The sequence below is a fragment of the Molothrus aeneus genome, chromosome 6 (genome assembly GCF_037042795.1).
Source record: "Molothrus aeneus isolate 106 chromosome 6, BPBGC_Maene_1.0, whole genome shotgun sequence".
Classification (NCBI taxonomy): domain Eukaryota; kingdom Metazoa; phylum Chordata; class Aves; order Passeriformes; family Icteridae; genus Molothrus; species Molothrus aeneus.
The window spans coordinates 19145427-19433784 of NC_089651.1; the positions used below are offsets into that span (position 1 = coordinate 19145427).

Below are 288358 nucleotides of genomic sequence, written 5' to 3' on the forward strand. Positions count from 1 at the left end.
AGTACTGACCACCACTTTTAAAGTAAGAGGTCATTTTAGTAAGAGCTCATTTATGTGTCAGCTGTTTAAATAATTTGAGGAATTTCTTATCTGGCAATGTGTAATCAGTTTTTACGACAATCCCAGAAAACCTTGACTCACCTCACCATGAAGTCCTAAGAATTTGTGTTATCTCTGAAATCCTTATACAAACAGATGTTTTTACAATAGAAGCATATTTGGACTTGAAAGAAATCTTCAACTTTTTTTGAATGCTGTGAGGAGTCAACTTTCTCAGAAAGAGTTAAATTTTTGTGAGTTTCTGTCTATCCTTCTTTTAGCGACTGTTTTCTTGCTAGTATGCAGAGAATGTAGATTTCTGAAATAAAAATAGTGCTGGGACTGCCCACAGAGGTGCCAAGAGACTAAAAAGATTAGAATAGCAGCTCCAACTAAATCTTAAAAAGCTGCCTTTGGCTTCCAGTGATAATGTGAAATATCAGTGAGGAAGCCCTTTGTTGTTCATGTGTCTCAGGTCTCTTGGGGCTGCCCCACATCTTTCAAGTAATCAAACTGTGAGAAGGCACAGAAAACAACTGACCACACAGCAGAAAGCTGAAGCATCTCTCAAATGTTTACTAGCAGTCCTGGCTAAACAGGGAGGTCTCTGCTGGCTGGAATTCTGCAAACGTGTCACCCATCTACAGAATGAGTTGGAAGGAGGATTTGGGGAACCACAGGTCTGTCAGCCTGACCTCAGTGCCAGGGAAGGTCATGGAGCAGATTGTCCTAAGTGGGATCCCACAGCAGGAACAGGGCAGCCAGCGGATCAGCCCAGCCAGCATGGATTGGGAAAGGGAGGTGCTGCTTCACCAACCTGATCTCCTATGACAAAATGAACTGTTCAGTGGATGAGGGAAAGGTTGTGGATGTTGTCTACCTTGACTTTGGTAAAGCTTTTAACAGCATTTCTCATTTTCAGCATTTTCTCCAGCATCCTCCTGGAGAAGCAGGCTGCTCATGGCTTGGAGAGGTGTTTACTGGGTAAACACTGACTGGATGGCTGAGCCTGGGGATGCTGTGACTGGAGTTACATCTGTGCTGTCAGCCATTGGAACAGGCTGCCCAGGGAAATTATTGAGTTGTCATCCCTGGAGGTATTAACAGACATGTAGATGTGGCACTTAGGGACATGGTTTAGTGTTGGACTTGGCAGTGGTAGGTTTACATTTGGACTTGATCTTGAGGATCTTTTCCAACTAAATGATTCTATGATCTGCTTCAGCTACTTGGGGACATTTTAAAGATTCCAGAAATTAGCATGAGAGATATTTTATCAGAGAGCTAGGTTTCTGTTTTCCTTGTGCTGATTTCAACAGTGCCCCACACTATATCTTAAATAATAACAATTTCTCCATCAGCAGAAGTGCGAAGTCTTGATGTTCCTGGGGCTGAGCTCATTCTGTTTGTGATTGAGATGATCTAGAGGCACTTGGTTTGTGTTTGTTAGATGTAGTTCTTGAAATTTCAGGCAGTTTGTGAATCTTATGGCAAAAACCCCACAGCCTTGCTGCCTCCTTCTCTGGAAGCCCAGGCTGCTATCCCTTCTCAATCATTAGGTCCACTTCCCACGGCTCTGGATAATCCTTGCTCGTGCTGTTTCTCCCTGAAGCTATCTCCTGTGCTTAGCAGCACTGTGGCACAAACTGGTTGATATTTATCTTCACAGTTCTGCAAAAGGAGTAAAGCAGTTGCTTTAAGTAAGAATTGGTGATTATTTTATATATATATATGTGTGTGTGTGTGTGCATGCTGTTGTATTCATTTGCCTAGCCAGAAAACTCTTTGAATGGTTTGTTTTGAGCTAAGTACTAAAAGTCTGTGAAGCAGGGAGAAATATTAAGATTACTTTATTTCCTCCTTTGTAAACTGTTCATGTAGTCCAGCAGAATTTGCCACTCCTTCTAAATAATTCCATTGTCTATCCATAAACTGGTTTAATTCTTTTAGATTCACTAAAGCAGGACTCCTTAATGACATAAAGTATTTTACATTTTAGAGCAGGGTACCTCTGACTGTTACCAAATCACTTTACTAGAGACTGTTCACTGACCGATATATAAAATACATTGTTGAAGCTAGCATGGTTTATAATTTTATTTTACTGGGTTTTTTTTTCTTTACCTCTCAAGCCATGTTGTGATTGTAGTGGCCCTTTACATCTGATTAAAACAAAAACAACAACAAAAAAAAAGCTACAGGAATAGCTTTTTGCAGTGGCGGCTGGAGACCAGATGGGATATCCAAAGGTGTGTAAAATAACACAGAGGCTTGCATGTAAACAACAAACTCGTCTCTAAGTTACATCACTAAGCACAGAGAGAAACCACTGCTAGGTTTGGACTTGCCATTCCTTGTTTCCCTAGAGAATAAGCTTGAATGATTTTTTTTAATTGAATGTTGGTTTTTCTTTTGATAGGACCTTTGTACTTTCACTGTAAAAGGTAAGAAGTCATTTTGAGTGCTATTCTCAACTAGATAACAAAGGATTTGCTGGGAAACAGCTTGATTTTATTATTGTTCTGGTAGGTTTCGGATTTTCATAGCAGTGAACTGAATTTCAATGAAATAGAAACAGGAGACACTTTCGTCTTCACTTTTGATTAAATCATCCAATCTTCAGCATCAGCTGCTGTTATCTTTAACTTGGAGATTTGGATCATGACCTGAAGGGGAGGAAAGCTCTGTCTAGTGAGTCCTGGCGCAAAATTAACTGTGTATGAATGACTGTTGAGTTTTAATTTTAGGTGCCCAGGAAACTCCAAACTTCAAATGTAGTATCACCCCAGATTTCCAAGGACTGCCTGCTCACCAGGTGCTTACCAGACTATTTGCATATGAAAGAAAACACAGAAATTTTTGAAAATCAGGAACTGAAAAACATGTAACTGCTACTAAAACTGTATAACGTATGTGCAAAAATGAATTAGAAGCATGCTCTGATTTCATATTAAACACATCCAGCCAAGAAGACAATCATCTTCTTTTTTGAGTATTTAGAGTAGTAATAGCAGTTAAAATTTAATAGTTCTCCTCAGCATACATAGGAAATTAATGTGAAACATAGTTACTACTTCTGTACAAATTTTTTGATTTTCTTAAATGAAAAAGCCCTCAATGTAGACATAAAAAAGACAAAAATCTCACTAAAAGTATACAGACATTTTGCGGCATACATTCCTTTCCAAAACCGAAGGATGATTAGCTAGGCATCTCTTAAATACTTGGCATGTACAATAAAACATTTCTTTAGTGAATAGTAGGCTGACACTGGGGCAGGAGAACAGCAGGGGAAGAAAGCAAGAGATGCATGTACATGTTGGTGCTGATTACAATACACCAGCTTTGTTGTCTTAAACTAAGAACATCATCAAACCAGTGCCTTTGTTCTTAAACACCAAAGCAAATTAATTGCTATAAAATGCCACACAAAGGATTTTTTTCCACTACTGTTCCAGCTGATTATATGGAATAAGAATTAACAATTAATTAACATTATTGTAATTCAAAGTTAGGTAATTAAGTCTATAATTAGGTCTGATTTTTAGAACAGATGAGAATGCAATTCCAACTGTATTCCAAGGAAGATAAATTGTCTGGAGGGGGACTACATGCTGGGAGTTGAGATAAAAGGTTCCAGAAAGAGACTTGCTAAGAGAGTTATGGATTTCCAAGAAAAAAACAGACTAGAGATGAATATCAAAAATGGAGGTGCAGGTGACCTGGCTGGCACTGTAGGAAGCAGAGCAGGTCTGGGGAACCAAAGAAGGAGTTTGCCTTAGAGCTGTTCACTGTCCCCTTGTGTATTCCCCATGAGAACACCATGCTTCAAAGATTTTCTGCCTTTACCTTCTCCAGCCGTGTTATTAAATTCTGACATGTCAGAGAGTCAAATCTTTTATCTACATATCAACACCTTGTATGGCAGATTCTTTTATAAAATTGTACTTGCTCTTTAGCTGGAAAAAAAATCTGGACTTTACACAGAAGAAAATCTTTCCAGAATAATTAACAGTAGTGTGGATACTTGTGAAAGAAGGAGTTTCTCTATAATAACTAAATACGTGATATGGTATGTCATCCCTAAGGTAGAGTGATTAACCTCCAGTGGGGGTATCATTCATTCTTTCTGGAACTTTGGAAATGGTTGTAACTTTCCAGGCTTCATTTCACCAGTGTACTGTTTATCATTAATCTGCTGGAATTTGAAGCAGGGATACCCTTGTGTTCTGATTCTGCACCTACTTCACCAAGCAAGTTCAGTTTAATCTATTATAAAGTAAGCTCTTTTTTCTGGAATGCACCAAAGGGTGTGGAAAACTCTCTAAATATGCCTGCACTAGGGACAGAAAACAGAATTACATAGGAGGAAGAGAATTGCTGATACCTAAGACAAGTTAAAAAATCCACCTACTAACTTACTGCATTACCTTATAACAGCTGGAGTGATACAGAGAAGGATGTCTGGAAAATAAGTCATTTGCAATTAAGTATGGACATAGATACATCACTCATAAGTTTTCAATTTCTAGTATGGAGAGAAAGAAGCAGGAATTAAAGCCTGTAATGCAGCTGTCCCCTAGATTTGGAAGAAACTTGCTGCTTCTTGTGACCTGAATTTTCCACAGTTTTTTTTAATCTTCAGCCTATAATAGAATAAAACGTTTACTATCTTAAACTTTAAGAATGTCACGATTTCCATCCCTGACATTTAGATCCACTGCCAAACCACCAAAGTAACTGCTGTTATCCTTAAAACAGCAGATTAATTTCTATGGCAGTAAATAAGCTAAGGAAATGACAGCAGTGTGTTAGAGAGAGTCAGCACTGCTGTGTCTTCTTGAGAAAAGTTCCATTGTGCTTCATAAATAATAAGCTTCATCTCTAATGTTTACTACGGTGTTACTGCATCTTACTGATTCATTATTTGCAGTCTGTCTCTGAGAAAGAAAAGTGCTGCCATTGCTCTTCTGTCTGAGCTGCAGAATTGTTATAATATGCCAATGTGTTTCTAACAGCACAAATGCACTACGCCCTGTGAACACCAGCTCCTCTCTGCAGTTTTCACAGACTCCAGAAAAAGCAGAATCTTTGCAGTGCTGATAAACTTCTGGTGATCAACCATGGCATTGTGACTGATGGCTGCAACTGAAACAAGGCAGGAGCTATCAACTCAGTCTTCCACTCAGGGGTCATTGAAGTCAGGGGTGGATAGCCAGAACAAGGGGCACATTTCTGCTCGATGCAACCAGAAAATGGTTCTTTGGTAGCTAATGTTTTATTTGTATGGAAGTAGCCATAAGGGCTCTGTTTGCAGATTGCTTTGCACAGTCGACCTGTCCTACCTGTTGCCACCCTTTCCAGTTCCAGCAAGCTGTGTGCACCCACTGTTCTATTTTCCAGACTGCCTCATCTTCTTTTCTCATATCTCTTTCCTTTCCTTCTTCCCTTGAGGCAGTTTTCTTCCTTTGCTCTGTTTTGGCATCTGTAACTATTTTGCTGGATGGGTCTTATGCTTATGTGATGACACAGTACCACCAAAGGAACCATGGTGAATGATAAATGCAATATTGCTGAAACCCTCAGAGGGCTTCAACAAAAGACATCACCTTTATAAATTTGTGTAGAAGAAAACTCTTAAGGAAAACCACCCTTTTCAGAGTGCATAAATGAATTTCTGAGGGTGTATACTGCCTTGTAACAGCCTCAGGCTGACCCAGAAGTCAGTACAGAGAAAAGAAGAAGAAAATAATCTTGAGCATGTTACTGGCAGCAAAGTCCATTCTGGAGAAATAGCTCCAGAAGGATTTAAATTCCTCATGAAGCTTCTCAGACTGCAGAAAGTAATTTGTTAAGAAAAGCGAATTACAGACATTGGACCCTGGCTGTCGGTAGCTTATCTCCTGGAACTGACCCTTTGTACATAGATGTACATACTTTTAATTATGGATTTTCAAATAAAAATGTGAAAATGGCAGTCCCAAAGTTCAGGCCTACATTCTCCTCTTGAGGCCATTAGCAGATGCAAGACAAACAAGTTTTTTCAGCTTGCTGTGGATGCAGCTGCCTTGATGATGGCCAGAGGAACCCTAGGACATCTCCAGGTGTTCTCCTGCCTAGCTGACCATGCAAGTCTGTGGCTGTTGTTTTATGCTCTCTCCACTACCTTCTTTTCTGACAACTGAGCCTATTTTCAGTGACTGCAAAGCTCTTTTCACTCAAAGCTCTTTTTTCCCAGTGCTGATCCAGGGAATGCTTGGCAGCCTTGCACTGTGCACAGCTCACCCGTGGGGCAGGCAAAAGCCTGATGCAGTGATCTGCCTGCTGGCAGTTCTGTGGATTCATCCAAACCTGTGGGTGACCTTCACCTACAGGAATCCAGACCACTCTTCTGTCTACTTTCTTCTGTGGCTCCCAGTCTCTGTGTATAGAGGTAAGTTATCTCTGAGAAGTCTCTCTGAGTACAGAAATAGTCAGGTGCAGAGAGCTTAGGTTCACTAGAGCAGGAGTTCCAGTCACTTGTTTTGGTCTAGCAATTCAGTCTGGGAGATAACAGCTCACTTCTGCATGCTGTTCTCTGTAGTGTGGTATGACAGATGAGCTAAAGTAAAACAGGAACAAGACACATGAGGAATCTATTCAAAGTTACACATAGAGGTGGGGAGAGGGAGGGAGTTTTGCAGTGATTACACCCTGGCTCATGAGACTTAATTATCCAGAACAGTCTGATAACTAATGAAATTTGTTTGCATAGCTAACCCCCTGATTAGTTCTGAGGAGGTGTGTGTCTATCTTTCCACTTCAGGGAATTTCTTGTGTAAGTTTCTTCTGAAGGTGACAAATATCTTATTTCCCTAAATGCAGCAGACTCTGAGAACCAAACTCTGAGAATCAAGCTCTGCATTCAGCAACTGAATTTTCAATTTCTTATTGTTTGATAGTTTCATCTGCTCAGAAGTTTCTTTCTCCTTTTCAGTACATACCCTGTACACATTATTAGCTCACACTTCAGCCCATGTTATAATATCTTTAAATATTTTTCAGAGTAAACCTTTTTCAAAGTAAACCTGTTCAGCTGTGACGCCTCTTTCCATAATTTATCTAATCAAATCTCTGGTGTTGTATAAGAAAAGACAGAATTATCACAACCACTCATTTAAATGGCAAAACATCTTGGGAACACCAACCTTTTTGTCCAAAACTTAATTGTATTGTCATCTAGATTTGGGGTTGTTTTTTAACAAATGAGCAAATTGTAGTGCTCATGCATGGTGATCTGTAAATTGTTCAGTACACAGAGCAGGTAATCTCTTGACAACACCAAACTTTGCAGGTCAATTAGTGGGACATCTCTTTGAGAAAGTCATTTTTAAGACCTTCTATTTTGGTGTTTGTTTTGCCCATCTAAGCACATTTCTGGACACTTAATGGAAGAATTTTTTTTCCTTCTGAAAGTCAAGGCCTCAGCCTGGCATAGCAAACTGAGTGAAATCAATAAGAAAAAAATTAGTACATTAGTAGTTCCTCTTTATGCTTGTCACGTCTCCTTTGAAAGTAACATTTGAAATGTTGACTGCAGCTCTGTATTAACATGGGGACAGAAATAGAGATGAGTTAATCCTCCCACTGACTTCATGTCATGCTGAACTAACTGCATTTTAACAAACAGAAGTCATGTTTTCAGGATGAAGTGTGCTGCCTCAGTTCACCTACTTTCCAGACATGGCTGTTTGCTAGTTCAGACAATGCAACACTTGCTGCTGTCTGTGTGCTCAGATGTTGTGTTTTCTGCTGCCTTAACTGAGCTATGGGATCATAATCAGGAGAGCACACTCTAGTGATGTTGTTTGCCTTCTCACCTGAAATTGCCACTAATTGTGGATATAGAAGAAGGAAAGAGAATATTGCATGAAAGCTGACAGAGGCTTTTTTTTCCCTCTCAAAGGCATAAAGAGGAAAAATCCACTCATCATGAGAACAGGATGTAACACTCCTCAGACTGTGATCAGAGGTGCATGCAAGGAGGCTTCTCATTCCAATGAAATCTTGTGGAGTAAATGTTAGCTACACATGAAGGAAGAATACAGGTTTTTGTCATGCTTTTGTTATGATTGTAATGGTCTTGCCTGGTGAACTTTGCATGCAGAAGTTGATTTTTTTCTTGTCGTCCAGCATCTGAACATTATGAAGGGGCAAATAACACACTCCTGACTTTCAACACTCTGCTTTACAGATTTTGAGAGAATATGTGCTTCCAAACAAGGCAATCAATTCATTGCTTCTTCCAGAAGGAAGAGACTTTGGTACATGCTTTTATAAGAGATTTTCCCACATATTTGGCACACAGCTGTCCCAGTACTAACAATTATATTCCTAATTCATGCCCTAGATTTCTTAGTCTCTTGGGCTGTCAAAATTACTGAAAATCTTGGAAGCTAATGAGAGAAGTCTAAGTCTCAGATAAAAAAGGAACATCTGGACATTAAGCATCATGCAATACATGGACAATTGGGCTAGAAGTCAGTCTGGTTGTTTAAGGCAGAATTAAAGAGGACAAGAGAAGTAATTCTTAAATCTGGCCTTTTTTTCTGTGCTTGGAATTCTACCCTAGTCATTCCTGGAAATTCCTGGTTAGAAACCCCATTCAGGAGCTCAGAGGCCCATTTGCCCTTTCAGTTGGGATTCTGGCTCAGTGGTGTGGAGTTTTTAGCATGCATTCCTTTGAAAGGAAATCTGACATAGACTTGCTCAGGAGTAAGCCTATGCCTTATTAATTATTACTTCCTCTAAAGAAAAATTATCTTACTGTTCAGTTTTGGTTGAAAAGTAGAAGTGGTATTTCCCATCAATGGTAAGAAATCTGATCACACTTTTAGCTCTCGTGATCTTGGTGAATTTTGTAATTGGACTTCCTGAGCATATTCAGTAACAGGAACCAAAATTATTTAAAGGACACAAGCCATAGATCTAATCTCTCTCAAAGCTGAAGTTAGATTGTTGGCAGTCACAGCCTTCAGCTGAGATCTCCCTGAATCCTTTCTGGTTTTTAAGAGTCTGTTTTGATCTGTTTCTTTTTAGGCACATATTTCTTGGGTTTGCTGTCTAATTGTGAATCAGTGCTCTGTCATTTCAGGTCTTAGAGAAAAGAAGAGCCAAACATTTATCAGAGAAAATAGACATAACCCTCCTGCCTGCAGCCTAGTTTTCAGTGAGAAGTGATGTCTCCTGCAAAAGAAAGGTGTAAATATCTTATATTCTTCCTTTCAGCCATAACACTTGATGGGAGAAGGTGGAAGTGTTGTCTTCTAAATGATTGACACCAGTCTCTACAGGTGTTTCTTTATTAAGTGCAGCATCAGAGAAGTAAACATTTGAAAGTGCCAAGGGAATTGCAGCACACTGTAGCTTCACTGTCAGTCTTTCTGGGTGGAATAATCCTGGCCAAAGATGACGTGTGTGTCAGCAAAGGAATTTGTCAAATTCTGAGTGTGGTAGCTCACAGCAAATGAAGCCAAGGGAAGCCTTGGATTGTGAGCAGCTAGACTGAGCTGACAGCAAAGCCTGCGTGCATGGGTTACATGAGGATGATTATCCCCCTGCCACAAAGTTTTCCATGATTGTACTACAGAGCTGCAATCCACACAAACCTTGCCCTGCTATAGCAACATGACTCATTTGTTCTTTTAAAGATATTTTTATTACATCAGGGAGACAATTTTTGGAAATCTGATAATTTTCACTGAGTCATTTAACTGTCTTGTCTTCTTGTCTTTTCCAGATGTTTCTGGTTATCTTCTGAGTAAGCTTGGAGAATGTGAGGATGAAGGGCAGTTGTTGGGGTCTGTCTGTCTGTCTACTGGCAGAAAATACCCTGAGTAAATACCTGGTTTGTATGACGTGCTGGTATTATTCATGCACATACTAACTACGAAAGAGAACAATTTAGCAAACCAGTAAATTTTTTTTTTTTTTTTAGTAAATTGAAGAATGCCCTTTAGGGAAGAGAGAACTCCTCTTTCTCAAAGGACTTTTCCAGGTTGTTTGTGCTTGGAAAAATAATTTTTAAATTGGTACAGAATAACTCTGTGACAAAACTCCAAGTATTTCTTTGTGGTTTACAAACTGCACTTTATGAAAAAGCAACTTTGTATCACAACAGATAAATCATAGGTAGTAAGATTTAAGGAATTTAAATGTTGATATGATAAAAAGATGAGGTTATTTATTATCATGTTGTCTATTTCAAATTTATTTTTATTAAGGATACAGTCCAGGGTATTTTCTCTGAATTTTTGGAAATTTTTTAACTAAATTTTTTTACCCGAAGTCATCAAAAGAATTTGGTTTTATATCAATTTCTATGCATGGAGAAGTTTATAATAGAAAGCTATCTGTATGAGAGTACACTGATGTGTGTGCTATTTAACAGAAAAGACAGATTTTCTTGTTTATGAAACATTAAGCCTGCAGTAAGCATTTTATATAAATCAGAGTAAGCAAACAGATAAACAAATCCCACTGAGTAAATTGGAAACAGTTCTGCCTGCATGCTGCCCATAAGACTTGTCTATAAATGGACAATGATATACCCTTGTAACTGGAAAATATAAAAATTAGAGTGAGGCAAGGCTTTTATTTTTTAAAAGAATTGCTTTTTTAAAATGGCTGTAAGGAGAATACAGGCACTGATTTTTAAATACTACTGTTGTTGTGTTGCTTTACTGACATAACTATTCTGCAACAAAAAAATAATTGTGTGCCCAAGAGGAATTCAGGGGAGTGCTGGTTGTAATTCTCAGTCTCAGGTAAATCTCAGCCTAAGTACGTGTGGAATGGCTTGTGACTGTCTCAGAGCTGGTAAGAGTTACAGTATGGAAAGGGAACAGCAGGGGAGTCCCCAGGCTTGGTGCCTGGTAACTTAGAAACGCTGATTCCCTTAATTTAAATTGCTTAAAAAGTGTCTCTTCTGGAAAGCTGGGTTTTGCAGGCTTGGAGCCAGCAGACCACTGCTGTCTCGGGGTGCTCTGATGTGCTGCTGGCACTGCAAACATTCCTGTGACTGAGTCTGGAGCTACAAGCAGGAGCTTTGCTCAGCATCACAGCAGGCAGGAGCAGCTGAATTAATAACTGCTCAGCTATTAATGCTGCTCTCACAGCATCACCATAACCAGCTCCTAAGAAATAACATGTCTCAGCTTGTTGGGTTGCCTTTAGTTTTACTTTTCTGCATGCAAAGGCAGCTCTTGCTGCAGCAAACAGCAGCGTTTGGGGCTTTAGTTTAATCTCAAAATACACATAAACTTTTTAATGAAATGATTCTTTCAAACTCTTACTTTATTCTAGGACCCTCTTTTAAAATTTTTTTCACATCCTTTTCTGTTTGCTTTTATACAAAATGAGATGAACCAAACACCTGTGAAACCTGGAACAGAACTTGCAACTGCTCGCAGTTATATGGTGTCTGCTTGGCATTTAACTGCAGGTAGGTCAAGATCAAAAATAACAACAGAGAGCTCCTAATTAACACATAGGTCCTGTTTTGGCATCCAGGAGCTCTTAAAATATGAATTCACTGGATAAAGCTCTCTCAAATCTTGTCTCCCCTGTACTCCAACTTTATATGAAAGACACAGCTGCAATTTATTTTCTGCATTTATTCATATTTGCTTTAAAATGTAATATGTTTAGTACCTCCACAAAATTTTGCATGCAAATCACTTAAGATTTGATTTTTATAGGCGTTGATTGGTCATATTTATCTGGTTATGGGGAGACTACCACAAGCTTTAATCTTGCTGATGCAAGCCAAAAACCAAGCAAGCCTACAAGAGGACACAGGAAGCACCTGGAAAAAAATAGCATAGAGAGTGCAGGTACTAAAATGTCTATGCATATGTCTGGGGGCTGGTTTTGTATTTCTTCAAAGCAAACTTTGTTTTAAAATATTTTGCTGTGGAAAAAGACCAGTTAGGATCTTTAACACTTGAGAAAACAAGTGATTGTTTTCTACATATTTTCTTTTTTTTTCCCACGCAATGAATCATAAACTTGTTTTGGAAATTTTTTATTTTTTTAATCATTACGGGAATGGGCCAGAAAGAAGCAATAATTATATGATGCATTACAAAATAAGGTACTGTTGAAACCAGGAAAGCAGCAAAGCAACCTGCTTGTGGTTTATTTCCTGGGTGAGAAAAACAGCTTAGGGTGTGACTGGGAAGAGGAGGTTTTTGCCATGGAAGTGTAGCAATCACCGCCCATGAATAAGGAGCTGTTGAATAATGGACAGTGAAATTTTGGGGTGCAGATGACTAACATCTTATTTCATTATTGGACCTTATTTCATTCTCTGCATCCCGCCCATGGCTCTGAGAAGGGTTCTCCATATATTCTGCCCATCTGGCTGTGCATTTTGTTTCAGCCAGGATGAAATCAGCTGCACACAAAATGCTGATGATTAACTTGCTGTGGCTATACAATGAACATTTCTTTGCATTTAAGAGCAGGACCCAGAATTCTGATCAGATTCAAGTCACCATGTTCTTCCTCCTTAAATTTTAACACATATTCATCTGAAGTAAACAATTGTCAAAACAATGTGCTTTCAATCAGCTGTTGTATTGCAGTGACAAATTTATCCTCAAATGTAGCCTGCAGTTAGAGTAAATTGATTGTGATGGACTGCCAAATAAATAGCAATTGTTGTCCATTATAAGTACCCATAAAATAAATGTTGACTAGATATTGCTGTGTGAAACTGATGGATGGAGAAAATGAAATTGATATGGTTTGTATTTTACTTGGTAGTTTTAATGTTGAGATGTGAATTACCTGTTATGAATGCCAAACAGCATCCTAAGTTAGTTTACTTCATGCCAGTCAAAAGGTAACAAAAAAATCCCGTGATCCATTAGTATAAAATATGAAGGACACTAAAATAAAGTTGAGGTCTCCTAAAGAGATAAACCTGGTGGTGCTTGGAACATAGTGATCAGGAAATTAAAAAAAAAAGAAAAAATAAATATTACTAGAATGGAAAGTAAACCTAATAGCAAAATGAACTTCAATATTAGAGGCTACTACGTTAATTACATTTCTGATGAATAATGCTGGATTGGCAGCTTGGAATGCAAAGGGATTTTTAATTAAGAAAAAAAATCCTGCTCACTTAACAGTACTTGAGAAATGGCATTAGATCAGTAGGGTTGAGCCCTATAAGTAGAATATAAAGATACCTATCCAGATAAATAGCTGGATTGCTTGATTCTTGGTACTTGAAAGAATGCATGTTGCCAGGTCTTCTTCTCTTCCCTATTAGACTGCCACATTTTGCTCACTTAAGGTATTATTTTTGATGGTCCTTTAACTTAATTCCTTCATTCCTTTAAAACTTTAGCCCTGCAGGATGTTTTTTTAAAGTCCATGTGTATGTGAATCATAGGGGTCATTTACTAGTTCATGTTTTGGGCAGTTGTCACCCATATGTAACTCGAATTATCTGCCTTTAGTGGATGCTAATTAAGGGGAAAACCATTTAAAACACCTTCAGAACCCAGGATTTTCCCAGTTTGCTGTAATTTCCCATTGTCAACTTAAGATAATTCTGTTACAATCTGCTGTAGTAACAAGCAGCTGGTGTGCAACCAGATAAAATTTTTATTAATAGTCCACAGAGCCTCCCTCAGTTTCTCTATCTGTTTCTCTCTTGGCACATGTGATCTGCTTTCTCTGTCTCCTTGTGACTCCCTAAGATTAAACTTTCTGCCAATTGTATCAGGACATTCCCCAGTTGATACGGGATCTTGGAACTGGAAAATGCCCACTGTGGAGCAGGAGAAGAAAGTCTTCCACAGTGAGGCATGGGTTTATTTTTTGTTAAAGATTTCCTCCCTCTGAGAGGTACAGGAGGAATATGTTTACTGGATTTATATTTTGAAGAGCCCAGATACTGTCTAAAAATACTGTAGCTGAGGTATTAAGGTGGCATTTTCATTTGAATGGGCCTCTGCTGCTCTGCCCTGCAGTGGTGCCTCACTGTGAAATTGGTGTTTGGAGGAATAAATGGAGAAGAATTTTCTAGGCTTGCTTGGAGATGGGTGTGTGCAGGCAGAGCAGTTTTAGTCCCTTAGCAAGAGGCTATACTTTATTCTAGATGAAGGAAATAAGGATTTTCTTGGGAGAGATGCTCCAATGTGTGAAAGTTGTGTCCATTCAATTCTATCTTGTCAGTAGAGGCTCTTAGAGGACACAGCCAGTTTGACTGGAATAGGTCCTTTTGCTTAAATGTCAGCTTGGTAAATAATTCAGAAACTCCAGGGAAAATGGGGGATTTGGGAGGTGTTCTTTATTAATCTCTCTCCTTACTAATCATGTGTGAATATTCACATGTCAATAGCTTAAAACTCATAGCTCTATTAGCTGTTGCTTATTTCTGGTTTCCCCACTCTCACTGTCTTCAGGCTGGCAATAGATGGCCCAAGGTGCCCCACTAAGTATCCCAAGAAACCATTTGAAATTAACTAGAAAAGAAATAAACTGATAATTATAGACATGAAGTGTGAAGAGAACATTAAGTCAGTCCCAATGGCAAACATTGGGAAGCAGCAGGAAATAGGAGAAACAGGTTTATCTGTGCTTCCATTTTTGTAGCTTCTTTCTACATCTGATTGCAATTCTCTTTTTCAATGCATATCACATGCTTCCTTCTCTGCTAACCCTCCCAGGACCTCAGGGATGCTTGCTGCATGACATACACAGTGCTGCTCACTTAACAAGCATCTTTTCAGTGTTTTGCTTATGCCTCATTTTTCTATGATTGGTGTTTAGGGCTGTGTCTGATGACCAAGATGTGCTTTGAGATGACTTGTGCTTTTCTATAGTGCCTGAATGCTTTAAAAGCAGTTTTTCTTCACAAAGGCCCCTGAGACAAGCAAATCTTATCACCTCCAGGAGTTTTTATGATTAAAAGAAACAATTACCTTGATTTGAGACAGTGTAGTTCTGACAAATCTGAAACATGCAGGAAATCTTGTTTAAGGATGTATAGGAGTAAACTGAATTGCATACTTTCAAAGTATAGCTCTCTCAAACTTCACTTGCAGCTGTGAGCCAATGAGATTATTTCTTTACTGGAGCTGCAGCTGCAGTTCAGATACCCAGAAATTAACATGCAGACTTCACTTGTTTTAAAAAATAAAATATTAGGTCAAGCCACTTCTCCAGTTTCAGGCAGAAAATATGAGGCAGAGAGAGGAATTCAGTTTAACCTTTAATTCTCAATGCTGAGCACACCTTTTTCTCCTGCAGGCCCTTAGTCTAACTGCTGCATACCTCCCAGTCTCTGTGAGGATTATGGTGCTACCAACAGAGTAATCACTTTTACTTCAGAGCTTTCCTGCCTTCCCAGACTGTTTTGTAGCATGCATGCTGAATGAAGTATTAATTGTGAAATTGTGAAGGTGGTTTTTATGCATATAAGGAACAGATGCATCAAGAGTGATTCATGAATATACACCAATGAATGCTGGTATTTCCTCATTTTCATAGAATCATAGAAAGGCTTGAGTTGGAGGGGAACTTAAAGATCATCAAATTCTGACACCCAGCCATGTGCAGGGACCCCTTTCCCTAGACCAGGTTGCTCAGACCCCATCCAACTTTGCCCTGAACACTTCCAGGGATGGGGCATCCAAAACTTTTCTGGACAACCTATTCCAATGCATCAACACTTTCTGAGTTAAAAATTTGTTCCTAATAACTAATCAAAATCTCTCCTCTTTTAGTTTCAAACCATTTTCCTAACTATCTGCCTGTGTAAAGTGTTGCTCCCTATTTTTATAAACCCCCTTTAAGTACTGGAATTCATCTAAGGGGTCCCCCAGGAACCTTTCCTTCTCCAGCTGAGTTGTTATCACAGTCCTTGCATTAACAGGACTGTTTATCTGTGGTAATGCTTGTAACCAGACCATCACTAGAGGGAAAGTGAGGGAGTGGTACCTGACAGTGAGGCTGTACTGTAGAGGAACCATATTTCTGGAAGGCATTTACTCTGCATCCAGTGGGACGCCACTTCTGGCAGGAGAGGAAGGGCATGACTGTGGACTCAGCTGCAATACTTATTTATTTCAACACAGAGATGAGCTTTTCTACTCCTTCTGCTCTACACTGTGATTTCCCTCTTGTTTTCTACCCTTCCCCCTCACTGAGTCAGCCCAGGTTTTCTCTCCCTGCCAGGTCTTTCCACATGCTTCCTTTTGCAGTCCCCTTGCATGTAGGTCAACTCTTGTCCTCTCCTTAACTCTGGCAGCCTCTTTATTTCCCTGGAGTTTGTGTGGCTGTGTGGATTTCAGCAGTTTCAGGGATAGCTGTGCTTAGCCCTGTGCTTGGGCATGCCCTGTGGAGGTGGAGTATTTGGTAATCATGGCTGCAAAGAGCCATGGGGTGTATAAGGGAGTCAGCTACAATTAGAACTTGAGCAGCACTCAGAGGATTGGAATAAGGCATACTCCTGATGCAACAACCACTGTATAAAACTATGTTAGAAGAATTGGGGAAAAAACCAGACATGTCAGAAGTATAGATATTTGAATAAAACACTAGTTTTTCTAATGTTATGCTCTGAAAAAAACAGCTATTTTGGCTGAAATTTTCCAAAACCTATAGTTACTTTACACTGCAAACACACAGAAAAAAAAAATTCATTTCAAAACTTAGCAGACCTAAAAATATGATTTTTAAAATACATATAGTTACATACCTTCAATAGGTAGAGCTATACATATGGTAGCTACTAAGCCACCAAAACATGGAACTATGTCTCTATCTACATGAGATTGACCAGGAACCCAAGCAATAATCTAAAATTACAGGATTACGTGTTTTGTTTCCAGTCTCTGAGCCTTAAAATGTATTTATTTCAGGATTTTCTTTCCTCACTAGAAGGCAGTTCCCACATAGTCAGTCTTGTCTCTCCCTCTTTCCTTCCCCTTTCCTTACTGTAATAAACTGTTTTTCTTGATCTACAGTACTGAAATGAGATTGAATCCTGCCAGGCATCCTTCAAAAAGAGAGATATAGGAGGATACTGGAGCTATTAGTTAAATCTCGTATATAGAATTTTTCATTCTCTTTTAGCTGTGCTTTGTCACTTTCTTAGTGCTTTTATTCTTTGTAATAACATGACCTAAAAGTACTTCACAAAAGAAAAAAAAACCCCAACAACTAGACGCTTCATTCTTAAATGGAGGAAGAAAAAGGAAATATTCTTGCATAGTTCTGAAATATACAGGCAGAGGCAATGAACCAGATTTCATTCTCCTTTGGTAGATTTTGTTTGAAAGTGGTGAGCAAAGATAAAAAAAGTCTTGCAACATCTCCAAGTTTTTTAGGATTTCTGTGAGCAGCTATTGTTTCCTTTGGATTGCCTGAAGTATTTTTAATACCAAATAAGTCAAATACCAATTTAATACCAAAATAAGTCAAATATACAATATACAACAGTGCTCATAATGCATAGCTCTGGTATCTGTTGCGCAGTTATTTGTACCTAAATGTACTCCAGTGTTAAAAGTTGCTGGAAAGATTTTATTCCTTCTCCCCTTGATTCCTTTTCCCCCCTTCTCTTAATTCTTCTACATTTCTTCTTTTTTATTTTTTTGTCTTTCTCTTTTCCACAATTCTCTACCTCCTTTCTACCACTCATTTTATTGCTCACATCAAGCCATAGTTAAGATTAGATTATTGAACTTCTATGTCATTACCTGTAAGTCAGAAGAGTACCTCTTTGTTAAAAAGAAAAAAAAAAAAAAAGGGAAAAACCCCAACTCTCCACCATGTAGAAATTCCCTGTAGAGCTTTTGAAGAATTTCTAATCCCTTCTATCCCATTCACAGAGAGGCTCATGTGACATCTGTTTTCATGTCCATGAGGGAAAAGATGGACTGAGGAAAATGAATTCTTCTGTTTGGAAGAAAATAAATTCAAAATGCTATATTTGTATTTTCACAGCTGGTGACCATACACTTAATGGTGGGTATATTAGAATGCGACTTCCAGGTCCTGAGTGCACAGTAATAGAACTGCAAGGAAATTCATAACAAAAAATGCTGTGTGAGAAAAGGACAATGACTGCCTTTCTAATATTCTCTCTTCCAATGCCTCTGAAAAGGAAAATTAATTGCTATTTTTAGTCTTTTTTTTCTGTGATTAGGAAACTTGGAAAATTTCATCTGCAAATCAGCACTGCAGTTGGAGGTTAGTGCAAGTCCATAGGCTCCCTTTTTCTGAGCCAAATGATCTTTGTCAGAAGCTGCTAAAGCCAATTTTTCTCTCACCAGTGTTGACTTTTCATTAAGATAGCTAATATTTGTTTGAGCCGTCATTATTATAATTATTTAGAACTTTATGATAAGAACAACCTTTGAGATTTGAAGTGCAGATTTAGAAACCTTGGATAATGGCACAGTAACAATCTGTTCAAGATTCTTTGTACTATGTAAGTACCAAACCACCTTTTTTACCTTTTTCCATGTCAAGGAGTTGAAAAGAAATGAACTAAAACAAAAGAAAAATCGGTATTTTGTTTTCTAGATTCATACAAGATATTGTGCTGTGGCCACTGTTACGTTCTTTTCTGATTAATGTTTGTGGTCCCCCTAATGTATCAAGGAGTCATTTTGTCATGTATGACACAGAGACAATCATAGAAAAAGATCTTTCCTCATCCCCAAAAAGTCCACTGCACTGTAAGAAAAAAAGCATGACTAAAGCTGGGAGAAAAAAATCAAGCAGTGCTTTAGTCAGTTGTTGGCATGAAGAGTATTACAATTCTATGGCCTCGTTCAGTAATGAGGCTGTAAATCATAAATATGACAGAGGAAAAAAATCAGCATTACTTTTAAATAATGCATGTTTGCATAATGCTTTATAATTATCATGCATTTTTGCATAATAAACTGCAAAAATCCTAGAGTAAGGCATGGCAGCAAAATTATTATTGTCTGGACTTGGAAGAAAAAAGTGAAAGGACAGCTCAGGGGGAATAGTGACAAGAGTCTGCAAAAAGCTGAAGGATATTAATGTCAAAGAAGGAGAAGAATTTACTATGATGTAGAGGAAGTACTGTAAGAATTAATAACCTGAAAATTTTGGAGGAAGTATAACTATGAGACTGCAAAATGCTCTAAAATAGACTTAAAAAATAAGACTGGGCACATGTCTAAAAATTATAGTTCAGGAACCAGCCTGAACATCAGAACTGAATATTTTACAGTCATATCTGAGCCTTGTAGACTTCCTGCCACCACAGCATTTTTCTGCCAGTAACCTCAACACTCATAGAGAACTGATATGTTGCCCTTCTGCCTGTTATATTAATAATCATGAACTGCTCTGTGATAGGCCATGTAAAAAGAGATAAAAACCTAAAGACTGACCTACTAAAAATAATCTTTAATCCAATACTAGGAGAAATCTTTGCAATGATAATGAGAAAGATGAACTTTAAACTGAGGGAGAAATAAAGACTTGTGTGATCTCAAGGCTCAGTATTTACTCACCAAGAGCCTAAATCAAGTGAATATCTATACAACAAAATGCAAAGGAATATGACCAGTGGACAGAAAGTCAGCAAAGGGAATATGCAGATAAAAACAGGGAACAGTATAGGTACTGAAGAAACTACATGTCATCTCAGAGACTGGGTGTAGTCAGTGAGAAACCAAATATTTATACACCAACACCACAGCATAGTAACACAAGGGAGGAAGCTGAGCTGGAGGGGGAAATGAAAGTAGACGAGTGGAGGACAAGAGGAACGTGGTGGAATAAGAATCATGTTGGTACCAGTTGTTGGCACTGAGATGTGTGCCATATGCAAACTCCATTCTTTATACATTGTTAAGGCAGATGGAGAGTGCAGCACACTCACAATATGATCAGAAATAAACAAATAAAAAAGAAGTAGCGTGGCTTTGGTGGAATAGGTTTGAGTCAAAAGTAAGTCCATTTTAAAACAGTAAATAAGTTATTGTGTGCCAATACTATAATTTGTATAGATTTTTTTATGATTTTTAATGGTGTTAGGAAATACATTTGGATATTGCTTTATTGATATTTTTGCTTTTGCTGATAAAGTTGAAAAATAGGTCACACAACCATAAGCTTTAGAAATTCTGAGATTTGGTAGTTAACACATCTTGTCACATACCTGAATTAGAAAGGGATGATGTTATTTAGCTTGTTTTGGGTGCATACTAAAACATGCTTCAAATATACTATTATAGAGGAGTCGGTCACAGAATTTACTTGTGACTTGAATTATGTCAGCTTGATCTGCTGTAAATCAAAGGAAAGATAAAAGATCTTTGAATAAGGCCTTCAGTTTTAAGAGAGAGAAAATGGAATCATTTTCTTGTATGAATGAATGGGGATGAATTAGTCAAGTTACTTGAGCAGGAAAGCTGAGAATCTTGCACGAAGACAGTACTGACACTTGCTTAATTAGAATATTGTGGAACCATCAGGAATCCCACGTTGTGCAAGGAAAAACTTGAGGCTCTCTGTACCTAACTAGATTATAGGTACCTCCAGAGAGATATTACCATAAGTAGAGCTGGGAAATTATGGAAAATGGCCTGCTTGCCAAAAATACCCCATATCTTAGACAGGAAATATACAGCTACAGTAAGAATCAACAGAAAGCCGGTTGAGACAGACCTTGTGAAGGCCAGGGCAGATTTCAGAAGATCTTTCAGCCATGTGAACTGAGAAGTTTATAGTGAAAAATGTTCAATGCAGTCAAGATGTGGTCAGGAGTACAACTATTTCTCTATTATGATTCAAAACCTAAATCAGTGCCCAAACTTTCACAGATTTCCAAGTTGGCCAGCATGCAAAAAATTGTGAGGCTGAGTTGCTTTGTTTCATTATACAAGAGTCAGGTTAACATTAAAGACAAACATATGTTTTTATCAGCACTTACAGAGGAAGGGGTATTATCTGCGTATCTGTAGGTGCATTAGTTTAACTTGGAATAGAAAAAAACTTTTGAGAGCAAATTTCAAGGACAAGATTACTCAAAGATTGAAAAGAAGGAAGCATCCAAACAGTGATTTTGCAAACAGACAGGTGAACCACATAAATCTTTTATCTCTCCCTAGGAGATTAGGGAACTATTTGGCAGTGGGGACAACCTGATTTATTTGAATTAAATGCAACATATATAGAACCACATTAGAGGCTATCCATGAAGAAAAGAATGTGTGCAAGATTTCAATTGGAGAAGAAGCTGGTAAAGGAAAAGAGAGATAAAGGAGCACCTTGGGAGTTAAGAGTTGGACAGATAATGACAAAGGTCTTAATCTGTTGTCATCACAATTACACAGGTAGGCTTGATTGCATTGGGTACTGGAGCAATAGAAATGAGATCAAATTCAACAGTACAGTAGAGAGAAGCACTTGATGGAGAGACTAAGCACAAAACAACTCTGGTAGTGGGCAATTAGGGCAGCTTAGAAAGAAGATGAATTTAGGTGAGAGAATGGACCGCTATTAGTTGCTGACAAGATACACAGCCCTGGGAAAAGGCAAAAGTCTTGGGAGATATCATTCAGAGCATTGCTAGTAATGATGGAGGGTATTTGAACAACTGATGGAAGCTGGGCAAACAGATGCTTAAGGGAATGGAGACAATCAGGAGAAATTTGCATTCTTTGGCTTAGAAAGACAAAGCGGAAAAGGGGATATTGCTCTCTGCACATGAATGATGAGGATAACCAGTACCAAGAGATGACATCTTACCCCAAGGAACACATGATCAAACAGATAGAGGTGCTTTGTCTATATGGAATCTGAAAATGAGAACAAGAAGGCTCTGGAGGAGCCCTTCATTAGAAATAGTCTAGATACTCATGGGATTTCTAAGACAAAGATCAGAATAATATGAAAAATCACTTTTGTGCCTAGGTGACTGTTTGAACAGGAAATTGATCTGAGTAAGCTTGGAAAATCTTTCTAAACTTGCAGTCTAAATGTGTATTCAATCATTTGTGAATAGTTAGTCTCTGATTTCCCTCTCCAGTTCCCTTAGTCGACAATGCAGGAACTGTTTAGTTCTTCCATGTAAACACACTTCGCAGTAAACATTTCCCAAGGTTCATCCTTGTTAACACAACAATGAATTTATTCATAAATGTAGTGGGTTAAGTAGCATTTCTTCTAGTAGACAAGGAGAAAAAAACTACTGTTTTTTCACCTCTGTCAATGCTATGGAAAATCCTGCAGGTAAAAAACCCAAACCCTTTCATTTTACTTTATTTGAATGGCCTGTCATCATTTTAATGACACCAAATACTGTCTCCTCAGAGAACTGCTGGCCTGTTGTGTCTGACGAATTGCACTGGTCAAAGTCTGAGAAAGGGAGCAACATGCAAATTTCATCCTGCTGAGATTATTTAAATTACAACCAAAAAATGCCCCTCTTAAATATTAACTGGGTGTTTATTTTATACTACTCTTTAGTTAATCACCTCTTTCTCCCCTTCTCCCCCCCATTTAGTAATTGAAAACATTGTTTTACTCCTGCAAGAAGTCCGTATGTGGCACAGGACATCACCATTTGTAATTGCACAGGTGAGAAATTATTGGCTTTGCTACATCAGCAGAGCTATTCTGAGTGGCTGAAGTAAATAGAAATTATGTACTAAACTCTTGCCTTCAACAGGCAAGAGTTTAGTACATAATGCTCTCTCTCACCTTGTTCATGTATTTTTCTTGCTAGTGTAGGTACGTACAAGATCACTTGGAGATGTGGTGTTTGGGGTTCCAAGGGCAGCCAGAGTCCTTCTTGCTGGCAGCTTTGGTATGGGAGGAATCCAGCAAGTTTGTGATTCTAGGAGGTGGCACCCCACTGTTGGCCACGAGCAACTGGATGCGAACGGTGGCCATTTTCCATGGGGAAAAACCTCACACCCCCATTATCTTGGGCTCAGCTCAGAGCTGGTGCCTGGGGCTCCAAGGGCAGTTTGCCACTCTTAGTGTCTGAGTTAATGGCATACCCAGAGTGGCTACGTCAGCCAGGAATTTTTATGTGTAAATAGTGCATAAAATCATGTAACATATAGGAAACAATAAAATACAAGCACTGTTGATCTGGTAAAGTAAATATTACATTATTGTTCATTATTGTTCATCAGTTCACTTTAGAAAAGTCTTGCAGAAGATTTCAGTTGGTCAATGCATTACATTGTCAGGAAGTGGACATGCATTTATAGCCACAATTTAGTTTTGCTGTGCTGGATGCTGAATAGGGGAGACAATTGTGCCTGACAGAAAACGAGACAGTGGTGGAATTGCACAGAACTATCTAATCCCTTCAATGCAGCAAAGTCATAATCAAAGGGAAACACTCTAGGATGGTTGTGGAGAGGCTTGAAAAATGCAGGATAGATAAAGGGAAGGGAGTACAGAACAATGTACTTGGTCTCAACTGCTTTGAAATTTCTCTTCTTGTAGCCTAGCCTAGCAAGAGCTTGAATAATTTCACTGGCAATGTCTTCATCTAAATGTTCAAACCCTAAGTTAGAAAAAAATCTTCATTTCTACAAGGCATTTGATTTCTGCAAAAGCAACACTTAATGCTTATTTCATAAAGAGTATGTATTGCCATAAAACTTGCGAGTTTTTTTTCTGAAATTGAAAACCCTGAGATTCCTCAGGTTCAGTGTAATAAATTCTATTCAGAAGAAGTAACTAAATTTGTATGTTTCAGAAGAGAAAAGCTGTGTCAGAAATTCAATAATTTTTCATCTATCTGGTGAAAAAATTCTGGAAACCATTTTAGAGGTTTTGAATGATAAAACTAAGCCATCAACATTCTGCCCAGGGGAAAATTTCCCATAGGCATCATGCATAGTATCAACTAAAATGATGTAATTCTTTTCTGGAAGGAACACATCAAGGTCAACATATAAAGCCCACAAAGTAATTTTTTACATGGTAATTTGCTTTTGTAGATACAAGTCCTGATGTGATGGTATTCCTAAGTGACAGGTGATGATTAAACTAGAGTGGATGAACTAAAAGGCAACAACAAAAAAGTGTTTCCATTTCTTTGTCTCTGATTGCCATTCTAGTAAGTGATCTAGGGGTAAAACCATATGATGATTCCATAGAGGTGTGGCAAAAACTGAGGAATGAAAAACTGAAGTTCTTGTAGATGATGTATCTGATTCTCTCAGATTTTTGTAAGCAGAGGAGGTTTAATGCAGTAAGAATGATTTCTAGCCTGATTACTCTATATTTCTGTTCGTGAAAATTTTTTTTGTTTTCTGGGAAACCTCCTCAACTCAGTTGCTTTTAGTACTTAGGCAGGTTGATTTCATCAAGAGCAAGCAGTGAGAGAGACGCAAAAATAAATTAAATGTTCTTGTGAACATACAAGTTATAATTTCAGTGAGTTTATGTTTATAAATAGTGCCTAAATTCTTTGCATGAATCTGCATAGCAGTAGGATTTGATCATACTTTCAGCTGCTGCATTCAGACATGATTATTGGTTTTGTTTCCAAGTGGTTGCTTTACTATTCTGTATTCCAAGTAAAATCTGTGGTTTAAAACTGACATTCAGTCACTCTCTCAGGTCCAGAAGAAGAGTTGATAGAACTGTTTATTATACATTTTTGATAGAATTTCCCCATATCCCTTCTGGCCCATTTATATCATATGAACCAGTTTCTAAACATGGTTTTAAATGTACCTTGGTTAAGTGCCATCTGATCACAGATTATATTTGTGTAAATTTGGACTTCTGCATGGACAGTGAGTGTTCTCTAGGTTATTTGACATAGGACAACCAAGCATAATCCACACTGAGGCTCATGTCTGAGTTGGTATCCTAAAAGACTTTGCACTTCTGGTGTTTTTTAGAAACCTGGTTGAGGCTGGAATAGATCTCTTGAGATTATTTAGTCCACCTGCCTTGCTCTCCTAAAATATCAGTGATGGTGTGTATTTGCATATAAAGAGATGGCATGAAGGGCCAGGCATGAGGTTTAACATATCAAGGAGTGCCAGCTGGGTGCAGAGCAGTGAGGGTGAGCCAGGCATGCCTCACTCCTCAATCCCACTGCCTGCTGGAGCATTGCCTACACGCGGAATGCCTGTACTATTGCCTGCAGCTTCCTACTGGGGACAAGCCTGATTGTTCTACTTTGAAAGTCCTACTTCCCAGAAGTGATGGAGTGCAAGCACAGGGTGGAATACACAGGCAACAGAATCCTTGAAGGAAGCTGGCAGTGGAGGTATCACCAAAACACAGTAGAAGAGACTGAGTAAAACACAATGCTAGTTCTACTTCCTGCTGCTTACCAGTCTGAAATCAGACTGGAATAACTCAAAAGATGTAGCAGTGGACATGAGCCAGAAGTGATAGTGGTTTCTGGTTTCCTGTGCTCCTGTATAGTTGTTAAGGGAGAACTTTCTAGTCTTGACCTGTACTCATTTTTAATATAATTTATTTGAAGGAGTTTTGCATGCAAACCTTGCTGCTTCGTTGTTGTTTTGGGCTTTTTTTTTCCCTAGTTGCAGTAATTTTTGAAAGAACTTTTTGGCATACTATTGAATACTATTTGGAATACTATTCATTGGAATTCAAAGCATATCTGAATTTTGGAAGTTTCCCCACTAGTCCAATTGATGTGGTAAGCAATTATTAGATGCTAAAAATTCTACCCTTAACCTTAACCCTCTGTTGTTTCTGGGTGGGTTTTTGGACAGAGGACAACATTTTTTTATTTTAATGCAACCATGGTAAAAAACTTCTGATCTGTTGCCAGAACATTATAGTGTGTTCCTCCTCGGGATAGTAATCCTTTAGGTTTTATAGCTTTTATTTTTGCATAAACAATTTGTAGTTGCAGAAGTGCACAAGCATAGTCATTAAAATCTGGTTAATATGGGCCAATAGAAATGTGAGGCTCTGACAGCTTGTGGTTACAGAAGAGATAATATAAATTGTTCATATAGATTGTACAATTGGAAATGTGGCATAAAGCTTTATTTTTTCCTTTGTCAGCTTCTTAGTAACCTAATCCCATTTAATCAGACCTGGTAGAGACAGCAACAGTTTTCACCAATAATTTTCAACTAGGAACAAACTTTGCAGTATTTTTTCTATGCCTGAACTAAATAGAAAAATACAATGTGAAAATTCAGGGTTTCCTGGGTAGCACGTGGGAGGTCAGTCATGTGGTGAAGGAGAGATTTAGCATCAGTATTTTGGTCCAATCCACTGAAGGTCAAACCCATGAATTACTTTCTTCCTTGGCACAGCACCAGTTCAATGAACAGCTCTTTCATGCGTTTGTGGAGTGAAAACAAAAAGACTACTGAGAGGATGCAGGAGCATTCTTTGTCTTCATTTGGAACATTGTCTGCCATTAGTTAAATCTCAGCTGCATCTCTGTGCTCCTGTTAGTGCTCCATGGCAAAGGTACTTGGTAATTCCCAGGGTAGGAAGGACTGCAATGGCATAGTTCTGATGATTACACATCTACTGCATTTCTTCCTGGAAATCTGGGAGAAAGCCATTGCTGTTCAGGTGTGTCACTATTGTTTTGCCTGCTGTAGGCAATTTTAAGTTTCCTCTAAGATTTTAAATCAAATAGAAACATGAATTCTAGAGCTGAATGATCTAGAGCTTTGGTGTAGAAGCATGAGAAGGGTGATTGGAGCTGTACCCCAGATGTCAAGAATCAACCTTTTCCTCTGTTAGCTCTAAAAAGCCTTTGGTTGCTATGGCAAGGTAGTTTCCTCAGGAAACCTCACAAGTTCATTGCCTCCCTAGCTTGGTGTTCTTTATAGTGGGAGCAAATAGTCTTTTACGTCATCCAGCTTCTTTTTGCTCAGTTCTTTCTGTTCAGCCTTACAAACCGCGGAAATGGGAAGTCCAAAATCTGAGAGCAATTTGTTGAAGATAAGAGTTTTCTGTAAGATCATGTTAAACATAAATACACAGAGTAAAGCAAACCATCTGAATTATATCCCCAAATGTGTAATGTATTAAGTTTGACGTTTCTTGCAATAAATTTTTGGTGAATTCAAAAACTGAAGAGAATAAATAAGAAAAGGAGAAGGAAAGGAAGGGGAACTGAAACACAGAAATCAGCCAAAGAGAAAAGTTTTAGTTAAATAATCCCTGTTGCAGTTGAATAGATGAATTGTATGAATGAAGTAGCTTGCTTTAATAGCTGGCAGGAAAAAAGCTGATCTACATTACTTTCTCATAAAGAGTATTTAAGGACAATTTAATTGAGAACTTGCTGAAGGCCTAGCAGATAAAAACAGTCAAAATTAGTTTGAAAATGTTTTTAATCTAGATTATCACAATGTTTTAATAAAGTGGCAGTGTTGATTTTCAAACTGAATTCTCAATCCTTTTGATAAAATTTTAATACAACCTTTACTAACATTTTTTCAGTGACTTTTAGAGTGAAAGAATCTGCTACATCTTCCCCAGATTCCTACTAAACATGGGAGCGAGCTGATACCATCCAGCTCTTATATTAGCACATGGTAAATAGTTTTGGCAATAGCAAGAACAGCATAAAAGCACACAGAATTGAGATCTGTTATTTTCTCCCAAGTTTCACTTCAGTGAAACTTGGGAGAAAATAAATGGAAGAGATCTCACAGTAGCAGCACATGTGTGAAACAAAGTCTGACTAATTGAGGTATCAGAAAGAAGTAACTGTAAAAAGAGAATCATTAGAACATGGAAGAGTTTCTAGAGAACTCTTTCCTTTCTTGGCTCAGTTGTTAGTTAATATTTTCCTTTTTAATGACTATTAGAATATAAAGCCATTTCCAATCTAGCTTATGGAAAAGAGGGTGCACTAAAAAAATGGTCAGGTCCATTATACAGAGTCCATTGTATTTCACATGGCTGGCCTGTACCTTATATTTTAGTACAGCTTCATGTGATATTTTAGAACTGTGAGCAAAGAACAGTTTACTACACAGGAAACCAAATCCCGCAAACAGCAATGTGCATTTCTCTTTTTTTATGATTGATAGCTAACTGCAAATGAGATTGTGGTATAATTTTTGCCTTAGACCATACCTACATCCAAACTATTATTCTCTTTTCCATTTTTTCCCCTCCTATTGATTTGATACTAGGATCTTCTAAACAAAAAATTCACACAGTGACATTTGAATTGTTTCCTCTTTCCAAATGTAAATAATTTTTTCCCTTCCTGTTTCAACACTACATTGTTCCAGACTGATTCAGCTATTTCATTTTGCTCAAAATCTTGCTCAATTAAGTATTAGCTTTACTTCTAATGCAAAATCATCACTTTTTTAGAAGTGAGTCTGTAACTTTCCATAATAAGGGCTGAAAGATTAAAATGTTTTTCCCTAATTGCTTGCAAAAGCAAGACCAAAAACTTAGTAGCTTTTAAAGACAGTCTCCTATTAATTGTGGGAGGTGCTTGGTGCCCTGTTTGGCAGTCCAGGTAGCAATTAAGCTGACCTTTAGACCACATAACGTTTTCTCCAGGAATTGCAACAGAAACAAAACACTGAAAATGATGAGCAGACTGGGTAAACGAGAGAGTAATGTGCCCTTGTGTCGTGGTTTAAAGCCCAGTGGGCAATTAAATCCATCCACCCAGCTGTTTGCTCAGTCAGCCTGCCCCTCACCCCCTGGTGGAAGGGAGAGGAGAATCAAAAGGCTTGCAGGTTGAGATAGGAAGAGTTTGATAACTGAAACAAAAATAATAATTTAAAAAAAAACAAAACAAAAAAACCCTACCCTGATGCACAATACAATTGCTCATCACCCACTGACTGGTGCCAGACCCTGCTCCTGAACCCAAATTGCTCTTCCTCCCAGCACTTCATTCCAGGTCACTCCCCCAGTTTATGTACTGGACAAGACATCCTATGGTGTGGAACATCCCCTTGCCCAGTTCAAGTCACCGTTCCTGCCTATGCTCCCTCCCAGTTTCCTTCCTTGGTGTACCTTTCTTTCCTTAGCGTACCTCCTCACTGGCAGAGCATGAGACACATACAAACAAAAAAAATCCTTGACTTCAGATAAACACAACTTAGCAAAGTCCAAACCTTCAGTTTATTATCAACATTATCATCATTTTGAACCCAAAATACAGTGCTGTACCAGCTACTGAGAAGGAATTAACTCCATCCCAGCTGAAACCAGGACACCTTCCTGCAAAGAAGGTAATGATGTTGTGGGCTGCATCAGGCAAAGAACTGCCAGCAGATCAAGTGAGGCAATCCTCCCCTCTGCTCAGCACTGGTGAGGCCACAACTGCTGTGCTGTGCCCTTTAACAGGTCTTGGCGTCATGGAAAATTACTCCTTTGTCCCAGTATTTAATTCAGTGACAATTAAAGCTGAACAAATTTTTATCTAATATATGTTCTCCCAGACCAACAGATATAATTAATGATGGACAGAAAATCAGCACTGATACATCAGGACCAAGGAGCAATACATCATTTTCAATTCACTTGAAATGGAGTGATGTGAAAATAAATAAGGTAACATAAACTAATCTGAAGAAGAAATATAGAAATCCTGGAATCAAGCATGTAAGTAGATTATTTTCATTTGTGCTGTTTTAAATTTCAAATAGAAAGATCCTAATACTCCCCTGAGATCTGCTGTTAGAGTGGCTAAAGAAAGCCTTACACATAATCTGTTTAACAGGTAATATGGGCTTTCAAATTACTTCAGTTCACCATACTGAAAGCAAATATGATGTAATTGCTACAACCAGTTAAACTCATAACTTTAATAATGTTCTGGGAAAAGGAACATATCAGTATCACGCACAAGCATTATTTATATTGAACAAGAATGCCAAACAAACATCATAGGAAAGCAAAACCATGGCCATATAGACTGTGAGAGCTGCTTTGAAGCAGTGGTTCTGCTGCTCCTGCCCTTTTGGGTAACTGCAGAATCTTTTGACTAAAACCTTACGAAGCGTTGATTCTTCAATTTAGGAGCCCAAATGGGTGTATATATTAAAAGGGAGTTTTTCTGTGTGGCAGCCAATTTATTTGTGAGAGCAAAACATGTGTGATGGGATTGGTGCAAACATTGGATTTCCCTATAAAACCTATTATTTTTGGCTTAAGCAAATTTTTGTGGGCTTGTTTGTTGTTTTTTCCTGAAATGAATATAAGAAAGGCTATCAGTGGCTTCAGTGGATTACACACTAGATTTTTAAATCATTACTGACTCTTGTTATTTAGAAAAATACCAAGGACATCTCACTGTGGAAAAATCAGGTTTGTTTCTGAGACTTTTCAAAACAATGGTTGAATTCTCGGTCACTGAAATAATTTAGTTTTGCTTAATGCAAGCTGGTAGAAAAAACGTATGATGATTGTCAAATTATCATTTGCATTAGTATTTATGTAGATAATATCATCTGTTTATAAACCCCTGATCTCCTCTGACCCTGGAGAAATAATTTTCTTCATTGCCATAGACGTAAATATGCACAAACTGGCAAAATTCCTGCAAGCACTGCAGTGCATCTTCAGATTTTCTCAGCAAAGTAGTTTATCTATTTTAGCTCATTTTTAAATTGGACATCTCTGTATGTCACCTTAATGTGGCTTAAACATGCAAATTATTCTGTTGATCCTGGCAAAGAAGAATATATTTTCAATATTTTGTGTTACCCACTTTGCTGGGCTCTATTACTATTGTCATTCCCTTTGCTGCTGGTTGTGTAAAATTTTTTTTTCTCAAATGCTGTGAAATTATTGTCACTATGTACACTCCTCCTCAAGCCAATGGGGCCACATACATCAGCATAGAGCACAAAATCATTTATTTACTCCTCTTTAAAAGTGCTGTGAAGGATTTTTGCAACAGTGACCCATCCAGTTATTTCTAGTTGCAGTAGAATATAATTTCCTTTCTCTGGCCAACATAGTAAGAGAGAGCTGATGAATTAAATTATTTAACTACATCTCTTCAAATCAGAAAATCTATTTTGGAGGAATGGTTTTGTTTGTATTGCACAGATGAATATGTAGGCCTACCCTTTGAAGGAGAAACTATTAAGCTCAACAATAACATTTCTGCACTGATTATCACTGCTTTGCTTTCCCGTTTAATAATTTCTTCCATTAAGATCTGAATATTCATAAAGGGGAACATAAATGTAAATGCATACTCTTATAAAATCAATTCAGTTTCTAGGTCAGAATTGCAAAATTTCTTAAAATACAGAGTTCTAAGTTGAGAGATCCCTGGGAGGGATTTATATCCACTTTGCTTAGAGTGCTCAGGGAAATAGATATTCTTTGCTCAGGTTTTGTGTTTTAAGCCAGAGGAATTGGGGAAATAATAAAATAAAAAGAAAGAATGTTGTAAGTAATGGAAAAGGAAATTCTTTCATTATGGTTGTGATCTCATGGGTGGTGGAAAAGCTTCAGTCATTGCTGCTTTGGGAGTACATGTCTTACAGTCTGCTAAATGAGGGGAGAAATAATCCCATCACCATCAGTAACTCCCTCTCTGACCATGCATTCTGTGCAAACACAGTAAATGGGTATGCCCTGAAGTGCTGTGAGAAAATAAAGTGGGGAAAAAATTGTCTTTCTAAAAAATTATTTTGACCACGGTGATAAAGGAGGGATCCTGTTTTATACTATTCAATATTTACAAGTGTCCCAAATAATGAAGACACATTCTCGTGTATATATCTAAAGAAAAGTGAGGGCATGCAAGAAAATTCTTTGTTTTAATTTTTAATTTTTACTTAATCAGGAAGATAAAAGGGCAACAGACTGGGAAGAATGTTTCTCTGAACTAACATGTTAATGCAGCTTCTCTTTTTTCTCTTTTGACATAATTCTCCTTAATCCAGTGAGTAAATCAGAATAGTAAAGAATTGTTCCATTGTTGAATGACTGGAAGCACAGGCAGGAATCACAGTACCGTCTTGCAAAAGGTGATCTTATGAAAGGTAGCAAAGAATAATGTTTCAGAGGTTTTTTAGGAGGTAAACAATTGTCTTTCTCTTGGAGAATTTCTTTTTGTCTTGAGCACTTTTATTTGAATAGTATGTGTAGTCATCCAGGGTTTTTCAGCAGCTGTTACAAATAAATGGAGCTGCCTGGAGTATGAAATAGGCACTTGATGAGCCAGGATCATGAGCCATTGATGACTGTACAGGAATAAAGGAAGCTGCGCTCCATGGGGAATGTGACAGAACATGTCTCTGTATTCAGTACCTGTAATGTGCTATCAGTCATTGCAGATAGCTTGAGGATTACCACATGCTGAAGTGAGGTTGCTCACTGTGTGGAAACAGCAGAGAATATGGATAGCTCACTGTTGAACACATCTTCTCTTAAAAATTTTAAAGAATTTTTCAAAGAGAAGTTATATATATATTCTTAACCTAACTTCCTGCCAGGAAAAAAAAAAGTTTAACACAAGTTTGGTAAAACCTAAATAAAGACCAAAAAATTATGACCCACTGACTTCTTAAATCTAGGTAAGAATTTTGGGTACTTTTTGTGATGGAAGTGATGAGATTACTCTTACTTGTCTAGGGAGTAGAAAGGGGAAATTCAAAAATTAAAATAATGAGATGTCAGAAGTTCCTTCAGTGAGTTGTTAAGAGGAGTCGCTAGACAAGAATGCAGATTTTAGACCTTTTAGACAAAAGGAAAGATAAGGTCCAAACATGTGCTTCTGTGTAGTTTGTATGGCTACTGTGGCATTAAAGATTCTAGTGAGACACATGACGTAGGGACATTCCCTGTGCTTCCCACTGCACTAAACACTCAGTTTCTGACAGCAGAAAAATGCAGTAATGTGGTGTTGTAAAAGGAAAACTTACTTTACTGTATTTTGAGTCAGTCGCCGAAATAAAGGCTTAATCATTATAATTCCTTGAGCTATACAGGTTGGACCAAGCCACACCTAAGTCCCATCAGGAGTTTAGAAAGCAAGGGGGTTCTACTCTGAACCTTGTGACTCAACGACGGGGTATCCCTTATCCTTTTGCATCTTTTGTCTTTGTGTAAATCATTTTAATCAATGCTAAATCAATTTTCTTTTTTATGATTCATCCATGTAAGCAATAGCTGGAACCTTGCCATCAAGCATTGTTCAGCTGCATTTTTATAAATTTCTGTTAAAATCTCTTTTGCTAATACCTTTGATAGTGTTTCTTTGAGCAACCCTAAACATTCTTACATGACAAATTGGCATAGTTGGCAGGATCCTAAATGGGGATTCACAACTGATGCAGAGGAGTGTTTCCTTGATTTGGGTTAATGCTAGATTCTAATAAAGTCCTTCAGGATTTTCATGCATTTTGCTCTTTCTGCTTTTCTTGTAGTTTTGCTCTTTAAATATGTGATGGGGGGTTCACAAAGTTTCTTGTTTTACACACACACACAAACATACATAGTGCATAGAAATATGTACACATATATATACACATATTATACATATACACGTATACTTGGATGACTGCATGCTACTGTGGAGGTTTCAGCCTTTATTTGCATCTTAAAATGAAAATAGATATGAAGAAACCTGCTATCACAACTGTATTTTTTCCTTTTTCTTTTTAAGGGTCATTAATATGATGGACATTTACAACCAAATCTATTTCTGTTATAGTTTCTCTCCTTTTAAAAGAAATGTCTCCACAAAAGTGAAACAACATTAATACTTGCACAGGAATTAGCACAGCAACTGTGCTATGAGCACAGAGAAATACAGAGCAATGTTTAAATCAACCAATCCTTGAATGCCAGTCTGGCCCTCTCTGTAATCTACTTGCATAGCTGATACTCTTGTCTCCCTTAAGAGGATGCTGAGAATTTCTTGAAGTTTAAAGTAAATTGTAACTAAAAACCACCCAAATAAGCAAACAAACAGAAACCTAACTAAAAAAAAAAAAAAAAAAGAAAGAAAAAAACAAAAAAGAAACAAAAATCCCCAAACCTGGTGTAACACACTGTTCTGCAGCTTCTCATCTGATGTGCAATTTGTTGACTGTAATTGAGAGAGCTCATTGCAAAATACCTGGCATGTTATTTATGACTTTCCTTTACTCTTCATGTAGCCACATGCTGAAGAAAGAAATTATTGGACTAAGGTGGAAGTTGAGAAATAGGTATTTGTTCCTTTGGAAACTGGAGTTTATTTATAAACCCCACACATGGCTTCTGATTCCAATTCAAAAACTTTTAAAAATAATTAAGCAAATGTGCTTGATGCTGAATTAAAAAATAAAATTAATCATTGAAGTTTTGTTTATCCAGAATTAGGGTAGGTAGGAGGTGGTTACATGCAAATGACTACTGATTGAGACAACACTGGCTTAATTGCTGGGTGGAAATGAGTTCCCTGTCCATATCGTGGTTTTTGTCTCTTTTCTGGAGCTTGAGGTGTTGTGACTTGTAGCAGGTTTCTGAATTCTCTCCAGGCTCCCCTTTTCACTGCTCTGCACATCTCCTTCAATTTGCACCTCTTTCCACCCCATAGCCATCACCTGAGATGCAAAATCACTCGTGTCTTTGATTTAACAGAGAAGGCAAGCTGAGATTTATAGTAACTCTTTAGACTTTGGAATTTATTTTCCCCTCTAAAATCTGCCAGATTTTAGGGCATACACAGGGAGAAAAGTCAACATAGCATCTGGCCTAGTGAAGCAGATTGGTTTACTGAGCATAATTCTACATTTGTAAGTGTTCAGCCTTAGGCATAGGTTTCAAGTCCTAAACAAAGCTGAACTTTACAACTGAAAACAGTTGTAAATGGGGAAAACAACCTCCTTGATTTTAATACTTCCAGCATGGAACCAAACTTCTAAGACTTGAATTGGTATCTTATTCTCCTTTTATTGTTATCTTTGAGGTCATTGACAGATACAACTGGTTGCCTTTTGGGTTGGTCATAATTTTTTTGAAGACGGGCTGAACATCTGAATTCAGACTGCTTTCCATGCTTGAAGACTGGCTGATAGTACCCAGATCTCAAAATGCTAAAAGGGTTCAAAGTGCCAAAAATGGTGGTGTTTCTCCTGGAAAAAAAAGGTATTTTACACTGGTATGGAAAAGGAATCTTTACTCAAACCAAAAATTACTTTTCTAGCTCTAAGAAGACAAATCTGTCTTGAAGTTTTTACATTCAGGAGCAAAAGCCTAATCATAGATAGGATCAAATTCTGGTTCATTTTGGGACTATGTAGAAATAGGGAGGGCACAGGCTGAAACAAAAAATCTGGTGAATTTGAGTCTCTGTCTGCAGGAAAGAAGGGCTGAGGACAGTATTTCTGTGTAAGCCTGCAGTCTACCTCAAGAAAAAGGAGCAACTATCATGTGAACTTCTGTAATTCCCCCTTTTTTCCCCCCTGTTTTCTGTAACTTCTCTTGTGACTCCCAGATGCTTCAGCGTTGCTTGTATGACTAGTGTTGCCTGGCTGAAACTGTTCATGAATGACCCTTGTCAAGAGTCATCTGAAGAACATTATATAAGTACATTTTGTTTCAGATCTCTGTCTCTCTAGACTTGATATTTTCAATGACAGCATTTCTCCTGACAGATCTTTTACTTTTTCCTTACTCTAATACCATACTTATAGCAAGAGATCATTATATATTTCATGTTTCTGAGCTGCAGCTCAGAAGGGATTCACTGACCTCAGCAGAATAATGCTAATAAGAAAAGAATGTGTTCAGCCCAGTCCTCATTCCCTTGTTTCAAATCCTGTGTGCCTCTCATTTATAATTTCTTTCCCTCTCTACCTCTCCACTCACAGGTATTTCTGAAACGAGTCAGAGCTGCACAGTTATTAATTCCAATATTCCTTTAGCACTGCCTGCATTCTAAAAAGCAAATATTATTTGCAAAGTAATAGCTCAGCATGTAAAGCACTGACAAATGTGTAATAATAGCACAGCAATGAGAGTGTACTTGACTTAGGAGATCACTATATGTGTCTATGAGAACTCTTTTGTACAAATGTTTTTCTTTAAAATGCCTGTGTCTTGAACTCTCCATTCAGCCATGCATCAACCCACATGTTTTCTCTGTGGTAGAAGCAATTACTGAATCTGTGAGGGAGTAGAAATTATTCTAAGATCTTGATCCTGTGAGATTCTAATGGCATTGCAGAGCCCAGAGCATAATGCCCTCTTTCCATAACAATGGCACTGAGTGGAGTAAAGTGAAAATAAGTTGGTGTTTCTGTTGGAGTAAAAAGAAAAGTAAGAGATGATTAAAAATGAATCTTATAAATTCATACACAGACTATTCCTAATTTTTCAGTCAGTAATTTGCTACATACTGACAATATCTAATCAGGGATGTTAAATGGATAACTGAGAAATGTAAAAGTAGGGTGCCTGTGAGATGGTTAATAACACAAAGAGAGAAGAGATGGGTTAAAATACAAATGTCCCTTCCCATAAAATAATTAACCTGTGTTTCAAGAAACAGAAAAAGCTACTAGCTGAGTTTTAGTCTGAAAGCTGTATGACTGAAAGCACCCCTTGTCTGCAGCAAAGTCTCTGAGGAGTGGCAAATGCTACCATGGTGTGACTAATTCCTAGTACTGGTTTCAGTGACTGCTCAGATGTTCCAAGTACAGCACTTGGGATGTGGGATCCTCTTAAGTGAATCAGAGTCATAGTTAAAAAGGTCTAGTCATTTCATCTATTTCTCTGCAGGGGTGAGCATATTCTCAAAAGCTATTCCACCATGGAGCTGGTCTCAGAACAGGACCTTTCTAATGTTCAGATTTATTTCTTTCCTGTCTGAATTTTACCGCTTACTCCCGTTAAGCCTCAGGAGAAATTTTTCCTAGTCTTGCTTGGCTTCCTAGACTTGCTTCCTGCTTGGCAAAGAATTTATTTGGCAAGACCAAAATCTGTTACTGAATAGGCTTTACAATCTGTTGGCTTTAGGGTTTAAATCTGTTACTGATTTTGGCTTCAGTTGAAATCCATACCTCTGAAATCCTGCAGATCCTTTCCAAAGAAAAAGAGTAGGGAGGTGGGGAAAGCACAGACAGCTCCTTTCATACAGTCTTTCTTATCTGACAGGTCACAAGCTATCTTACAAGTGACTTGGGACTAAATCCTGCAATGAGATGTTCTTTAGGTAAGCTCACCTCAAGGGATGAGGGCCATGACTTCAGTTTGCAGTAGAAGAGGGCGAAGAGCTGTACCCAGCTGGTACTTCCACAGCTGTAATTACCAGGTATGTAAAGACAGGAGTTCCTGAAAGCCATAGATCACTAGCAGAGTGTAGCTGGTCCTAGCTAGTTAGGCTTATCTGCAAGGCTAATTAGCTCATAAGCAATGCCAAACAAGTGAGGCTACAACGTTTTCAGCTCTGAGGCTGGCTTGGCTGACAGCAGGCTAGAGCTGCCTTTGCTATGCAGATGTGCAAATTCATGCTAAGCTGCCTACTCCCTGAAGGAAGGAGGATCTGGATTCTCACACAAGTGTGTCAAACAAAGCCATCAGCCACAGGTTCAGCTTCTCTCTCTGGCCTAACATTTCTCTGTTTAAGCAAAATGGAGCAACTTCAACGTGACTGCTCAGGAGACACCCAGGGGACCAAATGTCCCGTGGCAGCTGTGCCTGGAATGTTTATAGCAGGGAAAGGCAGCCTCAGCCCCCTTGGGCATCCAGTAAGGGCTTCTGGCTGCTTGTGACTAGCACTGTGTGCTGTATTTTTACACTCTTATTTCTCAGGTTTCTATGAGTGCTTCAGTTAGTTCTCTAAAGCTAGAAAAAAGTGTAAAGTATTTTGGAACTGCAAAGTTCAGGAAGGACTGGGCCATGTGAACTGTATTTCAGATATATCTGTCTGTACAGAACTGTGTGATTAAGAAGAGAGGAAAAACTAGCTAGACTGGGATTGAAGAACCAAATTTGAATAGGGAGTTAAAAAGGAATCCTTAAATAGTTGAGATAAGCTTCAGTATCCTTATATCTGTATTTGAACTAGACTCTTGAACATTCATAGCCTATCTCACATCTGTGCCCCTTGAGACATGCCTTGTATAATTCATCACTTAGGGAGTAATATATTTGTTAGAGATCATGTTGATGCAGATCTGTGCTTCCAGGGCCAACTAATACCAAGCAGTGACTCTCCTCCTGCATATGGGAAAGAATCTTTGCAGAAGTGCATCAACACATTCCATTTTGTCTCAAGACTCTCAAAAAACTGTGTAGTATCATTCACTTTCTGTGGTCTTGTCTAGCAGTTCCTGCTTGCTAGATTAGGGGTGTGTGGAGTTTATTATAGTACCAGATCTATCAGACTAGCAGAACAGTTTTTTATTCCTTCTATTATCTCTGCCTCTCTACCCATTCCCCTAGGGAAAAATTTCATTAAATTATTGCAACAATTATGGAAGGGTTGCTTATAGAAAACAAAGTGAGGGGGCTATGAACCTCAGATAAATCTTCATGTGTACAAACTTCTTTATCTTAATGTGTCTTGCAAAGGGCAGGAAGAGGGACTTTGTACTGCTGAGACTTTGGGTACAATGGACAGCAGATTAACTACAGATTCTCTTGCTAGTTTTCATATCCATTTGTCTATCACTGAATTTGGTCTCATGTATCTTTGAAATATCTGGTGACTCAGACGGAGATAATTTCTTGTAAATTCAGTGCAAGTTGGCTGAAGCTTTAACATCTGAAAGAGTCTTAATAGCTTTCCAGATCTGACTTGTTCAAAAAGCTGTTCAGACATGACCTGCTTAATTCTTCCAACTCTTCAGTAAAATATTTAGACAATATAAGTGATGTTTTAGAGGTGAACTAATAGCTTATAATGTATTTATTGCCAGTTGTATTTCTGCAAATGAAGTGGTTGTGAACATATCGCAAATATTTTAGACAAGCACTATTCTGAAGAATTGATAAATTAATGAACAAACAAATATTTTCTTTATCAGTGAAATTATTGGAAAAGGAGTTTCAAAAGGAGTTTTCAGGAACCAAAAGATGATATGGAGTTGTTTAGCTATGATGATCATGTCATACTATGTAATTTGATGATTACTGTATTTTGCTAAATCACCAGCATAATGCGAATTTTGTAATGTACAATTGTATAAAACACTGAATTTCTTTTTCTCTTTTTTTATATAGAATTTCTGTCTGGCTAATATCTGTTGCTGATAGATCCTGTCAAACATCCCTCAAAAGGTAACCCAAAAGGACTGCAAGTGAATGCAAGCACATTTTCAAAATCATATTAAAAATAATATTTTTTCTTAAATTTAGTTAGTTATTGTCACTCAATATTTCTAAAGAAAAGAAAAAAAATAAACCAAATTTTGGTCTGTAAGAAATGTACATTTTCAAACACAGCTGTGTTGTTCTAGGTATGGATTTCTTGCTAATGAGAGAAATTTAATCCATAAATGAACTTTTACCAACTATGTAATAGTATCCCAAATGAGTGTTTATTTTTAGTTTCTAAAATGTTGGCTTTCATTGTTACTTAAGCCAAGTTGTTGAGTAGGCAATGAACGTGCAGTCTAGTGTGACAATTACCAGTTCCAAGAAAAACCTCATTGTCTGGTAATAGCACTCAGCTCCTCCCTTACCTATTTCTATAGCAGAAATTCAGGCACATGAAAATGTGCAAAACCAGAGTTTCTGCCTCACTAATTTGATGAATTCTATTTTCTGTGCCTCTGTCCCAGCCTCACACAAATCTCCTGCCTTCAGTCACCCAAAATCACCTTCCTTTTCTTGTTTACACTACAGAGAAGGGAACTTCCCTCAGAAGTCCTAGGATTTTCTACTTGACAATTCCAACACACCTTATGTAGAGGTCAGAAATAAGGCTCCAAGGGGAAAAACTGGGAAGAGTTTCCTGCCTTGTGCATTCTCCATCCATGGAGGGGCACTTAGTGCCACCTGGACATGAAACAGCTCCTTAGGCTCCCTGTCTTCCAGCTGAGCACAGGGAGACAGCGCTCCTGGCTTTGTCTGGGGATATCCAGGTGGAAAGGATCAAACCTTAGGACACAGGCTGCTGCTGTTTCACCAATTCATTGACTCCTGGCGATGTTCAACCTGCACAGCTTACAGGGTTTAGGGGGAATGCTGCTGATGTCTGCACATCCAACAAGGCAAAAGGACTGCCCATTTGAGGAAGAAGGTGCCACTGGTGGAGGAATACATTCCCTAAAAGTATATCAGGGCCAGACTGCTTTGTGTGTATTTTAGCTAGTGAGTTCAGCATTTCCAAACCTAGCACTGCTGTGCCTGTCAGCCTCCTCACCCTCTTCCTGCTATGACGTTTGCAGACCTGCACCTTCCCTCCTAGAGCCACGCTGGAAACAGCTGGAACCCTTGCCTCTGAAAACAAACATGCTTATTATGGTCTAAAATTAAGATGCTTTTCCTTCCCTTCCACCTTTCAAAGGAATCATAAAACTGACTAACAGGGAGACTACTGAAATTTAGTAAGTTTCTGTTTATATACACACAGGGTCTGGTTTTAGCACTCTTTGTAAATGAAAAAGATAGGCTTAGCTGCTCATTCCCACACTGCTATGTTTAAGACACAGTCTAAATGTGGATATGTTGTGTGTGGCTATGGCAAGAGTGGCACAAACAAATCTGGTGTGAACAGAAATTGTTCCAGCTAAAATTCATGGTTTACTTTCATTAGATAGGAAAATATTTTATCTGTGGATATAAATCTGATATAACCCCTCTATCCTAATATATATGTGTATATATATATATATATATATACAGGGGAAACACATAATGCAGTAGGCAGAGTTATCATAATACAGATACTGGGACTGAACTAAACACTGTTTGCAGCAAAATAAATGAAAAACCTCCCATAACTTTGAATGGCTTTGGTCAGGTTTGTATTAGTCACAAGGGCCCCTGAGCATTTATCTATATATAACAGTTAACAGTTTGGTTATGCAAATATGAAGTGTTTCCTGAGTTTCCTGAATGTTTGCCTTTTGTAAAGCTCACCTGCTCTTCTGGGGTTTTAAATGTTTGATTTAATAATTCCAATATGCTGTATGAAACAGAGAATGGATGAGAAAGAATGGGGGCTAAGAAAAAGGAGAAGTTAGTGGAGATGACAGAGAGAAGTCAAGGTAGAAGTCATGAAGCAAAATCAAGTAGAAGAAAATGGAAAGACAGCAGGGACGAAAAAGTACATCCGGGAAGTGGCTTAGTACAAGCTTGATTCACCTCTTGTATAACTGCAAACAAAAGAAATGAAAGTGGGAATGCAGAATGCTGAGCACAAAGAGGGCAGCTCATGCTCAGTGTTCTGCATTCCCACTTTCATTTCTTTTGCTTGGATGCATCAGTTCCAGGCACTTCTTGCTCAGTGTGTGCTGGGAAGGCCAGCCAGGGGAAGGAGGGGCAGAGACAGACAGAAATCACCTACAGGGAACAAGAGTGTGCCCTTCTCCCCTCGGTTTCCCCTGTGTTCCCCCATGCCCAGCTCCGCAGCTGCTGCTGACTCAGTGGGTCACCGATGTGCTCTGTATCTCTGGGACAGCTGGTGGCCCTGCTGGGGGCACTTGCCAGCTCCATCCCCACCAACAGCCGAGGGGGAACAGTGGTGCTGCAGCTGTCTTGTGGGGTCTGGGATGGGATTTGCTGCCTGTGCAGGGCTGGCACACGAGGGCCAGCCAGGGACTACGTGCGCTGCTGCGGTGGAGCTGGGAACAGGAACGATGGTGGGGCTGCACGGTCTGACAGAATTCCTTCCAGGCAGCTTGGGCCATGCCGGCTCTGGAGGCTTCTGCCTGCCTTGGATTAGTGAGTTGTTTAGGGATCTGGGGCAAACCAGTAAAACAGGCTGATGAATCCACACCGTAGGTGCCAATCTGGGTTGCTGCTTTTTTCAGGAGTAAACAACTAGGAGCCATTGTTCATCTTCCTAACTCTCTGCAGGACACAGGCTGTAAATTACATCCAGGAACAAAAGCTCCATGGGAGTAGAACCGGGCGCTCAACTTCCCAAGGGAGTGCTTTGCCCTCCAGCCAGAAGAGCAGCTTTTCTTGCTTCAACCAGCACAGGCTCTTCTTCTGCCTTCCCATCAGCACTCAGAGCCCAGGAAAAGTGTGCAGTTCAAGATTTGCCACACTGGAGCATTTACAACCGTTGCCATTATAAAACCTGTTTTCAGGATTGACAATGAAAATTAAATCTACTCTGAGATTGAACCCAGTCTGAAATGCAGGAAACTAGATTGCAGTCTAGGGACATGGAGGAAATCTTATTAAAAATAGCATATTTTATTGATATTACAGATAAGTGGGTATGAAATCCTCCCTCCTCCCCCAAATCTGATTTTCAGCCAGTCTCACAGATCACTCTGTAGTCTACACAAAAGATACAGAGCCATGACCAGAACTACCTAATGACATTTGTGCTTTCTATATTCACTAAGACCAGTTGCTGTTTAACTCCCCATAGCAAGCTGTAAATATTCACAAAGTTATGCTCAGAAAATTATTTTTTAATTAAAAATTAGTATTTCTGCTGATAATAGAAAAAAATTAAAATTAGGAGCTGTGTTTTTTTAGAAATTTTGGAAATTTGTCTTTCAGAAGACAAATGCCAGCTATTTTCACAGAAACAGAATTCCATTCTACCCTTCTTTCAATTTCTCCCATTGATACCTTTTTTTTTTTTTCCATCAGAAGTACAGGTTCATTCAGGTACATCCATTTTCTTGTCTGTCCACAAAATAAAATCTAAATATTCATTCTAGGGAGAGGCTGTGCCACTGAGTTCAGTGGAATTTTGGTCTTTCAATTAAGCTAGGCCAGAATTTCATCCTGTATGTGAATTCCTTCAAAAAACCCAACATTTATATCATTGTAAGCCATGCATATGTTTCTAGGACTCCAACATATGTATTCCCTATTAGGATTTTTATCAAAATTAATTAGTGCTGCCTACAGTTCACATATGTGATACAATCACAAATTAGTTACTTTGGTGCTCCTGTGCTATATTTTACCATCACAGATTCAGTATTCACTGTTTCAAAGGCATCATAGAAAAATACTCTTTTAAGTGCTGGCTGGGGTTTTATCCTTTTTCAGTCTTATTGTTTCATTCTCTTTTGAAAACTTAATTCATGAATAATTTTACAAATTTTTGGTGCCAGTAGCTTCTTGTTGCCCAGGAAGTAAGCAAATTCCAGATCTCAGATATTTAACTGGACTGACAGGCTCAAAAGGGATGCTCTGCTGCATTTCTTCAGCTGAAGATTTGCTTCAGGATTTTTCTGTTCCTATGTAATAAGATTTTCCCAAACAAAAGGAGAAGTTACATATTTCTTACAAAGAAATCCCCCAAACAAAACCAAAACAAACCCAAAAAACAAACCCCCAAACCCAACAGTTTTTCCAGAGTCATACATCTGCTTGGACTAAATTTTCTGAGCAGCATGATGCCCTGCAGCCAGGCTAAATTTGGACTGCTGGCTACCTGAGACTGACACAAGCTGACCACGTTTGTTTGGGAAAGCAGGAAATTTTTTTGTGTCTTTTTTTTTGTTGGAATGCACATGTGTGTTCTAGGCTGCCATGCAGGCAGGCTGATGGCACAAGGAATGGCCAAACTCACACGTCACATACAAACAGCTCATGAACTGGTTTTGTGATTTATCACATGAAATGATGTGATGTTATCAATTATTTTTCTTGTGTAGATCTGTCTTTTCCTTTTGCATTAGTTACTAGCACCTCCATGCACGTGGTCTAAATGAGTCTAATCTTAGCCCAATTTTTCAGGGCAGCAACCAAGAGAGTCTTTCCAAAGCAGAATACCACCCACCCTTGCTGAACACATGCAGAAGTATTGAAAAGACTGAGATGAATAACAAGTAATATTTTAGTATCTAGAAAACAACCTTTTCATATTCAGGTGTCAGAAGGGCTAGAATTAGAAACTTCAGACCATGAAGAGACTAGGAATTTCCACTCCTAGTTACCTAAGACTCTGCCTCTATCCCTAAAATGGATGTTATTCTCCCTTTACCTGTGCCAAAGAAAACTTTTTATTTTTTAAAATTCTGTATCATTATGAATATAGGGTAATAATGAAGAGGCAATTTATGTTAATCAAAAATAGGACTCAAAATTTCCTGAATTTTAATTAAATGTTTAATTATTCTGTGTAATCCATAGGATGTGAGTTTTAAAAGTAACTTAGCAACTGGAGAACAAGATATACTTAGTAAGTTTAAAACATTCATTAACTGTGCGCCAGCATTTTGAAATCCCACTAAACTTTATTCATGAATTTTGATGCCAAAACATTTATAAATGTACAGGATTTCACAGAACTATTTCAACTTCCGCTTTAGACAATAAAGTATATAGGAGATTGTTTTTTAACTGCCTTTAAAGTAATTTCTTTAAAAAAAGGTAGCATATTTACTAAAGAAAATGTGTTTTATCCATAATTTCAAAGTTGCTAGCTTCATAATAAAAAAGATTCCCTATATTTAAAGGAAAGATTTTTACTTTAACTTTGTCCCATCAGATAGTCTAGACCTGTAGGAAAAGCCTGTTGGAACCTGTTGCTAAAAATTTGGCTGGTTGAGGAAAGGATAGCCAGCCATCTCTAAGTCAAAAGGCAAAAAAAGGGCAAAGTCCTGAAAACCTCTTTGTGTGACCTTCTTGTGCCTGTGGCTGGAGAGACTTGTCTGTACTTTTCCATTGTTTGTGCTAACGGAGATTAAATTAATGAGAAACTTCTTTCAAGTGGGAAGATTGACAAAATGGTAATCTGATATAGGACTATTCATTCCAGATTTGGCAAGGGAAACTGAAATCAGGGCATTTCTGGCTGTTGTAAAAGGTGAGAAGTGCTGGCTTCCGTGATCCCTGACCAACCCCTCATCCTATGGCACAGGAACCACTGTTCCAATTCTCCAGCTCTAAAGAGAAGCCAGTGTGTGGAGACACCACGGGAAATCTCCAAGGCACACAAGACGCAAGCCTTTTGCTTATCTACAGAGGCCTTGGGGTTTTCACCAGGGGTTTCATGAAGAGCCAAACAAAACCACACACTGCAATGAACATCTGTCCCTGGAACTGAGACCTTGTCTGAGCCTCAAAGATCTCGTACCTTTTCATCCTGTTTCTCTGCTTTCTGAATTGGGAATAGGAGGAAAAATTCCTTCTGTACCTTATGCCATCAACAGAATAAAGTATCAGCCTTAGTCCTCAGTATCACTCCCTTCTGGCACTGGAATTATTCACTACTTTTGCTCATTTATTATTCTTCTTGGAGCAGCCTGTGCAGGGGCATCAAGGTAGAAGGAGCTGTGGGAAACTGAACAGCCTCGACTTACCTTCTGCATGATGTTATCCTCCAGCAGTGAGCAAAAACATCGCAGAAAGCTTCACTGCAGAGCAGGCATTTTACTTGCTCTTAACTGAACCGCACAAAGAGAAAATGGTGAGATAGGAATAAATAAGCAAAATATTTTTGGGAAATATCTAGGCTGTTATAGATGCTTTACCAGGGTTTAGAAACTAGTGCTTTTATGTTCACTTGGTTTGCAATAATGAAGAGATTTTAAAATGCAGGATGAAAAGCTTATAACAAACAGTGCATTTCTGAGAGAACTCAGGAGAGATTACACAATTTTTCCTACAAGAACACTAAGTATAACTTTTGACTAGACTAGTGTAAGAAGAGAAGGTTTAGTGGCTCTTTAAAACTCAAGTGTGCCTGCTTAGTCAGTCCTAGCTCTCCTTCCACTCCCCCTTCTTCTGCTGCTGGGTAACTTTTGTTGCAATATGGGTGTGACTTTTGATGGAGCTTCCCCCTCCCAGTTATGTCATTACTTCAGTTCCTTTGAATCAGAATAAAAAGTGCAGCAAACTTCAGACTCATTGACTGCAGGCTTAACAAGCGTCGGGGCTTTTCTTCTTTCTGCAGCTTGCAAGGATCTTTGGATTTTGCAAAACAGTTCCAAGAAAACAATGGCCAACTTCTCCTTATGGACAGTTTTTGGATTATGTTTGCTGAAGCTCTGTCTAGCAGAAACAGGTAAGATTTTTTATGAATGAAAATGCTTAGGATTGTTAAGTTAATGCTTCAGACAGCAAGTGTGCTTCTGCTAGACAGCGAACAGCTTTCTTGCAACTTTTATTTTTCAAGTGTTATCAGAGATGTTTCAGAAGTGTAATCTCATTTGTGCTGGTCTGTACAATCATGGAAAGCTCTGTATTGCTTGTAAAGGGCAATTCCAAATCTGTAAAAAGTGAATTGCAGAACGTTAAAGAATGAAGTTTAAACAGGAACAGAACTACATTAGGGAATTCAGAATGGCTCTGGTGAAGCTCAGTTCGACAATGTGACTGCTGTTCCAAACGCAGTTTGCTCTCCCTGCTCCCCTCCGGACTGCAGCGAAAAGGGGGGTGGAAGGAAGGGGGTGAGCCCCCCAGCTTACAGCTGCACTCTGGAGTTTACATCAGCTGAACCAACAGCTGAAACAAACTGCATTTGGGCACAGCCTTGCTGAACAGGAGAAAAACTGCAGGGATCTCTGCTGAAATTTGGAGAGCTTTTATGCCCAGCATGCTTCCTTCTGACTTTCTAAGGTCTCTCTGGGGCTGACTGATGAGCTTTTGGAACAAAGGGGGTTAGAAGTGACAAAGTTCAGTTGTGTATCACTTACCTTCCTGCAGCTTGGTTATCTGCTTCAAATATTTGTATTTAAAAATCTAAGGTTAATACAGAGAAAAAAAATAAAAATTGTATGTCTGAAGTGAATAAAAAAAGCTTTCGAAACTTTACATGGTGCAGGCTCAACCATGTTTTAGGGGAATGATCATACTTTTAGCAGACTCTCACTGGGACTGCAACTGCCTCGAGGCATTTTGTGGTTAGGGATAACAGTTGTGCTTCTATATTGTTTTTGTACTCATCAGTTCCAGAGTCTAACAAAATGCATTTTTCATGGCCATTGTCACCCAAGGGCTGCGTGTGTGTCTGTGTGTGTATAGTAAATATGTGTCTCATTTGCTTGAGCAGCAGGGGATACTTCTTTTCATGGCTGCAGCTCTGCCAGGCTAGGAATGGGTGTGTCAGGGGGAACAAGTTCCCAGTGCTTCTGTGATAGCTGAAGCAGTGTTGTAGCTTTTCTGTCTAAAATCATGTCCCCATTGTACCAAAATGCTCTTGCTAAGATCAGGTATATAGACAAAGCCTTAAGAGAAAGGACAGGGCTACTGTAGGCAAGTAAGGTATGTCTAAGATGTGTTTAAGTCCTTGGCTTGGTCCACGTCTGTGCACTGTATAAATATTATAACTGCTTGACTGATTTTGACTCCTCTGAGCTGCCTGGAGTGTCCTAGAAAGCAGGGTCTGCCCTGACTCTGGGGGTGATGTGTTTTTACAGTGAGACAGAAAGCCCCATTATTGAGCCCTCGGCAGAGTTACAAAATGTGTGTCAAACTTCACATATGGCATCCAGGGAAGTTTCTTTACTGGCTTAGTAAGGTATTAGAATATAGCTACAGTATATTTGAGTTGAGCATGACTTTGTAGTCAGTAATGATTTCAAAACAGCAGTTGATGGTGTTGTTTTCTATTTTTAACCAGTGATTTTGCTGTGTATCATAGACTGATGGCTATTGCTGTTGGGAAACTCCTGAACTGGAATTTTAATTCTTTTAGTACAGAATTTTATGGAATTAAAGAGGACCTGGAATTACTCTTAATGTGATTTCAGAAGGAAAAATGAGATACAGAGAAAGCTGAAAAACTTACTCATCCTGATTTCTGTGGTGTTGTGTCTATACTGTCACTGATATGTTTCTCACTCTTGGTGTTGACATCAGTTGTCTAAGGAGTCTGGATCTTGGAGGATATAGATGGTGACAGCTTGGTTAATGATGTTTTCAGAGGAGATTTTCTCCTGCAAGCATCATGTATTTGTAGAAATATTTTTCTCAAAGTTTTCCTTGATTAACACAAAGCAAGTCCTAGAATTTTGACCCCCAAACTTGGAAGAAACTGGAAGAGAAGTAGTAGTGGTAAGGATGAAATGGAAAGAGGCAGAATGAGTCTGCCTGTGGGAGGAAGGAGCTTGCCTGTTAGCACTGGAGAGGTTGCCAGAGCCCATTCCAAGGTAAGGCTCTGAGACAGGGCTCCTGCAGCTCCTGGTCAGTCACAAAGGAAGAGACCTGCCTGGCCCTTGGTTTGCATATCTATCCTGTAAATTTGTAAATAAAGCAGTTTGAAGAAGCTCTTTGTGCTAGATTATTTTCACTCAGTCCTTACAGTGTGTATCTTGGCAGTTTCCCAAAGTTGCAAAGTAACTAGACTTTATTAAGAGTTCACTTGAACTTTCCATCCTTGTTTAGTGGAAGGGTTCTGGAGCTGTCCTGGAAACACCGGCACACACAGAGCCAACAAAGCATGGCAGGGGATTGTTTTGCAGTCTTTGGAGAAATGCTAGAAGATTCTTTAGGTACTGGTGTTCACCACAAAGAAGAGCCATTACCTTGAAAATAGGAAGTCAGAGAAAGGCTTAATGAGGACAGATAGCATTGTATAATTGAGGAAGAACTCTTCAAAGTAAATGCTTTTAAAACCACTGGTAGCCCTAGCCAAGGTTAAACAAAATGTTCATCCATATGTGGTGCATCTTTCTTTCCAGAAGAGTTCCCATGACTTTTATAGGCCTGAATTGAAGATAGTGTGAATATTGCAGTTTTTCATCTATCACCTAAACCTGCATGAGGTTTGACTGTATCAAGAATGTGCCAGAAGTCAGAGACATCATGACATGCTGATAAGACAGATAAGCACCAGAGAGAATCATAAGCTCATTACTCCTAAAATACTTGTTGAAAAGATGTGATAATATTTGATAATACTAGTTCTGAATGTAGTTGACTAGTAGTAAAACACGTTGTAGAGAAGCAGAGATAAAGCATTGTAGAGTTCCTTTATAAGGAGAGGGTAAATCAGTCAAGGAATTTAAAAGTTTTTTGGTGTTCCAAATACTGTAAAAAGGCTTCTCCATCTGCTTTCTGGTCTTTTTGCATCACATTTTTGTTCCAGAACTAAGGGGTGAGTGTTTGAAAAGACAGTCAATATGGAAGATGGTAATTCTCCCCGTCTTATATCACTGTTTGGTCTTTTATTTTAAAGAGAATACTATGTGAGAGAGCAAGGGAAAGAGTTCTGTAAAACTTGCCTATAAAATAGGGTTTTCCAGGACCAAGGCTAAATGTACATAGTTATTTGTGGAATATAACTTCATAGAGAGGATAATTGTGAAACAAACATGACCCATCACAGTAATCTTGCCTGCTTTGAAAACAATGCAGCATTGCACTGGAACAATTAATGATGTCCAAAACACACCATATTTTAGAATCAGCTGGCATCTGGGAGCACGCTGATTCAATTTGTCATCATTAAACTGAATTCTTAAAATAGAGAAATGGAAACTTCCAACTTGCTAGAAAGCAGAACACATCCACAGTCTAGTTTGTCCTTTGCCTTTACCAGTCAGGGTTTCTGTGTGATAAACCTGGTGGTTTGGACCATTCTCTGTGTGTTATCCATGACTGTGGGCAGGAAGCCAGTTTGGTGTAGCTGCTGGTCATTTTCCAGGAGTCCATCATCTCTTAACAGCCAGCCATCTCTCCCTCCCAGAGAGGCAATAATAATTTCAAAGCTATCAGACACTGTAATTATCAGTGGCCATGATGGGTGCTGCTAATAGCAGTGGCAGAGAGGGTTGTGTCAGTGCTGTGTGTTTATCATTTCCTCCCCCAGTGCCTCGGCAGTAATATCAGTAGCAGCTGGCTGTGATTTCCCTCCCTTGCCGCGGCTGCCCCCGCCCAAGGACGGCAGAGCAGCTCATGCTATGAATGAGTCTGCAGGCAGAAATGTGAAGTGGCAGCTGAGGAAAAGAGGGGTTTTCCTTGGAGAATCTTTCCAGTCAGACAGAAAGTTCAGCTAATTGCAATTTAAAGTTCAAACCTCCGTGACTGTTTCCTGCCTAATGAAACCTGCAGTCATTTTTTGAGTCTGTGCTTTCAATTAGGAACATAATTGAACTTTCTTTTGTAAGCAATGGCTTTGGGACTTTCCAGTTCCTCTACATGACAACACTGGCAACTTTATATAATGCAGCTGTCTTATTTTGGTACAATAACCTTCAATTCTCATATTGTGAAACCCCAAACAAGAAAAAAAAACCAAAAAAACCCTAAAAGGAGTTGGAGAATAATCTACAGTTTTAGCCATTAAATCATGAAAGCATAAGCAGGGCATGCTAATTCAAAGTAAAAATCGCAGAGAAGACCTGAATTCTATTTACATTTGGAGTTTGAAAAATGCTTTGCTTCACTTTTTTTTTTTTTTTCTCTTTTCTGTTGACGATTGGTGTAGTTTAGTAGCTGGAAACTCTAAGAGACTGTGTTGTATCTTAAAAAAAAAAAAAAAGAAAAAATGCCAGACATGCAGCAGCTGTGTTAAAACTTCATCTCTCTGCTAATGGTGCTGTTCCAAAAGCAGTGTGAGAGGGTTGTAAAAGAGATTGCCAGGGTACATACTGTCAGCTGCCTAGGAAAAGGGCATTAGGCTGCAATCCTCAACTTCACAATTAATGTTTTACCAAATACCTGCTTTCATAAATGAGATGCTGCCTCTGACAGAACGTGTAATAGTAAAAAAAAAAAAACCCGCCATGGCATAGCTTTTGTTAATTATGTATGTCTCACAGTGACAGCATGTTAGCAAAACAGGTTCTCAGAAGTACATTTCCCTAGGGGGCTTTTTTATTGTTATTTTTGTTAATGGATAGGTGTCTGTAAAGAAGCAGGGTGTGGCATGTGTGGGTAGCTGTAATGAATAGTTTCTTGCAGATTTCCCATACAGCAGTGAGAGGTTAACTGGAGCTCAGTGGATGTTCTGTGGGCACGCAGACCCCCGTGAGCAGACGTGAGCCGGTCCCCAGGCAGCAAGCAGGCTGCTGGCCAAGCCGGGGTGTAAAAGCTGAGCAGCAGCCCTGAGCTGGCAGGCTCTCCTTGGGAGCACAGCTTCCAGCAGGGAGGTGTATCAGCGAGGGATGGATGGTGCGTGCCAGGGCAGCGAGGCTGCGGCTGCGTGCCGGGCGAGCTCTGGGCCCACATGCCCACGCACACCAGGCTGAGCCGGCTGCCTGTGCTCCTCCTGCAGCGTGCAAATGCAGCAGCTCAGCCGAGCAGCAGGGCTGCCTCTCATGGGGGTGCTTTAGCTGCTCTTTGCCATCGGCCCGCTCGCATCTCTGAGACAAAGTGCCCTTACACGAAATGAGGAGGTGAGGGAGTGACACAATGTGTCACTGCTAAGGACATATTAGGAAGCCAGGTCTTCCCAGCTCCGTCCTGGTGCTCTGGATACAGCTTCTGCACAAGGAAGGTGGAGTAGTTAAGCAGGCAGGTTCAAGGGAAAGTAGTGTTTGCCAATTATAAGGAAACGTGATCCATTCATAATGGAGCCACTGAGGGTGCGGCCTGAATGCATCTTTCACTCACTTCCTTATTTTTCCTCCTCCTGCTTGATTAGGTGTCCTTCATTATTTACACATCCTTTCCCTTTTCCCTCATTTACACAGGTGTGTAAATGTAGAAAAAAAGCTTCTTTTGCTAATGAGTCTTCATATTTATAAATGTAGGGTTTTTTTCTCTGTTCCTCTATGTTGTTTATACATAAATTTGACATATAGGAACCCTTAGAACATGGAAGTGAAATAATACATATTTTGTTTTAATCAATTTCACCAGTAGCAGTGCTGTAAAAATCAGATAAAACTTTATTGCTCTGACAGTTTTATCCTGTTTACTTGTGTGTTTGCTATCTATATATGCACTGAGGACTGGCAGCTTTTTAGAGTTCAATAGCAATGGTTTCCTATTAGACAACAGCAAATGCAAAGTAGAGTTTCCTTAAAGAGTTCTTATTCCATGCTTATCTTCCTATGATTAGTGATGTTTGAAGCTGTTTGCCAAGTGAGAACTGACTTACATCTTTTGCCCTGCTGTCAGAATGAACACTTTAGGTTCAAGAACTTGAAAATTTATTTAATACTTAGCTGAAGAATAGTGTCTTAAATTTAGTCAAGTTTTGCTCCTGTTTGAAGCAATACTTCCTAGTGATAAATATCAACTGTCCTATTGAGATTTTGGAGGTATTCCTACTTAAACTTGATGCTCTGGGAAAGGCTGTAGGGCTGGAGTGTGCAGTGGTATTAAAATGCCACTCTTCCATTGCACTAGTCGGAGTAACTTTGTCTTGTGAGGAGCACAGTCTCTCCTAGCACAGAAAATAAAAATGTCCTCCTTGAGACTGGGTATTGAGCTCTAAACTTTTAAACTCCTCTTTTCCACAGTGTAACCAAATCATTTTATAGCCTACTGAGAAGAGATACTTGGTGGTTCCAGTTCACCACTGAGTGGGCACAGCTAAGGTTTTAGAGAAGCATTTATCCCCTTGACAGTTCTTGTATTAAAAGCAGTACTGCCAGTCATGTTGAGCATGTGAGACACATTCCCATAGTGACTGCCTAGAGAAAAGTTTCTTTCCTGCATTTGTGGCTTGCCTCAGAAAAACCCTGGATCCATTTGCTCCCTGTTGTGGTATAAAATACTACAGAGCGCTTCTAAGAGTGTCTATGATGAGTTTTGTGTCTCGTGATATTTCTACAAGATCAGTTCTATTCACTATTTTTTTTTCTTTTTTTTCTCCTTTTATTCTTATGGCCTAATTTCCTGGATGCTTTTTAGGTAGGAAGAGATTACAGTACATGCTCTTGACCTGTCTAGTCTCACACATAATCCAGTAGTGATATTGTTTGTGCTCACACTGGACAGAGCACAGCATTATCTGTTTTTTTTAAACAGTGAAGCTGGGGCAATCTTGGAGCATCACGGAAGAGTAAGATCAGCACAGTTTTTCAGGTGATTTTCAAGGGCATCTCTAGGCATATACACTAGACAGTGTTATTTGTCTCTGTGGATTTATGTGGATTAGAAAAAGCCCAGTTTTCCAGTTTTCCAGGAGGAGACATATTCTGTGAGTCGGAGATTGTTAAGACCAATGACTAAATCTGAATTTGCTTTCTGATAATGCTTTGATGGGAGCTTATTTTAATTTAGGTAGTACATATAACAAGTATTTTGTGTTTCTTTCTGGAGCTGGAGATAATTTTTCTTGTTCTTTTAGATTTCGTAACAACTCCCATTACTTATATATATGCCAGTGGGGACCAGACCTATTGTACATTGGTGAAGCATAAATAATATATTGCATAAAAATAGTGCAAGACTGGTAAGATCTTTCTACAGTGCCCTTAAAGAACAGTAGAATTTCTATCCAAAATTTTTGCAAATGAATAAACTCTTTAATTAACTTCTTTTGCTGAGAAAAGGAGGAAAAACTAAAAAAAGCTCTCTATGCCTGACTAGGCAACCCTTCAAAATAAAATATAAACAATGTTATTTGCTTCAATTGCTTCTGTGTTATCACAAGCCCCTTAAAAACATAGCCACAGCACTGAAAGTCTTGGGCCCAGCAAGGTTTATATTCGTTAATAACCTACAAAAGTATTTATTGATAATGTTTACTTGATACCCATCCGCGTCTTCAAAGCTCAAGGTAGACATTAGTAACAAAAACAAGTGGTCTCTCCTCAGTATGTCCTACAGTACCTGAAACATTCAAACATTTCAACACCAGCACATGTCTGAGATGTATTCCGTATCACTTTGGAAATAGATGGTGTCTCTGTTGAAATTTTGTTCTTTTTTTTTTTCCTTCCATTGCACGGAGTTTACATAAATATTACAACATTTGGTCAAGAGGGAGTTACCTTATCTGGTGGATTTCATCAACACCTTCAGCAGAGCTGGAGTCAGGCTGAATGTATTTAAATTACCCTAGAACTTCAAATTTGAAATCTAGGTATAGTAGTATTTAACAGAGAAATAATATTCCCAACTAATGAGGAAGAAGTGAACTGACAAACATGCTGCCAGCAGAAAATACTGATTTGTGATTTTTGTAGCCCATGGGAAGTCAGTGTTTTTATCCCTACCTCACAGGCAGGCCAACAGAGAGACAGAAATGTAGCTGTAAATAGAACATCTTCTCCAAAGCCCCAGACCCTTCTCCCATCAATGAGATCAGTGCCTCTCTTGCCTCAGTTTCAGAAAGCAGGTATCATTTCACATACAGGGCTATTTCAGATGAAAGAAGCATTATGATTAATTGTAAGAAAAGCATTCTTGTGCAAATATTATTCTACTGGATAGGAAGTGAACAAGAGCATTCTCTGAAAACTGTTACCATAAAAATAGGAAACTCTCTTCAGTTACTGTTTGGCAATCCATCACTGAGTCTGGTTGTGCAATCCTTCCTTCAGCCAAACAGTATGTGTGAGAAAATACCCCTTATGAGTAAGAGTAAGTGTTTTCCTAATTTTTGAAACACCCATACTGATGCTTTAAGTTTTAGTTTTCATGTTTTGCAGATTCTGTACTGCATTACTGTATAACTCTGAACTTCATATGAAGTGTTAGCAAGTTCTCCTGACAGTTTTGTCAGACAAAATAATCCTTTTCCAAGGAGAGCCAAGGACACCATTATAGCTTCAGGCCCCAAAAGCATAAACAGCAGCAAACTGAGGAGAGCATCTGGGAGGATGGAACTTCATGACCTGAAGCAGTAATTGGAAAATTAACTCCAACATGTAAATGGACTGAAACCTATAAAAGTGCAAAAACTCGTGATCCATTGTCTATCTTGGGTGTAGCCATGGATGGGCTCTTGTAGTGCCCAAGGTGTATCCTTTGAAGGCCTTTTAATAAATACCTACTTTATTCCTTTAACACTGTCTAGCCTCTGCTCTAGGTAGCCTCTCAAAGCATCAATACAACCCCTTTTTTGTAGACCTACACTGAATTTCTTAAAAGTATTAGTCTTCTGTCTGACTTTATTACTCATAGTGGTCAGGTCATGCCATTTTATCAACACAGTCACAATCACATCACTGTTGACTCACAGCAATTGCAAGGCAATGTATTGACACCTTTTTTCCACCCCTGATGTGATACAAATATATCCACAGTGATAGTCATGGCAACATGACTAATTGAAATATATCTTTTACTTTTTAACTTACTGGTTTTGGTATCTTGAATTGATTTCTATATTGGGAAATAGCCCGATGTCTCCCACCCTTCCAGAGAAAGTGGTTTTATGAGTCAGGTCATTCAGCAGTTTGTTATAGCAAGGTGTGTCTAAGACATGTTTTTGGGCTGTTCAAGGAAGACAAGAGGATCTATGTACGGTGATTGCTAGCAAATCACCTGGAAAAGTGGTTTCTCACTGCATCAGCTACTTCTGCTGTTCCTAAGACATCACAGAATCACAGTATGGCTTGGGTTGGAAGGGACTTCAAAGATTACCTCGTTCCAACCCCTGCCATGGGCAGAGATGCCACCCTCTAAATGAGGTTGCTCAGGGCTCCATCTAACCTGGTCTTGAATGCTCCCAGAGGTGGAGCTTCTCTGGGCAACCTGTTCCAGTGCCTCCCATCCTCACAGTAAGGAACTTGTTCCTAACATCAAATCTGAATCTTTTCTCTTTTAGTTTAAAACTGTTCCGCCTTGTTGTATCACCATCTGCCTATGCAAAAACTCTCCCTCTTTTAAAAAAACCCTTTAAGTACTGCAAGGCTGTAAAGCCTCCTCAGTGCCTTCTCTTCTCTAGGTTGAAGAATCCCAGCTCTCTCAGCCTCTCTTTGAAGGAGATGTGCTCCAGCCTTCCAGTCATTTTCGTGACCCTCATCAGGACTTGCTCTGAAAGGTCCATGTCCTTATGTTGGGGACTCCAGAGCTGGATGCAGCACTCCAGGTGGGGTCTGACGAGGGCAGAGTAGAGGGAAAGAATCACTTCTTTGCCCTGCTGGCCACGTTCCCTTGGATGCAGCTCAGGATGCTGTTGGCTTTTTGGGCTGGGAGCACACACAGGTGGCTCATGTCCAGCTTTTCATCCATGACAAATCCCAAGTTCTTCTCATCAGGACTGCTCTCAATGAGTTTTTCTCCCAGCCTGTACTCTTATGTCCTGGATGGATGCTTTGTCTAGTGCTCTTGATAAACTACTTGATGAGTTTTGCTTCAAGTAATGTCCTTGGTGGGAGGAAAAATATTGTGGTGCTTTATTAATTAGTAACTGTCTTTTGGGAAACAATGATGCTTCACTGTTTGAGGATGATTCCATGCATACAATAGTGTATTGCCTTTACCTATCTCCACTGCCTAAATATATGTAGGATTTAATGTAGTACTTGAAATCACAGAATATCAAGGCCACACAGCCAGTGCTTCTTTCCCAGTCTTCCCTCAAGCAAGAGAATGTTCACTGCCTGTCATGAATTGTTAAATTTAAATAAACTTTTTTTTTAAATAGGAAAAATATCACTATTCCCACCATATTTGTGATAGCAACAGCATTGTGTACATCTTAACGCTTATTGCAAACTCTAGTTACTAAATGTGCCTTTTTATGAAACCAGTTAAAAAAGATTCATAACTAAGATGATAAGAATAATTAAAGAAATTCAACTGCTCATGTAGCTTAGTGTATGAATAACCTGCATACTTCTTAGGAAAGTTACTTGCTAGTCAGCATTTTCAGTATAATTCTCAAGATTCTTGAAACCCTAGTAAATGTGTGGGTAGACCCACAAAGAATCCAGAAAATGGAAATATTTTGCCACCAAAAATTCCAGGAGAAGTTGCCTGCTGGCCTAGGCAATCTGGTTACAGACTATGGGATCCCTGTCATTCTTGTATTAGGGGAAAAACAAGGAGGGTAGTGGATGTGAAAATATTCTGTTCCATCATCAGAAGCTTGCATAAGAACTTTCCTTTTGACTTCTACAGATCATGTCCTATACTGTGAGGCATATTCTGAGCAGCCTTCCTTTCTTTGGTATGTCTATCAGAGTAATGTTATCTTTGTTTTAACTGGCTGACTTTCAGAGGTTTTGAAAAGATTCCTGAGGTTCCTTTCTTTGATTGGACAAGTGACACAGCAGTGAATAGGAGTAAGGTCCTTTGGGCTCCAGGCTGGGGATCTGTCTGCTGAGTCTGTGTGTGTGTGTCAACTGCTTTTATCCCAAATAACTAAATCAGTCTAACAGTGAAAATCAGACTCCAGCTATTATTCTCCAGCTTTGTTTCGTGTGTTTCTTCGCCTGGGTTGCATGGAACTGATCCCAACTGATTCTCCTCACAGCCCTTGTTACTCATCCTTTGGGGTTAGAGAACTCACTGTACAGCCTGGAGCTCTCCTGGTATCGGCAATGTTGATTATGTTTTCATCATTTCGAGGGGGGCATATCAGATAACTAATTGCAGACTATGATATCACTGCCTGCAATTTTTCCCCCGAGGTGCTGTGCAGCTGTACCATGTCCTGCTGGAGTCTGAAAACTTTCAGCTCCCTATTGGGTGAGACTATTACAAAAAGACTAATATTAATGTCAGCAGCAAGGAGGTTTATCATAAGTGATGACACAGTATCGGCTCACTCAGGATGTTTACCAGAGCAACAGTTGCCACGCAGATAAAGCATGATTGGAAGATGCATTAGCAGATTCTTTTCTTCCTACAGCAACTGCTGAGGACTGAAGCATATTTCAAGTACTTACTTGCATTTTGAGTGACTCTGTGAAGGCTTGATTTATTAAGAGCACTACCCCCACGCCCATTGTTTTAAAGCAGTAGCCACGAGAGCTGTCAGTCAAGAGACTGGAGATTTTTGTCCATCAGCAGACAGATACAGAGACAGTGACTGCAATGATCCGTAGGCAGATTCATTAGGAGCAACAATTTAGAAGAAAACCAGCAGCTTGAGCTTTGTCTCGCATCCCATTTCTGGTGTGCACTTCCAGAAATGCAAGGAATACTTGCTAATTTTTGTTGGAGAAAGGAGAACCTCCCACAGCACTGTATCCCACTCTGGCCCCTGTGCATACGTCCAGCCACATTTCTTTTTCACTGCAGAGTTCCACGTCAGCCCACTTGGACCTCAAGGTTAGCATGGCTGTCTCATGACTTTTCATGCAGTTAGCAGCACACAGGAAAGTGAGAAAGCTACACTCTTATTTGCTTTTTTAGACTGAATTACTAGGTACCCAAATATAACTGGGTAGTAGGAACAGCTTAGGCACAACTTCAAAGAAAGTTCTGACTTTACACCTTTGGATCTATGGAGAGTCATCTTCACTTTCTTGTCACCACACCCAGCTACTGAGAATACGTTGTCTCTATTTATAGCAGGAACACCTTGCAAACATGCAGGTAAATCCCTTTTAAACTGTTTTCCTGGACATTGCTGTCTTTAAAAAGCCAGGTGTGCAGAGAATTTTTCCCTCCCTGAATATCACATATCTATTATGGATATAATTATGTGGCATTTTTCTCTCCCATTGCAATTTTCAAGGCTTAGAACATTTTTCTGTGCCAAACTGAAATTAAAATATGACATTTTAAAAGATCCCTGAGGAAAACTTTTGTCTGGGTTCCTTAAACCATCTACATGTATTGTAGCTATGTAAACATTTAAATCTAACTTTCTTAAGTGATTTTATTTTATTTTGTGCAAATGAATTATTTTAATTTCAGAATTAAGGGTAATTTCATACTGGAAAACAAATTCCTTATTTTACTTTATTTAAGTATCCACAAGGGATAATTTGAAAACTAAAAATAAGGTTTATTGCCACTAAATCTAGAAATGTATTTCCTATAAATCATTGTGGGTTTCACAGCTTGGCAATACTCCAAGGAAAGTATTTCATCGAATAACTCCCAAGAATCTGTAAAGACTTTCGCTGTCACTATTTGGAGAAGCCTGGCTTATGGTGCAGGTGGTCTATTTCTAGATTTGTTTCTCTGCTTTCTTTGGAGAATATTGGTTGGCAGAACCAGAATATCATAACTGGAGGAACACAAAACCAGCCACACTTAATGATGATGTGTGTGGCTTGATCCTTGACGCTTTTGCGTTGGGATGGTAAAGGACTACTGGCTTCATTCACATGGATCTTGCAAATTTGACTTCTGAATTTTGATCAGTGTGTAGTCATCCCAGTTTTGAGTCCTATTTTCCCAGCACAGTTTTCCTTTCCTCATCAAGCCCCGAGGGATTCAAGTATAGGTGTGTTTTAATGATGTTGACACGTGTCTATTAGTGACTGTGGCTGGGATTAATGAATCATTTTACATAACCTAGCAAACAGCTATCCAGTGGTTTTCATCACTGCCTTGGGCTTCAGTCCAACTTCTGACATAAAGGTAAAAGCTTCTGTATCCTGTTACAGTTGCCTGGACTGCAAGTTGCTTGAGTGAACTTTTTTACTAATAGACTGAAGAAAAGGTAGAATACTCAGCAAATAATGCTTTCCAGGAAAGCATTGTGTGTCTTGTAGGACCATGTGTGTTGTAGTATATTAAGGAATCACTGAATAATATTTTTTGTACATTTTAAGTTCTCACAGATGTCAAAATGGCAGTAATCAGACTTACGTAATATATACATTGACAAAATGTTTTGGATCCTGAAATGCTTTATGAATTCATCCCATATGAAATTTTGTATTCAGAGGCCATTTCCTCAAGTCAGAAATAAAATATGCATTCTTATTTAGCCATGAAGTAGTTTTCTTGAGAAACAATTGGAAAATCAAGCATAACTAGAGAGAGGTCTGAACTGAGAGACAAGATCTGAGTTGTCCAGATTTTAGGACTCCTGTGGCCCAATTCATAGATTTGCCTGAAGAGGAATAGTAATGACTAGGGTTTTCTTTTAAATATATTTTAATCTGTTTCCAGTACATTACTTTTTGCTGCTTCATTGCTAGCATGCATTTAAAGCAGGTGATAATATTCATAATGCAGGTATCAGTGCTAAGCTGGTGGTGGTTCCTGTTCAGAAGTGTCAGTACAAAATTCAATAATCTGTGATTATAAGGAAACAATTACACATGTACATCTGCCTAGAGCTAGAAATCAGTTTAATAAATATAGAACATAGTTCTTACAGTAAATGTAAATCCTCTATCTATTAAAACAAAGAGAATGAAAACTATATGCACTGTCAAACCTCTAGTTCTGTCCCTGTTGTCAGCCCCATTTTAGCACATCCTGGTGAGCTATCAGTCATCTTGAACCACAAACTGAAAAGGAAAATCCCCACCAAAACATCCCCCTAACATTTCCTGGTTGCCATGCAGTTCAGCGTGCGGTTTTACCAAGAAGTCTGTTAGCACGTACAAGTCTTACACTGCTTTCGCTCCAGCGGGGCAGGGTGTTTGCACATCTTCCACTTGCCTTGCTTTGATGTATCTCTGCAGCTGCTAAAAGATCTGCTGCTTTTTTTTTTCTTTCCCTCCAATAAAAGACAGTTTGAGAATGAAACCCCCAGGTGGTGTCTTGAAAACAATGAAAACTGGGGAGTAGTGCATAAGGCATCCATACAATATACCAAAAATCTTCATGGAAAATTAATTCCAGTGGGAAGAGTTAGCGTGAGTCAGTGTTACTCATTATACATAAACGTTGCAGAATCAGGGTGGAAGTGGAAATTGCCCCTGGTTTCTTACAGTGACAGTTTCTAACAAGCCTCTCCTATTAATTATCAGGGTGTAACTCACACTTCTCTGACGGGACAATGCTCTTTAGTCTGTGTGAGGCGATTCCACTCCACCAGTGGGCTCTAGCTAGCAAATTGTCTGGGGAACCAAAGTTAGTGATTTTGGCTGACAAGTATTGATTGAACCTGGTTTAGGTGTGTGAATGAGGATAGCAGAGAAAGGTTTGCATGCAGCTGCTTGAGAGAGGGCACCAGAAATCGCAGCAAGGATGGGGAGAAATGTGGAAGTTTATGCTTTCCATGCTCATAAAGCTCAGCACAGACAGAAGCACTTCATGGCTTTGGGTTGTGTCACCCAATCTTATGGTCTGGGCAAGATTGATGATTATGACAATTCAAATGTTTTTCATACTGTTTGTCTTCTTCAAGGGCTATTATTAAACAGCTGTAGCAAATCATGTGAATGAAGGAAAAAAGGAAGGATTGTGTCCTGTCAGTCCCCAAAGCCAGACAGCTCTAGGAGGAGGAAGGAGGGAAAGTTAGCGTGCTGTTGGTGATTTCACTGTGAGTCCACTCTGAGTCAGCCCCTTTGAAGATTCAAAAATGTTAAAAGGATCAGCAATAGTTGGTCACGCAGAATGAGTTTTACATTGCCTTGGCACTTGGAACACAATAAAAATCCATCTTTTGCATAAGTGTGTTACAGCCAGCTAAGTAACATCAATATAAAATTAATGGATTTGGCCTTCTTGCCCTATGGGTAAAGGTGAAATAAGTGTTTTGATTTAAATTTACAGTCATGTTTCTTCCTTAATTTGAAATTACTCTGTAAGCCTCAGCGTGGGAAAAAAAATTAAGGTTTCAATTTAGTTTAGATCCCATCATTTGTTTTTGATATGGTATTTATTGGTGTGATTAGAATTTTTTTTGTTAATTCAGTTAAGGGTCCCTCCCCATTGTGTGAACATTAAAATCTGAGACTATGCAGTAAAAATGCTGTGTTCCCAGATAGCTCATTTTTAAAATGTGGTAATTACTGCCTTCAAAGAGTAGATGCTGAATTTACACAATTTGCTTAGACTGTGAAATTCTGTGTGAGTTTTGGGTACCAAAGCAAGTTTTGCTTTGGTCCTTTTTCCATACTCAGCTCTTCATGAACAGAGTGTCTCTGCTACAGCAGTGGTACTTTTGGAATAGTAGGCGTAGAAGATATCATCAAAGTGAAGACAAAGATGCTGTCTCAGCATTACTTTAGGACACAGTGCCAATGAATTGGATGGCCTCAAACCCAGTTTTGAGAACTGGATTGCCACATTTTTGCCTGGGGTTTCCTGGACACCCACATGATCTCTCACGCTGCACAGGCAAGGCTTCCTGGGAGCTTGGCTGGGCTTTTTCCTGCAGCTGGGCAGCACACGTGCAGTCAGCCTGGTACCTCCCAGCAGCCCAGTCCTGGGGTGCAGGGTCGACTCAGGCTGAGCATTTCCATGGAAAATAAACACATGTGTAGGCATGCAGCCCACACGTAGTTCCATTAAGCCTATCTGTGTGAGTAAGCCTACTTTTTTGAGCAGCAGAACTCTTAAGTAATTGACTCTCTAAGTGGAATTCTCACTATGAGTGAATCTCAGAGTAGTAATAGGGCATAAATTGTTGTGTTTAAAACCAGGAATGGGCTGACGTTTGATGGTAGCTAAATCAACTCTCTCTAAACAAAAGCAAACTTCACTTTATTATTCAGTGAATCTAGGATTAACTGCAATCAAATGGAACCCAAAGCAAGTGTATGTGGTATCTGCTTTCACAGTGAAAGCTTTTTAGAAATTAGCCTAAAATTATCAGAAAAGATGTTGATGCTCCAAGAAAATTTATCTCCAGAATCACGGAGCTTGTTACGTTAAAGTAATCAAGTACAACTTTGTGATCTTATGCTCATATTTAACATTAAGTCTTGGGCCTCACAGAGTGTGTTTTAGGAAGAGAGAATCAAGAAGGGAAAACTAAAGAGAAACCTTTTTTTTTTGTCTAGGTAATTTAATAGCTGCTTAATACAGCTACTGCCTGGACAACTTCCAAGACACTATCAGGCTTTGAATATGAAATATTTGGAGCCAAAGTAGAAGTCACTGGCATGGCAGATGTGAGAGCAGCTCCATCCTAGCAGTAGTCAAGGACTGGCAGAAGGGCCATATGTTTTTTAATGACATGTGACAACAAAATATTAAAAATACAAAGAATTGTAATTAGCAAGACTGTTAAATAGCTCTGAAATACTAATTGATTTTGTCTAAATTAATTTTTTTTTGTCAGCCAATATACTGGGGAAGGTGGAATTGTTGGAAAAGAGGGGTTTTTTTTGTTCATTTTGTGGGAAGGCTATCCAAGTAACAATAATGATTAATTCTGTTGCTTATGGTGCAAGCATTCAAGATTGGATGCACAGCTTTTGAGCTTCTTTGGACAAGCAAGCATCAATACTATTGGACTCCTACCTATGCTGTGAATAGTGGTTGTCCTCTCATGCATCACCCAGCCTGCATCTTATCTCCTGCATTTTATCTCCTTGAGTGTTTCCTCTGAGCTATGGAAAGTTCCTTGAGGTTTACACTGAGTAGATACCCTGTACACAGATTAACATCAATTTATGAATGGACAAAAGTAATTAAAGAAAGAGTGCATGCCTTGAATATTGTAATTTGCTTTCACATTCATGCTGTAGAACAAAATAAACTGTCAAGCAAAAATCACATTAGGAAAGTTGCTCATTATTTATAATGTGTCAATGCAAATGTGCATGAATTACATCTCGTGTCTTTTAGAAAAACAGTTTTTATATATCATCTTTTTTTTTTCAAATAGAGAGTAAGGATACACCCTTTTAATATTGGAGAAGACTGGTCTATTTTTCCCTTTCTTGCACATGGAACTTCCATTAAAATTAAGATAAAAATGAGTCATGCTCCTCTTTGCACTGGAAATAATAGCTACTCCTATGAAGTGTGCTTTGCAGTTGTCATTCTAGTCTGGAGTTGCCACTGCTTTTTTTCTCTTGAGGGAAAGGTGGGGCAGAAGCAAAATTAATTCACATTGCTTTGAAGTGTCCTGTTGTTTCCCCATTTCTCTCTACGCACATGATTGTTCTTATTTGTATTGATACTATTATTAACCCTTTCTTCTGTGCATTAGTGTCAATGGCACGTTAATTGTCCTAGATACCCTACAAAAACACGTTGTATTGCTGTTTTTGGGAAGGCTGAAGATTTGGCTCATGCCTCAGCCCAAAGAGGGAAAGTATGAAAAAGGTGATTGAAAGTGGCAGTGCTTTTTTGAATGAATTGGTAGCTGTTACTTGTTGTGGGTTTGCTTTGAAAGCATTATACTTGAAAAAACTATTTTCCAGGTTTCAGTGAAGCATTAGGTATACATTTTTAACATCTTTTTTCTTTTCTTTTGATAACAGAATTCAATGTAAGTTGCAGATATGGAGGAGTTTTTCATGTTGAAAAAAATGGTCGCTACAGTCTCACACGATCTGAAGCAGTTGAACTCTGCAGAGCTCTCAACAGTACCTTGGCAACACTAGAGCAGCTGAAGAAAGCTCATGAGCTTGGATTTGAAACTTGCAGGTAAAGAAACTTGAAAACATAGTATATCATGACACCACTAGTGTAGTAATTACATTTGACTTACTGTAGATGCTATGATTAGCTAAATAAGTTATATTCTATAATGAAAAAACTTCTTTGTGCATGTGTATGTTTGCTCTGAGTCCAGTAATTAGTAAGTCCTTGATGCATATATGTTCTTGCCATTTATTTTTTTAAATCACAACCTCACACAGATAAAATATAAAGGTAACAAAAGACTGACAGTATAATCAGCTAATTAGGAAGATGTTCATATCCTAGTGTGTCACTGAACAATTGGTAAGATAAGTATGTGGAAAGTAAGGACCTAATTTGAGGTCAAAGGCTGAGGATGGTGAATGCAGTGAATGGAACTCAGTCTTGTCAAGGAACAGTAAAAAGCAGCAGGTGGTACTGTGAGGGGTCAACTCTTGACATCCCAGTGAAAAAATGGCCACAGTACTAGTGCATTTCTGTAATCTGTGAATGGAGATGTTTCACATGACAGCTACAGGAATTATTAAAAATCTCGAAACCACATTGTCAAGTAACCTAATTACCTGCTGTAATTAATGATGTATAGGGCAACAAATGTGGATGATACAGACTCCCCAGTTTCTCAAAAAATAACTAGACCAAGAGACTAGAAATTACAGAAAACTTTTAATTCAAGAAAATTAGGTGAATAAAAATATGTGAGGCTGAACAATCGCAATCTTCTCAGTGTTTCCTCATAGCAGAGGTTCTTTATCAACTTCATGAGCCTCCCCTGAACTCCAAAAGGTCCATGTCCTTCTTGTGATAGGGACCCCAGAGCTGGACACAGCACTTCAGGTGGGGTCTCAGAGCAGAGAGGGGGAATCTCCCCCCTTGACCTGCTGCCCAGGCTGCTTGGGACACAGCCCAGGATGAGTTTGGCTCTCTGGGCTGCAAGCAGGCACTGCTGCCTCGTGTCCAGCCTCTCATCCAGCAGTACCCCCAGGTTTTTCTGGGCAGGATACTCCCAGTGTGTTTATACCCCAGCTGGTATTGGTGCACTGCTTCCACTGCCTGTGCATTTCCTTCCTGTGCCTTAGTCCCCAAACAGCTGTGCTGGTCTCTTGGCTTGGTTTCCTGATTTCTTACACTGGTATCAAGAGCTCTTGCACTCTGTGGAAGGAATCCTTGAAGACCATCTCTGTTCTTGTCCCTGAGGGCAGTTTCCCAGGATGGCCTATTGACTACCTCCTTGAAGTGCTGGAAGTTTACTTCCCTAAAATTCAGGGCTTTGACTTCACTCCTCTCCTTGCCCATTTCTCTCAGGACTTCAAACTTCACCACTGCATGATCACTGCAGCCCAGGAGATTCATGGTGGCGCACCATTATGGAGTTTAAATAAATGTCAGCAAATTTTCATCTTTATTGCAGTCTAACTTAAACAGCAAACATGTAGAAATGGAATTTATCTTCTAACTGGCACAGAAAAATTCAGGGGACATGTCTCCAAAATTTTAAGACTTTCACTCTGGTACCATGAGAAATAGTCCTGACATCAATGCTGCTTGCAACTATTTCCTGTTCTGGCATGTTCATTTCACAAGTATTGTGGTGGTGGAATATGTGAACAGAAAATTCTTAGAGGATTCTTCCATTAGAAGTGGAAATGTAATTTAAAATTGTACCATGTAAAGACTAGAAAGAGTTCTTTACTCTGAGGGGAAGTCCCTCATAATGCAGTAGGCATGATCTTTTCAGACATTAGCACATGAATATACACAGCATTCTGAATTGCCCAGCACTACACCATATTTAGAGATCAAATCCTAAATAATGCGTAGGGGTAGAGATTTCTATGCAAGCCATTAAGAGTATTCTAAACTATGACAAGTATTTTATAAAGCTAAAATATGAAGGCAATTGAAAGAAGAAGAAGGATTTTTTTTTTCCCGGGGGAAGCTGTAATTTTTAATTAATGTTACAATTCCCTAATTCACAATTTACCAGAGGACAGATTTGGACATGCAAGCCATGTAGATAGGATTTCTTCCTCCCTTCCTTCTGGCCAACCCTCCCACCCTATTACTTTCATTTGTTGATCCTGTGCTAGAAATAATACTTGTCAGTAAGCTTTAGCTCTGATTAAATGTGAGTAGGAGAGGGAAAATATGCTGTATATAACCATCCAAATGTGCGTGAATGAGATGAATCAACAGAGCATAACACAAGTAGGTCAGTATTGGTTTGTAAAGTGTCAGCACTGTAAGCTTAGTTGGGAGTGTGAGTAAAGCAATTTATAATTCCACCTACAAGAGTTTCAGAATTGCAGGTATCTGCACATTAGACATGAAACTCAAATGATGTTCCTAGATAAAAAATTGCAAAGCTGTGACATTTGCTCCTCCCTGATAAATCATTCCTCTCAAGAAGTAAAGCAAAACCCAAACCAAACTCCAGTTCTTGTTACCATTCTATCACATCTCCAGTTAAATACACTGGAATCAATCAGGTGTTACAGGATTGCAAAAGAGTAACACTGTATTGTACCTTATGTAATCACAGTCTTCACTGAATTATGTGAGCTCTGTGCATAATAATCACACTGTTCAACTGAAAGATACAGTAAGAATTTGTGGATGAATGATTCTTGTATTTGAATATTTTACTAGGCCATCAGTTTTTGCAGATAATGATGTATATTGCAATCATTCTTTAAACTTGCTCAAGTACCATAAATTGAGCCCTCAGCATTTCTATGTGAAATGTTTTGGTGTGTTATGTCAAAGCAATGAAAATGTGAATCCCTAAAGAATGGGAATTTAGTGTCAGGTAATACAAACTCACACTGAACAAAAAGTGCACTCCCTCACTTTCACTCCCTTGCTCTGGAACTGATCACCCTAGCTAGCCAAAAAGATGCATATTTAATTTAAATGTGTTTAGGTCTAGAAATTAAACACAAAATGATGTTGAGTGATGGGAGACTGATGTAGCTGCATGTGAGAAAGGAGCACTCAAATGAAAAAGGAACAAAAAAGCAGCAAAACAGTATGAATAAATGCATGAACCTTTAAAAAATAATGGCTTCTTTGTAGCTTCTTAATGTTTGAGGTGTGGTTTATTTACCTCTGTTGTTCACAGGTATGGTTTCGTGGTGGGATATATTGTTATCCCACGGATCAATCCCTATCATCTTTGTGCAGCAAATAACACTGGCATTTACAAACTTTCAGCAAATACAACTGCTCGGTATGATGCATACTGTTACAATGCAACAGGTAAGGAGATGATTTTATGATGCATTTTAGAAACAGATTAACTAAAAATAACATACGTAATCTCCTATTTAAGGTACTGAGATGAGGATTTATATAATAAACATAGCCTGGTTTTCAGCTGAGAAGAAATACATTTTGTCAACCTCTAGAAGTGAATCTATCATGTGAATCATCATAGCAATGACCATTTTGTTATCAGGGTGTTTGGAACCAAATCACTTTTCTGGCCTTGGGACAAAGTTTGCAGCTTCAGAACAGTTCATTATAATGGCTTAGTGAAGTGAACCAGTGCAGCAGTGAATCTGAAAGACACAACTGCTGTTAGCCCTGGCACTCAGCTCTTCTCTTCATGCAGATATGAGCTTTACAGCCAGGAGCAGTTTTTTGTGTTTTGGGAGTGGCTGCCACCTGCAGCAGCTCCAAGGCCTGCGATGGCCATCCCAGGCACATGGACACGGCTGCTGCTCTCCTGTTTGCAGATTCATTCAGTATTTGCTCAGGCAAATCTCCGTTTAGACATGAGGCAGCTGGACAGCAACATGTGTCAGCAGCAGACCGCTTTCATCTAAGGTTTTGGACTTTTTAATAGTTGGAGATATTATAGCAAATTATTAGGAAAGTGTATATAGTCTGTGACAGATGCTGAAAACACTGTTTGAAAATAAAATCTAAAATAACTTCAAGGATCTTGAATTTCAGTAGATTGTGACATTTGTAGTGGAAGCAGAGAGTTTTTACAGAAAGTTGTAGGAAAAGTTCATCGATGATTTGAATGCAGTGATATTTTTTTATTTTGTTCTTGGTAGTGATATAATTAAAGATCTCTGCATTGGTGTAGTATCATGTGAATTGCTATTGTCTGTCACTCACAGATGACTACAATGGTGATGTCCATCCCCTCCAGATCTTTATAACTCCTCCCAAGTATTATTCCCTACCAACAGTATGAGCAGATAGCTCATACACTAGCCCCAAGTGGGGCACTTCAGCCCACAGGAGCCAGCAGTGCTCACCAGAGCAGGGCACACGCTGCTGCTTCTGCTGAGCCCTCCCGAGAGGGACGGAGTCTTGCCAACTAAAAAAGATTAGAGTTGCCACTGCCACAATGACAGTGGGTCTGACTGCATTGAAACTGTGTCATAAGGCTGTTTTAACTGTCATTGATTGCAGACATTTTCTGGAATGGTTATGGAAATGGAGAATCTCATTGTTAGCTGATGGAACAATCTTGAAGTGCCCCACCTGGGAAGGTGGTACATCAGTGAATAACATTTGTTTGGAAATTTGCTTCCAGTCCTCCTCATCTGAAGCTGATGTTTTGTCATTATGTACAATTGATTTAGGCATACATGTGATTTTTTAATCCATTTTTTTCAAATTAATACTTTCTATTTTCCTTCTTTCACAGAAACAGAGGAAAAAACATGTGAGCCAGTTGTAAAAATAGATACTTCCTTACTCAGTAACCAGGATGAAACAGGTACTGTAGTGATTAGAAAGACATGCACTTGCTCAGTTTTTAGTAGCTGGTTATCTTATTTTTACATAAACAATCAGTAATATTAAAAAAGCCAAGCCAAACATAAGAAAAAGAAGTTAAGAGATGTTCAGTAGAAGTTAAAGCAACTAGTCACTTGTCTTCCCCTAAAGCCTATGGAGTTTGGTTTATTTCAGGATACCAAACATTTTTTGTATAGGTATTTGACATTTTTGGGACCTCAGAGCTGCTAACATCCCTTTGAGATAAAGGAATTTGGTTAAGACTGCAACCTTCATACATCTGATTTGAGCTGTTTGTTAGAAAAGCTGCTGGAAGCTGAAAGAAGGCTCATAATAAATTATTTCTTCCAACTCTAAATTCTGATTGACTTTATAAATGCCAATTTATAATTTTAACATAATGTTAAAATCAAGCCGTTTGATAAAAATAAGTGATGCAATTCAGGCCCTACAAATGCAAAAACCATATAAATTAGCATAAATGCATTAGACATATTTTAGTGATATATTATCTAGGTTAGCTAGGAGGGCAAAAATGGGCAAACCGTTATTAATCCATAGGCACTATTCTTTATTATGCCTGTATATCTCCTTGACATGAATTCTGTTTAATTCCGTTTCCGCAGTTATTAACAACGCGGACGGCTCCCACTTCAACCCGGACGGCACACGTCACACCGGTGGAGAGTCCTCCACCTCAGGGGTGGATGATGAAAATGCAGGTAGTGGATCAACTCATGAGACGACTGCCATGGATGCCTCCATCAGCAGGTCCAGCCCCTCGTATTATGGAAGTCCTACTCCAGTCTCACAGCTCCCAGGTCATTCTTCTGGAGGAAGTGAAAAAGGATTTCCTGGAAGAGACGATGGTAAGGACAGTAGGCTGACACTAATTTTGTAGGGCCCCGCCAAATACAAATGCCATGTTCTTTTCTACTTATTTTATTTAATCTTTTATGTTGCTTGTGTGACTTAAATTATCAGAGGTTTGAAAGACTCGCTCCCATTGAACGTTAGGGGTACAGATACAAGTCATCCTCTAAGAACAGTAAAACTTACTGTGTGACTACAGGCTTTTTATCAAATCACCAATAAATTACCAGTGAAGGATGCCAGTATTTTGCATTACTATCCTCAATACATACTGAAATTAATAAAAAAAAAAGCAAGAGCATTAGGATTATAAAATTACTTTTCACTGGTGGTGCACTCACGGCATGTTATGCTTGTTTTGACATGTAGCTAGCACCATTAAAGGTAAATCCTAAGACTGTCTTGCTAAGGAACTAGGATCAGAAACATTCCCCACATGCCCCAAGGTGTGTGCAATGTATTTCTGTTGTTTGCTGTTACAACTGTTACCATCTCTGCTTGCATGCATAGTCTAGATTTTTGGACTAAACCTCAGAATATATCTCAGCAGAGGGGAATATGAATAACTTCACTCACTGCTCTAGATTCCCTGTGCTCACGTCATACAGCTACAACGAGATCTTGTAGCACATAAACAGATCAATGCCAGAATGTTCATTGTCACTGTAATGCATTCTCCTCTTCAAACGATCTGTTTGGGTGATATCCTTACTGTGTCAGTGAGATAAGTTTGTGTGGGATCTGCATCTTTCTTCTCTCTTGGACCAGTACATGAAGGAATGGAGCTTGCAGGGTGGAATAGTTGAAGTACTTGTGAGTACTGTATTGCAACTGAGCTTATGAAATAGTAATGATTTATCCATCACCATACAGATGATGAATTTCCATCTGTATCACCTGACGCCTCTTTTGGGACGACAGCTGGTGATTTCCATGACGAAGATGATGGGCAGTACCCTGCAAGTACCAGTAAGATTTATGTTTCATAATAACAACATTACACATAGATCACATTAAAATTGCTTTCTTCTTCCAGAAGGGCGTTCTGGTAAGTGATGAAGTATACAACACCTCAGAAATTGGAAAGACATTGAAATAGACTACTTTCTAGACTGGTTAAGTGGGAAATGAGCTTCACTCTCTGAGACAAGGGGAGCAAAATCATTTACAGTATGTTTGCTGCAATGCTTGTACCTGAGCTCGGAAAGACTGCTGTTTTGGGTTTCCCACAGCTGGTTTGTCACTTTATGAGGAATCACAAATTAGTACAACCTATTATTGCTTGAAGTCAATTTATTTCTGAGGTAGAAAAGGATTTTTTTGTAGATTCGTGATGTTATTCTATTATATTTGTAGTTGTGAATGTATGTACGTTCCATGTCAAAAACCATGGCCTTGCTGACCAAGGCAGTGCTTTATATGGTAGTTGCAACTACCAAGCCATTTGTGCACTGCAAAAACTAATTTCACCCTTGCTGTTGGCAATATTCATAAGAATTGGGGTCTCTGGTTACTCCACAGTCTTTGAGGACCCAAAAGAACAATAGCCATCTTCTCTTCTTTGTCCTTAAATAGCTTTACTGAGTTGGAAAAACTGCTTATGATGTTTTTATCAAATATGTAGTGCACAGCATCTACAATAAATAAAAAGCTTTTGAAGTCCTCTTCCACATTTTAAAGTGGAAATAACGTACATATGTTCACACTAGTTCTTATGGTTAGAGTGATAAAGATCTTTGTCTCAGAAAATATAGTGAACCTAAAGGGAGAACATTTTAATTATACAGAGGAAATCTACAGAGGCTTGTTGTAGTAAAGATCCAACTGATAGAAGGGAAAGTTCCTTCCCACTGGCTCTTTTTTTTCTCCATCGGGGGAATCCATGTTGCTTGATTGTCTGTTGGTTGCTGATAGTTGGTCAAATGGTCTAAGTGACTTGGAGAAACGGTGCCCTCATCACTGTATTTAGGGGAAGAATGATTGTATGCATTACAGTTAGCAAAAGCTTTGCTAAAAGACATAAATTATTAAACCCAAACATCTTTTCTCAGAAGATGTGAAGATTAGTAACGCCTAAGAAGTATGTAGATAGAAAAAGAAATATTAGGTTGATTTTACCCCGAACCTTGAAAAAAAGTAGAGAATTTTTGTTGCTTGTTTCCAGTGAAAGCTTTTGTTACAAAATGTTGCCTGTAAGGGGTGGAGATTTCAGAAAATCCCACCTGTAATAGTGGGGAGGTTGGTTGGCTCTTGTGGTGATTTTTCCTTCCTGTATGTTTGCTTTTGTGTGCACTTGTGACTTAATCTTTTCTTGTGCTGGTGTTTCTGTACCCACTGACAAAACCTGTGCATTGTTTCTGTACAGGAAAGCTTTCTGTTTTCATTTTAATACTTGATTATCAAATGTATTGGTCCTAAATATGTATGTCCCTTCCTCTTGCTAGCAGCTCTCTCTCATGGGCAAGATTGTTTTACAGAGGGAAAACTGGAGATATTTAACATCTGAAAAGATCAAAGAAGCTATACAGCAATGTGATAAAATGCATCAATAATGATAAATGTGTATCACAGAAGTGATAGCATTGGCATGTTTGTTTACAGGGGTAGGAATGATAAACTGGTTCTCTAGAGGAAAAAAAAAAATCTTATGAAAGTAATGCTCCTGGGCTTTTCTGAAGCTTTGGCTGTTACCCAGCAACATCACTTTAACACAGAAGTGTTTTAACTCATTTAGTTTAATTTTACTGCATTATAAATGAATCAGTAACCTAGCAGTCCTTTTAGAAAGACATAAAGTATAAGCTGTGCATCTCTCTGAGAAGTCATCAAATATTCAGTAGCACAGGAAAAAATGACATGGAGAGCAGTCCTAAAAAGAAGGAATAAAGCCATGTCCCAATATCTGTTACTTAGTTTGTATAGCAGTGCAGGCTCAGTGGAATATCCTGGTCACAATTTAATTCCCAGAGAAAAATCCCACAGACAGGGAAGTAGAAAATTAAGAAATAAGTAAAGTATTTGTTGTGTATCTTCAGATAGATGGCTGAAAATCTATCTATGTATCTAATTCTGTAGTATGCTAAAGTGAGAAACAAAATTGGTGGCTCTCCACTGTACTACAATTCGTTTGTAAATGTAAAGTTTTTTAAAAAGATATATAGCTTAATTTAAAGAATTCTGTGCTATGGTTTGAAATGAGCAATTTGCAAAGCTTCTTGTTCTTCAGATGATACACATTCATTCTTTCTTGGGATTTGGACATCACAGGTGGTGTGCTCCATCAAGTTAATGGGCCAGATTAATACAACATCAGCACTTTACCATTGACTTTCTCTCCTTGCCCAGACACGTTTTACTCTTTGTTATTAACAAATTATGATTCACCTCTAGGTGTGCCGTGAATCAGATGTAGAACTCTTACTGATTAATGAGCTACCTACAGGAACAGTAACTCTGACAGATTTTTTTTCATCCATATATGATAGACACATTTATATCTATTTGCATACAAATACCCTTATGGATGCAGGGTGGAAGAAAAGGGTGTAGATTCCTGTAATTATTCAAAGTAGAAACATTTTTTCATTCAGAAATATCCATCACAAACCTGTAGAACTTAATATTTGATATGCTGTGTTCTGAGGAAATGTTGTGGATTGCTAATTTGATAGGAGTAAAGCTGCGCCTCTCTCCCTGTGATATACTAATGCCTGCCTGGAAAGTGGTTCTGGTGTAAAATTAGCTGCCAGCATCAGGACAAGGGGAATGCATGAGCCTTTTGAATATCCTCAGCTCAGGTTCTTGGCAGCATTGGCTTTGTAGATACTTACATCTTTTGATTTTTTTGTCATCTTGGTGGATGTTCCTCATTCTGGGCTCTATTTCAAGGACTATTTGCTCTCTCCTGCTGTCAGAGCCTGTGAAGAACTCCTTAACCTTATGGAACGTGGAGTGGTGAAAAGCCCCACAGGGCTTTTTGGTGGCTGCTCTCAAGGGAGCATGTTCTTTCCTGGGACTGCCCAAAGTGCTTGCATCTGGCTAGGCATTGGAGGAATGTAATGACACCGTGGGTTCATACATTCTCCCTGCTCTCACATGCGTCTGTGGGCATGAGCGTGCTCACGGTGCTGCTGCTGGTGGACTGGACTTTGCTGGAGGAAAAGTTGCTTCTCAAGAAATAACCACAAGATCGTGGTAAATTGAGCCATGTCCTAACAGCTCCAGGGCCTCATCATGACAGCCTGGAGAAAACTACCACCCAAGCTTGGTGGAATCCGTTCCCAGACAACTGGTGGTGGTCGAATCCTGGAGAGAAGACGCAAGAGCCCACGCCAGCAACCAGGGGTAAAGAATGCCATGCTCAGAGGCTGCTTGGAGTAGGGGGTGAATTACCAGAGAGCAGAGCAGCAAGGTGCACAAACTCTAAGTGGAAGGAGGGATGAATGGGTGACATTTCTCACTGCTGTTCATTGCACTGTGCTTGAAGTAGGAAAAGCAAAGTCCCGGGCTCCCTGTGACAGACTGTAGAGTTGGTAGCAATAGAGCAGTTGTGCACACTGTCCCTGTGCCATGGAGGCATTCTGCCTGTCTGAAAGGGATGAGTACGGGAGCATGCCATTATGTAAAGCATGTACCCGGGTCTGTCTTTCTTCCCGTTTGGAAGCAGTTCAGGAGCAGAGTGTTCCAATGAGAAGGACTTGTGGGGGAGAGGAAGGAAAGGTTTTCAAGCCAGTATTCTGCTCTACCTGCTCTGTGCTGTGAACATGGAAAGGTTCCCAAAATGTATGTGAGAGCTCGAGAGGAGCAGCTTCAGCTGGGCCATGGCAGAGAGGAGAACCCCTTGTGAGTGAAAAGGCCAGGAGCAGCTATGGCCCCTGGGAAGCACGGGGCTGTAAATTCTCCTCTGTGATTGTAAGGCTGCGAGTAGGGGAGGCAGGAAAGCTGAAGTGCCACCAGCAGAAGGCCTTGTGGGTTAGGGCTTCATGGCAGATTTAACATCATCACAGCAGGTGTGACCTCCAGTGGCAGTGATTCAGATGATGAAGACTCTTCTGAGGAGATTGTGTATCCCACCATGTTTCCAGGCTGGGGCAGGAGTGTGGCCAAGGACGAGACTTCTCCAAGTACGAGTAAGGAACTTCTGTTGGCTTTGGTTGGTTTGTTCTTTGTCCTGTTCTACCTGATGCTCTCCCTTCTTAGCTGCACATACATTGTTTGAAAATTGGATGATCTCATCAGCTCTTTTTCAAATCCATCAGCCATGTCACAAAAAAGCCAAATTTAGAATGTTTGGGCTCCATATAGCTAAAAGCACTTTCTTCTATTGATTCTTGAACTGTTATCTTCCTTCTCATTTGACTTGTGGATTTTCCTTGTGACTTCTTGGGCGTCAAGGACTGATTTCATTTGGAGGGAATTTCCAGCCTCCTAGAAGTGGCACAATTATTTCTCTTAGTCTGCCAACAATTAGTTGGCTTGCGTAGCATGGTGGATGTAAAAACCTGTAGATTCCTGTAGTTTTTCTAAGCAGAAATCTCTTTCCATCCATTAATGCCAGGCATAAATCTAGGTATCCTGCTATTTGATATACTATGTTGTGAGAATAGGCTGTGCATTGGTAACAGGATACAAGTAAAGCTGCTCCTATCTCTCCATGCTGTACTGGCGCCTACTCTGAAAGGTGTTTCTGGTGTGCATTTAGCTGCCAGCATCAGGTCAAGGGTAGTGCATGTGTCTTTTGAGAGGAATGGCCTCAGTTCTGAGCTCGGGTCCTTGGCAGGATTGGCTTCATTGGCTTGTCAGTAGAAGACCAGTTTGCTTCTCTGGGTGTGCTTATCTCTGGGTATCCCTTTTGCCTATCATGGATACTTCCTTCATCTTTTGTATGTGACTTTTGTCATCTTGGTGGATGTTCCTCATTCTGGGCTCAATTTCAAGGACTATCTGCTCTCTCCTGCTGTCAGAGCCTGTGAAGAACTCCTTAACCTTATGGAACGTGGAGTGGTGAAAAGCCCCACAGGGCTTTTTGGTGGCTGCTCTCAAGGGAGCATGTTCTTTCCTGGGACTGCCCAAAGTGCTTGCATCTGGCTAGGCATTGGAGGAATGTAATGACACCGTGGGTTCATACATTCTCCCTGCTCTCACATGCGTCTGTGGGCATGAGCGTGCTCACGGTGCTGCTGCTGGTGGACTGGACTTTGCTGGAGGAAAAGTTGCTTCTCAAGAAATAACCACAAGATCGTGGTAAATTGAGCCATGTCCTAACAGCTCCAGGGCCTCATCATGACAGCTTGGCGAAAACTACCACCCAAGCTTGGTGGAATCCGTTCTCGAACAACTGGTGGTGGTCGAATCCTGGAGAGAAGACGCAAGAGCCCACGCCAGCAACCAGGGGTAAAGAATGCCATGCTCAGAGGCTGCTTGGAGTAGGGGGTGAATTACCAGAGAGCAGAGCAGCAAGGTGCACAAACTCTAAGTGGAAGGAGGGATGAATGGGTGACATTTCTCACTGCTGTTCATTGCACTGTGCTTGAAGTAGGAAAAGCAAAGTCCCGGGCTCCCTGTGACAGACTGTAGAGTTGGTAGCAATAGAGCAGTTGTGCACACTGTCCCTGTGCCATGGAGGCATTCTGCCTGTCTGAAAGGGATGAGTACGGGAGCATGCCATTATGTAAAGCATGTACCCGGGTCTGTCTTTCTTCCCGTTTGGAAGCAGTTCAGGAGCAGAGTGTTCCAATGAGAAGGACTTGTGGGGGAGAGGAAGGAAAGGTTTTCAAGCCAGTATTCTGCTCTACCTGCTCTGTGCTGTGAACATGGAAAGGTTCCCAAAATGTATGTGAGAGCTCGAGAGGAGCAGCTTCAGCTGGGCCATGGCAGAGAGGAGAACCCCTTGTGAGTGAAAAGGCCAGGAGCAGCTATGGCCCCTGGGAAGCACGGGGCTGTAAATTCTCCTCTGTGATTGTAAGGCTGCGAGTAGGGGAGGCAGGAAAGCTGAAGTGCCACCAGCAGAAGGCCTTGTGGGTTAGGGCTTCATGGCAGATTTAACATCATCACAGCAGGTGTGACCTCCAGTGGCAGTGATTCAGATGATGAAGACTCTTCTGAGGAGATTGTGTATCCCACCATGTTTCCAGGCTGGGGCAGGAGTGTGGCCAAGGACGAGACTTCTCCAAGTACGAGTAAGGAACTTCTGTTGGCTTTGGTTGGTTTGTTCTTTGTCCTGTTCTACCTGATGCTCTCCCTTCTTAGCTGCACATACATTGTTTGAAAATTGGATGATCTCATCAGCTCTTTTTCAAATCCATCAGCCATGTCACAAAAAAGCCAAATTTAGAATGTTTGGGCTCCATATAGCTAAAAGCACTTTCTTCTATTGATTCTTGAACTGTTATCTTCCTTCTCATTTGACTTGTGGATTTTCCTTGTGACTTCTTGGGCGTCAAGGACTGATTTCATTTGGAGGGAATTTCCAGCCTCCTAGAAGTGGCACAATTATTTCTCTTAGTCTGCCAACAATTAGTTGGCTTGCGTAGCATGGTGGATGTAAAAACCTGTAGATTCCTGTAGTTTTTCTAAGCAGAAATCTCTTTCCATCCATTAATGCCAGGCATAAATCTAGGTATCCTGCTATTTGATATACTATGTTGTGAGAATAGGCTGTGCATTGGTAACAGGATACAAGTAAAGCTGCTCCTATCTCTCCATGCTGTACTGGCGCCTACTCTGAAAGGTGTTTCTGGTGTGCATTTAGCTGCCAGCATCAGGTCAAGGGTAGTGCATGTGTCTTTTGAGAGGAATGGCCTCAGTTCTGAGCTCGGGTCCTTGGCAGGATTGGCTTCATTGGCTTGTCAGTAGAAGACCAGTTTGCTTCTCTGGGTGTGCTTATCTCTGGGTATCCCTTTTGCCTATCATGGATACTTCCTTCATCTTTTGTATGTGACTTTTGTCATCTTGGTGGATGTTCCTCATTCTGGGCTCAATTTCAAGGACTATCTGCTCTCTCCTGCTGTCAGAGCCTGTGAAGAACTCCTTAACCTTATGGAACGTGGAGTGGTGAAAAGCCCCACAGGGCTTTTTGGTGGCTGCTCTCAAGGGAGCATGTTCTTTCCTGGGACTGCCCAAAGTGCTTGCATCTGGCTAGGCATTGGAGGAATGTAATGACACCGTGGGTTCATACATTCTCCCTGCTCTCACATGCGTCTGTGGGCATGAGCGTGCTCATGGTGCTGCTCTGGTGGACTGGACTTTGCTGGAGGAAAAGTTGCTTCTCAAGAAATAACCACAAGATCGTGGTAAATTGAGCCATGTCCTAACAGCTCCAGGGCCTCATCATGACAGCCTGGAGAAAACTACCACCCAAGCTTGGTGGAATCCGTTCCCAGACAACTGGTGGTGGTCGAATCCTGGAGAGAAGACGCAAGAGCCCACGCCAGCAACCAGGGGTAAAGAATGCCATGCTCAGAGGCTGCTTGGAGTAGGGGGTGAATTACCAGAGAGCAGAGCAGCAAGGTGCACAAACTCTAAGTGGAAGGAGGGATGAATGGGTGACATTTCTCACTGCTGTTCATTGCACTGTGCTTGAAGTAGGAAAAGCAAAGTCCCGGGCTCCCTGTGACAGACTGTAGAGTTGGTAGCAATAGAGCAGTTGTGCACACTGTCCCTGTGCCATGGAGGCATTCTGCCTGTCTGAAAGGGATGAGTACGGGAGCATGCCATTATGTAAAGCATGTACCCGGGTCTGTCTTTCTTCCCGTTTGGAAGCAGTTCAGGAGCAGAGTGTTCCAATGAGAAGGACTTGTGGGGGAGAGGAAGGAAAGGTTTTCAAGCCAGTATTCTGCTCTACCTGCTCTGTGCTGTGAACATGGAAAGGTTCCCAAAATGTATGTGAGAGCTCGAGAGGAGCAGCTTCAGCTGGGCCATGGCAGAGAGGAGAACCCCTTGTGAGTGAAAAGGCCAGGAGCAGCTATGGCCCCTGGGAAGCACGGGGCTGTAAATTCTCCTCTGTGATTGTAAGGCTGCGAGTAGGGGAGGCAGGAAAGCTGAAGTGCCACCAGCAGAAGGCCTTGTGGGTTAGGGCTTCATGGCAGATTTAACATCATCACAGCAGGTGTGACCTCCAGTGGCAGTGATTCAGATGATGAAGACTCTTCTGAGGAGATTGTGTATCCCACCATGTTTCCAGGCTGGGGCAGGAGTGTGGCCAAGGACGAGACTTCTCCAAGTACGAGTAAGGAACTTCCGTTGCCTTTGGATTGTTTCTGTCTTGATTTTCCTGTCCTAGCTGATTTTCCTCTTTCTTTGTCATGCATATATTTTGTGAAAATTGGATAATCTTCTTATCAACTGTTCCCTTCAGAAATATCTTGTATGTGACTTGAATATAATCTCCCATCCCTAGGATAAAATAATATTTCTTCTTTCACTACTTGAAATTAGTATCTCAGTTTCGTGTTTATTCAAATTTTGTTTTTACTCATGATTATTCATGACAAAAAATTTTATGTTTCATTCTATTAGTTTATTTAAATGTTAAAATAATTACATCTCTTGGTATATATAACCTACATCTATTCAATAGCAGACTTCCTCTCTATTGAGGATGATCTGGCACAATTTGGAAAGGCCAAACCCCAAGTCCCTTTTTCATTGAGAACTGTCAACAATACAGTCTTGTGTTTGCTACCTTTTACACACATTTAGTCTTCTAACATCATCTCATTTGTTTTGTGACCTCAGATGTCTACGCATTATCCAGTGTTACAACTGAGATATTTTAATACATAGCTTTTTTTTCCTCGTATGAATAGTCCCACAGTTACCATCTGAGAACTCTTCTTTTATTCAAAAGCCATCCATAGGTGAAATAGTTTTTGTCTGAAAACCATAAAAACACCATATATGAAGGTGAAAGCTAAATGCTATGTGTCACTGATGTGCACAAACTGCTACTTGGCTTTTTGACGAGGGAATGGCCCCATCCCTGAGGGCTTTTAGCATAGATGTTGCTGTTAAATACTATACTCTAATGCTCATACTTGTACAAAGATATTAATCTGTTCTATTTCTGTAGTTTTATTTAATTTGAGTGCATCTTTGTGTGTCTGTTGTCTGTGCTCTTATTTAATCAGCAGTCACTGTTCATAAGCCTTTTATTTTTTTGAAGATAGTGCAGTATTTGCGTTTTTTCAGCAGTGGTTTCCATTTTTAGTAAAAAATGCAAAATCAGGAATTCATCTTGCTTTGGGACTTCTTATGTTTCTTCCTATGCTTTGGATAGTTTTGGTGTTTATTTATCTTTTAGACTCTGCATTGGCAACTTGTCCCACAGGTGTACTGCATTCCATACCTTTGACAGCTTAGTGGTGTCTGCATGATCCATGGGTGAAAGTCTATTCAGTCTCTGGTCACAGACTCTTGTAGAAGTTCTGGTTTATATATTTTAATTGTATTATAACTTTCTTGACTAATATTGGCTTCCTGGTGCTTGTCAAGGTGCTCTCATTTTTTTGCTGACCTTCAAATTTTTGCTCAGTCGTGGGTATTCTAACATGGTACTTCTTGAGTACTTAGCAAGCATGTTTTATGTGTATTGAGATACCTGCCATAATCCTTACATCCAGCATTATTCTTAAAACATGAGTTTAAATTTCTACAACTGCTCTAATGGTTTTGCAGTGCTTCTACTGTACATTTTTCTTCTGCTGCCTGTTTTTCCCATTTTTCTTGGGAAGCTTTGCATCTCTCAAATGCAAAGAAAAGAGCAACTGGTTTGTTGTGAAGGGATTTGATAAGAAGAGTAAAGAGACTACAGCTAGGCTATGCAAGAAGTTCCATTTTCCATCACCTTTATGGCACACACAGACAGCAGATTTAGAGCACAGTCAGTATTGAATCCTCCATTCTCCCAACAGCTGTGGACTCACAACACGAAACATTTCTGGAAATCACCACACAAGGCCATTGGAACCCCACCTTTACAGATGAAGAGGAGCAGGATTCTAGCTCTGCTAGCAGGGGTAAAGCAATCAAGCATTTCAGATAATACTCAGATTTCTGATATAATTCAGGGAAGTATGACACTCGGGGTGCAGCTGTTTGTAATTCCCACACCATTAGCCTCAGTTCATCAGTTCAGAGTAATACCTTTACATTATTTGTACTAGAGACCTCTAAGGTGGCATCTGGCATTCATCTGTCAATTCAAGTCTATCTTATGTATACAAAGTTCATTTCTTGCCACTTCTCCTCACATCTCTGGTATTTTAAAATTTGCACTGCCAGCAGTGTGCAATAAAACGGAGAAGTCTGTAACTTTTGGTGAGAAAAAAATTCCTTTTTCTACTTCAAAATTTCTATTGTGAAATCTGTAGACAAAAGACAAAAAAGGGAGCTAGTGTTTCCAATACATAAATTGTCCTACAAAGGATAATACACTACCTCCAGATGAACTGGTGGTAAAAATTTTGCTACCAGTGTAAGTGCCAGTAGCCAACCAAGATACCAAAATGTTCTGGTCAGTAGGCAAGAGCTACAGAGTGCATCCTCAAGCTATTTTTCTATGTCCATCTGGTTCTGAGATTGTTTTGAACAGCAGAAGTTTATGCAATTGGCATTAGAACAGATTCTGTAATCACACAGAAATGCTTTTTGTCTTTTAGTGGTGAAGTATTGTTAGATCACTTGTATTCATACATTGATTAATATTACCTCTTTTTTGTAAGATAATGTATATGTGTTCAGTTTAATTTAAAAATTATGAACTACATTTGCATGAGCGCTGTCTTTACAAATATTTCATTGCCTGAATGTGAAGATAAATATTCCTTCAGTTTTTCTCTTCTTGGGAAATAGCACAGTTTCTCTCTCTGATAATTTATGACATATATGACACATCCAGCTCATTCTTTGCATGCTGTGATTAAGGACCTTAGCTTTACTTTTATATACCATTCATGGAAATGTTTGATACTTAAGGCAAACATATTCCAGCTGAGTTCTTATGCTTATGTTAGGTTTATTGATGTATCTTTTCCAAATCTTTGTTAGAACATCTCTTATGGTGGTGGTACTTCAGCTGACTGCATCTTCTGCTGTGTAAACAACAGCAAGTTAAAGAGTAAGAAATGAATTAATTTTATTGGTGAGAGCTTTAATTATTATTGAGTTCAAAATAAGTATGCTTATCTACTTAAATAAACCTACTTATTTAATTCATCCAATCTCAGAAGAAATTACAATTTCCTTAGGGCCAGCTTTGTAATTATGCAATTGAGATAACTCAAAAGAAAAAGTTCATCAGTGTTTTACTTTAAAAACACAGAATACAAACAAACTCAACAGTTAAGTTTGTAATGATAAATATGAAATATTTAAGCTGTTCTTTCTATGAACTCTTCTGGTTCTCGCATATCTCTTATCTTCCACTGGTCATTGGGATCTTTTCCAGTGTATTTAAATCTTCTGGTGCTCCTGGTGATGCTTTTGTGTGATCAGGTTTCCAAAGGACTTCTGTTTTCTTTCATCTTTCATTTCACATGAAATGCAACAACAAGAAAAAGCCAAAATGCAAAAGCCAAACACCCTTGTTATGTAGACTATGATGATAAGGATAATATGATGATGTTGAGTATTTTGATCATTATTGATTCAATCACAATCTTACCAGCACTAGTTACAAGTGAAAATGAAAAACATCAAGGACCAACCCAACATCCGCTATTACACAGCCTTCATTCTGGAGGAATCAGTCAAAAACAAAATCCTGCAAATACCACTGGCAGTATTGAACAACGTGAATTTACTACTGCAGGTGAAAATTATTTTGGAAAGGAAACTTCTACAGGTAATATTGCAGGTCACATTTTAGTAAATTTTCAGGATTTTATAAAGATTTAGTTTTAGGATGTTTTACTCACATTTTTGCATTCTGAGGCCATAACACGGGTTCTGTGAATAAACATCAGCAATTTTGATGTTAAATTATTAATTTTTTAATTAGTATGTTTTTCAGATTTTTCCTGGATGTTCCTCTTCTATTTGTCTTGTATGTCAAGACCTCTAGTAGGTTAATTCTGTAACTGTCTCCTACGTTTTGTGTTGTGTGTCATGCAGTCACAAGCTTTCAACAAGCTGTCTGCCAGGGTTTTGTCTGCAGGAAACAGAGAAGGCTTAAGTGGAAAAATAATAATGTGTGATGCATTTTTCATTCCTTTGGCAACTGTGTTCACTCTCCTGTTGCAAGTCATTCTTGGCCCTGGGATTTTTTTCCCAGTTTTTGTTAATGACAGTTATATCTAAAAAAAATTATCTAAAATGTTTACTCATCCCACTTTTGAGCTATAGCAATATGAAGGGAAGAAAACAAAACAATGTAGTAAGAGAGAGGCTTCTCTCTTTCATTGGTTGAATCAATTGAAACATAAAAGATAAAATCACGCTGTAAAGGTGGTAACTGAAAATTGATATATTTTAATTTCTGTTCCTGTGAGTGTACCAAACTTACAAGTTAATGACAGATGTGCTATACTAAGCACTCTCAACAGTGAATGCACCACAGTCATCATCTGCCCTTGTGGATTTTCAAATGCAGGTCTCTGATAATCTAAACTACTACACCAATACATAATGGCCTAATTGCAATTAAAATTGTAACACACTGTGGCAAATTTCCTGCTTTTTTGCCCCCCTTATTGGGTTGAAGGGGTTAAGAAGGTTTATGCTTTTTTACACAATTTGGGTACTCTTTTGCTTTGATTGTGTAATAAAATCTACAGGTTGGTTGACATGGATTATGTTTTTCTAAATAACTACAAGATCAGATATTCTCCAGCTGTATGCTGTCTTATTCATTGTGTGCACCATTCACAAATCTGAACCATGACCTAGCACTACCCTTTGTCACACCTCTTTGTGTGTTTTCCTGGAGATGCTGCAACTAATGAAACAGTGAAACTTTGAGGAGAAGAAATTGGATATAGTCCACACACTCAAATTATGTGATTAAAATCTTACTGATGGGTCATATCCTTGCATATTTATGTCTGAGGTTTTAAATTCTGCATCAGTGAATTTTGTTTTAATATTCAACAATACAAACTTGACAGCAAGATTCAGATAAACACAACTTGATTCTGAAAAGCATGTGCTCATTTTGAGGAAGGATTTGGTCCTACTGATGACAGTTGGCAGCTTTTCTAAATATAAACCAGGATGAGAAGCAAATCTACTTTACTTCTCTTTGCCATTAAATGTAGTAGACATGTGAGCAAGACTTGTCATAGAGACAAGAACTGAAGAGGAGAATAATGGAGAAATGGATCTTTATATACTGAGTTCATAATTGCTTCACCGTCATCATGACAGCTATGGTTCCGAGCCATGGGGCCAAACAGAACAACTCAGCGCGAGAGCCACTGGTGTATCCAGGCTGGGATGAGGGAGAGGATTATGCCACAGAGCCTGCTGGAACGGATAGAGTTACTCCTTCCAGAGAGAGCAATCATGAAAGAGACTCTTCCACTACAGGTACTAGTAATAATGTCTGTTATGTATGTTGCGTCACTTCTGTCTCTCAGATGGCCGCTCCTGGGAAGATATTGCATGAACTTATAGACAGGAGTAATTACTGATCTCTTAAAATAATCTCATAAGCTGTAGAGTGATTAATTTTCTCTGTGCCCTCTCTGGATATTGGTGAAACAGAAGATTTCAATTTTAGCTTCAATTTTAGTTTTATAAAACATTTGTTCTTTACTTGCCACCACCACTTAGAGGGCTTTTCATTCCTTGCTGGAGCATGGCTGTGCAATTGCATCCAGCTCATTACATAAGTTACATTATTTGGTGCTGCCAGACTGTCTTGATCATAAAGTCGAACCCATACTTATGCATATTTGTACCTCAAGAAGTTAATCCATTCCATTTGTGAATATTCACCTGGTGAAAGAGTGTTCTTTTCATAGACTTTACTGAAATCTTTATTCCTCTGGTTCATTCACACAATGATGAGAAGCTGAAATCTATAAAATTGTCAAGACACAGCAATCCATTCTCATATAACACAGTATTTATAACATCAAAATAGTGTTCTAAAAACATGGTGTGATCTCTTCTTCTGGAGGTCTCTCCTCTCCATCTGCCACTGGAATCTGTATATTTTGCCAACATCTCTCTCCAACATGCAGAGCTTAAATGTGGAGCTTAAGGGTGTCTCAGAAGCCAGTGACAGTGTGGAGGAAGAAGCAGAGGCCTTCATGTCTTCTTGACTGTCAGTATTTCAGTACTGACAGTCAAGAAGACAGGTGAAACACACTGTGAGAGCAGGTGACAATGCCAAGGAAGCTGAGACTCTGTAGGTAGCCTGGGATACAGGTCAGGGAATCCTTCTGACTTCTGCCTCTGTGTCTTTCCCTGGGTCCACTGCCCTCAGGATTCTTTTTAATTAAGTAAAAAAGCAGGCAAGAACAGCAAATGGATATGTCTCACCAAAACTGTGAGAGAGCAGTGATGATGTACACAAGGTCTCCCTTCTCTGCCCTTTTTGTGGAGAGAAAAAGGTAACAGTGCTTTGAGGGGAACAGGAGGCTTGGATGGGATGGTAATGGGAAGGCCACAGCAGCACACACGTGGAATTCACAGCTATTAAATAATCTGTGCTTAAATCATCTGTTATTAAACCATCATAGCAACTGTTGCCTCTCCTGATGGTGCCCACCACAAAGAGCCAACTCAATCTCTTCAGCCTGGGGATTATGAATCAGACAGGAGCATTGAAGGCACCACGGATCCCATGGATGCCTCTGGGCATGAAGTTCTCCACAGGACCACAGCCACTATGGACAAAGCTGGTAATGACTCTCCTCCAGGGGGTTCCAGTAAAAATAATGGATTGTACTCATTTCTCATGTCTGGTGTGAAATGAGACATTATTTCTTCTGAAACTGACTTCTTTCCTTGTCTTTATCTTCGAAGTGTGCATTCTTGTTGTGAATTTACAGTGCAAATGTTTTTCTTATTTTGTTGCATGTGAATATCCCAACAAGAATTCCTGTCTGCTTAAGGATATTTTTTTTCCTGTGTGCCCTGTTTCTTATGCCCCCTGACTTTGCTTGGGTGTATTTTTAACTGTGAAAACAGTTGCTTTTTGGAGGTGGCTGGTAGTGCAAATGCTCGCTTTTCATGTCTGGTCATTCCTGGTCTTAATTTTTCAACATATTCTCTTAATACTGTTAAGAGAATAAATAAGAGAATTTTCAAATAAAAATTTGAAATAATTTATTGGAGTTTGTTTATGTAGTTCTGCAAGGTTCTAACTTAAATTCCCAAACTCCGCATGTTATCAATTTAAAATTATTCTCATTCAAAATACTTCTTTTTTAGTTAATACAATAAGATTTTTTTTATCACACTGAAGTTGTTTGGAACTTCTTGCATCTTTTCTTCCTGCATTTTCTAAAAAAAGATGTTCTAAGAAAAAATTAGCTGTTATCCTTTCACTTTTCTACCTCTAAATCAGTTTTTATCTGGATTATTAAATCCTCAGCATTTAGGATTTGACAGAGAGCTGTGAAAACTACAAATTGTGTGGATTAAAAATATAGTTTGTAGATTAAAAAGTTTGTGTTCTCTATCATCTGCTCATGTTTTCTAAATATGATTGAGATTCTGTAAAGTTTCCCAGTTCACTGTTTTCAAGCTTTATGAGGTTTGACAGGTCAGTTGCAAATACAAAAACCCAAGTATGATTTTGCAGTTTTTTCAGATGTTATCAATTAAGTCATTGTAATCTGATTCCTGTGAAAGAACAGAAATTCTTATACTCATTCTGAAAATAATATTGCTGTTTTCTCACTTCTAAACAGTGTTCACTAGGTATTTTCAAAACCAGTATTTTAGGCTGCATTGTGAATATTAATGAAGGAAGAGGCAAACCAAAAAGAGTGTGTCATATGCAGAGGATAGTCTTTGCCTGCGGCTTTGTTTTGTTCTGTTTTTCTTCTCACTGCATAGTCTACATAGGCAAATAAATTAAAAAGGTAGAGTTTTCTAAAAATGAAGAGGGAGTAATATGTAAGGTGCATTTTTAAAATGTTTTTGAAGTTAACTTGGCCATCATCACAACAGTCACAGCCTCCACTGACATTCTGGCACCAGAAGATATAACCCAGGAAGCATGGGCACCTCACCTCGTGGGGACATCTGCTTCCTCTCCTGAGGGTGCCCACCACAAAGAGCCAACTCAAACACCTCTGCCTTCAGATGATGAACCAGGACAGGTCACTGAGGACATCACAAATCCCACGGATACGCCCAGGGATGAAGTCCTCCACAGGACCACAGCCAGCGTGACCACAGCTGGTAATGACTCTCTCCTGATGGGTACCAGCAAGAATAATGGATCATTCTCATTTCTCGTGTCTGGTGTGAAATGAGACATTATCTCTGCTGAAGATGACTTCTTTCACTATCTTTCTCATCCTGGGGATCTTCATTCTTAGTGTGGACTTGCAGTGAAAAATCTGGCATAGGATCTGTGAACAAGGCCTAAGGGACTCCTTGCTCCTTCTTGCTGGTGTACTCGGTGGTTTCTTTGCTGAAGCATGTTTTTGGGTGATCTCCCAAATGTTCTGTGAGACATGCATTTTGGTGATTCTGAACCCCCAGCCTGATCTTCTTTTCCTGTGCATCAGTGGGATTAGGCTGGATATGCTTTGGCACCATGACTGGTGTGGTGGAGGTGCTCTGGCAGGCTAATCAGATGACTTGATCCTGCAACTCAGCAGCAGCAGCCTCACTGGGCAGTGGTGTCCCAGTGGTGATGGCAGTGCATTCATAGAAGAATTGCATCCCTTAAATTCTGCCATCAGTTTCTTACTTCTCTTTCTCTGTGTATTGCCAGGCAAAACCAACAGAGGTGATGCCGCTCACTCCTGAGTTACAGGGTCAGGTTGTTGCTGCTAAAGTCTCTTCTTCTAAAGGTCTCTCCTTTCCCTCTGTCACTGGGATCTGTGTATGTCACCAGCATCCTGCTCCAACATGCTGAGCGTAGATGTGAGCTTCAGGGTCTCTCAGAAGCCAGTGACAGTGTGGAAGAAGAAGGAGAGGCCTTCATGTCTTCTCCCCTCCTTCTGTGCTTTGCATGAGGAAGGTGAAGGTGCTTTCTGGCTTGCTGTGGCCCAGGAAATGATGTGGGTGGTGGTTTTTGTGAGTGCTCCCTGATCATGCCACCATCATGGCAGTCATAGAGTCCGTGGATGATGCTGACCAAGAGAAGGCAACCAAGGAGCCGCTGGCACCTGGCACTGCACCTGGAAGGGAAGGTGAACCAGCAAACACCACAGATGGTTTCCATGTCCATGGGATACCTGGAGTTTTTTCAGACATTGAGGACCGTTTTATTCCCTTGCAGACTCCTCTTACTACCAGTAAGAACATGAATTATAACCATTTTCATTTATCCATCAGTAAGTTGTTGTTGTGGACAATGGTTATTGTCCAAAAATGTGTACTAAGCATAATTGTAAATGGTTGTCATATTAAGATTTCCTTTTTTAGGTTTTGTTATTGGTTTTAACCTGCTGATAAGCTGTCATGAATGGTATCTCTTTCTAGTAAAAGCTTTAGGTAAAGGCTGAAAATAGTGTTTTGCAAATAAGCTTTTCTTATATTCTGTTATCAGCATGTGCTAACACAACTATTGAAATGAAGAAATGCAAACTTTCTGCTCATGCCCATATATTTGTGATAGCATTTTGTCTTTCTTTTTTTGCTGGGCACAAATGACAGCTATGTAACCCTTAAGTATCTGTCACTTTTTCCCCGTTTGTAGCCTTTTAAATTACCTGAATAAGTACAAAAGAAAGGTAATTCTCTGTGACACCATTTTTTCCTAGCTATATGTGCTGTTGGTATCTTTCCAGTGATTAGTTGTAGCTGTTATTGGGCTGTAACTGACATTTCTTTTGTGAACAGCCTTGTTTTTCAAAGGGTTATTCTTCTGATGAAGTTACTGCAGTTAACAGTGTTTGCCTATTATACGACATACAGCCTTTGGTATTTTTTTAATGTGTGGTCACGTGCTAATAAGATGGGAAATGAAGGGACTTTTCCATATTCCCAAATGTAGTTTCCACACAAATAGCCATCCTAGCAGTAAGGGGTTTTTTCCCAATTCAGCTAATCCAAACACTGTTTTCATGCACTTTCTTGGAACCATTAGTGGAACCATTCCAGAGCAGAATTTCACCAATGCTCTGTGGACTTTCATTGCATATAAACAAGATTATGTACCTATATTTTTACAGCATTATACAGAAAACACTTGAAAGCTAATTCTTTTAATAATTCATTAGTATTAATTAATACATTGTGAGGTAGAACTTGGGCTAATTATTTTTTCAAGAATTTTGTATAAACCAGTAAATTCAACTCTAACAAAATTGCCTGGTTATAGTATTTTGACATAGGCATAGGACTATAAATGCAAAATAGATATTTGTCAGAATTTTATTGGAAAGCGAAATCTGTTTTAAATAATGTGTTCCTGCTAAAACACATTTCTTTCAGTTCACAGACCCTATTCACTTAATTAATTTAAGCTCCCTTCTTAATTTTATGTGTAGACATTACACACTGTGAAAAAATGTTTGCTTTCATTTATCCATCAGTAAGTTGTTGTTGTGGACAATGGTTATTGTCCAAAAATGTGTACTAAGCATAATTGTAAATGGTTGTCATATTAAGATTTCCTTTTTTAGGTTCCTTTCTGTTTTGATCACATAAAACCTGTAAGAAAAAGTTTGAATCTTTTCCAGTGGGAATATCCTTTTCAGTGAGAATATTGTCAGTAGCCTGGCAAAAAGCTCAGAAGGCCATTTTCTCAAAACTCTTCCTTTTTTCATTTGCCTTCTCTTGGTGCATTTTAAGAACACAGTTTATGGGAGTTACTAAGACATTACCATTGTCATCAAAAAGCTTATTGAAGGGTTCATTCATTTGCAATGTTGCCCAGTATAGGTGAAATGGAATGGAAAAGATTCATGAATGTATTGTTAAAGGCATTCTCTGATCAAATGAATAGTTTGATGTACTGTACCACTTTTTTTCAATTGCTTTTTTTTCTACAGCAATGTTTAAGCTGTGGTCAGACCACACTAAGTGTCCAAGTGTCCACAGCATAACAAGTCAGTCCAGTGAAGGGACACAAAAAATAACTGTCCATAAAGAAAAAAAATCTGGTGTGTTACCAAAATGAAATGGAGAGGGCTTTTGAGGTTCCCTCCCTGCCACTTGCAAGCACCTCCCCAGAGCCAGAACAGCAGGGAACGTGGCTGACCCTTGCTGCTTCTTCTCAGTGCTCAGGGGAGCAGCAAATGTATCAGGTTTCTAAGCACACATATTTTAATAAATGTCTGAACGCCTTTCTAAGGGGTTTTGTGGAGGAAAAGCTCAAAAATCTGCTGAGATGTAGTGTAGACAAGTTAGTAGATCCCTCTTGGTCAGCTTTCTTTGCTGCTAGATCAAGATTCCTCATTGTTGAATTTGTGTTCTGTCCTTTGTTGTGAATAGCACCAAACAACATGCCAGTCAATAAGTTTCTTGTTAACAAAAATAATAAAAACATCTGGAAAATTCATGTGCTGCTTGCTGGCTGTGCTTCACAGAGGGAATAAAACATGCTTCTCAATTTTGCATTTGCCAGCTGTTACTAGGAAATGAGATCAGAAATATTGGACAGAAATTACAGAAATTAGTTGTAATGTGTGATAAAGAAAAAGAACTTCACAGCTGATTAGAGTTAGTGTTTAATTTCTTAGAGTCTGGGAGAATTCAGAGAGGTGGAGATCTGTAATATATTTTTTGTAGTGATAATGAAATTACTGTATCTATAGCCTACTGATAATTTTAGACTTGGGATACCCTTATGGTAATAGCATGGGCCTGGAATGTAATTGCCTAAAAGTTTAAGCAGTATGACCAGCTTAGAAAATATAAGAGACTGATTTAAGATCTAGTACCATCTTGGAACCAAATTACACAACTTATTCAAAAGTACAAGAGGATCCACGTCTAAGTTTGCAGAGAACACTTTTTTTCTTTAGGAAAATAATACTTTTAATTTTTAGAGTCCCACTCTAGCTGCCAAAGTCACAAGCATTCAGAGAACTATTGTTCAATTTTATGACAGCATTAGAGTTTTAGGTGTTCAGTTTTATCCTGTGTCAGAATAGAAATGAACCATATGAGGGAGACAAAAGGGGAGAGCCATGAGTTTTGCTTCTCAAAATACTAAAGCTAGCCATAGTTCAGATGTGTGTCATGCTTATAGTCTGTGTGATAATTTTCAGTATAAACACTCATTACCTGCTTCAGCATGCACTTTCCAGAATATGATTTTTACATTGTTTAAGTTCCAGTCTTAATACATTGCTGTTAAATATCCATCAAGCATATGTGGCCTAATGGCTGGGGTTTTTTGTTCTTTAGGCTCTACCTCTAGTGTATATGGTGACCAAGGACCACACAAGGGACATCATGAATCCACGACTTCCCCTGGAGAGACCGCCACAACAAAAATAGATTCACAACCAAGGTCGTCCCGTGTACCAGGTGGGTTTTTGAAGTCAAATGTTTTAAAAATCCAAGGACAGAGTTGTCTTCATATGTACTGAAGAGATGAAAATGAAGGTCGAATGCAGTTGTTCAGGCTTTGTTCTGGATCAAATCATATTCAGCATTTCAAAAGTAGTCTGAAAAATTGAGCATATTGTAACTCATATAGTTTTTCAGCAATATTAAGATGAGAGAAACCATGCATTTGGGGAATGGGATTAAGATTCAATTAACTTTTATAAATGGAAATTAAATCAAGGAAAACTCAGTAAAGTTATACGCATAGCATCATATCCATGAGAATGTTCAGTGAAAATAACAGCTGAGACAAGCTCTCCAGAAGAGAGTGTGCAGACTAAAACAGAATAAAAGGAAGCCAAGACCATGAAACAACTGCAAAAGAATGCAAATGTATTCTGGGACTTATTAGTGGTAAAGTCATTTTTAAAACAGAGAAGGTTATTATCCCACTGTACTTAGGCCTAGCAAGTCCAGAGGTGAAATTCTGTGTTCAGTTCAAGGCATTGCATTAGTCACAGGAAAAAAATGGAGAAGAGCACACAGAAAATTTTGGGAAGGTAACCTTTGAAGTACCTTTTAAATAACTCATCCTTTGCAGGGAAAACTGAAGGGAGATATAAGAAAAGTATGCTACGAAAAGAATGCCTATCAGTTTTTCACCATGGAGTACTAATAATTAACTAATTAGAAGAGGTAATTTGTTGCAAATTAAATGTATGAGTCTTGTTAAACAAGGAACGGTTGTTTCAAACAAAGAAAATACAGGACATAGCTCTTGGGAGAGGACCCCCATCTGTAATGGTAGCAGAGCTCTAATCGTAGTAGAAAGTAGGCTACTGGGAAGGTTGTGAAACCTGCTTTACTAAAAATGTGCTAAAACTCATCCTGCTTCTGTGCCTGAGATTGTAGATGTGTCATGCTGAGCTTTTTCTTTTGCCATTGGGGTAAATCAGTGAAACAGCTCCTCTTCACCTATGCCCACCAAAGTGCTTGGAGGTGACAACAGTGATGGGGTATTTAATCTGAGCTGGCCTGTGTATAGCTGAGTGATGAAAATGTGTTTGATTTGCATGGAGGTACTTTGTACACCAGACAAACATTCATGGAAATTAGGAAAAGAGTGTGACAGCTTATGGGAAGTAGAAGAGATTGTGTTTTTGCAGTTCTATGAAATGGCAAAACCACATGAGATACATTCACGCGCTCTCTTGCCCTCCCTCATCTGTCCCTGCAGACTGGCTGATCATTGTTGTTTCTCTGGTGGTGCTTGCATTGATCCTGGCAGTGTGCATTGCTGTCAACAGTCTCAGAAGGTAAGGCCACCCCTTTACATTTTTGAAACACACTGCCTCACTTTTCTCTTCCTTTGGAGAGTCTCCAAAGCTTTCTCAAAGAGCAGAGTAGCAAACCACAGGAAAGAGCATCCTCTGCAAAGCTCTGTGGCTTGTTAGTGTGGGGACCCAGGTCACCAATGTCCTGCACAGGTCACACATCAGCCTTCACGCTCACCTGGAACCACTTCCATGAAGTCAGCAGCTGCATGAACTGTTTAGTCTTGGAAAGGGAAACTAACTGTACATAGATCACAGAAAATTGATTACCTTCTGTCTATTTGTTGTTAATGGGAAAATCATCTTCACAGAGAGTGGAAGTTGTGAGATGAACACAGACAGTAACAACCACAGGATGAGCCAGGAATAATCCTCTGCCATTAAAGCATTGTCTGTGTGCAGTGTGAAGGGCTGTCTTAGACAATCGCAGTGATTCTGTGGAAACGTGCTACTCTGTTTCTTCTGAACAAGAGCCAGTATCACAGCTGGCAGTCACAAGCATATATGCTAACATTGCTCTCTGAGCTCTCAGTAGCTTTATGTACTCCATTTTACAGATGAGGAAGCTGAGGAGTGAAAAGTAATGCAATTATCTGTGCAAAGTTAGCTGGGAAATTGGAAAATCCTAGCCTAAAGGATGGGCTATAATATTCTTACCTCTCTTTTCTCTGGGGCCTGTTCTGAGGTTACTTGCCTTCAACAGCTTTTTGCTACTTGAATGTTAAAATTGAGCTTTCTAACAGAGTAACTCTTTGCTACTTGAATGTTGGATTTTAACTCCTTTTTCATCAGAATGACCATATAATATGTGGAGATTTTTGTGCAGGAAGCAGTGAGCACATTTTTCCTAGTCTGTTGGTTGCAGAGCACTCTGAGCTGCTCTTTTAAGAGGCTGTGGAGCTCCACAGCTCCTTGCTGGTATCTTTTGGCATTTTATGGCTGCAGAGCAGGAAATCATTCCCAAGGGTGTGTGTAGCATTAGCAGAGTGAACTGAGCTACTTCAGATAAAATAACCCTCATCTATGAGTCAGTAGGCATGAAAAAAATGCTATTTCAGAAGCATCTTAGTAAAATTGAACAGCCGAATCAGTCCTTCAGGAATAAATATGCTTCATTTAAGTAGAAAGGACTTAAAAGTCCAACTTCACAGACACATTGTCCCTCCTAGGCATGCTGGGCTCTGCATATTCACTTTACACAAGGCTGTTTGAGGACAAGTAGGACGTCCAGCACTGTGTAGCCAGGGAGTCATCTAAACAGTAAATCTGACAGCTGTGTAAGTAATGCTATTTTACTATGCTGAAGGATACCCAGCCCATGATAACCAGTGTGCATCAGCTTTGGACTGGTGACTCTTTAAAAGATTGTGTGTGTGCGTGTGTTTTAATTCAGAGCTACATGTAAAGTTTACTGGGCAGTCCTGCAGCAAGTGTAACTTTAAAATCACAGTACCTATTTCCTACCTGAACATCCCAAGGAGCTCTGCTGCAGACAGCAGCAAGAATAGCTCTCCATATTTCCTTACTGTTGGTTGGCTTCTAAGCTTGGCCTGCTAATACAAACGAAGAAAAAGTTGTCTTGTTTAATGAGGTGAGAGCTTGATGCAGATTTTCTGCTTGCTTAAGAATTTGTGGATTTCAAAGCTGTGGTCCCAAGCCTGGATTTTGAAGGTGTCTCCATAGTGGGGCTGTTTACAAAGTTCATAAATGTGGATAAATTCAAATGACAGAAAAACATTTCTAGCCTTCAGTAATGAATGTTATTGCTATATGTTGTAACAGTAAATATAAATTAGATAAGTGAGCTCCTAATAAATTTTATGCATATAATGGTGGAGGCTTTCAAAAATAAAATATGCGGTATGGAGAAACTTTACACTTTGTATGGTGTAAGTCTGCACTGGCAGACACAATTTTAATTTCCAATCACCTTTTCCTAAATACTGACCTTCAGTTTTTTATTATTTTTGTTATACTCTATTTATAATATTTAATTTTTATTTCTTTCTAGATGTGGGCAGAAGAAAAAGCTAGTGATTAACAATGGCAAAGGGGCAGTGGAGGACAGGAAGACAAGTGAATTAAATGGAGATATCAGCAAATCACAAGAAATGGTGCACTTGGTTCATAAAGAACAGTCAAATGACCGAACACAAGCATGTGATGAATTCCTGACTGTTAATGAAACACAAAATCATCACGAGTTTGACATGAAGACTGGAGTGTAATGGTACCACACTGCCAAGCAGATCAGGGCTGGGGAAACCAAAATCATGTGGAACTTGAACAGGAATTCACAGATGCACTGTGCTACTGATGTCTTTTGAATATAAGCATAAGTTCTATTTCTTTTTAATCACTTTGCAATGACGCCTGAGTTTAAAAATTGACATGTGCTTTCTGAAATACAGCCCCAAGAGTTGCATAATGCTTTCAGTTCCCAGTCCCTTCACAGAGGACTCTCAATGTGTCCTGGATGTTAGGAGGCATACAAGTTTACATCATTATTCCCCAGATGGAAGGTCTTCACTGTGTGAAGCTAAAGAAGTATCCAGTCACTCCATCTTACAGATATTTAAAGTGTAAAACATGCCATGGTAGAGAAATAAGTGAGGAAAAATGTCAAGAGTAAAAAAAATCAAGTTTAACCCAAAAGGCATCTTCTACAATGTCTGCAACAGCAGAATCCTTCAGAAATGCCTTCCAGCCAGGAATGGCTGTGGGTACATTCAGAATCTGCCAGTATAAACAATAAGTGACATTTTATAATTATGTGTGGCTTGGTCTGCAACGAAGGATACCCAGAAGGACAAAATTTATTTATCTCTATTTTTAAATATCTATGGACATACAGCAAGTCTTCTCGGGAGGGGTAATAAAGGCATGAAAACATGAGCTGAAATATAATAAACTTCTATTCTTTATTATCCTAGCAACCTGTAGAATTATCCTTCAGTTTTTGAGGTGTTCATTGCTCTTCTTCCCACCTCATTCATTGGTCCAAGTTTGTGCATGTTTGTAATGAGTCTGTTAGTTAAGATTATGAATAAAACAAAATGACCCCAGCTCTATCACATATGCACAAATCAAGCAATTGAGATCACTAGGGAAGCTGACAGTATTTTATTCCTGAAAATAGGTCTCTATATTCTGCTCCATTTTGCTAAGGAGATGCTGAGCCTATTAATTTTCTTCCCCTATAACTATTACATTATACGAGATTGATGATATTTTAAAAGCTGTTTTTCTATGATCTCACTCATTTCCTCTGAATTCTATTTCATCTACATTTTTTCCATCATCTTTTTAAAAACACCAAAAAGAAGCATTGCTTGCTTCTTGGTACCAGAAGTTCAATTTCTACAGAAAAGATCAAAGCAAAGGAAAGGAAACTCTTCCCAGCCATGTAATATAGTAGAGTAGCTGAGCTGCATTGTTACATACTTTTGTTATGTCCTTTTGTGTCTGTAAAGTATTTGTATTAAGCTATGATGCTGTGCATTATATTGATAAGAATTGTCAGGAAAACAATTATTTGCTACCAGTGGTCTGTGCCATTTTTAAGAAAGCTTATTGGAACAGAGGGAGAATTGTAACTTCTAATTGGACTCCCCCCAGGAAATGCAGGGAAAAATGTTGGTCTGTGTCAGCTGTGGGATGTGGATGGTCTGTAGCAGGGCTGTTCAGGAGTTCTGCTCACTGACCATAGCCTCTGTCTTTGAAACTGTTCTGCTAAAGTATGTTATGTTATGTTCTCCATCTGAAGCAGTTGGAAGGATGAATATTCAGCTGGCTAAATACTGACTTTAGCTAGCACTGATCTTTACTGGAACATAAAGCACAAGACTGTTGATTATATTTCTGAGTCACAGCCCTCCAGCAGTTTCCCATGTGCTTCATGGAAATGCTCAAGTGCCCTGGTATCTGCTGGCAGATCTGCTCAGGGCAATTTACACCTGGGCAAAACGTCCCAAGACAAGGTGATGTTTTAAAATACGCATAGGATGTTTTTGACTTTATGCAGGTCAGATATTTCATCTGTGAACAGTGCATTGATTTTTGTTTAATGTTTTTCTGTTTCTCATTAGAAATCAAAGTGATCTGCTGAAGGCTGAGTTTAAACTGCTGTTAGGTACTCATTCCACTAAGAATGGAGATCCAGAGTAAGAATTAAAAATCTTTAAATACTAACTGGGTATAGGTCTCAGTGAGAAGAATGTATTTCACTGTCTTGGAGGCTAAACTTCTCTTTAAAAAAACCAAAAAGTCTGTGGCACATTATTCATCTCCCTGTTCAGATGTTAAATGAAGAAATCCGCAAACTTCTTGGTAATTTATCTTATAGTCAGTAGCTATAAAAGCACAGGCTGCACTGGTTCGGTTCTTTGTATATTTTTAAAGGAGAGATGCTCAAGAGGCAATGCCATTATTTTATATATGCTGATTCTTTTTAGGTTATGTCCTGTGACTTTTGTGTAATTGTTTCATTGTAGTTTCGAAACTAGATGGCCATTTCATATGTATAATACAGTACATATTTTTATTAATCTTGCTTTTATTATGAGGGGTTGTTTGTTGTGTGTATGTATTTTTATATAGAGCACTTGATATATTTGCATATTTATTTAACAGATTAATCAGAATTAAAGAAAATGCCATCTCTAAATTGTAACTAGAAATAGTAGTGCTAAAAACACATCGGACTTTAAAATCAGCTTCCAAAATAAACCTGATTCCACACTGAGAATGAAATGTAAGTCCACCTGTTAGTGGGAGAGAAGTCTTCAGCTGGATAGTCATGTTGAGTGCTGTGATCATTTTTTCTGCTTGCAAATTCCAAGGTGGGCTGAGGTGAATGCTGTGTGACCTGGTGTGCTCTGCTGGCCTCCCATAGGCTCCATGGGTGCTCTGGGAGTTAGTGATGAGCTCAGCTTTACCCCAGAAGCAGACAACAGCTACAACAACTTGGTTCAGTTAAAGATCTTGACGGCCATTCCTGGCTCACTGAACCAACATTTGAAGAGTGCAGCACCCAGCAAGATCCAGGTCCTGACAGACAAATCAGCTGTGACTGACAAATCTCACTGTGTCTTGGTCTGTCCCTGCTTGGTGCCAAGAAGAATGAGGATCTCTCCTAAAAATGCTAGGGAGCCTGCGATCAGCTTCTGTTATTCCTTTGTCTTGAAAAGTTTCAAGTAAATGTGATCCAGACCAGTGGAATACTGTCTAAAGCAGCAAGTATATTGAAGAGAGTCTCTGTATGTTTTATGGGAATGTAATATTTTCATGAAGCAATGCAGGCTGATTGTTTCATCTGTATTTTCTTGAAGTTCTGAAAAGGAATATTTGATTAAAGCAGAGAAAGGATGTGCAGCTGTCATGTCTACCTTTGTGAATGTGAAACCCTTTCCACAATACCACTTCCAAAATTGTACTTTTGTGGTTTTTCATAGGATAGGGATGTTTTTTGTGTGTCCCTTGTCAATAACAACAACCTCTGTACTAATTAGTTTGAATCATTGTGCCTGGAATATTTTTAGGAGACAGCTGCCAAGTGTCTCTTTAGCACATATCATTCTGGTTAGGGCTGGTCCTAATTATTCTTTCTGTAGATGAAGGAAAAAAATCCTCTGACAACTGGGTTCTGCCTCCACATACAAAGACCCCAGGGTATTTTGTAAGCCAGCAGTTAATGGGTTTATTTTAAGCTATATTAGTCCATTAGACAATAATTATTTCTTAAGCTTTATTAAACATAGTTCAATAGACTATTAAACATAGTTCATTAGACCCTTAGTTCAAGGGTCTAATGCCTCTGAGTCTCTGCAAGAGCTCTAATTAGTAAAATACCTGCCCTTTTGGTAACCACAGGTTCTGACTACTTCTTCTCTGTGCAGGGGAAAAGGACAAAAAGTGGCAGGAGAAGGGCTGTTCCCTGGGGTGTGGCTCCAGCTGTGTGGGAGTGGGTGACAAAATTCCTGTTCCTTAAGGGCGGAAAAAATTGTGCAAAGGTGTTTTGGGCATGAATCTGGGGGGTTCAGGACGGAGGGAGAGCACAATTTCTGGGAAAGGATGTAAAGGGAGAGTGAAATTTCTGTACTGCAAGTGGGAAAGTACCTTCAACACCCCCAGCACTCTGGCACTCGAATATTTCACAACTCTAAGTAGGAAAAAAGAGCTTTTTCCTGTGAACCTCCCCCACCTCCAAGTCATCCTCTACATCTACCACCTCATTTGCAAACTGATTTTGAATTTTCCCCTGGTAGCTTATTTCTCACTGTTGCTATGCCCTGCTGCATGGCATCCCCCATGCTGGGGGCAAGCAAGCAGCTGTGGCAATGAGGAGAGGCAAATTTAGGCAAGATGAGTAACAGTGTGTTTGTTTTGTACAGCACAGAGAATGCACTTTTTGTCTTCTCTTTCTCACCCCTTTGCAGTGAGGTTAGTAAAGGCAAGATTTCAAAAGCATTTCTGAGAGGGACTGATTTGATTTTTATTTATGCCTTAACATATATTACACATGAGGTGAAAAATTACTGCAGGGACGGTACAGGTGCTGAAAGCCCTGACACATGCCAAGTGTCAAGGATGCCTGGGGAAAAAAATGCCTGGGAAATGGAGCTGTGGGAGCAGCCTTGGCAGATAAAAGCAGATACTCTCTCCCTTTTTCCCTCTCTGGTCTCTTTTCTGTCCCACTCTGGTCAGAACCATAGCCTTTATCAATAAATGGTTCTTGGGTATTTCCTGCTTTTTGGGCATTATTTTCACCCAAGAAATCTATCAAAAGGAATTCTCCCTGACTCCTCTTACAGTGGGACAGGACAATTCTTCTCCTTGCTTTTCTTCCTGTTGTGAATAAGTGCAAGACTGATACAGATCTTCTCATTGTCCAAGTGAGCTGCTGCATAGGGGTGTTTAAAAGTTAAACCTCTAGAAGAGAATCCACCATCAAAGCAGCTCTCCTGACCTCAAGGCAGTTGATTATTGTCAAAGTGTAGGTAAAGCAGGGGCAGTGAAAGCTTTAGCTATGCTTTAAACACAGCCTTTCAATTTTGTCTGGATGGTTCCAGCAACCAATAGAAAGATTTTGTCTGAGTGGAACCTTCAAGGAGTCTCAGACTTTTTATTTTAAAAGTTTTATTAAAAAGAATTGATTTATTCCTACTCTACAGGAAAAAGTGTTCTGGATGAGAAAGTGGGGGAATGACACCAACCTTTATACATTTTCTTCCACAAAAAGGTGTGCACGGAACACTGATGTGAATGTCTTTAGTTTTTCTTTAAAAGAAAATTTTAAAAATTACGAAGTTTTGGATCAAAACACGTCCACAAAAACTGTCAAAAAAGAAGATGACTTTTTTTCTCAGAAACTGAGTTGGGAGTTGGGGTTTTTTTGTGGGTTTTGGTTGGTTTTTTTTTTTGGTGGGGGAAGATTCTCCATGTCTAATAAATAGTATAGCTTTTCCTTTGTACTAAAATGAAATTCTTAGAAGTAATTTATGGTCCCACTGGAAAAAAAGATATGCAAATTTACAGCAAAAGAAGACTGTTTAAATCTAAGATGTCATAAATTTAAGTCCATTTACCAGAAAAACCTCCAGCATTTTTTTTGAAAATTAAGGAAAAGTCTCACTCAAACACCCGCTTAGAATTTAGGTGAGCAGGTGCACTTTCTGCCGGTGCTGAAGCTGAGGCCCAGCTGAAATTAGGGGTACATAGGCTGGCAGTGGTAAATCAGCACATGGCTCATAGGCAGTGGAGACTCTGCATATCCAGAAACTTTTAGGTCTGCTGAGTTTGTCCTGAAGTCCTTGTAACTCTCAGAGCAACCCAGGGCAGAAAAGGATGCAATAAGGCATTTTCCACTCCTCTGAAGGCTCTAAATTTTGTACCTGGCACCTGAAAGCCTTGCCTTGGGCAGTTGTGGTAGGATGGAGTCAGTTTTAACACCCTTGTTGCCAGTCTCATGGGGAAGTGTACAAATTCTTTGGTACCATTTGGTACCAAATGGCTATGGTATAGCTGAGTTTTAGCTTTAATTCTATATTTACTTGTAGTCATGATGTGTACATCATCTAGCTTCTGGCAGGACAGAAGGCTTTTCTTTTTTAGATAAATCTAAAAAAAGACCCCTTAGATCATTTTCAGTGACCACATTTTCCCTCGCGTGAATTGAGACTCCACACTTCCATTTTTTCATGTAAGAAACAGTAATAAACTGTTCTGCCCCATGATGTGGGTAAAGTCTGAGTTTATATTATTTATATTTATATTTAAACTTAGATTTAGATTTTATCAAAGTACTTTTTTAAAAAGCAAGCTTCCTGTTCAGGGCTGCTGCTGCAGATTGCTAGCAGCACCTTACCAGAGCTAGCTTAGGGAGAGTTTCCTGCAGCTGAGTTTTTCTAAGGTGAGTCCATCACAGCTGAGCCCCACACATGAGACACAGTGATCTCAGCTGACAACAGCACACCAAGGGAGAGAAGAATGCTCCTGCACATGCTGTGGACTACAGCCGTCAGTTATACAATCCTCAGAGCAAATGTTGGGCTCCTTTTACTTTTTGGATCCACAAATTATGCTCTGTTTTGGCTTTGTTCAAGCATTGCCTGTTTATCTGTTACCTAGTGTGCAAGTACATGGAGTTTGTCTTCCTGTAAAAGTGTTTCACAAGCATCTCCTCTGTTCAGCAGGTTTTGTTTTCCAGCAGTAGGTCTTCAGATTCACTAGTTTTATAGTTCTTGGGTATTTCCCTGCAGTTCTTTAGTGGTTTATTTTCTAGTTAATCTTTCTTTCATTAATCAAGTGGAAGTCTGAAATTAACTCAAGGTAGGGATGTTTGTTTGTTCAGCCAGTGATTTAAAAACTAACTCACCCTTTGTTCAAGAAGGTTGACTTCCTCCCTCCACCCATGAAGAGGACAAGTATCAACCCTGCCCATTGTTTACTGGCTGGTCAAAAATGGGAGAAGCCTGGTTCAGAAACAAAGCTGAAATGATCCAATCAATTTAGATAACATCAGTAACCTGGGCGAAATAGTGAAATGATTTTTGAGTGCATTTCCTAGCTTGGAAATGCTAGGAAGACAAAAAGCCTCCTTCTTGTCCCTTCACTGCACTGGGAATCAGCTGCCTTTTCTCCCTTGCACATCTGCTCAGCATTTCTCCAGTGATGTCCAGGGATCACAGCAGAGTGATCCATGCAGCCTCTTCAGGCACCCCAGTAGAAAACAGCCAAATGGGAGATTGATCTGTTTTACAAATGACTACATGAAAAGCAAACATTTTTCTAACTTCAGTCACAAATGAGAACGAAGAACACAACACTGTGTAAAGCAGACCCTATGTCGCTTTTCTAAATGCCCATCCCTGTACTTCAGAAGCCCTACCAAGAGTGTGAGGCCTTGCTCCTCCAGACCTTGTTCCCGTAGTTTTGGTGGGCAGCAGTCAGTTTTGTCATTTATCTGTGTACACAGACACATCTTGTTTATCACTACAGAATGTGCCTGCCCCAACCACAGGACCACAAGCCCTTATCTTGCATGCAATCTGTTTTCCTGCCTGCCTCCACTGCATGCTGCACAGTAAGACAGCAGGCAGTCACCTGCCTGGCCTGGGAAGCTGCCTCAGTTTTGGGAGCCTGCACAGGGCCCTGCATAGCTTTGGAAGCAAAATGGCACCAAGCCTTGCTGGGGTGTTTGTACATTATTGCAATGCAGGTGCTTGCTGCAAATGACCCAGCCCAAGTGAGTTTAATTTTTAATGCTGTTTCCCTCCTAAAGCACTGCACGTTGGGGCCACCTGTTTGTTTCATAACCTTGTCCTGTTCACCTGTACTATCTAAGACAAAAGAGAAGACTGTTTCCAATCTAACAACCCCAAAGTATTATCTCAGTTGTTCTTTCATGCCTTAGAGGAGATACAGAAATATCTCTTAATATGGGTCCATGATTCATAACTCACTGGCTTTTATATCCCCTTTTAGCAGATTCTTTCCTGTAGAGAGGAACACATTCCAGACAAAAACACAGTCCTGAAATCATCTTTTTCTCTAACACTAGGGACATGGAGAAAAGGGGTACAAGGAGCTTGCAAGGGCTTAGAGGATCAGCCTTTGGGGTGTGCATTTTCAGAAGTGTCAGCTTCATATAATTGCAGTACTGGTTCCTGTGAGGATTGGTTATTTTAAGTCATTTTGCAGAAACATTGCTTTGAAAAAAGCAATGAACACAGGTTGTTGTCGAGCCTTTAATTTTAAAGTTTCATTCTGTTGTATAACGGAAGAGCAGACAGATTCCTTTTATGGAAGGAATTTGAACGTACAGAGTGCACATGAAGTATGTGAGGGATGGGCATCCTGGAAAAACTTGAGAGAAGAATTTTACATTAGCAGAATGCATTTATTAACAACACTTGTTGATGAGGCCAGATCAGGACCTTTTTGCTCTGGTATCAAAATGGCAGCAGATAGATTTACTTTTTCAGTAAATCAGATTTACTTTTTGCCCAAAGATTCTCCCAGCACCGCATCAGGTCTTAGTTCGTTACTGACTCAGAGGGCAGACTGCCAGCTGAGGCACTGCCAAAGCCACTTCCTGCCATGCCTGGATTTCTTTGGAAATTTCTCAAGTGGATGATTAAGAGGAAGAAAGTCCAGGGCTGTGCAGACTGTGAGTGCTTGCAGCCGAGGTTTCGGCTGTGCCTTTATCACACACCGGTAGCTGTGCTATTTCCGCAGCGCCTGCTATTCCGAGCATGCAGCAACCTTGGAGCTTTCTCTCCATACTTGGCAACTGCCACTCCACTGGGCCACGGTTCACTCCATGAGATCTCTTAATTTATGTGTTAAATACTGTTGATTTCTTTATAAAGAACACCAGAAGTTCCGCTACAGGCTTTGTTTATTATTTTTTTAGAAAGGCTATGAATAAAAGATTTATTTTTTAGCAGCCGGGGGAGGGAAGTAGGTTTCTAAAGCAACTGCAGCCATTGATTTGTGTCCTCCTACTCTTCTAATGTCTTTTCACTTCTCTTCTTGCCAAGAATGAAGTTAGTGAATCCTGGCCTTTGTGGAAAATGAGCTCATTTGCAGCCAGCATCCTGGAATATTTGGAGGATAAAGTGAGGGGTGAGATTTCTAACTCTTTGGCAAAGTCAGGTCTATCTTCTACCCTGCATGTAGTTCTCAGAACAGGCAGCCTCTCTCATCAGACTGCTTCATCTAAATGAAAGCATTTTCATTTAGAAAATGCTAAAACTCCTAAAGCATTCCCATATTGAGCCCAGACTGAAATGAAAAGTCGCAGATGTAAGCTGTGAAAATTATGAATCAACATTTATTGATGATATGTACATAAGAGGTACAACACTTAGTGAAATATTATATTCATGACTATTTCCAGTATAGAAAGAATGTCTAGTTTGTTTTATACATGAAAGTTACAGAAATCAGTTCACTCTGTAAGAAAGCATTAAAAGCAAATTACCAACAATCCTTGTAAAGAGGAAAGGATCTGAACTACAAAAATAGAATCAGTCTACAGGGCATTCCAACTACAATATACAAGAACAGAGCCCAGGGTTGGGAGAAATTTTACCATCTGCATTTGTTAATTTCTAAACAAACTGTGCTATAGTATGCATAACTGTACAGTATGTAATTTCAAAATCTCAGGAACTTTCTGAGTGTAAAGACCAACCTTATCCCTCTTCTTTTTAATCCTTTTTACAATAGACCATCGCAAAACATTCCAGTTCATGCCTGGTCACCTTAAAGAAGGGGCAAAGGATGATGAGCAGGCAGCACAGAATACTCCAGTGTGTAATTCATCTGAAGCATCATACTGGGACTCACCAAGGATAGTTTCCATGCTTTGGGGCCTAGTTTTTATTTCTTTCTGCCCAGAGGGGATGATTCTATTTATAAGCCCCAGGTCCAGAGTATCTAGGAATGAATCAGCTTCTTGTTGCTGCAGGGTTCTATTTTCTCATAGATCTGAACCGTAGCTCTGATATCAGAAGACTTTTGCCACTGACTGTGTAGTTGATCTGTCTGTTTTTATGATGATACATACTTTTGTAAATAACAGGCCCGTAGAACAAGCACAGTAGCTTTAGAAGTATTTAATTTGGCATTTATTTTCCAATAAATGCTAATATCCCTTTTTAGCAACGAAAGAAACAGTGCCCCATTGCCCATGAGTGCATTCATCTTTCTCAGAGACTGTTCCTGCTAGGGGGATGAAGCAGAGGTTCCTACTGGGACTCCTCAGGCACTCTGGACAGAACTGGCAGCCCCTTGCTGCCTGCAGGCTTGCCCAGCCCCAGCTGTGGGACTGCACTGCTTTCCTGGTATCTGTGGTCAGGGAGGGACTGGAAGTGCCTCAGAGGGATCCTGTGATGCTGTGAGGTGACTAAGGGCTGATGATGCACAGAGCCAAAAGCAGGCCGGGCATCCAGCAGGAATGCAGCTAGATGGACTTCCCCTGATTCACTGTGCCAATTTAAGCTTCTGGTGATAAAGAGTCCAAACATTTGAAGCAAACAGGAAGAAAATAAAACAGAAACTTATCATTCCAGGTGAACATTAATTCTTTATGTCCTAACAAGTGTATTCACCAGGCAGCAAATCTATGCTGGGATCACTTTCACTCACTGCCAGGGAACTACACACATGCAGCTTCTAACACACACCATACTGGTTAGATATTGAAAACTAAAATTAACATATTTACAATGAGCTGGTTGCATACACGATTCTGAATGTTATTAAAACTGGGTACTCCATAAGAGACAGATAAAGTAGTTACTAAGCTCTGGAATCTAATCAGTCGAATGGTCAAAAAGAAACAAACCCAGATACAAATGAAAAACAAAATGTCGAACAAAATTTTAAAACACAGTAATTTTCTACTATGGCTCAACACACAGAAACCAATTAAGTTAATTTAAAGCACAGCTACACTTACTGTATACACCATTTCACTGAAATTACGTATTGATAGCTACGTTATCTACACTAAGTGCAGAGAGGCACTGGACATCATGCTTCAACAAAATGTCAAAACTGGTATCAATAAGGTTTTACAGCTATTAGTAACTCAGCACTATTCTACCTGCAATTCCTATTAAGTTAATACCTGTTACATCTGATTTAAAATACAATATAGATCAAAATACAAGGGTATATCAACACACTTCCTACATATATATCTACTAGAAACGTAGGCTCCAAAACCTCAGCAGAATAACATGGCCCCACGGATTTCTGAATAGCTGAAGAGATACCCAGTATCAGACACACTGGGACAGCAATCCTTCCTCTTCAATGTTTTCTTTGTTTTGAATTACAGTCAAAGAGCTAGTAGGCCATAGAAGATTTTTTTTTGTTTGTTATATAGTTGTTATGAATATTTATATTATTTTATTTTTATTCCTCTAGAAACAGTTCTTTATTAATTGAGTTGAAATTATTATAGCCACGACCTTAATGGCAACAGGTATTTGCCTAATGGGAAGAAATTACCAAAATGAGAAGTAACTGTCATTTGGGTTGAAAAGTATAGTGGTTATTCTCTTAAAAATACTTAAGAACACAGGAGGTATTTGTATGGATGCTACCTAGTTACATTGGTCCCATGGTGGTTCTGTTGGTCCTTTTCAAGAAGGCAAAATTAGGTGGCAAAATCCTGAACTTTTTCCACAGGCTGAACTCACACACACTGTATTGTAGCAAGATGGATGGGGCCTGACAACATATTATTTTGCCTACCCAGATTTATTTTCTATAAACTGCATTCTGAGCCAGTCAGTTATACATTAACAGGTCCTAAGGAAGAACTGCAGGATTTGGCAAAGGTAACATCAGGAAAAATTATAAAAGTGAGGGACGATTGCCCAAGACAGTCAATCTAGAAGATTGCTCAGATTATTATAGTATTGTTCCATGATGAACTGCAGCATTTAAGGACATCTTGAAATTCCTATTTGCTTCTTGCATTTTGTGCTTTGTCTATAATTCATCACCAAACATAGCACAAAAATATTTAATTGATCCTAAATGTCATAAGAAAACTGATTTTGTTCTAAGGTACAGATCACCTTTAAAGGATTATTACCCTACCTAATATGATCCCATACAAAACATTATAAGAAAATATTTGTGTGTCTGTAAATCACAGATACTAGGTAATTTAATTCAGTCTACACTGTAGTTTCCAGAGAACAAGTACAAACCCCTAAAACCTGTATTATTCTTAACTAAATCAGTGTTGAGCACACAATATTTAACACTATAAATACATATTCAACTTCTCTGATGCATTCTACAAGCAAGAGCTCATACTGGATCATAGGAAATAAGATATATTTAAGAAAGGAGCAGGATATATTGGATGGAAGTGTATGCAGTTGTCTTTAAGTAGGAAGGACAACCTGTAGTACACAAGAACTCACAAGTCCATACAAAACGCCAACATGGAAATGCTATAATCTACAATACTGACTGCAAAATCAATATGCAAGCACAGTTTGCTTACAGTCTTTGAAAAACTGTAGAAAAAATGAATGGAATAAAATGATACAAAAATTCCAGCAGACTACACTATTTATGTACAAAGCAATATACAGGTACAAGACAATCCAGGCTGTGTGATGCTGCCTATGACAGCTTCCCTTTGTGCAATGTTGTGTGCCATAGAGCATCACTAAAAACAGTTGCAGGACTCCTGAATGGTGAGCAGAAGACTAGAAGGACTGGATGATTTATCATTGATCAGCATTGGCTCTGCAGCAGGATGGAGTTAGAAATGAAAGGAGATCAAAGGTTGGGTTAAGTGAGAAACCTCACAAGTCTTCTTGTCTCCCCAAATTTTGCATTAGGCTGTTGGTTATTTCCATCCTGGACTAGTAGACACATGCTCAGTGGCTCAGTCATATGCTCTAGGCTTTTCCAATGTTTGTAACCTGGCTTTTTTGTAAGACTCCTAGTTGCAACTGCATAACCACTTTATCTGTTAGATTTGTACCAACCATTAGTGGGGAGTCACTGGGTTTCCCCTGAACAGGAGAAGATGTCTCTGGGATGGTGGGCACCTGTGAAAGACAGTTCCTTGGAATCTTGTGCCAGGGAGGCCACTCAAAAGAGAAGTAAAAGAATTACCAGGACCTGGACATCAGCAGCGGTTTGACTCATTCATAGCAGCAGATTTCCACTGAACACAAAGTATGACCAGGAGGAAAACCGAGGGAGGCACCCACCGTGGAGCCTGTAGCAGGCATTGCTGCTGGGGGCTTCCCCAGGAGTCCTGCCTCGGCGCTGTGCGTTGTCTGGGGGGACACACAGTCTTGGTGCCCACGGGGAAGAAAGACTGATGACTTTGGAAGGAATATGCGCAAACAGATTGTTTCAGGAAAATCACGAGCAAGAACACGACGTTTTCAAAAACAGCATGGCAAAGCTGAACAAGTAATTTACAGCTCAACTGCCTTCTTTGACACTTCACTACTGTAAATCCTTTGTTCGTTCTTTTTACTACTTGAAACTACACTCTCTATACCATTCTTTAGGCAAAGGAAACTGGGTAAATATTTTCCTTTCAAAGTCACCAATATTATTGGAGAGAAGAAAATAACTCATCTTTCCAAGAATGCTTTCTGCTGGGAACAGGTGCTTCTACATAATCTTATATGGTGAATTATAGCTGAGGTGAACTGTCTCAAGGGACTACACACCTATCATAATGGCTAATATGAAAAATATCTTAATTGTGGCCTTAAAGTCACAGTAATAAAATCAAGATAGTCTTCAGGCTCATAACAGAATAATATTACAGTACATATTTATAAAGTGCCCTTATTTATCCTTCTGTAAATTAATTCAAATGCAGCAATAAAAAGAGCTGAATGGAAATTAAAGAGATGAGAAACAGTTACACCCTTATGTGTCCACAAAAGGATTCTTCTGAGCCCAGTACTAAAGCTCAGAGCCTTTTTAAAGATAGAAAGAGAAATGAATGTTAGAGGGGAGGTTTATTATTGCCTATAGTTTTGGGGATTTGTGCAACTGCTTCTGTGTTGCTACAACAAGGCTGCAATAACACAAATGAAGGCAAGGAAGCAAAGAAAATCGAGGCAAGTCACCAGAATAAATTTGTTCACATGCTGATGCCTCAGCTTCTCAGATTAACAGTCTACTCTTCTGCATGTCTACTGCCAGAAAACTAGTGGCCCTGGGAGTGATGGAAAACAAATTAGAAATCTACATTACTCCTACTTTTAAAAGTGGCATAAAGTCTAGAATTCCATGTGCTTTGGGAAAGAAATGGAGATCATCTATATCTCAGAAAAAACAAGGGAAAAATCTGTAATGAGAGTGATCCTTATTTTTGTGCTGAGTTTAAATTCAGTGCTGGACTTGTAGCACTGAAACAATTAGGTATAAAAGAAGTATCTTGGCAGAAATCTTTTCCATGTGAGAATCGACTCCATTATAAATAGCAGACAAAGACTATTCCCTAGGATGAGATTGTGAAATGTCTTATAACTTAACAGAGTCAGGAAGAGACTTGACTTTTCCTGGAACATTGTGACTCCCACGGATTTCAGTGGGGCTTTCACGTAGTCAAAGCATTGTAGGCACGGTTTTTACTACTGCAAACATGTTTTCAAAGACATAATGAGTTTCTCACCAATTCAAATGGAAAAACCACATTTTTTAATAGGGACCAAGTGGCTTTTGCCCTACATGTTTGAAGAATCTTTGTGTCTAAGACCCACACACATTTCTTAAAAGGCTGGTGCAGACATTGTTTTCCAAGGGAAGCAATGAAGAAACAATTTAAGTGGCAAAGTGCTCCACCTCTTCTGCAGTTCTAACACAGCCTGCTTTACTTTCAGTGAACAGATACTATGAGAACACTGACCCAGCTTCAGCAGCAAATGCATGAAGCAAATGTGCAAGCATGCATGTAATTTTGTATGCAATGAACTGAGTCTTTGCCTGGTCTAGACTTTTCCATGTGCCAGTGTGCTGCCAGCAATCTAAAGGCCAAAGGATATCACAGTTGCACAGACAAAGGTAGAGGGAACTGACAGAGCAGCAGAAAACAATGTTAATATAAACTATACAGAAGCCAAATGACTTTTCACTGAGCTTTTTCTTTAACTTTGCCACCCCAGCGCTGTGAGCAGATACAAAGAATTTGCCAGATGCAAATTAATGCATAGAGACTCCTAGTGAAAGTAAAAGGAGGCTGGCCAGTAACCAGCACTGCCTGCTGAAACGTGAACCTTGGATTAGCTGAAGTGGATGGTCCCTGGGTTATTTTCTGTTTATTTAGTTAAGTAGCAACCCGGCCTCGTGGAATGAGCAAATCGAGAAATGAAAGCCAAGAGTGAGTTACATTTTCCCACATAAACGGAAAGCTTTTTGATGATTTAATACAGTGCTGCACTGGAGTAACACTATATTAAATATTCAGTCAGGCTACAAGCAGAGGAATATACGAAACCCAACATTTCTCCTTCTCCCACATCCACATTTAAATAGAGAAATACTGTCATAATTATATTTTGAAAAATCCCTGAGTTACTGTATCTACAGAATTACCACTTTAAAATCACAGTCTGCTATTCTAATCCTATCAAAAGATCCAAATTTATCCTCCCATTTGTGGGTGGGGTTTCTCTAGCACTGCATTCCTTCCTTCCCTAGTCTCCATCCAAAGAAGCACTCTTCAAAGGGCATTACATCCCAAGTGGATAACTGTAAGCATTTTCTAAGTGTTTCTCAATATGTAATTTTGTGGTGCTGCCTGGCCACATGTTGCTGACATTCCTGTTTGTTTCCAACTGCTGAACAGTTTCAAATGACAGCTAAAAGTGTATGGACCAATTTTCTAAAGCTACTTTCAATGCAAGCAATCAGTGTGGCTGCTCCTAAGAAACTGCTGTGGTGAAGAGGACAAAAACTCATCTATTCATGGGTGAGCTGTGCCATGAAACAGCTCAAGAATGCTGGATATAAATTGGGGTAAATGCTGTGTGTTCATTCTTGGATATAACTGCCCCCCAAGAGACAGCAAATTTCTCTTGATGAAAGCCAGCACCCTCAGAGTAGGGAACATTTTACAGTACCTACACACCATCCCAGGCACATTTCTGGCCCATAACCCAGGGAATGCTACTTGGGAAGCAATAGCTAGACAGAGGTTAGCTCTGGATATGCTAATAGCAATGATTGAAGAAAAGAGAATACAACCTGCCTGCTACTTCTCTGAGAAATCTACAATTCCATCCTTCACAAAAAAAAATAAAAATTAAATCCTCAAGATCCTTCAGGAAGCCTTTGGGAAAGGCCTCCCCCTCTAAAACATGTTAGAGGCCTACAGAATTCACAGTGGTTCAATATTGGTTAAATTGTATAGGCCATTTTGCTTAGGATTTGCTTGGCCATGGCATTCAAGTGATGAAAAAAATACAGTGGTAAGAAAAATATTTCATGATAAATGCTTAAATGAGGGATACTCTGACAGTGGATTTAATCTTGCACATCATTAATGATGCAAGTACCCTAGGCTGGCTTAGGTCCATGTGCAGTTTCAGAGATATTTATATGAATGCAGATGAACAAAAGCAGATTATATTTTTACTTTAATAGCTTCTACAGAGCCAAATAAAACTCTACAGTTAAACACATTATTCTCCTTTAAACCCATGGCTGGTCTGAGCATAGACACTAAATGGCCTATTTCCACAAATGTTTGAACTCTGTTTCTTGCCATTTTTAAGTTCACCATATGCTCATATTATGATTCATTCTGAAAACTTCTGAGAGCTCCCCCCAAAATTGCACAAAGCTTGTTCTGTAAGAAGAACCTTCCAAGACCATGTGGCTCAGCTTTGCTATGGAACATTGCTTACAGTATAATGGTATTCACCAGTATCTTAAAATTGCTAAGTATTAACAAGCACCTTTAAAAAATTTCACAAGGTGTTTATTCTCACTGCAATTTCTTCTGACAGGTTGAGGCAGATATAGTATGTTGATCAAACACTGTCTCATTAATTCAGATGCCATGTGCTCGAAGAAACATTTCTCTGACATTAGGGAGTTATATACTTATAACTTTGCAAAAGAGACAGAGATGTAATTCAACATACTGGCCTAAATCCTGAAATTCTGGTTTCATTTTCATTCAGTCCTAACCCTGGACAAATTCTCTTAACTTTATATGGAATTTGGTTTAGCAATGAATTCAGGATTTAGCCACTCTATGAAACATGATGTACTTGAAAGATGGCTTTTACTTCATAGCAAATGCTGCTGATGATCATATTCAAAAATTCTGTAAGAGTAATGGATTCAGAACGTGTTTGCAGCTCATTATCAAGTACCCAATCATGACATCCATAATCAATCTTAGTAGTACCTTACTTCCCATGCATGGGGGAAACTCCTCTGACAGCAGTGGAGCAGGGTGAATAGTACGGTACCACCTACTTTGATTAAAAATGGCACAACTGAGCCCATGGTTTTCTGTATTTTGCACATCAGCCATAGATTTTAGTGAAGGAACTACCATCCCTGTAATTATACTACCTTGTATTGTATGGTGCATTGTGGTCACAAAGCAGCACAGCCCCAGCATAAAAGAAAGGCTGCACCTGCCCTGGACATCTGATAAAAACACAGCACATGCACATACAAATTGAAGGTCTTCTCTTGATGCTAAGTTTTAGTTGTACTGATCTAACAAAATGTCTGGGACAATTTATTGACTCCTATGCATTAATCCTGCCCCCAGATCTAAGCTCAGTTTAAAGTACAACTAGGCACAAAAGTACAGTGCTTGTTATTATCAAAACAAATGGAAATCTTCAGGGATGTTTTCAAAAGGGATTTTAGCCATACAGTGATAAACAGATCAGGTATGCCACAAGAGTCACCAAAACACTTGAAGGCTTACGTGGTGTTATGTTTCTCTTGTATCTGTGACCCTGAGTCCCTGTAGTGAACTGTACTGGCACTTTGATCTTCCCATTTTGCAGCATTTACATTCTCTGTGTCTTGAATGAAAGGGGAAGTGGGTGAGAGCTCATTGCACTGCATGGAGCATTCTCCAGGTGCATCATCCAAACAGTAACACAAGGGAGACAGATGGCTATGGATCATTGCTTGGCAAAGACACTACAATGACTTGATGAGATCTTTGCTAAGTTTCAGTTACAAAATTAAGCAGAAACTGTAGATGTTAAATAAGAAAAAAAAAAAAAGAGAAATCTTCTTAATCATGGTATCTTCTGCAACAAGATAGCTTCAGGACTTATTAAGGATGCAGCTAGGAATCTCTTCACTTAGTTTTCCCGTTTCCAAGGCTCTTCTTCAACAACATTGAAGTCTGCAGATTTGCCATTGGTTGCCAGTGTTACCTGCAAGTAATTATCATCAACAAGCAACTTAAAGGCCAAGGCATTTTGACAAGAAAAGTAGTGAGTTTTATATGGAAGATTATGATATTTACAGGAATTACATACACTGTTACTTATTATATAAGTAAAATGTATTTATTCAGAATTCACAACACTCCCAAATAGTGAGACTCCTGTTCATTTATTTATTATAATGACTAGAAAACATCGGTAGTAGAAAAATATTCCACATTTTCTTAACCTTTACTACAGTTTTGGTTTTTTTAAATCAATATGTCAGATTCTACTCCTTATATCTCTTGTACATTTCTCTGGGTAATGTCAAAAACAGATTTTTATTTTTTTTTAGTGTAGAAAATAGTGTGAAATTTTCAGTGGAATTTTTTTCAGTGGAATTCCTTAGCAAAGCTGCATACCTGATGCAACATGAAAAATATGCAAGGCCAGAATAATCATAGATGTGTATCTATACAAACTCACCTACAATTACACCGCCTTTAAAGGAATGGAAGAAAAGACATGTTGTGAAAGTATTGCTCATCATACCACTGTAACAATGTAGTGAATGATTTTGACTACAGTCCAATTAAAAATTCATAGTAATGCTAACCTGGTCTCACATGATGTACAGCAAAACCTCACTCTTTCCTGTAAAGATATATGCTGGAATTTTTAGGTTCTAAGTATGGTAAAAGACCTATAGAGATCTACCAACTCACAGTGAACACTGGATAATGTGTTCCATTCCAGAGACCAGTATAAATGAACCCATGTTTTAAGAAAAAAACCTCCAGCCAAATGACTTTAAAAAATCAAAAAGGTAAAATGTCAATTTAACGTTACAAAATTGATGTAGATCTTGATAAAGTGAGAGAATCTTCATTTAATTCTAAATGGATGGCTTACTTTTTCCTAACTTACCTTGTAAGTTAACATCCTCAGCTTCAAATGAAAACTTAAAGACAGAGCTGAAATTCCCCATGCTGGATAAACAGGATGCATGGAAGCATTGGGACATGGAAACATGACAAAATGCACTGATTTTTGAAACAAAGTCAAGCTTTTTCTTAGATAATTGGAAGGGGAAAACATGCAAGTACAGGAATGAACAGCTTATTCAGAAATGAAAATCACACAGAGTCACGTGAAATATGATAATAAAAAAAATACAAAAATATCATGCAATAACAACCACTCTAACCCCATACAAAGGTAAACTACTTATTAATTATGTACACTGACCATGCAAAATTATAAACTACTAGTGTTATACATGGAATATATTACAGAAAATAAATAGAAAGGGCATGCTAGTAGATTAGCTTTTCCATATCCTGACCAGAGTTGCAGTAAGCTTTTCAACCCACCAGTGCATTGGACAGGATGAAGAGATGGCTTTTCAAATTTAACAGCTGGCTATTTCAAAACCCCAGATCCTACTCTCTGTTGCCTTTGCAAGTCTAACACTTGGGAGTTGTAGACCACTTCAACATGATCCAAATGCTTTGCAAGTGCCAGCATATATTCATAGCTCATCAATTAGGTCACAACAACACATCCTTTTGGCAGCTTGCAGACAGAAAAGAGAAGTGACCTGCTCAAAGTCAGTCTTGTGCTCAATCCAGTAAAGCCTGGCTCTTTTCATGAGACTGATACTGTAAGCAGAGCAAACCTAAAACAATTAAAAAGAACAAACATTTCTAGCTCATAAATCATTGGTCCCAAACTTGAATTAAAGGGCGTGCTTAGGATGACATACAACACCATTAATCCATGGTTTTAAGGAAATCTGTTGCCTCAGTTGAGGGAAATGATATGTGAAACTGAAGGAGAAAAAAAAGTGCAGCAAGTACTGATTTCAGCAACAGGCTACTACTTTTTAACTTGACTTGGATTTACGGGCAAATCTGAGAAACTGGGAGCAGACAAAACTATCAGTATTCAGTTCCATAAACATAATCTTAAACCAAGAATTGTCTATTTAACTTAAAAACACTTTTGAAAAAATTCTAAAAGAAGTTATCCAAAAAGTGTGTGCGTGCACATGCTCTTTATCTTTCTTTCCAGCGAGTTTCCTTTTTTCTTCAAATTTTAATCTCTTGTGTCCTTGCCTTTTTTGAGAAATATAAATTAATGACAATTCAATTTTGTGTAAGCCTGTATTCTCTTTCCACTTCAGATCTTATTTTTTAAATTTTCCAAATGGAAAAAGAGTGGGTCTGAAGAGAAAGGGTAGAGCCATGTCAGAAAAAAAGTATGATTTAAAAAAAAATCACTTTTTTGAAACCTTGGAAAATTCAGGGAAAAATTAAAGATAGGATGAATGTTGTTTGGTTGTTTTCCTGAATTCAATATTAATTTTTCCCCTGAAAATTCAGGTTTGGCCTGCATTCTCAGGAAGTAAGCATTAGGAAAAAAAGAAATCATTCTAAACATTATCAGCCAGGCTAGAGACAATTGAAAATGACAGTAGAGGATTATATTTCCAATAGAAATGGTGATCTGCTAATGAACTTAGTGCAGTCATTCACAGCTAGATACTGGCTCAGTTGTGGCAACTGGAAGGTACAAGAGAATCTGTTTGGATAAATGGCTAAGGTAGGTTGATTGGCAAATCCACTGTCTCAAAGACAGTGCACAGCATCAGACTGGAGCATTAATCAGTGCAAAAAAAAAAAAAGACTATGAAATTAGAAAAAAAAGACTATGAAATGAGAAGTTCCACCTTGTTTCACTTTCTTTTCTCCTCCTTTCCAAAAGCTCTCTCTGGATTTTAAACAGCTCCATCCCAGTGGTGGGTTCTTAGTGAACTTTTAACCACTAACCTCCTGAGCTATCTTCACATTCAACTGGTGGGGTTGCTCAAGCTCACTTCACTCTGATCAAGACATCATTATTAGTATTAATATTGCATGTTAGTTACAGCGAGGTTACAGAGGAGAGAGAGTGTTTGTGCCTTAGTGCCTGGGGAAGGAACGCTGATAGAAGAGAAGCAGAAGCATGCTGTGTGAGTGCAGGAGCATTCTCGTGCTAAAGCGCATTCAACGTGTCGACCTCTGAACAGCATATCATGAAGGCAGTCAGCAAGTGACAACACCTGCATCTGAATTGCAGCCATCCTTCATTTGGGTTGGCAATTAAGTTCTCTGTTGCCACAGAAAATTAAGTAAATGTCCATAGAAGGTGATGCCATATTCTCTGTGTCTTGGCATATTCCATAATACGCTGCATCTTGCCTTTTGATATGTAAACAAAGTACATGATTTTTTCCCATCAAATGACAAGTTTTAAGAAGAGTGCAAAAAACCATCTTTTGAACTGCTCAAACACATTCAAAATGTCTGGGGTTCATGGACCTTGTTGTCACATTGTTATTTGCAGAACGATTTGAAAAATACATGCAGGTTAAAAAATAAGATAAAATAAAGCATGCAGTACTATATACATGTCTCAATATCCATAAATGTGAAAGGTACCTTGCACTCATCTACCATGACTGAGTTGTGAGCTGCAAAAACACATTGGTTTGAGTTGTTTTCCCTATGATTTTTCATGTCGTCATAGATTGACTGAGTCTTGGTCATTTCAATGTCTTCATGCCCTTTATGATGGGAATCAATGGTGTCAAGTTCTGCCTTGGAAAGGTGGTAGACAATGCCAGCACCAAAAGAATCCCCCACTACATTGACTGACGTTCGCATCCGGTCCCTACAAAAGAAGGAAAAGGCAGAGGCTGAATGGCAAGAGAGGGAGAAAAAGTAGGGCGTGGCAGCCCTCTTTATGGTACAGTTACTGCATTTGTTTCAGGAAGCTTAAGGTATCTTTTTAACAGAGAGATGGGAGCTTTCAAGGGAAATGGGAGACGTTTGCTTTCCCAAGGGACTGTTCAAACTCCTATGTCCCAGCTGCCTATTCTCATGGAATATGGCAAAGAATGTATGAATGCATGCTAGGTCACAGCCAAACTGCAGAGATGTGCTTTACTGAGATTCCCCATGCCTTCTTCTGGAGCTGGAGGTTTCAATATCAGGGTGCCAGGCTCACACCCCTGGCTTTGTTTAATCTGAATTTATCAGAGCACTGAACTTAATGCAGCCAGAGAAAGGATTTTGGTTCTGATGAGCTGTTCTCCTTTCTAGTTTGAATTAACAAAAGGCCTCTCCCTTTCCTCTCAGTGAGCAAATTATGGGGAACAAAAACGCCTGAAATATCTCCATAATGCTTAGGCTATTGAAGCTCCTCTCCTGGTACCATCTTTACAGATGGCCATCTGTTGGTGTGGCAGCATGCCCACTCACACTACGTGTGCCAGAGCTTGGCATATGAGCAACCCAAATATAGGTCATGGCCTACAAAATTATGAGCCTGTGACAGCATTTCACTAACGAGTGCCCCTTGTTGTAGGAGGGTGCCAACAGAGGCTAACATGCTTCATTACAAAGAAATATGTTTGTTGGCACTTTCTGGACAGGATGCCATTAAACAGACATGCTGCCTTTCTCCTGTCTTTAGTGTGTCTCTATCTGACAACAGTCAAGTCACAGTTGTGGATTTTCCCTGACTTCAGAATTCTGCCCCAAACCTGACCAAAGTTCTGCAAAAATGGGAGCTGAGTCCTGATGTCTTTCCTGATGCAGGAAAAAAAAAAACATTTACAATCTCATTTGCCTCTTCATATCTGCACTAAACATAAAACTCCTAAAAACCTTCTGACCAAGGGCTGCAAATTAAACCGACTGAAAGCAGCCAAGTCTAGCTCTGCCAAATAGGTCAGAGAAGTGATTACACTGATTAATTCTCAGAAGTATATTTATGAAGATTCATTTACACAAAATGGCCAGGTTGAACAGTTTTTTGCCAAGTGACAAAAGCTAGCATATAAGACCTCATTTCCCAAGACAGTGATTAATTTCAAAACAACCTTTCTAGTATTTCTAGTAATAGATTTGTGTGACATCTCCTTTTGCTGTGGAACACCAAGAAGAAAACATCTAAATATATAATGTTTCAACTGGTAAACATTCATTATTCATCCTTATTCATGACCATATCAAATTTTGAGCACCTTTTAACATCTTTGCTCTACACATCAGTAAATCTTCCTTTCTCAGTTGTGGAATTACAGTCCCATTCAAGTTTCTCCTCTCCCTCTCAACATTATCATGCTTGCATATTTACAGACTTTGGGGTGTAATATCTTTGCTGAAGCAGTTAATTTTCTGGTTTTTGGCTTCAAAAGAACACCCAGAAGGGGAAAATCCCTACAGTAATTCCCTCGAGAAACAAACCAATAACCTATAGGAGGAAAACATCCTTCCAGTTTTGCTTCATGCAAATTAAATGCTTTATACTGTTCTCATCCAATGCCTGTGAAAATACCTATTTTAAACCTGGTCAGAGTAGTAGAATAGGAAAATAAGACTTTCTGGTGTGATTTTTAATTAAGACCATTAAATACACTGAACCTGGCAATACAACTCTACAAAAAGAACACCTACTTAATTTTTTTGCATGAGTGGTGTTAAATTTGGAAAGGATTCACTGATGCCAGATGACAGAGGGATAGTATAGCATGCCAAAAAAACCAAGGTGGAGAGAATACATAAATATAATTGAGGCAGAATTCAAATTCTGGAAGGGTCATTTGAGGAGATGCTCCAGCTCATGCACACGTACTACTAGCTGAGAGATAAAGCAATACAAACTGCACACTGATGCACAAAGTGTTACACTGCGCGATCTGAAGGAAACAAGGAAGTTCCTTTCCACAGAAACAGCAAAGTCTCAGCTGTCAGAAATCAACAGCAAAGTGCCACTGACCTCTTTTGGGACCAAGAACACCCTATGAAGAACACAGACAATTGCACTTACTCTTTTGTTAAAGCCATCCAACCAATTAACCATCCTAGGCAAGTGGGATGATGTAAACAAAACAAATATAGGAAAGTTGCAGTCTAGACCCTGTTCATTAAATCCAGACTTCACCTGGGTCTGAATATTCTGACTCTGATCTAAGCCAGTTCTTAAGCAACTGAAGATTGCTTAAGCCTTGGCTTAGATCAGAGTCAGAATATTCAGACCCAGAGTTAGAACTGAAGCAATCTTTTTCTGAGTTACTGAATGAAGGTTTAAATACTGGATCAGCTGCCCAAGCTTATTTTCCCTAATTCCTCTCTCTTTGCTGCAAAATACCACTAATCTGGTAACACTGATATTTGCTAAGCTTGTCGGCTCACATCTGGAGAGTACCCAGTTTGTGGCTCAAGCAAAATAAGCTCATTTTATTCCATCTGTTGGCATATATTTCCTGTCCTGTTAAATGTCACTGCTGTGTTGTTCTTGCTTTTAAACCGTAATAGAGACTGTAAGAGTTGTGAAATCCTGGGAAACTTGCCTGGTTGAAAGAGCTAACACTGGCTATGCATGCATGGGAGGTAGAAAAATGGAACAACCCAATAGATACTGGAGAGGCTTGAGAAAAAAATCAATATGGAAACCTTTCAGCTCCAATTTGAAGGAGAGAGTGTCAAGTTTAAGTATTTGACATAAAGTGATCTTTGTGTAACACAATGACCAAATCATGCAAAACTGGTTTTGGTAAGACCACAATTTCAGATGGTGGTAGCACTGTAAAATCAGCTGATGTTCTGATATTTGCTTTTATCCAAAATAATGAAAAATTCATAGAGTAGAATATTTTTTTTAAACCTTTTTTATCTGAAATTGAAATGTTATTGAAGGGATGTTCCAAGTATTTGTACATGGCTGGTTGCATTTACTCATGGGTCCCAGAAAACTGGCTGGAATTGGGTCTTAAATATTTTATTAACTTTCTCTTCTACATTCTGTTAGAAATACTGTTGTAACATTATTCAATATTTGTAGGTAAATAAAATGTGTTTTTACATTTCATTTCAAATATTCTTTAGGTGTGGTTTGTGTGTGCAAAAGCTTGCTCAGAATTTGGCCTGTGTGCAAAAGCTTGCTCAGAATTTGGCCTGTGTGCCTTTTCTTAATATAGCAATATCAGCAGCATCATTTTTCATAGTTCATTAGATCATTATGGCTACCACAACACAGCCACTGGAAGATGGAAAATGAAGCTATCAGTTGCTGAACATAGATTAATAAGTACAGTGGCATGACATAGAGCTTTTCACCTCTTCTTTTATCTCTTTTTCTTTTACCTCTCAGTTCTGGATCACGCTGCACTGGCACTGCTGATCAGAAGGCCATGAGGATCCAAACGCAACCATTTGAGCTGAAAGTTCTCTTGCCTTCCATTTATTTTGGAAAGACATCTTGAAGTAGTTCTTTCAGAATTCCTATCCCTACATTCATCATGGCTACAGCTGCACAGTACAGAAGTTTTTATTTCTTAAGCAAGGTTGGATTAACCAGTTGGGACAATGATGCTGAAATGCAACACCCACTAGTGGATCAGAACTGCTGATAAACTTACAGCTCTAAGGCTTGCCAGAGTTGGCAGAGCTTCTCAATCCACATGAATATTTTAAAAATACATTTCTCTAAAAAACCAAGCAAACCACAGACCTCTTTTGCACATCCTCCTACCAGCTCCAGAAACCTACCTATTTGCCTTACTTGGAGAGCGAAGAAAACCAGATATTTAAAGTATATTTTTATATGTTTTTTCTCACCTTCTTCCAGCTGCAGATTCCTGTACCACTTTCCTGTTTTCAACTATGACATCATAAATATAATAAATCCACTGAATATCACATCTTTCCCTATGCCTGCTATATCTTCTCATTTCACCATTCTCCATCATGATATCATGAGATTCAGTTATATATAAATAATCTAAGTCAAGTTTTCCCTTTTCCTCCTCAAGCTGTAAATTCCTTTTTCTTTCTTCCCTGAAGCAGAAATCAGAGCTGCATGTTATTCTTCAAAATTCTTAGTGACAGATAGACCATGCCAGTAGACCCAAAATACATGCCAGAGGATTGATTTAGTTTCTTCAATTCTTCTCAATAAGCCAAGAGATAATGACAGAAAATTAAACTTCTATTTTATCCGCATATGTACATTCTCAAGGCTGCTATTTCTCCTTGCATAATTTTAGTTGTATATCTGGAACTGAAAGTTACCAGAAGCAGGCAGCTGAGGCTGCTAGTGTAGGAGAAAACACATAAATAGTACAGTTACATTTATGTCTCCCTTTCTGGGCACCACAGCTGGAACAACAAAAACAAATGTCTTTACTACTTCAAAGGATATTATGGGAGAGCTGGCTGTTGGCCAGAATAAACCAGAATATACTGTGCTGCAGCAGTACAGGACAATACAACAATACTGGCCTCTCTAGAGGCCAGTACAACTTAAGGGCTACTAAGTCTCTCAGCTCTGCCCAGATGACAGGAGGATATCCCAGCTGTCAAATTATAGCAAGAGAAAGGATGTGGCCTGGCATACCCTCTGTCTGTATTTACAGCTTCTGTATTCAAGTGTTGAAGACCAGTAGCCTCAGAAACAATATGTGGGTTAGCTGTTTCTCACTAGAGGACCTGCAATGGCACTGGAGGACTTTGATCACAAGTTCTTGGAAATGAAAGCCATTCTTTTTAGTCTGAATGATCTGTCAGTAAAATGAAACTAGGGAATTTACCTTCTTTATTTCAGTTTTCATTCTTATTTGTCTTTGGTCTTTGTCTTGCCCTGGAACAGACTCTTTTTAAAGGTATTTTACTTTCTTATATACAAAAAGAAACCAACTTTTGCCCCTACAAGTATAAAACATTTGATACTACAAATGCCCACATATCTCTCTATAACCTGCTGGCAGCATCCTGATCGAACTTGCATTTTCAGCGTTCATCCTTCATTTTAGACCAGAACCTTAACAAATGGAAATACGAAAGCAAAGATTAGAAAACTGCTCTTGAGTGATGGGAAGGCATCATTAGGGAGAAGATAATACAAAAATGTGAGCTCACAAGTGTGCCAAGGAGAGCCTTGGCTCAGGGAAACTGACTTCAGGAGCTCTGTAACAGTTTGTAACACCTGAGCAGCTGCTTTCAGTGTCTCCTACTTCACTGAATAGCCCATTTCCTCCTTTGGTTTATCTGCAGAGGAGAGACTTACAGTTCTTTACGACCAATGGCTGTAAAGCACTGTGGACAAACATTACTTCACTGCCTTTTCTGCACTGAGCAGCAGCGTCAGCACAACTTACAAAAGCCAGTCAACAGCAACAAGCAAACTGATGTCCTGGGTAGGGAGACCCACAGCAGTCAGGATCAGCAGCATAGTGACGAGTCCCGCGCTGGGAATGCTGGCAGCTCCAACACTCGCAAGGGTGGCAGTCAAACTGCAAAACCAAACATCAAATGGGAGTAGCAGGAAGAGAACACGCACTTTACTTGCATACTCATGTGACCATTAGGAAGGCCATATTTTCAATGTGTTCTTCCCATAAAACACAACTATATGATAAATCAAGGTAAGTTCAGGTCATATTTTTCACGCTTGTGTTTCTCTAGAAATATTTATTAGGGGACGCCAGATCTATGGGTTTTGTTCAGAGAGTTGGAAGAGGGTTGTCTGTAAGCTTGTTATGACATTCAAAGCTGTGTTGTGGTGTTTTCTAAATCGACAAACTCATCCAGGGTTTTGAATCCTGAGTTTTGACCATCCCAACATGCCAAAGTTTGGTGACTACAGGTTGAATTTTCAGAGTGATTCATTTCTGTTTATTTATGTTACCTGAAGACTGAATTATGAGTTAAAGGCTGAGAGAAAGCAGTTATTATTAAATACAGAAGAATAAAAGTCTGGTATCCAGAACTCCCAAAATATAAGCCAGCGGTCTACCAAGCCTAGATACAAATCAGCCTAGATGAAAGAGCAAAATTCATGTGATTCTTTCATAAATCCAAACCTGTGTTTGTTTTTGCCTCATATATTTTGATGAAGATCAGTAGAGTGAATGTCTGAGCTTCAAATATTTGTAAAAATACAACACGGACCATAACAAATATCAACATCATTGGGGAGTCTTATAAAGAATGGAAAATAAATTTGTCAGAGAGCAAGTCAAGGGGAGAAAAACAGGGAAGAGGAGAGGGAGAGGAGGAGGGTAAATAAAAAGGAAAGCAGGTGAGAGGGACAAATTTGATTTTTGTTTTTGCCTGGTTTATACTATACATGAGGTGAAAAACTCCTACAGGGGCTGTACACCTGCTGAGAGCCCTAACGCATGCCAGGTGTTAGGGAGGCAGAAAATGGAGGGATGCTCTGTCTCTGGGGGCACTTCATCTGGCAGCCAGTCAGGGCAGAGCAAAGTTCCACAACTGGGCTGCCCAGGAATAAATGCTGGGAAATGGGGCTGTGGGAGGCACCTTAGCTCCTGAAAGCAAGAACTGTGCCACAGCAGGTACCATTTCCTTTGGGCTTCCAGGAGGGACCGGGAGCTCACCCCACCGCTGGTACCCAACAAATCTGAAAGTGTGTGGGAGGGGCTCACAGCTGGTCTGTGAGTCAGAAAGGGTTAGTGAAAGAGAAGGAGCTGATAAGAGCTGCCTTTGCTCCTGAAAGGAGCTTTATCAAGGCCATCAGCATGGAAAGGAGGGAGAGAGAGAGAGATAAACAAACGAGGGGCAGGCTGCCTTGCTCCAATGAATATTATGTTGATTTACTTTGGCCAATGAATAAGTATAAACTTTGTGAAAGAGTATAAAAAGACAGCATGCTGTAAAATAAATATAGAGAAGCCTTCTTAATTACAGTGGGTTCTTCACTTTGTTATGTCTGTCTCGACAAGGACAAAAGTGCTTCCAATACAGAAGGAGGGGAGAACAGACTCTGCAGGAAATGCTTGCCCATTAGCCCCAGAACTCATCTGTGAGGATGTTAGCCTGATTTAGAGCTGCCAGATGCCGTCTGGCTGGGTCTGACCTAGGCTGCAGTGTGTTTGTCAGGTGTCTGGGTTAGAGTGCAGGCTGGCTCACTAAACACCCAGATAGGTCCAGCAGATGTGCAGGCAGGATGCTCTGCTCTGCTGTCAGGCTTTGCACACGATGCAAGATCCTCAGGCACTTCCAGCCTAAATTGGTAAGGGATTCCTTCCAAACTCTGTAGCAAATGCTCCTGCCTGCCTTCCCACAGCAGCGCTAACAGACCTGGAGGGGAATGAAGCTAGCAGAATTCACAACTAAACAGAACCTGTCTTAGCTACCAAGATCACCGTTTCCCAAAGAACACAGAAAATTAGAGGAATTAAATTACCAGTATGGAGTAACTAAGGCTGGTCAAAGGCTAATTAAATCTTTATGAGGTTATGTCTGGGTCATTTGAATATTGTCAGCATCACAAAGTGCATATTCCAGAAAAAACCTAATAATCTTCCCTTCATTTGTATTGTAATCTCAAGAGATAGCTCTTGTCATATTGCTGTAGCAGAAATGCATGAAGAGGGAAAGCAGTGGTTTTACAAATCAACCAAAGTTGCTCCCTGCTTTGTAAATGTCAGTCGCAAAGCTGGATACACCAGCCTTGATACGGTGAGATCAGGAGGAGCCAATTGCTCAATCCCTCAGAGAAAGAGAAGATGAGTAACTCAGGTTCAAGCCTACCAAATCTCCTGGACAACAGCAGATTCCTGGTTTGAAGTTCCTGGTCTCAATTTAGTTTAATATGTGGCATCTCTGAAATGACGGTTTCCAGGTTTAGGAACAAACATGGATCATGCAGGTCTAGCATCTGCCTTCATTAGAAGCAGCCCTGAAAACCTTTTACAAACTTGGCTTTACTATTTCAGGAGTCAGGGCAGGAAGTAAACAAATGGAAAGTGTGGAACAAGTATAGCTGGGCAAGAAACATAGAATTAGACGTCCCTTTGAAGGAGTTTCTTTAGTGTTAAAAAGATTTAATAAAAGAAAACTGTGTGGGTGAAAACGACAGGAAGAAGACAAACTTGGCAGCCTTTGCTTGTGGTTTCCATTTTAACTATTCAAAATGTTAGACCTGCTGTCCTCATCAAGTTAAAATTCCCTTACAGTAAACAGCCTTCAATCACTCTTATCCTTTTTTAATGGGCACTTTCTTTTGTCCTTACAGATGCTCAGCTTTCTTCTGGATAAGACAATTTGATATGAAAAGACTAGATTTAATATTTGTTGGGTTAGAGATAAAAGGTCTGGGAGCATCCAGACCATGCCATAGATAATCTCACCCTGAGGATGGGCTATGGATGGGCTATTCTCAGTTCATTATTTTTTTTCCTGTTCACCAAAGTGACAGAAAAAGTAAAGGAAAATATAAACACATAGAAAGATTTTTTAGGTATAACTTTTTCTTGTAGTGTATATAAACAGATATATTCTAGAAAGTTAATGACCCGTACATGAGTTGTAGCACACCCCTAAACTAAAAAAAAAAAAAAAAAAAGCATTTCATTGGACAGAGAATGCTTTATATTAGAATTGACATTGTTTTGGGTGCTGGTTTTGGCTGGAGTAGAATTAATCTCCTTCACAGTGGCTGGTATGGGGCTGTGTTTTGGATTTGTGCTGAACACAGGGTTGATAATGCAGAGATGTTTTTGTTATTGCTGAGCAGGGCTCACACAGAGCCAAGGCATTTTCTGCTTTCCATGCTGCCATGGTGGTGAGGGAGCTGGGGGTGCAGGGGAGGAGACACAGCTGCCACAGGTGACCCCAGCTGACCAAAGGGATATTCCACACCCCATGTGTGTGGAATCATCAGTGCATAAAGTGGGAGGAAGAAGGAGAAAAGGGGAGGTTGGAGGGATGTCCTGTGTCTTCCCAAGTGACTGTCACACGTGGTGGGGCCCTGCTCTCCTGGAGGTGGCTGAGCACCTGCTCACCTGTAGGAGGTAGTGGATTAACTCCTTGATTTTCTTTGCTTGTGGGCACTGTTTCTGCTTTCCCAATTGAACTATTGCTATCTCAACCCATGAGTTTTCTTTTACCCTTGTGATTCTGTCCCCGATCCTGCTGGTGAGGGAGTGAGCAAGTGGCTGTGTGGGGTTTGGTGTCCTCCCGGAGTTAAACCATGACAATTGTCAACTGTAGAAGTGTAAAACACCAGCATGCACTATGGCTGCAAATATAGAAAACACACCACCAGAGAACCAGGACCCATATATGAAACATTCATTTGCATATCATTATTAGAAATCCACAGATTTCATACTGAATCCAACTGAGACCACTCAGCTACCGAGAAGACATCCAAGCCAAAGCATTCACATTTTACAGTCTGTAGAAACAAAGGACTCTTTTGAACTGACCTCACAGTAACTATCTGGCCTCCATCCAGGTCAATTCCATTCATCTGTGCTATGAAGATGGCAGCCACAGCTTCATAGAGGGCAGTTCCATCCATGTTAATAGTTGCTCCAACAGGAAGAACAAACCTTGTTACACGCTTATCAATGCCAAGATTTTCTTCGAGACACCGGAATGTGACAGGTAATGTTCCAGCACTAGGGAGAGAAAGCAAAAAACACAAAGAAGTCACAATTAAAATCAATATAACAGATACACATAAGGGAGCAAAATTAGAAATTCTAATACCATTGTTTATATTTTCTACTTCCACTTTCTGCTATGATTTAAGCCTTTTTTAGACAATTTTTAAACTAGGCCTACATTTAACTGGAAGTGGGACTGTAGCCAAGACATGAACATGGCTTGATGTAGGGTGAGAGCTTGAGAGTGCCTGCATGAATCCTCAGCTTTTCACTGAAGTCCAGTTATTTTGCCAAAATTGATTAAAATAAAAACTGAGAGGTTTTTTCCTTTATTTTGTGAAACCTAGAAATGTTTGTTTTTTCTTTCTTGAATGCAATGAGACTGGTCTTAACATGCTCTGAAAACAAAAAGAATTATCACTTTTCCTAGTTGAGGAAACAAGCACAGAATTAACACAATTTGCACAAGTGGTTAGGCAAATGGCAGAAAAGACAACAAAAGAAGGAAGAAAAATAAAAAAAATAGGTCTCAGATGTCTGCAGGTCTCTGCAGAGATACAGCCTCTCTAGAGAATCCTGAAGGCAAGTGGCATTTTGATTTATTGAAACATGGTTGTATTAAAAATAGTTTTGCAGTGAAGGTTAGAACAGCAGATGTATCATGTCTAAACAGCAGGTAATAATCTGCCAAAAAATAAAGCACACTGGTATTTCTCAGGTGTACCTGGAAGCTGTGCCTAGCGCTGTGATCCATGCCTGGAAAATCCCAGCAAGGAATGAAAATGGGCTTTTCCTTGTTATCACAAAGTAGAGCAGAGGCAGGAAGATCCCTCCATGGATGACAAGACCCACAATCACAGTGACCATGTACATGCCAAGTTGTCTAGCAACTACTTCTAGGTCCTTGATTGCAATGATTTTTCCACAGATGAGGCAAGCAATACCCAACGGGGAGTACCTGGAGAAAGAAAACAGGCATAGGCAGAACTCATCTTGGCAGTGCAGTCATAGAAACTGCGAGGAAGCAAACAGACTGGAGAAGAGCAGGGAGCTCTCAGGCTCAACACTGAGGTGAACGTCAAGAACTGATTGAAATTCAAGGGATAGTTTTCACATATTTTTTAAAAGTGATGGCCATCTCCAGCAAATCCCCCATATACTTCATTTTCCATCCTATCAAATGGAACATGCCTTTCCTGAATAGCCCTCAATCCTAAAATAACATTGGACAAGAATATGATAATGTTACACAGGCTTGTATCATAAAGAACAGTGCAGATTTGTTCTTAAAATGTAACTTTTACAACCCATTGATTATCTGGTTTCAGGAGGTTGCATTACTTACTTCAGTTAAACTATTTGTTGAAATGAACTGTTTATATCTTGAAGGCTGGAAATGTTTCCACTGTTCTTTCAATAATTCAGACAAATGCTTTTTAATTTATGGATTCTTCATTAATTATGTACTTTTGTTACTTAGGGTATGGGTTTTATCTCCTTAATCATTAGAACAATATGAAGGAAACAGATTTTCAGAATAAAAGTGCTTCCTGGTTTTTGTTAGAATATCTCATGATTTCTCAAGCAGTGTGCCCAAGGCCTGGAAGCCTTCAATCACTTCAAATGCAAGGCCAGCTGTTATACCAGTTATCATAAAATGCCACGTTTCAGTGAACTTGACAAAATGCAGTTCTTACAGAGAGTTACATGTTGTCAGAGCCAGATGTCTGTTTTGTTTTATGCTTATGTAGCAATGCCATGTTCCCGAGAGTCTCTAGGTGCCATGGGAGTTGCAGATGTCTGGGCTGAGCAATCATAAACCAAACAGAATGTAACTCTGCATAAGGAAGTGCTTTTTTCTTTATAAACACACACTAAAATCCCCTTGCTTCTGGCCTCAACAAATCTCTAAAAATTCTAAACAGAGATGAACAAAAGGAATTCCCTACATCAATTTCCTTTTTTCATGGGAAGAGAAATAAAAATCACATTAATAAAAATAAATATTTACAGTGAATTTCTTGAAACTTGAAAGATTTCCTGCTGTTGCAACACTGACTGCTAGAGAATGTTTATATTGTAGGCAGGGTATTACATCTTGGGTCTACCAAATGGTCCTAAATAAGAGTAAATTCTAGCTCCTGGAGGGTTATGGGGAGTTATGACTTTCTTAAAGGCAAGTCAGGCCCCATTATTACAAACAGGTAAACAGGTGTACTTCAGAAACAGGGCAGATATCTTCCAGTGATCCCATTGCAGCAAGGTTGTAAGACATTCTGCAGAAACTATGAGTGAAAGGATTACACATCACTGAAAACTACTGGAATTTTATTTGATGCTAAAGTATTTTTACTAAAGAAGACCATTAATAAAGTGTGTCTACAGGCTTTTTTTTGTAATTATACCTTCAAGGCAATACCCTGGGATTAAGCTAACCTCCCAGGAAGATTGGGATACTCTTGTGTGGGCCATTCTTGCTTGCTGAGGTGTTCTCCTCTATAATGAACTTCCACAGTCAATGTGGTATTTGAAGGCCTTTCCTGGTACATGCATTGTATTTCAGCACACAAAGAACAGAATCTCTTCAGAAATGTTTCAAGTTGGGTCCTAAATAATTCTCACCAAATGGAAATAATGCTGCTGTGGTTTTAATATACCTTTCAAGGCTTTAGAAAGTCAACTATTTAATTACACCGTTTACTAACAAACTGGCATCACTGTATCAAGGTTTTATAAGGGCTTTTTAAAAATTACTTTTTTTGTTCTGTGAGTTAGAACTACAAACTTACCACATGATCATGGTTACTAACTTCATTACAATCTCATTCAGGATGTTGAAGAAATCCACCATCATCTTGGCCTGTTCTCCCATTTTCCCCATAGCAATGCCAAAAGCAATAAAGAATCCTATCAAACCTGTTGGGGAAAATTGCAAGACAAAAAAGAAGGCTCTTAGGAAGTTTTTGCACTTAGTCAATGTCTTGATGCTACCTGCAAATCCAGATTTCACAGAAACACAGAATCACAGTTTAGGTAAACTTGGAAAGGACAACAGTGGGTCATCTGCTCCAAGCTCCCTGCTCAAGCAGGGTCATCCTAGAGCACATCGGTCAGGATATCAGAACTACAGGGTATTACAAATGTCTTGGGATTTTTTAATATGCACTCATGCTCAACTACCATAATCAAATCCAGAAAATCTTTTATTCTTCAATGTTTTACTAATTTCACAGCCCAATTGCAGTTTTGTTGGGTTTTTTCCTGTATTGATCTGATCATCAAAAAATACATATACAGTAATCTTCTCAGTGCCATTCAGCTATTAGAAACCTCATGAGCTCTGGCAAATGGGAAAGGTAACACAATGCTGCACTCTAACTCCATTGTTAAAAGAGTTTCTAGAAACCAAGAGGAATTTTCTCAGGCTTTACAAAAGTGCCTTGACAGACCAGTCAGTCCTGGACTGTGGGGAAAGGCAAAGTAGCCCTAGAACTTTTGTAGGGCAGAAGTATTCCTGTTAAATGAAGAAGGTAGAGGTGGGAGGAGAAGGTGGGTATTGCACTTAGCCACAGAACTCCCAATAACCAGGTTAACCTCACTGAAAAGGCTATCAGTTGATACAAAATTGTAGCATTCAAAATGGGTAACATTTGGCTCCAAATGTAGATTTATCTGGAGTATTGGACTATCAGTGTGAAAAAACAATGGATGCATCTGTCATGGATTACTTTGGAGCTGTTTCTTCAATGCTAACCTTTTGCATCCAGAAATTTTCAGTGTCCAGAGTTGGATTATTAACTGATACTGACAGATGGTTTGAATCTTCAGCCATTCTTTGAGGCTAAATTTTCAGTCATGATATGAGTCCAGTATTTAACAAATGTGTAAACTAATCTGGGAAATTCCTATGGAAAAAACCTTTTGGGACACAAAAACATTCAAGATAAGGGAATATGAGCTGCCAATACCCTGGGAAAAGACAGGCTGTCCCATATCTTCACACTGGGTTTAGCAACCAGATTTTTTTTTCTTCTTTTTTTTAATCCAGTTTCCTGTATACAAAGTCATTCTTTAGAACCAAGCTATCTTTGTTGAGTCAGTTGAATAGGGAAGTGAAGCATATGTTTGTGTGCCACAGAGCGTAGAGAAATGATGAAAAGCTTTTCAAAGACCAAGTTACTTCCTGGAATTCAGAATCTGCATTAGAAAATGTTAATAGGTAGTTTTGTTCATTAATTCCAAATGAGCTGTTATGTTAGTCATGAGAGTCAGATTGGTTCCTATTTGCAGGAATTTGCCTGGCTTGTACAGATTATCCAAACTGGATGGCAATTCCCACAACATTTTCATTTCTTCATTCAAAAATCAAACCCACAACAAACCAACCCAAAAAAACTCAAGAACATTTGAGAGTCATTGGTCAAAACACCACAGCAAATTCTATATTGTCCATTTCTTTTCTACAGGAATTGCATTCAGCCTTCTAGATCTTTTCTTATCCATGACAGAGCCTACACAAAACAAGGCCATCATTAAATGGAATGCATCTCTCACTCAAAACAACTGTTTCATTTTAATTCATAAGGAGAATTCTGGGAGAGAAAAAAACAGGTGAGGGTAAACAGCATTGGCAATGAGCTGCTGCCTCATGCCTGGTGCAAAATGCCAACTTGCAGCTCTGAAAGTGGCTCCTCTGCCCACAGATGCTGAATGGAACGAGAGTCATGAAAGCAGGCAGGATATAGGGCTCTTGTAGAGCAGGCTGCTTCACAGAAAAACAAGACCAGCTTATAGATGCTATCATCTCCCCTGTATCTAAGCAAAGCAGCCAACCAATTCACCAACACCTCAGAAAGGTCTGCAGACAGCACTGTGCCAGCAAGAGCTGTTCAGCAGCTGTAAGAGGCCATTTGCCCTTCAAAGATTATGGCCTAGTGGTGAGAGAAAGCAGGGGATTAGGTACCCCAACATACTGTCCCACTTTGAGGACACCTATAGACAGAGAGGTGTCAGCCTCAGCCTTGCGGATGTGCTGTCACAGAGCATCTTCAAGCGTAGGTGTGAGGCTACAAATTGAGAGCTAATCTGTGACTGACTTCACCCACATACAGAAAGGAAGGAGTTGAAGGAGGAGCACTCCTCTCTCAGATGAAAAAACAGGGATTCTAGACACAGAAGAGAAAATAGAAGTGGTGTGGAAGCTGTTTGTTTCTCGTGTGCCCCCATCCCAGACTGAACAGTTGCTTCAGGAAGGGGTGGGAGATAGGAAAACTTTGCCTACCACCTCCACTTGCTGGCTTGTTCAGACAAGATGGCATGATGGCAATTGCAGCTGGTAAAGGTCAGCAGCCAAGATGAAAGGAGGAGGGAGTTGTGACTCAGAAATGTGTCAAGCCTTTCTGGGAATTTTCTTGGGTGGTGTGGTTCACACTCCACCTCTCACTTCAGGCTCTGCCTCAAGCCAAATTAGTTCAGCACACCCAAGACAGCTACTGGAAACAACTTGGATCCATCAGGGGGTGTGTGAAGCACTGGCTCTTGAAGCTCTCCCCCATACTGTTTTACCAATATGCATTAGTATTAGCCTAGGTCAGCTTCTTCTAGGATGAAAGGATATTTTGGGTAGCTCCTACATGCTTTGCCACTGTACTCCTCCAATTCATAACCACAAAGCTGCCAATCCAGAACAATTCACCTGCTGATTTCTGTGATAATCTCAGAGACCAGTGGACAGCCACAGTAGGTGATAACATTTGATGATTATCTAGAGAGACTAAATGTGCACTGAAGACCAGATCAAACAACACTGACTACCTAGCCACAGCAAAAAGCTGTGACATACATCTCATGTACATATTTGACAGGCAGGAAATTTTCTTACCCAGGACATTCATGCCATCCTTAAATTCCAGTCCCTTCTTAATGACCATCTGGGCTTCAGGTGCTGCTGTCTCATTCACCATAGCAATAGCAGAATCAGTGACATTAGGTGGCTCTTCAACAGGTAGTGGCACCAGCACTCTCTTGGTGACAGTTTGGATCTGAAGGCAATAAAAAGGGAGGATGAGAATGGAAATAGACTGAATACCATATGGTAGACAAGGAATTAATAATAAAAAGTCTTCACTTGAAATTACAGGGAACTATATTTTTAAAGTATTAGATATGCATTCCACAGCCTCTTAACCCTTCCAAAACTAAGTTTATTTTTCAACAGTTTCAAGTGCTTCAAAGTACTGGGGGTCTTCCTCATAACTCTAGTGTGAAAAGTATGGCAAATGCATGTTTTTTATCACTACAATGAAACATTTCACAGATAGTCCCTTTGGCCAGACAGTTCACAAAGGGTGCTTCCCAGACTGTGTGTCACAGGCCGATACCATTTGTTTAGCACCAAAAGCCAGGTGCCTCTAAAATCAGTCATGGCAGCAGCTCTGCAGTAAGGCTTCTTATTCAGGATGGTCTGTCCACCTCAAGTCATCCCAGTTTAATGGTTAACTTGAATCAAAAATTCAGGACATTTCCAACACTTCTCTTACAACTTTTGAGCTCTTGACTGCAAGAGCTCAAAATGAAATATACACAGTGCCCTGAGATCTCCAATTAAAAGATTGTGGAGCATAGATAACAGAAAAATTACCAATGCTGCCAGATTCAAATGTGACCACCTAAAAAAAAAAAGGGCATCAGCTTCTGAATGCATTTGGACCCACTCCTGGCACATGAAAGTCAGGGTAAAGGAAAAGCTGGGAAGTTGTAGTAGGAGGAGAAGTGAGCTTGAGGTTACAGCTAGGGAAAAAGGGAGGAGGGAGTGGAAAAAGAGAGATTTGTGATTTGCTGCTTTTTGAAGGGATATTTTCCTCCCACTTCACACCTTGACCCTTTTTTCCGCCTCTTCATGGTCCTGCGACAAGCAAAATGGTTTGGAAGCTATGACTGGTTTGCCATGTTTTCCCATCTGCTCCCTACTCACCTTGCTCCTAGAAACACTTAGCAAGGTAACAGAAACTGTGCATTAGCTTTTCAAAGAACATTTCCACCTCTTTCTTGTTGACATGGACATTGTAGTACTATGGATGAGGATCCAGATTTGATCCATAGGGTGTAAAGCCTTATGGTTTTAAAATACCTTACATCTCTCCTTCTGAAACCTGCTGCCTAAATCTGGAGAGGGGGATATAGACAGAAAACCTACATAGCTTTGCATGAGAAACTCTTCAGTTGTCCTGAAACCACCTAACATTATTGAATGCCTACTTTTTTTCAGAGTTAAATTTTATCTGAGGGATTTTGTCAACAGAGTATTTTTTATGCGAGGTATTCAGAATGTAAGAACTGAGTAATGGAAATTAAACTTAAAATATTAGACTCTTCACACTCACAAATTCCACTATAGTCACTTAAGTTAAAGGTCCTCAGCAGTCCTTTGCTCAAGGTCACAATCTCTAAAAATGCTGAGTCTGACATAAATCTTAGATGCTGACCACATCTGAGACTAAAAAACCATTTAAATTTCATAGTCATATTCACAGATGGTCCCATGGTTTTTCTGCTGGAATAGCAATTTTCATTATAAATTTAAACTTTCTTATGGACCATGTGAGAAAATTCAGGAGACATTGAAATTTCATGATAGCCACAGTCCAGTTTGCAAATGAACAGTTCCAAAGCTGCACATGAACATCTTCACTGGCTTTTGCCTGGTTGCAATGAAAGGCACAAAAGCCTCCCCACGCAGTGTTCAGCTCCATTGCTGTGCACCCTTCAGAACCACTCTTTGCATGATTACTGCACAATATTTCTTCCACCTAAGGCTACCTGGAAACTCTGAGCGTCTATGGAGAGAGACTGCATGAATGTAGGAAAGAAAATATATGCTGACACCATTAAAGCAGGTGATTTTCCTCTTAAAGAGAGAGGAAAGTAAAGCCTAACTCCTTACAGAGGAGTTTAAGGCTATCAGAAGTAAAAGTTCCATCTAGTCACATTTCACAAATGAAATGTGGCTTTGTGGCAGAGGTTTTCAGTAGAAATTAGTCTGGAATCTGCTAAAATCAAACACTGAAAAGCCAAAGCCAAAAAAGCCAAAAAGCTCTTTTTTTTTTTTTTTACTAAATCTAAAAATAATCAGTGAAATTAGTGATCCATAACTAGTGAAATAACATGAACTTTGGTTAGTTATGAAAAAATACTACTAACACTGAAAAAATAATACTAACATTCAAAAAAAATCTGACACAGGTAGCTTAATTCTTCTTTTTTCCACTTTTTTTGCCCCTTTGTCAGGATATTTGACCACCTTCAACTGACAAGAAACTGAATTTTCCTCTCTTCCACAGTTCAAATGAGGGAGAGGAAGAAAAAACCATAAGCACCTTGCTTTCCCTCACTTAATTTTGTAAAAATACATTTCACATTACATGTGATGTTTAGCCACCCACAGTTTGACCACATGACTGACATTCCCGTGATGATTTGGAAATATTGAGAATGTTCTCTCTTTAAATCCCCAAGGATTATATGTTTTTATGTGGAAGTCCATGTAAGAAGTGAAGCAATCCAAACCCTTTTGGCAGTTTAGGTCACCCTCATTCTTCCACTCTCCCATGGCCTCTTCTCCCTTCCCCCCTCTTCTTCTTCCTTTTTTCTTTGGCTATAAACACAGCACCAGCTATCATGCCATTTCACACAAGAACACTTAAGAACAGGTTTGGCAACAAATCCTGTTAAATCAAAAACACCAAAACGAACCCAACCCCCAAAACGCCCTGTCTGCATTACTTTCAAACAATTCAGTTGGAGGGAAAAGCAGCTTACATACAAGAAATATGCTTAAGCATATTTTACCTCTTAAAGTCAAGGTGTTTTGATTAAGCACTAGTGAAAAGCCTTTCAGACAAAATTAACTCCCTACAGGGCAAGCAACACATTGTGCAAGCATCCTTTCTTCCCAGCATGCTCCAAAGCTGGTGAGATGGAGCCACCTGTAGGTGCATCAGCCCTTTGGAGCAATTATCCCCACCTTATCTGGACACTAACACAGCAACAGAGGTTATGGGAGGTTGGGTTTTGGGGCACATTTTTTGCAATGAGCTGGAATGATGATCATCCGTATATTCCAATCAGGGCATTGCAGAACCATTATCTCTGTAATTAACAGCCAAGTTAAAATTCAACCTGGGTGAAAGACCAAGCCAGCATTCATGACCATAGATATTGTATGAAAAACATGGAGAAAATTAAAGATTACTTAATAACAAAATTTAAATAAACTTCATTAAAAACACCTCCATGAATTTAAATAATAACTACAATATAAACCAAGGCAGCTATTAATAATGTTATTTCATTTACCTGCTCAAGACTTTAGACCTGTATTCCTCTTTACATCATCATTTCTCTGATTAAACTAAACACTGACATTAACTCTACAGACAACCCTGACAAGATGTGTAGAATATTACTAAGGAGCAGAAGGACTTACCTGCTGAAAGCATGCTTGAACCAGATTTTCAGGGAACAAGTTTCGGATCAAATCCAAGAAGGCATCCAGACTAGATACTTCATCATTCTTCTTCCCTTGCCCAAGCTGTTTCTTGAGTTTTGGATTCCCTGGATGGATGGCTAAAACCAGAATCACACCCAGCACAGCAGCAATAATAGTGGTGGACATGTAGTAGACCATGGCTCTTGTCCCCAGGCGGCCACTTGCTTTAGCATCTAATCCAGACAGCCCTACAGGTGTTTAAGAGACAAGCAAATATATTGACACTCAATGTCCAATTAAATAATTATAAAATAAAATCCTTTATAATTTTCAATATTTACTGACTACCCCTGGGTGCCTACTTTCACCCCTGTGATATTCTCACCATGAGACAGATTACTGATGCTTCTCCCTCTAGTTCTTATGTGTAAAGTGTCTACTGCTAACAATTTGAAGAAAAGCATTTAAAACTCTGTCTAATTGCAGAGGAAGTATTGAAAAATAGAGAGGATCTCTACCATCTTTTGCCCTTGATTTCTGCAAACTGGTCATGGTCTGGCTGACACCACACCTTCAAGAAGGCTAGGCTCACTAGTGTCTGGCCATTTTACTTGCAAGCTTCAATCCAGAAATTAGATCAAACAGCATATTAAGAAATTTCTGATTGTAGCATGTGTGCATGTGCTTGGAAATAAATTCACTGGAGCATATACATACTAAAGCCAACCAAGTTATTCAGAAATTTACTCTGAAATCCTCACTGCGACTGCAAAATGCTGACAGGATCCCACCATTATTCTTCCTCCATCACAAAAAGCAAGCCAGGTGATACCTGTAGAAAGCATCTTAAAGTATTTATGGCTAATGGATCTTACCTGTGATTAAACTGGAGATAATTAAAGGGAGGATCAGCATTTTTAGCATCCGCATAAGTATGTCTCCTGGGAAGGCTATTAGCATGATGATGTCAGGGTCAATAGGTGTTGCTAGGCGAAGAAGACCCCCACACACTGCACCCAGGATAACACCTGGAGGACAAACAAAAAAAGGAACAGGTGGGTATTGGAAGGAACTGCCTGATGTGGAATACTGCACATATCTTTGAAGAAAACTTGATTCTTAGGGCTCGTGTCTTATTCCTTTTTTTTGATGCTCTGCATCCTTCTCCTGTGCTGATGTTCTCAAAACACAAACAAACCCCTCATTGTTTATGTGGATAAAGTGATAAAACCTAAACCTCCTGCTCAGGATTAAGGCTGTTAAAGCATAAATTAGGGGGGAAAATGCCATGTCTACTTTCATAACATGATCTTTGTGAATAGGTATTTTATGTTTACATCAAGTAAGCCTTTTTTTCCTGATCCCAAGTCCAAGTGTAATAAAACCTGATAGCAAAGCTTGTGTTGCGATTCACAGGAACTATGACTATGAAGTATCTCTTTGATACAATGAAAAAAAATACTTGTATTTAAAACTTTTTTCTTGGACAGCATCAGGTACACCTTTGAAAGGCGATTCAAGGCAAACATTTCAGCAGTATGTGGTTTTGCAGGCTGAAAATATGGAGATGAAATTTGCAGCTCAAGACCAGTTGCAGCTGTTTTTTCAAACAATAACAAGACTATGTCTACAAATTTGCTGCATATGGCTGTTGGGCTTTCAATGAAAAAGAAACAGGCAAAGAGCCAGTGAACCACAATAAAATGTCAAACTGTTCCGTATATGGAAGATGCTAAAGCCAGAGGCAATATTCAAGATGAGATCATGGAACGCTGGCTTACAGCTTCAGAGAGGAAAGACAAACCTTAAAACCAGTGAAGTGTAAACTGAGAGATAAAAGAAAATTTTGAAGAGTTTTATCTTTTTTTTTTTTTTCCCAGATCACTGAGAGAACAAAAGAGTAGTGCATTCAGTTCTACTGGATGACACTGACCTGACTGGCCTTGGGGTATAAATCATGGTCCTTTCCAAACCAGATACCTCAGTGGTGTGGATTTGCTCTGTGCTGTGTCAGGAATACCATGCTCACCTGAACTACACAAGCAGTGCCCATAGGCATCCTATCTCCTCTCTGGCTGTTCAACTGGAACAGCTGAAGGCCACAGACAGTGGCTGTGGTGCCACAGGAACAAATGCAGATACACACAGGGTGTCCAGAGCAGCAGATGTAGCTTACCAAACACAGTAAGAGTCAGGAGCAGATTCCTGTGGAGGGACTGGCAGAACTGCACACATATGTTCCTGGATCTGTGCTCCGCTGGATTTAAATGACTCTCATGCATCCGGACTTCTACTTGCTTAGGCATATTGTTGGCACTAGAATAAAAAGTGAAAATCAAGTAGAAGTTATAGCACAAGATGCCAAAAGGGAAAGTCTGGATTACTTCCATCATATATAACTGGGGAATCTGATGCATATTCCACCACCTCCCACATTGCATAAACATCGCATATTTACTGCTCCAAAGAAGTCTCTGAAATGGCAGTGGTGTGTCCTTCTAAAGGTGTAGCCATCACAGAATTTTTTGCAGTTATTTCTCAAATGGTAGAGATACAATCAGAATTAATTCACTGGACATGGCATCATAAATGTTTTAAGGACTAAACTACTGGTATGGAGCTAGAAAATTCAGTTTCCCCAAAAACCACGGCTGTTTACTTAAGTAGAAGAGACAGCTGAAGAACAAAGTTTTTATTAGCAGGAAAACGTAGATTTTAATATCTTATTTAATTCCAACTGAGGATAATAGTTCTAAAAATTAGGATTAATTTGGAAAAGAAAGCATTCAATACCATTTTGCTTAATCTTTTGAAAACATTTATTTTCAACATTAACATTTTTTTAATATAATCAGAATGCTGATGTCAAGACAATACTTTTAACTTGGTTATAATGAGACTTGAACAATTGCCACTGAAAATTAGTTAGAGAACTATGCATTCATTTCCCAAGAAAACCTTTGGTTTCATTGAATTGGCAGTCCTTAGAGGAAAAAGTTTTTTCACTAGCTCTGGTTTATATTTGAGGAAGTGTGTAGTGGGTTGACACTGGCTGGATGCCAGGCACCCACCAAAGCTGCTCACTCACTCCCCTCTGCAGCTGGACAGGGGACAGAAAATTTAATGAAGGGTTTGTGGGTTGAAATACAGACTGGGAGAAATTGTTCATCAAATATCATCATGGGAAAAAAAGGCTCACCTTGGGGATATGAGTTAAATTTGTTACTAACAAAGAGCAGGATAATGAGAAGTCCTTAAGAACACCTTCCTGCCACCCTTCTCTCCTACCCCAGGGGCGCAAGGAGACAGGGCATGGGGGTGGGGGTCAGTTCATCACCAGAGACTTCTCCCACAGCTCAGGGAGAGGAGTCCTTCCCCTGCTTCACCATGGTGTCCCTCCCACAGGAGACAGTTTCCTGTGAACTTCTCCAGTGTGGCTCCATCCCACCAGCAGCACTCCTGCCAAAACTGCTGCAATGTGAGTCCCTCCCACAGGCACAGAGTCCTCCCAAAACTGCTGTACCATGAGTCCCTCTCAGGGGCAACTGTGCCCCTCCAAGTGTTGCAGTGTGGGTCCCTCTTACACAGGGTGCAGTTCTCCAAGGACAGGCTGCCTCAGCATGGGAACAGGGCCCCTCTCTCCATGGGACTCCGAGCCTCCTCTTAAGCACCCACCCGCTCTGGCGTGGGGCTCCTCCATGGGCTGCAGGTGGATCTCTGCACCCCAATGCGTTCCCATGGCCTGCAGGGCCTCACCATGGTCATCAACACTGGCTGCGCAGGAATCTTGGCTCCAGCGCCTGGAGCACCTCCTCCCCCTCCTTCTCCACTGACCTTGGTGTCAGCAGAGCTGTTCTTCTCACATGTTCTCACCCCACTCTTCTCTGGCCACTTATCTGTGCAATAATTTGGTTTTTTTTTTCTTTTTTCTTTAATTTGTTATCACAGAAGAATTACCACCATTCTTGATTGTCCCAGTCTTGGCCAGCAGCACATCTGTCTTTGGAGCTGCCAGGGACTGGCTTTGGTGGACATAGTGGAAGCTTCCAGCAGCTTCTCACAGAAGCCACTCCTTCTCCTCCCCTGCTACCAAAGGCAGGCCATGCAAACCCAATAGAAAGTGATACACACATGAGTGCAGGACTGCAAAAGTCATGCCTCTAATTTTCTCAATAGCTGAGAAATTATATAAATAGCAATAGACTCCCTTTTTATATATAAAATATTAAAATGCATTAGAAAAAATATTAAAAATGCTACTATGAATCAAACATTTCCCCTAAAAGGTAAGGCTATGTAAATATGAGAAATAGGTAAAGAACAAAATTTTTATTATCAAGAAAATAATACTTTTTTGGTCTTATGCCAGATTAGGGCAAGATTTTAGAAAATCTTCCTCTATAATAGTAGACTGAGGTTTACAGACCTCAAACAGGTCTGAAAAGATGTATGAAGTTTCAGTGTTCTCAGTACTGAGCCATTCCCAATGAATCAAAACTTTGTTTTTGTATTGTACTACTTCTTGTCTTTGTAAAGTTTTTCAACAGAAAGTTATTAGACTTGTAATAAGAATCCAGTCATTTTGATGCAAATATTTCTACAATTTTCCCTTTCAAACTGAAATTGCATTTCTTTCCAATACACTTGATGGTTAAAAAAAAAAAAAAACACTTCAAAGTGCATTAGAGAATACTCCTTCTTCTTTTTTTAAGGGGGAAAAACCCTCCAAGTGTTGTAACCTTTATTCTGCAATTTTAAAAATATTTCACAACAGTGGTCACAACAAAATGTGCTTCTGACAGTGAAGTAGCAAAGAACACCAGTGCACATTCTGACAGCTCAAGTGTGAAGCTTGCCTTCCTCTCAAAGACTTATCCATGCAAGTATCAGAGATACACAAGGATTAGCCAAGGGATAATGTGCACAACTTGAGGAATTACAAGAAAGATGAGACAGTGTCTGCACTTTTCATGTACATGGGCCCCAAAGCCATGAAATCACTGGTGGAAATGTGCCAAAACCCCAAGGAACTTGGGATCCAAACCTTGCAACCAAGGATTACAACTAGTTTCACTTGCATTCCAAGGATGAATATATAACTTGTTCTGACCTATTATTCACCACAGGTTAATTATGTACTCCTCAGAAACTCTGAAATATGGACAGCTGAAACTAATTCAAAAGAAAACCTTGGAGTCTTGCTCACTAGTAAATAATTGGGTGGAACTGAAATGGATCAGTAAACAGAAGTACTTGATGATTTTACTTTGGGCTAATCCTAGTTTGGTTTCCTGGAACCTTTTCTACTTTTCAAAGTTTCACGCTTTCCATCTACTTCAAGATTGTAACATGGAGTGAAATTCTGGTAAGTATGGGCTTTTTAAAGAAAAAAACACAGTAGGAAAATATGCTAACTGTGCACCCATGTTACAAAAAGTAATGACAGGTGAATATCAGAACATGAAAAATGGTACCACAAAGGAGTTAGCACTGCTTTTCAACAATGAGATATTTATCACTGGACCAGAGAGGAAGTATTGTTCCAGGCTTTTGACTTTGTTGTGGGAGGAGAGGAAGAGAAAAAATAGTGAAATATAAACCTTCTAGGAAGGATAAGAGAAGCTTCTTGTGTAGCACATGACAAAATTGGAATTTTGCAACAGAAATTTTCTATCCAATTACTAGAAGAGGAAAATCTGTTTATGTCAGAGTCACAGAAATTAATTTTTATCTTATGGACTGAGATATCTTCCTTGTGCTGGTTTTGTGCCTCTCTTTGCATCTTGTAAATGATACTTGGCTCCAGAAGAATGAAGAATTTTTGCACCTGAAACCTGAAGTCACATGATGAGATAACTGCAAGAAGTGCCTATTGAAGTCAATGGACGATGCACAGATGTACATCAGGGCAGAGTTATGGGCCCTTATGAATCAGACCCCCTGGATTTGTTCTACTCCTCTGCCCTCTCCCACTGACACTGCACACTTTCTTCATACTCTGAAGGCCACAGTGCCACGTTAAAGCATTCAGGGAAGGGACTTAAGCATGTATAAGGCTTTCTTCATTTTCACGCTGACAGAAAAAAATGAATGCATGACGGAGTGGAGCTTGACTACATCCCAGCTCATGGGCAGTACCGTACTCAAGTACAAAGCCAGAAGTCTACCAACAACCAGAGGCCCTCCTACACATTTGAACATCCTTAATTTAAGCTCAATGTTAATGGTACCTCTGTACATAGGTAAGTATCACAAAACAGTGAAGAATGCATTTTAGCAGCTGTGATCTCTCAAACATGCACATAGTTAAATAAATAATTGTCGCATTGTGCTGAGCTCCTATGGCAGTTCAAACAAAGGGCCCATCCTGAATGCTTATCTGAAACCCATCTGACCAAAACATCTTTTAGTCTAACTCCACTGAGGCCAGAACATAAAAACATAAATTAATTCTGCTCATTATTTTCTTATGTCATTATGACAAACAGCCAAACAGCTAAGCTCCAAAACAGCTCCACAGAGAACTCATAAGTACAGAAACCTTCAAAGATTATAATATTTACTGCTAACTACAGATGCTTAATAACATTGACAGGATTTATGAAAAATGAACCAAATATTGGAAAATAAGCAGTCAAGTAGTCACATGAAACAGCACATACCAAGAGCTAGACATACGTTGTAGCTTTTGAATAATTTAACAAGATGTTCTGCTTAGCTCTGTCACCTACCCTTCTCCCTTTTGAGGCTTTCTCTAGAAAAGAGAAAAACTCCTTTGAGCCCAGGAGATTTTACTTTTATTCACCTTAGAAGAGTACAGAACTGTCCCAAAATGAACAGTCTGGTTTTTTCACTGATTTCAAATGTGCTTTACCCTGAGAAGTTGATACATAAGTGCATTAATAGAACTTAGTATCAGAATTAACTTCAATTTTACTCCCTTTTAAGCAAAGAAACAACCTCTTGCCTGAATAATCCAAAAGTCAGCTACTGTCCCTCAGCTTCACAATGTGCACGAGGTACAAGAAAAAGAATCTGTCCATAAACATTTGAATTTACATTATCTAAATATTTACAGATAGTTTTGCATGTAAGATATACAGTGCCATATGAGATAATCTATTTATCTGCACTTTTTAGGCTGTAGTCTGTTTCTCTTGCCAGTTGCTACACATAATGTGCCAAAATGCAGGAAAATAATTTATTAAAGCACTAAGGTCCCTGGTATGTTTTGTTCCTACTTCCTCCTAAAGCATTTTCCTTAGGCTTTCTCTCAGTTCCCTCTGGACTAGTCTGCTCTCCGTATCTCTTCACCTTCTTATTTCTTTCTTGTATTCACACTGAAGCTTCTAGAACTAAAAGGCTGGGGGAAATGTTTGCTTTTCCTTTGCTACCAAATGTAACTCCTTTCCTCACAAAATTAAGGGTTAATGATTTACACAGTGCTTGAGTGACAATGCTCTTTTATTTTCAGTCAGTTACAGGGAAAGAACTCTCTCTCAGTCTCCCAAATACTCCCCCATCTTGGCATAAACCTAGATTACAGAATAGAGGGGAAAAAACAATCTTTCATTTAAATGAAAAATGTAGGCAAAGGCCATAACAAGGCTAGTGAAAACAGATGCTGGGGACAAAGTAAATTATCAGAGACCATTTTTATTCTGTTCAAGGTATTTCAGCTCTGTCAATTAATCAAGCAGGTATTCTCAGTACAAAAGTCTGCTTTGTTTTGTAGCAATTAGTTCAATCGAGGTAGCAAGAGCTGTTCTTGAGAAAACAACCTTGGACAGACAGGCTTAAAATCAGGGTTTAAGAACTTCTCTTGAGCTACATGTTTATTGTCAGACCAAGCACTGGTCTCTTCTGAAGCAATGAGTAAACAGCAGCTACAAAAGCCCAATTGTTCCTAGAAGGACTGCTCTTCTTAAGGAAAGAAGAAAAAAAGAGGAGGCATAGAAAGTTGAATCAGCTTTTTTGACCTCAGAATAAAAAGTGAACGGACTGCAAATCTTGTCTTGCCAACTTTGTAGTACTCAGACAAGTGGTTCAATAGTGGCTGGAGCTGAAAAGCCATGGCAAAAATGGTCTGATGAAGTTTGGTGGACAGCAACCTTGGTGATTCCTCACTGACAGAGCTCCTCCTAGCAATCAGTGGGATATCATTGGAGTAAATGAGAGCTTAATATGCTCTGAGGAATATTTGCTAGCAGCTAATCTCTCTCCCTTTCCCTGGAGAGACAGTATAACATTAATTATTAAGGATAACATGCTGTGTTCGTGACAGGGAGAGGGAGTATGGATCTGCTCCACCACATGATCAGTTTACTCCTGTCTCATATGAAGGAAAGGGCCTACTCTGGTTGCTAGATAAAAGACGAGTGACTAGGAAAACTTATGGAACATCACCAGAACAAAAGGGATTTCACTAGCTAGGTTGAAGGAGTCCAAACTGCTTGCCACAACTCTTTTGAAATTAGGGCTCAAGCATGAGCTCACCAAGAAACTTCTAGTTTGAGTTCAAATAATGTTCTCTGCTGCCTAAATTAATTTATATCACAACAGCTGCTGAGCTTCTTTAGGGAGACAGTTTTGGATTTTACCATTCTGCTGTGCCATGCCATGTGCTATAGTTTGGGGGTTTCATTTCTTTCAAATCACACTGGAACTGGTAAAGCTAAGCATATAGTGCCAAAATATGACAGGCCATGCAGGTGAAACAGCAGAAATATTTTTATTATGGAAAACACACATTAGCTTTGGCATCACTCCTGCTATATAACGTTCAGTTGTTAAATGTTGCATTATATATCAGTAAAATAATCTGGTCAGGTCTCAGCTTCTGCACAAAAATAAAAAAGTGCAAAACCAAACACACAAAGCTTACAAACAAGAGTAACATAAGCTTCAGTCTGCAAAAGAGTCTGCAGTAACAAGGGTATAAATGGCTTGCTGCTGCTAAGCCCTTCTATTGAATTTTAAGTGCATTGTGTAGGCTTTTTTCTTCTTATTTGTAAGACATTAATGAATTCTGAGTGGAGATTTACTATGGAGCCTGATTTGGCCTAGGAGCTGGTATTATAAGCAACACCCTCAAGTATGACTTGCCTTTTTGTAGCAGAAAAAAGAACTTTTCTCCCTGGAACAATTTACAGCCATGTTGTTTCCTCTGAGTTAGCATTTACTGCACATTTTGTGCCCACAGCATCCTTCTGGAGAAGCTAGCTGCTCATGGCTTGAATGGGTGCACTGTTTGCTGGGTTAAAAACTGACTGTGTGGCTGGCCCAGAGACGACTGGAGTTAAATCCAGTGGAGGGCCAATCACCAGTGGTGTTCCCCAAGGCTCGGTGTTGGGGCCAGTCCTGTTTAATATCTTTATCAATGATCTGGATGAGTGTTCTCTCAGTCAGTTCACAAATTACACCAGGCTGGGTGGGAGTGTTGATCTGCCCCAGGTAGGAAGGCTCTGCAGAGGGATCTGGACAGGCTGGATCAATGGGCCAAATGGCATGAGGTTCAGCAGGACAGAGTGCTGGGTCCTCCCCTTGGATCACAACCTCAGAGAGTATGACAGGCTGGGGGGAAAGTGGCTGGAAAACTGCCCAGCAGAAAATGACCAGGGATTGCTGGAGAACAGCAGATGAGGCAGGGGAGGGCCAAGTGTGTGCCCAGGTGGTCAAGAAGGCCAATGGCATCCTGGCCTGGATCAGCAATAGTGTGGCCAAAGGACCAGGGCAGTGATTGTCCTCTGTACTCAGTACTGATTAGGCCACACCTCGGATCCAGTGTTCAGTTTCAGGCCTCTCTCTACAGGAAAGATATTGAGATGCTGGAATATGTCCAGGGAAGGGCAGTGGAGCTGGGGAAGGGTCTGGAGCACAAGTATTGTGAGGAGAGCCTGAGGGAAGTGGGATTGTTTGGCCTGCAGAAAAGGAGGCTCAGGGGTGACCTTATCACTCCCCAGAACTGCCTGGAAGGAGGCTGTAGCCAGGTGGGGATTGGTCTCTTCTCCGGGGCAACTACAGATAAAACAATTAAAATGGCCTCCCGCTGCAGCAGTGGAGGTTTGGATTAAAAATTTGGAAAACTTTCCTCACCAAAAAGCATTGGAACAGGCTGCCCAGGGAAGTGGCTGAGTCACCACCCCTGGAGTTAGTTAATGTAGATGTGGTACTTAGGGTCAAGGTTTGGTGGAGGAGTTTGGAATGAAGATTTAACAGCTGGACTCAATGATCTTAAAGGCCTTTTCCAGCCTAAATAGTTCTGTGATGCTCCAGTTATATATTCAAGTGGCTGATCAGCAGCATCCTCACTGAACCTGAGAAGAACAGTGGCCCGTGTGACCTGACTTCTTACTCTGATTTAGTTACCAGTTTCATCTCTTTCTTCTGATTTTTTTAAAGTATTTTTCCATGAGATCGTTTAAGAAAACAACTCTTCATGATCTACCTGAGTTTGCAATCCTTAAATTTATGCTACATTTGTTTATGCTTTTAAAACCCTATTAGAATAGTCATGAGATTTCATGAGACTCATTAAATACTTCCTTTAAGAGTTTCTCCAGCTTTTAAATCTGACTTGGGAAGCTAAATTGTCCTGTAGAGAGAGAGAGTAGTCTGTACTTGATAGCAGGTGCAAAGGAAAATGAAATATAATATCACACTAATTTTTTACAAGTGTATGATCCTTTTTTCCATATCTATCCAGGTCTTTTCACAAACACGTATATCACTGTGGAAGAGAGACTTTTCTCCTCCCTCAAGGTTTCTTTATGTCTGACTGACTAATGTATTGACTTATTTATTAACTAGGCTGCAGGAATACGTCTCAATAATAAGAGAGGTAAAGATGATGAATCTGCCAGGCAGGAATTCTTTTCTATTCATAATCACACATCCTGTGTATGGCCACATAGATGGCTTTCAATAATCTCTCTAGACAGACCACAATGCATGGATAATGCCTTTTCCTATGCTCAGTTTTTCTTATTGACTTGCAGCTTAGATATCGTGGAGCATTTCATAGCATGTTGTGTGGAAAAGTATATTAGTCTCTATGGAGAGATTGTGAACTAAATTCATTTTTCATGGAACCCTGCACCATAAACCACATGAGGCCAAGAGATCACATTGAATCACATGGATTTTGTTAGAAAGAATAGAAGTGTATTTTATACAGACATGTATGTACCTCCATACCTAGAAACTCCTTGAAATTGTCAGGTAGATAGGGATAAAGCAACCAGGATAACAGCTAGGTGTTAGAAACTATGAGACATTTCTGCAGTAAGTTGCAGAAGGGGAGCTGTGTAACACCACCTGTGTACTCACTGCATGGTGGGTCTGATGGAGGGGGGCCATGGGGAGCTTTACAGGTGTCCTTCCATGTGGCAGCCATGCCGTGCCTTTGGGACCCTGCAGAGCACTGCCTTCAGGCATCTCCTACCTAATCTTATGAAAAACTGACCTGAACACCTCAAAGAGTGTGTGTATTGGAATGTATGAGTTAACTGACTCTGATTTAAGGGTCATGAAAAAGCCTGATGGAAAAAGATTAAGCTACAGTTTGTAAGAACAAAGCTAAGGTAGTTATTCAGACCTCACACAGACAAGTGTCCATGTAGGCTTCCACAGTCCTTGGCAAGATTCAGATTTACTCTGTATTTCAGACTTTAGAGGGATATCAGTTCTATATGCAAGAAGGGACACCAGTTTGTTTCTTGTTTGGAATAAACAAGGTGCATTTCTATCTCCAGGGATTTTATTCTACACATCATTCAGAGTCTAAAGCAAGAAGGAGTGGTTTAGACCAGACAGTATAATACCTAACATAAAGATGATCATTTATTTATGTAATAATGCACATGTGGAATATCTGCCAATTTGCTGATAGGACTTTATAGTGGTCTAACAACCTGGGACAGTGCATGCTTCATTACCCAAGAATTATGGACTGAGGCTGAGATGAAGAATTAAGGATGAATCATACTATTATCATCATGGCAAATTATACAATAACAGTGCGCTTTGTGCAAGAAGTTCTTTCCTTACATCCTCAGAAACTCTGAAACAAGTAAAATCATGACCTTGCATTTGCTTCTACTTGGGGTGTGACAGGCAGCACAAAGAAAAAGGCTATGAAATTACTGGGGATTAGCATAGTTTTCAAGGGCACTGGGTAAAGATTAAGCCAGTGAGAATGTGAGAAGACCAGAGATGTAGCAGCTCCTAGACATGCTGGCTAGGGACAAAAAGGAGTAGAAGATTGGGGGGTTTTGTATAATTCAGAATAGTCCACAGAAAGAGAGACTGATCAAGGAGCTCTGATTGAGATAGACAGTAAGAATTAATTTGTCAAGACAAGGGGGAAAAATGCAGTTTGTCCTATTAATTTATTTCTTTAGAAATGGCTCTTGAAGCACTTTTTTTCCTGAAGTAAATTGTCACTGATTTGTGACTGCAGGTGGCTACAACAGTGATTTTTGACCACATCACTCACACAGAACAAGTTTCTAGTGGCCATGTAACTCCCCCCCGCCACTATGGCTGAATTAGTGCATCAGAACTCTACAACTAAGCAAGTTTTAACTGAATCTGAACAGTTATTACCATTCATCTAGACATCATTAGGTATAAAAGGATTCAATCTCAATTACTTAGTTTATTTTCTCACCAAATCTGTGTATTAACTATTTATTTTAAAAGTATGATATATATTAATGAGAAGAAAAAATACAAAAAATTAGGAAACCCTCTATGGCCACCTCATCATGACCATTTTTCTTTATCTACTTTGAAAATTCCCTATAGTTTTCATAGCAGTACGAAAATGCCCACCTACCCATCTAATGGCTCAGGAGTCTTAACTCATGCTGTGCTGTAAAATTCCAAGTGGTTTCAAAATAGTACCAAAGTATTTTCCAGCTAAAAACAGTGACCACAGGTGTTACTGCTTTAACCTGCAAACAAAAGTTCCCTCTCATACCAAAAATTTGTGTTTCTTTTCCAATATGCTTTAGAAGCTACACATCCAACAAATTGCATCTCAAAATACTAAAAGCCCTTTATGTTTTCTGAGAAGTGACTGAGTAGTGCTGTGCTATGCATAGGTTTGCTATGCACATTCAATCAGAAGACTAGAAAAATCAAAATAAAAAACCCAACCATCAGAGCTACTCTCCAACAGCCAGTGGCAAAGGTCTGAGTTAGCTGACCATTCATATTTCAATATTTTCCTCTAAATCCTGTAAAGTGCACAGGTAGATACAAGTTTGACAAAGCTTCAGATAATAAAAAGCGACCAAAAACACACTCAAAATGCATTTGTTTCCATGAGATGTTTGTCAATGAGCCAGCATGTAACAGTGTATCCAGCACTAATTCTGTTTGAAAACATTCCTCAGTGCTTCCTGCGGGGAAAAGCTCTCTTCCAGAAACTGTTGTGGATGGAGTCAGAAACTGCACAAAGAGCAACTACTAAGAAGCCTACAAGAAAACAGTTGAACTTCTATGCAGAAAATGTCAGAATTTGAATTAGTGTATGAAAACTCAAAGTCCCAATTTGCTCCTACATACCCTAATGGATATTACTTCTCCTCTGAGTACAGATAATGGTCTTTCTCAACTGTTCTCCAAAATCTGACTTACAACCATAAAGCTAGTAAATTTGATTACTGCAATCTCTGAGTGCCAGAAACCTCTACAAAAGTGCAGAAGTTTCATAGCATAACTTTATAAACAGATTTTATTTGTTCCCAGTACAATATTACCTCACAGGGTAAAAAAAAAAAAAAAAAAAAAAGAAAAAGACATTTTAAACTTTTTCTCTCACCTTATGACATATTTAGCTTTAAAAACATCCCATTCAATAAACTCCTTGCCATTCTTTTCTCTTATTTCTTTTCTTTTTTAGCTTTTCTTACCTAGAATGACTGCTTTCCTTTTAATGCAACTACACTTTTGTTGTAGCCAGATATTCAGATTGCTTTCATCACAACTATTTCTCCAATAAAATTGCTTTGGCCAAACTGCTTATGCTCTTGAAAAACATCTCAACGAAAATTTCCTGGGCTGGGCCCTGAAAAAGTGAAGAAACTTAGTTTTGAAGACATACTAGCTCCCTGCAGTATGTTAAAGAGATTACAGAAATCACATGTAGCATAACAGAATCCCTTGGGATACAGCTTAAAAAGAGAGCTCCGTGTGCTCCTTGGAGCAGTATTTGTGATCATACACAGCAAGCTTTGAAGAGTGCATGCCATCTACTGGAATCAAAAGGACTTCTTACAGAGGAAGTCCTAAAAACAGCAATGACTTTCACCCAGTGTAAAGCATCTTTTCCTTTGTCTCATGTGCCTTTGTAATTAGGGTTTGGAACCTTTTTTTTATATTGTGCCTTTAAAATAAATGAAAAACAGTGGTAATCACACTTTGACCACAATCTTGCGAAAGGAGGAAAAAGTTTCCTATTCCCATGGACTAGTAATTTATTCTAGTAGCTGCATCAAATGGAATGGACATAAATAGGTTGCTTGGGTGATCTGCTTCTATTAATCTCTCTTACAAATATATCAAAGATGTCTGTTGGGAAACTACACCCAGAAAACCCATAGTATTAATGTGGGAAGTCATAAATACAAATTGGCTTTCAAAAAGTAGAGTATATTTATGATTATGGACCTGAAGTTGGGTGACTGGGTTGCTTTCTACATGTGACACCCTCAGGGCATGTCCCACTCCATCAAAGGATCTGCCTGTGTCCCCCAGGTCTGCTTACATTCATTTTATAGATGCAAAGGGGTTGAGAGAATGTCATGAATAGCAGGAACAAGATTCTTTTTGGCATTCCAAAAGTCTCTATCCTAACAAGCACTTTCTCAAACAGTTTATTTTTCTTGCTTATTTATTATTGTCTGCTGGACTGTAGCACCACTTGGAGTAGTCTCAACTGAAATACTGAGTTGACTTTAGTGGTGCCTTCTCAGAGAGGTGTTTACCTTCAACACAGAGCAGCACAGTTACTGTGTAAGTGTTGAAGATGAGTCTTTATATCCAAAACTAGTGAGGCCCAACAGCAGGTTGCATTTCTGTGAGCTGCTGAAGTTCGTTTTCTTCACGGTACAACTACTGCTGCTGCATGTGAAAACTAGGATGGATTTTATAACCTTGGCCAAATTCAAACATGGCAACTTGAATTCTAAAATGTTCAATTTTCCAGTTATTCCATGGTGTTTTAATATGAAGAGTGAAGCAGGTAAAACTAGAGGGGTCATTTAACTGGGTTTGAAATCTCTGACACTGAGCAGCTCTAGATACCCAAGACATGACTATAAGAAAAGCAGGTAGCACAGTATTTCCCAAAGTACTGTCCTAGCATTCATTGGTCTGTGGGTTGAAGATTTCAAGTGTTATCCCAACATAAATTGTATGATTCCTTCAATACAAAGTTAGAAAAATTAAGCAGAAGGACATACCACAAGCAATTTTTCCCATTCTGCCTTGTGAGATTTATAATCCAGATTGCTTAAGGAGAGACCAAGCCTAAGATGGCTTTTCTAAGATGGAACCTCTGTAGAACACACTGTACAAGTAGAAAGCTTGCAGACTTTTAGCTTAAATTATATTCATCTACATCTCCAGTCATAAATTACAGAATGGTCTTAACCCAAACCACATGCACTATGTCTAGGTTTTCCATTGTGAATTCCAAAGCATATTATGTAAACATCATGTCCAGCAAAATGGTGATGTATGGCAGGTGCTTTAGTCCAAGGAATAGAAATTTTATGCCCCATAATGAACTCCCATAAGGTAAATCCTAAGGCTTCTGCTGAGTTTTTACAGACTTTTCTACTAAAGTCACTTGAATGTTTAGATAAAGTTGGAGCTGTGGAAAATCTCACTCACTTTTGGAGGAAGTTATTGCCAAGAAATAAAGAAATCTCACATCACTAAAGATCTAAGCAATGGATGTCTCCACATTAGCTTGAAACAGGATAGTAAAACTGTGTGAAGCATGACACTGCTCAGCTGTCACTGGCTCATCCCCAGGCCAACATGAGAGGAAATGCTAACAACTGGAGGCTCACTTTACAACATATCACACCCAAACATGATCTTCTGGTCTTTTAATCTAATGAAAAGAGAGCTGGGACACAGCTGAGAGTTAACTTGGCAGCTCTTGCACATGTCCTTAAAGTACACATTTATCTGGTTGGCTGAACTGGTCCCTATCCACTGAACCACAGGAAGATACAGCCCCAGAATTTACTGGGCAACTTCTCATAAAAACACCCCAATTTAAAATGGAGTTTTAAACTGCAAACAACTGATGCCTAAATATCAAATTGTAACTAATGGCTGTACATATCCCAGCTTATCTTTTTAATGATGACCAAATATTAGGTTTCTAAGTATTTATGGACATTGAAGCTAATACTGCTTTGAAAGGGCCTAATGGTTATTTTTATTATATGCAGATCACCTAGAAAATTCTATTTAGTTAGGAGGCTTTAGCTTATATTTCTTTTATTTATTGCATTTGTATTTAGTTGCTTCAAACCTCTAATAGCACAGGACACTTGAAACAATGATTCATTGCCATTGTCCTGCTGTTTGTAGCCAGCAGTGAGCTGGAGTCCCAGCTGGCCATACTGCTTCTGATTCCTGGCACTCTCACTCAAGCTCTGGCTGTCAGCACAATGACCACAGGGGTCCTCAGTGCAAGCCAGTGCATGTCTTGATCATTTACATTTACAGCTTCTTCCTCATCAGCAGATTGTACCTTCAAAAACAACAAGGGGGAGAAGCAGCCACAGTGGACACTAAAAATACACTGGACCAGTAATGCTGTAGTCGTGTCCATTTAATCATGAACTGAAATTACGGTGCAAAGTTAAAGAAGGTGCTTTAAGGTTTGTGAAGAAATTGCTATTAAAAATCCACAGAGTACATGACCTAGCTTTGCATCCCTGCAAACAATACAGTATGTACTACTTTAGCTGTCTTTGGCTACATATTTAGTATACAGATTTAAGTGGGAAAATTTTAAATGTTTTCCACAGCAAACCTAATTGAAGAAGCATTCTCTTCAAATGCTCTTTAAAACTCTGCTGCCCTACCCACGTATCCTGCAGTTTAATTTATGGTACTTTTCCGCCAGATTAACTAACAGGTAACACCAATCAAAGCACAAAGTTTGTACTACTGAAATATTTAAAAAGCTCTGGGAATGAAAAATCTGTCACCATGCATTCTTGTGTCTTTCCTGAGGCATCACAGAGTCACTGACTTGAAGATACCTCATATTTTTTTCAATTCTCTTTCCCTCTCTCTCACTGCCCAGCTCAAGCCTCATACACTAACCCTGCTACTTTCTAATTACTTCAAACTATAGGTTTTCACAGTTGCATTTACTGTAACACAATCAAACAGTTCAGTCTTGCAGTTCTTGAATCTCTTAACTCAGATTCTTCTGCTGCTAATGCTTCTTTAAGCTATTGGTGCAGCCCAAATATCACCCCATTGCTCAGTGAGTGGCCAGAGCAAACATCTCCTGTGCCCTTTTGGCCACTTCATCCTTCACAAGGCACCGGTCAGAGAATGTTTCAGAATACACAAGTGTCCCTTAGGACATTTACACAAGCACTGTGACCATCCCCAAAAATGATGAGCAAGCTCCTTCAGCTGATGGAAACCAGAAGATTCATCAAAATCAAAGTATTTTCTCTAGAGAAAATATCAAAGTATTAACTTCTTGGAGAGGAGCCCTCAGCATTTTCTCTGACCAGTTTCTCTCCCTGTCTCATCTCCTTCATCTGTCCCCAGTCCTCTCCTCCACAGCAGCAGGTGGCCATTCCCCATTCCTTGCTGTCCCCCACCACCTGCCTGCAGAGGAGAAACTCCAGCTGTGTCATGCTGCACATCCAGGCAGGCTTGCCAGAACTCAGGTAAAAGTCACCTTCCAGAAGTGTATGCGAGTGACATTTTGAAAAATTTCAAGCCAGAACCAATGCATCACTCCCCTTACCATAATTACTATATTTATTATATTTCTTGACAGGTTCACTTGAACCTTCAAGGGGTAAAAGTGCAGTTTGTTTCAATTCCTAGCAGTAAACTCTCCCTACCAGCTGCCATAAAAATAAATTCCATTGGAACAAATAATGTCTTCAGCTTTCTTAACATGTTATGAAGTTTTACTTCTAGCAGATTTCAGAAGGGTTTTGCCTGGCAATCATGGCACCACCCACAAAGAGAAAGATCTCTTCTCCCTCTTGCTACACGGCAGAAATCTACTGGAGATGAATGGGCACACCTTTTGCTGGTAAAAAATGGTGTGTTTTCTGCAACCACTTTATGAATTGACAATTAGTGTCAGAAGGCAAACTGGGCTAAAAGAAAATCCAGTTTCCTAAGAACTTCATGGAGCTCAAATTTTGTCCCAGGCTAATGTAAATTTGGGGACACCCATTAACTCCTCTATAGTTTTTGTATTCTGGGCTATAACTGACAGGTGGCAATGAAATAATTTTATAAAACATTTAAATTTATTTTAACCTTGGATTTATTCCCATTCTGCCTCCTTTTTCATTATTCTGTTTTAAACTCTTCAGCAACTGAAGCTTAAAACAATGGAAAAAAAAATCTTCAACTGATGCAGGAGGCCGTGATTCTTTTTAGTAACGTGAACAACACAAGGGCTCCATTTTGGAAGGAAAAAGATTCATCTGAAATGACCCAGGTAATCTGACATACACACTTGTAGAGTGACAGGAGCTAGAGAATATGGTTTATGCTGGAGGTACACTCCTTGCAGCTGTCTTGACTCCCCACAGTGGTTTGAGAGCTGGTGCAGATTTGCAGAAGGCAGCAGAGGCCTGGGCAGAGCAGCACCTTACACCCCCTATTGCTGTGTCTCAAGCCCAAGTTACCTACCAGGCCTTGCCTTCACAAGGCAGGCAGCTGGTGAGGACCACAATTAATGACCTCTGCATGTTTGCCTCTGGCTCTCTGTTTTAGTCATTTGATCACTTCCATGGCAAAGACTAATGCAAAACATTTTTACACACATTGCTTTTTCCCTGCATTTCAGTACTGCCTTGCTTGCTAATTTATTAGCACAAATAATGACTCACAGGTGTTTTGCAAGGGATTATTTATAACAGGAAGCATAGGTGTTAGATGAGAAAATACATTCCCCACCTATGGTTAAAAATAAACATGAAACATGAACAGTAAGGGTGAACAAATATGGTATAGGAAGGTAAGTGAAAATATACAAGAGACCAAAGTTATAAAATGAGGCCTTAACCTCTTCTATTCATGTATGAAATCCGACTTTTGAATGAAAATATAGAACCTCTGCATTTTACTGTATTTTTTCAACAAATAAAAATCTTCTTGGCATCTCCTTTTTTTAGTTACTCATCTCTAGAAACATGGAACTTGACTATCCACTCTACTAGCATTGCTTAGCACTAATATCAAAGACTCCAGAATGCCAGAACCTGTTACCCAGTTTCCTGGGTTGCTTATATGAAGAAAAAACACACTATTCTGATTGCTCTCCCTCCTCTCGCACATGACTTGGGTTAAAAACAACTTGGCTTGTTATTGCACTTGCATAAGTGTGCTACAGATTGCCTGGTATGATGAAATGCACACCTGCACTATCAGAAAATCTACTTTTAAAGCCATTAAATGGAAATGGGTTTGCTTTGTTAACACGGTATTTTTATAGCACAGACACAATCTTATTAAACATGTTAAATTCAGTATTGTTTTTAATAAGTTTTATCTGTATGTAGCAAAAAAGAAGATGAGGGTTGGGGAAATTCACCAGAATATTACTACAGTTTTTAACAGTAAAACAACACACTTGGTGTCCATTACTCCATAAATGAGTCTTCTGTCACTCATTTCAATGTCCCTAGTAACATCGGCTTATTTTGTCTCTCTTCTCATTTCCTGCTTTATATGAAAGAAGTGTTATTGTCATTACAACTGTATAAAATCTAATTGAAAGGGGATGTCCCTTATTCTATTCATGTGCGTGCCCATGACCATATTTCAACTCCCTTTACTCTTACCTTGGAACATAAAAGGTTTGTCCTCCATGCCTCCCAGTAAAAAGCTGTTCTGCTTAAAAGAGTCTAAGAACAAAATAATTCACAGGTTTTCTACAAAGTCACTGAACTAGCATGTTACAGTCTAGACTCACTTACTTCTACTGGAAATAATAGCTCTTCAGACCATTATTCTGTACAGTAATGTCCCAGACTGTTACTAAGCATCACCTAAAAGAAAGCTCACCTTCATGCTGAATCCTGAACTGTGTTTTTCCTCTTTATTAATTAGCTTTTCCAAGTTAAGCAAGGTCAGCACATCTCTTTTTCTGTCTCTCACTTGCCTGTCCCTTTAATCTCCTTACGCTTATTTATTTTCTGAGCTGCTACCTCTCACGCATTGACAGATTTATACAATTTTTAAGTCCTCAGCCCACTTAGGAATTGTCTTGGGTTCTTTTCTTTTTTTTCTCTCGGAAGAGGGATTTTTTTTCTCTTGGTTGTACAGGTATGTATGGCAAGAGAAGACCTGGCTCTATGAGTGACCAAAATTAGGAGTACATAAAGCTCAGCAATATCTTTTCCCTGGTACAAAGGAACTTATCGTGTGGGACATTACCATGTCTCTCAATTGCCTATTTAATCCTAATTCAGAGCTTAGTCAAAATTCAGGGCTTGAGAAAAATTCAGCAAAGGTTTGGAACACATTCCCATTTTAGATATGCTAAAATGAAGGTCTGTGATTTCCTAAGGTCCACACATATTTTCATCTTTGTAAGGGACATCAACATGATTTACTCCTCCCATCACCAGGCATAATGCTTGCTTTAGCCCAGGCTATTAAGAAGTATGGGAAACCATCTGGGTACCCTGATTACAGCTACTCTGGCAAGACAGCAGCAATACCACATTATGACAGTTTGATAATCCAGCCAGGGGAGTTCTGATCTGAGTTTAGCTTGAAGTGATTGATTTCCATACAAGGGAAAGGAAGCATGCCCCAAGATCTCCGTTTGCATATTTGTTTCTCACACAGATCCTCCAGGCAGTTTAAATATCTGCTATAAAATCAGATTCACAAAATTACCTCAATTTTCTTAAACTTCCTTCATCCCTGGGCCATATTTGTATGACAAATAAATGAAACATCATAGAATTCTGGAAACCCTATGTTTTAGTTTGTGACAGCATCATTAATGCAATTTAATGCTTTTCTTTTTGAATAATAAACCCCTCAGCTGTTCAGCACAAATAAAGTAATATATATGTGGTCTTCATATGCTTTTTGAATAAAATATAAGCAAGAAAAATCCCAGGAGGTCCATCAAATGCAAACATGCAATACCAAAACGAACATGTCATCACTACTTGCCAAGATACATACTCATACCACCACTCCTTGGTGTATAACCTCAGAGAGGAGTTAAACTAGCAGTAGATTTACAATTTCTACTCTGCAGATTCCTGACTAGGGGTCACATTAATTATTACAAAGGTTGAAAGGTGAATCTTTATACTAAAGCAAAAAAAAAAATTACAGCTGCTGATTTTGTTTATTCTTGCTAATACATATTTATTATAGATATATATTATGAGCATCCATATATATGGTTGCACATAAAAATCTATGAATTTTTTTCCCCTCAAAAGCAAAACCTATTAGAAAACAAAAGTAAAGTAACAGTGGAAATGTTTTAGCAGCCTTAACACAAAAATGGTTACGTAAAAAGATAGCATTAGAAGTTGTTAAACCAGGTTAACTCAGGAAGAGATATAAAAATGAATGCTAATATATCCAAAGTATACTAATAAGCATGTTTGTAATCTGAAGTAAACAAATAGAAGAACTCAAATTATATGTAATACAATAAACAATGTCCCAGGTCTGCATATTTGAACATTTTTTCCCTAGCCAAATCTTTCATTGTTGAGAAATATTAAAGGCATACAGGTTAGAAAATATTCTTAAATGCAGAAATACATTTGCAGTTTTTCTAAGAGCTTCTGAAACTCTGCATTTGCAGAGTAAAGTGACATAGGAATTTTTTCACAGGAGCATGAGCTAGAAAGCACCAAGTAACAGAGCTTTATTCAAGTAGTATTTGACTGTGGACAGGAAAAATTAAAACTCATTTGCAAGAAAATTATTCAACACAAAACTACAATCTGATAGTGAAACTTCCCCACCAGTTTCTTTCCCACATATCTCCTACCCAAAGGTGAAGCAAAATAAATACTCCATATGTAACTGAAGGAAATGAACGCTGAAAGCACACTACTGAGTTACATAATTGCAACATGGGTCCCTCAAGTCTTTCTCCAAGTAGCAGCTGTTGTGGAGAAGAGCAAATGGGATTCAACAAAAACCAAAACTTTGGTTTCACCTGGCTCACCACTGCTTGCCAGAAAGGCAACAGAATAACCCAATTTACCCATTCTATTCCATGGTCATTGTGCTGGATTATGTGTTCTAGTAGTAAATGCTGCATCCATTCTGTGTTTACTAGATTGAACCCATAGAATAGTTATGAACTTAAAACCAAACCAAAAATGCCAATAGTAATTCAGATTTTTAAATGAAATAGATGTTAAACCTGATGTAAGTCCAGCAACTTGAAATTCATAGAGAAGATTGTGCTGGATGTAAACAATCAGAGTTTAATAAAACAGTGTTCAATATTTCTAGTCACTGTTTTCTTTTGCCTGCCTCCACAGGTCCAGCAACCCAACCTACAGGCTCTTTCGAATATGACATGCTTCTTACTTCCCTTTAATGTAGAATGGGAAAAAAACTTCTAATGAAAAATCTGGACAATAGAAACATTCACACTTCTCAACGCAGAAGTTGTGAAAGTGGTGTTGTGAAAGTGACCCTTAGCATAAAGCTTGCAGTGGAATTCGGCCAAAACACCAACTCCCCCATGTGTCTTTTGCCAGTTGCTGCTGAAGTCAGCATGGCTCCAGCCAGTGGTATAAAGAAAACATGTATGTGAAGGAAAGAGAATTCATAACCAGACATTTCTTGTTTGTTGACATTTTCAACGAGCAAATATGCAGCCTTGTCACATCAGCCTGCATGCGGTGCTATTGGGGCAGGAGAGCTTGTTCCTAAAATCCTTTGGCAGAGGAGAATGTAAGACACTGCAGTGATAAGAAAGATTTACAGCAGCACTGCAGCTGTATTGCCCTGGAGTCATGCAAAGTCTATTTTGCTCTGCAGCCAGTCTTCTTCCCTGTTGTCTCTCCTGGCATGGGCTGTGACACACCTGCTGTGCTAGACGAGAGAACAGTGGCATGAGGAGCAGCAGCAGCAGCCCACTTGTGCCTTCTCTTCCCTTTCCACTCACCTAGAAGCAGGCAAAAAGTGACTTAAAAAAAAAAACTTTTTACTGAGGCATGATCCTGAAACTATGCCTAATGATAAGGAGACACATTCAGCTGAGGAATTTTAGCATATGAGGTGGTATTTGAAGCAGGAAAAGTAACATCTGGCTAGCAAGGGCTTCAGTATTTGTATAGATCTGAAGGAAGACTGGATGTCTGGTCTGATCCAACATTGCCTATAAGTTTTACAGTGCTTATATATTTAATTCTTCTTGCTCCTTGCTTGGGATTTTTCCACCCTAATGTCTCTATGGTCTGAATTAACATTCATTTTTTACTGCAATCAGTCATAAAAAGGTGGTGGTGCTGTCAAATTATTTTTTTAAACAGCTGAATCTGCTGTACCTGTGCCAAGCAATCTGTAACCAAAGTGATGTTTGAAATGTGGGATAAAAACTCAAAATGAGAGATTAATAAAGAAATACAGAAGTAGGAAAGCAAACAGAACAAACAACTTGAATGAATACCACCTTTGTTCTTTGCAAATGCATGTGAATGTCTTAACTCCAGTTTCATAACTTTGCATTCTGACATAAAAGGAGTGTACACAAGGAAAAGAGAAAGAGGGAAATTTTAATGGGAGATATTAACTTTAAAGATAAGGACAAGACCTCATAAAGACACCTTCTCTTACTTAACTTTAATGTACAAGGGGGAAAAAAACTCACCCAAAGCAAACTTCCCTGGGTACACTCAAACCTCAAATCTTTGAGGGGCACAAACCATGCACTATTGTGCAATTAAAAGTGTTGGAGAGTACACAATGTTTTCTATGATGGAGTAGATTTGGTTTAGCTTCTGTTTTAATAATGCTTCAGGAAGTGCATGTGTGACTGGCACTCAGGATAAAGGTTAGCAGACAGCAAACAACATGCCCTCACTGTGGTCACTCTCTGAGCTTAGCTGCTGGTTTTTGCAGATTCTTCTCTTGTTTGGTTACTCATGGAGAAATAGGCACAACCTTGATTCACATTTCAAAACTAACAACAGAAAAAACAAACAGGAGGGGAAAACAACTGCTGTTTGAAAATATTTTGCTAGAGTCTCTGAAACCTCTGAGTTGATGTAAACTATTTCAAGTCTGACTCTGCCCAGGTCCAGACCAGGTGAGCTCTAGAACTGACATATTTTGCTCCTGCAGACCTCTGTGGGTTCATTCAAAGAATGAAGAGATAACAAGAAAGATGGTTCTTACAAGGATGATTTTGCTCTGTTATCTATTTTATACACCTCTCATGCCCATAGCAGTTTCCCCTCTGGTTTCAAAGAAAAAAGAACCTTGAAAGATCTCCCTTATGCTCAGCCATTAGAGACTGAGCTCAGCAGGTGGAGACTCAAGTTCTTGGGCTGTGAGCTGTGTGCAGCCTCCTAATGCTGGGGCCTGTACATAAGACACGGTGTCATGGTCTCACGTGCTTGTCAGAAATGATAATGCTAAAGGTTTTAGAAAAGGAGCCTGTCTGATTACTCAGCCTGACCCAAACTGCCTTAAAGGTCATTCAACTATCAATGGATGCATCCCTTTTTAGCAGATGCCTCAGGAGCCCTTTTCCACAGCCAATAAAAAGGGTACAGACAGGAAAAGTAACTGAATACCACAATAATTAGAACTGATGATTGCTGTGAAAACTGTATGAGATTTAGGGCATTTGATATATTATAAAATATTATAGGAGTATAAGAGATTCAGATTATGCCATCCTTGGCTAGGATGGGCTAGGCCCCTCCAAGCCCCATGATGGCACTGCATTACCCAGACAGTGGTGGATTTGCTTTCTGAGCCAGCTGCATGACAATGATCAGATTATATTTTGATGAAAAATCTAAAGCTGTAGTTGCACAAGGTCTCTTTTTTCAATCAGGAGCTTCTTCAAAGGAAGCAGAAAGGAGCTAGAATGAAGGCCCCCATTATTCTGCCAGGCAGCTGAGATGACCAGGTGTAGAAGGCAGCTCAGCATGCACCCTCCTACAGGAGTGAAAAGAGCATGTTTCCCTTGGATACAATTCTCCAAACTACACAACCATCTAGAGCTGCAGGGCACTAACAGGAGAGATTTGCTAAAGGTTAGACAAGTTGAGACAGAACCCAGATCTGCTCTGTTCTTCTAAGACTCCATGCTTTTGAACCTGAGCCAAACCATACTCAATTTAATGGGGGATTCCTATTTCTTTTAGCAATTTTCAGAGAAAGCACTCAAACCTCAGGGCTGCCTGATAGGAGGATGTGGGCTCCTGGCTCTGAGCTACATGCCAGGAAAGATTCCTCTGAGTAGGAAGAAGGAGCTATCCCATTCCTGCTTTTGTAGATGTAAATCTCATTCATTACATGTCTATCCAAAAAGGTAAACTGACTTAACTGGTAGGAGCAGCAATTCTATTCCTGTCTAGTATATTCCCTACAATCCCACAGATACTAATCCATACTTTCCCTCCTGTAACATATCTTCCAAAGACTTATACTACACTCCCCACCTCAATTTTATCTAGCTCAGATATTAAGATTTCAAGCAATTAAAAAAAAACATTATTCAGTATTGATATGCTGCAGAGGGAAGCTTGAAACCTTTTATTTTACCCCAGCAATTAGTGTCTACAATGCCATCAAAGCATATTTCCATCTCCAAACTTTTGTCACTGGAGCATGGAAATCATCTGCTATACAAATTCCTTTTGGGGATACTGAAAATAGTGTTCAATGTCTTAGGGAAAAATGGTTCCATACAATACTGTCAAACAAATAACTAATTATTTCCTTAAGCTAAATATTTTCTGGCTTTTTGGGACTGTATAGCTTAACTTCAAATGAAGAAGCAGATTTAATTTTAAAGCATGCAATATTAACATGATCTGAAATAAACTCAAAAGAATCATCAGTCCCGTTGTTTCTGGAAGAGTTCTTGCAAACAGAACAAGAGGAGGCCACAAACACTGAAAAAATCCTATTTAGTTGTTACAAATGTAGTGCACACATTATTTAAAACATTTGCCTTTAGAAATATTTTCAGCCATACCTTTCTGCTGATATGTTTTTTCTGTCTAGATTTCCCAGTCTTGGTTTGAAAAGAAAACAGGATTTCTGCATTTGTTTGTTTCTTTTTCATTAAAAAATACAAAATTAATGAGATTCTGGAAAAAACCTTTTTTAAAAAAAATATATATATAGTCGTACATTTGAAAAACACATAAAAACAACCAGTCCAGAAAAAACTAAGTTCCATGTTTTACACAAACATGCTTTAAAGGCTCTATTACACTGGCTATAGGAAAAAAGCAGAGGATTTGCATTCCTGATCATATCCTTTTCCCTTTAAGGTTAGTGGCAGCTCTGCCCATCAGCCCAGCCTTTTTTAATCCAGCCAAAGGAAAAGAAAAAAAACACACAACAGCTCACAACTGATGAACCCTGTGAAAAAATGTCAACCCTCCAGAAAGAGATTGTGCGGCAGACTTGATAGGAAGGCAGATCTTGGACTAGAAACATAGGCAGGAATTTTATGACACCTGGCAACTCTTTCAAAAGCCTAACTGAAGCCAGTTCATTGTAGGCATCACCAACTGCCTTACAGGAGACATGATATCTGCTAATACAGACAGATACACATGCCTGTTTTATCAGTGTTCTTCCTCTGCTGTGGATTTAAGTCAGGATATAAGTGCCATTGGCAACTATTAGGACAATTTGGCATATCTAAGGAATAAGTTAAATGGAATGAGCTATCTCAGCTTTATTGGCAATAGTGGAGACAAGCCAGTTAATGATTTATTAGTTAATTAGTAGCGTTTTGAAGAGTTATAACTCCTTTAGACTTGTCCTTGACTCTGTCATGAGTTAACTGCTACTTCGGTGAATTGCCAAAATTCCGTGTACCTTCATTCACCTGCCAGCACAGTAAATGAATGGAATGCTTCTCACAACAGCATTATTAAGAAGCTGAAATGTGTTTGAGGCCAGTAGAGGTTCCACTGCTGTTTTACTTTAGCTTCAACACAGAAGTCTGATTGAAGGGGGGCAGGAGGAGCTGCTCCCTGGCAGAGGAGGACAGCAGCACACACGCTGGGGAACAATGCCGGTCCCCATCAGGGCAATGACGCAAACTGCCCAGTGCCTCACCAAATGCTGAGAGACTCAGAGCAGAGCCTCAAGGCTTCTGCCACTTTCCTCTCACAGACAATCTCCTGAGCCTAAAAATGACACAAAAAACAGCCCCAGGACAGAAACCCAGGAGAAAGCACAGGAGCACAGTCTTTATCTTGGGCTGGTGATAGTAGACAAATTAATAGTTTCAGTAGTCCCTACCCAGCCCAGAGCTCTCCCCAGACTCTTTTCCAGTTCCTGACCACTACAACATTAAGGTCCTTGCATATCATCCCTTCACAATTCTAGCTGTACAAACTAAAAGCCAGTGTGTTTTGCTTTTACCTTCCTCTTCCTCCCAGCAGTCTCCCAGAAAGGATATCAGCTTGAAATATATCTTACTTATTTCAAGCACAGGTATGATCTCTGCAAATTTGTATCCAAATTCTTTTATGCTACCCACCTTTTTCCTTGAGAGGGAAAACAGATATTAAAGATGTGTACAGAAAATGCTTTATCAATATATACTGGTGAGAATTTCTGATGTTTCTTAAGAATAATTTTCCATTTTTCACCTTCTTCTTTCTCAACCTGCTGAGCTGGAATTCATATAGGTATCAGTTCTAGGTAACGTTAATTTTACAAAGTTAATGTTAGGACTCACATGCCTTATATTTCAAAGATCATCAGCATGGGAAGGTCATGCAAGGTAAGTGAGCGTGCAAGTGTCAGTACACCCTTAATTTGCACAATTGTGTAGATGTGGCCTGGCCTTGTCTAGGTACTCTATTCCAAAGAAGAATCTGAGACACAATACTGAGAAGCTAGTGCGAACCTTGATGTACTTGTTAGTAACTCTATTCCACAACAACCCACCCAGCATCTTCTGTCTCAAGCTGCTTGATCTCAGCCACCCCAAAAAAATCAGAAATTATTTGCAGGAACTATGTTACAAGGACAATAACACATAGGCATTTGCCATAGAAAAGACATTTAAATTTCTCTCATGCATTTTAAAACATTTAAAAATATTGACCTTAGAAAAATTACCTGACCGTCAGGTTTCTTACACCACTGTTAAAGAAGTCTGATTTTGCTAAGCCTAATTCTCCTTAGGCTGGCATCAGAGATTCATCCTGGAGTCAAATGAGCTCTGTAGTGAGAACATGGACCATCAGTTCACTGGATTCCCTCCTGGGATTGTAACAATGCACATTAAATGAAAACTAAAGCACTCTTAGGCCAGAGTTACCACAGGCTTTATTCCCTCTATTTAAATTTAAAATTCCCTCTAAAATTCCCTCTAAAATTTAAAATTCCCTCTATTTAAATTTTGTTATACCACTCAGCTTAAGAGAGTTAAAACAGCATAAAACTGAAGTGACCAACAATGCAGCATTTTGCTGTTTGCTCAGTTTAGATTACTTAGCTGCCAAGGATAATCACCTAAACATTCTCCTCTCATGCTTTACCACAGACATAATAAATCACTGTCCTTCTATTGTAGGATTCTAGACAGCTTTTGTCAAAAACCAGGGTGCTCTAATTCAGACAATGTACTAAACTCTTATTTAGTTCTAATTACACTTCCCAAATAGTGTCTTTACCAAGGGAAAACAAAGAAGAAACTAAGATAGTCTAACAAATTAAATCCCATTTGTGGTTAAGCACAATAGCAAAAATGAAACTTCTTAGAAAATCAGAATATGCCACCCAAATTTGTAAAGCTTGAATGAAGTTAGACTCTGCCACCCCCTTCACAATGAAAATCATCATGTTTCAACTCAAGACTCTTCTCAAAACGCAGCCATATTATTATAATGTAGAAAGACAATAAAGTAAGATTTTTCTAGAAAGAGAACTACATCATTGGCCTTACTATCCCAATGACAGCACTCCCTTAGGTGAGCATGCAGAACACTTCCTGACCCACTGAACAGTGCAATTCATCCCATCTGACAAAGTTCTTCACTTTTCCTTTTTCTCTCTCCAGAGGCAAGTCAGTGATTTCGAAAGCACACGGTGAAGGACACTGACTGTAACCTCATTTGGTCCACAGTACCAGACACGCAAACACTATAACAGAGCTCAAGGAGACCAGTCACCAAGACATCTTGACACCTTTCAGTAAGAAGCAAAATAAGTTCCAGTTGTGAGCTGTGAGTTAAAGGAGGCTCTCTGAAGAGATGTTAAGGTAGAGCTCTCACCAAACAAGAGCTCTTTTTGAAACATTCCACTAGAGAGGCCCTAAATCCAACCTGCTGGCAAAATGGAAAGAGGCTATGTTGAATATAGCAAACCATCAAGAAAACACCATATTATAAACCCAAGTGACTGATAGCTTTATTATGATTGGAACAAAAATCAGTTTTATTTTGTGGTTGTACTGCGTCTCTTGTAAGCTTTAATATAACAAAGGTAACTCTTCCCATAAAAAGTTAGATATTTAAATTAAGATATAATATCAAGGGGGGATCAGAAAAGCATTCCATTATGAAATAGGCTGCTCTATGGGACAGAAACTGTTTTTTATCTGTGGCTGTAGTAGACTGAAGAAAAAAACCTTAATGTTTAGTGAGGAGGCTAAGATTAGGTGCTATGAAAACTATTCTACTCAGCAGAAGTAAACTGTGGAGGCTGGGGAAGTAAACTGTGGTGGCTCTTTGCTAACCCTCTAGTTCAAACAAAAAAGAATTGGAGAGGGACTTAATACACAGGCAGATAGTGAAAGGACAAGGGGGAATGGTTTTAAACTAGCAGAGGAGATATTTACATTAGATGTTAGGAAGAAACTTCTTACTGTGAGAATGGTGAGGCAGTGGAACAGGTTGCCCAGAGAAGTTGTGGATTCCCTATCCCTGGAAGTGCTTCAGACCAGGTTGGATGGAGCCTTGAGCAACCTGATCTAGCAAATGGTGTCCCTGCCCATGTCACGGGGATTGGAATGAGATGATCTTTAAGGTCTCTTCCAACCCAAACCACTCTTTCCTTCTGGGATCAAAGGGCCTTGATTACTTGATTGCATTTAATCTCTTACTAATTATCAGTCTGCCTCAGATAGTGAATGTGTTTTACAGTTTATGCTGGGAAAAGGAGTCATGCTGCTCTCTGTGAACCAGGCTTGATGTGCTAAATCCCTAACAGTGGTGTCTGGGTTGTTTGGGATCTAAAGCACCCTGACACTTTTCAAAGAACATGGCATTTTTAAGCACCAAGAATTTCAGTGATGTTCATTAGCAGGAAGATTCCAACTGACAGGTCTGTACACGTGCTTCTTTAATAGCATGATGCCATTTAGTCATTTAAAATAACACTGGATTCCTGATTTCTTCAAAAACCCAGAATACCACACCTCATCTAGTGCAGAGGTATTAAAATTTTTATTTATCATATCTCAAAACAAGACAGCTGTTTCTTTGCTCTGTGATTGTGATTCCATATTGTTTGAAGCACTGGTGTCTATTTGTAGTCCTTGTACCTATTCATGGAAAAAAGCACGACAGTTTATTTTTAGTGAACTTTTTTCCCAAGCAGTTTTATTTTAAAGCTGACTAATCTTTGCTGCACCACAGACTAGGCTGATCTCTTGATAAATCTTTGCTTAGATTGGTGGCTGAACAAGGCGACACCAAATGCTTTTTCAGTTAATCCTCTTTTATATCTACCTTTAGAAGAGGGTAAGGAAGACACAGAAAGAGCCACACAGCATGCAGCACCTTCCTGGGATCCTAGTGCAGCCTGGAAAAGGTGGGGCAGCCACATGCATTTAGTTGTATTCTCTTTCTTACCACAGTCTTTTCAGCAGCTCTACAATGTATGATTTTGTTAGCTCTGTCTGCAATTACTGACTGCATCTCAAGGATGCAGAGAGAGGAAAACATGAATCAGATTTACTTGCTCACATTTTCTTTTATCTTAGCCTCTCTAAAAAGGATGTTAGAAAACAGCTGAGGGAAAAACAAGCTCAATTAACGGAATTGTGCATTTTTGGATATATATTATTGTGGAGTTTTATTACATAATAAAAGCCATAATAGTACCAAAGCCACCAACAGTCTTAGAAATCTTTCTCCTGGAGTCTCTGACTGACAATTACACAGCCTGTGAGACAGAGATGGACAGACACACAGAGAGATCTCTTTTGTGTTCACTGCCTTGTAGCTGCTAATTCTAAGTGCCCCTTTCCCTTATACTGGGAAACATGATGCAATGATTATTGCAGGTGGCATAAAGGTAAGGGTCACCTGGACATCACGCAATAAAAGTTAGGAGGGAATTCTCGGGTGTGAGGGAGGTCCCAGAGGCAGAAATACACATGTATGCACAGCAGATATATGGGTACAAGAAAAACTATTTCACACACTAAAAGTTATGAGAAGGACAAATAGTTGACTCCATCTGTCCTGGAAGTGTCAGCCTAGACCTTGAATTACTCCCAGATGGGTAGAGGTAAAGACCCAACAAGTTTTCCTAATCTGTGCTGGAGTAATGGCCATGTGGAAAACAGGGGAGCTCTGGCAGGCACCTCCCCATTTCACCGTGTCTCAGGGCACAGACATAGTCTGATTTTCTTCAGTAAGGAAAAAATCCTTGGCTTCAGCTTCCTGATGTGCTCTGCAGACAGGAAGAATGCAGCCTTTATTCTTCCAAGTAATCTCACAGGGACTGCTTGTAAGAGGAGGCATTGCAAAACCAAGCTTGAACTCTTCTGCCCCATGCTGAAGTAATTTCCTTTCCATTTCAGAGAGGGAACTAAGATACAAGTACAAGAAAACACTGGATCATTTTGGTGAAATGACACCTAGATGTACTACTCAACTCGAGATGTTTATCGAACTCTGGGCAGTGAAATGCCTTGAAAGTGCAAGTAAAGGTCTCTATAAATATTTGACTAAAAGTTATAAACCAGTCTCTAGCCGTAGCATTTTGCCTTTCTTGGGGCATGAATTTTGGCTCTTAAATCCCCTGGCCAATCTTCCTAATGCTTCTGCAGGGAAATCAGCTGAGTGGGGTAGGGCTCAGTACACGGTAACCTTCAGAGAGCCTGGTGGCCATCAGCTGTCTGCAAGGGATGGCTGAACTGGCTGCAGGACAGAGGAAAATATACAAGTGTCAGGGATGGGTGGAGACTAGGAAAAAGCAGCATTGCTCTTGCTACAATCAGAACTTCTGGGGTTTCTGGTAATTCTCTATTTTTAACTCAGTCATGAAGCAATGACTATGTCCAAAGCAGTATGTGTTTATTACAGCCAGCCCCTGTGGGCTGAGTGGTAATCAACACAAAGCAAAAAATATATATCATCCCCAAACCTTGTGGATTTTCATGGAGGTTTACTGATATTTATTTTTATTTTTTTCTGTTTATCCTCTTCTTTTCCATTTTTTCTTTTTTTTTCTTCTTTTCTTTCCTTTTTTCAACCTGATTTATAATTTTTTTTTTTTAAGTCACAAGCAAGAGGGAGTTGCCCTAAATATTCCTGAATCAGGATTTTATCTGGGCTTACTGAATAGCTAAATTATCTGCTGAGGACAACCCCACTGCTAATCTTATGGCCCCACACATTCCCCAAAGGCCACCTACTTCCCCCCCTGCTATCCAGTTTTCAGTGGATTGCATTTCAGGGTCACCCCTTGGCCTTAATGAAGAGATCATTTCCAGCCATGGACTGCACCCCACATGGGGAAGGAATAGAGGGCTTTGGGGCAGTAGTGCAGATAATGAAGAAACTGAAGATAAGCAAGTGCTTACTCTCTATTGTGCACACTGAATATGTCAAGTGTGGTGAAAGGTCTCAAAACCCTAGGGACAATAGGATCCCACCGCAGAAGAAAAAGGAGGGCTGGATTTTTTTTTTTTTTTTTAATTTGACCTTCCTTCTCCCAAATAAAGCTCTAAACCAGACAGGTTTAGAGATAACCTAACTAGTAGGTTATCTGGGCACTTCCTGAGCAATTCAGGTGGTATGCCTTGTGATGTCGGAGTCACTTGCCCAGCCTGCTCTTTAAAATTTCAAGGAATTCATCTTCTACTCTTCCCCCTAAAAATGTCCAAAATTGTCTAAGGAATCTTGTCATTAATACATAAATACATGCATACATTTGGATTCTTTTTCAGTAAATTCAAGTCAATTTTTCCCTTTTTTTCTTTTTTTATCTGACTATTCCTAGTTATATTTCACAAGGACCAAGGAAATTAATTGCTTTCCTTTCTTCAGAGTACAAATATTTGTCTCAACTGGCAGCATTATATCTCAGCTCAGAGCTCAGCAGTAGAATGACCTCAGATAAGCACAGGCCACCTCCTTAAAACATCAGAGTAGTAATTTCTCCTTCCTATGGCAGTAATGGTAAAGACTAACTCTTTTTCCCCCTCTCATTCTGTCAGCCTAGGACGGAAAACTGATTTCTAACAAAAACCTGACAAAGAGCAGGAATCTGTGCTTTGAACTACAGGTTTTCCCAAGAAACTTACAGTGCTGCCACTTATTTGAGGTCAGCTGGTTGGCCTGCTGAACAGATGAACTCTTCCATTCCCTCTGAAATGGGATCACACATTTACCTCTACAGAGTTGCAGTGAGGCATGATCTGACTTGAACAATTGGCAAGAAAGTTGCCTACTCTTCAGTTTATTGCTTTTCCTAGAAATAGAAGAATGTCCTATGATAAGCACAGGCAATTTACTAACAATGTTAATACCAACATTTCTCCTTCTCATGGAAGTAATAGTAGAGGCCAACTCTGCTTCTCCCTCTAATTTTGTAGCCTAGGATAGAAAATTTATTTTTAACAAAAAAAAAAAAAAAAACAAAAAAAAACCAACAAACCAAAAACAAACTGACAAAGAGCAGGAGTCTTTACTTTGAACTGCAAGTTTATGCAAGAAACTTGCTGTGCTGCCACTCATTAATGTCAGCTGGTTGGCCTGATCTGCTCCCAGCTTTGTTGAACAGATGAGCTCCCTTATTCCCCCTGAAGTGGGATCACATGTTTACCTCTATAAAGCTGCACTGAAGCATGATCTGACTTGAATAGTTGGCAAGAAAATCACCTACTCTTCAGTTTATTGCTTTTTCTAGAAATGATCAATGCCACCTGCCAGATGTCTCAGTAAAGTGAAGCATCCCACACCACTGATTTTTTGGTTCTTTTTTTTTCCAAAGGCCTCATTAAGGGCTTGTGATGGACAGACAGGCAGATACAGCTCTAGTCTGTTTGGTGGATGAGGTTATAGTATCTGTTCTAGACCATCAGATATGGATTTCAAACCCTGTGTGTAGAACCTGTCTTTGGTCTCATTCCTGCATATCAAAGCCTAGATGGAGAGCCAAGAAAAGACAAGAAGAGCTGTGGAAAAATCTATGCTAATAAAGATCACAACAATAATTGTCAGCCTACAGTCATGTCTGAGTCTACCAGACACCACAATGTGAAAAGTTGGAGTTCGAGTAAGTCTTTGATTAAGTTGCACATCCCTACAGCAAGCTTTGAATTTGACTCAAAGACACAAATTCCTGTTCACAAGGCATTAGGGTGATGCATTGCACCCTACCTCAGCTACACAAGTGGGAAAAAAAGGTCTCTTATCTGGAGTCATCAACCAAATCCCTTAGTGAGTAAAGAATAAAGACAAATCTAAATAACCGAATAAACCTGACTGTACATAAATGAGAAAAATTGGTAAGTAGGATCACACCAATAAATGGTTTTAAAGAAGTAACCCACAGCAGCAGTTATTCAGAGCCTTTTGAAAAAATAAGCATTGTGTCAACAAATTCTGTAAGCTTAAGGTAGTTGTCTGACCCTCTGTGAGCAGCTGCTGTCCACACCAATCCCAGAACACAGTAGTGCACCTTGATCTTGCTATTAAAGGTGGAAAAAACTGTCTTCAAATCATGCCACTGGCATATTTCATTTCCAAGTGAATTGTCCCCTTATCTTCATGATGATTTTCATACTAAGCCCTAAAAAGAATTTCCAGGAAATTTTATGAAAGAAAATGTTTGAAGTATGTTCCGGACAGGGCAGATCTGAGCAAGTAAAACCCACTATGAAAACTCTTAATAAAAAGTGAAAAACCAGGATTTCAAAGCTCATCAATATAGCTTCTATTTTCTTGTAATATTAGAACACTACAATCTTTCCTTACATATTTATTGGTCAAAAATAGTTTGTGGATTACTGAATGTACAAAAAACACCCTTAAAACCTTCTGCATGCTTTTGCAACCATGACAATTCTGCATAGAAAAACTGTATCAAAAACTAGTGGGAACCCAAATATTCTCCAAAATTTTTATTTTTATAGTTATCATTTAATTTTAATTTAAAATAGTAATTTTTAAATGTCAGGAGGTATCTTGTACAAAATAAATTAAACCAAGCAAATTTTGCATTGGAATTCTGAAGTTCAGAGGAAGAAATTTCCTTTTAAACGTATCCCATTCTGTCTCTTAATGGTTAGAAAAATTGTTAGAGCTGCTAGAGCTGCTTAAAGTTTGAGCGTGGAAGACAAAGCTCCAGGATAAAATATATAAGAAAAAAAATCTTATAGCTTACATGACGCACTATGACATTCCCATGCTACCAAACTCTTGCACTATTTTCTCATTAAAATACATGACTCCACAGTGATAAGGAACAGAATTTAGTATTTTCTGCTGCTGAAAACACCAAATGATTTGAACAGTGTATGTCTTGACAAAGGGCAGGTAGATGTGTGTACACTGAAGCTGAGGTTGCCCCATAAAACACACAGCCTGAAACTACCTGAGAGATGAATGGTCTTTATAAATTGCAGGCAAGCAGAAGGTCATATCTCAGCTGACATAAGCTCATGGAACTGTACTGAAGTCAGTAGAGTGATGATCAGTGGACACAAGAAGAAAATGTATCTCACTGAGAGTAAGTAACAAGAAGTACCCTTTCCCCTTCTTTCCATTTTCTGCCTGACTATACTTCCTGGAAAAGCACTGGTTTCATGTTAAAATTATAATAGGATCTGTTTCTCCTAGTGAAGGACCAGTTGTACATGGACACAAAGGCACTCACACAACCACCTCCAATGTTGAGTTAGAACAGCTTTAGTCTGTGTCCTTTGGCCAGAAAAGTCTATGTCACATTTTTACACAGCTCCTTCAGTTCCCTGGAGCACAAAAGCAAGACAGAAGGAATGGTGACAGGTACATGGTTTGCTTCGTGGTGCTGACCATGATGTCAGAAGGAGTGTCTTGTAGTTTAGGCCATTTTTACCAGCTTGAAGTAATTATTATTTATAACAACACATAACTCATTACTGCATGAGTCGTGCACATGTTGTCAGCCTTGCTTCTCTAATAGGGCCACTCCTCCATGATGGATGAAGCAACACACAATGTCACAATGTCTTCTATTTTGGGAGAGGCAGAGTTAATTTCACACAGTTGAGGGTGTTGGTGTTGCAACTGAGTGGAACTGGCTGCCTAAGGGAGGGGAATTGGGATCATTCTTGGCCTCAGTCCAGCCTGACTCAGCTGTGACTGAAACACACAACCACGAACAGCAGTTTTGTGATATATGTAAAAGGAGTGATTTCAGTCCCTAGGAAACAATCCCACAAACCACAAAAACATTACTTGTGGCACACACAGCAGGGAGAAGCCAAAGGATAAGTGTCTGTTGGGACTGGATTCACTCCTTGCAAGAAGCAAGATGAGATTTTTCAAGCATACACAAATCAGATGCTTGTACTTTTGGAGGCCTCCTTAAAAGACTGTACTGAAGCAGAGACCTTCCTTCCCATGGAGAAATACCAACCCAAATCTAATCCTCTGGGTTGCTCATTTAGCATCCTTCATGAGCACTGAATTCACACTGACCTAGAGGAGACAACAAGCATGCTAACATGAAGTAAAGCCATCAGGTAACTATGGTTCAGTTTAAAATCTAAGGCTAGGAGAGAAACAAAACTCAGAGAAACTGCATATGACTAAGATCTAGAAGGCAAATGAAGTGTAAAGAGAAGCTTGGCAGGTACATATTTCTGATGAGCTGTGAATAAGATAGTAGGAAGCAGAGAATAACAGGTAGGAAAAGTTAATTCATAATCTCTTATGTTGCACTAGCATATGACAATCCACATTAAAAGTTTAAAGCGCACTACAGTATCTAATTGTCTAGACAGAATTTTAGTTAGGCAGGTTGGCCTTTGGGTTCAGACTTTTGTGTGAAGACCTGACAGAGATCAGATCTCAGGTCAGCACAACCACATCCTTCCTGCTCCACCAGATAAGGTGCTGTGGGGTCAGGCTGCAGAAGGGCTGCTGCACGCCAACCCTGACTGCCAGGGCTCAGCAGTGCAAGACAAGCAGAACCAGCCTGCTCCTGCTCAGGCTGACCAGAATGGTTACCATGACACTGCACACAGGCTCATCTGACAGACAAGACACTGGGCTAATGAAGCAGCACAACTCTCCTGACTGGAACTGCCCTACATCCCTCCAGCCCAGAGCAGAGGCAGAGCTGTCTCAGTACAGCGAGGGGCTGAAAGATCTGAATCTTGAGGCTACCTGTATGAAGAGGCAACAGCTAAGTTTCAGCTCTCTAATTTCTGACCAAGTCTACCTCTTTCTGTACCTCAAGCATCCACCTATACATTCCAATCTGCATTTTACCAGCACGTTACCCTAAAAGCAGCAGCATTAAGCAAACAGGGAGGAACTGGTCTTTTTCCACTTCTTAAAAAATGTGACTACCTGAGTTTGATGATATGAACTGCCTTGCTATTCTGCTTTGGGAAGCAAACAAAAAAACCCACAGATATTAAGTTCAAACTATATCATAGTTTCTATTATAAAGCAGATCTGAGTATTAGGAATTCTATCTTTTTAGTACAGCAAATCTTTGCTCTCCATCTGCTAGCAGAATTGAATTCCATGTTTTTATTTTCATAAGACAGGAAGAAAAATTCACTCCACAACTGCAACTTAGAAGTTGTATTATCACTGTATTACTAAATGGAGTTTCATTTGCCTATTTACTGTATCTCATTACAGAAAAAAAGTCCACTTAACATATGTGAGCACTTTCCTCACAGTCTCACTCAGGAAGCATCTATTTGGCTTGTTTTGGTTTTCTCAAGTCATCTTTTTTTAGTGTTAATTACACCCTCCCATACAGCCTTTTGAGTCCTTGTAGTTATATATTACTGTATGGCAGCATTTACTGTTAACAAAATGCTCTGTGTGAAGGGAAAGCTGGGAAATATCACATAAATGTTACTGAGCTTTACCTCTTAAGGGGATTTTTTACCCACTGAATCACAAGCAATCATGCACTATTTTTTTATAACTGTCCTGATTCTTTTACATCCACAGCACAAGGGAACCCTGCCACAGAGGGAACAAGGCAAAGTCTGAAACAAACACAGAAAGGCCTGTGGCTCTGACACTGTATTTCTAAGACAAGTATGAGTCAAATTCATTTCATGCACAATATCCAGTAGTTTTATTAGCTGCCAGGTTCAAACTTGCAGAGTGCCTCATGTACTGCTAGCTGGTAGTAAGAAACAAGCAGAGTCAAAATCAATTCTTCAACCCCACCTCCTGGCCTCATCTGGCTAGTCCTGTTTATGACCAAGCTGAGGAAAACAAAGCTGCTGAAACACAGTGCACTGAAAGAAGATGTGATTTTTTTGAGGGAGGCAGCAAAGCCTTTCCAATTCTAAAGGCTTGCCTGCACTAGTAATCCATTGTGGTTCAGGCAAAAGTAGCATTCTGGGTCTCCTATACTTTCAAGGTATAGTCAGTTACTTTCCCTTTGCTTTGAGATAATCCTACCTTTGTGAGAAATTACTGCAGATTAGCTCATGCACAGTCCATTAGCAAACAACTTCCTTCACAGAAGGCAAGCCCATACATTTCCAGACAGAATGAAGGACTTCTAAAGAAAGACTTTCAGATAACAAGAAATCCAGCAAAGCATTAGTATTTACATGTGACACATATCATGTATCCTATGAAAGTCTGGGCTTGAGCAAAAAGACCAGCAAGTTCCACCAACACTGCTTTTTTGCTGCCAGCCACACTGGCAATAGTGTCACTGAAGGAAGAGTAAGCCCGAAATGAAATTTTCCACTATTACAACTGATGAGAAATGATTGCCAGAACAAGGGCAAGTAGCCAGAGCAATCTGTACTGGCAAACCCAAATAAGAGATGCAAAGCTGGCCAAGAGAGGTAGAATTAAATGTGCACCACCTTCCTCACATTCCTTTGTAATTAACTTTTATTTGCTGTTGCAAAGTGTTAAGATCTAAAAAGTAACCAAGAGGCAGAATACCTACCTTACATCTATTGAAAGAAGTATTTGTTTAGCACTGCAAAAATCCTAGAATGCACCTTTTCCTCACTTTCTTTCCAATTAAAACCTGACACTTGTATAATGAATTAGTTCTAGCAAGTATTGAGTCTGATTCTAGTTCAGGTGACTAACTATTGCCAATAGTCTGAAAAAAAATGTGACATAGAGGCTTATAGTGTAAACAGAAGAGAGCAGGTGGCCAGCACTGTTAAATCCTACTGTAGTTTTTGTCAGGGGTCACTACTTGATCAGTTAAAAAAATTGAGACTGAAAAATTTTCATGTCTAAGGGATGCTAAAATGTCTGTGCAAACTTGTGGGACACTGCATGTGAACAGTGCTGTGCATGTGAGTGTGGGTGTTTGCACTCACAGTCACTGAGAACACACGCTCACAGGAGACAGTCTGGTTATGAGTCTGCCAAGAACCACCAAGGAGTGCAGTGCAGGGAGGGCCTTCACAAGAAGAAGCTCTGTCCATACAGGCACTAAACAAGGCGTACAAAACTTCCACTTTGTATGTGAATGAGAGATTTTATGACACTACTGGATTTAAGGCTAAAATCTGGAGTCTTTTCTGTTCCACATACATAATCTGAGTATTTCAAGAGGAATTACAAGTGTAATTTTTGAACAGAAGGATACTCATCTTAGAAGACAGAAAGATAAAGATATAGCTCAGCCACTCCTCTACCACCTTCTCCAAACTCTGGACAAAGGAAATGCTGAGGAGGAAATACAAGATAAGGATGTCTAGTACACTCATCAGCCATAATAAGCAAAGTTTTGAAAATTAAAACAGCTGCTAGAATATTCTAATTTATACAGGGATGGGACTGTGAAGATCACTTCCACAGAGCCCAAATACTTCTTTTACACTGAACTTGGACCACGATGAAGAGAATTTGACAATAAAATCTTAAGAAAGGTGTTTTGAGGTCAGTATACCCAGACACACAAACCAAATGATAGTTAGGCCCTCCTCACTTCAATGTAAATTTTGCAGCACATCAAATGGGACAATTTACAACTATGCCATATTTTTCAGTTATGTCCTAGAGACACCTGACAACTTAGTGGCAGATTACCACTTGGGATGTAACAGTGACTTCATGCCTGAATGTGTTTCTTTTAGTATGTGTCTAGTATGCATCTTCTTTACACAAGAAAGACCATTCACAATAATTGTTTATGGCCAATTTCAAGGAAACACACTATTCTGTTCTTTTATTCTTTGTAATGCAAAAAATATTTTTCTAGGGTGTGATGTTGCTAGCAACTGATATAATAACTTTTCTGTCTCCTGCTACTCTGTCCTGCTAGACAGAATCTAAAGTTATGGCATGAGAGTAAGTCATTAGGAAGACACTCTATGTTGAAACATGACACTTTATTCCAGGAAACTGTTAAAGGAACAACCAGCTTCAGATAGGTTTTGACTCTCCTGTTCCTGAGCACCCTTTTGTAATAGTCCACACAACAAACAGTGATGGAGATTAGCAAAATGCAATAACCTGATCACCTGCCAATAGAGATCTTTCCATTCCAGCTTTTGATGTACATTTGGCACTAGTTTATTTCCCATCACTGGTAAATGTCCTATCTATCTTTCAGGTATGTGCCCTTGATGTCTAAAAGCCTAGATTTACAAATCAGCCACTCTTAATTAACCCATCAGTTCACAACAGTGCTTATAAACAGCAGTTCTGAGAAAGGCAGTCTGTCTCTAAAAATGAATCATGATTGGCAGGTTTACAGATAATTTAAGCTTCATCTTGAAAAAAAAACAAACTGAGAGAAAGCAAAAGGAGAATCTAAGCTTTCCCAATCAATTCAACAAATGTGAAGACAATATGGTATTTTTGTAAGAGGAGGGAAACCACTGTAGGTCCACACAAAGAAGTAAACTGAGCCCCTCATCTGGTCTCCATTTGCTCTAGTCAAGCAGAGCAAAGGCATAACCAACATCATCTGTGATGAAAAATATGGGAAACAGAGAGTTTTGCATTGCCTGACTGGCCATGGTGAAAGGAAAATTTTCCTATCCACACCTGCAGATTCTGGTGTGACAGGGAGAAAACTTTACACTTAACTCTCCATCTATAAAGACAAATTTTGGAAAATTGTTCTTCCTGTACATGTCATTTTAGCCACAAAGAGGCTCACCTTAGGCATATTAGTCTAATAAACAGACTGGAACAATAACACCTCTATGTAGCCATTCTTGATATATCATGGATGAGAAGAGAGGTTGACCAAACCATCATTTTTCTTGATGGCAAGGAGTATAAATAGAGGGTAACTGGCTAGAAGTTAAAATCCTCCTCCTCTTTCTTTTCCCTCCTCCTTGGAAATAATGAAGAAACAGTATATGGCAGTTATCGTTATGTCCTCATGGTATCCAAAATCATGAAACACTTACAGGATGGTGCATGGTCAGTGAGTAACCCAGGGTAATTATGAGGCATTAACACACAGGTAAAAGATGGTAATTAATTTGTGCCACAGTTCACAGCCTTGCAGCTACATCTGACCTCCAGGCACCAAGTGCTGTTTCTGCAGCTTCAGTTTGATGTTTGATGTGTCTGTCCAATCCATGCCCCGTTCTGCCAGGGTCCTTTTATCAGCACCGACCAGCTTCCAAGTGACAGTGTTTAGGGATCCCTTTGCAGAAGTAAAGCCAGAGGCTTTGATGTGAGCCTATCATTTTCTTCTCATCATCTCCAGCACTCAGCAGGCTATGGCTGTCAGAAGCAGCCTGGCAATCTCAGACATCTGCTGACTGCTTAAATCCTCCTGTATTTGCATGAGGAGGAGGGATATGTCAGCTCTTACACTGATTCAGGCATCACAGTGATTCTGTACCTTCAATGCAGAGCCTGAATAGAAATATTATGAACTGTTACCACCCAGTGGAATTAAACTGTCACTTAACACTCAAGTTCATTGTATCAATCCTACACTGTCATTCCATCAATTTGTCAAGGAAGTCTAAGCAATGAACAAGTTTTATATGCAGGTCAAATAGCATGACATACAGCAGAAAATCATTTATACTTATCAAAACAAAGGGCAAACCCAGACTGAGTGGTCCAGACACATGGGAAAACTTCACAAATTAAGTATTATTGATTTTTGTAGTTTTATTGTTAGGGGCTACTGATGCTGACTTCACAGGGTATTTTGGGAACAAGTTTAAATCGAACAGAAATAAAGACACAGGCATTGGAGCTTTTCTAAGACTACATCTTTACTACACAAGACATAAAATGCATTATCTTCTCCTGACTTGGACAATACATACAGATTAACTAACCACTGATATTTTCAATTAGAAACATTTATCTGTAGGTTAGTGAATAAATAATGCCTACAAATTGACTTGGTTTTGGACTCCACCTTACTCCTTGCCATCACCATGGCAGCTACATCAAAGGCCCATAACAACTGAGGCTGTCTCTTTTTTTAGCTGCAAAAATGCACCACACAAAGAGGGTTTGGTGATAAACACTGCCACACCTTTGCTGCAGCACCTTGCTGGAGCTCTGTAAGAAAGTGTAATTGTCCAAAGCAGACAACTACCTGTCTTTCCACTGTAAATGTACATAACACAACACAGCTAGGCTCTGATCTCCAGCCCAGGCTTTTGGACACTGTCAACACAATGACAAAGTGGATTGATCTCCTACGATGCAGAGGATTCCAAAACACACACAACTGCAAAATTGAAACACCTAAACAATGTACCTCCTTTGGAAGGTAGGTAAGGCAAAATGGTGTAAGTATTTAAGAGCACGTGGTAACACAATACTTCCATCTAAGACAGGAAGCTGTTCAGAATCCAGGTGGCCAGAATGGGATTCCTTCAGTGCAAATTTAGCTGCATATGTTCTTGGTTTATGTTTCACTAAATCCTTAACTGCAACTGATAGTAACACCATCATTATTAAATGTTATTGAGGAAAAAAAGAAGTGTCCTGGCAAAATTAATCACCATAAATACCAACCAACGTATTGGGATTTTCCCCTTTGCACTATGATCTTGTGTCTACTGCCAGGCTGCCAAAAAAAAATGAGGCTTACACAACCACACTGTCCCTGTGGGTTTATTGTTTCCTGCTGCCCAGTAAGTCTTTCAACCTATTCACTGATTTCAAACCAGACACAATTAGGGGATCAACATTCACAAGACGCTGAAGCCTTAGTTATCGAGTAAGAATGAAGACCCCCTAGACCTCCCTGAGAGAGGCTGCAGTGGGAGTTCAAGCTTTATTTGGTTTGCAAGGGTGCCACCGTGTGACACAAACCTGTTACCAGAAAAGGTGACAGGAATGTCCTCCTCAAGGCACTCCAGCAACTCACTTGAATAAACAGAGAGTGCTGTGAGGCCCTTCTGCCCTAAGTGTTGAGCCCATTACTGTATCTTTCAGAAGATCCTCCCCAGGTTCCCCTTGGAAAGGGCTACTGGGAACCCCCTTCAGCAGACCACCAGGGAACTGATGCCTGCAATGGGACAGGAACAAAAGCAAGAAGAAAAGAAACAGCTAGTCCTGGAAGCAGCAGAAGGCTTCCTACTAAAGGGCTTTGGTATTACAGTGAGACACGTTTCGTGTGTTTTTTCCCCTGCATAGCTGTGAAGGTTCCTCTGGCATTATTTATGTCAATAGAAATAGTATTTCCTAACAGTTTCCAGCATGGAACACTGCAAAATGCCTGTTCTAAGTCCTCCTAAAATGTCAGGTGAACAATTCTGATCTGTTTTCCACTACCTGACCTAAAATCTGTGATATAAATAGCAACCAGGTGTTAATTAATTCCCATATGCATGCATGTATGAGGATGACATGTGTTTCTATACACGTGCGCTTTTTGAGACAAATCTTTTCTCAGTTACCACAGCAAAAGTAGGTCTTACACAGATAAGGACCAGATGCTTAATTAATGAGAGAGTTTTCTGCCTCAAAGGAAGCGTACTAAACCATATATACTTGAGATGCTGCCTCTGCCATCGAACGTGGCCCAAAACCCTCTGCACACTTGGCATGAATTTGCAACAGAAGCCTCCACATTCTGTGTGATTGGAGACCAAGGTTTACCTCCAGGCATGCTGTGTCCTGCAGCAGTCTGTGCTGCTCATTAGTGACTTACACAGGCAAGTCTGCACGGACTCAAAGGCCACAGCAGCATCTCAGCTTGTGGCTGCAGAAGGAGCCATGCTGCCAGCACGCACATCAGCAGCCAGAAGATGAGGAGAGCCTGCCAGGAACACCTGCCCACCAGGGAACACTTACCTGAGGTGTATCAGTGACCAACTGAGGGTAAACTTATATTAGCAATTTAGTCCAAAGTGAGCTTCTGGAGTGAACTTCCTGAAGATGCCCACCTGCTGTGCTCTGGTTCATGTTAAGGAGCTGAATTACATTTGGATTAAGCTACACCAGGAATGTACTCTAGAAGCACACCTAAGTAACCAGCACCGTGTGGACTTAGCAGGTCCAGCTGTCTCTGTTGGGCTGGATTATTACTCATGTGTACACAGCCTGAATCCAATCTCATGAAAAATCAGTACATGGATCAGCATATTACAGGATGGTGTGCCAGCAGTACAGGGCATCACAGCCATAGCCAAGAACTAGGATATGAATATACTACATGGAAATGGCTGTATACTGTGTATTTGTCATGCACAGAATCTCAGAACAGTTAAAGTTGGAAGGGACCTCTGAAGAGCCTCTAGTCCACTCTCATATCCCCAGCTACACATTACGTATGTGTTGTCACTTTTTCAATTAAGGAAGCCATGGTTCCAGGCAATTGTAAAACCCACAAATGCTGGCCCTAATTTTTGTACTCATAAATAATGCTGATCTTTTTTTTCCTTGCCTTAAGAAACAGGCTTGAGACTCTGTATGGGCTGAACCTGGGATACAAAGGGTACCTGTGTCTGCCTATGTGCTAGCCTGGCAGATCCAGACTAGTGCTCTCCTGCACTCAAGATAATTAGCTGGACTTAGAGGCTGTCCTTAGCTTGGATACAATACCAGACTAATACAGTTACAACACTTTCAGGATCTAAACTGGTCCCTGGTCACGTTGCTCCTCCACACTGGAAACATGTACCAGAAGAGTTTGTACCAGAAGTGTTTGTCAATCCCTCTAAGAGGGTGCTGCATCAGACACGCTTGTCCAAAGGAGTAGGAATGAGCAGGTTTGTTCCCTGCACCTTCCAGACAGCCTTTGTGAATGATGAGCAGTGTCAGAAGCTTAGCAGTGCATGTGACTTGTTTAGCAGTGATCTCTGTCATTGTCCCTGCAAGAGAGCAAATCCCCAAGATCCAAACTTCACTTGGCTGCTGGGTAAATGACAGTACAGAAAGTACAACAAACAGTTGGAAAGGCAGACACCCGGGGTTCCTGCCTCAAGGGAGATGAAGTCCACCATCTGGAAACCACATGGTATGGCTTGAGGAGGCCACCAGTCAATCAGACGTGCAGTCATTCCCACATGTGAAGCACAAATTTGGCAGTAGGGCTAAGTGAGACTAACTTGAATCACACAGAGATGTGAACTAGCAGGTGATGCACCCTTAGACCCATTTACCTGTTTTCCCTGGGATAAATTAATGCATTTACACTTTTGATAAGTATCAGTTACTGACCATTTTCTCAGTCACACAGATTTTACACTTGGATACATCTTTGACTATTCTTAATCCACCAAAGGGATGATAAATTAAATTTAAGCTTGCCCCAAAATACCTACTTCAGAGGTGCTATCCATTATCCTCTTATTAGGGATGCAGTTGATAATGAGCTATCAGAATAAGAAAAAGCTCAACTCACAGATGGGGCTCAAGGACTTTGACTTTGGGAGTGCCAGTAGCATCCTGCTCAGTGAACATTGAGGCAGGCAGCCTCTATGCCTCAGTATGGTTACCAGTACTAAAAACTAACGCTGCAAAACTGCAGTTGTGAAAATCAGCACTGCAAAATATACTTGCAGGTGTGAGATTGACAGAAAAAAAAAGCTCAAAACTGAGGAAATTTTGGAAGCAACACCACTGAACCAGCTGAAGACAGAATCAGATATGCCTTTTTATGCAGCCTGCAGAAAAGGAGGATGAGGGAGGACTTTATTGCTCTCTACAACTAAGAGGAGATTGTTGGCACCTTGAAAAACACAAAAAACCTAGATATTGTCCTAGTCTACTCAAAACATTTCCTTAATACACAGTGAAATATTTTCCTTTATATTGGAGAGCCCATCATTTTAGTGTTCTTAACTGAAGATGACACTAAAAATTTATTTTTGAAAGTAAAAATTAAATTATTTTAGTTTTTAAAATCTCATTCTATCATCTTTTCTTTAAAACACTTAAACAAATTTGATTTCTCAGACACAGCAGTGAACCTGAAATACTGCATTTTCTTGAATTCCACACTAGTCTCCTAAAGATGTCTGTAATTAGCAGGAATATTCCTTAATTCTTTTATGTCCTGGTCCTTTTTTAGTTCTTCCTTGTAAGAATCCCAAATTTGGAATTGCTTATGTACAATCAAAGATGTTGAAGATAAAAGTTAGAAAATATGATGAGCTTTGAACTTAGTCCATTTTCTTTCCTAAGGACTGAAATGTATTGTAGTTAATTGTCTTAAAACTTCAAACACACTGAGAGCCTTAAAATTAATACAGAAGTAGGATTAAATATATAAAAGCGCACTTATTTTTATTGCTTGTATGCCTCTGGTAATAACATTTTAGAGTAATGAGCTGGAGGCTAAAACTGTGTGAAACATTGTACTGAGTTGGCAAAAGAGGAGTTTCATTAGTGGATGGACAATTACAGAAATGATGGATTTGACAGATCCAGCCAGTGTTTTCAAGAAATCATACAATTAATTGCTCTAAATAGCAGGCATTATAACACATTCTGCTGGCGAAGGGAATTAAATCCCACAGAAAATGGAAAGGTATTACACGAGAAGGTACTGAAGATGAAGGGTCACTCGTTAGCACTGCACCCTCACCCCACACCCCTCACATGCACAGACTGCTTTGGAATGGAGACAACTCTTTACAGAGACAGCCCAACACTGAGGCTCTTGTTAGTGTGGGATCCACGTCCACACCGAGTCCCAGCATTCCCACTGTCACCTACACCACTAAGGAACCCACATGCCAACTACACTGACTCTGAAAGAGGACAGAGTTTTTAATGTTACTCTTCTTAAACTGAAAAACTGTGACCCTTTAAACACCGCTCACTAATTTACAGTTTTTAGCAGTCTTCATTGGGGCAGCCTTTAGATCAAGGGGAAACAGGAAAATGAAGAAGAGAAAATGAAATGCTGTAATTTGCTAGTACAGCAATACAGTACTGCTTTGGACGCCGACTTCTTAGTGCATTGTATACAAACATCTACACGTACATCCACAGAGAAGGCTGTACATATACATATATACACATACATACATTTAACTCACAGAAACCTATGGTAAGATAAGGCTTTTGAAAACTTCGGTCATTTTTTAGGATAGCCCAATCTCCCTTCATATATCTAATCCAAAAAGTTCAAAATAAATAAGCACCTGTAGATTTTATAGGAAACATATTAACCCCTGTGTGTCTATAAAATCATCTGAATATGTATAAAAATGGAGTTGCTGTCTAGGTGACAACTTCTTTTTGAAAGGATATCTCAAGGCGAGACTGAAGGCTGGGGCCATGAGAACTATTGCGTCATTTAAGGATCACGAGTTATCTTCTGCAAGGCCTAATTGTCTTTTACTGAAATTGATGAAAGATTTGCAATTGACAACAGTGAAATGAGGCCAGAGCCACAGCTGATATGACTAATTACCAAGCTACATTCACTCCATCTGTCCCACAAAATGTCTAAGATAGGGCATAGGGTAAAACATCTCCATCCTATGCTGGTGCTCATCAAATCCTCTGTAAAAATAACAGTGAGAACACTTGGAAGATTTCATCCTCTGAAGTATCTAAACATTTGTGCCAGAATAATTCCTCAAGTTTCCATGTAGAGAAATTTTGTGGGTAAATTATAGAATAAGAACTCAGATGACAAGAAATGTGTGGGTGTGCTTGTTGTATGTATTGTGGCAGATCCTGAAAACCCACTCTCCTATGTACGTGCCTGAACCCTACGATGAAATGCCAAATTAGTTTTCCTGACTCACATAGGTGTGTCATGTTGTCTCCAGGCTAGGTGCATAATACATGCTGGCAATCTCCCTTTCAGGCTTTGTCTTGACAATGCAGCAAATGGCTTATGACTCCTGCTCCAAGATCCAAAAACATCACAGCTGCATGACTAAAAAAATAATCCTGTGTAGTAAATGAATTCTTAATGTTCAAATGTGTTCAAAAAATTTTGGCAGGTTAACTTGTATTCACAGAGCTTTATACCAGTAAGGTATTTATTATTTGTGCCTCCTGTGTTAACTTATTTTGACTAATAACCATCCATCTACAGCTAGTATAAAACCTATGTGGGTTCCACAGCTGTGGCTAATTTTGGAGAAATCAAATCATATGCTCTGTGGTCTGGACCAAACTTTTATTTTTGGGTGATCTGGTAGCACAGACAAACAGTACTCCTGAAAGTGGAACTGCAGTTTCAGAGACAGTGCAACTTGTGATGAAGATAGGAATATCTACAGATGAATGAGGAAACAACCAAGTTTGGAGAGGAGAAATGTACCTCAGATGAGAATTTTTGTTTGTTTGTTTCCTTCTAAGATACTGACAGAGTCAAATACCATGGTGGGGACCTCTGCCCGTCCATGCAGTTTACCTGCTAGTGTGAACAGAACAGGAGCACTGCATTTGTGCCATTTCATATTACACAAACACCATTGATATTGTGTATGTAGAACTGAGAAGCACTATTTCACTAATCAAACCACAACGCTAAGCAATTACCCAGACTTCTGTCTATTCAAACACAGTAATGTTTCAAACTCTTCCACTTCACTGATTTATTTTGTTAGCATACACACACAGACATGCCTGTTAACTGTGCACCACAAATCTTAACAGGTGCCATCTCTGTGCTTTTCATAAACCTTGCCTGGGACCACTCTCCAGAACTGAGACCAATGGAAGTGGAAGAGCCCACATCAGGCTTATTAACCTCTGCAAAACATGGTGATCACACTCAAAGTGCCCACTGGGAATGGCCACTGGCCCACACTGACTCCCCGACCATGCCCATTGACTGGGAGAGGGCTGCCCAGCCAGAGGCACGGGGCTGCCCAGAGGCTGACCTGCACACAGAGGGCTGAGCTCCCAGCTCACACACCTGCTCTGCCTCCGTTTAAGCTCTTCTATGGATGCAGTGATAGTGTCTCCTAGTGGCTATATTCCTGAAGGCGCAGAACCTAATCAAGCTGCACACCTGAAACTCCTGATCTTCAGAGGCATACAAAATGCAAACATATCTCTAGATTTTTAGAGTACCTAAATCAGCACTCTGAAAGATTTATTTTTTTTTACAAATAAAAAACCAGCAAAACAGTAGCAAGGTACTTTATTCTTTTCCTTTAGTAAGACTAAAGAGAGAGATAAGAGCCATAATAAAGCCATGTGAAGCAAGGACTTTGCTCAGAGGTCTGAAAGCAAGCATGGGCATCAACTGATCAGAGTCACTCTCATGTAACCTTTAGGTCCGATCCAGACCCTGTAAAAGCAAAGGAAATGCTGAAATGCTCAGCTTTGTTAAATCTCCATAGATCAACTCACCACGTACTGAGCCCTACACCAGACACCACAGTCCGTGGGTGTGGACTCATGTCCTGGGATCTTTGTACCACACTAAACACTTGTGAAAGGCAATGCCAGCACAGATCAGGAGGCCAGGTCTCCCAGCAGCATCCCACCTGCAGTCATGGCCAGCAGAGGATGTTTAAACAGAACATAAAAACAAGAAACCTTGAACTGCATCCATACTTGGTGCTAGCCCTTCCTCCTTGAACAGGATATTTTCCGTTTTCAGCACCAGCTAAACACCAAAAATCCTTCTTAGTAATGAGATCTGTATCAGGAGATTTTGTGAAAGAAAGACTAAACCTTCAATATACAGACAGCATAAACCAAAACCCCACTAGCTGGAACTACAGTAAGGTAAACCCAGAAGGCACATGGGTCTGATTTTGCCATGTTGCTGAACATTTCCTTTCCCATTTTCTTCCAATTGAAGTTTCCCATTGCTGACTATCCTCTTGGAACAGAAAGATTTTTACAGCATATTTCCATACATGGATGAGCTTAACCAAATAAGATCTTGAAAGAAAAAGAAAAGAATGACTGAAAAGGAACAGGCAAGGAAATCTTTCCTACCAAATCCTGTCTGCAAGTAACGACTAACTCTTAACAATGGAGCATGAATTTACCTTCCTCTGTATATACATCAGGGCCTTTTGTTGTTTATTAAACATCCTGTTTATTAAACAACCTGAGATCCTCACTTTGAAGATTTTACATAAGCTTCCTGTGAGAAGAGTAATAAGTCACTACAAAAACTATTGTAGTTGGAGCACTTTTAACACCTCAAAATAAAACCTTTATATACTTCTGATCTCAACTAATATATCTAGCTGAACATCCCCAGAGTGACTAGGCGTAAATATGGAGTGTATCCCTTTGTTCCCATCTCCAGTAGGTCCTTTTCCATGTACCTGTGTGTGCCTGAGATAGTCCCCATTGCTGCAAGCAGAGCAGTGTTTCTGCCACCATTCTCACATTGTGCCAGTGCTGATGGAAAGCATTTCTTGAACAAGGTCCAGTCAATATTCCCTTTCCCTGATGATCCCTTTGGTGCCTCAGTTTGCTGACCTTTACGCCAGAGTGAAAGTTAATCTCTACCCCCAGCTTTTCACTTGAGGGAAGAGAAAGATGAGAATTCAGTTTTGGAAGAGGTTTTTACTGGTAAACATGGATTGACAATTGAAACGCTTCCCACTCAACTTCTTTTTCCACACCTCCTTCAGCTGTCACAGACTGCTAACTGAATCATACCAAACAACAATTTCAGTTTGTCTTAGTCTAGGTAAATTTCCTACAAGGTTTGAAAACAAGGCCTAAACTTTTTGTTTCTTTTCTTACCCTGACAATTTAGCTCTGTTCCATTAGAAAAACAAAAGCACGCATCTACTGAAGCCTTTCTGGTTTCGGCACTCTGATCTTTTGTAGCCCACCTATTCAGTCAAATTCTTTTAAAAGCACCTCTTTCTCTTTCTACACACAATTTAAACCCCCTTTCATCCAAAGTTGACAGATCTCCCTAACACAGCCACCTCTTATTAAACTCCTGTACTATTGATCCCACCTTCCACCACTGGTCCAAAACAAGCACAGACCTCGACAGCCACGTCATGTGGGAATACAAACAGCAGATGACTGCACCATCCAGAGGAGAGTGATAGTTGGGGTAGTCCAAGGATACAGAAGGGAAAGAGCTGCAACCCTAGGCTGGTCCTTCCACCTCTGAGCTTCTTTTTCATGGCTCTGATCATTTGTTGACAGCATCTAGTTAAATAGAGGAAATGCTACATAGGGCAGATTAAACTGTTGCACAGCCACCAAAACAAAACCGTACAAACTCAGTGCAGGAATTCCCTGCAAAGGTAAGGCAATAGCAAATGATAAATTAATGATTTCTCTCACAGTCCTGTGAAAAGGCAAAGAGCCTCACATATAGTCCTCTGTTAGACTGGGGGATTGTCCTTTTCCCAAAGCAACCCAAATCAACACTTTATAAGCTTCCATTCCTCCTAAGCCAACTGCTTGGGGGCCGCTGCACAGCCAGCTTCTTCTTCTGACCAGGTAATGGGAAACTTGTGTGCACACCCTCCCAGACATGTGTTGGGTTATTTAAATCAGCTCAGCAAGTCTTTTAGCCTGAGAGACACAAAGGCAATATAAACAGAGCTTCCTTTTGCACTCTGTCCTTAGAGAGTCCTATCTTGAGCAGATCATGCTGATACAACATGACAACATCCAGGGATAAAGGGGAGGCTCACACTAAACGCAGTCTAATGCTAGGTAGTGTTATAAGAGGGCAAGCAGAGATCAATGAAATCTTTTCTTTCCTACAACCAGCAAGTCTGTAAACTGGACAAGCACCCTGGCTCATCAGAGAGTGATGAAGTGGGCGACTCCTGCAATCTGGGCATGGGTAGGGACAATGGTTTCCTTCCAGAAGACACTACCAGAGCTGAACTGTGTTTGCTTTTCTTTAAAGCCTGTTGTAGAACCCTTTGCCCTTCCCAGCATTTTTCTTGCTAGAACTTTAACGCATTTGGCACAGAACTGCAAAATTGCACAACTCCTCAAGAAGTTGGATTTGTTTCTTGCCTTTTGAAGGGATGGCTGGGGGGACAGGTTTTCGATTATTTTTGAAATTATAATTATTGTTACTATTATTATCATTAACATTACTGTTATATTTAGGAAGAAGCTTCCCCCTCCCTTCTGAGTGAACCATTCACTTGTACTCTTCTTTCACAGGCAGGTGGTTTAAGCTTGATCTGCCCTCCAGGGGTTAAATAAAGAAGTGATGGGAAGGAAACCCAAGATCTTTTCAGTGGCTCATATTTGAAATTTTTTCCCTCGCTCTCTTCTATATGTGGATCGTCTGCTTCTCGTTTCCCCTCGCTCCCTAATTATTGTGTTAGGGAATGGCGAGGGGCAAGGATTAACAATGAAGCAGATGACAGGAAACTGTTACCAAAAGAACAATGCCGGGCATTTCCCCCATCCTCCCGTTCCTCCCACCCAAGAGATGGTCCCCCTCACCCTTCTGTCGATGCCATGGTTCCGAAAAAAACCCTGTCTTCTCAAGGGTCCAAGGGATTAATTTGGACGCGAAGGAGGTTGGTTCTTTGGTATAACCCTCGCTCACGTCTGGGAAGGAGCACGCAATTCCTTGTAATCCTGGGGGCTCCGCAGGGCGAGGATCCGGCAGCTCCGCTCCTCGGCTCTCCCCCACCCCGCCGTCCCAGAGCAGGCTCTCGGTGCCCCAGGGACCGGCGCTGCTGCGCCGCGGCCGCCCAGCAGTGGCCGGCGGGGCGAGGAAGCGCTGGCACCTGGGCTGCGATCCCCGGCGCCCTCCCCTCGCCGTGGGGAGCGTGTGCGTGTCTGCGCGGCTGTGTGCGAGAGCTGGGGGGCGACTTCACATCGGCGCGGCGCTGGCTGAGGCTGGATTGGAAGGTTTAGCCCTCGAGCCGTGGATTTGCAGTCAATCCCTCTCTATTTTAGGCACGGGCTGACATCACGAGCCGTTGTTACTCCTATAAATCCCCCCCAACAGCTCCTTGGAAGCGGGGGGGGGGGGGGGGGGGGGGCGGCGAGCCCCTCGCAGGAGGAGGGCCGGGCGCCGCCGCCGACCGCGACCTGCCCCGTTCGCCGCGGCCGCCACCGCCTCCCGGGGCAGGCTCGGGACTCCGGGGAGCAGCCGGGAGCCGCGGGAAGACGCGATCGCACACACACACAGATACACAGAGAGACACACACGCGGCCCCGCTCGGGGTGTCCGCCTGCCGCCGCACACCCGCACGTGCCCCGGCGAGCGGGATCCCACAGGCCGGCAGAGGGGCTGCGCCCCCGCAGCCGCGGCACCTGCCCCGCCGCGCCGGGGCGGCAGCAGCCTCCCGGGAGGCCCGGCCCGGCCGGCCGCTGTCCGCGCCGTGCTGTCCCACCGGGACGGCCGGGGCTCGCTGGCGGGACCGAGGGGCCGCGGGAGCGGGACCCCCGGCCGCAGGGACGCGCAGGGTGCGGCGCGGGGCGGTGCTGCCCCCTGCCGGGAGGTGGGCGCGGCGCGGCGCCCGGGCCCCACCTGCCGCCGGCGGCCCCGCAGGCCCGGCCAGGCTCGGCCCAGCACCGCACGGCCCCCGGGAGCGGCCTCTCCCCGCGCCTCGGCCGGGCCCGCCCCGCGCCCCTACCTGCGCCGCCCCGCCCCGCCCCGCCCCGCTCCTCCACCGCGGAGGCGCCGCGCGTGGCCGCGGCCCGCGGACCTGGGCCCGGGGGTCGCCCAGGGCGTTTTTGCAGCGTAGGGAAGGAAATTTCTGTCCTGTTCTGTAGCCGCACTCAGGTGCTGGAGCACAGAACGCTCGCCCAGACACTGCCACACGCCTTCGCTCTCGTTTCCCTCAGCTGGGGCTCTGCCCGCCAACCTCAGTGCTGTCTCTCCATCCAAGTCTGACCAACCTGATGTCTCGTTTCACAGGGAACAAACATTTCTGCCACAGCTCGTTCCCTCTGCACCGAGGAGGTGGCACGGAAAGCCAGCAGCCATGCGGAAGCCCCCTGACACGATAAGGAGCTGGGACGCTGCAGGGATTGCACAGCTGAGCAAAGCCTGCCTGACCCTCCGCACCACTCCCACTCCCCCAGGATGCTTTTCCTGCAACCAAGCCAATTCCAGTTACTTGCCCTTAAAAAATGGCAGGATGCAGCCTATCACGCAATCCCCAGTCCTAATCAAATACACATTTTTTTTCTTGTAATCTTACCATGGACGTAGGCTTTCAACAAAAATCTTTTACAAGGGCAATTCTATGAGAGTAACTGAGGGTGCCTGAAAAGAGCTTGTATTTCAGTATGTCCATTTCCTATTTTTCAGCTAAGCGCCCTGGCTTTTGGAAGTAATTTAATGCAGCCCTGAAACATACAAAGGAAAAACATACACTCGTTGGAGGGAATAAGAATGCAGAGAGTGTTTTGCTCTCCTCTTTCCATAGCAATATCCTTATGGCCTTTCCAGAATGCACAGCTCTTTTTCCTTGGAGGGAAAATGAGCTGCTATCCATGTTGTGCTATTTCACACCCTTTCTCCAACAGATGGCACAGATCCTCACCTGTTTAGAAAGAGATGTTTGAAATACTTCTACATCTTAAAAATAGAGGCAAGCTATCAAAGATGTTAGCAATTCCAGGTCACACATTGCTTTTTTTCAAACATTTATCCCTATTTTTCCTCATTATTGGCATTAGATGCTAACCCCTGCATAGTTCTGCTCAGTCTGTAAGCAGGAAACTACTGTGGGTAAGCCTGACAAAAAGGATGGACAAGCTGGTTTGTAATTCCTGGGAATACTTGACATGGTACAGGTGCTTGGATATGTTGATATGACTGCTCACTTGTACATGTGAATACCCATGTCATACAACCAGAGCAAAAAAAAACATTATGTGGGCATTTAGAGATAGCCAGATTTGAGTCTAGGATTCAAACATGACTGAGGTCCAGAAATAGAAGCAAATGCTGCAACCTCATCCTCCTCCTGTGCTAAAAATGTGAACCCTGGGGTTGAGCCAGGTGTCTGGCTATCTTCTTACTTCTGCTTCCTTTGAAGAGCATCATGGCTGTGAAAAGAAGGGTTTGAATAGTGTTGTGTGTGCACAGCTATAGCAACCTCCTGAGATTTTAATTCCATGAATTCCTACAAGTTTCTCTTCAAGAATGTACTTTTGTGTGATATACAGCTAGTGAACAGCTATATTGTTGCTGTCCAAGCCCAGAAACTTTCAACTGATTTGAAGCCAAATGGGGATGGGATTCAACACTGAGGAAGAGTTAGAGGATCAGTATATATTAAAATATAGTTGATCTTTAGAAAAAGAAGAGTGAGGTCTAAGGCTGGAATTAAACCAGACTTTTGCAGATCTGTTTGGACTGGACAAAACCTAAAAAGAGAAAAAAGCATTTAGAACTTCGTCTCTCTCAGCTGTAGCAGTGGAGAGCAATAATACTATGGAAAGCAATGCAGTCATGGTGTCCTAACTGATAAGACAAGCAGCTCACGGGTCTTCATAATTTCTGTTTACCATTAAATAATCCAATCATTATTTAGAGTGTAGAAACTCTCATTTAATGTAATCATGAAAGAGCTTTCTCATTTCACTCTTTGTAATGGCTGTTAGGAAGAAACACATGTTGACTTTCTGCAAGTTTGTGCTTCTCCAAAACTGACACCTAATTTACTCTAAGCCATTCTGTCAGCAGGGGAGTACCACACATTCATTGGCATGTGTTCCTCCCGGCAGAGGAATGAAACACATCATGTTTTTCACATTTAATGCAGGATTTTTGTTGCTGTTGTTTCCATGCACTTTGTCAGCCAAGCATAATCTCCTGGCAGGAGAAGACAGACAAAAAAGATAAAGAGAAGCAATATACTTTAATTGTAGCCCTTAAACTTTTTGATTTAAGCAACATCATGTGGTCCTATTGCCAGTGAAAACAAGGAAAGTGCAAAAGCATACACAACAAGTATTTCTGCCAAGAAAATAAAAAATAAATTACATGGAATGATGTCCAACACTATTTGTCCTTTTAGCAGCAGTTTTCAGATTCAAAAGTGGGTAGAAACTACTGAATGCTAAGAAACTCGTAATGAGATTTTACAGCAGCAAAGAATCAGAACTGAAATCAGACTTGCTAACTTCAAGGTGCTATAGCCATGTGATAGGCAGAACACAGCTTCAGGATCTGAGTCCTTCTTGGTAAGAGCACTAAATCTTTTCATCAGATTCCCAGCCCTCACATCCAACTACTGCTGTAAGCTGTTTTGGGCACTGTAATAATTTGAAGGTCCTAAAACTCCAGGGTGTCATATATGACTTACCAAGAAATCATTATTGATGGAAGACAGTCAGTACTGTCTCTTCTCCCCAACTTTTATAGGGTTAATCCCTAGTCTTTAGCCATGATTGAATAGAGAATGATTTAGTGTAAGAGCAGTGACTAAGGACAATGAGGGCACTCAGGTGTCTCCCTGGACAAAATGCCCAGTAGGAGAATCTTGCCCTCTGATGTCAGACAGTTCAGCCTCAGTTCAAGAAAAGTGCCTGCTAAGTGTGAGACCTGGACATTATTCTTAACCTGAAGAGCTACAGAGGAGTAGTTTTACCACAAATGTATGGGAACTAATGGGAACCAAAAGTTTTCCTGAAGTTTTCATAGTTCTATGAAATAACCCACTTGGAAAAAATGTATTTAAAAGATGTTTCGTGTTTTCATCTGTTTAGAATACAAGGTGAAAGAGAACTCCTCAGTACATTTCATTGTAGTGGTTCATATACAGTAGTAGGAATGGGTGTATTAAGAAAAAAGAATCTTGTTATTTATATTTATAAATAGTCCTTGAATTTTATGCTGATTCTGCCTTTTAGTGTTCCTGAAGAGTCCCAAGTGAGAGTTGGGACATGCAAAGAGACAAGGGCAGTAGAGAGTTCCAAGAGTGTGACACATATAAAGCAAAAATGGATCTAAATAATGTCAGACATGAGTATGTAGGTTAAAAAAACAAACCATGGTTTATTTAAATGTGTAAAGTACTTGGGAGGGAAGAAGATTACATTGTACTATGGCAATACAGACAGCACATACCACAACAAGCTCATCCATCATAATGAATTCAGGCTACTCTTTCCAGACTCTTAATCCACTCAGTCACACAGATCTTTGGGAGAAGCTCACCATCAATTTTTCCAGGGAGCTCCACACTACAGACTAATTTCAGACAGAATTTACTGTCTTGTTTCTGCATGTCAGACTCAGGAGCAGAGCATCGTCCTCCCACCAGGGGAGACAGACAAAATATGGCAAAACTTCTCATGCACTAAGACCCTCTGTCATGGGTTAAGTGAAAGTAGCCTGATGAAATATCTGATCCTAGGACAAATTACCAGGCTGCCTGCCTTAACCTTATCCCAGATGTGTCTCATCACTGGGATGAGAAGCCTAAAGTAGCAGAGACTGAGAGAGATATTATATTATAAAATGCCATTTCCAGACTCAGATTTTTATTTCATGTTCTTCTCAATCCAGTCTTTGAAGGGAAGAGCTTTGGTGAAGCCACTGTAGAGTTCTAGGTTGCAAGTTTTATCATAACCCCAGCTCACTAATCCCATCAGGTGCCACCTTAGCTCAGGAGATGCTTTTCCTGGCAAAGTTATGGCAGCAATCCCACCAGTTTCAGCAGGGCAAATATTAGAAAAGGCTGTGTGGTCTTGTTTGGCACAGAACATGCTGTCAGTGATGCTGACTTGTATCCCATTATCCTCATACTGTTGCTCACACAACAGTGAATCCACCATCTGAACAACTCCCATGCGGATTGTGTCATTCTTGTATCCGAGATCTTTAATGTCAGCCAATACCTTCCAGCCAGTGACCGTTATCTTTAAATCCTCTGTGGATGAAGTCAAGTCATGAGAAGATGACAAGCAAATGGGTTGAACACGACTGCTGATCCTGGCTTTGTCCAAGAGTTTTATGACAGCTATATCAGAATCAAGTAATATAGGGTCATAATTGGGATGCACTATGATGGCAGAAATCTGGAGAGGAAACACAGGAGGAAGAATTGTAGGGTTAACAGCAATGGCAGGTCAGCAGCACTCTTTCCATACTACCAAAATACATTTTAGTTTATATTGCATACTTCTCCTTTACCCCCATCTATGGTGTTCTTCCACTCAAATGAGAAACATGCAATACATTACATAATATTGGGGCCAAACTTTTACTGCTCATGTCCTTAATGAAATCCTATAAGAACAGATAGGATTCCTTAAGAAAATACTGTAAAAAAAAAAAAAAAGTAATATATTTTCTTACTGGAACAGAATTAAAAAGATGGGATTAGAGAAAGAAACTAAAAAGGGGTCAGGAGGGAAAGCATCAAGTTAATTATGGTATTTTGGATAAATTCCATTAATTAACTCAGACACACACCCCAAATTTCTCCCCAAAAAGAGACACACATACCCAAATTTGCTGTATTTCTCATTTTGATTTCAGCTTTTCTAGTTCTGCTTGAAAAAATCAAATCACTCTGGTGAGCCCAAGGTGCTATTTTTGGAGCTGGAGTCAGACACAAACTTCTTTTCAGTTTAGAGCTGTACGGCCTTGGGGCTGAGAAGTGAAATGTGCTCATGGCATCAAACCAGGATTTAGAGCACAAGTGTTTCCCTCATAAATTATGCTAATCAATTTTGACAGTAGCTGGCATCTCTTCTACTTTTTTACTGGCAATATCACTCAAGACATTATGGCCCACAGAACCTGAGCTATTTTCTTAATTAGGGGTGAAAGTATGAGTTGGATGGCTTCGAGGAATTCAATGAACTACAGCATAGGCCTTTCTTATGCCATTCCACTTGAATCTCTACACATGCATTTCAAAGAACAACATGTAAGAGAGTGCATTGCCCAAAGGGTCAACGTTTTGTCCCTATACAAGACAGATGTGATCAGCATCTACCTGTGCTCATCATTTTTCACTCCCGTCGGGCTTACTCACCCTCAGGTTCTGGATGGTCTTTTCATCCCTGTCATCATCTCTGTAGAATTTGCCCAGAACCACCTTGAGCTCTGCTGTCTTGAGCACGATGGTCTTGCCCAGGTCAGTGACACAGTGGGCTGCCACCACCACAGTGCGCTCATTCACCAGGGCCCCACTGCAGATCAGGATCCAGGCCCCCTTCCGAAGGCTGTTCTCCTTCACCCCACTGGCTGTGCGATAGATGGCTGCTTGCCATGGCCACCTCATAGAGGTCACTGCCTTCTTAAGGGTGATGTTTTCTGCTTTTCCACAGACTGGCGAAACATGAAGCAAAAAGCAGGTAACACTTTCTCCCCAAAAGAACCTGAGCATTACTCTTAATTCCTTCTTAGAATGTGCCAAAATAAACTAAACTGCAGTGATGAATATGAAGGACGGTTGTCTAATTATCCTCTCTCTCTAACCTGCAAAATTATAGGAGTATTTGATATAGCTTTTTAAAACAATATTCAACTTTTCCATTATTATCTGAATTCCTGGGTAAAGTAGGAATGTGGATTTAGCACTTGAGCAGATGAATTTTCACAACAACCTTATCGAGTTGCACTATAATGAGATGACTGCAGAAAGAAATGAAAAGAACACCCTTGATTCTTGTTTATCATAAAATGCCATAAAGCCATCAGTGCACTAAAATTCACCATAGGCAGTCACAGTGTATTTTTGAGGCCTCTCTTGGCACAACTCTTTGCACAGGTCAATTCATGCCTATAAGAACAGACTTGCCTTGTGACAAGAATGTTGAAGCAAATGCATCTAAATCAACAGTCATCATGGGGAAAAGAAAAAGCTCTGCCTTATTCTAGGAATAGCTCATCCATGCTTGGAACTGGGGTAAAATCCCCTATATCATAAAAGGTTTAACTTCAGTTGAAAGAGTTACATTGCATTGTTGCATTTTTTCTTCGTGATATGTAGTGTGTGCATGTTCATAGTGAGTGCGATACTTTTCAAAATATATGATATGATCTCAAAGTAAAACCACAAACAAGAACAATAAAAATTTGTTTGTTGTTAAGATCTACTTTTCATGGTTTGCTTGATGTCAATAGTGGGGTTTACCAAATCTTGTGACGTTCTTACCCTAACTAACTTTGTGCACTACCTCAAGATTAGATTTTATCTAGACTTACAGTTTGCAATGTGAACTCTTCCTTAGCAGGGCTTATTAAAGGAAGAGCCTCTTTAAAATTGCAGATTCTCCCTTCTATTGCTTAAACTTTGATGGTTTTGTCAGCTGTGTGCCAAAGTATATGAAAGAAAAAATGAAAGAAAATGAAAGAAAAATCCCATTTTTAGTAAACAATACAGAAAAACATGAAGTGGTAGTGGAAAGCTATTTCAAATCAAGAGAAAGACTCACTATACCTCTTGCTCAATAAAAGAGTAGAGAAATTAATGGCAAATTACAGTGCTGAAAGCCTGATCACTTTACCATCAAGTTCTACTGGTGGATAAAAAGACACATATATCCTTCAAGCTTTATTGCTCCTTTCTCCCAGCTGGAAGTATAAGCAGCCTACACTGCTGTGACTCCCTAAATATCTAACATGAATACATGTCATGTTCCCTCATTCACCCAAGAGATATGCACATTTATTTTTTCCCTCGGAGACTCACTTGGAATACACACAGGGGCTCTCCCACTCCATTTTCCTGTCTTCAGGCAAGTCCTCCTGCTGCTGCCCAGGCGGCGGTAGAAGGGAGAAACGCACTCATACTGGAGCTGAGTGTGCAAATGCTGGTACCCTGGAGGCAGTTCTCCAAATGGCAGTGCTGGCTTCTTGGTTGGATAGATTTGAAGCTTTTGCTTGCTGAACGCAGAAGAGTAAAGTTGATGCAAAGGTGTTTCTCTGTTTCAAGGCACAAAGAACACAATAATTATAATATTAAAAAAGCAATCATTGCTGTAACTTTATCGCCAGTTGTGTTAAGTATCATTTAAAATCACATAAAGTTTGCTCATGAAAGAATAAGGAAAAAACATAATTCCAGCGTAGTTTAGCAATACTCCCATTTACATTCCACTATTTTATTTACATATATCTGCACATATATATAATTACACATATGCTTATACATATCCTATTTGTGTCTCTTTTTTCATTTTACAGTTTCTGAATTGAAATCAATTGCCTCTGAATGTGGAAGTTTTTTCCATTCACAAAAGGACTGAGACACCATTTTTTAAATTAGGAAATTATACCTGAATTTGGCATTGTCATTATTAATTCTCAGTAGAGGGGAGATAGACACATCTTTTCTCTAGTGAATATTTTAGTAGACAGTATTAGGAATTGATTCAGATTAAATGATGTTGCTAAATTTGCTTGATTTGGCAATTAACAGAGATAATTGCCTCACCACAGAGATTTCATAATTTCCTAATTGCTAAGCTTCCACTTAGAAATTGTACTGATTAGCTGAAACGGGGCACATAATTAAGAAATAAATATGTGCAACACCATAGATATGGACCATAAGCTTGACTACAGTTATCATTTAGAATGTGTCCCTTGCTTTAATGCTTAAAAGCTCATATCTACAAAAAACCCCCTTTTTATGCCTGAAAGATTCAGCAGGAAATTAGTTTCCCTTGAGATTTCTGGTACTGCCTACATCCAGAAAAGACTTTTTTTTTTTTTTTCTCATGATTACTTCATTTTTTATCACAGAGAGACACAGACACCTCCATCATATCCAATCTGTGAGGCAATACATAACAGGAAAGTAAAGTTACAAAGAACAAGAGCAATTGCAAGTCTCTTGTATTTTGGAAGAAGGATGAGAGCTGCTGTGGTCATATTTAGTCTTCCAGGGTACCATTCCAAACTCACAGATGACTTGCAATATTGCATAATCTAAACTTTACCTCACTATAGAGGTAGAATGGAGATTCTACTTCAAGGGAGTAAAAACAGTCCACAAACATGAGATGCCATCATCTCATGGCATCTTATGGATGGGAGGACATGTATGTTCTCTCAATACAGCTGGTGTTCATATCTGAAACATTAAAGTCCTGTATCCAAAAGTTAATAGAGAAATTTAAGAAAGAAAAATCCCCTAATGGCTACTAAAGCCTCATGTCAGCTTCTCAGGGACATCTCTCCAATCATACATCACAGACCTGGAGAGTGGCAGTGACTGGGAAGTACATGCTTGCCTTGTTCCTCAGATCTTCTCTAGCCATTATGGCTGTTGCTAGAGACAGGATATAGCTTGAGCTGGACCTTCATTCTGACCTGATATGACTGTTCTTAAGACCAAAGATGAGGACAGTTCTTGCACTGAATTGAATACTAAATTAGTCATGTACTTCAAAAATAACCCTGAAATGAGAAATTACTACTTGGACGAAAATGAACCTGAACATTGCAACATATCTAATTCTGATGGGATTTATTTCAAGAAATCATCAGAAGGGCAGCCCAGGAAGGATCTAATCTTTCATTCCTTCCTCCCCTCTTACTCTACTTCACCCTTTCCCTCATACCCAGCCTATTTAAAATGTGCTGTATTGCTTTGGATGGTGAAACTTATTGGGAGCAGGTTGCATTGCCATACCCTCTTCTCTCCTTGTGCTCTCCCTGTGCACTAAGATGGCACATGTTCATATTTTTCATCATTAGCCCCAAGGAACTGTTCTTAGACTGTTCTTAAGCTTGCAAGCAGAATTCCAGCATCATCCTGTAGTTTGTGTGTCTCTATCTGTGCATTTCTTCCTGACTGCCTCCAGGTTGCAGCTGGCAACCTGTGCTTAATCAGACCTCGCCTCCCAGCAGCTCTCATTGCTCAATTATCAGTGGATTTGTAGGAGTCACTGCTCAGGCAGGCTAAACACATGGAGTGAAAAGGAGAGGAGGGGAAAAGCAATCACATTTTTTTCTTTAAACTGTAGTTGACATATTGCATTCTCACCTTGACTGAACCTGCATTGGAAGCACTTTCTGTCTCACCAGGTCAGAGATCTTTGGCTCTCTGCAGGCTAGAAAAGATATAATGTTGCACAGTACTTTTTCACATTCACAGCTCAAGTGCTATGGTTCATGCACATTTCCAACCTTTCCTCTCTCTAACTATAGTGGACTGGATTAAGAAAAGAGGCAGTTAAGTTACGAGCATTAACAATCCTAAAACCTAAAGCCTTGGAAAAATACTTCTTCACAGTTCACAGGATCTATCCCATTTACAGCAGTGGAAGCTTCTGAACTAGTCTGCATTGGCACTTTCAGGCATGGAGGAAGTTTTTTCCATCATTCAGTGTGTCTGAATGCCACACTTGCACCACTATGGAGGATGGTTTTGTATCAGAGCAAACTTTTCCAGTAATGCAATTATATATAAAAATGCTTCATTTCTATCTGTGTAGCCCCACACAGGTAATTGGCATACAGAGAAACGCTGCAGGATATTATGCACTTCTAGGAGTCTGTTTGTGCACTTATGGAAGGAATTGGAGGCTCTGATTCAAAGGAACACTTCAGAATTACCTAAATATGTGTAAAATAACAGAAAGGAGATCTAAGATTTCTTGTTTGGCATATTCAGTTTACTTACTTTAAGATTAGGATAAAATATTCAAGTTCAATTAACTCTGCCAAGGTCTCCTTCCTGCTGCCCTGAATGGAAGAAAAGGAATCTTGCAGGATGGATTTTATCTGTATGCCTTGTTCTCTGTGTAATTTAACAATATCTAGTTCTTTGTGATTGTGTTAACCATTATGTCAGTATCACAGTAAGCATCAATAAAGATGCTTTCCACAGATGACTGCATGCTTCAGAGGGAGATTATTTTCATCTAAAGCAACAGAATTAAAGCAAATTGCCCGGGAGACAGACATATTTCCTTATAGTATCATCATTTCAGTTTTTAAAAAAATCCGTATGTCAAGAAATTGTGTTCATAAAATGAATTTAGCAGTTCCCCAGCCCAAATTCATTCATTCATTCATTCATTCATTCATTCATTCATTCATTCATTCATTCATTCATTCATTCATCCATTCACTCACTCAGGGTTTCATACACACTTAGTAGAATAGCTCCAGGATTTAAAGGTGTGATGCAGTGTTTTGGTGAATACATATATTTAATCATATTGTACAGGTTCTGCCTTTTGCATTCATGACTGGTCCCATTGTTTTAAAAGGATTGTGAAAGGACAGTTATTTCCTGTGACAGCAACTGATTATTAACAGTCTCATGAGACAATTATTTCATTCTATTTCAATTCCCTCCTGACCTTCTTTGATCTTGATCTTATGCAGGTTCAGTCCTAGAATGAGGATAATAAGGGTCTTAGGGAACATTCCTTTCCCTGTTCAAAGATGGAATCTTCTGGAATCATTGGCAACTTCTCTGTCTGAGTATAGCAGCCAGCAGAGCTGGCAAACTACAAAACTCAGTCTCAGGTATCAGCCAGACAGCTTACTCTTAGCAAATATGATCATTTGTTCAGTGCAAATGATATTAAACACAATCCCGTAAAACCATAGCAGCCTGCATGAGTTGTGGTAAAAAAGTTTATAAACTACCTTTTATGCAGATTGGTTGCTTCCCTGACCATTCTCCATTGTCTTGGCAGGTCCTTTGTTCATTGCCACTAAGAACATACGAGTTGTTACAAAAGAAAGCAATGACTGTGCCAATTTTTGCATAGCGTCCATTCAAGAGCCCAGTGTCTTCTACTACTCTTCTGTAGCCATTGAGTGGACCACCAGGATCTGAGCAGTTTTTTTCTTCTAGAACTAATGATAGGGGAAAAAGATAGTAACCATTTTATTAGGTTCACTACATTATTTTCACCCATCAAATTGCTTGGCATTTCATTCAGATGTTACTAAACAATCTACACTTTATTAAAGATGCCTTTTCAAGACCCATCTGGGATTGCTGTTTTTTAAAATGTCAAATATTAAAGAAGAAATTATAATATAGGGATGTCTGTTTATAATACACACTTCAGTCTCACTGAAAGCATAAGATTCTCAAATGGGTAAAAATTCTCAAATTGTTAAAACCTTAAGAAGTAGCTGACAATCCTGAAAAAGAACCTTGACTTTCTATGATGTTAATGTCCCATTAATATTAACAAGGCTTCTTCAACAGCATAAAAGGCTGCACTGAAATTATTTGCAGGAAACAGGCCTTTGGCATTCTTTTCCATTTTCTGTATTTTCAATACTTCACTGCACTATAAAACTAGACTACTTAATTTTGCTTTTATGTTTGGTTGCATTTTGTTTTCTTAGCACTGAGAGAGATATCTCAATAATCCAGGGAAATACATGAATTGAAAGAGAACATATGTATGTATTTACTGACAATAAAAATTTAATATGAAACGCTTATTCATGCTATATTCTGCCTATAAAACCTCTTTTAGTTCCTCCTTCCCAGTATTTTCCACTTATTTTAAATTCTTGTTGTGTTTTTGGTTTTTTCTGGTTTTTTTTTCTCAATAAACTTATATTTTTGGCCTAAATCTGGAGGACAGTATTCACTATGTGATGCTAGAAGATGATTTTTCCTTTATTTTTAACTCCTCTGCTCTTTCTATAGCTGACAAGGTCCATTTTTTTTCCCTTTGGATTTCACCTCAGTTTTCTTGTCAGGACAACACTAACATGCAATCCTATTTAATTTCTCTGCCTGGTGCCTCAGTGCATGATAACCAGTGCACATCTAGTTCAGACAGCTGGTGTTGGTGCTGCTCACAGAGTGCCCAGAGGACTGGGACATATCAATTGACCCAAAATTACCTCTTCATATCAGTGCTTCAGAGTTGGCTGCCTGCTGAGCCTCAGTTCACAAAAGCACCAACATATAACAAAGCACTCAGACATTTATTTAAAGTGCTGTGAAATCAGCACAGTTACAGTGCAAAGGTATGGCCCTGTCCTGTCACAAAGTCATACCTTGTGCCCCCAGACAAAGCCCAGCTCAGCAAAGCGTGTGAACACACAGCCAGCCATAACAATGCCACACCAATGAAGAGCATGTGCTTTTAACAGTGAGTATAGCATTCAAGCCAAGTCTATATTTCAGTGTTTTCTTTGCAAGCATAGGATTTTAGCATATGCTGAAGGCTATAAATGTATTTAAATACTTTTCCACAAGTTATATTTAGTAAACAAGGATTTCTGAACCTCCTCTCCATCAGGAGAAAGGGAAAAGCAGAGCCCTGTCTCCTTTTTATTTGGTTCCATTTTCCTCCTGTGTACCTCCACAGGCTCTCTCAGTTGTGAACCATAAGTGACTGATAACTTGATAGCAGCTAAAGACTACAGAGAATCCCCCACAGAATAATGCTTTATTTGCAAGTTGCTTTCTGCACTGATGGCTGGCCTGGAGGCATCATCTGATCACCACAGTGCCTGTTTCCAAATGTACCAAAAGCTTGACCACGTAAGTCACTTAAGGCCTTCTCTTATTTCAGTACTTTGACAGTAATTGTCTCCTTCCTTAGGCTCAGGGTTATGACCTTTTTGATTAATTAAAAACAAAGAGGAAATATCTGGGAAGGAGAACCTAGCAGTTCAGTGACTGCCAAGTCTAGAGACAGCTCTTTCTATAGAGCTTTAGCCAGGGCCATCATGCAGCAGGGACTTGGCATGATCTTGACGTTACATTTACTGCAATTGGAGACCTCTCTAGATAGAAGAATACCTATTGCTTGCTCTTTCAAATGAACTTATTTGTTTTACAACACTCCCCCCAAAATGTACATTGTTTGACATAACACATTTAGAAAACACTTTATCAATTGAAACAAATTATTCTGGAACACGAAAATGAAATTATGCAATGCAAATCAACTAAAGGAAATTTAAAGTCTCTTTGGATGTCAAGAAGGAATTTCACAGCCAAACCAATGTGAATGGTAGGCATGCCATCCTGCACAGTCAGAATCAATGGAAGTTTCTTTTACATCAATTTCTATCTAAGATGGGAATTGAATTAAGAGTCTAGTGTTCACTCAGTAAGCTCCGACCTCCACAGAGTGCACCAGGCTTCTGCAGAGAAAGTGTCAGACACACAGAGTAATGGAAGTAACTATTCATTGTTGCACTATGTCACTCACTTGGCTTTGGTCCTAGACATTTTCTATGTGTAAGAAGGATACATGCCTAAAGACTTTGAGGTTATTAGTTTTCAGTAAAGTGATGTTTCAGTCAGACCTTTATATAAAAAAGTCTTGCAGGCTGGGGTTCCAGCAGAGTAAAATAAGAATTCCTAGTGCTTCTTAAAGACAGGAAGACGAAAGGACATGTTATGTCACAGACCTACCAAATTTCAAGCAAGAAATTGATAGTCTAGTTTCATGGGAATACATTGGCCAAAAGATTTGATAAGAATTAAAACTTAAAGTGACCTTACCACATTCAGGATGATGTGTTGACCAAATCCCATCAAGCTGACAGTAGGCAACACGGCTGCCTTTTAAGCTGTAACCTGCGTTGCACTTGAAGTAAACCCGGGCCCCGTATTTAAAGTCATCTCCTTCCACAATACCATGAGCAGGAGCACCTGGAGTCCTACACATCACCACTGACAGTTCAGATATTTCAAAAAAATCCACTTTATTACAAAAACAGGACTGTGTTAGGATGATTCTTTACTTATAACATAGAAAAACCAATTACAATGGACACAGAAGTCAAAATTAAAAGACCAGCATGCTGATCCTTAGAAAGTTGTTTAGACATCAGCTCTACACACACTTATATCCCACTTTTCAAAACCTATCTACATCATAAGGTTCAATAGGATTACTCTGAAATGTCACATGATCATAAATGTGCATAAATGTTTGAATTATTAGGGCTCATTTGCTGGGAATATTAGTACTTGAAATACTTTCCATCTTAACAAGGGTTTTGAATGAGCTACCACGCATGGTCAAGAAAAAAAATCTAGATTCTTAAAAGCCTTATACTGAATTTCTTTCAAATACCTCTTTACATTTTATATAGATTTTCAGATAACATCTCAGAAATTATAAAGCATCATTATTTGTGTAAATCAAACATTAACATAATTACATTTAAAAGGAACCTTGATATTTACTAAACTGGGATTTTTACCCTTTCCACAGGATATTGGGAAAATACAGATGATGTTCTGTATAATTACTGCAAGTAGTAAATATTAAATTAAGCATCAAAAGCAAGATTTCTCTGACAGCATCAAGCCAACCATGCTAAGGTCCACCCAGCATGGTAAACAATAGATTTGAAGGAAGGACTATAAAATCAGAACAAGCATGTAGAATACTTTCCTGGCATAATCTGTCAGCATTCAAAAGTCTGAAGCTCAAGGACTACCTGAACTACAATGGCATTTTTGGTATAACATACCCTGCTGATATTTTCTTAACATTTATTTGTCTTAGTATTTTCTACACTCAACCACATACTCAGTGTCCACCATATCCTGTGGCAATGAGTTCTACAAAGTGCAAAAAGTGCACTGCCTTCTTTAGTTTTGTTTCTAGCCTGCCACCTGATAATTTTATTTGATGCTGTACTTTCTTCGTTATGAGAGGCAGAGAATGTCCATGCCTTATTAACCTTCTCCAAGTCACTTTTTAAGGCCAGTTTCCTGTATGTAGAAATTACATGTATATTTCTGTAGGTAATCTAGGAAACACATGGTTTATTATTTACACAGTTACCCATCTCTTTGGCTTTGCCTAGGCCATTAATTGTGAAAAACTGCATGGGAGAGGATTCAGTGCAAGACATAGATATGCATATGGGTTTTTTACCTACCACCTGTGGTACTCTGCTGACAATAGATAGATCAGTTCTAAAGAGATCATCCCTACTTTATGCTTTTAGAATTTGACTTTTCTGTTTTGCCTCATAGCCAGTTGCTTGCTAACATTCAGCCAAATTTTTATCCTTAAAACTTTCAGAGGAAAACTTGTAAGTCCTTTGCTCTGTAATCCTTACACAGAGCCCACATAAATGAATCCATGTATATGGACTGTGGACCATCCAATAATTCACATAAAGAAAACATCAAACAATGAGCTGGAAGAATCATTTATGCACTAGTGAGCAAAGATCTTGGCAAGAAAAACTGTCTAACAATTAAGCATTAGAGTGAGGCCTGGACTATTATGCTCCTAATCAAACCATGTCCAGTTAGGGGAGGTCAGCATTTCCTCTTGGCTACAAGTATTCTTCATCAATGTCATCATTAGCAAAAGAATAATGAGAAAAAAATTTAAAAATTAATTCCTAGCCCTTGATGTTATGTGAAATATAGACACATATATATACATATATAGGTGGATATGTGTACACATAAGCATGTAGATAAATGAAACATAAATAATGGGAACATAGAATTTCTAGGTGTTTTAAGTTCTCAGAATACTCATCTTCTCACTCATGATCTCTGTATTCCCAGTCACTCCCTCCAAATCTTTCTCTGAGCAGCAATCCATTTCCCGACATTTACATTTCTTTCTTTCAATGTATAGTTACATTCAGCTTGTCAAATGAGAAAACTAGACCAATCATCAATGCACCTCTCAGACTTCTACTTTTTGTCATAAATACAGGTTTTCTACTTTGCTTATGGTCCATTTCAGCTCTGTAGAACAAATATTTTGGTGCTTTTGTGTTCTCGGTCCATCCTGGGAAAAAATGTCACCAAGCTACACTTGCTTTCTAACTACCAGTATCTGTCCTTGTTCACTCCCTAAGTGCTGAAGAGATTTAGTTTCTCATCCTTTTGATTTGTTTGTTGCCAGACTTTCTTTAGATTCTCTGCACCCCTGGGAGCCAGCTGGAAAAATTCTGTTTTATTTATGATGTAAATTCAGTATTTCATTCACAGATTCATTTAATACTGAACTATGGACTAGAGCAGAGGACATGGAGGCAGAAGGTCATGAGATCTAATCATAGCTAAAGAAATGTGGTCATAGGTAGGTTGCTTCATCTGCTGTGTGACAAATGAGAGCACCCCTTTCATCACAGGGATGTCACAAGCATTAGCTCATACCCACTTGTGTCACAGAGCCACTGTAGGGTTTCTCTGATGGCAAACACCTTAGCATTATTAATAGATGTGTCCATTTTGTTACCCATGCCTCTATTGTTGTCTGTTCTCTTTTAACACAGGGATGAATTTGCCACTGGAGACAGAGCCACTCCATTAATTTTTTACAATGGATCATTTTGTAAGCTCATTCTTTCTCTCTACAAATTAAATGTGGTTTTGAATCTTGAGATGCTCCCTGCATCTCAGTCCCACAGCTGAGTTCTCTGTTTTCAGTGATATTATCTACTCCGAAAGTCTCATACAGTTACTCTAGTGCCTGCTTTTACTGCTTTGGTTTGAACTCTATCGGTTTTTTCTTCAGTTTGACTTGCCTTTTATCCCTTTCAACTAATGTGTTTCAGGGAGCTCTTTTGCACCTTTTCCCTTTACTTGTGAACACTTCAGGCAATGGAGTTTTGAAGAGTTATTATGAAGGGAATCCTAGCCCCCATGTGTTTCATCCAAGTCTATCTTATTTTTTTGTGGATAGCTTCCCATCAAGAGTGAATTTGACTGGTTCTTACATCTTTCAGAATGGGCACTGTATTTCATTGAATTTTCAGACAGCCTTCTTTGTTTGAGATATTTTATTGAAGTCTTTCTATATTCTCTCCTGGTGTACAACTAAATCCAACTCTCCAACAGACATTTCTCAGAAGTCAAAAAGAAAGTAAAAGAACATTTTGTAAATGTCATTCATACCTAGCTCTGCCCTCTGGATACACATTAGTCATAAAATCCAACCACATGATCTGACCCACTTCTCTTCAGGTTCTAAGCTTTCTAAGGTATTTGATATGATTTCAGATTCCCTTGCTTAGGCAGGATGGACTGAGAATTTTGAATATCACTCCTCCTTCTGTGCATGGTCCAGAGGGAGGGCTGGGTCCCCCTCACAGCTCTCACTCACCTCCAGCCACCCCCATCCCAGCTGTACCTGTGCCTGGTCTAGCCTGACTGCTACAGAACAGACAGGGCTATAAGCTGTTTGGACAGCATTTCCTTGGGAAGCACATGGTGTGCTGGCCAGGAGCACTCCATGAGCTTGAACCATTCCTAGGCCACTAGTTAGACTGCTCTGCTCCACATGAAAAATACCCAAACATTCCTACTGCCCTGTGACTCTGGCTTCCTGCCCTTGGGACAAATTGGACATGTGTCAAGGGTTCAACCTCTGCACCTTCCTCTTGGACCAAACCCACCATGAACCCAGAAAATGGACTAGATGTCTACAGAATTCTACTATGAGGTGGTAATGGACAGCCAAATATGAAAGACATTCATTCAAGTTCTGTCAAAAAACATCTGAGCAGCCCAGAGACTCCATGAGGGTCAGGCTGATCCCATTCTTCCTGGCAGGATGTCATCAGATCTGCAAAGATCCTGGTGAATTTACATCTAGAAAGGTGAAACTAATGTTATGGAAAAATAATCCTGAAAGTGATTAAGAGCTAAGAATGACCAGCCTGCTCATGCAAAAGTTAAAAACTATAATGATTGAAAATGCAAAAAAGAGAAAGGATACATTAAGATGTTTAAAGGAGGACAAAGTATATTCAAGCAGGAAAAAATTAGGAACAGGATAATTCTTACTCAAAAAAAATTATAAAAGTCTCCTTGACAAATGTTGGAAAGGCATAGTAGGATGTAAGTAGAAATTTTATGAGTCTTGTCATTTGCAAACTGAAACTCCAGCTAAAAAAAGTGGAACAGAAATGTAGGGAACAGAGCAACACCAGCAAACACATCATGAGCAGAGAGATTTTTGTTTCATTTTTTCCTTATTTTGCTACACAGTGTTGTTCCTGGAAATTTCTACAATTGATCTATACAGCCATGTTAGGTAACCTTTGCCACTTTAGGGTTTGAGATGAATTTTGGCTTGAGAGCAAAGTAGGAAGGTATATGAGAGAGTTCTTACAGGCTCCTCTGGCAGAAATGCTAAGTTGTGACAGAACAGCTGTTAGATAATAAAAAACAGAGCTGCCTCAAGTGTTTATATCACAAACTCACACATTCCTGATAAAACTTGTTATACTTCTTGCCTCTTACTTTGGTCTCTTGGGAAAAAGAAAACGATTTCTGGCCCATATGAAACATTAAAATGGCTTCACATTTTGTGCATAACTTTCCTCAATCTGAGAAAAACTTGACTAGAGGAATAGTAAGTTCCTGAATTTTTGAGTAAAATATTCTATTATTAATAATAACAGTACAAATTCCTTTCCCTTTTAAATTATATGTAAGAGACATTCCTTAGATCAGAATTATCTGCCATTTAGAAATAGTCTTTGGGCTCATTTTATCACCAGTGAGATAAATTAGATGATCTCTTGAGCCACACTTTTCTCTCTCCAATATCCTTCAAATCCTGCCTGATGGAATTATCATTTGCTTTTGTCCCAGAGTCTCTTCATTAAATGAACACTATTTTTTCTGCTGCCTTCCTCTCACCCACTTTGTTAAATAATATATACCCCTTCATACATATAATTTATTATCTCTATATTCTGCACAACCTTTCAATAATATATTGCATGCTTGAAATAAATCTCATTTCTCATTGCTGGTCCTAATAAAAGGTTTATATTTCCCTTTTTGTCCCTCCCTGAAATTAGGTGCAAGAGCTTGTATGGAATTTTGCTCTTAATTTGCTTACAAAATATTTTAATATTGTTACTTGCATAATCCCAAGTCAGAGTTTGGCTTTCAGGCTGAGCTGTGCTAATGTATATAGCACATTTTGCCTATGTAGGATAGCTCTGAACATTTTTTATAGAATTATTGCATGGTTGGGGTGGGAAGTGATCCTAAAGATCATCTAGTTCCAACCTCCCTGCCATGAGCAAGGTACCTGTCATTAAAGCAGGTTGCTCAAAGCCCTGTCCAGCCTGGCCTTGAACACTTCCAGGGATGGGGCATCCACAGCTTCTCTGGTCAATCTGTGCCAGTGCCTCACCACCCTCACAGTAAAGAATTCCTTCTTGATATCTAACCTAAATCTACCTTCCTTCTGCTTAAAGCCATTCTCCTTTGTCCTGTCACTAGCTGCCCATGTGGCAAGTCTCTCTCCAGATCTCTTGTAGGCCCCTTCTGTAGGTACTGGAAAGCTGCTATAAGATCTTTCCAGAGCCTTCTCTTCTCCAGGCTGAACAACCCCAGGTCTCTCAGCCTGTTCTCATAGGAGAGGTGCTCCAGCCTGATCCTCATCCTGGCCCTCCTCTGGACTTGTTCTAACACGTCCACATCCTTCTTGTGTTGGGGGCCACAGAGCTCTTCTAGGTGCTTGTAATGTTGCTTTTGCATAAGCTGTGCTGGTTTGCTCAGGAGGCCAAACACTGAAAATGGTCACAGAAACTGCATGTACTAACCAGCAGGGGAATAAGAGCAGCTTCTGCTGTTAGGAATCCTAGCATCTTTCTGCAGAATAAGAGAGTTGTGGACTTAAGCTGGAACACCTGGGGCCACCACGCCACCTAAACCATTCTAATGACTGTCAGAGAAAGCCTGATAGACTGAAAGTGAAGAAATTTAAATAACTATCCTCAAAAAGAGGACATTTTGTCTGGAGGAAGCCTAAATTACATTCTGTTCCCCAGTGGGTGCTGTCATTACCCTGCATGCTGCTAAAAGTCACAGCAGCCCCTGAGCCAGAAAAACGCCTGCACAGGGATCCTGAGCATCAGGATTTGGATCTGAGCTTTGGATTTTTCATGGTTTCACAGCAGTGGCTAACAAGGGCTCTGGAGCTAGAGGACCTAGAAGCCTGAGAAATGGGGCTCCAGGATCCTGTTGCTGGAGGGAGCACAACATGCAGAGTATGTGGAAGTGACTTCTTTTTTTCCTCTCTGTGATTAAGAAAACAAAAATTAAAGGAAAAATACAACAATAATACAAATTTCTTTGAAATTTACTGTTATGAAATCATTCTAACAGAAAACTCCCAGCCAGCTCCACCTACATGCACTTCATACAGCTCACTGGTATTTGCAAAGGCTGCCTACAGCCAAGCCTGCTAAAGTCAATAGTGGCAAATCCCATCCTGTTTGCCATTTTGAGTGTAAGTCTGATTTGATCAAATTCTTTTCCTTGGTTTAAGTTTTGTTTAGAGGGCAAGCCTGATTACCTGAGTATCATAACATAACAGTAATATCTGTTTTTCAAAAAAAATTTATAACATTAGCATATTGGAATTTTACTATTGGAATTTTACTATTGGAATTTTACTCTAGCATGGAGTTATCAAGTGATTAACCTGACGGCAAGCAGAGAGTGACTGGCAGAGCTAGGAACAGTCCTGTTATCTCCTGACATTCTTACTAAATTTACACTTAAACTGACCTTTGTGCAGAAGTCAGCAGTAATTATTATTTAGTAATAATAATTTAGTAATTGACATACTATTCTCAGCAGCAGGGTTTTGTCCAGAGGAGGGGGTGCCATATGGGAGCAGATAGCTCAGAGTGTCTGAACACAAAACATGTGAGTTGAGGAGGGACCCAGGCATGAGCAGCTCGGCAGCTAGTGCTGGGTATTGTGATTCCCTTTGTAAAGCCCCATTTGTAAAGAGCTCTTCTGAACTCAGACAACATCTGTAGTCTTCACTAAAAACAGAGCTTATTTCCTAATGTTGGCCCATGAGCTCTGTCGGGTCCATGTCTCTGATGTCAGTCCAAATCTCTGATACCATTTTTTCTTATGCTTATCCCTTCTCTCCCCAGCACGCATCCACAAGGTGAGGACACCCCAGGTTCTCACAAGGTTTGCCAGCAGAAAAGAACTGCCATGGGGGAGGACTCAGATGGTTTCCCAGAGACATCCTCCTTTTGCAGCTTGGCATAGCAGCCAGAGATGGTTAATGCCTAACAGAGAAGCCCACAGAGACTAACTTTAGCCAAAAGCATAAGGATATTGGCTGTCAAAATATTTTTTAAATGGCTGTATCCTCCAAGAGGGAATGAGGTGAGGGATTCCTGGAGGCCATGGCTCAGAGTGCTCAGACCTGCTTTTCTACTGCTTCTCATAAGTAGTGCACAGGGCTTTCAAACCAGCATATGAGTTTGGCAGTGGATTTGATAAAATAATCTGCATTGGGAGGTGTCAAGCTATCCTGCCATCCTGAGGCAGCATGGCTGTGCATTCTTCTCTGCTCATTAGAGACCTTCTTGTATTAGGTCACACACATTGTGAGGCAGGAACCCTGCCTCCAGACTGATTCTTTAGGAGTACCAGTGTTCTGGTCTGGCTCCTGTCTGCCTTCAAGGTTCTCTGCATGCTGGGATCATGGGCATATCATAAATCTGCTGATAGCAATATGGGGTTCATGAGATCCTGTAGTGCTCATAGAGCAAACTGTGTAAACTGTGGTGTTAATGTCCTGTGACACTGCTGACACTCTCTCTGAGCCTACAATTGTTTCAGCACAGGCTTTGTTTCTACAAGGAGCTCAACTCACAGTGGTGGTACTTATACTCAGGAAGGAGCCTGGCATCTTCTGATGCTGTTCTCAAAAGCAACTCTCAGCTCAACATCTCCTGAATAAATGGAGCAAACACTGCAGGATCCAGCATAAAGAAACTAACATTCTTTCACCACCTCCCTGAACATCCCACCTCTCCTACACTGGAGAGCACTGATGACTAAGAATCCACACGAAGGAGCCCAGCTGTTCTGCTCCAGATTCTGGCAAGAGCTTGATGTGAATGGGAGCCAGAGAGGCTCGATGGCATTAACTTTGCAATGTGATCTTCATTCTTCCCCACAGCAGGAACAGACTGCTGGGAGCTGAACAGCTTTGGAGGACAGGTGGTCTTGGTCAGGACTCTGAAGAAAATGCTTTCTGGGGGTGGTGTGTGTTTACACGGGCTGTGTCTGAGGGGGCTGGTGATGACTAGAATGCTCGCTTGTCTTCTTTGATTCCACTCAAAACTTTTACTTTTTGGAGCTGACAGGCTCTGCACTTTAGATGAAAAAAGAATGTAGCTGCAACTTTTAGAACCAGGAATTACATGGGGGTGAGCAAGGAAAGCCAAGAGTGCTAAGGTTTGGATTGAAGACTAATAAACTAATTTTTTTAAAGCAAGACTCTCATAGCAGAGATCAAATGATTGGAAACACCACAGTAGATCATGTACAGGAAAGGGCATGGAAACTAATATGATCAAAAAGTGTTCACAGGAATGGCAGTGTTTCCTGAACAGCTACAGCCACATATCAAATGAGCTCTGCTCTACTTGGTCATGCCTGCCACCACAGACTCAGCAATGAGTGGATGAGGCTCTAGGCAGGGGCCTCAGAGGTACCTCAAGCCTCTGTGTTACCAAAAGCACTTATTCAAGTCTAGGCTCCACAGAAGTGCTCATGTCATGGTGATTGCAATAGCTAAAAGAGCCAGTATCCCTCAGGAACTTGGCCTTCAGTATCAAATACAAGTCCTGAAGGAGTAACAATTATTCCCCAAAAGTGTGAGCGTGCATTACAGTAGCCTCCATTTAGGTTTTTGGCAAGGGAGGATTTTTGATAAACTATCCCTGCCCTCAGTCACTTGTGTTTCAAAAGAGAGGAAGCACTCTAACCTTCTTCATGCCTCCTGTGATGTCCCAGGACACATCCTCCCAGTTCGATGCCCAGCTCCTGCCACAGCTCATGCAGAAGTGTTGGTACAAGCTATTCATTACAAAGGTCTTTGGCCTTAATTTATTCCCCATGAAAGAGTCCTGGAAGTTCAAATCACCTCTCATTGTTGCATTTTGTCAGTCCTCACATTAATCTTGGAAATGTCAAAGGAAATCATAACTAAGAGCGGCTGATCAACCAGCTCCAAGAACCAGAGAGTAGGTTACCAGTCCTGCTCTCTGAGCCTCTGCTTTTGCAGTAGTTCCACCAGCTAGGAATAATTACACAATATTATGACGTAATCCCTACTGAAAACCAAATCTTTTCATTCCCTTCCAGCCAATTGGAAGTTGCCTCTGATGTTTTCTAACTCCCTGCCTCTGTGAATGAGACCGTATCCATGAGAAAATATGCTTGGATCACTCACTGTGATTTATTCATCCGGAGGCAATTTGGAGGCTGTTGCTTACAATTAGCCACTTGATCTTTATCAGCATTGTTCTTAGCCCTTAGAAGGCTGTGTCTCTGGATACAACCTTTCCGGTACTTGGACGGCCTATTTAATTACACAACTGGACCTGTTTGTGCATGGGATACTGGAGTGAATGAAATCCTAACAATCCTCAACATTCATTTTCTCTATCAGTAGCAAGAACTAATATTTATCATAAGTTCTCTAATGTGTCCCTTGAAAAAAATCACAATATCATCCTGCAGGGAAGAGCACTGTCTGCTCAGGGGGAAGATTATAGGGCAAGAAGCAGGTATGCTCATTATTATATCAAATTACAAATGAAAGAGTAAATAATCCTGAGGTGTTTCATTGCGGAGATGTCATCTTTCCAAATAAACAGGGACAAGCCCAGGCAATACTGGATGGAAAAGGCACTCTAAACAAATGCATATTGCTGTGAAAAAATGTTTCTGAAGGCCCATTAACTTAAACAAGAGAACAATATATAATGATATAGATTCACCTTGGCATAGCTGACAGAATATTTCATTCAGCCTTTTGCAGGGATCTGAGCAGAATTTCATACAGGAAGTAAGATCTGGCATTGCCCATTTTAGAAAAAGAGATGGAAATTACCAAACGCTGAGATGAGAGTATAGGGAAAGGAAATGAAGGGAACTGAAAAGCAGAAAAGTACTAAGGAAGTAGCAGGGCAATTTGATTGGCTGTGAAATGCATTTTCTGAGCTCTTGAAGGAACCAAAGTGGAAAGCGGGAGTCGTAAGAAAGAACAAGTGGGATTCTGCCTGGTCAATTTTGTCATCATTCCTGCCTCCTGGGGCCAATCTGCCTTGGCAGTGTTTTGCATCACCAGCGAACAGCATGGAAGACCATGCAATGATGCCCATGAAGGGAAGTGTGTAAGGTAGTTGCTTCAGAGGTGTTTGAGTGTATAATCCTCAAGGAAGAACAAAGCCTTTTAACGAATTTGGAGGGAGGGGGAAGGGAAAGAACAAAACTGTAAGCATTGAAGAAAGCTGATTATTTCAGCGAACTCTCACAGTAGTTTTAGGGTTACCCCAAAGCACTGCAAGAGCTGCAGCCTGTATGCTTGCACCCCAGAAGTACAAACAGTGTATCAGCAGTCTTCAGAGAGGACTGAACTGAAGGGCAGGAGAGGGAAGAAAGAAAAAGCAAAGTTGTATTTTGGGAGGGTTCCTGCAATTGAAGTTTACGACGACGTGTTTTCAGGCCATAGACACTGGAGAGAGGCCAAGCAGGAACAATTGTGACCCATTTTGTACTTCTCTTAGGGCTGTGCTTTGTTTTGGGAGGGTTAGCAGTTGCATACAACCCATCACTGTATTCTGGAGAGGTAGGTTTGGTGTTGGCATCTATTGTAGGGAGTGGGTGGTGTTGAGTTTGGGGATCTCTTTTACGTCTTTGGTGTTGTCTATGGTTTATTTGGGTGGAATGTCAGTGGATTGTGTTTATTCTTTTTCTTTAGTGGCAGATTCTTTTCAGAATTGGGGAATTGGTTGTGATGGTGTGGGACTTGTTTTAGTTCTTGGAGGTAGTTTTTGGGGGAGTTTACCGAATGCTGATAGTTTGGGGTGGCTGCTGTTGCAGTTCAATCTGATTTTAGTTGTGTAGCTATGTTTTATTCCTGCAGGGTGAGGATAGTTTTGGTGGGGGCTGTTACTAACTTTGTTGTTTTGGAATTGTGTGAGGGTTATCTGACAGGATCATTCAAGCAGTTTAAGGGTAGAAATGAGACAATAGTTTAATGTAAAATACCAGCTTTGGGAGTTTGAAATTGAGGTTTAAGTCCTTTTTTTCTGAGGTGATTTGTGGAATTCTAAGAGGTGTAGTCTTCACTCATTGGTTCAGAAGACCAGTTTTTTTTTCTAAACTATTAGAGTATTTTTAGAAGTTGAGTATTTTGTTTTTCTAGGGCTCCAGTAATAGGGAAGAGGATTAGGAGGGTGGTGAAGTAGGTGAGGGAGGCTAGCTGGCCAACAGTGATGAATGGTTGATATAGGCAGAGATCCTAAATCTATAATCTACTTTGGGCCCTTCACTCAGCCCTTCCAACTCCAAAAAACCCAAAAGTTACATCTCCTCACACTCAGCTCAGAGGCAGAAAACATCTCCATCAGCAAATTAACAACTGTATTCCATCCCCCTCCTCTGTGACCTTTGGAAAAGGTGGGGGTGAGCTTGAAGTGTGCCAGTGATGCAGACTGGTTTTTGGGCTGCAGGCAGTCATTCTGTGCTGAAGAGCTGGTTTATGCCATGCATTAGAGGAGGCTTTTCAGAAAGACTCAGCCTCCTAAGTGATTCAGTGGTGAAATGACAGGCAAAAGTATCTTTGTCCAATCCAGTGTGGCAAAAATACCTGAGATGTAGCTTGGTCCAACCTGTCCTCCTCACACTGATTCATCCTTCCACATGGCAAGTCATACCAGGGAGAATCCTATGGATGGTTTTATCTCTAAGATATCTTAGCAGGCTGAGGAAAAAGTTCATTATTGTTTTGAGGTGGGCAAGTAGAGATTGCTATGAATGTATTTAATGTAGTTTAGAAATACACTTCTTTTCCTATGGCAGGCCTATGCTCAGATAGATTGCATTTAAAGAGAGACAATTTCTTGTTTATTTAGATGTTGGCTATGCCTGGGGCTGTGCTCTGGGCAGAATACCATGGAGTTTTACCAGATATGTTTCACTTTCTGAAAAACTAAAAGAATTGTCTAGTTAATTGACACTGAGAAAATAACAAGGCAACAAGAGGAGTTGTCAGTAAAGCAGATGTTCTGTCTCTTTCAGCCTTGCTGTCAGTGACACTTACTCACTGGAGTTTCAAGACACTATAAAAGTATTATGAGATCCAACACTGGTAAATGGTATGAGCACCTTCCTCCCAGAGAGTGTGTGATTTACCCAATCCAACATTCTTACTGATGGAACTGAGGGAAAGGCCAGTCTTGGGGACCAGATTGTTGCAGGTTGATTTACAGCAGCTGTTGTTTAGTGGCTGCTTCAAATGTTTGTAGCAATATCCATCCTCAGCCATCAACATAATTTTTCTCTTAGGTGTTTCTGTCCTCGTATGAGGCATCTTGAAGCTCATGTTTGTGTAACACAAGCTGCACAGCTTTAGTTTATTGCTTAGTGAATTAAGACAACCCAGAACTGATGTTAGGTTATCTTAAATCACCACACATAGTGTTTGGTGGTTTGGCAGGTGGTTTCTCTGCGAGCATTTCCAACATCCTTCTAACCAAGGGAGAAATCTCCAGAAAATATACTGAAGTGAAAACTGGGAGCAGAAATCTACCTCCATCTCAACACAAGTCCTTCAAATTCCTGCAGTAGGCACTAACCAATACAGATTGCCTTGTAAGCACATGATTTTCCTGGAAAGGAGAGTACTGTGGGGCAGTATGTTGTGGGGCAGGATGTATGTTTGCTAACATCCTAGCAATCATCTACACAGCATCACAATGTACCTCTGACCAGCTCAGTAAAACAAGAGAGGGCATTTTGCCACCAGAACTGAACTCTGAAGTGACTTATTAAAAACCTCTCTATATTATGTTGCCTCTCAGAGGCAGTTCCAGGAAAGTTCTGGAAAACAGCCACCTCTGAGACCATTCTGTGGTCACACTACAGAGCTGCTGCATGACAGGCTAAAGGGTGGTTCTGTGTTATGCTTCAGCCTGTAGCCTCTAATGGATTTTTGAAACCCAAGAACTGCCACACTGAGTGAAAGGTTTTTGGGTGGCTCTCAAGGCAGCCCTTGGATTGTAACAGTGAAAAAAAGCCACTAGCCTCTACTCCTTAGCAGCTCCAGGTATACATGTCCTTCAACAGCAGGAGCAGGGTTTTATTTCCTATCCCATACACACATCCCAATAGGAGGGACGATGGAAATGTGGTGGAGAAGGAGTGGTAACAATCTCATATCTTTGACATGACCACACAAAAAATGTGACCTTGACACAAGTGAGGAAAAACTCTGTCCCTTTAAAAAAATCTGTAACAAGCCATTTTCCATTGGAAAATTCAAGTGAAGCCCAACAAACAACCAAAAAAAAAAAAAAAAACCCCAAAAACCCAAAAAAAAAGAAAAAAAACAAACAAAAAAACTCCACCAAAAAAGCCAACAAACAAACAAAAACCCAACCAATCAAACAAAAAAAAAAGACCCAATGGCATTCCCAGGAGCAGAAAAATTAAGAGTCATATTTCTATTTGGAACATTTTCCCTAGCTGGAATAGGACTAATTTCCAGTACAACATTGCAAGAAAGGACTCAGGGGTTTTTATTTAATTATACCTGAAGTTCTCCATTGTAATCATGCAGTGTAGGTAAGGTGTAACACATGTGAGCTGTAAATGCTGAAGTGATTACACACTGATATAATGTAATTATACACTTACACAGTGATTATGGCACTCCTTGAAATCTATTACTGAGAATCTTTCTGACAAAATTATATTTTAAAAAAAGCCCTCCAAGCATGCTATTAGAAAACTCTGCATTACATATCGAAGGTTAGGTAAGAAAACCTATGTTCAATGTCCAGAACCTCTCCCCAGTGCCTCATCCTCAGCTCTGCTGGGTTTCAAACACTGTCTAGCTTATGCCAAGCACTGACAGCTGGGCTCCTTTCTCCCACAGCAGAACAGGGGGTGAGGTGTGGTTGGTGGGATGTTAATGCTTCCTCCCTATTTTAGATATAAAGAGGCTCTGATAGGATGAGCACATCCCTAAGAACCAGCCCAAGTCACAGATATATGGGGCCAAAAAGGATGGAAGTGGATTATATCAGCTGTGGGGAAAGGCCTGAAAGCTATATTCAGAGGCCTGTTGGCACACAGTAAGGCCAGCCCTAGCAACATCAAAGGCTACAGCAAGGAGTTAGTTTATACAGTTTTGTCAGTTGGATTAGACTCTTCATTAGGATGCAGAACAAACCTCTCCTACTTGGCAGACAGGAGCAAGAAACAGAATAAAAATGGAAATCAGATCTCAGCCCTGAATTCCCTATTCAGCAAAGCTCTTCTTATTTGCGTAGGAACTCCAGTTTGCCTGGCTTTGTTTGAAATAAAGGTAACAGGAAATTTCTGGGCAGGATGAGGTCAAGGTCTCTTGCTTTGGGGCCAGCAAGCCCTGGGAGGACTCTGAGTCAGAACAGCTCGTTCTAGGAGGAGGACAAGCAGAGGGCAAGAGCATTTGCTATGGGGTACCAGCAATACTGTCTCTACAGCTGCATCCTCAGCAGGCAAACTCAACAGGGCAACTTTGGAAAAGACCTTTCTTATTTGAGTTGGACAAGTAGTTGTCACACTGCACAGAGTCATGGGCATTCTGACACTAGAGTGGATGTTTTTTAGCAGGCAGGTTGTGCACTAGTCAGCTTCTTACTTTTCCCCTGCATCTTTTGATGAAGTTGCTGGTTTGTCTCAGTGTATTTGTATGCTAGGAGAACAAGATTATCTGATTTTGTGGGTTCCTAATGCCTCTGACAGCATTAGAATTTACAAAGGTCAAAGAGAAAAGCCTGAGTTTGCTCTTAGTCATGTGTCAGCATGACTAAGGGGTCACGGGGAGGGGGATGTAGGTATACTGCAAATTCACTTTAAGGTCAGAAAGAAGCCCAAGTATTTAAAACAGGAGTTAGTTTTCTCTACCTACTGTATCATGATAGCAAAGTATGTTTATTTTAAGAAGGTATTTTTGCTATCTATAGGTGTCGCAGACATCTTTCATGAAAAATCCTTTCTTAGGATTTTTCCTTGTGAGAAGCTGCAGTTTCAGCAACCAAAAGTAAACAGTGGTTATCTGCTGCTGTGGAATGCAACAGGTAGACCCGTGATTGGTCTCCTGTGGATGTTTGGATTTACTGACCACTCATGGCAGAGCTGGCTCTTGCTCTCTGTCTGAGACACAGATCTTTGTTATTCATTTTTTTCTATTCTTAGCTTAGCTAGCTTCTGAAGAAACCTTTTCCTTTCTATTTCTTTTTAGTATAGTCTTAATGTAACATATATCATAAAATAATAAATCAAGCCTTCTGATCATGGAGTCAACATTCTCGTCTCTTCTTCATCCTGAAAACCCTTGTGACCACGGTCACATATAGGATTTGTGTTTATTGTGTTTTGAGTCAGAAGATAGAAGGTTAGCATTTGTTTTACAATTTCATAAAAATTTTTTTAAATGGTCTCAGGAGTGAAATAATACATATCTATATAAAATATTTCTTGCCCTGACACAGGGCGGACTGAAATATATTAGTAGCTGTCAGAAAGATAAATGCCTACATTTCACTCCATGCTCTTGAAACCTTTAATTCACTATATTAGCCCTTTAAATTGTAAACAAAATGTTAATTTCTTGGCTGCCATAGTAGAAGATAAAAGAGACTGCTAGCTGTAAGTAACCTGTACCTTGGATTATTTTATTAATATTGCAGATTGTAAGTGGCAGGGCAATTAGGGTTAAATATGACTCCAGGAAAGCAGCTTGACCAATGCTAAATAGATTGAATTTAATTTAATGAAGGAAACAATAGGTTCCCTGTGGTTTATCACATTAAGGTGATCTCCATAATTCCAATAGTGATTCCTACATGTTTAAAATTAAACTTGGTAACAGACAAAAAGATAGAGCTGCATTGGGATGGTAAGGGAAAAAAACCATTTCTGATTCTGTCATGAAATACTCATTGCTAAATTTGTTTAATTTGGCCTTAACTCATTCCTGAGATAATCCTACAGTCTCTCTTCATCTGAATCATGTCCCCTGGATTTCTTTAAAACCCTGATATCTCTCTGGGTACCTTCTGTTCCACCACCTCAGAGCTTCTACATGCACTTAACATTAAAGGGCTGTAATTTTCTTCTCTCTTACACCTATTTTGCATCCATTAACTTTAATGGGATTGCACCTGGTTTCAAGAAAACCAGACTGAAAAAAAGTCAGTCTTATAGTGCCCAAACTCGTATTCCATACTCCAAAAGTGACTATTTTATCACAGTTGTCTGCAGAAATAAATTGATTTCTCTTGTCTCTACCTCAAAATACAGCACTTTTGCTAAAAGACCTAACAAAAAGAAAGATTTTGAGGAAAGCACAATCTCTCTTTAACATTTAAACTAAAAGACTGTTCAGGAAACTGCAATTAGCTTTTAAAGAATTGCAGCCATAGATCTTTTCCCAGTTCTTCCTTTTGTTCTTAAAAAACCAAATCAAACTTTAATTTTCTGGCTTTTCTCCCCATACATTGGAAAATACTTAGGATGCATTTTGGCAAAACTGAAGGAAATATCTTAAGAAAAAAAATTACTTGAGGCTGGAGAGAAAAAAGATTTGCCATGATGTTTTCTAACTGTGAGGTTTGCTATTCACAGAGAAGGCAGTAATATAGATGCTGGAAAACAATATTATGCCTAGCATAAGCAAAGGCAAACATATTGCCACAAACATCATAATGTAACAGAATTTTATCCACCAAAGTTGTTCTTTTACAAATAAAACTAAAAGATTCTCATCAAGTTAAAAATCTTACTGTATATGTGTTCAAGTGTCTCTCTTTCATCCTGTTAGTGCCTGTACCTTTCATTGCTTACAGTGACAGAAATCCCATCCTATTGTTTTTCAACTATCTCCCCTGTTGTTTGCACGGGTGAAGCTTCTACACAGGAATTACAAAAGAAAGTCAGTAAAAGAATATGAGCTCCATTCTTTGCCTTGCCTGTACTGTAGAGCCTGCCAAAACTAGGGCTGAGGTTTGCTGGAAATGTAATTATTTGAAATTTTGGTTGGTTCTGAATCAGACAGGAATCTTTCCTTTTTTTTTTTTCCCTCACTCTGTTCTAAAGGAGCAGAACTAATCTTGCTGAGCAGTTGCAAAGAGCTCAGGAGTTTCCAGTCCCTAAATGACCTGCTAAACAACTACTCACAGGAAAGAGGCTGTTAGCAGAAGAGCCAGACACTCTTAGTCCTGAGGTCAGGAACTTCCACTTAGTAGCAACCTCTTCCCTAAAGAAAACATACCAGGAGTCTGTGCAATCTGTTCAGAGACAAATTTTTTTCAGGTTTCTGGAAAATATGAAGCAACCTCTCCTCATGTCTGAGCTACTTCTGGATGTGTAGAAATTGAAAAGTCTTTTACCTCAAAATGATTCATCAAAGGAGATACCATGCCACTATGATTTAACTCCCCTGATGAAATAGAAGAAATTCCAGGAGATAAATCCACTCCTAACAATGGCATACACAGGGAAAAGATTTTGAAGTGAAGTTTGGTGTATATTAGTTCCTTTGAAAACTCTGCTTCCCATTACATGCACTTTTCTGTCCCTCCCTGTTTTCATATCTCTATTGATACAATGTCATTTGTGTGCCTTAGGGCCGGATGAACGCCACAGCAGGATACAGTAAGCTATGCTTTCTGTCTTGGGCTAAATATGATCCCAAGTGGATTTCACCACTATCTGTGAAATCTTCCAGGAACAGCTCAGTGACTTTAAGTATTGCAGAATGTTCCTTTCAGCTAGTGTAGATGATACAGCTTTTATCATGGCATATATTGCAAAATTCTTACTCCCTCATGGTCTTATGAGCCCTGTTAGAGGAAGATATTCTCATGCATGAAGAAGTAAATCACTGGAACAGACAATTGATTTGAATCCAGTAATTTTACAATTCACTTGTCAGGACAAAACCAGGTGTATGACTATAGGTGCAGATATGAACAGAATCTACCCTTTTTCATTTGTTTTGATCCCAAGTCTCTTTCATTCATGGTGCCAAAATTTTACTTTCCAGGGGACTGTGAGGAAAGATGAATTTCCTATGACTAACTCAGTCTAGAGCATTAAGCACAGGGCTCAGCTGGGGTATGTGTTTTCAGTAGAGAACAGCTGATGCACATAGTGGAAAGCAGCAGGCAGAGATACTTCTGTCTGATAAGGCTAATCCATTACAAAGATTTCTTGTGTGCAGTTTCCTGGCTTCAAGTCTGTTTTACCTTTTTGCACATTGACATAAAGCTCCAGAATGACTGAGTGGAAATCTTCATGAACTACAAGAAACATGTTTTAAAAAATGCCACAAGAAAGTCAGTGCATTCTCTGAATCTGTGACTGACCAAACCTACACACCACCAACACTCCTTACAATTAATGCATCAGTGACAGCCCTGGAGGCTGGTCATGCACCAGTGCCTGTACTCACAGTTTTCACAGCGATTCCCTGTATAGCCAGCCAGACAGGCACACTTGTAGGTGCTGCTTTTGTCCAGAATGCATGTCCCATCATGAAGACATGGAGATGAAGAACAAGCTGTAAAAGAAAAGCAAAAATGCTCATGGTCTGTCATAGGATGGGGAACCTACCTGTTTTTCCTCATGGTGGCTGTGTCTTGGGGTAAATTACATATTAACATGGTTAGAAGTTAGAAAGGCACAGTAAAGGGCCTGATGCATGTCAAAAAGTCTTCTGCCCTTACTTACTAGAGGAGGGATCTAATAGGGATAAGTAGTTCTTTTCCCAGCATATATTACTTTTATCATCTTCCTTTAACTGCAGTCAAATGGTGAGAAAGATTTATGGAACAAAAATAATTTACATCAAGTTCAATTAATGTTTAGAGCTTAGACTAAATTAAAGAAGTCTAATAGCAACCTACATTTTTTTCCTGCCATTCAACCCAGAGTTTAGGGATAGGTTCTGGGATCCATGGTTTTTGCAGGTTTTTTTGTGTCTCAGACCTTGTTGGTTTAGATTTTGGGAGTTGCTTTGTCCCTGGGAAACTCTTGCATACAACAATCTATCAGTGATTCACATCAAACTGTATACAGTTTCTATACACCAGCATAACTTAATATCTGAATGTGTAACTGTGTATTAAATACCAGCAAATTCCATTGTGTAATAACATAAACACACAGGTTTTTTGGTGCCTGCTCTAAGAGGAGACGAGTCAGTAGAACTGTTGTGGTTTAACCCCAGCTGGCAGCTGAGTGCCATGCTGCTACTCACTCCACCACTGCTGGAGGGGAGAAGAATTGAGAAAGAAAAATGAAACTTCATTGGTTGAGATATGAACACTTTAATAATTGAAATAAAATGAAATATGATGATGATGATGATGATAATAATAATAATAGGAATAATAATTACATTGAAAGGGGGAGAGAGAGAGAGAAAGAGAAATAATGCTGGAGAGGAAAAACTATCCACAACACAGTAGTTCACTGTATCACTGACTGAAGCCCGGGCCCTCCCCAAGCAGCAAACCATGCTCTCAAACAACTCCCCCCAGTTTATATGCTGAGCATGATATTCTGTGGTATGGCATATCCCTCTGGCCACTTTGTATCAGTTGTTCTGGCCATGCTCCCTCCCAGCTTCTCGTGCAATTCCTCACTGGCAGAGCGAGAGAAACTGAAAAGTCATTGATTTAGAATAAGCACTACTTCACAATCACTAAAACATTAGTGTGCTACCATACAAAATCCAAACCACAATATGGCCCTCTGAGGGACACCACTTGTCACTGATATCCACTGGGGCACTGAGCTGTTGACCACCACCCTCTAGATCTGACCATCCAATCAATTCCTCATCCACTGAACAGTTCACCCATCAAATCCATCTCTCTCTAGTTTAGCTAGAAGGATGTTGTGGCCATGTCCAAAGGCCTTATGAAAGTTCATAGACGTGACATCTGTAGCCCTTCCCTTGTGCACTGGTGTAGTCCCTCGACTGCAGAAAGCCACTAGATTGGTCAGGGCAGGACTTGCCTTTGGTGAAGCTGTTCTGGCTGTACTGAATCACCTCCCTGCCCTTCATCTGCCTTAGCACAGCTTTTGGGAGGACCTATTCCATGAACTTCCCAGGCACAGAGGTGAGGCTGACAGGTGAGTAGTTTCTGTGGTCCTTCCTTCTATCCCTTTTTTAAAATGGGTGCATTTTTATCTCTTTTCCAGTCACCAGGGGCTTTTCAAATATCATAAAAGTGACTTGACAACTACATCAGCCAATTCCCTCAGGACTCTGGGGTGTATGTCATCAGGTCCCAGAGACTCGTGTATGTTGAGGTTCCTCAGGAACAACACTGATCATCTCTTAGAGTGGGAAAGAGTTTGCTGCCCCAGTCCTTGCCTTGCAGTCCCTCAGCTCGAGGAGTGTGGGAAGAGAGGTTGCCAGCAATGACTGAGTCAAAAGAGACAGGCTCTGGCCCTCCCTGCAGCCAGACCTGCATGGCTCCATGTTTAATTAATGTGGCAGCCCTGCCTGGGTCATCACCTCCTTCCTGGTGCATGCAGAGGTCAGGCTCCTGCTGAGGGGATACCACAGCTGCACTCCCTCCCAGGGGGTGCTGACCCCTGCCCGGGCTCTGCTCTGCAGCTGCAGCAGGACCTTGCCCTCCCTGCGTTCCCAAGGTGCCATGAACTGCTGCACACCCTGGCTGCACCCTGGGCTGCTCTGAAAGGCATGGGGCTGGCTACAGAGGGGCGCTTGTTCTGGCACTGTGCAGATCTCCTCAGCCTCCCACAAGCTGCTCAGGTGTCTCCCAACTCAGGAAAAGCCCCTGTGTGCCAGGATCTGTCACTGCCACCATATGGACCGACCTCAGAGCAGCTTCTCTCAGAGAAGTTTCTTATTATCCAGATGGCATGAGGTAAGAAATATATAGATGCCACATATAGAGTTCTCTGGAGGCTTCAAGTGGTGATGTAAGATCAATTTATACATGGCCAGGCAATGAATATCTTCCATGTCTCATTGAAGATTAAGGCCTGAATAAGGACAGTAATTCATTCTTTAAAATAAAATATATATGTGGCAATTGTACTGTACACAACTAATGTAAAATATCACTGTGAAAGGGAAGGAGAAGAAGAAGACTCCTTACAGACTGGTATTTTTGTAGTCACTGGTTAAAGCTAGTGAACTTTTATCTTTGTCTTTGTCCAAGCTTTGTTTCTTGATTCTGGAAAATAAGCAAGTCAAGTGAATAAGGGTAAGTGTCAGGTACTCTCCTTGAAAATGCCTGATACTAAAAAAACATTAAATATTTTTTCTGTTTTAAGGAGTCTTGATTTCCTGGCTTAAGTCAAACAACAAGGGACAATACTACAAATGTTTAAAGTCACTATGTTATGTCCACTAGCTTGGGTGTACAGAAAGGAAAGCTTTATTGAAAGTCAGTAACTGGCTTTCATCTAACTGGATCCAGCATATGTCTAATCCTTAACAGACTCTGATAGTTCCCCATCTGGCCTCCCATGCTTCTCATCTGAATTCTGTTCAGTGACTTCTAGTCATTCATGCCAATTACTGGTTCCCATTTCACACTTGGCATGGGATGGGACCTAGCACCTGCTTCCAGATTAGGCAGCACAGGAGGTTGGGTGGTTTCATCCTTTAATAACTATATACACAGTGACCTTTCCTAAAGGAGATATAGGCTTTGCAGCTTATTTTGTATCAATCAAGACCCTTCTGGAATCTGAACCACTCTGTGCAGTCAGTGGCCCTGCTTCAGTAAACTATGGCTTCTAAGCCAGTACAGAGCTCACAGGAAGAGGAGGCAGAAAAAGAAGGAATTCACTTTTGACATACTTCAGTCCTTTCCACTACACCACTGAGGTGCTGGGGGACACCAGATCACCTTCATTTCCTAGTCCACATCCTGTAAGCACCTCTGTTGCTGCTGCTCCCACCTGCAGCATAGGGAATTGCTTTAGTAAGCCCCGTGAAATCTGTTCTGGGGACCTTGGCTCTTCCACAGTGCTGTGCACAGAAAGAAATTTCAGGGCAAATGCTTCAGTTTTCAATGTGCTGCCAGAGCTTTCGATCCTGTGCTGCTCCCACTTTCAATTCTATGCTGCCCCATGCACACTCTATTCTTCCCTTAAATGGTCCTGCTGGCCAGGTTGGTGCTTCACATAAAAAGACACTGGGAGTGTTTGAAAAGCCTTTCACTGCACTACACATTAGACCAGAACAGCCTCATAATAAAGTGCACAAATAGAGCTCCTCACAAACTCTGAGAAGCCCTTTACAATGTGCTCTGTGTGGATTACCACACTTGCAGCCTCACAGCCTCAGAATAATTACCACTCAAAATGGGGCGGAAATAAAGTGCTCCACAATATTCAAATACCGAGTGTTCCCTGCTGGGCAGAGAAAACAGAACCAATTCAGCTTGCACCATATGGAAAATGTTAGTTCCCTGAGTGTAGGCAGCCCTTATGCAATATAGCCCACGCCACACTCATTTGTTCTATATCACCTCTCCTGCTGTAAGCCCAGGCAAACTATCAATAGCTAACTGCTCCTGCTAGCAGGTACTAAAGGTGACATTTGAAGAGCAGGGCAGGCTGAGAAATGGCATAGGAGCTACATCCAGAAGTATGAACATTTCATATTGCTAGATACACCTCTGATCATTGTTAAGAGCTAGGTTTGTGTATTTATGTAAGGGTTATATAAACTAACTAAATTTCCTGAGCCATATATACCCTGGATGACCTCATGAAATGTGGGTCACCAGGGTGTACAGAAAGCAAGTTATGGTGAGTCATAGATCCTGCAGGGTTTATCTATGGCAAAACAGCACAGTCAGATTAGTCTTCTGTGCCAGGAGTTCTGTAGATAGATTTGACCAAAAATTCCTTACATAGCTAAATAAGGAAGATTCAGGATGAGTGTGGAGGCTGCTGCAAATCCAATGGCAAAATGACAAGCTAGCTACACTTTCAGTGCTATTTTGAAACTATGGAAAGCAAGGTAGGGGACTGAAGCACTGAGTAGTAATGAAACCAGTAATTCTGGAGCCCCACTTCTGTCAAGACTGAGATCATCACAGAATGGGAAACGCCTCTTCATTTTTTTCTTAAAGAAAATAATTTGTTCTGTGTACACACTTGGGAATTTTTGTTTGTTTTGGTCTTGGTTGGTTCGGGTTTTTTAATTCCTAATGGTACATGAGCCAACACAAGAGTTCTGTCAGGGCATTTTCACTGAACTATCTATGAGACTTTGCATCAGGTTTTTGCTGCTTGAGACAATGACTCTGTCCCTGAATACAGCATTGAGCAGTTCTGCCACTGCAGATACACATGTCCCTTCCTCTACTTCCTCTGTGCTCTTAATTCTTCAATTCAAACAGAAAAGTCACACAAAACAGCAGCTTTTCTCTGCTGGCTGATGTGCTTGTTCTTCACACAAGTAGAAGGAATTCAGTCTTTTTTAGAAGAGCCTCACATTCACATGCCATCTGACAGCTTTTGAATCTTCCCCATACTGACTTTATGTAAGTTGCTGTTGGCAACACAGCATGAAAGTTTTTAATGAAGCAAAACAGGCAAAGAGATTAGTGAAATTGAATTAATGAGAATGAGTGGCGTGCTCCACTTTTAGACTAGGTTACCTGTAATTTCTTCAAAGACAGCATGAAATCCATCAAAGTTCTTGGATCCATCAGACTGGAAGAAGACATGAAGTGAAGACCCAGTGCTTCGGATGGGAGGTGGCCTCTCATTTCCACAGAATTTCTTTATTATTCGACTGTCCAAATTGTCCCCATCACGAATCTCCACATAGTCATACTGGCACATATAATCAAACTCCAGGCTCAGCATGGAAAATCTTGGGGAACAAGAACAAACAGTCAGACTTCTTACCTGGGTACCCTGAATGCTATTTATTTGGGCATTTAGGTATTTAGGGCCTACCCCCTCAGTGAATCAACATGCCCTTAACCACACAAAGACCCCTCACTCATCTCAATTTTTGCATCATGACCCCTAGAAGCTGGCTCAGCTCTATACAGTTGCTCCATGAGAACATACAAGTATCAGAACAGTGAAGTCCAAGTTGAAGTCATACAGTCTATACACATGCATCAGGTCCCTAACCTGATATAATACAATGTCAGAACTTTCATCCAGGGTCAGGCACTACGGAGGGTATATTTCTACTGTTGTTGTTTACTAAATAATGTTCTATTTGGCCTAAATAAAGTTCTAAGTACTGAAAGTTACAGTATAAAATAACAAGGTTCAAAAGCTATCTACATTCAGAAGTCAGCAATTAGGGATACAAGGAGAGTTTGGGGATGTAACAGAAGCAGAAACAGCCACAGAAACAGAATCAAAATACTAGAGCATGTTTTGCATTAGAAAGCAAAATGGTAGTAAATCCCCAATGTGTGGCACTTGCCTGTCTTTTGAGAGCAGAAATAAGGCACAGGAATTAGTGCAGAAGGGAAATACTTAAAGCCTTTTCCCACAATGTCTGTCCTTTCCTAGCTTCGATCCAGCCACTGTGCAAGGCTTTTGTTCATTAACAGCCATGCTATATGCTGCCACTGGAATTCAGGTGGGCACAGAGCCAAAGCACCCCACCAGAATATGAACGAGAAACAGAAGGAGCAACACCATAGTGCCTCTGGAGAATGTGCAATGGTCAGGGGGCTGGGCTCAGCCTTGGTACAGCAGGAAAAGGAGAAATGGACCTGGGAGAGGCTGTGCTACTAACTGTTCAGCAGGATATTTTAAAAATGAAAATCATTATGTACTCCATCTTCCTGAAGACTCCTAACGCTGCAGATGTGTATTTAGGATGAGGCTGTATCTCCCACATTGCCTATTCCAGTGTGGGCCTCGCGGTTTGCAAAGACTGCATTTTCACACCAAAGAGGTGAGACAAATTTTGGATCTGCTCCTGGACCTCACAGTCTGAAGGGAAGAGAATTCTGGAGCCTGTTTCATACTATTCTTATCTTGAGACTCAGGCGCCCATGTTAAGGAGGGCTCCATGTTCCTCCACCTTCCCTTGACAACTCATGAGCTGACTTAAGAGGCCTCTTCACTCAGTCACCTTTGTTCAGGTTACATGGCTGATTTTTGAACATCAGGAGTACACTACCTACAGAGAAATGGCTGAGCAGTTGTAGGAAGCTGCACCAATGGAGCAGAGCCCCTAATTTTTTTAAATCATCTGATGGAATGTAGAAGAAAAAACAAAACATCTGCTTTAAATATACATTAGAGAGAAATAATTCAACTTTGCTTTGCATAAACTGCATGAGTTGAATTCTAGTTCTGTCAGGTCTGTCAGAGACATCCTCACACGTATCAGGTTATACACTACATTTTCAAACCTTCTTTCACTGGTGAAACATACCCCAGGGATCTACCCTTATGGAAGTTACAGAGCAATACAAATTAACCCATTCATATTTGTAACACTTATCAGGCTACAGTTTATCCTGGCCCAATCCTAAAAATACTTTCTGGTTTTCTGAACTGGTACATTTCTGATTAAAATTAAGTATGTGTGCAAATACAGAAGGAAAATTTCTGGAATGCCCAGTATTATTTATAGATGTAAAGGTAAACTGTCTCTTGATGCGTGTCCCTGAACAAAGAATATCAAGACATAGGCACAGGGAATGAAAGAACCATACACAGAATACTGGTTTTAATTGTTTGCTTTCTCTGTTTCAAAAAATGATGAAAACAGAGTGGAAAATGTGAAGGGCATAGGAGTTCTGACTTGCATTTTATTTAACTTGGCAAAGAAGCAGATACACTGTACTGACGACATGGGATCCTGTGATTAAGACTCAGAATTGGCAGGTCAGGAAACCTGCCAAAGCTTTTAAAAACCTCTTGGCCATGGCCCAGCTGACAAGACCCTTTACAGACCATGAGGTCTATTGCTGTTTAAGCCTCAGGTACTCACAATTCAACAGACCTCAGTTTCCTCACCAGTGAAAGCGTAATTAAATCATAATTCTCTTGGATATTATAAAACTCAGCATGCTAATTTTGTGCTGCAGGTCATCAGATATAAAATGAAATGAAAAGTATTGTCTTGATTTCATCAGTGGCTGCAGTTGACACATTGGCCAACCCATCTGAGGAAAGCTTCTAGCCAAAGGACATATTTAAAACTGTGCCTCTGCTGAGGCACTAAAGAAAATAATTGCAAGTTGTGAACTACTTCCACTGTGATATGACATCCTTGACATGACTCAGGCTGAGGGAGCCTGTACATCACAACCCAAAAAAAAAACTCCCAAGGCTGGCAAAACAAAGCAGAGAAAACTAACTACCACCACAACATGGACACTATTTATCAAAACAACTCTACTGAGCCAACCCCCAAAGGACTGCATGGCACAGCTTAAAGCAAGGGAAGATTTATCTGTGCTCCTGGGAGTTTTACTCTTCCTGCCCTATGTAAGCAAAGACAACCACTTTGTTCGCCTTCTGTATTACCCTGTCCCCATCCCTGCCCTTGCAAGCCAGAGTGGCAGCAAACAGGATTTGTGCACAGAGAGAATGAAAAAAGGAGTTCTTTTGTTGGCAGTTGTGCTGATTCAGCACAGTGTTGGCTGTGCATTACAGCTCTAAGCAGTTACCACCCACAGAGGGGATCAGCACGTTTATATGAAAATACAGTGAAGGAAACATGGATGGCAGACCCAGGAGGCAAGCTCTGTTGCTTAGCTTAGGTAAACCTGCCCTTCTGTGTAGGAGTAGCCTAAAGGTGAAGTTTTAGATTAAATGTACATGTTTTCCACAATATCTAACTGCTGAAATACCTCAATGGACAGCTCTGAGGTGGTGCATCTTGAAGATGTCAACTGACTCACAACACACTACAGGGTTACCTACTGTGAGGACCTCCTGTTCCATCTTTGCCAAGAAAGTTTCCTCTATGACTCCTGCAGGACTTGCAGGGTGGCAGGGTTAAGTGTGGACTTTCAGGAGAGCTCCTGATCTTTCACTGGGAGTGCTATGTCATCTGCTGAGATTTCTAGGCATTCAGACATTAGACTCATCATCAGGCTAGGCAAAGGGCTTTAGGATTCTCCAACATTAGCCAGCTCAGATAAATTAGGTGCTGACAACAGAAGTTTGGTAGTTCAGGCTTCCCTCTTGGAGACCTTCACAGTTGAAACGTAACATTCTTTCACATCAGGGTGATACCTAGTATTATGTTTATTTGATTGCAGGAAGGAAGGATGGACATAGCAAGGAAGAGAAAGGCACTCTTGTGTTAAAGTTTTCCTTTTTCTGTAACAGCAAAGTTGAACAGTGAACCGTGAACCATACAATGAACTGTATGGATCTCATGTGACATATCTTCCAAGTCTGCATGTGGGTGGCCCTCAGGGTCAAGAGTGGAAGTCTGATTTCTCCAAAGAGTTAGTACATCTGTTAACTACAGCACTCCCCATTCTACTGCTTTGAAAACAGAGTAGAGTCTCCTTTGTGCAGCCACAGCAAGTTCTGCTCTTCAATATAGTGTTCTTTGTTAAAATAACCTCTGGTCCCTTTCTTGCATCTTGTATCTGATATCATCTGGCTGTAAAACTTCACTCAGAGATAGGTCTCTGCATGTAATTCAATAATTACATGCATGCACAGGATCCATTTCCACTCTCACACATCCATCCCCACAACAGCAAAGACAGGGTGATACCTGTAGCTCTTAAAGAACTTTTTAAGCCTCCTAATTAACAAAGCCCTTTTCAGAAATGTAGAAAAATATCACCTCCCTAAGCTTGGGCTGTGCAAATCATACACCTCACCAACAATATCTCTTAAAAAGAAGGCAGGTACAATCCATGCTGACTGACACTGATGCAAAGTTGTGTCATGTGCACAGAACACTCTTCCTCACAGCATTCTTCCTGTGTCTTTTACACAATGCTATCTAGGCAATAACAGCTCATAACTACACAACAGGCTTGCATCTGCAGGTCTGAAAAAAGTGCATTAGTGTGGGAAAACCACAAGCTCTTTTCAACTGATTTGTTGTTCTTCCTCCCATCAAGTTTCTCTTCAAACATATTTAAACTGTTTAAACGTATTTTAACCGTTTATGTATCTAGCATAGTTCTTTTGTCTGGGCTCCAAAGTCAGTGAAATATTGATGTGAAGTGTGAAGCTATTCTTTTTATTATATTAGCTAGTTTGTTTCCATCCCCTGCCATACTTCCCCCCCGCCCCCGCTCCATGTGTGAGCACCCTGCTGTGTACATTTGGAAACATTATTAATTACCCCAACAAGAGGCTCTCCTGCACTAGGCAGGAACTGTGAGCTTGAGGCATTAGGGGTTGGTTAACAGATCCAAGCATACACAGCTCAGAAGAGCGATGAGAGGACAATAGGACTCAGGCTGTGTGAGTGGAAGTTTAGGCTAGACATTACGAAAAAATTAATCACTGAAAGAGTGATGGGGCATTGGAATGGGCTGCTCAGGGAGGTGGTAGAGTCACCATCCCTGAAGGTGTCGAAAAAATGACTGGATGTGGCACTGAGTGTCATGATTTAGCTGATAAAGTAGTGTTCGGTCACAGGCTGGACTTGATCTTCTCAAAGGTCTTTTCCAACCTAGTTAATTCTGTGATTCTATGATTCTATGACTTGCAGGAGAACCAATCACATCCTCCAAGCATAGGAATGGTGAGAGGAATAACTGAGGCTGATAGAAAACATGGTTGGTGAAAAGAGTGAAAAAAAAAAAAAAGAGGGAAAATGAAAGCTAAATGCAAGGTAGAACTCATGGGCAACTCTCTACTTGCATGAGACATTATATTAAAACATTCTTATATCTTTTCTTCAAAGAATGTCTTAGTTCAGCCTGGTACAGCTTAGTTCAGAAAATATTGGGTGCTTTGCTGTCAAGGTCTTGAAAACACCTCTAAAGACACACATTGTGCCCAATGCCTGAGAAACTCTCCTCAGCATCTATCTGTCCTTAATGGGAATTGAAAACACAGCACTAATCTGTCCAGAGCCTGTCCATCACAAGCCAGACCAGGGGAAAGAGCTGTGGTACCAAAAGCAAAGTGGTTGCTATACCTTCACTGCCCCAGGGTTCACAGCTGCTGACTCTCTTTGACTATTGGTTACCCACACACCCCAATGTCCACCTGAAATCAGAGCTGGCTAAAAGTCAGCAGGACACACCTTAACTCAATGTTAAATCCAGCTTGAACATGGATTGTCCATTCACATCGTGCATTCAGTGGGTAACCCTCCAGCAAAATCTGACCTCTGGAGGCCCGAAGAACCTGCCCACACCCTGGGGAGAAAAAGAAGAAAAAAAATTGTGTGAAGGACCTTCAAGAGACATTTGAAGAAAATATAAGTAGAAATAACACCAGAAGGGGATGACGGGGTGGCTTAGGAAGATACACTCTTTCTTACAAGGCAGTGTATAAAATACTGGCATAGCCACACAATGGCTGTAAAGAGTTATGACTATATTGGAGTATTTTCTAGGCTAAGAGTACCCCTAGGAAAATTGCAGTTGATGGCTTCTCCCTGGTTTGCAATGCAACTTCATGAAACCATTTCTTGCAGCTTTTGCCTCTCTGTTAATTAGCCCACCTACACACCTGGCTGATGCTCCAGCTCAGAACAGTTTTGATGGAGCCCATGCTGACATTTGCAACCATTGAAACTGAGGAAGCTGGTGGGAAAGTGACACAACTACAATGAACACCTGAATTAGCTCAAGCAAAAGAATGAGAGAAAAATCTGTTGCACCCAACGTCATAGTTGCTAGTCCCTCATAAGGAGACTCCAGGAGGAAAAAGAACTGATATATTTGTAGAGGACAAGTTTGTCCTCAGGATTCACTACATCATCCTTGCATGTTAATGCCACCGTGCCAATGAAGATATATAAACATCACAGCTCCTCCTATCATCAGCGTGACACTGATGACTCAGTGTGACACATATAGAATATACAGCCCTTATCTCTTCTTTCAGGTTCATTCTTATCCTTCCTCTAGTCTTGTTCCACTCTGCCTGTGCTGCTCAGTTTTTCACCATACTATGGAATGTACTTCAGCACCACCAGGATAAAATGAAGTGCTCCAGTCACTTGTGCCCAATCTAAGAAAACCATCAGAGGACAATGAGCTGAACAAACAGCAGACAAGGTCACACCGGGGGAGCAATATCTTTTCATGAAAATCCTGCAGCTGTCCCTAGGCATCTGTCCAGGGATAGTTGTCCTAATTCCTCATCTTGAATGCTGAACATTTTTAGCCCAGAGAGTTCTCTCACCTTCAGTAACCTCTCCCTTTTCCCCAGCTATAAAATATGGTTAATTATATTTTCCTCTGTGGAAGATGCAAAGTTGTTTAGTGATTTTTTTTCAGAGCTTACAGTGGCTTTTTTTACAGAGCCACTGTGATCTGCACATGCATGTCCTAGCAAAATGCACAGTTAAGTCACTATGTATCAGACAGAGCTAATTTTTCAGTTCCTACTTTCCTGACTACATCTTTCTGAGTGGAGTCTTGCACATGGCTACCTCCCCTGGTAAGCCTTCTGTTGCTTTGCTGTAGTATGAGGCTGTATCTGCAAGACAAAAATTGCAATTCAGTCTAACAGTGTCACCTAATCAGAAGAGCCTACACACCGCAGATGAGGATAAGCAAAAAGTTGAATGACCCAAAAGACCTCCACAGCAATTCTCTCACTTCTTTTTACCTCTTCAGTCTAACAGAAAGCTCTGCTGCTTCCGTCTGTTTCCCTAGAGTAACCCTAAGCTTTTAACCAGTAACGCAGGATGAATGTTTCCGACTGAAACAGAGGGTTTTAACACTCGCCTCCGGGCCCTTCCTTCCCAAGGGAGAAAGGGTGACAGTGACCTGATTTGGTGAAGTACTGAGCATCTGTGGTTCCCATTGATCATAGTGTCTGGAAATCAATCCTGCTGCATCTGGTCTATGGGGAAACATGAAGACTGCAGGTCAATTCCCCCTCTTTCTTCTTAAGAAAGTGTTGCTCAAATGAAATACCCTTTGTTCATTTACCCTCGGTTACCCTTAATTAAGCAGGACCCAAGGAAACAGAAATCCCGCTCAGAAGAGTTCCTCAAAAGTGTTTCATCCTCTTCTGTGGCTCGCTCAGTTCCCTCTGTAAAAGGCAAGGATTAATGAGTGTGCCCAGCAACCACATTAGGATTCAATGAGTACAGCAGGATTTGCTGTGGTGAAAATGATAATGCTCCTTCCCACAGCAAGAAACAGGCCCTTGTGCTGCCATTGGCTCCTGCCTCAAAAACAACCTGGGACAAAGCTGCTAGAAATCTTCAGAGGGTTTGACAGGGGGCTTGGACCACCTCAAAGAAAGTTTCCCTTTCGTCCTGAAGGGCTTTTGAGTTTTCGATGCCTTTAACAAAGGAAAGCCAAAGAACTGGTGCGAAGAGATACTTGTATGCACGGCATACTAAACACACTTCTCTGTTTGCTGTGGTACAGCCTGAACTCTCTGAACACTGGCGCCGAGGAAGTAGGTTTGGCCAGCAAAGCAGGTGGTCCAGAGACTAAAGAGGAGCCATTCAGTGACCCTCTCCAAAAGAACGTTCTCAGGTTTGCTCCCACCCTTCTCTGCATGAAGCACCTTTGCGATCACATCAAATCTGTGCTCGTTAATCTCCAGCGCTTCTAGCAGAAGTTAGGCTGACTCCCCAGACCAACAGTTCAATCATATGTTGATCAAAAGGAGTCTTTTCTCTTCCTATTCTAAATCTGCAGGAGACCTGGAAAGCCCTCAAAAATAATTTACATCATAAACACAAATGCTGGCAAATTCTGCCTCATTTACAAAAAAATAAACCACTTTGGCAGAGTATCAACATCCTTGTTCCGTTCCTGTTCCCGAAAAAAAGGCAGCTTTCAGGGCCACAGTAAGATTTCCTCCAAGGCTTGTTACTAACAGAGAATAAAAAAATTCAGGAGACCTCTGAGTTGTAGCCCACAGAGACCCATGGGTCTATGGAGGGAGATGTCCTGAGACGACCTTTGGTAAGAACATATTATCATCTGTTTGAGTGCTGCATCTCAGATGTGAGGCTCCTTCAAAAGTCAGGATGACTGAAAAGAGGAGAAAGACAGTAGAAAGGTTTCTCCTATTCAGAAACAGGCTGATATGGAAAGGCAGCTGTCACTTGTCACAACTTGTTGCTTCCTGTTGGTTGCTGGTCACCAGTATTATGTGAAACAGTAATGTTCAGAAAGTTTCAAAAACTACAAGTTACTCTTGTCTGGCACCGGGTCCACATTTGGACAGCAGAGCTGAGAACAGCTGTTAGAAAACACCACTTTCTCCCCTGCTTTGATGGAGCATGTGCCTTGAAGTGACATTACAACTTGGGGCTGGCAAAAACTGTTGGAGTTCAGGGTACAGAGGAAAGAGTTCTGCAGGGTTGGTTTTCTTCCTGTTTTAGAGCCTGATGTGCCTCTTGGGTCATGATGATTCAATCCAAGAGAAGTCCCATTAGGAAATACCCTAGCACCCAATTAAATCTAGTCAGTGTGCTTATTTCCTAATAGCACTTCATTAGCCTACCCTATGTAATTTATGTTTTCATCAAATGATCTGGTATCCTTTGGGGGGTTTTCAGCCATACCCATGTTTCCAGCTATGCCAGCAGATACTACAAACCGGACAGACCCATGGGCCAGTCCGTGGTACTTCTTTCTTGCCATGGCCCTCTATCCTCGCTACTTTTGCTGGCAGTTCCCACAGATCCCTCCCGGGCGCTCACCCTGCGCTGGCCAATGCTCTCAGCCCCTGGAGCGCTGCGGCGGGCTGGGCCTCATTGTTCCTCCGGAGCTATCCAGACCGTGCCACACCGCTCCCCCCGCCGCGTACAGGCACTGATCCTGCCCGCAGATCCCCCGCATGCCCCGCGCTCCCCTCCCGGCGCCCATCCCGCGGGATGACCGGGGCCTCACGGCGCGGCCTCCGCGGGCCCCCGGCCGCCCCCTACCGCCCGTGCGGGCCGCTGCCGGTGCCTGCGGGGCCCGTGGCGGCCGGGGTTGCAGTGCCCGCCGGGCCGGGCGCGCCGGGCCCGGGGCGCTGCCTCAGCACGGCAGTGCAGGGTTGCGGCTGGAGCGGCGCTCGCCCTCCCCGCCGGCCCGGCCCGGCCCGGCCCGTCAGGCGCGGCACGGTGGCAACGCCCGGCGGCCCCGCGAGAGGGAGACAGAGCCCGGCGGGAGCTGCCGCCCGCCCCCCGCCCGCACGGGCCGCGCCGTGCCCGGCAGCGCTGGCGTTGGCAGTGCAGGACGGAGTAGGCAGATTTTTTACATCCCGCTATTACCGTGCTGGCGCTTCTTTGTAATTCTGGGATTTTTGGCCCTCTGCCGCTGGAGAGGCACCGAGGGCTGGCTGCAAAGTTTGAGCTGTGATGCCGTATGCAGGTACCAAAGAGAGATGGCTCCTCCTGTGCTCTCCCAGCTGAGGTGTGCTTGCACATCCACGGCTCCAGCAGCCTGTGCCTGCGGGCATTCCAAGGCTACTGCTGGCCGCCCTCCAGACCCAAAGCCACATCGCCGAGAGGCGCAGTCCGGTATCCGGCACCCATCATGGTTACGCGCTGCTTTCCAGACACGCGGTTTTCTCCATGCCTGAGCCTACCATCAAGGCCAAAATTGAGATAGCCACAAAAGGGGAGCTCAGGATGTGCTGGCGTCACAACTATCCTCTGTGTCCCCACTGGAAGAGTGGAAGAGGCAACAGCACTGTCTGACCTTCCTACCCCACCTCACCCCACCACAGAACCACATGAAAGAGAACACAGCCTCAGTGTCACACTGGGTCCCTTAAAAGAGCAAGTAGTAAGAAAAACGTTATAAGACTAAGTTGTCCAAAACTTCAGTACTGCAGAAAAATATCCAAATAGACCTCTGTGTGAAGGTGTGTTTGCTTCAATACAAGTGGGAAGAATAAACTGAGATATACTGTGGGCAACCAATATGTTCAGGCAGATGGAGGAAAAATTAGATGAGCTAATGACTATTTCTTGGCTCTTCTTTTAAAGAAAATTCCAGAGAAGCTCTAGCGTGCACCTAGAGAAAATGGGACTTTAAAGTGTTCTCAGATATCACACCGTAAACAGCAGGGGACTCAGTTGATCAACTTCCAAAGCCTCAAAGTTGAGATAGGTCTGTTGCTGAAGCATGTTGATTCCCCACATTCTGCTATTTGAAGCAATGATTTTATTTTATATGCTTTCACCGCCTGAATGGTCATGGGCAGTGTTGTGAAAGCAAGTTAAATTGTTGCTTTAAAATCAATGACTAAGAGCACACAAGCCTAAGGTATATAGCCCAATAGACAGAACAGAGTAGGGAAAGCAGACTCTGCTTTTATCCCTTCCAGTGAAATATGAACAAAGAGACAGTCAATAAAAATTGAAAGAGAGCTTCACCTTCACTGGTGGGAAATTGGTGAAGGAAATACCAGTCTTAAACATTACACAGTTAGCTGATGGAATTCATTATTGAAAAACAGAATTGGGATTAATAATTTAGCAAAATAAAAAGCCGGAGCTTTTGTACACTGTCAGGAACAAAACCTTTAGATATTGCTGCTGGGGCCTGAAACATTCATTGTTGTGACATAATCAGAAGTTACAAGACAGTGTTTTCTAGAGGCACCTTGAAGTGTGTTGAAGATGTGTGGCAGAGGAAGGAAACCCTGGGATATCCTTGGGGCTGGCAGGGCTTGAAGGAGGACAGAGGGTAAGCTCTTTTTGATAAAGCTGTTACCCTTGTAAATGTTTATGCTTATGCTCAGGGGCTATGATGACGTGAGTCCAAGAAATCCAGATTACAGAAGATTTCCGGAGTCACGGTAGTTAAAGTTTTAAAATAAACCAAACCCAAACAGATATTTAGTAGGGTTCTAATCCACCATGACATGAGGCCCAGTCCAATTCCTCTCAGACAAGCACTAGGAGAGAAGTTTTTTTCCTAATTGTAGATCTGCTTACTGCCTGGTTATGTTTGTCTTCTCCTGCTCGTGGCCTTTGCAAGAGTCGCTGTGCAGGAATAGCTGGAAAGGCACAGCAGAGCCCTGGCTCTGTCCCACCACTCCCTGTCCCTGCCATCCCCCCCTGCCTGTGCAGGACACTTACTCATGCAGTCCCCTCCATACCAGCCAGCTCTGCACTCTGCACAGTAGATTCCCTTGATGTAGAAGTCGTCGAGTGTCCCTCCCCAGGAGCCATTGCGACAGGACTTGCAGTTCTCAAAGATGGTGCAGCCTAAAAAGAGAGCCACTGTGTTAGATGAAAGCCAAGGGGGATTGTCCTCTGGGAAGAGGAGCAGTGTCTGTCTTTTCCACAGAAAATGCCAATGACGTTATTAATTGCAGAGGTGCTGACAGCTCTCCCACTGGGAACCATACCCAACCTCTACGGCCTAGGCAGCTCAGACTCTGAGATTTGGAACCAAACTCCTGGTCTGACTTGCCCAAACCTCTAAATCTCATTGCTCCAAGTGTAAACGCCTCTCTAAGTAGTCTGAATGTGTATGCTGATGCAACTTGGGCCCAGCCTAAATGATTCTGATGACTTCTAAACTGGTCCTAGCTCCTCCTGCTCTCTCCTCCTACCACATTTCACTTTTCTTTTTCCACCTTGCTTGTGGGACTTCCAAGTTATCTCTCCTTTTTTGTTTTGGGGATGCAAATCAACCAAGAGTACCACCAAAACACTCCTGGTGTGAAGCCAGCTATCATGTCACCCCTTGGCAGCTTCCAAGCCTGCCCAAGACATCCTGACAACACTGCTAGTAGAAAGTGTTGGGTTTTTTGGCAAGTGATGCCTACCTGCTTTGGGGGAGCCTTGCCAAGTGTCAGCTGGCAGCTGGCAGATGAAGGAAATGCAGGACAATCCCATGCCTCAGTGAGATGTGCTTGTTCACCATTGCCCTGCCCAGAATCTGCCATGATGCCTTGGCCAAAGATTTGGTGTGAGCACAGCATGGCCACAAACATACCTGGGTGGATTAAGCAGGAGTCACACTCATTATCCTCATTCCTGCAGCAGGGAATGGTGTAGCCCACTCTTTCTTTCTGTCCTGGACAGATGCACTCGATTTGGTCGTATTCACAGCACTCCCGACACATGATATTCCACTCAGCTCCTGGGCAGTTTTCATTGATCACTGTGTACTCTGCAGGGAACAGAGAGGAGGACACACAGAAACAATCCATTATCTGATGAAGACGGGCAGGATCTGTTGTCCAGTGGTTTATCAGATCATGGATGCTATGAGGCTGGCCAAGGTCTTCAGCCCAGAAACACCCAAGCTACGCGGCAACATGCACCTGAAATGTCAGCATGGTTTGCATGTCTAAGGAACACACAGGAGTTTCACAGTGCCAGCCAGAGGAAGAAAACAGACCAGAGGGAAGGAATATGTTCACTTTCTCTGCAAGGCCTGCCCACTTCTGTGGTGAGAAAAATAGCTTTAAAAAAAACACAGAGGATGATATATGAGAAAGTTTCTTCAGATTACAGGACTGATTTAAAGCATAATCTATAGCACAGATTATTTAAACTATGATAGCATGTTTTGGTTGTATTTCTGCTTGTGAATTTGCTGTTCTTGAAAACTTGGGGGCCCACCAGGAAAGGCCATTTTTAAAGTTGGATTTTAGCTGGTTTTACTCCCTATTTTCACCCAGAAGCACATGTTGTTACATTTGACTTCACTGCCAAAGGAAACAAGATTTTTTTTTGTTATTTTTAAAAGTTCATTTTGCCTGGCATTTCTAATATGGTAACATCTTTCTATTATTTGGCATAACCTCATATGATATCTAAGCTATGCTGGAAGTACCCTTTTAAGAAACAACCTCAGACTGTGACTCAGGACTGCCACAGTAAGTGCAGATCCTGTCTTTCTCCACTAGTGTGCTGTCTAAATTCTACAAAGAGAGATCCAAGGAGTGCACAGAGCTGTCAGCATGCCTTCTAAGCAGCTGACAGCCCTGATGACTGCTTTCATGGAGTTTGATAGTAAAAAGAGAGAGCAGACTGGAAAGATGAGACATGAAGGAAACTTAATGAGACTAGCTCTTTTTTCCCCTTCTATCCTCCTCTTCTTTCTTTTTTTTTCTTTTTTCTTTTTTAATTGTGGTTAGGTAACAACCTTTTTCCTTGAGTATTAAACTCTGAGTAACAGGGTTGCCTTGTCATGAAACAAGCCATATATCTCTAAGGTGAAACACTCCCATCCATGCCTGTACCTGTCTGCCTTCTCACACGACTGGTTTTTTGTTTCATTGTCACTGATAACCTAATTACTGTGCCTGCTGGAGCTCCCTACCACTGAGCCTTGCTGCTCTGTCTCACTTGACTCTCCATGACCTCATGAAGCCTGGTTGCTGGAAGCTTATCTTCTCCTCTAATGATTTTTACTGACTCCATAAAAAAGGACCACCAAACTGTTTCTTCTTCTTTTCCTTTTTTTTCCCGCTTTGGCTGGGAAATTAAATGCAGCCCTTTGTGCTCCTCAGAGCTGAGCCTTTCCCTTGTGCCTGGTGTACCGACCAGGGAGAGTCCACTGCTGCTCTAAGTTTAGGAAAGAGGCTGCTCTTTGTGCTGAAACCTTTCCATCCCCCCTCTCTGCCCCTATTATCATTACCAAAAGAAAAACTGTTCCTTCCATCCAATAAGATTCTGTATGTTTTTTATTCCAGTAGTGGAATCTTGCATTGAAATAATCTTATTGTTCAGTAGTCATAGACCCCTTTGCCTGTAGATCTTTACAAAGTTCTCTTTCCAGATGGGAAAATGAAGCACAAGGGAGGTGAAGTGACTTTGCTCAAGGTCCCAGGGAAAAACAATGGTAGAGTGGGGAATTGAACTCATGCCTTCTAATTTCCAGAATGGCAGTCAATCATCCTGGCCAGGCTGGGGCTTCTTAACCTATGGCTATTATTCCCTTTTAATTAAGCCTTTTATCTATGAATTGTATCTGATTCAGATTCCAGAGAAAATTAATTACACACGTCTAATTATCTCTGTGAAACTGACACTCAGTTTGATACATCTCACCATACAAGGCAGACAATAGCTGTGTCTCTGGTGTATGGGGTGGGGGTCTCACTCCTTCCTGAAGCAGCACTCTTTAAAGTCTGACTAATAAATAACTACCCACCACTCAGAGCTTTTGTAAAGCTCTCAATCCTTCAAATTCTCATTCAAATCCTTCAAATTCTCATTCTTTTCCTAACTCAAGATAGAAATCTAATTTACCTCAAGCTTGCTAAAGCCTATTAATAAGTGGATATACTATTCAAGAGAATTTTTTCTCTGTAAAATGATGCAAGTACTCACAGGCAAACTTACATTGGGGTGACAAAGGAATGTCTCCATCCTTGCAGGAGCTCACATCCTGGCAAGGTAAGGCTGTGAGCTACACAACTTTCAAGTTAGCACCAAGAGATGGGCTGGACCACGTGACATCCAGAGGTCCCTTTCAACCTAAATTACTCTATTCTTCCCTAAAATATTACATATGTATTTGCATGTAAGTAGAGAGTGTGAATGTGTGCATAAGAATATTTATTTTCACATGTGAGCTTGTGTACACAACAGAGCCAAAAAGCAGAGGCCATACTTATTCTTGGTGGATCAAATGTGTGTATTTGTAGAATAAGTTGACCTTGAGGTAATGTTTAGTGTTAAGAAGGGAGCAGCTGATCTTGGCCCTTAAAAAATTGTAGAAATATACTTGCTGCCACCTAGAAATGCTTTTTGCTCACTTCTTTTGTCTCAGCTTAGACAACGAAAATGTCTAGAAAACTATCTTTTGACTCATTGATGATTTAATTCCCTTTCAGGTTCTCATTTTCTGCAGTTTGGGCAATTTATATAGCCTTGACAAGGAAATATGTGGATGTGAGATTTTTTTAAGTGGCCTTTCTAGGATTTTCTTCACAGAAATCATGGAATCTATTATTTTGAGGTTCCGTAGAAGCTATTCTTTAAATAAAGATGATTGAAGAGTTTATGCATCCCTTTAATAATAGCAGGATCTCTTTTGTTTTTTCTCTGGGCTACTGAAAAAAAAGGCAAATAAAACCTTTGCCTCAGAGGTTTAAGAGGGGTATGCAGAGAGTCACTTATGTGTGTAAGCAATGTTTGTTTGTGTGGCTGAGCTCAGCCTGTGCTCCAGGGAGGCAGAGGCATAACCCTGCTCCCCCTTGTGTGTTTGGGGATGGGCAGCCACTGGCAGCTCCCCCACACACACTTGGCCATTATTACCGCAAAACAGAAGAGAATGAGGCAGAGAAAAGTGGGGGAAGATTTATTGACTGAGTAAAATGCTGAAAGCAAGGCCTCGGCCAGCTGTGGCAGAGATAATTGTGGGGTGTTTTGTGAGCTTTACTTTGATAATCTTCCAAAGCAGGCAGTCTGGCTTGCAGGCAGCGACTGTGCCTTTGATTTTGGGACAAGCCGGAAGAAGCTGCTTGACAACCCATGCAAAATATTTAACTGCAACGAACAAACAAGACTCTGGACAGGCAAATAAACAGTGGATTAATTTATGAGATTTTAATGATGGAAGGAAAGCCCATTAAATCCAGGCATAAACAGCTCACATGGAAACAGCTCAAGACCATGGAAACCATGCGAGAAATGCCTGTGTTGGGAAAGCACACAAATGTCCAGGGCATGTGCTGGAGGGAAGACCTGCTTGGCTCAGGAGCCTGGCACAGCCCAACACAACACTTCACCTGATGCTTTGGGTCCAGCCTGAGCAGGACTCTGAGGTGTGAGATCAACATTTTCAGGCTCAGATGGCAGTGCAGTCATGCTTGCTACCTACATCTGCACCTAGCAAGACCTCCTAATCCCTACAGCATGTCAGATCCTAGAGGCTGTCATTGATGGATTTTGTGGGACACCAGTTGGAGGCAATGCTCCAGACAGTGTTCTCCTTGTTGGCAGTGTCAGTCCAACAACAATTCACCTCAGTGATGCTGCTGCCTCCCTTCATGCCCAGGGCTGAGATCAGGCTCAAAGCTTTGGTGATTCAGGAAGAGATTCACAAGCACAACAACATTGTTGCCTCAGGGGTGGGTCAGGCCACTTCATCATGGTGAAATGTCAGCTTCCGCTGACTGGTCTTTTGCCATGGTGCATTTGTATATCATAGATACCTCGCTAAATGGAAAGGGATTTCTGCTCCAGAGATCTGAGAGCTGGGAAAACTGTGTAGCTGAGAAGTAAAGTGAATTGAAGCAAGTCCAATTATACCAATTATTTCTTGAGTCTTCAATTTCTTTAAAAGAATGAAGATTTTTTTTAGAGTACAGTCACTTTAAGCTGATATAAGCCCTTGCTGCTGCTGAGATGGGACATTTCTCTCCCCCCTCTCCCTGACTTCCCATTCCCATCCCTGTATTTGTGCTGACAGTAGCTGCTATGTGGAGGGATCAGACAACTGATGGAGCAAAAACCAGTTTGCCATATCTGTCCTTGGAGGGAACTTCCTATGCTGCAAGTCCATTCTGTTATCCTGTGAAAATTATCCTTCCATGCCTCAGTTTATCCATCAGTACATTGGCAAACACTATTTAAGCTCAAAGAAATATTATTTCAAATCGCTTTGAAAAGTGCCATTTGCAGTAACAGTGCAGAGTAAGTAAGACCAGATACAAACAGATAGATACATCTCTCGACTTTGAGTCCATAGAGGATGACTTTTTGGAGTGATTATTTAACCAGTTTGTGTTCCACAGATGAGAACATGCCCCTTTGTGTTTGATTTCATCTTTATTTTTCAACATGCTGCTCAACAACAACTACTGTCTTGAAGAAAGGAACAAGCAGTTGAATTTGAAGGAGCAATTTCTTAAGGCTGTTAGTAGGGAATGTTTAGCTCTGTAATAATTCTGGAAGGATCCTTTAACTTCTCATTAAAGAAAAGACAGCTTCAACAGAGATGAAACCTAGTAGCAGCTTACACTTTAGTTCCATCTCATTTTTCTGCTCCTTTCTTACTTGGCTCTACTGCCATTGCACAGATATGCAAGGTGGGCCTCATCCCACAGCCTCAGGTGTGTGGACGTTGACAACAGGAAATGCTCTGAGTGCAGCACTGGCTGAAACTGTGGCTCCATTGTGATGAATAGTAAAATTCTCCATTTGATTTCAGTGAGGCCAAGAGGAAGACACCTTGGAAGGGAAGAGGGATGTTCCCTTTAAGAGACTTTTACTGGGGCTCTTGGAAAATGATGTACCCCAAACCCTTAATAATGAAGGAAAGTGCAGGTCTTTATTGTTAACCTTTTTGCCTCCAATAAACTACTGTGCAAATTATGTCTGTTTGTCTCTTTGATGTGCTAAGAGGATGAAAGGGATAATGCTGTCTCTAAAACCACTTGCTTCTCTTTAGAAATTATGTCCCTATTACTCTTTCAGCAGCTGGGCTAATTAAAAGAGGAGTTGAAATACATCCCTGTTTTAGCTTTACTCACTGTGCTTACTTTATGGTCGCAGATCATTGCTGAATAATTAGACTTCTGCTTCTACAGAGTCAGATAGCAACCTTTTCTGCCTGTAGTGTGTGCTTTCACATAGTGGCAAGTGGGGAGAGGCAAAAACAAAGGATCTCTATTTTCTAAAAAATCAAAGCCAGTGGAGGAACACAGGAGGAAATCTACAATACTAAGTGGAATCTGCCCACTTAATAAATGCACACTAATTTGACTGTCTTTTTTAAATACCCTTCTCCTTTAGTTTCTTCTCAGTATTTATCACCTGGCATTTGTGATCTTATTATTGGAACTGTGGCCTTTTGGCTTATTTGCGAAAAGCTGTGACAGGAAGAAATAGCCAGGTTAAGACTCTTCAGAGGTTGCCACATCACCCTTCAGACTTCAATTCTCTCTGGGACAGAGGATCTTATTCTGGGCAGAAAAATTATACTAGTATGATCAGGAAGAGAATTTGTCTTCTCTGTGCTGCAAGACAAGGAACAGGAACAGGTAATGAATGTAGAATTTTTGAGTAAGTGACAGCATTGATGGTGTTAGACTTCTGCAATAAGAGAGAATGTTTGGAAATCTGTGGAGAAGAAGCAGCTGCAGTATTGAAATTAATTCATGACCACATAACATGAGAATGTGCTCTTGTCCTAAACATAGAGGAGTGGTGCTGGACCTGTCTTGAGGACTTGCCTCTTGTAATGGTGTGAGTTCTGCAACATGTTGACAACTGAACTTGCAGTTAAATGTTGCCCAGATAGAAACAGTCCACACAGACTTAAGCAGCCCTCCTCAAATTTTAGTCCTTACAGCTCCTATGGAGTGTGTAGTCCAGCCCTGACCAAGGAATGAAGATGCTCTCAGTCTGCCAGGCCTCTGTCCCTGCTGATGGCTTGCCTCCCTGCCCTGTGGCCTTCCTTCCAGTTTGCCCCCCACCATGTCCCTGCTCTTGCAGGAGGGAGAGGGGCATCCACATGCCCAAGGGAGGTCCTGCTGCTGACAACTGCGTCCTCCTGTGGTGGTCAGGGGTCCTTCAGGGCTGGTGGAGAGAAAAATCCTGGGCATTGGCAGGCTTGCAGGGACTCCTGGGAGCTACTTGAAGAGACCTCAGGGTCAAAAGCAAGTAACCCCAGCATTTTTTCCAAAATAAAAAGCAAGTCTCTTCCCCTTTGTCCGTGCTAGGAACCTAAACATGTGAACTGAAGTAACCCATTTGCTAAGATTGAATGCATCTGGATGTGTCTGAGTGCATCTGGCCTTCACTTCTCTAGACAGAGGCTGGAGGGGGAGGGGAAGAGAGGTTGGGAAGGGTTTAGATAGGCAGAAACACACAAAAACACACATATATTTTTAAGGAAACATGAGTCACTTGCACTCCAAGTTTATTCCAAAAAGTAAATTCCCAGACCGCCCTGACTCCTGCCCCCAGCTCTCGAGGCAGGCCCTGTGCAACTGGGTGTGATAAATATGGATAAAAATTGGATACATCTGTGGGGAGGAGACAAAACGTTATTTTCCAACCTGCCCTGACATGTTAAGGCCACTGCACTTCTGAGTTGCTCCCCTGTCTCTGAGAGCCCCTCCTGCTGTGGCTGGAGGGGGCTCCTGGCCCCCTCATGCTGCCCGCTGTGTGCCAAGCAAGTGCCAGCAGCTGCTCTGCCACCAGCAGCAGGGCAGGGGAGGCATGGCAAGGAAGGGCAGGGGGCAAGGGGGACAGCTGACATCCGTGTGTTCCACAGGCTCTTCCACACTGCTCCTGGTGTGTGAGGAGTGGATGTTGGGGGAACTAGCACCCTCCCTCCAAAGCTCACAGCCCCACAGCCCTTGTGTCTCACTGGCCATTGCTGTCCTTCCTCCTGCCTCCCCTTGTCACTGCTGCCAAAGGGATCAGTGCTAGATTACTCTGCAGGTCAGAGAGAGACATGCTGCCCCTGCAGCAGGAGGGGTTTATGCCCACCCAGCTGCCCGAGAGCCACAGCCTGCGCCCAGGGATGCTCTGCCACTGGCAGGGCTAGTTCTGTGCCACTCCAGCACATGGCACATGCCATGGAGCCACCTTGCTGGCCAGTGTGCAAGGGGGCAGGTGTCTGAGGGACAGGCCACTGCAGGGACAAGTCAGTGCATGTGGCACAGGGGAGGGGAGAAGCTCTCTGTGCTTGTGCCCCGGGGGAGCTTTGGCAGGAGGCCAGCCTCCCAGGAGGGCTGCAGGTGCTGCTGGCCAGCCTGGTGGGCAGATGACCCTGGTCATCACCCATTCCCTGTGTCCTGAGGGTTTGGCAGGGAAGGGCACTGCAGAGGCAGACTCTCTGCTGCAGCCCCTGCTCAGGGGGCCTCTGAAGCACCATCCTTGACACCAGTTCTTCACAGCCATTGAGATCTGAGTGCCTGCAGATCTGACAGCTCCCCTGGTAAGAGGAGTCAGCAGTGCTGAAATATGCAGCAGCTTCAAGAGTGGGTGACTTGAGGGCACCTCACCTCCCAGTCCTTAGGGCTGCAGCTCCCAAGAAAGCAGCCCACGATGCTGACAGCTGGCTGCTGCAAGCAGGTCTGGACACCTCCAGGTGTAAACAGCCCAGGTTCGTGGCCATAACTACAGCAAATTTGCACTCAACAGTAAATGCTTTTTGCTCAACCTTATCAAGATAATACTTGCTGGCTCAGCAGAAACTGGGATGGGGCTTGAGTACAAAAAAGATCGTTCTGCTTTAACAAGGCTTCCCCTTCGAGACAATAATATTGGAAGAGCTAAATCCCAGATTGGAAACAATGTGTGGGTTTTGTTTTCTTTTTTTCCTTCACTTTTTTCTCCCTTGCCTTCATTCGTGGTGTTGAGGCTGGAGAGGAAAATCTCTGTCTTGCCAAACTAAACAAATTACGCTTTACAATTCAGAGACTTAAATGCCCCTTTTTATCATCATTTCCGTAGCACTGAGTGTTGAGAAAATAAAAGGAGTAATAAGCAAAGTGATTGCATACCTTTTTCTTAATGGCCATTGGCAAACAGATTCAGCCAGTTGTTTCTCTTTAAGGCTATTAAGTTTGCCTGAAAATCATTCCTGGGTAAACCTACACACACACACACACACACACTCCATGCTGACAAGAAAAAAAGTACATAAAGCAGAGCCCTTTCTTTCTATTATTGCTGTCCCTGCAGATCTCTCTGCTTTCCATGACAGTGCATGAGATCAAACCCCTCTGACCACACTGAAGGAAGGGGGCTCACTCGACCACGCCGGGAACACACACGCTCTCTTACAGTACCTCTTGGCAAGCAGGAGATGAGCAGGAGCTGGAGAAGAGTGAGTCCTACAAGTGTCCAGGGTGCTGGCTCCATGCTGCCCAGGCCAGTGCAGCGGTGTGACTGCTCGGGAAGGGAAAGCAGGCAAACAGCTTTTACTGGGACCTCACCAGCTCCAGACTGCGAGGGATCTCGGATTTCAGACCTCAGCACGCTCCCATCCTCACCAGAGGGGAACTACCTTCAAGAGACTTCTCAGGCGTCCAGAAGCACACGTCACCCCAAACCTCTCCAACTGCTGCCTTAACCCTTTCTGGACTCTGGCAGCAGATCCTTTCTATGATGGCTTTATTGGCTCGGTGCTCAGAACACAGATAGCCTCTTTCCCTATGTAAAGAAAGCTCTTTTAAAGCGGGGAGAAAGAGAAGTGCAGATATGTCTCTATATGAGCCATCCCGGGTGAGCTGAAGTTGCAGGCATCTCCAGAAGGAGGCACTTTGTCCTTGCTCCCCTTGGGCTTGTGGGGCTGATCCATCCCGGGGGGTGGCAAGGCAGGGTGTGGGGTGGGTGCAGAGAGGGATTCCTGTCCCACACTCCCACAACTGGGCAGCCTGGCCAAGCGACACGGTTCACTTTACGAAGTGCTTAAAATAGCCGTGCATTTTTATGGTGGGGCAGATGAATGAATGAGGCTCAGTAAAAGTTCACTCCGCAGTGGATGAAAACCACAACACACAAAAGGAATCACTTGGCACACGTGTGCTTGTGCTAGTCAAAACCTTCTTACTGTCCATTTCTGCCAGGAAACGCAATTTTGGCAAAATTGAAATGTTTTGTCGGAACATGCTGATATTGAGGAAATGTCTAATCCAAACAAAGGAGACCATTTAGTTTGGATTTTATCTTTGTGTCATATTTTGTTTTGCCTTTTCTATTAGCACATGCTACTGACTTTTTTTCTGGTCTTCAACCCATATTTTATAGCAGCATACTTAATTTTCTCTAAATTTTTCCTTGAACAATTTGTTTACTACTTTCCAAAGGACCTTTTTTACCTCTAAATCAGACTTTCTCAATTTGATTTCTATAGCAAGATTTCAAAATTAACATATATTATGAGGGGGGAAAACTGAAAAATTGGCATTTGCTTTGGAGTAGGAAATCAAGTAACTCAAAAAGCTTTAACAAATACCAACAGTTTGTAAAACTCAGGCATCTTGAGCAGCCTCAAAAATTTGAGAGCCATTGCCAATGGAAGCCTTGAGTAGTTCAGCGCAGTGCAAAATCCCCTACACCTTCAGGTGGTCCTTCATGGGGTGAATTCCTTTAACCAGACATCTCTCTAGTTTAGGCTTGTCTGTCTGCCAACCTCTTGACTTTACAGTGTGAACAGTCTTTTCAGGGTTTGTGCACCTTCCATATAAAACAGTACCAAAGTATTTTTTTCCCAAATCTTTAATGCTGATACAAACCTACCATTGAGAATACTAACAGAAGAAGACCTGAGATGGGTGTCAAGATTTTAGCCATTATGGCACATAATCCTTGCTGAGCTAGCCTGGCTCCTGCCCTGGATGCTTTTCAGCTCAGGAGGTCACCAAAGCTCTCCAAATCCCACTGGGCCTTATTATGACTCAGTTACTATGTTCTCCTGGAGCCCTTGGTGGACATCTCTTGCCCCAGGGCCCTGAAACTCTGCCTTGGTGGTCCCTTGCTCCTTTCTGATCATTCATATATATGCTCTAAACTCCTAATTCCAGCTTTGGGCTCCTCTAACAAGCCAATTCTGGTCAGTGCCAGGAGGAAAAAAATGAAGGATAAAATTGAAGCCTCCAAGAGTAGATGAAAACAGTGAAAACTGGAAGCTCTGACCTCTTCACAAAGAAACACTAACCTATTTTAAAGCCTGTGGAAGCATTCGTTTATTTCCTAGCCATTCTTTCCAGTAAGCAATTAAATTCTTTAGGCTAGTAAGACCTTTTTGGACTGCAAATTGACTTACAGATGTCTGAGGCTTAGATATCTCTGAGGGGGACTGCTCATGGGGATGCAAACCAAAATCTGGGTTTGGTGTGTAAAGTGAATGCAAATCACAGAGCACTGAATGAGGCCGAACATAGGGAAGCAGAGTTTTAATGCCAGACACAGAGGATTTAATACATGGTTTCATAAAGGCCAGAGCCACTGGGGAAAATATGCCCACAAGGCCCACAACTATTCCTTTGAGTCAATTCCTATGGTGAGACCTTCAACATGCTAGAAAAGGAATAGATGAAGTAGTGTCTTTGCAGGAATCAGCTCTGCAGGGACACCTTCTGTTTTAGGGTGGAAAAGTGGTCCCTTTATACTAAGGAGGTGTGAACTAAAGGGTTAACTGGTAGATTTATTACATCTTTTATTCCTTTTTTTTTGTCTCTGAGGGAATGTAATTATGCCACCAGAAGATATAGCCACACTCAGCATTACTCTACAGTGCTTAGCTTAGCTTGGCACCTTGCAAAATCAGTTTAGTTGATGGATCCACTGCCTCCTTAGAGAATAGCTCAGCAGCCAAAGAAGAGAATTCAGTCTTAAACCCACAAGTTTGCACATGGCCAACCTAGATGGGCTGTCTGTTGGGATGCAGCTTTAGTCCCTGCAATGACTATGGGCAACCTACACAGTGCTCCTGAATGCCCTTCTTGCATTCCTATTAAGAGGCAGGGACCAAACCAGGCCCAGTGCACCAGCCAGATATTTCAGGTTGTATGTAATCCCCCATGAAAGAAAGCTGAAAGCTCTTAACCATGTGTCTGTGCTGCTGAGGAATCTCACTGTAGCATTTGGCTTCGATGCTGTATCTGCCTTACTGTTGGATGTAAAGGTTTGGAAAGTACATTCCACTGAAACTAAATTGTAAAAGAGACTGCTGCAAAAACTGATAGAGTTATTGTGTATTAAAAATAACTTCCAAGTACCTGGAAATCCATTTCAGCTTAGAGTAAAACAAGACCTTCAATAGTTAATAATTGACCACTGAGTGAATAATTAATGTGCAATTAATTTCACCAGCTCATGTTTCTAATAATTTGCCATGAAATCTTAAAAACAGTGTGTGGTTCAACCTGCAAAAACAGAAAGAATGTCATTATTTTATATTGAGGAAAAGTGACATGCAGGGATATAAGCTGAGGCACATATCCTGAAAAACAGTGGCAGGTTCCAACAGAGTGGAGCACAGACTTCCTTCCATTTGGTACTTGTATCTCTGGACTGTCCTGCTTGAGAGGACTCAGTGAAGAATAATTAAGGATGGATGTATAGTTCTGAATAAATTCAGTTTGGACTTGAAATAAAAATTATTGCTTTTCAGTCTTAAAAATTTTAGCGAACTTTTTATTTCCCCCCAACCTGCGGAAATCTCCTGTTTCTACTACTGGAACATTGCCAGAAAAAATTCTGCTTTTGTGACTTCTGCTCAAATGATTCTGTCCCAAATGTTCTTGATCATTGTCCAAAGTTCCAGAGGTTCTGCTAGGAGGAAATCTGTGATTTCAATGTTACACACTTCTGCTATTACAGAATAGATGCCTTTACAGGACCTCCTTCTTACAAGAACATTTGGAGCCCATTTCTTTTTTACAGGCAATATTCCCACTTAACTAGAGGAGTCTTCTGCCAAAGAAAGAGTTTGAATCATCTGGACTCAAACATGCTCTCAAGAAGATTGCTGGAATTGGGTCTTGAACTTTACTGACTGCCCAATAGTACCCATGCCACTCAAAAAATATATGGAGAAACCACTGGAAAAACATCATAAAAATAAAATGGTTCCCTTCAGATGGTGGAAAGGATTTGTATCTCAGGGGGAAATGAAGTTCAGATGAAACTCAGATCTGGTACTTCAGGAGTAACAGCAAGAGAGGTTAATGAAAGATTAGCACTAATATTTTGCTTCTCTCTTCAAAGCATTGTTGTCCAATAGGGAGGGTCCTTTTAGAGGAGAGAATATGAAGTATTTGCCTTTAAAATAAAGCTTCTAAACTAAATTCCTGACTTTACTGGAATATCTGAGGAACATTTTATAAGCTCCTAGGATTATCAAGAGTATACTTTGCCCTTTCGGCTTCAAGTTCTGCTGAGCATGTGCAATGCAAATATCCAGTGTTCATGAATTACATTGGAATTGTGGCAGCCTACCCACACAGGCACCTACAGATAAGGGCCCTTTGTTTGGCTTTTTCTGGCCTGAGCTCTGCAAAAGATTCCCATCTCTCTGTGGGTTGTTAATCCTGTGACTGGAGCATTACAGTCCAGGAGAGCTAACTGGGTGTGAATAGAAGTGGCCAAAAGAGGTAGGAGCTGCAGTGCCAGCACACAATACAGCCCTTGACCTAATGGCATGTAAAGATGTAAAGAAAATTAAAATGCTTTGTTAGAAAGCATTTGTATTTGATAATGTATTTGCTAGCAATATTTTGCCAGGAAAATTGAAACAGTTCAAAGTTCACAATTCCAAATATATTTCTGGACAGGTCAGCAGAAAAATATGGCCAGAAAACTATGGCTGCTTAATGGTGCCAACCAAGCAATATGCCTTTTTTTCAGTTATTATTACATGTCTTTGTCTGGATGTTTTTTTCAGTGATCCTTCTGTGTTTCACTTTTGTATGCAGTCTATGATTATCTTCACCATAGCAACGTATAAGAAAAGAAACAGGTGGAAGGTTTGGCTTGAAATTAAAACTAGCCAGTAGGCAATCCTACTTAACAATCAGTCAGACACTGATATTACTGTCTAAGAGGATAATAAAAAAGGGCTGCAATTATTTATTTCCTTGTGTGGAAATTAACAGCTTGTAGATTCAGTCATTCTTGTGATACACATTTTTGGTTTGAAGGTTAACAAATAAGGCTTTCTAGGTTAATGAATAAGACTTTTAGTCTGTATAGCAAATTCAAACTAATCACCAAAACATGAGACACAGAAGATTAGGAATTGTTTTGATTTTATTTAAGTTGGACTTATGTTTTATAGTCTTGGGTACATGTGAATAAGGATGGAAGCCAAGAAAGAGTAAGGTTTTGGGCTAACCATGTTCCACCATGAAGGCCAACTGCAGCCAGTCAGATGAATGTATGCATAAAACAAAGGTCAGAAAAATGTATGTGGGAAATAACTGGTGGAAGGTCAGCTTTCCATAGGTGCTCAGTATCTGATTTTCCAAACTGTAAATGTAGAAGAACAGCAGTTCTGGAAGTGCACTTCACAAGCTGTGACTGTACTGTGGCTAGGTAATGGAGATAATGGAGTGATGTAGGACTCGAGCAGTGCTGTCTAATAAACTTAGAGCTTAGCCTCAAGTACTGCTTTTTTGTCATCCCCTTTTCTCCCTTCATTGATCCTCATAAAACTGAAATTGAGGCTCACTTTCTCTGTCCCCGTAGGTCAGATTTGCCAGAATGTCCTTAGGAAGGTTCTGTGAAAACATCTATCTGGGAATAACAGTGAAATTCCAATAACAAGGAGTAAAAAAACCATCCACCATTTATGCAGTTGTTTTACATGTCATACAAGTAAATAATCATGAAATCTACAATAACACACCATTTATTTTCCTGATGCAACTTTTGGGAGTTCTGCTGCACATCATTTTACACCATCTTACACTAATCAGTTCTCAGGTTTTTTGTACTTCTCTCTTGGTTGACTTGACCGACCTTGACAAAAAGAGAGAGACTGAAATAAGATGACAAAGATGATAAAAAGCAATATATATAATGATTCAGAAAGAAAGAACAAGATTACCCCGACTAATAGATGAAGTGGCTGAGATCTTTCAGACCAGCAGTCTGTTCTGAGAACAGTTGGACAAGGTCACCAGGGGATTGCAAAATTTGATCTCATGTTATAAAAATATATGCTGCTCAAAATCCCAGACCAATGTGCAGTCATGTCATCAATTTTTATTAAAAAAAAGAAGTCATCGCCATCTTCAGCTACTGCAAAACCAAGCCCTGAGAAGCAAGTTGCTGAAAAATATCATTTTATCCACTTTTTCTGCCCCTACCAAGCACTGATGTACCGAGTTGAGAGTCCTGATGGTCCTGCTCCCACATAGTTATCCTCCATGTCGTCCTTGTCATCTTTGAACTCTGGTGTGCCAGATCACAACTGTTGTTTTACTCAAAAACTTTGAAAAATTTTCCTAACAATTTTTCTTTTATTATTTTTAGGCAGTGATACTGGGATATGAGTCGGATCATGTGTTGTTAAATACTGTCGCTCAGAATTTAACCTGTGCATAATTCTGAAGCACAAATCCCATTCACTGCCCTTGCATAATTCTCAGGGGAAAAATTGATTTGTGTCTGTGAAATCACCAACTGTGGCACTTTTCAGGAATGCAGCCTCAGCAACTATAGAATATGTTTGTACCACGAAATCCTCCTCTGTGTATTGAGTACCACAGAAAAATACATCTTGACATAATTCTGCTACTTACATAGCTATATAAACTGGGGAGGTTTGGACAACTTATAAGCTGTTACTCAAGTAAAAATGCCCTGTATACAAAAAGTGTGAACTAAAGTGTTTATTCAAGTTTTAGAAGATCTTGTGTATCTCATAAGATGTTTGTTTAAAATATCCATGAAGATAGTACACAGTGCTGATCACAATCGTATTTTGGGCTCTAACCTAGTAAAGAATTTAGGCATGTGCCTAACTTTGGTTGCATCAGTAGTCTCATTGAATTCAGTGGGTCTTAATGACTCATTAAAGTTTTTGAAGCCTAAAAGTGCCAGTGGATAGCCATGTCTGAAAATGGGAGAAGTGACAATGCCAAGGGTGATGTGGAAAGTTTTCTGCCCAGGTCCTGGGGTGGCTGGGCTTCCCTCACCTGCAGAGATAAGAGGCATCACTATCAGTACTGCAGGTGCTGCCCTTGGCCCTCATTTTGCAGAATGAGTGCTGCCTGCTTTGTAGAATAAATAAAAAGAAATAGATTCCATCGCAGCTGATTTCTCTCTGGGATTACCACCAGACTAGCACCACAACACTGCTTCAGAGACACTGGAAGAGTGACAGGAATTCTAATTTCTAAATCCTTCAGCATACATTGTTAATAAGTGTATCAGGGTTTTAGCAAGTATTTATGTAGAAAACTCCAGGATTAGAAATCAACACTGCTGGTTCACTTTAAAGATTAAAAAAACTCAATTGAAACAAAAGTAAAAGATTTTTCCACAGTATTATTGCTCCTTTGGCTTTCAGCATTCAGTGGTGTGCAAGTTGACAGAGAGGGTATTGATTTTTACTACTTTGAACATTTCTTCCTAGAATGGGAGCAATAAAAAGGACTAGAAAAGAAATAATAGCAATTCTTGTTTTCTCCAGCAGGGCTTTGATCTTACAAGTTTGAGCAGTAAAATAAAGGAATAATCTATTCCATTGCACTCTGTCCTGCTTGAAAATCCACCTTTCTCCATCTTTGTTATTATTTCTCTATCTTGAAGCCATGAGAGTACGTGTCTTGTGGCAGCACAGGTTTAAGCTTCCTGCATGACACCTTCACGAACTCCCATTGCACTATAACACAAAAAAACATTCAAGAAAAGAAAAAGTCTGTACAGAAAAATCTGCTTCAAGTAGTTTTAACTTCTTTAGTTTCTGCTGCAAGATAATTGACTTTTGTGGGGGGGTTATTCCTATATATTTGGTTCTGTCCACAATCCCATTGTTTATATTCAGTCACTGTTTTCTGTGTGAAGAATTTCTTGGCCATCGACATTTGGTTTAGATTTCTTTTCATGTATTTTTAATCGAAGGAAAACGTGATCCAAAGCCAGGCAGATTGTGCTGGTTTGGGTTGCCACTCATCATGAAGCACAATATTGTCTGCTTCTGCAAAGTGCATGTGCCAGAAGGGTGGCAGGATCTGGCCTTTGGTGGCAGCCCTGCTCTGCTGTTCTGGCAGAGTAAAGCTGCTTTACATGTTTTAGGATTTTGTCAAGTAAAATAAGCCACGTGGGCCTCACTGTAAAACAACAGATGGAACAATAAGATGCATGTGAAAGAGATTACATATTCCCAGCTATCTGGAGTATATTTGGTATTGTCCTCTTCCTCCCTGTGGTCATAACTAAGGTGAGCCCACTGCATTCTTTTACATCTTTTCTCTTTGAAGTATGACCTATCCGCTGCAAAAAGAAGAACAAAACATAACTCAAAATGCCTTAATAAACAGTACTCAAAAATAAGTTGGTGAGACTTTTTTTTTACCCTGTGTGTAGGCACAGAGTAAAGATTTTAATCAGTTTAAGATTCTTTTATAAGGTCAGAGTGCTCAGTGTGATTAACTAGATATGAAATTTGGCAGGCAATACATTCATAATATGATCTAATAATGTTTGGTAGTGTGGGGAGGGAAAGAAAGAAATTGGCTGAGAGCAGATTGCTTAAAAGTTGGCAACCTTGCAAATACTGTAACTTCTCTATGGAAATCTCATCAGAATAATGAGCCAGCCATCTTTTCCAAGCTTGTGCAGAAATTTTCCTTTCAAAATATTTGTGCCTGAGAGATAATGGATGACTTCTATTACTGGATGGCTCCTGCAGTGCACTTTCAGGACTAACCTGAAGTATCCCCTGCTATTTCATTATTGGACCACAAACTGCTTTGCCAAAAGCCTCACTCCTCAATCCATCCTTTTTTTTCAGGCCTAGGGCTCATAGATCTGCTGGAATATTGTCACATAAATGCAGCCAGGCCAGACAAGATTAAGTATCCTCTTTGTATAGTATTCTGCCTCCAGAAATGACCAGATAATTTCTTATTAGTTCACCAGATGAAACCTTAAACTCATTGAGATAACCTTTCTAGCTCACAGTTCTATCTTGTTCTCTATTAATAAAGGCCATCTCAGCTCCTGAAGTGGTTTTGGTTTAGTAATTATGCTTCTTACCTCTTGCTCTGTCTATATATATGTTTAATTCCTCTTTAAAACATGCTAATGTTTTGCTCCCAGAAATGTGTGGTGGAATTGATTGATTATCTAACTTAGTTTGCACACAAGAAAAATTTATCTAGCCAGGTTTGAACTTCCTACATTCTTTTTCATTAAATTACCCTTTGGTTTCCAAAACCCAAGATAAAGAGTTAAACCTCTCTAACATTTTCTTGACTCACCAGCTTGGTATTTTTTTCTTAAGACAAGGCTCACTGGCTTTTTAAATGTCACCAATAGACAAGTTTAGTGTTCTTTACTCTGCTTTTCTCCTTTTCCTCTCCATCCTTTAGTTCCACATTATCCATTTGAAATGCAGTGATTGGGATGAGGTGAGTATCCCACAGGGGTCATTCCACTGATAAGATCAAAGCATTGCATCCCTCTCTTGATCCTGCTCTCTGTCCATACTTGCTGGTGTGCTGGGTTGCAGCTGCCCCTGTAGCCACCACCTCTTTGGCCTGCCCAGAGCAGGATCCAGCTCATTTGCCTGTTCTTTCTTCCTGCCTCTCAGACAGTTTTGACCCATACACTTTGTTTCTGAGCCATGTTGGTTCAAATTTATCTCTGTCCTTCTATAATGCACCTCAGAAGAGGCTGCAGGGAAGTCTGAGCTATGACAACCACCCATCCTCTACCCACTGCATTCCTCTCCTGCAAAATTCACTGGGTTTTTGTCTTGCAACGCCTCTTACTATTCTGAGCTCAGAGGTCCTCCCTGCACCAGCACAGCTGCCACTGTCCTCATCTGCTGCAGCCTCAGATGGTTCCTGCTGAACTTCTGCTTTCAGCTGTGCAGTTCCATTATTTATGATGTGGATCTCCCATGCAGCCCTATTGGTATGGGCAATCATTGTGAACATCACCTACTTTTGCCACAGAAATTTTAATTTTTTTAAAAATATATCTTCATGCCCTTCTTCCCCATAGACTTAAATAGGCAGGCATTGGGTTCCATTGCAACATCAGCATCAAGTCTGAAATTCTTTCACCGAAAATATTGCTTATGTTACAAATGAGAAATAATAGCACTGCTGTCAGTAAAGAATGATTCATCATTCTGTAAGGCTCTGGCAATGGGACAAAGGGAAAATATTCAGGAAAAGAGAGTATTTTCCCAGTGTTGGTAAAATGTTCAATAAAATAAATATGATCTCCCTAGAGATCACAGGCAATGAACATCTAATTTCAGCCTTTACAGGAAAGTGTCACTGTTTCTTTTATTCTTTGTAAATCCACAGAATAAGGGATGTATTTATAGAAGATTAATATCTAGATAGTGTTTTTCCCAGGAAAAATATTTACCATTGCTATACTCTCTTTTGACTCTTGATTAATTTACACATGTTCTCAGTATTAATTGCCAGACAGTTATTTGGTGCAGCCTTGGGGACACACTATTCATAGAACCATGGAATCATAGAATCATAGTATGTCCTGAGTTGGAAGGCATCCACAAGGATCACTGAAGTCCAGCTCCCGGCCCTAGGCCAGAAAAACACACGGTATGCCCAAGACTGTTGTCCAAAGCTTCTTGAACTCTGCCAGGCTGGGTGCTGTGGCCACCTCCCTGGGGAACCTCTCCCAGCGCCCAAACACCCACTGGGTGAAGAACCTTTCCCTAATATCCAACGTAAACCTCTCATGATATAGCTTTATGTCATTCCCTCAAGTTCTGTCACTGGTCACCAAAAAGAAGATTCTCACTATTGGAGACATTCTTTAGCATTGCAAATTGCCTTTAATTCTCCCATTTATCTGTTGCGTAAAATAACTTTTAATTTATGAAGCGCAGAACTAAATTGGTGATGAGCCAGTGTGACAGTGAATGCCACACCACACTCCAAGAGTGCTTTTACTGGAAGCAGAACCCCTGCTTTGGAGCAGGTGCCTCAGTCCCAGGCATGAACCCTGGTGTCCAGAACTGCTCTGCCATGGAAAGTGGGGCTGTAAGCATCTCAACAAGTGCCTGCCAGAAAAAAAAAGGGTGCCACTCATTCAGACTTACTGATAGCCTGCCTAAGGGAAACACTTTGGGAGGAAGGGCTGGCTAACAAGTGTTCATGAGCTTCTCCAACTTCTCTGCAAGAGAAAAGTGAAACATGCTTAACATCAAAACAAGAGGACCAGATATTGGTGGTGGGCTGTATAAAACTGAGGAATTCCCGAAGGACAGGAAATCTCAGCAGGTGAGGGTATCAAAGAAATGTTTTCACAGCAGAAGGTCTTCTCCTAATGTGTGGGAATAGGTAGTCAAAGCAAGCTGTTCAACAAGGAAGAAAAGAGAGAGAGAGAAAAAAACACCATGACTGAAGAACAAAGTGAATTTTATTTATTGCTCAATTCAAATACCTGTCAAAGAAAACTAAGATACATTTTTTTCTACTTTGTTCACTAGTTTTCTTATGTTTACTTTTATTTAAGTAAATCATTGTATTTCACAAAGGGTTACATCCAAAGGTTTACTTTCTTTGTCACAGAGTTACACTATTATCCCAAACACTCTCCAGGCAGAAATGCCAGAAAGAGGCTCCTGCGGCTGGCTGGTTTGGGCAGCTGCACCAAAACCAGGCAAACCCATCCTGTGGTGGATCACACACAGTCAAGAAACCTCTCAGAGAGATGCTTATCTTCAAAGGGTAATGTTTACCATTGAATGGGTCCTGAAATGTTTTCTTCAATGGAGATGGACTGGAATATCTTATCAAGATCATAATCTAGTTTAAACTGGCCTATCAAATGTGAGGTTTAAAAAGTTTTCAGATGTCTCCAAAAATGTAGTTATTTCTGGCATAAGGGCTTAGCTGTTGTTTTTTTTTTTTTTTCCTTATCCTTTGCTTTTTCTCTCCAGCTCAGCCTCTTATCCCTGTGTAATGGAAGGAAAAGACACGATCAAAATTTCATGGCTAATGATATGGCAGAGTTCACAGGTAGATTGAAAATTATTGATCAGGCCAAGTTTTTCCTTACAGCTGGAAAAAACAGACAAGCTTTCAAGCACACAAGCATAAATGAGTCCAGAAGCTTGTCAGTTTTCCCCAGCTGTGAAACTTGGTATTTATTACAAGAGCTATTTCCTCTCTCTGTGACCTGGTTTGTATGGATCCTCTGGGGGCACAGTATGGAAAACCTGCTGGGAGCAAGGGAGCCCAATCAAGTGTCCTAGCATTCCACTTTATAAACTGGCACAGCCTTGGCTGAAAAGTGCCTTTGTTGCCCTGAAATCACTCTTATTCAATCCACAATAAAATCAGTTACAAATAAAAGCGTTTTTTCATGACATCCAAAATAGATAATATTGTCTCAGAATCTATGAAAGGCAAAGCTGAAGCTATGGAAGGAAAACTAATTTGAGCTCCACTGGGGAGAGAACTCCCTCCTACAGACCTTTCTCTCTGCCTTTTCCCAGCAGTTCATTTTAGCCTTTCCCCATGCCCACCTGGCAGGGGTAATCCTGTCCATTTGCCTTTCCCCTCAGATTTAATCCAAAGGGGGGTTCAGCTGGGCAGATTACCACAGGCCTCAAGCCTGGTTTCTCCTGGAAGCCTTCCAGAGAATGCAGGCAGGTCAGATCCCTCTCCCTGATATCCATTTATTTCTTTTCTATCCAGGCAAAATCCTGATTATTCTTCATTAAAATATGGGTTGTTTGACTTTAACTGCAGTACACCAGGTGTTATTTTCCATTCTCTGACCACTTGCCCATGCACTGTGCTTCCTTCCACATCCTCTCACAGCCATAAAAGTGTGTAACTTTGCATTACACTGGACCTCAGACATCACAGTAATTGTACATTAACAAGTGTACTTGATTGTAGCATCTCTGTGAGATAACCCCACACATCTCCTGACTGGATTTTGACTGCAAGAAGACACAAAAGGAATTAAACATTTATGGCAATTGAAGATTTGGCATTGATGACTGTGAATATCTTTCTTCTTAACACACTCAAGTTGGTATCCTACTGTCACACCTCATAGCAGTAATGAATGCTTTCTCACAGCTCTGAGCAAGGAGATGATGACTATAGCTCATTTTTTACTTGAGGGACTGAGACAGATGGGCTGACAGATTAAGTTCACAAGTGTATTTGTCAACATGGTCCAAAATTAGATGCTTAGGCAATTTTTTTTGTTTGCTTTTAAATTCTATCGTTTCTTCTAAGAGCACCAGAGCAGACTCCCACTGGCTTCCACTACTGCTGTCAGTCACCATCCTTCTGGTGGTCAAATCTTTGGATGCCAAGTGAGGAATCCTGAAAAACCAAATTCAAACAGGTGAAAATCTTGGCTTAAGAAACCCGGATGAAGTGTTTGAGTTTTCTGTGCCACTCTTTAGCAGAACTGTGGATAAAATCTGCTGGATTCTGTCTGTTAGAGCAGAAGGCATCCTCTCTTTCTTGTATTCCCTGATTCAATTCTCCACAATATAGCCAATTTCTGCAGGCTGTAAGGCAGATGTCTGACCACTTCCTACCCTTGGTTAAAAACCAAAAGGCAACATTTTACAAAGCTCTCTCCCTTTGTGTCACTCTGTACAAGATAAGCAAAGCAATTGGTAGAAATGCTTGTTTGGAGGATGTGCCTTTGTTTGAGACTTTCGGTGCTCCGAGGAAACCCTGCTGTCTGAGCAATTGCTGTTTTGTTTTTGTTCCATTATTTTAAACATTCTGAGACATTTCAAGCCTGGAATGAGCTGCAAGGTCGGCTTCTCAAGGCTGAGGGTGAGACTCACAGCTGGGCTGCCTGTGACTTGGTGACTCTCCAGCCAGAAACTTCTGCCTTGACTGAGGCACCTTTCTGACATTTGCTGGGATATAAGGAGAAGCAGAAAGAAACAATGGCAAAAGGAAGTGCAGTGTGAGTCTGTGCTGTCCTTGTTCCTTTCAGAGACAAATAAACAAAGGCTTGAAAAGTGGGACATTTTCTCCCTCCTGAAAAACCTCCATGCTCTTCTTGTTTTTAACCTTTCAAGCATCAGAAAGGTCAAGACTTATCAGAACTGCTTTTCCTTGTGGAAGTGCAAGGATATCTGTGTTGCTGGCTGTATAGAGCAGACTGAGATGAATCTTCAGCAAACTGATGTTTTTTTCCTCCAGCTGTCTTTAGTAGGGTTGCATTAAACATGTAGTAACAAAAGCCAGAATTTTAAACAGTCAAGGTATAATTTACTTTTTCTCTAAGTTATTTGTGCCGTACCTTTATCATAGGTATCATAATCCTATTAGTTCTTAAGCTGTCCAGAGGGTTTATCAGGAAAAAGAGTAGAGACAAAATCTGAATTTTTTATGCGCAAGGTATCTGCTGAAAAGTTCTCTGAGAATATCTGTAAAATGCAAACACTTTCAGGCTTTCTTTATAGACAGAAGAATGCAAAGCAAAGACATGGGTTCCTCCCTTTGTATCATCTCCAAAAGCTGGGAAAAGCTGTGGTTAAGTCACCATGGAGGTATTTAAAAGGTGTGTAGACAAGGTGCTTTGGGACATGGCTTAGTGGTGAAGTTGTTAGTAGTAGGTTTAGGTTGGACTTGATCTTTTACAACCTAAATGATCCTGTAATTCTGAGAGTTTTCTGATTTCTCCTGCTCTGGGTCTGTATGCTGCTTTCCTTACACAGGAGGCCCACAGCTGACGTAGTGAAAACCAAAAGTCTTTCAGCCATCAAAAGATGTTCATCTGAACAGTAATACCTCTGATCCCCCTGTCATTTCAAAAATCTTGGGTTCTACTTCAATGCAAAATGTACCAGGGCTGCCCCAGGGAACAGCGCTGCAGGGATCCCCAGTGCTCCTGGAGCAGCACTGGACCAGGGTTTATCACACACAGAAGCTGTTCATGTCTGCACAAAACAGGCCATGGGTGAGGGGGAAAACACTGCACTGGCTTGTCCTCTAAAAGCTGCTGCAACACCAGAGCCCTGCTTCTGAACAAAGCTGTGTGGAATGTGCTCAGCTGAAACACAACATTGCATAGGATGAGTGTTACACACTTGAGAACTTTGGTCAAAAAGGATCCCTTTGTCTGGAAGGTACCTGGCCCCAGTTCTGAGGAAATTTGGATGTAATAATGAAAAACATAAACTGCTTTTTTTTCCTTTTTTTTTTTTTTACTTGGAAATTGCTGAAGCTGAGAGAAGAGAAATCCACTGAGACAGGAGCCAAAGAAAAAAAAAAGGTTGTCATTATTCTCATCTACTCTTTTACCCTCTCCTCATGATGCCTTGCCAGGACACACATTGAAAAGTTTACTGGGTCCTTGAATTAAGGAACACAACTCTCTTTCTTTCTGTACAATGAAATCAGGTATATTTCAGGGTGACACCAGGGAGAGATACTCAACAATGATGTCTTTTGTACAAGTGAGAGGCTTTATTCAGGAGCAAGATAGCTGTGATATTGATAAAAACAATAATTAGTAATTTTGATATGATGTTTTTCCTCCAAAAGACCTCACAAAGAAGGACATTCTTATCCTATCATTATACCAAAAGGGAACTTTTACAAGAAATGAAGGAACTAGTCTAAGATCAAATGGTAGATGGTGGGTGAGAAATAACCACTGTCCTGTTCCTGTCCCACGTGTTTAGCCTGCCCTGGGGAACATGCTGAAGGTAAGAGTTGCTTCCTCAGTCTGATCTTCTGTGGGAGGAATTAACACTCATGAAATTTCATCTTCTCCCTCTACTGCTGCTGCTGCTGCTACTCTTCATCCCCTCTTGCCAGCCTGGCATGTTTTCTCCAGCCCCTGAGCAGGCTGGACACAGAAGCAGCATCACTGAAGAGGGCAGGTTTGCTGTGGCTGTCACTGCTTTGCTGCAGGGCAGTCAGTGCTCTGAGCAGTGAGCCGCACACACACATGCAGGCACAGCTCACACCACACACACTGCAGCTCACAGCAGCCTTGCTGTGTGGGAGTAGCCTGTCCTGTCCTCAGAGCAGCAGATGTCCAAGCCATATGTCTCCTTCTTAGGAATCCTCCCAGCCTGGGACAGTCTTACAGCAAGGTAAGGGCAAGGGCAGTGAGGAAATGCAATATCGCCTTACAGGAGGAGAAAATTCCAGTCTGGGAAAGAGATGCTCAGAGCAGCTGAATAAGAAACAGATATGCATTCACTTGCCTGAGATTCAGGTGTTATTGCCATTGAATGCTGAGAAGCAGTCTTGTGATGTCATTTTTTAAAATTAAATAACAGTTAAACCTGATCCATTTTTTATAAGGAAATATGTCTTTTTCACAAAGATCATTTCCAACTTATTGTACATACATCATTAGGGGATAGCAGTTACCAGAGCCTGGAAATCCAGGTGCTGAGCTTTGCAGTGCATTGTGCTGCAAGGGAACAGCCTGGCAATACTTTACACAACAAGTTCACCCAGTGATTATATGGAAGGAGCTTCACCAGGTGAAGCCTCGTTATGGCAGATGCTGTGCATGCACAGGGAGAGAATCCCTACCCAGATGGGTTATGGTCTCTCTAACGTAGACACTTCAGAGCTTGAAGGCATAATGAAAGGGGATGTCTTGTCAAGGATCTCAAGGGAGTTTTGTGGCAGAAGTGCAAACACAATAAATTCAGATCTGCTGAGCCAAAGCCTGTGTCCCAACTTCAAAAGCCCCTGCCTTTCACTGAGCAATTTCAGACTACTTTTTTCTTGTCTCTCCTCTCCAGATGTTTACTGGAAACTACTGTGGCATGGTCGTTAGAGATTCAGATCCACAAAGGAAATAAAAGAAACAAGAGAAACCTCCTTTGGGCTACTCTGGATAGAACTCAGGAGGTTTATGTATGGAAAATAGCTGTTTGCCAGGGATTTAGGGGTTGAAGGGAGACCTGTGAAGTGTCATCACTAGGGCCAGGATAAATGGAACAAACCCCAGCACATCCTGAACAGATATATCATTTTCAACAGAGTTGTCAATTAGCATGGAGCAAGTCAGATGTCACTGGAGAAAAATCTCTGCTCTTCAGGGAAGGGAGGAATCTCTCCGTGACTCAAGAGCAGATGGTTTGGCAGCAGCAGCACAGCCAACTCCTAGCACTGGATTAACAAATTACAGAGATATGCTTTGCATTTCCAGCACATGACTGGAAAGAGGGCTCAGGAAAAAAGGATAATGTGAGAAGAACTCACATGTAATGTCAGCTGAGTGGCCAGAAGGGATTCTCAGGAAAGCCAGCAGCCTGCAGCAGGATGCTGCCTGTCTCCCTCTAGCAGATATACACTTCTGTTGGGTGTAGGATCCTACCTTCTCACTTGAGATAAAACACAGCATTATAAAATGCTGATATTTCCCCCTCTCTAGTTCTCACTGCTTAAACTGATGCTGAGCCTGTGTCTTTAAGCCCCGTTTGTTTCTTCTCTTGTTGCCATAGCGTTTAATGTTTCCATGTTTGAGATTTCCTTTTTTTTTCCTTCCAGACATTACTCCATCAGCACAATTCCAGACCTGGGATTCCAGCCACTTTTGGCTAAAGGGAAACTCATTTTTGTTGCTATAAAAATATCAAGCCATGTAAATGCCTGTGGCTCAGATTTAGGTCCTGTGTCTAGGAATAGCAGCATAGCTGAGGGTGAATAAGAGAGGTGAGGAAGAAGCAAACATCTCTGTGCATCTCATCTCATTTCTCTAGGTCTACCTGTCCTTTCAAGGACAGAGAGAGGAAGGGACCTTTGCCATCCTCTGGCACAGCAGTAATCCTTATGCTTTTGTCAGGGTGATTTTTAGGGTGGGATGTGCTTACCTCAGGTCTGAGCCTCTGGTTGTGTGTCTGAAAACCAGAAGTAGTGAATGGATATTTAATTGCCTTAGTAAAGAGTCTGCTGGTACAGGGATGGAAGATATGAGCTAAGCACAAAGTACCAGCAATATTAAGCTATTTCTTACAGCATTATTAGCACTGCTTTCTGCAAAACATTGCTGTTGACTCACCCTGGCACTCAAATTATTTAGGCTGTACAATGTGTCAATCTGTTACAGTGCACTACAGATTGAAAGAATAGGATGAAGTACTCTGGGGAATATAGCATTAAGTTTTAACTAGCTCTAAGTAACTGCTACTGCTAATTATTAACATTATACATTTCACTAAATTGCACTAAAATAAGAAAAATTTCTTATTACTTCAGTAGTTTAATTAGCTACTGTATTATGTCATATTGTAATATATCAGAAGCAGCAGTTCATGCTAGCCATGTATTGAGAAATTACATTAAAAATGCAGATAATTTTAGAAATGGAGAAAATTAAATTAAATTGGAAGTAATTATTTTGCAAACAGAACATTTTATACAGTGCTTTTTTAATTTTAACACTTTTTCATTCAAATTCTACTTTTGACCCTCATGAATTTCAAAGAGAAGAAAATCTAATCTCAGTCCTGGGACTTTTCATGAGATTAAAATAAGAAGTGTGGTGCCAAATGCAAACAATTTTCCTGGTTTCTACCCACTTGTGGTTTTTTGTGGGTTTAGATGAATATTTCCTGAATACTCATGGGTTATGTTGCTCAGGGAAAACCCCTGAGAGAAAGGAATTTCAATAAAGAGCTTGTTGGCCATACTATGGTGATTTCTTTTTATTACCACTTCTTGAAGCAGTATCTTTTTGTGTTTTCCCTTTTTTTTTTCCTTTAACTTCACACATGAAAGAATGTTTCTGGCAAAGGGGAAACTAGTAAAATCCTCAGGGTGAAAGTGTCTCATTTGAACTGTCTTGAGAGTCCAAAAGAAAAGAGGGCTAACAATAGAAGCAAGGCTGAGAAGTTGGGTAAGTCGTGGTTCGGGAAGCAAAAAATGTTGATCAGCTCTGGGAATCCCCAAGCCTCACTGCCAGAGCCCTGTGCAACAGTGCAGGAGCTTGTTGCTGCAGCAGTGAAGAGCCACTGCTCTGGAAAAGCACAGGCAAATGTTCTGGCTTCCCTGTGGAGACTCTTCCAGAGGCTGATAAGGCTGGCACAGCACAAAGCAGGTCTGCAGCAGAGCAGGAATTACAGGCCCATTTGTTGGGCAGCCCAGATGAATGAATGGTGGACAATACCTGACCTTTACAAAGGGTCTCTAGCTGGGATTTCTATTATCTGAACATTTCCCATCACTGTGTCTCTCTAGCTTTGCTAGGATCCACAGTGAAGCCTATTAAGCCATCAACCAGATGCACAAGTAACTAGTAAGGACTGACAGGTAAGGTAATCTGCATCTTCTCCTTTTCCAGGTTCCCTGGCTATCAGAGAATGTGCACATTTCTGGGCAAGTCAAATTAGAGCCTGCGGTAAAAACCAAGGGGGATGTAAAAACATTTGCAAAATCAAGATGTACATTCAAGCATTGTCTGATGCTGCACAGCAGAACTGCAATTGTGAAAATCAAATCATGGCTTGAGAGGGGGAAAGCTCCAGCTGCATCTAAAATCCTAATGAGGATTTGAAAAGATCCTAAAGAGGATCCTCAATAAAGATCCTAAAAAGGATCCTAAATAAAGACCCATACAGGCAGATTCTCACAAAGATTAGAGACATACAACCACTAATGGAAACTGCACATTGGAAATCCCCAGCTCAAGCTTCTTATTAGCACAGGGCTGCTGACTTACCCCTGGCAAGGGCAGGGGGCAGCTGTGGATTCATCTTCCCTTCCCTGAGCTCCCTTCTGTACATGACAGGCTAAAATTGATTTTTTATTCCTGCCTCCTTGCCAGCCAGCCTAATTGCCCAGCTAATTGCCCCCTCACCAGCCAAGTTCATACACAAGCTAAACTCAATGTTTGAATTTCCACCAACAGAAATATTTTGGAAATTTAATAGCACAGCTGTTCTACTAAGGCTGCCTGAAGGGAACTCTTACCAACTTTTCTGGAGCAAAGGTTGATTTCATCTTCTGCTGTTTTATTTTAAAGGTCCAGATCCAGATGATGTAATCTTTTTGCCAATTGCACTCCTGTGTCAGCTGCATCCAGTCAGCTGCATCCAAGAATACAGAATGTCAAAGGGTCTGAGCTCCAAGAAACATCTCAGCTGGCACTTGACTCCCTTTGGCTTCTGGACACTGAGTACATGTGCACAGAAGGCTTTTGCTATTTCATCTCAAATCTGACATCCCAATTTGTAGACCTCTCATCATGAGGACTGATTTTGATTGTGTGGTTTTGACTTCCCCACTGACAGTGACAGTCATAAACACAAATGTCCAGCCCACATCTGGACAAACACATCAGGGGATGGGTGAGCAGCTGGCTCACAGGATGGGCACAAAGGGTTACAGTGAATGGGGGGACATCAGATGGTGACCTGTCACCAGTGGGGTTCCACAGGGCTCCGTCCTTGGCCCTGTGCTCTTCAACATCTTCATAAATTACTTGGATGCAGGATTTCTTCATCCAAGGTGGGGAAAAAGTCTCATAGAGACAAGTTTTGAGAGAGCTGAGCTGTTTACTGCTATGTTGGTATTCAGACCATCAAGCCCTACTAAAAACAATAAATCATGGAATAACTTGTGTTTAAGTAGAGATTCTTAGTGATCCACTGTCAGCATCTAAACAACTGTTGACATTTCAGAGCATTTGACCATGAGCAGATTCAACCTTGATGTTTGAAGATAATAAAGCAAGTAAGATGGGTGTTGCACATTAAATATTATTTTGTTTCCCGGTCAGAATTCATAACATGAGTTCATCTGAGCATGTCACAGCTGTAGTCTAAATCAGGGCCTGAGCATCATCCTCACATTGCATATTTAACTTAGTAAATATTGTGCTTTCTTTGGTTTTGGCAGCAGGAGGCAGGAAGTTCTCAAAGTCCTTGTGTGGGCTCCTGAGTGCTGCAGCTCCTGATGAGAGGATATACAGAAGGAAGGTCCAAGGTCTTTATACAGGCTTTGTCCTTGTCCTTTGTTCTAGCAGGCAGAGAGAGAGCACCAAAAGTAATTTCAGATAATTGCTTCAGGTTGCCTGGCCATACACTGGCATAACACAGCAGCACAGAGTGTGGAGCAGGTTCATGGTGATGTGACCCCTACAAAGCCAAATTGCCCCTTGTTGGTGCTTAATTTGAGAAAGCTGTAAAAAGGCAACTAGAGAAATGCAATGTATTTCCCTACACTTAGTTCTGCTCCATAATAATAGACTCTGGTATGGACTTTGTGAAGGGACCTGTATCTGCCTCAGTGGTTTCAACATCCCAATGCCAAACTTTAAGACAATTTTAAGGTGAGGTCTGGAAGGCAGGGTGGGATACAGGTGGGTCCTGGTGATCTGAACAGAGGAGCTGACACAGCACATGGGCCCATGCAGTTGTTTGTCCAGCCCAGAACCAGCTCAGCTCCTCCGTACCACCGACTTGCCACTTCTTCTGGGACAGATTACTTTAATATCCATCTCTACTGTCACTCCATATCTGAGGAAGTTCAGATGTCTATTCAAATCTATCTCAAAGCTTAAAAAATATAATATACATATATATTTATATATACACTATATAAATATAGTATATTTTTTATACACACACTGTCTGTATGATGCATTTGTTTGTTTGTGCTGTGTTCTCTTATCTCCCTGGTCTGTTTTCTTGTGACTAAGTTGAAAAACAGCTCTGTGATGCCTAACAAAGAGCAGGAGGAAGAGAAGAGAGTTCACTTCAGTAACTCATGACTGTGTTTATTTTTCTTTTCTTTGAGGGATTTGTTTTATGACTCTCACTAAACTATTTACAGAAAGTTCAACAGCTAGGCAGAAAGTCACTCACAAGGAAACTAGGCTAAATTAAAACAAAAATGTTGGTCAGCTTCCCAGAGGAAAGAAGGTTTTTCTCTGTTATGTCTGTTCTGCTCTTCCTCTCCACCCACATACTGGAGAAGTTCAAATGGGATAAAATGGGGGACTGGGTACAGATGAAAACTGAAAGAACAGTAGCTGGTCTGGAAGACAGTGAAATTCATTTATCCCTCAAAATTTCTGGCTTTTTCCAATCTTTAGTTTGAGATCAGTGAGAAGGACACAGACCTACATAAACCAGAAGTTATGTGAAATGACAGTGTATAGCAAAATTCTACTGCATTGACTGTCTTGAGTGTCACCAGCAATTTCTAGCTCTCAAAGAGAACTCAAAGACCTCATTAGATATTATCAAGTAACTGATCTCCACAGCATCCCATTCTGCAAGTGGAGAAACCAAGGCACTGGCTAGCTAAATGTCTCACCCGCTGTTGCAGAGGGGAAATTCACAGGCCCAACTAGAGAAACAAACACCTACATTCACTGTCTTGCCAAACTCTTGGATGGAAGAAAGGTTAAGGGAGAGACTCCTGCTTTTGCATTTCATTGTTCCTGATGGAAGACACACTGCCTATAAATTGGCTGCCAGGACTCCTGAGCCTGCCTCAGGGTTCTGGAGCAGAACAAGCAGCCCCTCTTTGCCCAACGCGGTGGAAGAGGCTTATCCTACAGAGCACATGGAAGGCATACAGCCTAGCTACAGCAGAACTATAAATTATCCTTATCTTGCAGTTTTACAGCCCAGAGCTCCAGCCACTCAGCAGTGTTACTCTTCCTGCTGTGCAGCAGCCACAGACTTTGCAGCTTCAAGAACCTCAAGTATTGCTTTGGGCCACTTAAGTTATGCAGTAACTAAGAGGCTTTCCTGTTTGTAGGTAAACTGGATTTCATTTAGTTAAAACACATTTTGATTTGAAAAAAACATCATGGTATTTTTAATAAAGTTCATTGAATATAAAAATGTTCGGGACACTTAGATATAGGGCAGATCTAGTTCCTGAGTGTAGTCCTTAAAATTGGAAGGGTCCTTTCAGAGTTCCTTTTAAATTGCATGCAATAACTATTGCTTGCTTCTGACCTTTTATTTATTCCCTGAGAGAATGCTACAGAAATACCAGATAAGTAAATATGTCACCAATAAGACATTTATTGAATGTTAATCAGGCTTAGAATTTTGAATGGTCACACTAAGATGTAGAGGGTGCAATGGGGAAAATTCTCAATGTCACCAACCCTAATCACAGAAAAATCATGAGCTTGGACCTTCAAAACTGGGTCACCTTCATGACTCAGATGTGTGCATGTGTGTGTGTTTTGATTTCTGCTTCACACCCTGTCAGACGTAAGAGTCCTGACAAGGAGCATCTCCACTGCCCAAGGAGCAGGGCTGCATGCATCACTGAAGCTGCAGAGACACAAACCCATTAGCCCACTTGAGCCTTAATTTAGGCTAATCATAAAAGTGTGCTAAAAACTGAACCTGGGCTCCTGAGCTCAGACAGGGAGCATCATTCATGCAGCTAGACCACATCCAGCCTAGCCTTGAACAATTCCAGGAATGGGCCAGCCACAGCTTCTTTGGGTGACCCCTTCCTGTGCCTTTGGGTGATCCCTTCCATCCTCACAGTGAAGTATTTCTTTCTTTTTTCCAATCTAAACCTACCCACTTTCAGTTTAAAGCCACTTCCCCCTGTCCTATCAGTACACACCCTTGCTAAAAGTCCCTCTCCAGCTTTCTCATAGGCCCCCTTCAGCTACTGAAGGCCCACAATGAGGTCACCCCAGCACATTCTCTTCTCCAGACTGAACAATCCCAATTTTTGTCTCAGCCCATCTTCACAATGGGAAATCCAATGACCTTCATGTCTCTCCTCAGAACTCTCCAACAGGTCCATGTCTTTACTGTGACAAAGACCCCAGAGCTGGACACGGCATTTGACGGGGGGGGGTCTCATAAGAGTAGAGAGGCAGCATCACTTCTCTTGACCTAATGGCCATGGTTCTTTTGATGCAGCCCAGGACACAATTGGCTTTCTGAGCTGAAAATGTCTTCTTATATCCAGGGTCTCATCCACCAGCATGCCCAAGTCCTTCTTGGCAGGGCTACTCTCAATCTGTTCATCCCCCAGCCTGTATTGTTGTTGGGGGTTGCCCTGATCCAGCTGTAGCACTTTGTATTTGGCTTTGTTGAGCCTCATGAGTTTCCCATTGGCCCAATTCTTGTCCAGGTCCCTCTGGATACATCCCACCCCTCAGGCATGCCAACTGCATTGCTCAAGTTTGAAGTGTAGCCAGGATGTCTCAAAGTGACCAGCTGAGGGCCCTCACTAGGTCCCCATCTCTCTAACTTTGGTGTTTCATCCCACAGCTTGCCACAGGCAAGCCTGGCATTATTCCTCTCCCTCTTCAAGTCTAGCTCCCACTGAGCCCCACTAGCTCCTGAGTGAAGACAGTCCTCCTGCTTTGAGAACAATGAATCCCTCCTGATGCCAGGTGCTATGTAGGCTCTTCCCCTGTCAAGATCTCCAACGTTTTGGTGGTTACACCAGCCCCAGAGCCATGTATGTCATAAACTGGGCCCATCTGTTTCTTCCAAAGTCACTGCTTGTAACTGGAAAGATAGGTGAGAAGATAACGTCTGCTCCATATTCCTTTACCTGTCCCAAGGCTCTGAAGTCTCTTTTGATCCCTCCTGAACTGTGTTGTGACTTCATCAACCTGCCACAAGGAAGAGCAGTAAGAGATAGACCTTACTCTTGTTTGAAGTCTGAAATAACTCAGGCTTAGTCAGTGTGTCAGTCAATAACTCATTCCCAAGAGCAGGAATGTGTAGAACAGTTATTACAATAGGTATTGCAGCCACAGTCAGGGCTTCCAGCAGAGACATCTGCTGGATAGAGTGAGGAGGAGTGCAAATCTCATCATCTGAGTCACTTAAAATTGAATAAAATAAAACCCTAGAGAACGTGGAAAAGGAAGAGCCCTCATGAGAGAGGAGTGAGCCTCTGTGTGGCCTGATGCAAAGGACTATACTGTCACGTGAGATGGAATTGTACCTGTCCCCAGAGGTAGGGCTGCTCCCCACGTGTGCCTGGAGGTTGTATCCTGTATCCTTCAGGATGTTGCACATGATGATGTGTACCCTGCCTGCTGCTGCACAGCCCTCACTGCCTGAGTGTCAGGCCAGGGATGCCCCTATGGACAAGCTCTGGGCTCCCTCCAATGCCTGTGTGGGTAAGAGGCAGAGAGAGCAGAGAAACCCTGCACCATGCAGGCACAGTGTAAGACTTCCTCTGGCAGGACCTGTGGGTCAAAGGAGAGGGACTGGGACACTGCTCCAAATTCCTTACTGCCTCACCTGGCAGCTGCATGTAGGGGCAGAGGATACCTTCAAGGAGGGGAGAGGCTGGAGGAAGAAAAGCAAATGTCCAGGGATTTCATAAATTTCTTTTTTGTCTGTGTCTTCCCCCTTCAGCACTCTTGGCAGCCAAAGAGGGTCCTCTGGCCTTGGAAAGAACTCAGCTGCCTCTCCAGGCAACACATGAGAGAGAAGGTCTTAGGGGGCTGGAAACTCAGTTTGCTGTTTAAGCTGGTCCTTTTCTCTGCTTCACTTAGAGACAACTGAACATCTGGATTTCCACTGGCACAGCTGGGGGTTTTACCTTAAGACTTATTAGAACAGTTTCACTGGCAGTGGAAAAGCTGCAGCTTTTTAGGACTTGCTGAAAATTTTTTAAGAAGTGTCCTGGGTGTATTTTTGCAGTAGAAGCTGAATGTTATGACCTTTTTTTTTCTTTCTGTGACAATAGTAACTCTACCTTTAGACTTTATTTTTCTAGTCAAGTCTGGTCCACTTCAGTTTTTAACTGGGCCCATCACAGAGCTAAGTGCCTGGAGAACACATTAAAATGATGATATTTTTAATAGTGATGGTATTTAACCCCTGGCACAGCTTACCAGAAGGTGATGGAGGCTCTCTATCTAAAGACAGTATCTTTCCAAACCATACATATTTCTCCACATAAAAACTCATGGCTTTGCAGGAGGGGTCAGGAGGAAAGAAGGCCCATGGGCTATTATCAAGGTGGTTTGACCTTCTCTCTTCTGGAAAGACACTAAATTTGGAGTTCTCCTCTCTGTTCTGTTCTGCTACAACAGGGCAGGTTCCTAAAATTACTGTATTGAATAATATTCTTCACTCACATGTTTTGGCAGCCTGAAGGAGGAGAGAAGAAAACTTATTGATATAACTGACATCAATATTGTAGGCCATGGTGTCTTAGCTTTCAGGACACCCTACTTGAAAACAGAGGCTATTACCTAATGTGTTATTTATCCTCTCAAGGGGTAATTACCTTTTCTCTCCCTAAATCACCTCAGCAGTTTCACTTCAAGAGGTCTTGAACCTCTTTACCTCCTGATCTCAAAAAAAGGTATATTTTTAACAGACACAAATGGCTAATGTTTCCCTCTAGAATGGACTGTATTTGAGGGTGAGTGGTGATCTCCCAGAACTGTTCTAATGTGCATGCTGAGAGTTTCAGTGAGCAGCTCACCACCGTGCAGCTTTGCCAGTTCAGATCAGCCAAGGATTTCCCCCCAAGCCATGAAAAGCAAGGCCATCATGCCTGATGTTGCTCACATGAAAAATCCCCCCAGCTTAATCATCAGCTGTCGGGAGAGGCTGGGTTGTATTTGTATAATGGATGCTGCTGACCTATCAATTCAATTTATTTCTTTCATGACAGCTCTGCAGAGTCTGCTTGTTGGAGACCCTGAGAGCGTCAGTCTGAGCATAACACAAATGTCTTTCCATCTTTTCTGCTCACTTTTAATGGGGATGAGAAAATATCCCCTAAAAGACTTTGCATCATCAGGCACCTGACATATCTTATGAACACTTTTGAGAGCCAGGCACAAGAGCTCAAGTACTTACTCATTTATTGCTTTGATATTAAAAACAGAGAGTCCCAGAGCACAGGGGATATAGGTTCCATTCTATGTACAGAAATTGCCTAGCTTCATATTCTGCATGGTACATCAGATTGAAAAAAAGTCTACAAAAAACAAAAACAAAATAAAACAAAGCAAAACAAAACAAAACAAATCTTTATATAGTCCCATATATCTGAGAGCTTTTCTGTGAAATCAACAACAGAGTCAAAGCAACAGTAAAGCTTCCAGATTTCTCTATTCCAGGCTGAGACAAGTTTGCAAATACTTCCAAAAATTGCCAACACGCCTGCAGGGTAACATCTCTAAAGTACACCTCCCTGATATGAAATGCAGAGCACCTTAACTTCTTCAGCCCTCCCCCAGTCACAACCAGCTGCAAATCCTGCCCTTCAGTTGCTGGAATCTCATCATGAGGGATGCATCTTTTAGGCTGAGAAATACAAATCCACCTTGACAGAGCCAGTCAGGCATACACATGGGCAGTGCTGCTGATAGGTTTGTACCAAGCACTCCCAGTGTGAGAATAACTACCGTGAAACTAAGCAGCTTTTTGCACACTAACTTGTTGCCTGTATGGTTTATTCCAAACTCCCCACCTTTCCCCAGGAGAAACAAGCTGTATTGGCACTAGCAGTGTTTGAAGGTAACCCCAACAGCCTGTTGTAGGTAGCTTTGCGGGCACAACTCTTCACCCCTAGCCAGCTAGTCTAAGTAACTTCCTTGCAACAGGAGGAATTGAAACACACAGGCTACACTGGCAAGAGGATCTGAGCCTGCAGCAGAAAAAGAGCCCTGCAAATGAACCAGTGTAGGTTACTAGGGTGAGGAGAATAGATACTGCCCTGATAGAAGCTCCTGATACCCACATTCACCCCAACCCAGAGACTCAAAATGCAAAGAGAGGAAATGTCAAGTGACAGGAGAGTGCAGCACTGAGGAAGCAGGGGCATGGTTTTGCTCCAGCCTGTCTGCAGCAGCTTTCACAGCAGACCCAAGTCCCACAGGTGGAGGCACACTGTACCATGTACTCAGTGCTCCTCTCCCAACAGCAATCTCAAGAGATCCCTTTAGAAATGGCTCTCACTGGTTTGGGAGTTCACTGGCACTAACTCACTGCCAGAAGCCAAAGGTGCTAAACAGGGGTGGGAACAAGCTATTCATGCACAGTTGGGGAAATGCTGGATAGAAATAGAGGTGCTTGGTAACCTGACTGATAAAGAAGAAAGAGTGCAGATAGAGCTAGAGAAGTACTCAAGGTGGGAACAAGTTGTATAAAAATGAAATGTAGAAAAAATGTGCTGGAGCAGAGTAAAAGGACTCTATTCCCATCCTACCCTGGGATCCTGAACCCCAGTGTAGAGTATTTACAAGGGCTTCATGTGTTGTGCTAGTGAGAGAGATCCCCATGAAGCAATAGCTCAGGCTCAGCCCCTGCAGTCTCCAGGAAAGGAGCTCACAGCCCTGCTGTGGTTGATGTGGCAGTCACCAGACTGGGTAACTTGGCATTGAGATGTGTTAGGTGTGGCTTTGAGTATGCAGTAAAACCAATGTTGAATAGAAAGTGTCTGTCAGTACTCAGTGAAGGGAGAAAAAATTTCATGAGCCTGGGAATTACTGGAGGGGGCTGAGTAATTTTGGTTGTCCAAAAAGGTCTGTGCTGGGAAATAACTTCCATGCAATGCCTCTGCGATGTGGGGGCGGAGGCGCTGTACTGAAGCCTTGAGCTGTGGGAGAGCATCACTCAAAGATATGCAATGTTAGCACAGGCCAGAACTCGCCTGAGCCAGAGGGCGCCTGCTCATGGCTGGAACAGTCCTCCCTGCAGCAGGCTACAGATGCATCCCCTCTGTCAGCTGCAGCTCCAGTCATGGAGGAGGCTCCTTGCTGCCCTGGAGAGCACTGGTACACCTCTGGGTGCTTTGGAGGTGCTAATAGTTTCAGGCCCTGGTGCAATAGAGACTCACTCTGTGCCTGGTTTGCCAGCCTTCCTTGCCAAGCAGAGACTGTTAGCAGAAGCAAGGCCACTCAACTCCAGCATAGATACAGTGTCCAGAAAAATAAAGTCCCCATCTGCTTTTCCATGATCCTAATCCTATCAAAGCCCATTAGAGTTTGGCATTTGTCTTGAATGCAAAATAATTTTCACTGCAGGGGAGAAATCCTCAAGTTTCTGTTCAGTTCCTGTTTCTTCTGCCTTTATTGGGAAGAATTGCTGTCTGCAATGAGAGACACTCCACTTTACTGGGAAGGTGGGTACTGGGATGCCAGGAAGAGAATGAGCAGAATAAAACCTTCACTAGACTAAAAACAGTGTGAAACACCAGCAGTCAGGTATTCTGTGAGCCTAGCTTTGCCAGGCAGCTAAAATCAAGTCAATGTAAGAAACAACATGGGAAAGCCAGAAATTATTTTGTTATCTTTTCTCTTGCTAGGATTCTGGGCCTGGACAGTAGCCAGCACTCCCTTCCCCAGTACAGGGCTGTGAGCCTGGAGACTTTCTCCTTTATCTCTGAGCTGCTCATTGCAATGTCTGCAAAGCACTAACAAGACATCTGATTGACCCAAATATATCAGTGATCACAGTTTCAGGAATGCTTAACATGCTGTAAATTGAACAGTTTGGCTGATGTTTAACCTTCTACCAATTGTCTGGTTTTAAAAATATTGCAGCTTGTAGGCAGGATTATTAGCCAGAGGGCTGGCTCAGCTAAACTCTGGCTTGTATTCCTTTCAAAGAGTGCAGCGAGGAGGCAGAGTATTTGGGGGAAGTGATGTTTTCCCAGCTTTTGATTTAAGGGTGTAGTCACAGTATAGCCTGTTGATTAACTGCCTAACTTACAAGAGGCAAGCTGTAATTGAAATTAATGTCATGCATAACTTGGAGGTTATGTCCACCTTAATAACACGAAATCTAGTGTCCTTATCCATGGCAATGGTTCTTCTCTGGGGTGAAATCCCAGCGCAGACACTGGCAGCTGGATGCTCACTAGAAACATAATTCACCTGAAAGAAACACAAATTCATATAAAGCAAAATACATGTCCAACCTACGTATGGTATAAAATTAGTTTTTTGCTTTCAATAATTTTCCAGCAAGCTAGGAGTTTTCTTAAACCTATTTCAAGCTAGAAAGTGGCAGAGAACAGAGGCAATTCTGTGTCATTTCTTCGGTAAAAATACTGTTGGATAAAAGCCTTCTGCTCAGAGTAACGGCACTGTTCTCATCGACCACTGTGAAGTGTAGCAATCACCACCTCCAAATCGCAAACCTGGCGTTCACCGCGCAGCTCCTGTGGCTTCAAAGGGCGAAAATGTAAAGCGTCATCTGGCAATAAGGCTTCAGGGTGGGAACAGCTCGGGACCCGAATCTATCTCGCTATTATGATTCCGCCCCGTGCCGGCGGTGCCGCCGGCGGCTGCAGCGCGGAGCCGGGAGCGGCAGGAGGTGCTGGTGCGACACGGCCGCGGCCGCACGGAGCGGCGGGGAGGCGCCCGCTGCGCTCTGCCCGGGAATTTGAGGCAGAAGACAGGCAAAAAAGCGAATTCGACTTCTGCTTTATCCTTCCCCCCCCCCCCCCCCACCTTTTCTTTGCGTTGTTTGTGGTGGTTTTGGGGGTTTTTTAAGGTATTTTTAAATTTTATTTTGTTTTGGGGTTTTTTTTGTGTATAACTGTGTGTGTGTATCTGTGGGTTGTTAAGGTGTGTTAGGCGAGTTTGAATGTTTTTAACAAAACTGTGAAAAATAAAGAGTTCCCTAATACTTATATTAAAAGAAAATAAACTGTATTCCATACAACCTGGAAGACTGGAGTGTGGCTGAAAAACAGAGTTGTTGTGATGCCTCAGAAGAACAGAAAGAGTTCAAGAGACGAGAAAGGGAATTTTTATCTTTTGCAGTAGTTAAGATTCTGCGTGCAGTGGTTTGGCTGCACTGATCCACCTTCAATAACTACTTTGGAGGATAGCCACGGCAATGATAGCAAAAGGGAGAGGTGTTTAATCTCATTCTGCTCACAAACGTGTTCTCTGCAAGAGAAATGCCCAGTAAAATACTGAAAGAGCAGAGCTAAGCATCTTTGGCTTGAGAAGGCAGAAAAATTGAAAGGGGGAATAGAGCAATAGCTACTCTTCTAAACACCTCACAGAGACACAACTTGAAAAGAAAGGCTGGCGGCCGTTCCCTCGGGCAGGATATCCCGCGAGGGGGGCTAACCCCTCTCGAGAGGGTTAAAATGCCAGGCAAAGCTGGTCCGTGACACACCTGGTGCTCGAGCACCGCGCACATCCCGGTGACAATGGACGCGAAGGGCGCTGCCCTCCCTGCAGGCAAGCTCCGTGGGGTCTCACCACCGCGCCTCGCCCACGGTCACCGGCGGCCCTGCCGGGCAGGGAGCGCCGGCATCAAGCAGCGCTGTGCGGGTGGGTCCGGTTCCGCTGCCGAGGGACAGGTGTCTGTCCGGGTGTGCACCGCGCGGTGCTCGTGCTTGCAGCGATCCCTTTGTGCAACCACCTGCCGGCTCCCGGCCCCGCGCGGCGCCGAGGATCGGGGTGATGGAGCGGAGGTGGTGCCGCTCTGCCGCTGACCGCGGCGCGACCCTGCCGTGCGGCCGTGGGCGGGAGGCGGCGCGGTCGCGCCCGGGGCTCCGCGGCCGCCCGAGCACCGGCGCGGGGGGCGGCCCCGCTGGCGTGCGTACCGCCTTCCCCTTCCCCCTCCCCGCTTTCCTCCCTCGGTGTGCAGGCTCCTTTGTGCTGCCTGCAGCGGCGAGGAGGAACCGGCGGGCCAAGCGCCCGCGCCGCAGCGCTCTCCCTTCCCGTGGGCGGGCGCCCGGCTTGGCTCCCACGCCATCCGCGACCCTTCCGCCTCTCCGACGGGGCTCTCCGCCGCGTGTGGGACCGCCACCCCCGCCGCGCGGGCCATCGCCGTTTTAAGCGGAGGGCCACGCCGGGAGACGGGGCGGGCCGGGCGCGCCCCCCCGGCTCCCCCACGTGGTGCGGTGCCCGTGTCTCCCGGCCGCCGGCGGAGCTGGGCGCACACGGCGTGGGGCAGCCGCCGGGGCTCGCCTGCTCCCGTCGCCGCTGCCCGGGCGGCAGATCCGGCCCGCGGCCATGCGCCAGAGCTGCGCTGAGCGGCCGAGCGGCGGGGCTGCACCGCCGCCGCGTCCCGCGGTAGCGGCGTGAAGCGCCGTGAGGATGAAGCGGGCGAGGCGGGCCGCGCCGGGCCCCCTGCCCGTGCTGGGGCTGCTGCTGCTGGGCGCCCTGCCGGGGCTCTGGACAGTGCTACTGCGGCGGGAGGCGGCGGCGCTGCCGGAGCCGCGGCCGCCCGCCGGGCAGTCCCCGGGGCGATGGGGCTGGGGGCGCTCCCCGCCGGTGCGGGGCGAGTCCGGCGGCGGCGGGCAGAAAACTTTTCGGACGCTGCTGGCGGTGCCGGCGGCGGCGACGGACCGGGAGGAGCGGGACGGTGAGGAGCGGCTCGCTGTGACCGACTCGCAGCCGCCGGCCGACACCGCCTCTCCGGTGGAGCGGGGCATCTTCTGGAGCCGTGAGCTGGAGGAGCAGGTGCCGCCGGGCTTCGCGGCGGAGGAGGCGGCGGCGTGGCTGGCGGCCGCCCGCGCAGCCCGCGTGGCCTCGCTGGAGCGGGGCGGCTGCGGGCGCAGCTCCAACCGGCTGGCGCGGCTGTCGGACGGGAGCCGCGCCTGCGTCCGCTACGGCATCAACCCGGAGCAGATCCAGGGCGAGGCGCTCTCGTATCACCTGGCCGGGGTGCTGGGCATGCAGGAGCGGCTGCCGCCCATGGTCCTCGCCCTGGTGGAAGCCCGCGGGCGGCAGTGGGAGCCGGTGCGCGAGGAGCTGCGCGGCTCGCACTGGGCCGAGGGCGCCGTGGTCAGCCTGACCCGCTGGGTGGACAATCTCACCGCCGTGGTGGCTCCCGCGCCCTGGGGCGCCGAGGCGGGCGCCGGCCGGCGGCTGCAGCCGCTGTCGGCGGGGGAGCTGGTCGGGCTGTCGCCGTCGCAGCTGGTGGAGCTGGTGCAGTGGAGCGATCTGATCCTCTTCGACTACCTGACGGCCAACTTCGACCGCCTGGTCAGCAACCTCTTCAGCCTGCAGTGGGACCCGCGGGTGATGCGCCGCGCCACCAGCAACCTGCTCCGCGCCCCCGACGGCGGGCTCGTCTTCCTGGACAACGAGGCGGGGCTGGTGCACGGCTACCGCCTCCTCTCCATGTGGGACCCCTACAACGAGCCGCTGCTGCGCTCCGTGTGCGTGTTCCGCGAGGGCACGGCCCGCCGCGTGGCCGAGCTGCACCGCCGCCGCAGCGCCGCCGCCGAGCTGCGCCGCCGGTACCGGGCGCGGGAGCCGCTCTGGGCGCGCCTCGGCTTCCTCTCCGAGCGCCAGGCCGAGCTCCTGCAGGCCCGCGTCGACTTCGTGCACCGCCACATCGCCCACTGCCGCGCCCAGGCCGCCGTGCTCTGAGCGCCCCGGGGCCGCAGCGCTCCGGCTCTCCTCCGCTCCCGGGCAGCGAGGCTGACTGGGCCCGGCAGCGGCCGCGGGCCGGAGCTGACCCAGTCGCTGCCCCGCAGTCGCTGCCCCGCAGTCGCTGCGACTGCCGGGGACGGGGGAAGTAATGGGCTACCTGCCTGCCGGGGCTGTCGAGAGGAGCGATTGATTCGCTTTGTCAAGAACTCTGGAGATGCAGAACGCAATCGCTGCCCCCAGAGTTGGAAAAATGAGAGGGTTCAGCATCTTCAGTTCCTTAACTCTCTTCGTGCACTCGCCCTCATAAGAGACCCCATAGGAAAGCAGTCGTCTTTTGTCTGGATTGGGGTCGAGTAACTTGTTTCCTTCCAACGAAGGCAGGCAGAAATTTTTTTTTATATATTATTCCTTTTGCAACGGCATATTTAAGTATGAATGTTGATGTTCATAGACCAAGAACTGATTGCACAATAGGGGAGCCCCTAACTAGCAAAACTGCCCTATTTATGAAACTTGTTTCCTACCAGTTTTCTTTAACGAGAGTGAACCTTTCCACTGATTGTTAAATCTTGTTGATGAGAAGCGTATAGGAAGCCCATATTCTTAGGTTTTTTGTGGATTCATTGGGTTAAACTGCTCTGATTTTTAAGGGTTTGCTTGTAATCATCATAATTTAATCTCACCAGTAAAGTAACTGACTAATGGGTGGCACAAGAAGATCTCCCATTTTTAAAAAATGTTATGTGCTAAGACTTTGACACAATAGTTAAAGTGGAGGAAAAACTGTTTCATGCACTTTACTTTGACTTTTTAATATTTTTTTTATAGAAGACCTTTTTATTTTACAAAGTCTGCCTTTTATGTACATTGTATATGTTCATAAACTTTTCTGTAACATACTAAAGAAACTGATATTTCAGTAAAGTGTGTTAATGTTTTGCCTTCTGTGGCCTGGATGTTTGCCTGAGCTTTGACAGGGAAGCATGCATCTCCTCGGTCTTTCCTGCTGGGTGATGGAGGTCACCACTTCACAGCTTGTCACTCCACTGAACAGAATGAACTTTTACTCATTCCTCTGAGGCAAGGAGTGGTAGAGTTAAGCTTTCAAACACTACTCTCATTCCTAGGTGTCCCTGAAAGGGGAAAAGCTCTTGGAGCGGCTAAAGTAGAGTGTGTGCTTCAGCTGAATAGACATTTATCTGGTTTTCAAAGCCTAAAATGGACTGCCTGGGCTAACCCCGAGATAACTGAAGCAGTTAGCTTCAGCAAGCTGACCGAGCTGGTGAGGACTAGCTGTCAGCCTTTTTGGGTGCTAGGACTGGATACCAACCTGGCAGGTCATGTCAGCTGTTCCTGCTCCAGAGGCTTGTCCCGGGATGGCAGTTGCTTTCAGTGGTGTTCCTACTGTCTTCCCATTTTGGTTATCTTTGCAATGAAGAGATTGAGGCAGAACTGAAGAACAAGAAAGCTTTTTAATCATGCTGAAGTAGTTGGGGGGGGGGGGGGGTTTCCCTACAGAAGTTCTGTTCTAGGGCGAAGTAGTAGCAGTGGACATACAAAATAAAATATTGGCATCTCTTGCTTTTTTTTTAAATATACCAGTATTCATAGAAGAGGCCATTGTATGGCTTGAAATAATGCCAGAATATGGACAAAGGATAAACTAATCCTTTTTAGACCCCTAATGCCAGTATATATCCTGGTATAAACAAACAGCAGCATAATCTCTTCTACATCTGGACAGGCAGCTCTTGATGAAGGCAGTAGCATGCCCCAGTGGCTGCTGTGCAAGTAGGTGCTGTTTTCAGTGCTGAGCCCTAACCCTCCCTTGAACTCAGGGAGGGATGTGCATTCCAACCTGCAGGAGGTCTTTGGTCTATTAATATTCATTATTTAGATTAAACTTCACATAAATACAATTTTTGTTGGCCATTAGTGTTGTTGGGGGGGTTGGGGTAGTTTTTAAATAAGACAAGAGTTTTACATACAAAAATAATGGTTGATTAATTAGATATGTTAGATAGTGCATCTTTGTGTATGAGTATTTATTTCAAAATGTCCCAGCAGCCTGCAAGACTAGCTTTCATTCAGCTGCTGAACTGTCAAGGCTCTCTATTGAACTTGTATTTATAGTTCACTGCATTTATCTCTATGAACAATGCACAGAATCCCATGTGACATTCCCTTGTCATTTACATGATAATACACAACTTAACTGTAATTGTTAATTCTTCTTTAGCATTGCTTTGTAACTGGAATGCAGCAGTTTCTGTAGCATTCACCTCATGAAAATATATTTAAATAATAAACTGCTGGCATACATTTTAAACCACTGTGAAGAGCAAACTGTTGTGCCACAAGCATCTAAAGTTTTATTTCTGTTTAAGTACTTCTATAGTTATGGCACAACTGTGGCTTTGATGGCTAATGAGAAGTAAATCTCGTTTGCAATGTCTTTAGAGCCAGAGCCTTGCTAATTACCTCTTTCAAGAAGAAACATCATTTCCTATTTGGTGACTGGTGACTACCTCAAGTTATATATAAGTTTATATATAAGTTACATGTTCAAAAATGGTGTAGTTGTAGGTTGGTGTGAAACTAGAGATACTGTGCTAGGGAAGAAATGCCCTGGGAAATGTGTTCATTCAAGAATGATGGACAAAACTAGCGCAGATGGATGACGATACTTCATTCTGTTGCTCTATTTTATTTTTCTGGTGCAGATCATCTTCTGTAAAAGCTTTGAATTATCATTATATTAAGGCAAACTTGCTCTTTTCTGTGTGATTTCTTTAAGGCAAACAGTGCTTTGTGAATTAGTGGTCTCACTAATATGTGCACTTTTTGCACGTATTTTAGCTGTATGTGCTGTGTTACGTTTGACTATCCTCCTGCAGAACCAAGGAATGAAACTCTGTAAAGCTTGATGTAATTTCAGTGGCACTCCTCTAACCCTGCTTACTTCCAGCAGAGTTTCCTTTGAGTCAGAGAAATCAGGCAGGCAAGGAAGGCTGAGAACAGGAAGACTTCAGGACCTGAAAGTTGTGAGTAGAAGGTTGTCAGTAGTAGGATCGGCAGGTTCTGGCTATGCATTGCCAGCAGCTCAGTAGCACTTTACCTAAGGCTCAAGGAATTGTCTGCACAGTCTGAGTCAGAATGGGGCTGTAGGGCTTTAGACCTCACTCAGCAGACCACTTAAGGATGCACTTCCCGATGCTTTTCACAGACTTTCCATAAAGTATGTGTTGAAAGGTGGTGCCTTGGTCAAATGTGGCCTCTTGCACAGACCTGAAGAGGCTGGGTGAGGGTCACAGCCCAGATGTGGTCTGGGTCTGTCCAAAGTGTGAGACAGGAGGTGCTTAACTAAGTAAAGTAGATAGGAGACCTAGGTGCTTAACTGGTAACACAAGCTTCAGGGGGAAAAAAACCAAACCAAACCAAACCAACCCAAAACAACAACAACAACAACAACAACAACAACAAAACAACAGTAAAACCCCCAAAACAAAACGGGGAAAAGTAGCTAGAGAGGATTTAAATGCACTGCATTCGTTCTGTATTTCTGTATGTTTCCCCAGTTAAGTTCAAAAAAACTCCTGATTTTTTTCTTGCATTGGCATCTGAGGAGGCTTGTAGGGTTAGGTGGTTGCTGCTATTCCCAGCTTGGGTTCACATGGGGACACTGTCTAGCACAGTGAAGGGAGGACCGAGTTCACAGTTTCTGAGAACTAAAGGATATCAAAATTGGCTACCGCACCCCCAGAGTGCACTAAACAGCAAAGCCTGTGAATTCAGTGGGGCTCCCACTTGGTGAAAAAAGCAGGAATGTTGTTTGCAACATAAATCTCCTTTGCTTCTCTTTGCTTGCATCTGAAGTAGTTTCCAGTATGGATTTATTTTCAGTGTAGATTTCTCTTTGAGAATTTCCTTCACAGCTTGGGAAGCTCTTCCCAGTTGCAGAGTTCTCTTACCTCTCACACAAAGCAGCTGCCCTTGGGATGGAGCTGTGTTGACCTCTGGTGCCACACTTTGCTGCCCTGCTGAGGCTGTGTCAGCCCATTCAGAGGTTGGGGAAATAGCTCAGGGCCAGTGGAAGACAGTGAAAATATAGTTAGTAACACTTTGACTCACTGGTTGTACAGTATGCTCTTGACACCAGTGTATTCTTTTGCTTTCCTTTGAAGTTTGATGCCTTTTTTAATGATAATAAACTTAGAATTATCTCACTGACATTGCTAGGTGGTCCAGGACTGTGAGATAGGAGATTATATTAAAACTTAATCCCATTTTGCATGTTATTCCTACTTTGCAACCACAGCATGAAATTTAATCACTCCTTCAGAGCTGTGCTCCCTAGGTTAAATGTGGCAAAGCTCCCAGGAGAAGGGGCTGGGCTGCACAGTAAGCAGTGCCTGCTGGGCACCCACAGAGCTCCTGCTACTCTCAGTGACCTAAAAACCTTTTACCTGGCTGGCTTAGGTCCTAATAGAGCTCTCCCTTCTGAAGCAATGCATGCTTATCTGAGCAGAAGTTAACTTCCCAATGGGGTGGTTCATGTATTTTATTGTGAATCAACCAGTGTTTTAACAAACATTATCAGTCCCATACTCAGGGACTGTTTAATGTGAGTGTACTTTGGGTATGGGGCAGAAACAAGGCGTTACACCTGTGATGCCTCAACACCCTCGTGTGCTGTGGCTTCCACTGCCTGCTCCAGGGCTGGATGAGTTTCTGGGAAAGAAGGACACACACAAGCCTCCATCAGTCAGGGCTGCTGCTGTGTCCAGGTGTGAAAGGAGCTGTGCAGATAAAGGAGACTGATTCCATCTGAAAGAAAACCAGTGCTGTAC

At 40.9% G+C, this 288358-nt stretch overlaps 4 protein-coding genes across 5 annotated transcripts; 2 read left to right on the forward strand and 2 right to left on the reverse strand.

The window, feature by feature from the left end:
• The first annotated feature begins 46007 nt into the window (after positions 1-46007).
• Positions 46008-98354, forward strand: CD44 (CD44 molecule (IN blood group)). Of its 2 annotated transcripts, XM_066552696.1 has the most exons (10): positions 46008-46153; positions 64233-64398; positions 67517-67653; positions 69062-69133; positions 69780-70022; positions 70900-70995; positions 84388-84549; positions 91510-91632; positions 92891-92969; positions 94999-98354. In XM_066552696.1, exons 1-10 carry the CDS (start codon positions 46087-46089, stop codon positions 95213-95215), a joined length of 1362 nt encoding a protein of 453 aa, XP_066408793.1. In that variant the 5' UTR covers positions 46008-46086; the 3' UTR covers positions 95216-98354. The 2 variants fall into 2 exon arrangements, with proteins under 2 accessions (XP_066408793.1, XP_066408794.1); XM_066552697.1 differs by lacking the exon at positions 84388-84549.
• Positions 98355-104295: 5941 nt separating this feature from the next.
• SLC1A2 (solute carrier family 1 member 2) lies at positions 104296-190487 on the reverse strand. The gene is made up of 11 exons (XM_066552972.1): positions 190038-190487; positions 138539-138678; positions 137238-137390; positions 136360-136610; positions 132757-132916; positions 129665-129791; positions 127600-127833; positions 126693-126887; positions 122616-122750; positions 116893-117124; positions 104296-113416 (listed from the first exon to the last, which is right to left on the reverse strand). The coding sequence occupies exons 1-11, from the start codon at positions 190052-190054 to the stop codon at positions 113342-113344; spliced, it is 1719 nt and encodes a 572-aa protein (XP_066409069.1). The 5' UTR covers positions 190055-190487; the 3' UTR covers positions 104296-113341.
• A 4048-nt stretch (positions 190488-194535) lies between these two features.
• PAMR1 (peptidase domain containing associated with muscle regeneration 1) lies at positions 194536-241708 on the reverse strand. The gene is made up of 10 exons (XM_066552208.1): positions 241579-241708; positions 240714-240842; positions 234741-234855; positions 229180-229397; positions 223971-224078; positions 202129-202341; positions 200513-200579; positions 198212-198444; positions 196550-196845; positions 194536-195584 (listed from the first exon to the last, which is right to left on the reverse strand). The coding sequence occupies exons 1-10, from the start codon at positions 241706-241708 to the stop codon at positions 195048-195050; spliced, it is 2046 nt and encodes a 681-aa protein (XP_066408305.1). The 3' UTR covers positions 194536-195047.
• A 40396-nt stretch (positions 241709-282104) lies between these two features.
• FJX1 (four-jointed box kinase 1) lies at positions 282105-284453 on the forward strand. The gene has a single exon (XM_066551850.1). It carries the CDS (start codon positions 282225-282227, stop codon positions 283503-283505), a length of 1281 nt encoding a protein of 426 aa, XP_066407947.1. The 5' UTR covers positions 282105-282224; the 3' UTR covers positions 283506-284453.
• The last annotated feature ends 3905 nt before the right edge of the window (positions 284454-288358 follow it).

What these genes read in the sequence shown, in the direction of transcription:
- CD44 (XM_066552696.1), top strand. Translation starts at nt 46,087, where the DNA reads ATGGCCAACTTCTCCTTATGGACAGTTTTTGGATTATGTTTGCTGAAG. An exon ending in AAGAGACTCTTCCACTACAG is followed by an intron (nt 84,550 to 91,509) that starts GTACTAGTAATA and finishes TTTGTTCTTTAG; the next exon opens with GCTCTACCTCTAGTGTATAT. An exon ending in GCTGTCAACAGTCTCAGAAG is followed by an intron (nt 92,970 to 94,998) that starts GTAAGGCCACCC and finishes ATTTCTTTCTAG; the next exon opens with ATGTGGGCAGAAGAAAAAGC.
- SLC1A2 (XM_066552972.1), bottom strand. An exon ending in GTTGCTGTTGACTGGCTTTT is followed by an intron (nt 117,125 to 122,615) that starts GTAAGTTGTGCT and finishes CTTCTTTTGTAG; the next exon opens with GGACCGGATGCGAACGTCAG. An exon ending in TCATGGTAGATGAGTGCAAG is followed by an intron (nt 113,417 to 116,892) that starts GTACCTTTCACA and finishes AATTACTTGCAG; the next exon opens with GTAACACTGGCAACCAATGG.
- PAMR1 (XM_066552208.1), bottom strand. Translation starts at nt 241,708, where the DNA reads ATGTGTCGGGAGTGCTGTGAATACGACCAAATCGAGTGCATCTGTCCA. An exon ending in GTATGGAGGGGACTGCATGA is followed by an intron (nt 234,856 to 240,713) that starts GTAAGTGTCCTG and finishes TTTTCTCCCCAG; the next exon opens with GGTGTGGGCAGGTTCTTCGG. An exon ending in AGACCATCCAGAACCTGAGG is followed by an intron (nt 195,585 to 196,549) that starts GTGAGTAAGCCC and finishes TTTCCTCTCCAG; the next exon opens with ATTTCTGCCATCATAGTGCA.
- FJX1 (XM_066551850.1), top strand. Translation starts at nt 282,225, where the DNA reads ATGAAGCGGGCGAGGCGGGCCGCGCCGGGCCCCCTGCCCGTGCTGGGG.